The sequence below is a fragment of the Schistocerca nitens genome, chromosome 9 (assembly GCF_023898315.1).
Source record: "Schistocerca nitens isolate TAMUIC-IGC-003100 chromosome 9, iqSchNite1.1, whole genome shotgun sequence".
Taxonomy (NCBI): domain Eukaryota; kingdom Metazoa; phylum Arthropoda; class Insecta; order Orthoptera; family Acrididae; genus Schistocerca; species Schistocerca nitens.
In genome coordinates this window covers 97,771,566-98,059,923 of record NC_064622.1, presented here as the reverse complement: position 1 = coordinate 98,059,923, position 288,358 = coordinate 97,771,566, and the positions used below count along the sequence as shown (strand labels likewise).

Here is a 288,358-nt window from a genome sequence, read left to right as displayed (position 1 = left end):
GCATTTCTTTCTGTACACTGCGTGTCCCAGCGTGCCGTCCATGTTTCTTGTGATCAGGATATTCAGAAAGGGTAAGCTTCTGTTCTCTTCTATCTCCACGGTAAATTTGATATTTCCATGTATACCACTGAGGTGTTGATGGAACTCCAGCAGTTTTTCCCTGCCTCGTGGCCAAACTACAAAAGTATCGTCACCGTACCTGTAGAAGGGTTTTGGCTTGTGTTTAGCAGTATCCAGTGCTAGCTTTTCGAAATGCTCCATGTATAGGTCGGCTATGCCTGGTGCTAGGGGGGAGCCCATAGCTACACCATCTATTTGTTCGTAGAACTTCCTACCACATTTGAAATAGGTGGTGGTTGGCACATAGCGAAAAAGTTTATTGATATCCTGCTCAAAGTGTTCTTCGAGTAAAGCCACGGAGTCTTCTATTGGTACTCGTGTGAATAAGGATGTCGCATCGAAGCTGACTAGTAGGTCTTCATTTTCCAGCCGCATGCCCTGTAGTATCTTCACTTCACAAACTCAGCCGAGTTTTTCACATAGCGTGGACCGTAACCCACCAAGGGTTAACACTAAATATAAATTTAAGTGCTGGGATTTTTTTTGTTGTTGTTGTTGTTGTTGAAGTACTTGTCTGGAGCGCAGCCGTGTACGGAAGTCAGAGGTGGATGATAAACAGTTAAGACTAGAAGAGAATACATAACTTTAAAATGTCGAGCTACACCTGAATGCTGACGTTTAGCTGAGTAGACAAATTACTAATGAGGATATGCTGAATGTATTTGGGGACAAAAGAAGTTTATGTCACAACTTGACTAATAGAAGGGATCTTTTGATAGGATGGAATACTGCATACTGAGGAGTCACCGAGCGAGGTGGCGCAGTGGTTAGACACTGGACTCACATTCGGGAGGACGACGGTTCAATCCCGCGTCCGGCCATCCTGATTTAGATTTTCCGTGATTTCCCCAAATCACTCCAGGCAAATGCCGGGATGGTTCCTCTGAAAGGGCACAGCCGACTTCCTTCCCCAACCGTCCCTAATCCGATGAGACCGATGACCACGCTGTCTGGTCTCCTTCCCCAAAACCAACCAACCAACCAACCAACCAACCAACTGAAGAGTCAAAAAAGAAAAAAAAACTTTAATTTGGAGGGAAGTGAGGGGTGAAAGAATCGTAGAGACAGTGCGAGGCATTAATATAGAGACAGGGCGAGGCATTAATTCAGTACGGATCTTGAAATTCATGTAGGTTGCAGTAGTCGTTCAGAGGGAAGAGGCTTGCTGAGAATACAAGAAGCGTGGAGAGCTGCATCGAACTAGTCTTCACACTGAATAAAACAACAACAACAACATGGAGGAGGAATCCCTCCACCACTCCACAATATTTTCATATCAAGAAGTATTTCATCACCCATCTTCACACCCACTTCGCAAAAGCTACCCACCGACAGATTACACCAGTTTCGCAAAAATTCATCAACAAATCTTACGATCAGCAGTCAAGTATACTTCCCTGGATGCAAGCTATGGGAAGTTTACAACAAGAGAGAAATTTCATAACATTATCCTAACACTAGACGTACCCCCACTCTACCTGTGTGTAAAGCGCCAGTTACAGGACATTCTGACACGTAGATTCAGTTACTCTCACAAACATGCTGTTTTGTCGTGGACGAGTGAGAAAATGGCTTCAGTTATCAGGTGGACCTCGTCCACCATAGGCTTACTAGACTACCATTCCGTGGCCGCACTGGTACCACTTCCAGGCGTCGAACACCTGTCATACAATTGACACGAGGCTCATGTTATTGATTACACGGTAACAACAGCCACTGGGAATTTTCCTGAGCCATCAAATTTAACTGCTGCAGCACAGCAGGGTCGTGCGCTAAGGCGAGCAGACAGTACGTTAAACTGTTCTAAAAGTTTTTAGCCGTCTCTCTCGGTGTGCTTTAACTTAAAATGCATGCTAGAATTCTCCGAGGACCGAACAATCTCCTGCAGCGGTGGACCATGCAGAATATTTCTGTCTGGAAGAATGGGAAACAGTTTCGTCTTATGTTAAAATACTGAATTTCGAAGACACAACAGCTATTTACACTACTGGCCATGAAAATTGCTACACCAAGAAGAAATGCAGATGATAAACGGGTATTCATTGGACAAATATATTATACTAGAACTGACATGTGATTACATTTTCACGCAATTTGGGTCCATAGATCCTGAGAAATCAGTACCCAGAACCACCACCTCTGGCCGTAATAACGGCCTTGATACGCCTGGGCATTGAGTCAAACAGATCTTGGATGGCGTGTACACGTACAGCTTCCCACGTAGCTTCAACACGATACCACAGTTCATGCAGTCGAACACAGTTCATGCAGTCGAACATTTTCTGTATTCAGAAAGGCCCGTACAGGACCTGCAACATGCGGTCGTGCATTATCCTACTGAAATGTAGAGTTTCGGAGGGATCGAATGAAGGATAAAGCCACGGGTCGTAACACATCTGAAATGTAACGTCCACTGTTCAAAGTGCCGTCAATGCGAACAAGAGGTGACTGAGACGTGTAACCAATGGCACCCCATACCATCACGCAGGGTGATACGCCAGTATGGCGATGACGAATTCACGCTTCCAATGTGCGTTCACCGCGATGTTGCCAAACACGGATGCGACCAGCATGATGCTGTACCACGGGTCGTAACACATCTGAAATGTAACGTCCGCTGTTCAAAGTGCCGTCAATGTGAACTAGAGGTGATTGAGACGTGTAACCAATGGCATCCCATACCATCACGCTGGGTGATACGCCAGTATGGCGATGACGAATACACGCTTCCAATGTGCGTTCACCGCGATGTTGCCAAACACGGATGCGACCATCATGATGCTGTAAACAGAACCTGGATTCATCTGAAAAAATGAGGTTTTGCCATTCGTGCACCCAGATTCGTCGTTTTGTACACCATCGCAGGCTCCCCTGTCTGTGATGCAGCGTCAAGAGTAACCGCAACCATGGTCTCCGAGCTGATAGTCCATGCTGCTGCAAACGTCGTCGAACTGTTCGTGCAGATGGTTGTTGTCTTGCAAACGTCCCCATCCGTTGACTCAGGGATCGAGACGTGGCTGAACGATCCGTTACAGCCATGCGGATAAGATGCCTGTCATCTCGACTGCTAGTGATACGAGGCCGTTGGGAACCAGCACGGCGTTCCGTATTACTCTCCTGAACCCACCGATTGCATATTCTGCTAACAGTCATTGGATCTCGACCAACGCGAGCAGCAATGTCGCGATGCGATAAACCGCAATCGCGATAGGCTACAATCCGACCTTTATCAAAGTCGGAAACGCGATGGTACGCATTTCTCCTTACACGAGGCTTCACAACAACGTTTCACCAGGCAACGTCGGTCAGCTGCTGTTTGTGTATCAGAAATCGGTTGGAAACTTTCCTCATGTCAGCACGTTGCAGGTGTCGCCACCGGTGCCAACCTTGTGTGAATGCTCTGAAAAGCTAATCATTTGCACATCACAGCATCTTCTTCCTGTCGGTTAAATTTTACGTCTGTAAAACGTCATCTTCGTGGTGTAGCACTTTTAATGGCCAGTAGTGTAGTTTGCAACAGCTAAAAATTTTTATTTATGTTTTTTAAGAAGGCACAGTCTTAGTTTCAATGTTAACAATTTTTCATTTCAAGACAGAACGTCTCGGCTTTCCAGCAAAAAAGTCTTAGAAGCTACGAGTGGAAGTCAGAGAACCTAGGCATAAGAGGGCAAAAATTTGACTAGCGTAAAGGTCAGCGAAAGGGGTAGAAGCAGGCTGAAATTATATGTTGTATGTAAGAAGTAAGTAGTCTAGATCGCTAAATCTCGTTTGTGTGATGGCGTTATAGTCGGATGTACCCAGCTCGAATGCAGAGAGAGAGAGTTGTTTCTTTCCTGATCACCAGACTTTGTGCTGGATTAAATTCCAAACCTCTCCGCTGTTTCTTATGAAGGAACGGCATGCGACTCGGTTGGTGGTGATCGTTCTGTCGTATGGGGATGTTGTACGTCAGAAACATATCGATGATGTAGTGGAGCTAAACTACACTGAATCAGCTGTCCTATCCCATAGCACTTCCGTACCAGCATACAAAATAAATATTACCTACAGAATTTCTGTCTCCTGACCGTCGCAGTATCCCAAGACGACCTTAAGATATGTGTTTCCCCAGAATTAGTGATACAAAAAAAGGACTGTGAGAAAGCCACAACCAAGTAACATCCCAGAAGTAATTAATGGAATAATTACAAAGTGAACTACTAGAAAGAAAGGCAGCCTTGTTACAGCGTGGGACATCAATAGAGAAATAAGGATTATTCGTATGGTAGCGGATCCTCCGTAGAGAACACAAGTAACAAGAGAAAAAGAGTTGAAAGAGGAATGAGGGATGATCCAGTCCCTAGAAAGTGCCAACTAGCGGAACTTCAGAAATTGTCAGTATTAACGTAGTAATGTACATGAGATAGCCCTCCCGGTTAGCCGTGCGGTCTAACGCACTGCTTTGCGGATTGGGAAGGAGCGCCTGGTCCTCGGCACGAATCCGCCCGGCGCACTTGTGTCGACGTCCGGTGAGCCGGCCAATCTGTGGATGGTTTTTAGGCGGTTTTCCATCTGCCTCGGCGATTGCGGGCTGGTTCCCCATATTGCGCCTCAGCTACACTATGTCGGCGATTGCTCCGCAAACAAGTTCTCCGCGTACGCGTACACCACCATTACTCTACCACGCAAACATAGGGGTTACACTCCTCTGGTGTGAGACGTTCCCTGGGGCGGGGGGGTCCGGTGGACCACTGCGGCTGCGGTGGGGACGGAGCCTCTCCGTTGTTTCTAGGCCCCCGGTTAACATACAATACAACGTACATGAGGTACGGTTGCTAACCATGAGGGATACGACATACGAATGAAACGGGCGATAAACGCAGCCGTTCTTGCCCTATCAACATTTGTGTGTCGGTTGTGTAGAGAATTCGTGGCTCAAGCTGTGTGCTCGCGTGGTTACGGCAGCTGAGGTAGGTGCGAGCAAGCTCTCGCGGGGCGACTGAAATTCTATGGATGTGATTTTTCCAAAATAATGGAAACCACTTCATTTCACATTGGAAAATTGTACTGAAATCCAGGAGGATCTGCAACGAATTGACGCATGGTGCAAGGAATGGCAATTGAATCTCAATGTAGACAAGTGTAATGTGCTGCGAATACATAGAAAGAAAGATCCCTTATCATTTAGCTACAATATAGCATGTCAGCAACTGGAAGCAGTTAATCCCATAAATTATCTGGGAGTAGGCATTAGGAGTGATTTAAAATGGAATGACCATATAAAATTAATCGTCGGTAAAGCATATGCCAGACTGAGATTCATTGGAAGAAACCTAAGGAAATGCAATCCGAAAACAAAGGAAGTAGGTTACAGTACACTTGTTCGCCCACTGCTTGAATACTCCTCACCTGTGTGGCATTCGTACCAGATAGGGTTGATAGATGAGATAGCGAAGATCCAACGGAGAGCACCGCGCTTCGTTACAGGATCATTTAGTAATCGCGAAAGCGTTACGGAGATGATGGATAAACTCCAGTGGGAGACTCTGCAAGAGAGACGCTCAGTAGCTCGGTACGGGCTTTTGTTGAAGTTTCGAGAACATACCTTCACCGATGAGTCAAGCAGTATATTGCTCCCTCCTACGTATATCTCGCGAAGAGACCATGAGGATAAAATCAGAGAGATTAGAGCCCACACAGAGGCATACCGACAATCTTTCTTTCCACGAACAATACGAGTCTGGGAAGGGAGAACCGATAGAGGTACTCAAGGTACCCTCCGCCACACACCGTCAGGTGGCTTTCGGAGTATGGATGTAGATGTAGATGTAGATGCTTTAATTGTTGGCGAAGATTTAGCCCTCTGGCATTCTCGTTGATTCAGTGCTAGAGCCGTTTCTTCTGACGATCTTCTCTGGCGTCGACCTCAGACACACGTAAAGCGCTTCCGGAACAACGATATTACACCAGCAGATCTGGACAGGTGGTAGACAGCCTGTGGACGTGTCCTTTCTGCGGCGCTCTACAGTTCTTCTAGAAGTCACCGGCCAGTCGTCGGGCCCGGTGGTAAAGCCTGTGCATGGAAACCGAAAAGTCGCTGGGTCGAATCCCAGTCAGATCAACGAAATTTTACCGTCTGCATTTCAGCTAGCCTTCACCTCTTAATGATGCGAAGATTCTCCAAGAACGATACGTAGCTCGGATTCCATGTTACATCGTAAGTCTCCTTTCCCAGGTAGGATTACTGGGACAGGCAACTCGTCAAAGTGGCTGTGACTGAAATTCTCGCATCAGGCAACAAATTTTATTAAACCGGCAAATCAATTAAAATGATTCCGGCGGAAGGTATTCTGGCTATCTGCTGTAATTTTCCGGCGACGGAACTTCGCGGCCAGTTCAGTGCGAATTTGAAATGGCTGTCCAGTTCGGCAACACCTTCGGTGCCACCCATACAGCTTCGTTGAGCACGTTACAAACGTACCTGTCAGAAACTTCGACACCAGCTCTAACTCCCATCTCCTGTCTTTTTTTTTTTTTTAGCTTTTTCTGTTTGTGAGGGTGCTTTTGGCCTTTCTATTTTAGGCAAATCGCAACCAAGTATTGTCGAAGCTGGGGTGGCATTATGTGGGGCCGACGAACGCCGCTGGTGGTCATGGAAGGCGCCGTAACGGCTGCACGATACGTGAATGCCATGCCCTGACCGATAGTGCAACCATATCGGCAGCATATGGGCGAGGTATTCGTCCTCATGCACGAAAATTCGCGCCCCCATCGTGCACATCTTGTGAATGACTTCCTTCAGGATAACGACATCGCTCGACTAGAGTGGCCAGCAAATTCTCCAGACATGAACACTATCGAACATGCTTGGGGTAGATTGAAAAGGCCTGTTTATGAACGACGTGACCCACCAACCACCCTAAGGGGTCTACGTCGAATCGCCGTTGAGGAGTGTGACAATCTGGACCAACAGTGCCTTGATGAACTTGTGGATAGTACGCTACAACCAATACGGGCATGTATCAATGCAGGAGGACGTGCTACTGGGTATTAGAGGTACCGGTGTGTACAACAATCTGGACCACCACCTCTGAAGGTCTCGCTGTATGGTGGTACAACATGCAGTGTGTGGTTTTCGTGAGCAATAAAAAGGGCGGAAATGACGTTTATGGTTGATCTCTATTCCAATTTCCTGTACAGGTTCCGGAACTCTCGGAACCGAGGTGACGCAAAACTTTTTTTGATGTGTGTACTTACTGTTCGCAAATGGCTTCATAGCTGCACTCCTTACTTCTGAACTGCCAGGGATTGAACTACTTCAGGTTATTAACGTATTGTGTCTAACCAATCCGATAATAACATTTTTAAATGAGCACACCGCCATTTGGCTGTATTCTTGTTTGTTTAATTACAACCCAGGTTTCGGCCTTTTATGCCATTTTCATCTGATTGTGTTCATGTCATTAACATATATTGCATGACATCAAGTTCAAAACTGGCCATGAAATTAGGAAAAATTTTCGCTCCCCACGGAATGCCAGATGTAAAATCATCATCTTTTAAAAAGATCAGTAAATAATAGTGGGAGAATGTCACATTTAATAAAAGCAGATTAACGTTGGTATATAAAAGATGAACACATGTCCTTGAGTCGTGATGATGGTGAAATCATGATCACATTACAGAGATTTCATCTAAAACACATTGGTTGTAAAACCCCTTTAAAGTTTCAGTAGTGAACTGAAAGAGAGAGGGTTGCACCGTACTTGCTCTGGGTTTGGCCAGCGGTCTTACTTTGGCGAGGTATGTGGCAAACTTTCCCTTGCACTGCACGCATCTGCCCCATGTTGTCAACACGAACCGGAAACTCTCCCCCGCGCGGCTATTTGTTCTGCCTCATGACGGTTTCTGAGGGTTGTAGCTACAAACAGAAAACTTTTACGTTACTCACTGACTAAGCGACTGGCCAATGAAAAAGTTGCAGGACGCGATTTTTCCGTGTGCATCTTGAAGTCAGCTTGAAATAGGAGCACCTTCTCCTAACAATAGATGCAACTCTTGCTCTTTTGTTTCCAACCAGGAAATGACAATTCTTGCAAATGTTACATATATTCATACTACCACGTTTTCGTGCTGATCATTTTGAAAGCTTACAATTGAACACATGATTCATAATTCTTTCTTCAATAATAAGAAATAATCGTCATGGGCGAAGCAGTTTACACAAGGAAAACATATGCAAAATCATCTGGTTCGTTACTGTAGTATGTCAGTATGGTGCTTTTATGCGCTTTTCAGAGGTGCCATCAAATGTTACGTATCTGTCACTGATTGCAAATGAAAAGTAAGTTTATTAAGCGTAGTTTCAATTTCCGAATAATTTATCCACTGAACACAATTTGTAGATAAACACTACCTTATGTGGACTCATACAACGTCTTGGTGTGAGGAACTCAGTGATCTGGTTGCGTTTGCATATGACGCACTATTTATTTCCGCTGTATCATCTGAAGCACTTATGGGAGCATAGAGAGACATTGATCGACCGTAGCTGTGAACTGTACCTTACACCGATACACCGTACACCATTAAATATTTAAGCACTCTGGTCATTTGCGTAAAATTATAAAAAAGAAAAATGAACTCCATTTTCCATCGGTGCTCTGCAGAACATGTTAACAATACAAAATAGGAAGCACTTCCTTATGCTCTGCAACTTTCTTAGGCTATCGTCAGGTGACAACTCAATCTCGTCAACACAGATAAAATTACCTGCAACTTACACAGATGTTATTTATAGAGAAAATAAAAAAAAGATGGCCTGTAAGAGGAAAACCTTACCCAGTTTTTATGTCAGACAGGAATAGTTACATTAAGCAAAAAAGGGAATATAAAGTTTTTTTATGTAGAGATAAATTTAACAACTGATGAAAAATAATGCTGAATTCACAGTCTGAATTTAGTATACGTAAAGAAAACTTTGTCATATGTTTGTTGCTTTCCACATTTTCAGTATTGCCGTCATTCTGCTTTCCTCAACAGAATGTAAAACTTCGCATTCTGCATCATATGAGTGGTTTTATTTTATGAAATGATCAGCAAAGGTCGAATCTTTCTTTTTAAAACTACAGTTTTCCACATTTTCAGAGAACGTATTTCTCACAGCCCTGCCTGACTGATCAGCATATATGTTTCCTCTGTGCTTGCATATGATTTTATACGCACCTCTCTGTTGCAACAGTTGCGTCTTTACTAGTGAATAAAAATTTTGATACGCACTTGGTATAAAATGCAGGTCTGTAGTCTTCCAGTATATGGGATGGTACGTCAGTTTCTGGGACTACTGACTTGCTCCTGTCGGCCATCGTAAAGGAGTGATGTAATCTTACGCATTTTCGTTTTTCGTAGTATGTTACCAGTCAGAGCAGAGCTATAGCCATTACTGTAAGCGATAAGTTTGATGGTCTGTATTTCTCTTTGAAAGGCAGATTCAGGTAACGGAGCCGATAGGAGGCGATGCACAATGGAACGGAAAGTTACCTGTCTGTGCCTGTGTGGATGCTGGGAGCATGCACGGATTTCCGTATCTGTAGCTGTGGTTTTTCTGTAAATGCTAAATAAATGTTTTCTTGTGGTAATATCTATATTAGGTCTAATACATTTACAGAAGAACTTCCCTGCTCCGTTATAAACTCAGTTTGCTTACATCGGAGTTTTAAATGTTGTAGTAACGTATCTAATGCTCTAGTGATACGCTCCATCAACACAGCACATCATCCAGATAGATGAAAGTTCCGCGTCTGGTCGTAGGTGGGCCAGTCTGTCCCGACAGACCGACCGCCGTGTCATCCTGTGTTAAGGACGTCCTTGGGTGCAGTATGGAGGGGCCAATAGTCATGTAATGGTTCTCCTGGTCGTTCTATGGTTGCTTGACCTTGGAACCACTACTAATTGACCGAGTAGCTCCTCTGTTGGCCAAACCAGTGTCAGTGTACCCCGTACCTTCCACCAAGGAAAAAATCCCTAGTAATGCCGGGAACCGAACCTGAGTCCTCTGGAAGGCAGTCAGCAGCACTGACCGGTCAGCCGCATATCTGAACCATTATTTATTTTGCAACTGACTGGCTTCTTTTGTAAGAAACCTTATTCGTAATTGTCCACGAAAATTTCAGTACGTATTGTTAGGAATTTGTTTCCTTTTTTTGTCAAAGTAAACTTTTCTGCGTGGCATATGAATGCATTATACCCTGTTATGCAAACAATCTAAATTTCATCATTTACGTATCTTCTGCATAATAATATCTGATTAAGTTGCACGTCATTTTATCTGTGTTTGCGACGTTCAGTTGTCACCTGATGTTGGTTTCAGCAGCTGAAAGCCGGTTCTTGACCAAGTGTTTATAATTTTGCAGAACAATGGGAAGTGTTTTCAACACTAAGCGCCAAAAAAACTGGTACAGACATGCGTATTCAAATACAGAGACATGTAAACAGATTACGGAGCTGCGGTCGGCAACGCCTATATAAGACAACATGTGTCTGGTGCAGTTCTTAGTTCGTTTACTGCTGCTACAATGGCAGGTTATCAAGATTTAAGTGAGTTTGAACGTGGCGTTACAGTCAGCGATGGAACACAGCATCTCCGAGGTAGAGATGACGTGGGGATTTTCCCGTAAGACCATTTCACGAGTGTACCGTGAATATCAAGAATCCAGTAAAACATCAAATCTCCGACATCACTGCCACCGGAAAAAGATCCTGCAAGAACAGGACCAACGACGACTGAAGAGAATCGTTCAATGTGACACAAGTGCAATCCTTCGGCAAATTGCTGCAGATTTCAGTGCTGGGCTATCAACAAGAAACACCGTGCGAACTGTTCAACGAAACATCATCGATATGGGCCCACTCGTGTACCCTCAATGACTGCATAACTCAAACTATCACGCCTCGCCTGGGCCCGTCGACACCGACATTGGAGTATTGATAACTCGAAACATGTCGCCTGGTCGGACGAGTCTCGTTTCAATTTGTATAGAGTGGATGGACGTGCACTGGTATGGAGACAACCCCATGAATGCATGGACTCTGCGTGTCACCCGGGGACTGTTCAAGCTGGTGGACGCTCTGTAATGATGTGGGACGTGTGCAGTTGGAGTGATATGCGACCTCTCATACGTCTAGATACGACCCTTACAGGTGACACGTACGTAAGCATCCTGTCTGATCACCTACACCCTTTCATTTCCGTTGTGCGTTCCGGCGGACTTAGGCAATTCCAGCAGGACAATGCGACAACCCACGCATCCAGAATTGCTACAGAGTGACTCCAGGAACACTCTTCTGAGTTTAGAAAGTTCCGCTGGCCACCAAACTCCCCAGACATGAACATAATTGAGCATATCTGGGATGCCTTGCAACGTGCTGATCAGAAGAGGTCTCCACCCCGTCACACTGTTACGGATTTATGGGCAGCCCTGCAGGTTTCATGGTGTCAGTTCCCTCCAGCACTACTTCAGACATTAGCTGAGTCATACGATGTCATATTGCGGCTTTTCTGCGTCCTCGCGGGGCCCTACACGATGTTAGGCAGGTGTACCAGTTTCTTTGGCTCTTCAGTGTATTTCGCATTAAAAAGGAAAATGCGGTAGCTTTGTATATTTTCGTAGTGAAACTGCTAGTTTCTCTCATCGATGCACATGAAATGGTGTTCTCAATTTTTTGGCCGCTATACCGGAATTGTAGTGTTCCATTTCTGCCAAAATCAATGGCGTTTATTAGCTAAGACGGCTACTGCCGTCTGGTCAGGCCTTCCCAGTAAAACCAGTCGCTCGGTTTTCCCCGGACGTCAGTGAGTTCCATTCCCTCTCTCTCTTCCAGAAGATCACTCGGCATGCATTTGTGAAATATGACATATGTGCATGTGCGAACATTACGGAAGGCGAAGTACTCGCTGTTGAGAGGAATGTCGTTACACGTATTGCCAAATGCATTGAGGTTGACGGACATCATTTTGAGCATTTATTGCATTAATGTGGTATTTACAGCTAATCACGCTGTAACAGCATGCGTTCTCAGAAATGGCTCTGAGGACTATGGGACTTAACATCTGAGGTCATCAGTCCCCTAGAACTTAGAACTACTTAAACCTAACTAACCTAAGGACATCCATGCCCAAGGCAGGATTCGAACCTTCGACCGAAGCGATCGCGCGGTTCCAGACTGAAGCGCCGAGAACCGCTCGGCCACACTGGCCGGCTTCTCAGATATGATACGTTCACAAAGGTACAAGTATCACATTGGAACAATCGAAATAAAATGTTCAAACGTACCTATGTTCTGTATTTTAATTTAAAAATCCTACCTGTTACCAACTGTTCGTCTAAAACTGTGAGCCATATGTTTGTGACTATTACAGCGTCATCTATCACAAAGCGAAAAAAGTGGTCCAACTAAAACATTCATATTCCTTTACGTACTACACGAATATGTAATAAAAATGGGGGGTTCCTATTGTTAAAAAAAGTAGTTGATATCCGTTTGACCTATGGGAGCGCCATCTAGCGAACCAACCATAGCGCCATCTGGTTTCCCCCTTCAAGCTAGACGAGTTTCGTTCTTTGTAGTTTTTTCATTTGATGCTTATTTCGTGAGATATTTGGCCCGGTCACTATCAATGGACCACCCTGTATATACGCGTCAAGGCGGGCTTGTTGAAGAGCAGACGACTCCAATTGCCGCAATGCCGCCGACGCAGTCCGTGTTTCCGTAACAACACCATTGGTCACTGACCAAGCGGTCGTGCCACTGTACGAAGACTGGTTGCCGTGGCGAAATGCAGAGGCAGCTGATTACAACATACGTGACTGCGACCACGAGCACTTGTATAGAACCGCACTGCTACAGTAAGTACACTGATCAGCCACAACATTTTGACTACCGACCTACTGACGATATAAACCCGTGCAGGTGCCAGGCGATAGCAACTTCACCTGCCGAGGAATGATTGCTAGTCAGACACACGGACTGTGCATGTAGCATCAGTGACCATGTTGTCTGTGTGTAGAAAGGGGAAGGCGCGAGATCTATCCGAGTTTGACTGGGAACAGACTGTGATGGCACTGAGGGTAGGCACGAGCATTACGGAAACTGCACGACTTGTCGGGTGTTCGAGGAATGCTGTGGAGAGTGTCTTCAACACGTGGCGAAACGAAGGTGAAACCACGTGCAGAAGTCGAAGGGTTGGGCAGCAAACCCTCATTTACAGATATCAGATGTCGGAGGGTGGGCAGACTGGTAAAACAGGACAGGCGGCGAACTGGAGAGGGGGTAACATCAGTCTTTAATGATGGGCAGAGTACAAGTGTGTCTGAACGCACAGTGCACCGAACACCCCTAAAGATGGCTCTCCGCAGCCGACGACACCGTGTATGTGCCAATGTTAACACCACGACATCGGCAAGTGCGACTGAACACACAGTGCACCGAACACCCCTAAAGATGGCCTTCCGCAGCCGACGACACCATGTATGTGCCAATGTTAACACCACGACATCGGCAAGTGCGACTGAACACACAGTGCACCGAACACCCCTAAAGATGGCCTTCCGCAGCCGACGACACCATGTATGTGCCAATGTTAATACCACGACATCGGCAAGTGCGACTGAACACACAGTGCACCGAACACCCCTAAAGATGGCCTTCCGCAGCCGACGACACCATGTATGTGCCAATGTTAACACCACGACATTGGCAAGTGCGACTGAAATGGGCACGCGACCATTTGCACTAGCCCTTGGCGCACTGACAGAGAGCTGCATGGTCTGATGAATCCCGATACCTTCTTGATCATGCCGATTGGAAGGCACGAATCCGTCGCCTTCCATGGGAATTGCTCCTTGGTACCTGTACTGCATGACTGAGACACGTTGGCGACGGCTCCACTACGTTATGAGGAACATTGAGGTGGACATCCATGAGTCCAGTAGAGCTCATGCAAGGCACCATGACGGCCAAGGAGTATCGCATACTGGTTGCAATTCACATACACTACTTCACGACTATCATGTTTGCCGACGGCAGTGGCATTTTTCAACAAGATAATGTTCCAAGGCCAGGAGTGTGATGGAGTGGTTCGAGAAACACTGTGGCGAGCTCCAATTGATGTGCTGCCACCCCCCCCCCCTCCCCCAACTCGCCAGATTTGAACCCGATCGAACATACCTGGGATGTGGTTGAACGTGGCATTAGAGCTCAGCGTCCTCCTCCCCGGAATATACAGGAATTAGGTGACTTGAGTGTGCATACGCGGTGCCAGCTCCCTCCAGAGACCTACCGAGGCCTCACTGTTCCATACCACGCCGCGTCGCCGCTGTTGCTCTTGCCAAAGGTGCACATACCGGCTATTAGGTAGGTGGTCATAATGTTGAGCCTCATCAGTGTAAATAACCCCAATGAAGGCCACTTTTAATAGTGTCTGAAGCGTTGCTTCTGTAAACAACACGTCGATGCACTCACATCTTCGAAAACACTCAACTACAGAGGACGGCGACCACTGTAGGTTTGTCCTGCACGTATTTATGACTGTAATGAAAATGAACTGGATGTGAACGTGACATGTAGCAAGTAGCGTGATGGTAAATTATCCAAGGAAGCTCGTTACTGGATTAAAAGGCATGAGAAAAGACTGGGACGACGATCTAATGAGTGTTGGGGAAATAATATTAGGAAATACATGGCCCAACATTGATACCTAAAACTGAATAATACAATACTGAGCCTTGGTAAAAATTGCTGTTTTGAAGAGCGCGCCGCAGCGCGTAGTGTGAAGCAGCCGCCCTCCCTTTCTGACGGTGGCGCCGCTGTGGCAGTCGCAGCCTTGGTGTCTCCCTCTGGTGGGAAAGGGGAAAGCTTGCCTGTTCACGTGCATTTAAGGGGCGCTATGAGCTCGCCAGTCGGTTAGTCTGGATCAGTCTCTCGTCTCCAGCTTGCTAGTCTGTCTCTCGTCCGCATTTACTAGGCAGTTAGTATCTGTCTGTCGTTCGGAGTGCTGGTATGTCTGTCGTTCGGATCAACCTTTAAAGCCGGCAAAATGAGTCTTTCCACTCCGCCAGTAAGAGAACTCAGTGAGTGGTCTCCCGGTCGGGGCTTAGTTTCTGCGTCTGAGTCTGCGCGTTAGACCGCCAGTCTGCTCGAGTTTGCTCAGGCAATGGTCATTGGCGGTTGGATCGATCGGTTGGTCGGTCGCGCACTGAGACACAAGATGGCTTGTCCGTCTTGAGCGTCGGCGCATGTGAGGTCGCCACGTGAGTCTAGTGGGCCGCGGCATATAGCGAGGGGTAGTGACTTCGCGGTCGACACGAGAGCAACAGGAGTCAACCCACGACATCAGTCTGGCCGGTGCGAGCTGCGACACCGTGAGACGGGAGATCGGCGCGCTTTCCTGCGTCCGTTGAAGCGGTTGGCAGCGGACGGTTCGGGAGAGAGATTTGTGGGTGCTGCGCCAGGTCTTCTCGAGAACTCGCAGTTTATTAGAAGTTAAGTGATTGGTGATATGTTGTTTGATTTACTCATGTTAAATTCTACTTGTTTTCTTGGTGAGGTCACCAGCCGTTTTGCTTTGGGGTCGTCCCACCATTCTTCTCCGTTTGCCCACCCGTGGGAAGGTGGTTGTTTATAAATTGGGTGGTCCGTTTTTCCCTTGTGGAGTAGGGGCGGGTTAGAGTAACCTGTGGTTCGGGTTGTTCGGTAATCTCCCGATCAATCTACCTTACTTTAGTAGCTGCCTCTGTCATGTTTGCCGGATTTGGTGTGTTAACGAATTTAGTGATTGGAGTGTAACGGCCTAATATCTGAAATATGTTTTGATCTTTGGAAACTTTGATATTATTGCCCATGATCTTGAGAGGCGGTATCTGTGTACTGTAGGGCATCTTAACTGATGTTTGGCCAACCTTGTAGAATTTTATACAAGACTGCATTTCATGGGCTTTTATTTAATTGATCATTTCAGTTATAAAGTTGCCACCCTTTCACCGTAAGAGTTTTCTTCGAAGTTAAAATCAAGTTGCACCTTCGGTGGCAAGGTTAATATTTTAATTGTTAGTGTTTTGTATCATTTCCATCCCTCCCACGGGGGGTGCATAGTTTGTGTGCTTGTGTAAAATGTTAAAACTCTTAGTTTAAAGTTAACTGGTGTGTTGCAGATTTGCACCAGTGTAGTCTTTAAGAGGCTGTTGTGAGCGGTCGTAACTACGGCCGTGTCAAAAGGGAGCGGCAAGGTTCTCTGCCCGAAAGCTCATACAGTCAAAACTTGTTTCTTTCTGGCTCTGAATAAATTGTAACTTTGATATTTAGAGGGTGCTTTCTGATTATAATTTTAAATCTGTTTCTTTTAAAAATGCTTTAGGCTCTATTAAAGTGAATAAAATTCCCATTTGTTAAAAGGAATTTGGTTATGATTTCATCAGTTACTCCCTGGCAACTACTTCCATGCTTACATAGTGTGATTAAATGTGTTAATGTTCTTGATGAATCGCTAGTAAATAAAATAATAAAATAAATTCTTAAGAATATTCTTTGAAAATAAATCACGGTTCAAATAAGTGGAAGAGTCTAGAGGCGGCCTCTGTCAACCAGTCCACGTCAAGTGTCATCTGATATGATGCTAATGATACGTCACAACGTGTCCAGCCAATTCGTTCACCTCCGGAGTTAACTCATTGAGTCTGTGCCCTATATCGTGTTCAACAATTTGTTATCCCATTGCTAAGGCATAATCGTAATAGGTTACAGTTTTATTTATTCTAAATTTCTGAATAACTACTCTACCCTATGTATGTATCCAAACTCTCATTAATCTCTTGAAATTTTTTTTTCCACTTTGGACCAGTAGCACAGCTTTTGTAAGTGTTTCCATCTTTTCATTATTATCCTCCAGAGGTGTACTTTACAACACTCAGCTCAAAACTGGATGATGAAATATAGTGGTGACGTAATATAGAGTCAGACAGCTGCGGACGTCCATTACGGAAGTCCTGTTTTCTACGTCCTCTGCCAGTGACAGATAAACGGAACGCCTTATTTACACAGAGCGGACGAGACTTCCCGGGAAAAAGGGCGGATGTGTGGTTTCCTTGTGTCTCCGCTTCCTCACATTTTGTGCTCTTTCAGGCAGGAGACGTTTGTTCAAATGTGCTTTCGATAGTCTTGCCTGAATATGTCATCCCACGCAAGACAAAGATCTCGATTCGTGTCCCAATCAATGACATACCTCTAATTTGCCTTGTAGTTTCAAATATGAATCATCTCTATTGATTTCAGCATAGGACGAGTTTTTTTTCCACTTTTTACTTTAATAGCTTGCCAGTCGTCTAACTGTCTGGTGACGTATAGACAGCTCATAAGGCAACTGTGGTTCTTTATGAGAGGAATTTCTAGTTGTAATCATAGTAAAAAAAAGTTTCAGAAAGAACGACGCAAATGCCTCCGCGCGGCTCTGTACACCCCGACCGATGGAACAGTACGCTAGTATCGGGTAGCCGCCAAAGAGAACAGACCTCACCTGCCGTAGACTGAGTTTATTGCCCGCATCTCGTGGTCGTGCGGTAGCGTTCTCGCTTCCCACGCCCGGGTTCCCGGGTTCGATTCCCGGCGGCGTCAGGGATTTTCTCTGCCTCGTGATGGCTGGGTGTTGTGTGCTGTCCTTAGGTTAGTTAGGTTTAAGTAGTTCTAAGTTCTAGGGGACTGATGACCATAGATGTTAAGTCCCATAGTGCTCAGAGCCATTTGCACCATTTTTGCACTGAGTTTATTTATAAATATTATCAAATAAAACAGTCTTGTGTAGTACATAGTCTTGTAAAGGTATGCACACCAAGCTCAAACTGATTGCTAACGCATATAATTGTAACTTGTGGTTCAATTCAAGTTAGAAAAGAGCGACAACACACTGCTGTATAAATACGAGAAGATACAGTGACATGTAATTAAACACGTATTCTGAATTCAGAGAAGTGTCTAGAAAAACTGATGGGACGTGTTTCTACCTGTCCGAATGCTGAAAAGGGATGGGAAATTTTTAATAGGGAGCTGAGAGCTTTTTTTTTACTGAAGTTACAAGCTTTTTATTCCGTTGGAGACTGTTGTTCGGCGGTTTTGAAGACTTATGGCATTAATAACTACAGGCGCTATCGTCCTTCGAGCATGAGTACGCAGATTTTAATTAGTCCAGGACTTGGTTTGCTTTCATTAGGTGGTAGTAATACCGGAAATTTGTCCAGGCCCCTTAAACGTGTGGCATTCCCCTAAGCCGAAACCTCGTATCCGGCGCTCTGGACCTTTGCCTTTTGCGGGCAAGTGCTCTACCATCTGAGTACCCCAAACACGACTCACGACCCGACCTTGGAAGGTAGGAGACGAGGTACTGGCAGAATCGAAGCTGTGAGGACGGGTCGTGACTCGTGTTTGGGTAGCTCAGATGGTAGAGCACTTCCCCGCAAAAGGCACAGGTCCTGAGTTCGAGTCTCGGTCCGGTACAAATTTTAATCTGTCACTTTCTTAAGTAAATCTAGTTTATCCACGAAAGAACTGGCTTACAAAATATTTCTTGGACCGATTCCTGAGAACTGTTTATCGGTCCAGGGCAATTACCAATTTGGATTAATAGAAGACATGGAGATCCAATGGCCGGCCGGAGTGGCCGTGCGGTTCTAGGCGCCACAGTCTGGAACCGAGCGACCGCTACGGTCGCAGGTTCGAATCCTGCCTCGGGCATGGATGTGTGTGATGTTCTTAGGTTAGTAAGGTTCAAGTGGTTCTAAGTTCTAGGGGACTGATGACCTCAGAAGTTAAGTCGCATAGTGCTCAGAACCATTTGATCCAAGATCCAATGAAGACGGCGCATTTCACCACGGGACCGTTTAGACGGCCCGAGAGCGTTACGGTGATATTTAACAAACTCCACTGGCAGATGGTGCAAGTGAGACGGTCTGTATCACGGGAGGCATTCTCTGTTGTAATTCCGGGAGCGAACGGTTCAGGAAGGCTCGAGCAACACATAAATGACCACGACGAGCGAATACACCGTCCGTCCAAAAAGTTTCCGAGACTGATTTTACTGCTGGCATGTAAGCGACGTCAGCGCAGTTACTACGGTGGCAGCTTGAACTAGCGACAATAAGCAACAGATGTACATCGACTATTCTGTTGGGAGCAGACAGTGTTGAGTAGTCGACATGCGGCCGCAGTGAGTCAACGTTGTTGTGACATCATCGCAATGGAGCAACATTTCTAACTCATGTGTTCAATATATTCTGCAGGATGTTTCGAAGATGAGAAGGGTGTGTGCGGAGTTTGTTTCGCACACCTTCACTCCCAAACAGAAAGAACGACGACTGAACGCCTGCCGCGTTTTGACTGAAATGCAAAACGCTTACAGTATTCTTTTCTGGAAAAAATCGTCAAAAATGACCAGACTTGTTATCAGTACAAACCTACGACAAAACAACATATTGCTAAATTGCCCTGGAAGGGTCAACGCGTTGACGGCATGATCGACATAATCGACATTGAAGCAATTGTGACGCGCGAGTTGAAAAACGTCTCAAAGAAGGACTTTTCTGAGAGTCTCACCTTATTGTATGAACGTCCTGAGCGTTGTACTCAAGTGAGGCGGGGAGGATATGTAGAACATTTTAAGAATTAAAACCACCATCGTAAAGTTTCTCTCTGTTTCATCAGCCCAATCTTCAAACGTTTTGGGGTAACGTAGTACGGAGATTCAGGCAAAAGGAAGAGAAGTAGCAAGGGGTGGGGGCTGCCATGGGGGGGGGGGGGGGGATATTAACACCAGAAGTACCCTTCTTTATACACCATAAGATGGCTTGCCAAATATTCAAGGTGACAATTATTGAACCATATGAAAAAAAACGTAAAATGGTTACAAACTATGGCGTGCACACACTCTTCAACATGTAAACAGGCATTCGGATTTAGTTTATGACATGTTCGATATGCATGCCTTCATTGGCGATGATGTGGCCCAGACTAATAGCGAAATTCTGCATGACCTGCTGAAGTGTCTGAACATCGATGCTGTCGATGACCTCCTGAATGGTTGTTTGCAGCTCAGAAATGGTTTTAAGTTATTGCTGTACACCTTGTCATTAATATAGCCCCACAAAAAGGAGTAGCATGTGTTCAGATCCGGAGAATATGGCGATCAGTCGAGGCGAATGACAGTGTTTTGTGGGTACCCCAAAACCAGAATGTAGCCGCCAGAGTGCCTCTCCAGGACATCAAACACTCTCATGCTTCGATGGGGTTGAGCAGCGTCTTGCATGGAACACACCCTGTCGGACTCAGGGTCACTTCGGCTAATGGGGTATGAAATCATCTTCAAAACCTTCACGTGCCGTTCGGTAGTCACCATGCCATCAAGGAATATCACACCGATTATTTCGTGACTAAGCATTGCACAGCAACAGTTACCTGTTGAAGGTGAAGAGACTTCTCGATCGTGAAATGCGGATTCTCAGTCTCCCAAATGTGCCATATTTGCTTATCGACGAACCCATCCAAATGAAAGTGGGCTTCGTCGCTAAACCAAACCATTCAGCGCATAATAATTCCCATCACTCCCCACGGACAACCGTGCAATTTGAACGTCCTACCGCAAACAGTTCAGAAGTTATGACACTGTTATTTCATATAGTTCAATAATTGTCAGCCTGTAGATGCACAGTACATGTATACCTAACAAAAGGTAAATTTTGTCGCTCTAAAACAGTTGTTGGCTTCAGCCCAAAGTATGGTTTGGTACAGCTTTCCACTGTAGTCTATGTAGCGGAATCACAGCTCCGTAACAGCGCTATAGGCATTCGAATTGTGTCTCTGACACAGAGGAAAGAGAAAGAGCAGGACGGAACTGTTGCCTGGGATCCCCTAGGAATTGCCTAATCAGGAAGGCTTTCTTTCCTCTACACACAATGGCCCCTTTCCTCGTGCTGTATGGCAGTAGAGTCTGAAGTGTATCTGTCGAATGTAGGTGAGTGTAATGTGTGTGGCATGTTCGTGTTCGATGATGGTGACAGAAGAGAGAGGGCGAAAACCCAGTGACAGCACATAGCCACTACTCCTCTGGAATAGCGGAATAGCAACAGGGCAGCTCGGAGTTTAACCTCCTCATCCAACATATGGATAACATGGTTCCACTGCATGAGAAGACACTTCATAGAGGTTTTTACCACTTCGCGTTCTTGAATGCTTTTTCTAGATCGAGAAAAACAGTGAATTTGTCTATTAGGTTGGTGCATAAGGTTGTGGTGTTTTCCCATAAGTTTAATAAAGACAAAAGATACACATGACAGATTTAGTCACCAATACGACTCGTATTTTCTGCTGCACTATTTACAACAGCAGTATCGAGCAAAGTTCGTGTCAACCTACTCTCCATTGTTGCCAGATGTATCCAAGATGGCGGCGGTGACGTCATCCAAGAAGGCGGCCTGTAGACTTGGCAACAGCACATGACATCATCCAATATGACGGCCGTGACGTTAGCTGATGATGCGAGTACCGTTATCCAAGATGCCGTCATTTGGTGGGAAAGTGGCATGACACTCTGCCATGCCCCCCTGGCAGGAAGTTCGAATTTCATCAGGACAATGCAACACACCATGGCTACCTCCACTAATCTAAGAAATTGGCGGGAAAAAAGGGCACTTGGGCTACCTTCACTAACCCAAGTCACCTGACCGCCACCTCTTCCTAGGAACTGGCATGAAAAGGACTACGCCTGTGCCGGACATAAGTCTTCATTTTCAGTCTTTATTGAAACAATTTGAGGCAGTACCTCCATCCAGTGTGTTCGCCATAGGGGTCTGGAGTCCAACTGACCTAGTACACAGTACTGCCACCAGAGGGCGCTGTCATCCCTCCCGAGACGTAATCCAAGATGGCGGTCTGGAAGGGGAAATGGCGGGAAAATGACTCAGCCTGTTCTGAGCTGCTGGAGAGAGGAACGAGTGTACTTTATTTGTTTTGGAGCAAATTATTTAGGGACAGATTTTACATATGAGGATAATCCCAAAAGTAAGGTCTCCTTTTTTTTTTTAAGTACAGAATTTTGTTGGTGTGGCAGTTGGTCACACTGTTATGAAGAGTGCTTCACGTGCTGTGTGTAAATATGCGCACCCCGTGCTGAATCGCTAAGTCTTGGCTTGGTAACCATTGAGAATGGAGCTCCCGTTGGATGTTACTGCCAAGTGTGAATTGCGGGCAGTTATTCGGTTTTTGAACGCAAAGGGCACTGCGCCGATTGATATCCATCTCCAATTGATGGAAGTGTATGGTGAGTCGTGTGTGAATGTAAAAAATGTTTGTAAATGGTGTAGAGAGTTTGCAGCTGGTCGGAAGAAAATTCGCGACCAACAAAGGAGTGGGAGACCGTCAATTTCTGAGGAGACAGTGTTGAAGGTTGAGCAAAGCATGCATGAAGATCGGCGCATCACGCTGGATGATCTCTGCACGTTGGTTCCTGAGGTTTCCCGAAGCACTGCTCACAGAATTTTAACGGAAACAGTGAACTACCGGAAGGTGTGAGCTTTCACTGCCTTGCAGCCGAACAGGACAACTTTCTGGACTCAGTTGTCACGGTTGACGAAACTTGGGCTTACCACTTTATACCTGAGACCAAGCCACAATCACGCCAGTGGCGTAATCCATCTTCACCAAAGCCGCGGAAATTCAAACAAACACAGTCTGCCGGTAAAGTCATGACAACCGTTTTTGGGATCGGAAAGGGGTATTGTTGGTCGACTTTATGCCCACTGGGACCACAATTAACGCTGACAGATACTGTGAGACACTGAAAAAACTGAAACGGGCAATTCAGAACCGGAGAAGAGGAATGTTGAGCAAGGGCGTACACGTTCTCCATGACAACGCTCGCCCATACATAGCTCGGCAAACTGTTGCTCTCGTGCCACAGTTTCAGTGGAACATAATCGCCCACCCAAACTATAGTCCTGACTTGGCGCCCAGTGACTATCACCTGTTCCCTAAGTTAGAAGAACATTTGACCAGAAAGCGATTCAGCTCCGACGACGAGGTGAAAGAAGAGGTTCATAACTTTCTGAACAGCATGGCGGCGAGCTGGTATGACATGAGCATACAAAAACTGCCACAGCATCTACAAAAACGCATCGACAGAAATGGTGATTATGTCGAAAAATATCTAAAAGATAAAGCTGTAAACTGATGTAAACCATTGTAGAAATAAACAGGTCTATGTACTTATAAAAAAATAGGAGACCTTACTTTTGTGATCACCCTCTTAGTATATTTATTACACTGGGGAGCAGCAGCACACACACTACAAACCTCTGCACTAGCCTTAGTGTACTCTGCAGCCGAGTACTGTGCACCAGCGTGGTTAACCTGCAAGCATGTAAACAAGGTGGACACCCAGCTCAACGCTGCTATGAGAACCATAACTGGATGCATAAAGACTACCCCACTATATTGGCTTCCAACACTTAGTCATATAGCTCCACCCTCCCTGTGAAGACAGGAAGCTCTGATGAAGGAATACACAAAAATAATGAATAACCCCCTACTTCCTATCCATGAAGATGTCCCAACTTTGGAAGGAACACGACTTCGCTCCAGAAATCCCCCTTTAAGACTGGCCCAACAACTGTCAGCTGCCAACTTCAGCATGGATACTAAATGGCACGAGAGCTGGAGTGATAGTGCCTCCCCTGACAAATGTGAAGTTATCTGTCCACCAGAGAAACCTAAGGGCTTTGAACTTCCACGACAGCTATGGAAAAGCCTAAACAGAATCCGAACAGGACATGGACTATGTGCGCACAATCTACACAAGTGGGGAAAGCTTCCCAGCCCTAGCTGTGACTGTGGGGCACCTAATCAAACAATACAGCACATCGCCCAGGACTGTGAATTAAGAGCCTACCAGGATAGTCAGGCTGACTTCTTCACCGCCACACCACCCTGCCCGGAATGGATCGCCAATTTGGACGTCATAATTTGAAGACTTGTGTAACGCAAAATATCTGCTGTGATGTTACTTTTTATTGTGTTTATGTATTATATTTTATCTGAATATGTTTCCTTCACTTATGTATTTTATAGTGTATTTTATCATATAATTTCATAATGTAATAAGTGTAAACCACGTGTGTAGCACCATACGCTAAATAAATAAGTATTACACTGATCCAAAACATACACCCTGTCGAGCTTCAGGTCGCAGTAAATAGTCTAGAGACGTGCAAACTACACGTAAATAATGCAGTACACTCATGTGCAGAGACGCAAACAACTCTGGGGCAAACGTGTTGCATAACCCAACGTTCAGCACTGTACTCTGGGTGTCCTACCTAATGTTTGGCTCTTTGTCAGCACTCAACCTATTGTTCTGTTAAGTAGTTTTCCACGTCATCCCCATTTCCTTAAACTGTTGTACCGCCTTTGATACCAAATTAAGTAATTAGTTATGTCCTCCCATCATTTTCTGGTACACTTTTCGAATTTCACATGCTTTTGAAAGCCATTTCTGACGCATTCTTCTTTGTCACCCACCCCTTTCAACTATAGTACTGCGTTTTACCTACAAATTATTCGAATTAACTTAGTGTTCTGCACTTAACGTGCTGTTCTGCTCCATGTCACCCACTCACACACCCTACCCTTAAATATTAGACCGCTAACACCACGTTGATATAAAAAATTTATGCAAATTAATTAAACCGATATTCTTGACATGTATGTGGTAGTTTTTTTTTATTTTGGGACATCCTATTGGTCAGTGAAATCGATGAAATATAGTTTAAACAAAAGATCGCTAATAAAAAACACATCCTGCCACCCGACGCCCAACATCGAAGCCGGAGTCGGGGTGCACTGGTGCCCCCATGAAGTGACGATGCGGCCGTCAGCTGCTGAGCCACACTCTGGTGTCTGTTTGGGTCCTGCAAGCATGAGGTGGCGGCATCGCTGAGAATTAACAATGAATGGTCTGCACAGTCATCTGCCTACATTCGCAGTGATACTCGCAAAATAGAGAAGGGACTGTTGAACTATGACACTGAAATTGGGAAACATGCTGTCGCATCATCGGTCAGTGTTGAAATTACTGTAAAATTGCTAAAATTGTCGCGCTATGAACTGTGATGCTTATTATTACAGCACATTGATGGTGCATTTTCTACCCCATTTGTCCACTGGTACTCTGTTGGTTACCACATAATTATTGACTGACATTGCTTGTTTGAGTTGGAGAAAGAGTTTTGGTGGAGGGATGACACCTCTTGGGGATGGATAGCATGGAAACAGTGATCACGTACATGACTGCAATATGAGGAATCAGTCGAAATAGAATGCAGAGCCATCAGCTATTACGTCACTGTGACAGGTGAGTTTAAATGTAGGTCGGCAGTCACCTTCGGACTGCAGTTAGGAAATTCTCCACACCACCGCCAAACAATTCCAGTGTGTGTGGTGTGTTATGGTAGCAGCAGTAACAACATGATTTACAGCATGCAATGTCTAGTTTTCTGCGAGAGGCAAACAAAATGTAGGACAGTGTACAAAGCCTGTTACTACAGAAAAAAAAACAATGTTTCAAACAACGACACAGGGTCACAGGGAGCGTCTCTTGCGACTTACGGTATAGTCTGTGGAATACGATCGTCCTCCTACAGTACAGGTGATGAAACTTTAAACTGGTCTGTGCAGTTGATCAATACGTGTATATTTAATAGGATCGTCATATGTGCTCGATGGTGGCATGCATGCAGTATTTGTTTTCGATGTATGGGAAGAGAGAGGTGGTAAAAATCTTATCAGTTCCTCTATTGGATGAAGTTAGTGGAGCTTTTATAGTTTGTAATTTTTCTCTGTTGAATGGTACAGAATAACGAAGATAGCATGTTGGGGTGAGAGACGTGAATGGGTCCTGAGGAACGCGGATCTGTAGTACTTGTATGTAGTTTGGGGGGACACCACAGTGGAGTAGCAAAATCATCGTCCTTCTCCCAGTTCCCGTTTCCATCGAATGGAAACTCAGCTTATCCTGTTTCCACATGGATTGCAGAAGGTGGTAGATACAGCTTTCTCCAACTTCTACTCATTTCCGACTTACATTGGAATGATCACATGCGCAAAACCCAAGGGTGGTAGCGCAGAGTCTGAGGGGCAGTTGCAAGATGCATAGGGACTCCCTAAAACCACATTGGAATTTTAGTGTAGCAGATAGTTTCGCAAAGGTGACTCGTTTCGAGATATGAGAGTGCCAGAAATATGATTCACTAGTGGCTGTAATCATTAAAGGACTTGTCCATAGGATCCATCGCAGGTATGTGGTTGAATGGAAAGACTTGATTCCAAATCCCACACTGCATTTCTACCGAAAGCGTAGCACTAGACGTCTGAAAAGCTGGTGTACATTTCTTATGATCTCAATCAACACACCATCTACTACTGTTTGTGATCCTTTTCAATCAACAATCGCCGGCCGGAGTGGCCGAGTGGTTCTAGGCGCTACAGTATGGAACCGCGCGACCGCTGGTTCGAATCCTACCTCGGGCATGGATGTGTGTGATGTCCTTAGGTTAGTTAGGTTCAAGTAGTTCTAAGTTCTAGGGGACTGATGACCTTAGAAGTTAAGTCCCATAGTGCTCAGAGCCATTTGAACCATTTAATCAACAACCGCCTATAATCCAGTCGATATATCCCCAAACCTGTGACATGGCATCGAGACAGAATGCGTTACAAATGCTGGAGAAATATCTAGCGGCGGCGGCATGAGGGAGGTACAAATACTGGTTTAATACCACGCTCCTTAGCCGAATCACTTTCAAAATTCGGAAATTTTATAAGGAGGGTGTACTGTTGGTGACGTGTAACTGCACTGCTGGTCTGATAACATACACTCCGACGATCACCATCTATATTCAGTGACACGGTATTTGTCTGGAAAAACCACGTCATTCGTAGGTAATGCCATACGTGGACTTATAAAGCCTTTGCATGGATACTTGTACGCAACTGTAGAGCCAAGACTGCTTATGATGGTAATATGACTGTGTTTTTTTAACATATAGCGGTTTGCAAGACGATTACGCCTCTATTTCTAAGACATGGTGTAGCACTCGAAGAAAAACTTATGAGACTTGTCCGCCCATCGTTGATACTCGGTCAGTATTATTTCGTATCGCTGGCAATTAGTTATCGGAGAAGTATTATACTTAGTAGTAGGTTAGCCTTGAGCATCAGGCTTAAGAAGTATCTGTTTGTGTTCCAACATGTTCAAAGGAAATGACTATGTCCAGTCGTAAGGAAGGTATGGATTTGACGTGGAGTACTGTGACAGCAAAGTGAATCAGGCTTGTAAAGTGTGTGTTTGTGTTCCGACATGTGCAAAGGAAATGACTTTGTCCAGTCGTAAGGAAGGTATGGCTTTGAGTACTGTGATAGAAAAGGGAGGAGTATGTCAAGTCATAAGAATGGTACTGATATTTCTATTTCCAGAGCCACAGCCGTCAGTAGGGTGTATTTCCGATACTCCACTAATCGCCGAATGTCGTCCAATTGAGACCGCTATCGTAATATTTAATTGTAAGTACAGGGATGAAATATACACTCCTGGAAATGGAAAATAGAACACATTGACACCGGTGTGTCAGACCCACCATACTTGCTCCGGACACCGCGAGAGGGCTGTACAAGCAATGATCACACGCACGGCACAGCGGACACACCAGGAACCGCGGTGTTGGCCGTCGAATGGCGCTAGCTGCGCAGCATTTGTGCACCGCCGCCGTCAGTGTCAGCCAGTTTGCCGTGGCATACGGAGCTCCATCGCAGTCTTTAACACTGGTAGCATGCCGCGACAGCGTGGACGTGAACCGTATGTGCAGTTGACGGACTTTGAGCGAGGGCGTATAGTGGGCATGCGGGAGGCCGGGTGGACGTACCGCCGAATTGCTCAACACGTGGGGCGTGAGGTCTCCACAGTACATCGATGTTGTCGCCAGTGGTCGGCGGAAGGTGCACGTGCCCGTCGACCTGGGACCGGACCGCAGCGACGCACGGATGCACGCCAAGACCGTAGGATCCTACGCAGTGCCGTAGGGGACCGCACCGCCACTTCCCAGCAAATTAGGGACACTGTTGCTCCTGGGGTATCGGCGAGGACCATTCGCAACCGTCTCCATGACGCTGGGCTACGGTCCCGCACACCGTTAGGCCGTCTTCCGCTCACGCCCCAACATCGTGCAGCCCGCCTCCAGTGGTGTCGCGACAGGCGTGAATGGAGGGACGAATGGAGACGTGTCGTCTTCAGCGATGAGAGTCGCTTCTGCCTTGGTGCCAATGATGGTCGTATGCGTGTTTGGCGCCGTGCAGGTGAGCGCCACAATCAGGACTGCATACGACCGAGGCACACAGGGCCAACACCCGTGATCATGGTGTGGGGAGCGATCTCCTACACTGGCCGTACACCACTGGTGATCGTCGAGGGGACACTGAATAGTGCACGGTACATCCAAACCGTCATCGAACCCATCGTTCTACCATTCCTAGACCGGCAAGGGAACTTGCTGTTCCAACAGGACAATGCACGTCCGCATGTATCCCGTGCCACCCAACGTGCTCTAGAAGGTGTAAGTCAACTACCCTGGCCAGCAAGATCTCCGGATCTGTCCCCCATTGAGCATGTTTGGGACTGGATGAAGCGTCGTCTCACGCGGTCTGCACGTCCAGCACGAACGCTGGTCCAACTGAGGCGCCAGGTGGAAATGGCATGGCAAGCCGTTCCACAGGACTACATCCAGCATCTCTACGATCGTCTCCATGGGAGAATAGCAGCCTGCATTGCTGCGAAAGGTGGATATACACTGTACTAGTGCCGACATTGTGCATGCTCTGTTGCCTGTGTCTATGTGCCTGTGGTTCTGTCAGTGTGATCATGTGATGTATCTGACCCCAGGAATGTGTCAATAAAGTTTCCCCTTCCTGGGACAATGAATTCACGGTGTTCTTATTTCAATTTCCAGGAGTGTATATGAGGCTGGTTTTGTTTTTCCTAGGACAATTCTGTCTATGCGTGCTTGGCGTGCAGCGCCGTTGACCTGTGGCGGGAATGATTCACGTTTCCGGCTAACGGTACGAGCTGTCCAAATGGACAGGCCTGTTGGGGTGTAGTAAATGGTTCAAATGGCTCTGAGCACTATGGGACTTAACATCTTAGGTCATCAGTCCCCTAGAACTTAGAACTACTTAAACCTAACTACCCTAAGGACATCACACACATCCATGCCCGAGGCAGGATTCGAACCTGCGACCGTAGCAGCCCTGCGGTTCCGGACTGCAGCGCCTAGAACGGCACGGCCACCGCGGCCGGCGGGGTGTAGTAATGTAGTTGACTTAACCGTATCATCCTCTAGACGGCCGAATAGGGAACTAATACTTAGTGTGTGCTGGAGAGCTTTCGTAATCGCATGGAAATTTGAGAAGATTCAATATGGACGTGTGTTTCTGCTGGACCATTATTCCCTCCCATGTAAACTATTGGGATGATTGATTCTGCACATTTCGCGCCTCTATTTAGTTGAAGGAACAACGATTGTGGTGAGTACATCTAGCAAGTGAAAGACAGGTGGAAGACTCGTTTGCTGGTTCTCTAAGCGTAAGAAATACCTTAGTTGACTTTGTAAATTGTAGGGATGATTTGGAATCTGTTATATCACCGACATCGGTATTTGAGAGTGGAAATATCAGTTTCCTCTATTTTTTGTCGAGTTCTCACGTAAAGGTCTTCGCAGATGGGATACGTTTCCAGTTACTCACTGGTTTACAGCATTCCCCACCTCGCCAAAGTTTCACGTTTGCAGAAAAATAATTCCCAGTCTATATATTCAGAATTATGTTGCACAAGCGATCGGTTAGGATACTGCTATGTGCCTCATATCGAGAAGTATCGCGTAAGTGGTATAATATTCTGGCAACCCATGCGAAAATGCATGTGTTCTTGTAATCTCCAGAGTATGGAGATGGGTGTAAAAAAGCAAGGAAGCAGGTCGGGACCAGAAACAGTAACATCTTTGTCGGGAGGAACCAACACAGCCTTTGTACAACAGTTCTGAGAGTGACTTCGGTCCACAGAGGGCGATCTGGTCACGCATTGGGAGTGGATAACAACCCTTTCTCACAGGAAATATCTAGTGTAGTGAGAAGTATATATGGTGCTGTCGAACTTTGCGGTATATGGACGAGTGTCTGGCGGTCGATAGCTACACGAATGATGTAAAAGGGTCGATTTTGTATGGCGCAGGATACGAACTGTATATTTACTACATCGATATGGTACGCGGCGATGTTTTGCCGGGTTGGAGATTGGTTTCATGCTCTAGTATTCTAGCTCCGTCCTCAGTGGACGAGCAGTGTAATTGAGTAAGAGTCTTTTGGTATTTGACGATCTGTATGATACTTTTGTAGGGCTAAACTGCCAGTGCAATTTGGCGATCTGTACAAAATACTACTGCCGCTGAAAGACTTGTCTGCAGAAAACAATGACAGATGGTGGTCCCACACTGGCAGCAGCAGCAGTTTGACGGGTAAATTCAATAAGGGCCAAATCCAATGCTCCATTCAGTCACAAGACATCCTATGTGCTGGGGCGTAGGAGTCTCTACAAACTGATGGAGGCAAGGTATCTATGGGAAGTTCTGAGAAAGCAAGTGTTGAAAGACAAGTTGAAGCAGACCATCCAACTCTTGCAGGGATGCCGTCACTCATCTGTCACTGTGGCACTAGGACATCTCCAGACCAGTAGCTGTAGGATACCGAAAATTCCGGCAATTGTTCTCTTCTGTAGAACAGTGCTTCGAATTCTGTTTGCATAATTGTTCTGATTCCCCCGATCTGTGCTTAGACAGTGCTCTCTTTGCAAACAACAAGAATGCTTTTATGATTAACAGTTTCTCACAAGCTTGCACAGACATGATCAAGGCTTTTATCAGTGAGAACATTTAATGTTTCTGAGACGTATTATGACAACAGGACGAACATTTTGCAGTGATGCATCAGCCACGCTGGGCATGTGTGCACAGCTGGATTCATCTCACATGTCTCGTTAGGATCGCTAGGTTCAAATGGCTCTGAGCACTATGGGACTTAACATCTGAGGTCATTAGTCCACTAGAACTTAGAACTACTTAAACCTAACTAACATAAGGACATCACACACATCCATGCCTGAGGCAGGATTCGAACCTGCCACCGTAGCGGTCGCGTGGTTCCAGACTGAAGCGCCTAGAATCACTCGGCCACACCAGCCGGCAGGATCGCTAGGGAGAAAGCATTCGATGTTATTCTGGGAAGCATTGGAACAGATTTCTATAGTGCGACCTGTGATGTCAGTATCAATAGGTAGAGAGGTTTTGCACAAGCGACTCAGAGGGTGAGTTGGCGCTTATTTAGAAAGACGTGTGACGTCAACATAACAATCCGAACCTTTTAGCTGCTATATCTCTCTCGGCACTGGACTGGCACCGCAGCTATGCATCAGCAACAGTGCCTAGGTGAACATGTATTTCGACAGGAGTTTCTGAGGTGTCAAGTATGAAAGGGAATGCGCTACCTCATGCTTGCAGGACCCGAATGGACACCTGTGTGTGGCTCGGCAGCTGACGGCCGCGTCATCACTTCGCAGGGGCGCCGGTGCACCCCAATTCCGGCGTTGGCGTCGGGTATCGGGTGGCAGGATGTGTTTTTTACTAGCAATCTTTTGTTTAAACTATATTTTATATTTTCACCAACCAATAGGATGCGGTGAATTAAAAAAAACTATTCCATACACATGAGGAATATGGATTTAATTAATTTGCATACATTTTTTATATCAACATGGTGTTAGCTGAGTAACAATTGAGGGGAGGGTGTGTGTGAGTGGGTGACATGGAGCAGAACAGCAAAATGGTTCAAATGGCTCTGAGGCCTATGGGACTTAACTTCCGAGGTCATCAGTCCCTTAGAACTTAGAACTATTTAAACCTAACTAACATAAGGACATCACACACATCCATGCCCGAGGCAGGATTCCAATCTGCGACCGTAGCGGTCGCGCGGTTCCAGACTGTAGCGCCTAGAACCGCTCGGCCACTGTGGCTGGTCCAGAACAGCCGGTTAAGTGCAGAATACTTGGTTAATTTGAATAATTTGTATGTAAAACGCGGTACAATAGTTGAAGGGGGTGGGTGACAAAGAAGAATGCGCCAGAAATGGCGTTCAAAAGCATGTGAAATTCGAAAAGTGTACCAGAAAATGGTGGGAGGACATAACTAATTACTTAATTTGGTATCAAAAGAAGTACCATGGTTTAAGGAAATGGGGGTGACATGGAAAACTACTTAACAGAACAAGAGGCTAAGTGCCGACAAAGGGCCAAATGTTAGGTTAAGACAAAAGTGCTGAACATTGGGTTATGCAACATGCTTGTCCCAGAGTACTTTGCGTCTCTGCTCATGAGTGTACTGCATTATTTACGAGTAGTTTGCTGGTCTCTAGACTATTTACTGCGACCTGAAGCACGTCAGGGTGAGTGTTTTGTATCAGTTTAATAAATATACCATGTCAAATCCGTCCCTAAATAATGTGTTCTGAAATAAATAAAGTACACTCGTTCCCGTCTCCAGCAGCCCGGAACATGATGAGTCCTTTCCCCTCCATTTTCCCCCACCCCAGACCATCCTCTTGAATTATATGAAGGAAGGCACAAATGCGCCCTCTGGTAGCAGTACTGTGTACTAGGTCAGTTGGACTACAGACCGCATGGCGAACACACTGGATGATGGTACTGCCTCTAATTGTTTAAATAAAGACTGAAAATGGAGACTTACGTCCAGCACAGGACTACTACTTTTGCTGCTAGTTCCTAGGAAGAGGTGGCGGTCAGGTGACTTTGGTTGGTGATGGTAGCCTAAGTGCCCTTTTTTCCAGCCATTGTCTTAGGCTAGTGGAGGTAGCCATGGTGTGATGCGTTGTCCTGATGAAATTTGAACTTCCCGCCAGGGCAACATGGCAGGGGGCATGTCACTTTCCCAACAAAAGACGCCATTTTGGATAACAATAGTCACGTCATCAGGTGACGTCACGGCCGAAATCTTGGATAACGTCATCCTTAGCCATCTTGGATACATCTGTCAACAATGGAGAGTAAGGTGACACAAACTTTGCTCCACTACTATTCTTTTCAAACGAAAATCGGTCGACAACTCTGTTTGGTTAGTTTGTATTCCTGATGAGTGGGTCAATAAATTGATTTGGTACACACATTTCAGTTATGCGCACTTTGGTCCCAGAAAATGCTTTCATAAATTACGAGAAAATTGCTACTTCAGTAATATGGAAAAACGTATTCGATCTGTTCTTGCCAAATGCAAATTATGTCAACAGGCTAAGCCGCCAACTGTTTCTCACAGAGCACCGTTGTTTCCTATCATTCCAGCGAAATTAAAGGACATGGCTGCAGTCGATTTGTTCGGTCCAGTGGTTCGTTCTACTAATGGTTTTGCGTACATTTTCGTAGCAGTGGAATTGACATCAAAATATGTGTGTTTTACACCTTTACGCAAAGCAACAGCTCGTTCAGTATCTAATGCTTTCATCAAACATTTTCTTAAAGAAGTTGGTCATGTTGATAAGGTCATATCAGATAATGGATCACAGTTTCGCTCTAAAATTTGGCTTCGTACTCTACGGCGTCGTAAGATTAAACCAATTTTTATTTCACTTTTTCACCCTCAATCTAATGCTTCAGAGAGATGGATGAAGGAAATCAATAAATTGTGCCGTCTTTATTGTCATCAGAATCACAGAACTTGGGATCAGTATCTTCATATTTTTCAAAACATTATGAATGAACTTCCTAATGACTCAACTTCTTTACCGCCTCTATTGATATTAAAAAACAAAGCACCATCAAATCGCATTTCTGAAATCGTTCCTTTTCCGCCTTCACGAAAACTGCGGCATTCTGAAGTTGTGAACCTGGCTCTGCAAAATATTGCATCTGCAGCTGCTAGAAGAGAGAAATCAGCTAAGCGTCCTGGTCGTTTAAAAACTTTGTCAGTTGGTCAAAAGGTATTAATTAAGTCCCATCGTTTATCTCACAAAGGAAAAGGCTTGTGTCGCAAATTTTTTCTGCTTTATAACGGTCCATATAGAGTTCGCAAAATTATTCATGATAACACTGTTGAAGTAGAAACTCTTAAATCTCGACGCTCTAAAGGAATACATCATATATCGAACGTTAAAATTTTTGTGGAATGATATAATTTTGAAACATTTTTGTGGAATGACATACTTTAGAGAAACTAACAGCTACATGTAAACATGCGGAGAGTACAAGGATACCGCGCTGTGTTTTGGCGGCGGCGCGTACTCAAAGCAACAGTCAAGTCGGCGCGCCGCACAAGGCAGTCGTTGACCGCAAACAATCACTTCTTACGTCACGCGCCTACAGCTGATCGAGCGCCCAGTGTGAATGCACTGACAGCCGTAAACAAATACACAGTCTAATTTCTCGGATTAAATTCAGTATAAAACTATAGTGATTTGGTAAATTATGTTATTAACGTTCAGTATTTTTCAGGATACGGTTGTGTAAAATATTTAAGACCTTCAGGTAAATTCTGTGCATGTCCAACGTTAAGACGACTTACTATGGAGAAAATTTCAGGAAGAATGTAATTTTGAAGAAAAAAAAGTAATAAACTAAAAAAGGGTAACTATTAATTGAGTTTATTTTTCAGGTAACATAATTCCACTTAGGTACGTATTTTAGATGTAATTTGCTGCTCGCGATTACGTGATTCATACTTTGTGCTAATTTCATGTTCTATGAATTTACTTGTGAAGCGACGTGCTTGTGTACATTTGCTGATTTTGACAATTATTGATTAATGAACAGTGTTATTACTTATGTATATTATGCATCGCTTGGCTGCATCGCTTGGCTGCACTGCTTTTTTATTATGTGCCTGCTGTGCTTATTTATTTAAATTATAATTGCCACCTGATTAGTTGTGCTGTTATGTATGTAGGTTACACTTTGTGATTTATCTGCTTGCGCCTTCATGTTTACTTATTAAGATTACATATAAACATTTATTTGCTTATGCTGATATGATGCTAATGACTTGTTTATCACGTAAGATATATGTTTGCTGCTTTTTGTATGGATTGCATATTTACACAGTTCTGTTTTGTTGTCATAACTACTCTTCAATTTAGAATATAGCAATGCTGATGTACAGTGTACGAACATAGAGTTTAGGTTACACTGTGGTATTAATTATAGATTGTTCGCTTGGCAGAGCCTCGTTGTAGGAATTGTGCTGCATCCACTTGTTGACATTCTGTTCTCTACTGGTATATTTACTCGCTATTGCATGTTTTGCTTACGCTTAGTGCCTTATATTTTAAGATAAGAAAATGAACTGCAGTAATTCTACGAACGACATTGGTGCAAGAAAGTCATAGAAGTCACATGAGCTGAGGTTTTATGGAAGCTGTATAAATTTATGCTAATAGGAAGGAAGCTGACGACATGACATACCAACACTAGGTTAGACCATTGACAGTTATTACACTGCATTTTTCGTGAGCAATTGAAATAGGAAGTGACACTTGACACAAAAAAATACTCCACATGTTTGCTTCTGCTATGATTCTTGAAGTGGTGTACACACTGTGAAATATTATGATCATTCACACTCCGTAATCGTACTTAATTACTGAGAGTTATTCGAACTAAGTCTGTTAGAGGTCATGTATGCATTTCTTTTATTTAATGATGGACAAGGAACCAAAATGTATCTTATAATTTATAATGAGTAGAAGATTTGGGTCAGATGGATTATACAGAGGTTGTGTGTGGACACTGTGTCTTCGGATTGTATGGGATGATGAACTGAAGTTTGCACTAGGATTTTATCTGTACTTGTTCGAGGAGACTGACTAGAGGAAAGAGTTGTTATGGAAGTGAAATGATATTGGTGCTGAGGTTTGTATGTATCGACGTATTATTGAGGTATTGAGATTATGTGAAGTTGATGATTATTGGAGTTTCGTGGACAAGAGGTAAGGTAAATGAGGTATTAGTGAAGTATTGAGATTAGTGATGATTATTGGAGTTTTGGTGGATAAGAGGTAAAGTAAATGAGGAGCATATTGTTTTTGTTGGTTTATATGGAACAAGGAGGATGAAGATGGCAGACTAGAACACTAAAGTGGAAGGAAGATTGTCTATACACACACTTTGTTAAATCACTAAGCAGTATACACTTTTTTTTGAAGAGAGGAAGTATTTGCATATCTTGGCTTCCTGACAGTTGTTCAGCAACAGTACAATTTGATCTGGCTTGGCAAACATTGGTCTTGACATGATGACTATGACGTTGACTAACTATTATTGACTGTTATACATTGCTGCCACTATTACTTGATACACATGATGAACATAAAATTTTGACAGAATTGCATTTACACAGTTAACACTATTCAATTACACAGTAGTACTTAATGTGGATGAAAGATGAGTGGATGTGTTTTGTGTGTTTTCCTTTTATAATCCCAGAGAAGTGATCCCAACCTATCTCCTAAATATTATTTCACTTGTTTGTTGTGACTTGCACTGACACCCATAAATATTATAGGTTAACTGTTATTGTGTACTGTAATAGTTAATGTGACAATTACCTGATATCATTTGTGTGTTTATTATGATTTGTATGTTTAGTGTAAGAGCATTGATAATAATTTGTGAAAGAAATTGTATGTGCATTCAAACTACTGTTCATGACTGAACTGTCTCAGTAGTTATGGTGAATAGTATGGACTGTTACTTGCACTTTTTCTACATGATTGGTGCCACAAGGACATGTTTAATTTCTGCTGATGAACTGTGTGATCAGTGATTGTAAAAAATTATGGACTGTTACTTGTACCTTCTCTACATGATTGGTGCCACAAGGACATGTTTAATTTCTGCTGATGAACAGTGTGATTCGTGATAGTGATAGTCCATAAAGACTGCGGTCAGCACCTGATCAACATTGCTGGTGCCACTAATGGACTGCTTCTACTGAAATGGTGTTACTTGTTGGTGTCTGCACCTGCTCAACATTGCTGGGTGCCACTGATGGATTGCTTCTACTGAAATGAAGTCACCTGTTGCTGTGTGCACCTGATCAACATTGCTGGTGCTACTAATGGACTGCTTCTACTGAAAAGATGTCACCTGTGCTGTGTGCATCTGCTCAACATTGCTGGTACCACTGATGGACTGCTTCTACTGAAAAGATGTCACCTGTTGATGTCTGCACCTGCTCAACATTGCTGGGTGCCACTGATGGATTGCTTCTACTGAAATGAAGTCACCTGTTGCTGTGTGCACCTGATCAACATTGCTGGTGCCACTAATGGACTGCTTCTACTGAAATGGTGTTACTTGTTGGTGTCTGCACCTGCTCAACATTGCTGGGTGCCACTGATGGATCGCTTCTACTGAAATGAAGTCACCTGTTACTGTGTGCACCTGATCAACATTGCTGGTGCCACTAATGGACTGCTTCTACTGAAATGGTGTTACTTGTTGGTGTCTGCACCTATTCAACATTACTGGGTGCCACTGATGGACTGTTTCTACTAAAAAAAATGTCACTTGTTGGTTTTGCACCTGTTGACCATTGCTGGGTGCTACTGCTGGAACTGTCAACTGCTTATTCTTGAGCTATGGAAAGCGTTTATGTGAATATTTGTATAAACTGATTTTTTGTGTATTACTGTTTGTGAAAAGTTATGAGACTCTTACCTGCAAATATTCGTCATTGCTGACGCTATTGATTGAACTGTTTAACCACATAATACTTGTGTAAACTGTTATGTAAAGTCACATGTATGAAAAAATTTGTATTGCTTACTGTATTCTATATAATAGGTTATTGAAAGGTCAGTGCAAAGCCAAAATTTTATCTAGTTATATGATATTTACGTATTAATATTATCTTTTATTTTTGTCTGTATTTTTTTGACGAATTTGGTGGTATTTTCACCACCAATGCTGGCAAAAATACCATCAAATTCTAGCCGTGGAGGAAGGGCATATGAAAGGTGGCTACACTGAGCCACAGCGCCAGAGATCGCTAGAGAGCATTGTTCCGCCGCCTCCACGGGCAGTCATTATTGAGATGTGCTAGAGGTCAGTGCTTGGGGAGAGCTCGTAGTAGTCAGTTCATGTTCAGATGTGCTAGTAGAGAGTGCTTGCTGAGATGTGATACTGAAAAATTCTTGTTGAGATGTTGTAATAGCGAGTCGGTGTGGAGATATATTGTAATAATTTGAGTGCTTGTCATCAATATATGAAGGTAACGAAACTTGATTTATTTTTCATTATTTCCATGTTTTAAATAATGCGTCATTACAGGTTCAGTCAACAAAGCATCTGGCTTGTGTTCTTGGATTAGAGTGTAATTGTGGTTCTCTTGAGTAATTATGGTATTTTTATTTCCTCTAATTAATTCAGTATAAATGTTATTTAAAAATTCTTGTGTTGTTGAAGAAGAACCGTGCCAGATGCGTACGTTGAGTCACACTCCCACACACAGAACAGTTACTCTTGTGCTTGTTGTTGCGTTGGTTTTATAGTTGCTGGGGACTTAATTAATTAATTGTGTTAATGAAAATTTCCATTTCATTCCTTGTTGTTGTTCTAAGCAGTCAGATTGCGTAATAACAGTCAGGGCCAACCGTTTACGAGACTTCGTAAACGGACAGACAGCTACTAAAGCAAAAATTTAAAATTATTTTCATTCCATTTAATTAAGCCCCCATGCACCTTGATGCCTCAGAACATATCCTACTAACCGATCCCTTCTTCTAGTCAAGTTGTGCCACAAACTCCTCTTCTCCCCAATTCTATTCAGTACCTTCTCATTAGTTATGTGATCTACCCATCTAATCTTCAGCATTCTTCTGTAGCACCACATTTCGAAAGCTTCTATTCTCTTCTTGTCTAAACTATTTATCGTCCACGTTTCACTTCCATACATGGCTACACTCCATACAAATACTTTCAGAAACGACTTCCTGACACTTAAATCTATACTCGATGTTAACAAATTTCTCTTCTTCAGAAACGTTTTCCTTGCCATTGCCATTCTACATTTTATATCCTGTCTACTTCGACCATCATCAGTTATTATGCTCCCCAAATAGCAAAATTCCTTTACTACTTTAAGTGTCTCAATTCCTAATCTAATTCTCTCAGCATCACCCGACTTAATTCGACTACATTCCATTATCCTCGTTTTGCTTTTGTTGATGTTCATCTTATATCCTCCTCTCAAGTCACTGTCCATTCCGTTCAGCTGCTCCTCCAAGTCCTTTGCCGTCTCTGACAGAGTTACAATGTCATCGGCGAACCTCAAAGTTGTTATTTCTTCTCCATGGATTTTAATACCTACTCCGAACTTTTCTTTGTTTCCTTTATTGCTTGCTCAATATACAGATTGAATAACCTCGGGGAGAGGCTACAACCCTGTCTCACTCCCTTCCCAACCACTGCTTCCCTTTCATATCCCTCGACTCTTATGACTGCCATCTGCTTTCTGTAAAAATTGTAAATAGCCTGTCGCTCCCTGTATTTTACCCCTGCAACCTTCAGAATTTGAAAGAGAGTATTCCAGTCAACATTGTCAAAAGCTTTCTCTAAGTCTACAAATGCTAGAAACATAGGTTTGCCTTTCCTTAATCTTTCTTCTAAGGTAAGTCGTTGGGTCAGTATTGCCTCACGTGTTCCAGTGTTTCTACGGAATCCAAACTGATCTTCCCCGAGGTCGGCTTCTATCAGTTTTTCCATACGTCTGTAAAGAATTCGCGTTAGTATTTTACAGCTGTGACTTATTAAACTGATAGTTCGGTAATTTTCACATCTGTCAACACCTGCTTTCTTTGGGATTGGAATTATTATATTCTTCTTGAAGTCTGAGGGTATTTCCCTGTCTCATACATCTTGCTCACTAGATGGTAGAGTTTTGTCAGGACTGGCTCTCCCAAGGCTGTGAGTAGTTCTAATGGAATGTTGTCTACTCCGGGGGCCTTGTTTCGACTTAGGTCTTTCAGTGCTCTGTCAAACTCTTCACGCAGTCTCATATCTCCCATTTCATCTGCATCCTCTTCCATTTCCATAATATTGTCCTCAAGTACATCGCCCTTGTATAGACCCTCTATATACTCCTTCCACCTTTCTGCTTTCCCTTCTTTGCTTAGAACTGGGTTTCCATCAAAGCTCTTGATAATAATGATACAGGATAGGAATGTTCGGTTCTATTCAAACGCCAATTGATGACGAACAAGCAGAGATGCACACTTGGCCGTCCACTGATTTTTGTGATTCTGGCTTGAGCTTGCGGAGCCCGTACAACCGATTTTTGAACCTTCCCCATTGTATGCTAGTGAAATGATCACAGTTCATCTCATTTGTCAGTTCTCGCGTATACTGACGTGGGTCATTGTGGATCAATACGTTTAAATGATTTTCATCAAACATCAATGGTCTTCCTGAACGTGGAGAGTCACTAGGATTTTCTTGACAGCGACCTACAAAGCGAGAAACAACGATCATAATAAAATAAGGGATTTCAGAGCTCGCTGGAAAGATATACGTGTTCGTTTTTCCCGCGCACTGTTCGAGAATCACATAATGGACAATTATTGTGAAGGTGGTTCGACGAACCCTCTGCCAGCCACTTAAATATGATTTGCAGAGTATCTGCGTAGATATAAATGCAGATGTAATGTCAAAACGATCCTCCTCGAAACGGGACAGTGGCACTATCCTCATACACGGCGTAAGTATTTCTGGCTGCCCCCGCTGTTTTCAGCCCTCTGCTGAACTCCAGCAGAAGAGTATGTCGGAAATGTTCCTATTTCTCCACTTGGCACTCCATTTTCTAACGTTCACAGCTCCAATGACTATCTCCCAATCAGAAAATGACAGTATGTAAACTCAAATAGCAATAGTTAACTATAGATAAGAATGACATCGACAAATAAACCCATAGCAACCGGGATACCAACATGCAAAAAAAAACCACTCCGAACTTGTGCACCAACCTAATATTTTCTCCATTATCCAGCGTAACGACAGCTACCTCTATGCTGCCTTTAGCTTCCCTAAAGACAAAGATGACCGCCATACACGTACGCTACTTTTATTTTTTCTCCCTCGGAGCTTTTGTTATTTTTTCAGCAAATTCGATCACATTAGACCATTGTCGACGCTGCGGAGCACCAACATAAACGTAACAAACAATGCGCTCAACGTAAAGGTCTGCGAGGATGTGTTCGGGATGCAAAGGTTGACCCCTGGCGTTCGTGTCGGTGGCCAAGTGCCTCCCCACATCCCCTTGCATGTTTACTGCTTTTCAATCGCACAGTCCCTTTCGCTAGTGGATCAGGCTCAGTTAAAGAATCAACATGTACATAAAGGAATTTAAACTCGTTGCTTACCGTTACCGCATTAATACGCGTCGACAGTACGGACGCTACTAAGAACGCGCAAAAAGTTTGTCGTATCAGTGCAAAAATCCTTCAGAGCACGTCCCATCAACGAGCAGATAACTTATTGCGAGTCACAAAAGAAATTATATCTACCAAGACTTGTTGTTTCTGTTATTTGTGGAGCATTATCTCAAGGTTTATCGTTTTTTTTCTGGAAACTAGGTGCCTACACGTGTTATTTCCGTGCAACACGTTAAGCAATATTTATTTAAAGACAGCGCAGAATGAGATACGGTAACAAAGAACTTGCAGGTACACAGACACATGGACTCCACGGCTATATGGCTTAGAAGTTTTGCCTTATCTGTCGTCGCTAAGCTGACTACGGCTCGGTTTACATAAAGATCTCTCTGCACCTGAACTGTCGGTCAGCTAAGAGAGCAAAATCTCTCCTCGAAATTATTCTTTTAAGTCGCATCGCCGGCAGGAAGTATGAAAGAGAGAAAAGAAATACTGATGGGCAAGTTGGGAGGTTCATTTAACAAACAAGGCCCAGGTTGGGGTGATGACGACGACGACTGGATGGTGTAAGAGCAGCGAAACTTACGTTAGTTCGACCTCAGGGCTTAAGGAAGAAGCAAGTGTTTTGATCCATGGAAAGAAGCTGCTCTTTTTAAAGAATGCCAGCTTCAGAAGGATCGTTCGCTGGTTTCGAATTCTGTTGAAATTCAAGATCGTACATTATGATGCAAACTTTACATGACAAAGATTCGACTCAGAATCATAGTGGTTTACGCAAAATTTATGGAGAAAAAGGACGAGGAGGAGATGAACATACAAGGAGGGGAAAGAAGGAAGTAGATGCAGATAAAGAGAGGGGATAAGATGGACAGCAAGAGAGGGGGAGGAATGCATAGAGTGAGGGAAAGGGAGGAGATGATAGAGAAAGGAAAGAGGAGGGGATGGAGAGAGACAGGAGGAGGAAGAGATGATCACCAGGAGGGGGTGAAGGAGGTGGACAGAAAGAGTGGGAGGGGAAAATAGACAAAGTGAAGATGAGGAGATGGACAGAAAGAGGGATGAGGAGGAGACAGTCAGAGAAAGGAAAGAGGAGGAGATGGTCAGAGAAAGGAAAGAGGAAGAATGCAGAGAGAAAATATGGAGGAGGAGATGAACAGCACGAGAGAAGAGGAGGAGATTGACAGTGAGAGGGGCAGAAAGTAACAGACAGAGAGAAGTGGAGGAAGAGATGGCCAGTGAGAGAGAGTGGAGGAGGAGATTGACAAAGAGAAGGGGAGGAGGAAGAGGTGGAATTAGGTAGAGGGAGTAGGAGATGGACAGAAGGGGAAGGAGCAGATGGATGGAAGAGGAACTAGCAGTTGGACAGAGCGATGGGGAAAGAGCAGATAAGCAAAGAGAGAGATAGGAGCAGATGGACAGAGGGAGAGGGAGCAGGTAAAGGACAAAGAGGAGAGGCGAAGGAGGTAGACAGAAAGAGGAGGAATGAGGAGATAGACTAATGGAGGACTGGAATAATAGCTTGGTAGTCTGCTAGTTTGGTATAAAACTGGCTTTGTGTTCATATTGATGCAAGCGGATTTTGCTTTTTCAGAAAATGAAAGGTTTGAATATCGCAACTGAATTGAAAGCAACAGGCGTATTATTAGTTTTGATGTGTAAAACAGGTAGAATAAATTAGAACAATTAAATGTTTTTATGTGTAACAAGATAAACGATGGGCTCTGTACAATAACATTAAAAGAAAATTTGCAGTGACCGATAAGTAATCCACATTTCTGTACAGAACACAAATGCTTTGATTTTTGCTATTTACAACAACTGCTGCATGTCTGGTCGTGTGTCAGAAATTTAGGGATTTATTCTTAACAGCATACCGTTACAAAATGTTCGTGTGAACGTGGGACCGAAAATCCTTCTTTAGTGAAATATGAAAGGAATTGTCTGTAGTGCCTCCATGTTGCGTAATTTACCTCAAAGATGCGTTTTTTACCGACGTTGTTGCTTACAGTTGGTCATAGCATTTGTTTAGCTTTGTCTGACTGTCGTTTGTTCTGTTTTAAAGTACTCTTACTTCAGGACACATCACAATAGTGTAATCAGTACCCTTGAAACATCGGATATGCAGCAGATCTACAGTAAAGCAGGTGGGAATGCAGTTGCAGCACGTCAGCCTTTGGCTGAACGCTACCCAGGGAGCTAGTTACTTTGTGCAAGAACATCTGAAGTACTAGGAACAATTAGGGCACAAAGCACAGAAACATAATTGTAAGAAAAATAGATGTTTGTGAAAATCAAATTTATAGACAAACAACCAGTTTCATTGGTGAGAACTGGACCAAGTCTCAACATCCTACACCTTCTGTGAAAAAAATAATGTACTGCACCCACTTCGTTGTGAAATATTTGTAAGGTGGCAGCTTGAATGAATGTCAATTTCGCACCTTGCATGAGATTTCATATGACGTAACAAGTAGGAGGATATGTCACCTGACATACTTTGGCGATAATGAGCAGATTTGCGTATCAAAATGTACAATATGTAATGCAAAGGGATGACACTCGATTCGACGGTATTAACACACCAAATGCAACTCCTGCATGTCAATGAGCAAAAGGCGAAAAAAGTTGCTGGAAAAAACGCTTTAGTTTGGGGGCACACGTGAGTTGCACCATCACAGCCCATGTACAACGGAAGGCTTCTAACAGGGGTGATGACCGCGGCGAGAGGGACAACGAATGCGCCAGGCGATACAACGAGGGGAAACTGTGTTGGGGAATTTCGAAATGGACACAAACAGGTCAGTGACACAGTTGATCACGTGAAATGCCGATGGTACGCTCGGGATGTACACATGTAACTTTTAGGCGTCAGGAGCATGCACAAAATGTCCAATTGGCTGAAATGAACTCGCAAGGAGAAAAAGGGGCCATGTTGCGACGCAGTTTATACGCAAGCCCTTTGCGATTGGCAGAGGTAGTTTCCACAAGATGAAAGGAACACTCCCATTGATCTGAAAAAGCTGTGACGTGAAGCACAAAAGGACACAGGTGGGGGACAGTTTGCAACGAAAGTCGCAAGATCTGGGGACTCTCCTCTGAACCAACGTCAAGTGTAGAACAGGGGACATAACACTCTATACCACGCCAAAAGAGGAATTTTGTGTGAACACTGTGTTCGCTTTGGCTGACATACAGCTAGAAATCAGCTGAAGAGTCGTTGAGCATCAATCGCGGAGAAACGAAACACCCACATAGTTAATTGTACTTGCGACAACTGTGAGGGCACTAAAGCATACACACTGCTCCATCTATGCGCGTGTATATCGACATATTTTCCAGACTAAGGATGAGTGCATGTTTTCTCGCCTAACGAGGAACATACGACAGTTTCAGCTAATAAAATCAGTAAAGATTTTGATTAGCTTTTATAGGATTTTCAGAGGATGAGAGCATCCAGGCAGCCGACAGCACGCCGCAGCTAAAGGTAATTGCCGCTGGCAGAGGCGTAAACTTGTTGGCTCTCCAGCTTGCGTCCACTGTGAATTCGAGCAACCTTGAGTAAACTTTTGCTCATCTTGTCAGAAAAACTAACCATCCTCCGTAGACTTGTCATCCTAAATAGTACGGAACTTAGAACTGGAATCGGATGACTTGTCGTAATATTGGCCAACTTAACTGTGTATAAGTAAGAAAAATCTTGTAGAGAACCTTCTATTTGAATTTGATATTGTTGTGTTCAGTGTTCAAAAATGGTTCAAATGGCTCTGAGCACCATGGGGCTTAACATCTGAGGTCATCAGTCCCCTAGAACTTAGAACTACTTAAACCTAACTAACCTAAGGACGTCACACACATCCATGCCCGATTCAGGATTCGAACCTGCGACCTTAGCGGTCGCGCGTTTGCAGACTGTAGCGTCTAGAACCGTTCGGCCACCCCGGCCGGGTGTTCAGTGTTATTTCTGCTAAACAGAAGGTAATGCCTTATACTGACAACTGTCCTGAAATTGTCATGTCACAATCTATGTAATTTCGAGTGCTTCTTTAACAACAAAATAGGAATAAACCAATGTTACAGCTAAAGACCAATGTGCTCTGTCATAGAAGAAGGGTCCACTCCTCACCCCCAATCACTGATTCTAGCGACGCTAACGCACTCACATGGTGTTTTTGCTGATGTTTGACAAACGTGAAAAGGAGTGGAGTGTCCGATATTAATTAATATTTAAGGTTTTTTATTAATTTTAATCTGAAAATTTCCTTATATATGCGCTTGAGAATACTGTTTTTTGACAGTTGTAAAGTTTGATTAATTTGAAACTAGAATCGGAATATAAAGAACATATACTAGACGTACCACACACACACACACACACACACACACACACACACACACACACACACACACTTATGACCTATTCCAAAGCTTCACAGTCCTAGATACGTTACCGACGCGCTCCCCAATGTCCGTGACTGCCACTCGTGTGCTCTAGCAGACGGCGCAAACGCTACAGCAGAAGATCGTAGATCAGACTTAAAGTCTTGATGGGGGAATGGAGCCATAATCACAATCAATATATAACTACGACACTAAAAAGGCTGATAGGGTGTTGAAATGAAGGAGATCCAGATGGTAGTAAATCCATTATTGCGCTGATGCATTTCGGGCAAACCCCATCATCAGAGCATCTAGAAAAAAATTCAGAAAATAATACAAATAATGGTACATACAGTGACATAGCATTTTAACTTGTTGGAATGGAGTAGAACAACTAAGCAAAAGGAAATACATACCACTTCTTACAAAAGAAGTTAAAGGGGACGCATAATGACGTTCACACAAAACTGACAAACAACATTTGTTGTCGAATACAGTACGAGACGCAGAGCAGTTGAAACCAAAGCATGAAGTGAGACTGGTTCACTACGGAGTCATAACGAAAACACAGAGTACACAAGCTGAGCACTCTCTGCATCATAGGATGCGTCGTAAGTTAAAGAAATAAAATCAATAGAAACAATTTTTTTGTTTAGTCATTTTTCGTTAAAATTATGAAAATGTCAGCATGTGAAAAGAGCCACCTGAAACTTTCTAGTTCCTCTTGAACGAAATACGCCACATTTGACAGAGGAAAACTTACGATTCTCCCACTAGAGGACCTCACGACTGTCTACAGCTTTTAATCAGCAACGTCTAAAGCAAACATACATGGAATTTCACAATATTTAGATTCCGCCTTTAAAAAGCAGTAATAACAAAGCAGTTGAAGGTAACCTTTTAGTTCAAAAAGCTCTTTTTTTATTTTATATTTTATCCTCTTACGTCGTGGAAGAAACCGAAAAACCATTTACGACAGCTCGCTACCTGCTCATTTATCAAAAGATTCATATTCTGCTGATACCTCACGTAAATTTCTATCTCCTACAAAATATCTAGGATCGTGCCTTTACTACCACAGTGCGGAACAGACAAGTTATCGTTAACGCATCTTAAGCAAAGCTTGAATTCTCTTAGATGGTCCCCTAATGCACTACCATTACTAGCATATCCATTCTTACGATACTTGACCTGAACATTCCTCCCAGTCTGTTCACTGTAATGTTTGGTACACGAGTCACAATTCATCTTGTAGACCCCTGCTCTGATAAACTTATTAATCGCTGGCTCCAAGCTTTGTGACAGTATTTTATCCAATTTATTTTTTGTCGACAAATCCATCGTAACGTTGACTTTACGGAACGAATTAGCAATTTTATGTGAAGTAGGACCATAGTAAGAGAGTGAGAGATACTTTTTCATCATCGGCTTTCTACTAACTCCATGTTCCTATACAACTTGCTTAAAAACCGCTTTCCAAATTTTCTTATTTCTGCTTCAGTGAAACCATTTGCTATGCCTATTTTAATAACCACATTTGCAGAAAACGTGTGGGCACACCCCAAACCGTTTGTATGTATAGGGAGCACCCTAGTGCAGCATGGATTCTCCCTCCGGCCTCCTTTTTCCCGCAGTCGGGCTTTTCAGGACAGAAAGTGCGGCCGGAAGATTTTACTGCACAACCGACACTTTTGACGTGGACGCCGAGCGTGCAACAACTCAGTCGCCCTCGTTGTGTGATTTTTGCTGTGTGTGATCGCGCGACAGAAGATCTTAGCGGCTTGTCACACAGCGCTCTCAGATAACTACGTGATCAAAAGTTGCGGACACCAGCAAAAATATACGTTTTTCATATTAGGTGGATTGTGCTGCCACCTAATGCCAGATACCCCATCCTAGCGACCTCAGTAGTGATTAGACATCCTAAGAGAGCAGAAAGGGGCGCTCCGCGGAACTCACGGACTTCGAGCCGGCCGAAGTGGCCGTGCTGTTAAAGGCGCTGCAGTCTGGAACCGCAAGACCGCTACGGTCGCAGGTTCGAATCCTGCCTCGGGCATGGATGTTTGTGATGTCCTTAGGTTAGTTAGGTTTAACTAGTTCTAAGTTCTAGGGGACTAATGACCTCAGCAGTTGAGTCCCATAGTGCTCAGAGCCATTTGAACCATTTTTTTGAACGGACTTCGAACGTGGTCGGGTGATTGGGTGTCACTTGTGTCATACGTCTGTTCGCGAGATTTCCACATTCCTAAACATCCCTAGTTCCACTGTATCCGATGTTATAGTGAAGTGGAAACGTGAAGGGACATGTGGAGTTCAAAAGCGTACAGGCTGACCTCGTTTGCTGACTGACAAAGACCGCCGACAGTTGAAGAGGATCGTAATGTGTAATAGGCAGGCATCTATCCAGACCATCACACAGGAATTCCAAATTGTATCAGGATCCACTGCAAGTACTATGACAGTTAGGAGGGAGGTGAGAAAACTTGGAGATGACGGTCGAGCAGCTGCTGAAAAGCCACGCATCACGCCGGTAAATGCCAAACGAAGCATCGCTTGGTGTAAGGAGCGTAAACATTGGACGATTGAACAGCGGAAAGACGTTGTGTGAAGTGACGAATCACGGTACACAATGTAGCGATCCGATGGCAGGGTGTGGATATGGTTAATGCCCGGCGAACGTCACCTGCCAACGTGTGTGGTGCCAACAGGAAAATTGGTGGTGTTACGGTGTGGTCGTGTTTTTCATGGAGGGTGCTCACACCCCTTCTTGTTTTGCGTGGCACTATCACAGCACAGGCCTACATTGATGTCTTAAGTACCTTCTTCCTTCCCAGTGTTGAAGCGTAATTCGGGGATGGCGACTGCATCTTTGAACACGATCGAGCACCTGTTCGTAATGCACGGCGTGTGGCGGAGTGGTTACACGACAATAACATCCCTGTAATGGGCTGGCCTGCACTGAGTCCTGACCTGAATCCTACAGAACACCTTTGGGATGTTTTGGAACGCCGACTTTGCGCCAGGTGTCACCAACCGACACCGATACACGCCTCAGCGCAGCACTCCGTGAAGAATTGGCTGCCATTCCCCAAGAAACCTTCCAGCACCTAAATGAACGCATGACTGCGAGAGTGGAAGCTGTCATCAAGGCTGAGGGTGGGCCAACACCATATTGAATTATAGCATTATTGATGTAGGGCGCCACGAACTTGTAAGTCATTTTGAGCCAGATGTCCGGATACATCTAAGCACATAGTATAGCTGTGCGAGCATCCAGAAGACCACGTAGGGGTAAGTCGACTTTATGTGACTACGCGCCATGACCGTTGCAGGCTACTCGCATTACCGTGGAGAACCAGAGGGCCTGCATGTTTTACATAACCGGGCACGTGCGGTAACCTTAACCGGACATTAGCACCAACATTAATACTAGCTAGGACGGGAGTCCGGCGCATGTCGTAATAAACGGCGACGGACTGTCGCCTCTGATTGTGTACGATGTGTTCCACTGTTCCACTGTTGCGCCGGTGCCGAGAAGAAGGCAGATCTGTCCTGCATTGCCATTCGGATGAGGTGCCCTTATTCTCAGGGGGTGGTCTGGGTGATGCGAACTGACCCATCTCGTCGTGTTCTACGTTCTTCCGTGAACCATTCTGTGCACAGTCTTTGCACTACCGAAACACTTCGTCCCACACGAGCAGCAATATCCCGGATGGATGCACCACATTTTGTCATGCCAATACGCGTCCTCTTTTAAACCCACTGATTTGACGGTACGGTACGCGCATACCTCTTCCACCCATCCTGCCGGAGTGTTCAAGTCACACCGATCCATTACCTCTGATTTGTACTGACGATGAGAGCCGCAGACACATTCTTCCTACAGGCGGTGTTGTGCCGGGATATCGATGTTGACTACGAACCCGCGGGCCGACATGATTCAAACGCTAATCATTCCTGCAGAATACACTAATATGCATGTCCTGTGAATAAGAACGTCCTACCTCTAGTCGTTCAAGATGTTCTGTTTTCTTTTCTGTACAGGAGCGCGTAAGTCTCCCTAAGTCGCTTAATTATATGCGTGAAATAACATTGCCTGGATTGCAAGCCCTTCGTGAGAACTGATGGATACACCTATTCCGTCATTATCTCTCACTTCACCTGAGAGTGTAGACTCGTGCGGTTAGAGAACCGTAGCACCCCGTGATTTCTTCTATATACACTACCGGCCATTAAAATTGCTACACCATGAAGAAATGCAGATGATAAACGGGTATTCATTGGACAAATACATTACACTAGAACTGACATGTGATTACATTTTCACGCAATTTGGGTGCATAGATCCTGAGAAATCAGTATCCAGAACAACCACCTCTGGCGGTAATAACGGCCTTGATTCGCCTGGGCTTTGAGTCAAACAGAGCTTGGATGGCGTGTACAGGTACAGCAGCCCATGCAGCTTCAACGCGATACCACACTTCACCAAGAGTAGTGACTGGCGTATTGTGACGAGCCAATTGCTCGGCCACCATTGACCAGACGTTTGCAATTGGTGAGAGATCTGGAGAATGTGCTGGCCAGGGAAGCAGTCGAACATTTTCTGTATCCAGAAAGGCCCGTACAGGAACTGCAACATGCGGTTGTGCATTATCCTGCTGAAATGTAGGGTTTCGTAGAGATCGAATGAAGGGTAGAGGCCGGCCATTGTGGCCGAGCGGTTCTAGACGCTACAGTCTGGAACCGCGCGACCGCTACGGACGCAGGTTCGAATCCTGCCTCGGGCTTGGATGTGTGTGATGTCCTTAGGTTAGTTAGGTTTAAGTAGTTCTAAGTTCTAGGGGACTGATGACCTCAGAAGTTAAGTCCCATAGTGGAGACATCTGAACCATTTCTGAACACCATCGCAGGCGATCCTGTCTGTGATGCAGCCTCAAGGGTAACCGCAGCCATGGTCTCCGAGATGATAGTCCATGCTGCTGCAAACGTCGTCGAACTGTTCGTGCTGATGGTTGTTGTCTTGCAAATGTCCCCACCTGTTGACTCAGCCATGCGGATAAGATGCCTGTCATCTCGACTGCTTGTGATGCCAGGCCGTTGGGATCCAGCACGGCGTTCCGTATTACCCTTCTTAACCCACCGATTCCATATTCTGCTAACAGTCATTGTATCTCGACCAACGCGAGCAGCAATGTCACGATACGATAGACCGCAATCGCGATAGGCTACAATCCGACATTTATCAAAGTCGGAAACGTGATGGTACGCATTTCTCCTCCTTACACGAGGCATCACAACAATGTTTCACCAGGCAACGCCGGTCAACTGCTGTTTGTGTGTGAGAAATCGGTTGGAAACTTTCCTCATGTAGCACGTTGTAGGTGTCGCCACCGGCGCCAACCTTGTGTGACTGGTCTGAAAAGCTAATCATTTGCGTATCAAAGCATCTTCTTCCTATCGGTTAAATTTCACGTCTGTAGCACGTCATCTTCGTGGTGTAGCAATTTTAATGGCCAGTAGTGTATTAACTGATGGACTTACTTTTCCTGGATACATATGAGTCTCAGCTTTTTCTTCAATAAGTATAGAAGCTGAAGCAGTGAATTAAAATTTGTACTACGGCTGGGACTGAACCCAGGGCTTCTGCTTACTTTTTTATTTTTTATTTATTTTTTTCATTTTTTGGTCTTTCTCTCGCCTGAACTGACTGCATCGGCCAGGCTTCACTATCTATGTTGTGTACTTGCATATCCTGATAATCCTACAAGACAGATATGCTCAACGATACATCACCATAGCACTGTGGTGGGTATCAAATGCTCATTCAGTATTTGATCTGTATAATACCAGGTGTATGTATCTAAGGTATGTATCACAGAATATACCACAACTACCAACCATAAGACAAACAAACAGCTGCTGAATATCATGTAGTGTCCTGACACGCAACACTCCAAGTGATATATCAATACACACATAGGCAGCAAACAGACATAAACACACAACATTTCAGATGTGAATAGCTCGAGATTCTACCTACATCTCCTTACCTTAAATAGGTAGAAATAGGTTACTTAATCAACCAACAAGCTACTTAGACCATATTACATATCCAAATATAATATATCACTTCCCCCTACATACTGCAACTTCTTTTCGTCACACTTATTGTATTACATTTTTTCTTTGACATTTGCATTATATAAATTACATTCTTCTCAACTAGGTACAAACAAATTATATAGAACAACTTTCACAGTTGTTAAGCATTTAATTCTCTAAACCTTAGAGAAATTTTTATATATTATGTTTTTATATTATTTAATAAAGCATTAACAACTCTATACCTATAAGATTGTGATAGTAAGAAGTCTGCTGTGAGATTTAGAAGCATCTGACCCATTTTACATTTCAAGGCAGTGGGTTGCTCTATAGTTAGTTAATGAAATAAATAAATAAATAATACATACAGCTACCACAGTTGCACGGACCACCCTAGTTCAGTGCCCTGCCTAACACAAACTTCAGATCACACCTTCAGCCCATTTTTCACCTCTTAAATAGTCATTATTGCCGAGGCTTTCCGACATAGGAAAATGAAGTTAAATCAAATCAATACATCACCTACGCCTGAGCTACAGACAAGATTTCCCCATTACGTGCAAAGCTCAGATGCTAGTCCGATGCCGGAGGACCCCGACAATACTGATGATTTAAGAAGGAGAAAATGAGGTGAAGGTGTAAATCGCAGTTTGTGTCGGGGAGGCCGCTGGACTAGGGTGGTCTGTGCGGCTGTGGCAGCCCAAGGGGGGCAGTGGTCGGCCCACCTTGCTTCTATGCCGGAGACACGGGTTCAAGTCATACATGTAGTAAAAATCTTAATTCACTGCTTCAGATTCTATCCTTACCGCAGATAATGTATGTTTGTTGCATTTACTAACTATGAACAATTGCATCTGAGTGTGCCATTTACAGTCAACATCACATAAAGGCTAATAAAGCCTGAACACCCTGGGTGAAGCACGAAAAGCAACTGGACGTAGCCCAATGAATGAAGCAAGCACTTGCATCATTGTGGAAGGGACACCGTTCTCTTACCATTCAAAATCGAAGTCAGCAAAGCTTAGCACCGAAGGCAAAAAGCCAAAGCCAGTGAATCATTAGGCACGTTTAATTACTGATTTCGGGGAATGAAATAGAGGCTCAATTCAACACTGGCTCAGTACAGTTCTCCATGAGCTGCATTACACCAGAGCTTGCGGCAACAATCTATCTTGTTAAGGGAGACGCGGATTCAATGTACTTGATATTTTTCGTGTAGTCACCAGTCCACACTCCCAGCCAAACGCCGCAAATGTTTATTTGATTAATCTCGTGATTGCTGGCATAATTTCGTGTTTATTATATGAGTGGCATATAATCTTCCAGAGAGGAGAGTGGAAATGAATTTGCCTGTTATGGATTCATGTATCTGTTCTTTGCAATAAATTCTGTTTCATAACTCCATCTTTCATTTAATTTTAGCTCTATAATCCCAGTTCACTTTTCTTTAATAATACTGTGTGCATGGGTACGCCACGACATATTTGTTAGGGCCACCCAACAATTAATTTTAATTTCCATTGCCCACAGTTATTAGAGTCATATGTGTGTCAGTTGGTGTGGAAAACATTGAAATCGATCCCCGTTTCTGCATACTGAACGACCACGACCGCGTTTCATCTAGGACCTCTTCTACAAACTACGTGTAGTGATACACACACACACACACACACTATGTATATAGTCTCTGTGTGTGTAAATGTGAATGAATGATCTGTGTATAGTGTAATTGTGAAGTATTGTATGAAATTGTCGTACGAATAGATAATGGTTAATTACTTTTATCACAAATCTTCTTACAATCTTTTAAACTGAAAAAAAACACACATTTATTACACCGAACTCTTCAGTCTGCTAGATAATTGATTATAATTGTTTTCTGGAAGAACACTTGAACGGAACGGACGGTGTTTTGAAAGGAGCATAAAAGATGAACATCAAGAAAAGCAAAGGTAGGTTAATGGAATGTAGTCAAATTAAATTAGGTGACGCTGAGGGCATTAGATTAGGAAATGAGACACTTAAAGTAGTAGATGAATTTTGCTATCTGGGAAGCAAAATAGCTGATGATGGTCGAAGTAGAGAGGATATAAACTGTAGACTAGCAATGGCAAGGAAAGCGTTTCGGAAGAAGAGAAATTTGTTAAAATCGAGTATAGATTTATGTGTCAGAAAGTCCTTTCTGAAAGTATTTGTATGGAGTGTAGCTATGTATGGAAGTCAAACACAGACGATAAATACTTTAGACAAGAAGAGAACAGAAGCTTTCGAAATGTGGTGCTACAGAAGAATGCTGACGATTAGACGGATAGATCACATAACTAATGAGGAGGTACTGAATAGAAATGGGGACAAGAGGAATTTGTGGCATAATTTAAGTAGAAGAAGGGATTGGTTGGTAGGTCGCGTTCTGAGGCTTCAAGGGAGCACCAATTTAGTACTGGAGGGGAAGCGTGGAGGGTAAAAATCATAGAGGGAGACCAAGAGATGAATACACTAAGCAGATTCCGAAGGATTTATTTAGGTTGCACTAGTTACTCAGAGATGAAGAGGCTTGCACACGATAGAGTAGCATGGAGAGCTGCATGAAACCAGTCTCTGGACTGAAGACCAAAACAACAACAATTATTTTCTTTTATTGGAGTTACGTTATCGTGCAGATACCAAAGAAAAAACAATATACGAACATGATATTTTTTGCTCTCAGGGGTTGAAACTTTAGGACTCGTATATGTGTATATTTGTTATTAGAACACTCTTTTGTTAATTTTAATTGTATGAAGCATATTTAGTTATAGCTTTCCCTGAAATGGCGCCTACATGAAGAATAACGTACTCGACATTAGTGGCACAATATGGCAAAATAAAAATAACAACGGCGATGCTTTACTGCTTTCATAAATGCATAAAATGAATAATTATTCTCAATAATATCGAGGCTAGAAGAGCCATCATTACCAAAAGTAGTTGTACCGAATGTAATGGCCGACAACAATAGGATCACATCGTAACTAATAAAACCTTTTTACAAATTCTGAGGAAGAACACAGTTCATTTACAAATAAAGGGTGGTTTCAATAGTAACAAATATCATTTAGTATTCTAAAAACGATTTACATAAATTAACAATTATTACATTTATTACAGAACTCTTAATATAAAAAACTCAAAAAGGGTACAACGTCTTCTCCTTTATCAGACAAATGAAATTTAACAGAATATATATCGTCTTCTTTAATCATTGTCTACACAGATAATAAAACCTGCTTATTGTCTTTATCTTTTTCGCTCAATTCACTTTACATGAAAAAATGCCAATGTTTTATACATATTACAGAAAAAATATTGTCCTTTTTCAGGTATATTCACGGGGGAAAATACGCCAGGAGACGGCACTAGTGGATCTAATCTTCAGTGTTTAAGTCCCCCGGAAACCTGCCAATAACAAGAATCAACAAATAAAATGAATTTTTCAGTTACAGAAAACACCCAGCCAACAGCACTGTTATTCATAATACATCCGGCCATTCAACAGCAGATAAATATGTCACTTTCACTCACGCGCTCCATTGGTTAAACAGTACACCCCTCTTACGTCAGAACTACACACCTGAACGTAAGAGAATCAAACAAATTGCTGTTGAAAATGAATACAAAACAGACACCATAAAAACAAACACATACACAAAACAAAACAAAAAAATGAAAAGTAATCGAAGTGGCTACTCACGCAAGTGCACAACTTAAGGGCCTGAATAAAACACAGAGATAGAGAACATAGACAGCACAACAGACCACATCACATAGGAAAAAAAGAAACAAATGGTGTACACTAACATAACGTAAAGTACTACATAAAACTGGAAACATAACGAAGGAAAAGCAAGAGGTCCCAATAGCAAACATAACAAATAACGGAACTGAAAAAAATACGAAGAATTCTAGACAACAGCAATGCAGGAACATGCCAAGTCACACACTTGTACAATTCCTGTTACTCTCAACATATAGGACAAACATGCAGGAATTTCTAACAAGCATAGAACACGTGAGAGCTCTAAAGGGTGACAGTTCATACAGATAATGTACAGTTCGGCTTTAGAAGTCACTTAACAACTGAAAATGCCATATCTCTTTTCTCTGTGAGGTACTGGATGGGTTGAACAGAAGGTTTCGAACGCTAGGCATATTTTTTTATTAAACTAAGGCGTTTGACTGTGTTGATCACAAAATATTGCTGCAGAAGTTGGACCATTCTGGAATACAGGGAGTAGCTCATAATTGGTTCACCTCTTACTTTAGCAACAGACAGCAAAAAAAGGTCATTATTCACAGTGTTTAGAATGGCTGTGATGTGGGGTCTGAGTGGGGTACAGTAAAGTGGAGGGTTCCCCAGGCATCAGTGCTGGGGCCACTCGTGTTCCTTATTTATATAAATGACATGTCCTCTAGTATTACAGGTAACTCTAAAATATTTCTGTTTGCTGATGACACTAGCTTGGTAGTAAAGGATGTTGTGTGCAACACTGGCTCGGTTTCAAATAGTGCAGTTCATGAGCTAAGTTCATGGCTTCTAGGAAATAAACTAACGCTAAATCACAGCAAGACTCAGTTTTTACAGTTTCTAACACACAATTCAACAAAACCTGACTTTTAATTTCACAGAATAGGCTTATAGTTAGTGAAACTGAACACTTCAAATTTCTAGGTGTTCAGATAGGTAGTAAGCTGTCATGGAAAGCTCACGTTCAGGGTCTTGTTCAAAGACTTAATGCTGCCTTTTTTACTATTCGAATGGTGTCTGAAGTGAGTGATCATTCGACACGAAAATTAGTCTACTTTGCTTATTTCCATTCGCTTATATCGTATGGTATTATATTTTGGGGTAACTATTCGCATTCTAAAAGGATATTTGTGGCTCAGAAACGGGCAGTTCGGGCAATAAGTGGTGTAAGTTCACGAGCCTATTGTCGACCCCTGTTCACGAGTCTGGGTATTTTGACATTGGTCTCTCAGTATATATATTCCTTGCTGTCATTTCCTGTTAACAATATTAGCGTATTCCCAAGAATCAGCAGCTTTCACTCAGTTAATACTCGGCAGAAATCAAACCTGCATTTGGATCGGACTCCCTTAACTCTTGCCCAGAAAGGTGTGCAGCATATTGCTGCATCCACTTTCAGTAAGCTACCACTCGAATTCAAAAATCTTAGCAGTAATCCACGCACTTTCAAATCTAAACTGAAGAGTTTCCTCATGGGCCACTCCTTCTTTTCTGTCGAGGAGTTCCTTGAAAAAGTAAGCTGATTCTTGTTGTATTGTTGATTGCATTTACTTAAACTTACGGATTGGCTTTTTTCGGGATCATAAACATTTTATTTCTATCTGTTACTTATTTTATGTTGTAATTTCATGTACTGACACCTTGGAGATTTGCTCCTCAATTTGGTCCTACGGAACTTGATGTGTAAATAAAATAAATAAAAAAATAAAACGACAACACCACAAATATCGAAACCACACAGCAATAGCTTACTCCATAAATTAACGTTAGAAGAAAACAGTTACACACAAAAGGCTCTGTTGGGAGGCAAGAAAGTAATACATTACCCAGTCACCGTAATGCTGCCACCTGTCTAAAGCCTGAACAGAACTGCCGAACGAATGTAAATAATGTCTTTCTTACAAAAATATTACCAAAGAGTAATCATCGAACTCTAAGGATTATGTGCAGAATCGGTTTATAGATGGAACAAATAATTGTTTTCCTTCTTGCTGATAAATATTACGTAATAGGGAAGCTGGGGTATAATCGGGTAGCTAAGGCGAAACCTAGATAACAATGGCAATTTTCATTGTTAGGGATTCAAATTTATTTCAGTGAAAGATAAACAAGGCATGAACACATATATAAACTATGAGGACTTATGTTTGATGGTTTAAATTATATTTAATTTAACCCAACAGTGTGCAATGTATAGTTACATCTCATACCTTGGTGCAAAAGCAGGTTCACTGTGGGACACAAACGGGCAATGTTATGTTTTCCCTCTGAGGCATGGGACACACCGATACTCGTGCAAGTCGTCTTCAATCCACCCAGTAAAATCCTCATGGGCCCAACTATCACACTTCCATACTTCATCCAGTCATCTGATTTACTTGTTGAGGAGTAAGCCTTTTTTGCAAAGGACACGAGGCGTTTCATTCTCGTCTTCAGAAGAGCTGTTTGCCTCACACGTCTTCAGACTCTTCTGACTCTTTTTATGTTCTAGACCTAGCGTCCTTCAACAACTTGTTTAAGCTAGCGGGGAGATGCTTTTGTTGCACTCCGTTTATTTTTGTAGGGAGACTCCGTGATCTCGGCACATTTTCCAGTCCACATGGTTGGTAACGGTCTCTGATAATGAGGAACTGGCTTCACACTCTCAGGTGATACAGTGAATTAAGACTGTCGTGCACCCAAGTCGACGGACCAGGTCATGAAGAGGAAGCAGCAACTGCCTCTGTTGTGTTCTGCGAATTTGGCGTTATTCTTTCTGTTGTGTCTGATGGCGCAAATTCCTCTTCACTAAATGTATTTGCATAAAGCGGGAAAATACCCGTCTTTTTAAACCCAATGGGTTCCAACAACTGAGCTACTTGGTACTGGATTGCCACTCTTCCCGGATGGCTGTTAATCCATGTCTTAATTTCCTGACCTAGAACGCGCTTAATGGTCCCATCTCAAATGAAAATATACCTCTTCAATAAGCAATAATCAAATTATTAGTGACAAAAATAATCTAAAACTTGATGCAAAAACTGTAAATTCTGGATGTAATTCTTTAAGTGTAGTTATTAAAACGTGTACACACAAGTAGCGTATCGTTAAAAGAATATCCTTTCTATGTCACACATATAAGCTATATGTAACGAACTCATTGGGTAATATCACGTAGTACTGGCTTTACCCCATTCCTTCTACCTGGTTTTACCTCATCTGTACCTTATCTGTAAAATTCCTTCCGCATAAGAAAAAAGGCAAAGAATCGTTTAACGTAGCACATGCTCATATAGCCTTTTAAAAGTATTATTCTTTGCATTACTAGCTACAACTTGTATTACGAAGGTGTAGTTTCTTATTGAACATAAAATATCACGAAGTAAGACACACAACCACGAAAATCTAACAATTATTTTTCTGAAACTTCCTGGCAGATTAAAACTGTGTGCCCGACCGAGACTCGAACTCGGGACCTTTGCATATCGCGGGCAAGTGCTCTACCAACTGAGTTACCGAAGCACGACTCACGCCCGGTACTCACAGCTTTACTTCTGCCAGGCAAAGGTCCCGAGTTCGAGTCTCGGTCGGGCACACAGTTTTAATCTGCCAGGAAGTTTCATATCAGCGCACACTCCGCTGCAGAGTGAAAATCTCATTCTGGAATTATTTTTCTCGCCGACAACGCACTAGACTCTACCAAGCCCATGGCGGTACGGAAGTTGCCAGCTGTCTTCGTCTAACAGTCATAAAAGAACATTACCAACTTTTAAAGAGAAATATGAGGGTTCCTGGTTTCACCCACATACCCGATCATACTCCACCTTCCTCTATTCAAGTTAAGGTTCAGTCGAAAGCTCGGAATTCAGACGACTAATTGTTACAGGCAGAGAACGATAAGAACGGTCTGTGCGTAGTCGACATATTAAGAAAGTTTAATAACAATAGTGATTATAGCAAAAACGTTTCGTTACGACAGCGTGGCGGAGAATAAAAATTGCGAAAAATTGTCGAGAGCTTGTACTCGGCTGCAAGGCCAGCTGGTCGCTAGTTTAGCAGCTCTTCACTATTCTGCGGTCGTTTCCCCTCGAGTTTATCTGGAGAACTCCAGAAAGGGCCGTGATGAGCGTTGCCAACGACGTCTCCCAGACAGGACCAGAAACCACTAATGGAGCGAGGGCGTGGGACATACACGACAGACCACACACTGCACTCCTTCGGTAAGAATTCTTAAGTTAAATGTTCTCCGTGCACCTGTCGCGTTAATTCTCTGTAAGCACCAGAAGTTTCGAAAATATTCATCATCTGCTTCGTAAGGAGAGCTTTTGGCTGTCTAATAAGCGGCACATAATTTACATAAATCTACACCGTAAGATAAATCTAATGTGTGACCAGTTGCTAACGAAGTGTGACTTACTGTGCTGCAAGTTGAATCTGTGATTTTACTCCATTTTATGTTTTTGTAACACACTGAAATTTCCTACTCTTCCGAAGATTTGCCGATCGAAACCAGTAATAAGGGAAATTTTATGCGATTTGTGCCTGCTCCACAATATTATTTACTGACTGCTATACCCCCTGTAGGTGATGCCTGCTCTCGGTTAATTTCAACACTTTTTCCATGTACTTTACAGAGATTTGCAGAGTAAAGACGTAGGTGTAAATGTACGATGGGCGGTCAATAGGTAATGCAACACATATCTTCTGAAAGCAAGTTGGTTTTATTCAGGTTTCCAATAACCATATCATTCCTCACTATTTTGGCTACAAAATCTAATTTTTCAAAAAACCTGCGTTCAACGCGACGGCCTTACCCCACCTTACTAGCAGGACCTGTATGGTCCCATGGTACCACTCTACTGGTCGATGTCGGAGCCAACGTCTTGCTGCATCAATAAGCTCTCCAAGTACTGCTCCCCGTGGAGAGCATTCTTCATTGGGCCAAACAGATGGATGTCGCAAGGTGGGACGTCCGAGCTGTAGGGTGGATGAGGAAGAACAGTTCAATGAAGTTTTGTGAGCTCCTCTGGGTAGGCATACTTGTATGTGGCCCTGCGTTGTCATGGAGAAAGAGAAGTTCGTTTGGATTTTTGTGGAGACGAATGCGCTGAAGTAGTTTCTTCAGTTTCTTGAGGGTAGCACAGCACAACTCAGAGTTGATCGTTGCAGTGCGTGGGAGAACATCAGTGTCCCAGAAGACCGTCACCATAATTTTACCGGCTAAGGATGCGGCTTTGAGCTCTTTCTTTGGAGAAGAGGTTGTGTGGTAACACTCCACGAATTGCCATTTTGTTTCTGGTTCGAAATGATGAACCCATGTCTCACCACCTGCGATGTTGCTCAACAAGATCAGCATCATAATCAGAAAGGAATTCCGCAAGGATGGTCTTTCGTTGCTCTTGCTGGCCTGTTAGGCGGCGAGGAATCCAGCGGACCTTTGAGAATTCCATCCGATGAAGAAGTGTGTCAGTACTACCAACGCCCAGCCGTGCAGCGCGGTGTTTCATTATGATGCATCAGTCACCTCGAATGAGAATGTCTGCAAGTTACAGCACTGTAGGAGTCACAGCTGTTTGCGGTAGGCCAGCATGCACTAGATCAGACAAGTTTGCCCAACCTTGTTGCGATGACGCAGGCGCTTCGACCAAAGACTCAACGTGCTTTTGTTTACTGCCAGGTCTCCATAGACGTTCTGCAAGCATCTATGAATACCTGTGATGCTCTGGTTTTCCGTCAAAAGAAACTCAGTGACAGCTCTCTACCTGGAATACACCTCCGTTACAGACGCCAATTTGAAGGCTACGTATAGCAATGTGCTGGTTAGACCGTTAGTCAGACTGCGCCATGAGTTCTTGATGCTAATAAGGAGAGTACACCGTTCGTTTATTACAAATTTTTACGAGCTTCAAACTGCAGCGACTTCAGTAAGGGATAGGAACTGTGATTGCTGTGTACTGATGCGAGCTGTGTTGATCCTTCGCTCACAGCTCCAGGCTGTGCTGGCTTCCACCACATAGCTTGAGGCTGCTGCTAAGGGGCATCACTGTGCGGGGTCGGACGCAGGTGAGCGATGGATGTTGAGCTGTGGTCGAGTGGGAGATCATTTCAGTCTAGTAGGCAGCAAAAGACTTTCCGAGGGACCAATTGTAGGGCGCCTCTGGTTCGTTTGATGAACAGGTTTTGGGCATTGTCTGTGGCTGGCGAAGTCTCTAAGCCTGATGCAGTCGTCCACCCTGTTCCAGAGGAAGCTTCTCGGCCCGCAAGGTCTGAGTATTCACGGAGGGTGGGTTTGCTAGTAGTTGGGAGCGCCAATGCTAGGCTCATCATGGGACCCCTTAGGAACATGGCTGCCAAGGAGGGGAAGGAAGCCAGTGTGCACTCCGCGTGTGTACCGTGGAGAGTCATTCTGGATGTGGAAAGGATTCTTCTGGATGCCATGAAGATTACAAGTTGCAGCCAACTGCAGGTGGTGGCCCAAGTTGGTACCAATGACATGTGTCGCTGTGGATTGGAGGAGATTCTCTCTGGTTTCGGGCGGCTAGCGGAAATTGTACAGACTGCCAGTCTTGCGAGGTGCCGGGGCTAGCAGTGTATTTATCACTAAATTCTACTAGAATCCACATATGTAAATCATGCTCTAAGCCCCCCCTATTCTAACTCCGACTTTTGCTGTTGCACAAGGATAAAAAATACGCGAACTGACTCTAATCAACCCTGCCAGTGGAGTAGAAGAGAGTTTGGCACCTGCAATAATTTAATTTGATAAATAAGTTAAATAAACAAAGGTTTCTTTAGCATAGTGAGGAATGATAGGGTTGCTCTATCGATTAACAGAATGAAAGTTCTGTCCAAAATAACAATATGATTTATTAAGACTAAACACAAATTAATAAACAAAAACACATGAATTCTAATTTATGATACATTAAATTGGCTCGAATTGGAGACTCATACAAACACTGTAAAGGTGAAGTTGTCCCTAAACTAGATCGTGAGGTTTAAGACGAAGTGGTATGTGGAGCCAATTCCTTGCCACTCAAATCTCAAGAGAGACACACCGCTAACCCAACAGTAATTGCTGCTACTCAAGACAGAACAAAGTTAGAAAAAGACGAACAGGCGCGCTCTGCTGAGCTCTGATTATCACCTAGGAAAATCCCTATCTGCCGGTGCTGCGGACATACATTACCAAAACTGTCTTCTTGACTGCCAGAACACGATCTGGCGTACCGCAGGCGAGGGCTGGTTGCTTCGACGTCCTCGACCGAAAGGCGACTGCCGACCACTTAGAGCACCCGTACAGGCCGAACTCACAACATTCCCGCCCCCACGACAGTGGCCGTGGTTACGTTCCAATCAGCAACTCGAAAACCGGCGGAAATTCCACTCCATTGCCGGAGCACTACCATTCCACCAATGGAGATTCTTGGCGCCAATTTCTGTGCTGATTTTGCTACGTCACGGAGCTATGCCCTGAGCAAGCCAATCACAGTTACTATTTTGCAGAAAGCGCGGGAATTTTCCCGCCACAGCTGCCTGGGTACATAAGTCATTCCCACGCCTCGCTGGTAGCCCGCCCGAAAGTGTTTTCGCTAAGCTTCTGCGAAGCAACGGAACCTCCAGCCCAGCCGCCACTTCCGGCTCCCGCGGGCGCGTCTCCTGACAATGTCGGCGTCCGGAAAGCATTCACTCGACCCCCCACACCTGTCGGCCTACCCTTTCAAAGTCAGAAGAGCCCGCCTGTCACTGGACCACCCGGGTGGCGAGAGACGCTGCATGGGAAGTCCGCGTGTGAAGGAATATCAACCCTCCACCGCATGCAACTAGAGAGGAGAATCGTAAGATAGAAATATGAGAGGGGGCTCATGCCACCTCTCAGTCTTGCTTGCGAGACTAAGTCAGAGCTCACCATCTGTAGCATCGTCGACAGAACCGACTGTGGTCCTTTGGTGCAGAGCCGAGTGGAGGGTCTGAATCAGAGGCTCAGGCAGTTCTGTAACCGTGTAGGCTGCAGATTCCTTGACTTGCGGCATCAGGTGGTGGGTTTCTTGGTTCCGCTTAATAGGTCACGAGTCCACTACACACAGGAAGCGGCTACACGGGTAGCGGGGGCTGTGTGGAAGGGACTGGGTGGTTTTTTAGTTAAAGGGTCTCAGGAAACCACAGAAAGGGCGTCTGTCTAAAAGTGGTCAGGTAAAACACAATAGGGTAGTTCTAGAAACAATCGCTATTGTAGTTGTAAATTTCGTAGCTGTGTTGGGAAAGAACCAGAGCTACAGAGCTACAGGCCCTAATAGAAAGCACTGAAGCTCAAATAGTTATAGGTACGGAAAACTGGCTAAAGCAGAAAAAAAGTTCAGTGGAATTTTTTTTCCAAACGACCTAACAGTGTGCAGAAATGATAGGTTGAATACAGTTGGTGGTGGAGTATTTATTGCTGTCAGATGTGGTTTACCTTGTAGTGAAATTGAATTAGGTAGTTCCTGCGAAATAGTATGGGTAGAGGTTATGCTTGACAATCGGACTAAACTATTAATTGAATCGTTTTACCCCCCCCCCCCCTGACTCAGAAGATATAGTTGCTGAATAGTTCAAAGAAAACTTGAGTCTCATTTCAAATAGATATCCCACTCATACAATTATAGTCAGTGGTTACTTCAATCTACCCTCGATATGTCGCAAAAAATATACGTTTAAAGCAGGCGGCAGGCACAAAACGTCATCCGAAATTGTACTGAATGCTTTCTCAGGAAGGTATTTTGAACAATTAGTTCATGAGCCCACTCGAAGCGTAAATGGTTGCAAAAGCATACTTCACCGCTTAGCAGTAAATAATCCTGGACAAATAAGGAGTATGATGACGGATACAGGGATTAGCGACGGATGACCTCAGCAGTTTGGTCCCATAAGACCTTACCATAAAGATTAGCGACCACAAGCAAGTCGCTGCTAGGCTGAGTACCCTAACACTTACAACCACCAAAAAGAAAAGGAAAGTACATCTATTTAAAAAAGCTGATAAAAATGCTCTTAACGCCTTTTTAAGAGACAGTCTCTGCTCCTTCCGATCTGATCACGTAAGCATAGAAAAGATGTGAAATGACTTCAAAGAGATACTATCGACGACAATTCAGATATATATATCACTTAAATTAATAAGTGATCGTACTGATCCCCCATGGTACACAAAACGGGTCAGGTCACTGTTACAGAAGCAACGAAAAAAGGCGTGAAGGTCCCCGGCAAGAATCCGCTCGGCGGATTAGTGTCGAGGTCCGGTGTGCTGGCCAGCCTGTGGATGGTTTTTAAGGTGGTTTTCCATCTACCTCGGCTAATGCGGCCTGGTTCCCCTTATTCCGCCTCAGTTACACTATGTCGGCGATTGCTGCGCAGTCTTCACATACGCGTACCCCGTAATTACTCTACCATGCCAACATTTGGGGCTACGCTTGTCCGGTATGAGACGTTGAGACATTCTCGGGAGGGGGGGGGGGGGGGGTCCACTGGGGGCCGAACCCCAGAATAACCCTGGGTTCGGTGTGGGGCGGCGGTGGGGTCAGTGGACTGATGTAGCCCGTTGTCGGGTTGTGAATCACTGAGGGCTACGGCGGGGACGAAGCCTCTCCGTCGTTTCTAGGTCCGCGGTTCAAACCACAATACACACAGTGATGACAATGCCACTAAAGCAGAATTATTAAATACTGTTTTCCGAAACACCTTCACCAAGAAGAAGAAATAAATATCCCTGAATTCCAATCAAGAACAACGGCCAAGATGAGAAACATAGAAGTAGATATCCTTGATGTAACAAAGAATTTTAAATCACTTAATAAAGACAAAGCCTCCGGTCCAGATTGTATACTAGTCAGGTTCCTTTCAGAGTATGCTGATACAATAGCTCCATATTGATCAATTATACAGGGTGTTACAAAAAGGTACGGCCAAACTTTCAGGAAACATTCCTCACACACAAATAAAGAAAATATGTTATGTGGACATGTGTCCGGAAACGCTTATTTTCCAAGTTAGAGCTCATTTTAGTTTCGTCAACCTACGCTCAATGGAGCACGTTATCATGACTTCATACGGGATACTCTACCTGTGCTGCTAGAACTTGTGCCTCTACAAGTACGACACAACATGTGGTTCATGCACGATGGAGCTCCTGCACATTTCAGTCGAAGTGTTCGTACGCTTCTCAACCAAATGTTGGGTGACCTATGGATTGGTAGAGGCGGACAAATTCCCTGGCCTCCAAGCTCTCCTGACCTCAACCCTCTTGACTTTCATTTATGGGAGCATTTGAAAGCTCTTGTCTACGCAACCCCTGTACCAAATGTAGAGACTCTTCGTGCTGGTATTGTGGACGGCTATCATACAACACGCCATTCTCCAGGGCTGCATCAGCGCATCAGGGATTCCATGCGACGGAGGGTGGATGCACGTATCCTCGCTAACGGAGGACATTTTGAACATTTCCTGTAACAAAGTGTTTGAAGTCACGCTGGTGCATTCTGTTGCTGTGTGTTTCCGTTCCATGATTAATGTGATTTGAAGAGAAGTAATAAAATGATCTCTAACATGGAAAGTAAGCGTTTCCGGACACATGTCCACATAACATATTTTCTTTCTTTGTGTGTGAGGAATGTTTCCTGAAAGTTTGGCCGTACGTTTTTGTAACACCCTGTATACAACAGCTCGCTCACAGAAAGATCCGTACCGAAAAACTGGAAAATTGTTCAAGTCACACCAATACCCAAAAGAGGAAGTAGGTGTAATCCGCTGAATTACAGGCCCATACCATTAACGTTGATTTTCAGTAGGGTTTTGGAACATATACTGTGTTCGAACGTTATGAATTACCTGGAAGAAAACTACTTATTGACACATAGTCAGCACGGATTCAGAAAACATCGTTCTTGTGAAAGACAACTAGCTCTTTATACTCATGAAGCAATGAGTGCTATCGACAGGGGATGTCAAATTGATTCCACATTTTTAGATTACCAGAGGGCTTTCAGCACAGTTACTCACAAGCGTCTCCTAACCAAACTGTGTGCCTGTGGATTATCGCCTCAGTCGTGCGACTGGATTCGTGATTTCCTGTCAGAATGGTCACAGTTGGAAGTAATAGACGGAAAGTCATCGAGTAAAACAGAAGTAATATCCGGCGTTCCCCAAGGAAGTGTCATAGGCCCCTATTGTTCCTAATCTACGTATATTAACGACATAGGAGACAATCTGAGTAGCCCTCTTAGATTGTTTGCAGATGACGCTGTCATTTACCGTCTTGTAAAGTCATCAGATGACCATAACGAATTGCAGAATGATTTAGATAAGATGTATGTGTGGCGCGAAAAGTGGAAATTGACCCTGAATAAAGAAAAGTGTGAAGTTATTCACATGAGTACTAAAAGAAATCCGCTAAATTTCGATTACGTGAAAAATCTGAAGGCTGTAAATTCAACTAAATACTTAGGGATTACAATTACAAATAACCTAAATTGGAACGATCACATAGATAATGTTGTGGGTAGAGCAAACCAAAGACTGCCATTCATTGGCAGAACACTTAGAAGGTGCAACAGGTCTACCAAAGAGACTGCTTACACTACGCTTGTCCGTCCTATTCTGGAGTACTGCTGTGTGGTGTGAGATCCGCATCAGGTGGGACCGACGGATGACATCGAAAAAGTACAAAGGAGGGCAGCTCGTTTTGTATTATCGCGAAATAGGGGAGATAGTGTCACAGACATGATACGTGAATTGGAGTGGCAATCATTAAAACAAAGGCGTCTATCGTTGCGACGGGATCTTCTCATGAAATTTCAGTCACCAGTTTTCTCCTCCAATCGCGAAAACATTTTGTTGGGACCTACCTACATAGGGAGAAATTATCATCACGATAAAATAAGAGAAATAAGGGCTCGCACAGAAAAATTTAAGTGCTCGTTTTTCCCGCGCGCTACTCGAGAGTGAGAACGGTAGAGAGACAGCTTGAAGGTAGTTCATTGAACACTCTGACAAGCACTTTATTGTGAAAAGCAGAGTAATCACGTAGTCGTAGATGTAGATGTAGCATCGGCACGTATCGGAACTTCAGGAAACTATAAGGACTACACTACTGGCCATTAAAATTGTTACACCGCGAAGATGACGTGCTACAGACGCGAAATTTAACCGACAGGAAGAAGATGCTGCGATATGCAAATGATTAGCTTTTCAGAGCATTCACGCAAGGTTGGCGCCGGTGGCTACACCTACAACGTGCTGACATGAGGAAAGTTTCCAACCGAGTTCTCATACACAAACTGCAGTTGACCGGCATTGCCTGGTGAAACGTTGTTGTGATGCCTCGTGTAAGGAGGAGAAATGTGTACCATCAAGTTTCCGACTTTGATAAATGTCGGATTGTAGCCTATCGCGATTGCGGTTTATCGTATCGCCACATTGCTGCTCGCGTTGGTCGAGATCCAATGACTGTTAGCAGAATATGGAATCGGTGGGTTCAGGAGGGTAATACGGAGGGTGCTGGATCCCAACGGCCTCGTATCACTAGCAGTCGAGATGACAGGCATCTTATCCGCATGGCTGTAACGGATCGGGCAGCAACGTCTCGAACCCTGAGTCAACAGATGGGGACGTTTGCCGGACAACAACCATCTGCACGAACAGTTCGACGACGTTTGCAGCAGCATGGACTATCAGCTCAGAGATCATGGCTGCGGTTACCCTTGACGCTGCATCACATACAGGAGCGCCTGCGAAGGTGTACTCAACGACGAACCTGAGTGCACGAACGGCATTTTTTTTCGGATGAATCCAGGTTCTGTTTACAGCATCATGATGGTCGCATCCGTGTTTGGCGACATCGCGGTGAACGCACATTGGAAGCGTGTATTCGTCATCGCCATACTGGCATATCAACGGGCGTGATGGTATGGGGTGCCATTGGTTAAACGTCTCGGTCACTTCTTGTTCGCATTGACGGCACTTTGAACAGTGGACGCTACATTTCAGATGTGTTACGACCCGTGGCTCTACCCTTCATTCGATCCCTGCGAAAATCAGCATTTCACAAGATAATGCACGACCGCATGTTGCAGGTCCTGTACGGGCATTTCTGGATACAGAAAATGTTCGACTGCTGCCCTGGCCAACACATTCTCTAGATCTCTCATTAACTGAAAACGTCTGGTCAATGGTGGCTGAGCAACTGGCTCGTCACAATACGCCAGTCACTACTCTTGATGAACTGTGGTATTGTGTTGAAGCTGCATGGGCAACCGTACCTGTACACGCCATCAAAGCTCTGTTTGACTCAATGCCCAGGCGTATCAAGGCCGTTATTACGGCCAGAGGTGGTTGTTCTGGGTACTGATTTCTCAGGATCTATGCACCCAAATTTCGTCAAAATGTAATCACATGTCAGTTCTAGTATAATATATCTGTCCAATCAATACCCGTTTAGCATCTGCATTCATTCCTGGTGTAGCAATTTTAATGGCCAGTTGTGTAAAACGGGAATACTTCACGATGTCACACAATCGATTCCGCATTGCTTCAAATGCAGTTTGCCGAGAAAAAATATATTGCGTTTCTTACTGAACGCCCCGTGTAGTTCCCGTACAAGTAGGGACAGGTGGCGCGCGTTTTCGGCACTCGTCGACTGCGTGGCTATATCGTGGCCGCTTAGCTGGTGCAAAGTACTTGCACGTTCGATAAGAGAGATCAGCCCAGACAAGTCGGCCAGACTGCTCTTTGTGAATGTGTCGCGGACTTGGCAGCGTTTGAGGGTGTGGCCACTGTACTGCTACATCATTGGCTCTTGTTGTCAGTGGAGATACTGCAGTTCGTTGCATGATCTTTTATGGGCGTAAAATTCGCTCGTTAGCCAGCGGCACGATGTAAGTAGTTGCTTATATTACTCTCATCGTTTTTATGGCGTATATTACAATAACGCCTCTTCGCCGTCGTCAACTGCACTACAGGTGTGTTCAGGATTACTTTTAAGATCGACAGCTAGGGAGGAAGTACCGGGGTGGAGTTCACGGAGAAGGGATAGACTCCTTCGGTAAATCTCACGGTACTTGTACGCACAACAACACGAAAACCGCCCGTGATGCCAGCAGTCACCCCCACCACTGCCGCATTTGCCACGTGGACTATGTCTCAGATTCGGGTAGCTTGCTTCCACGTGGTGTCGTTTCGTTCGTTGAGGGCCGATACATTTTGTTTGTTTTCATTTATTACAGTTGAGGGTTTAATAATTCATCTCTTATTAGTAGTGTACGCCATATGATACTGAACAGCTTCAGAACCAAGTTCGTCATATATTCCTCAGTAGAAATGTTCGACGTGTCTGTTTCGCGGGTCACTCTTGTCCAGGGCATTACCGTATAGGATGTGTGTAGATGGAGAGGGTTTTAAGGGCGCACGACAGCAAGGTCTTTAGCGCCCTCTCAGATACAGATTGAGATGGGTGTCAAGGAAAGACTCATAACAATAAGATAAAACAGAACGTAAGACACAGGAAAAATATGTGCCTACTCACACCGATGCGTGGGACGAAGCATGCCGCCAGCAGTAAAACATGGACAACACAGGAAAAAAGTGGTAGAGGGAGCTAAAACAATATAGCAGATGGTAGTGGCTGGCTGACCGCAAGGAAAAAGGGAGGATGCAGCCACTATGCAATACACTAAAACCTCCAGCCTAAAAGTTTAGGCCAGAGTCCTGACACATCACAAAACTTTAAAACCCTAGACACACACGTCTCATCATTAGCTAAAACACAGGGCAGATCCCCATCAACTTGTGCTTCTGCCCTTGCATCACGGTATAAAATGCAGTCTGTTAAAATGTGCCGGACAGAGATGTGCACACCACAAGCATCATAAATGGAGGGGTCCTCCCGCCATAATAGAAAGCTATGTGTGAGAGGACAGTGCCCAATCCGAAGACGCGTGAGGGTCACTTCCTCCCGCCTGAGCAACCGGCAGGAGGAACGCCACGGCCGAGTTGCTGACTTCACCAACCGCAGTTTATTGGTCGTCACCGCCAGCCATTCTTCCTCCCGCAACTCCATGCACTTCTTGTGTAGTGCAGAAATGACACACTCCAAGGGAATAGAACACTGGACCACATCCTGCTCTCTGCAGGCCTCCTTGGCAGCCCGATCGGCCTGTTCATTGCCCCATATTCCTACATGACCAGGCACCCAGCAGAAGGACACCTCCTTACCCCGCCGTTGAGGCAAGTACAGCTGGTCATATATCAGCTGGACCATCTCCTCAGTTGGGTACAGATTCTGCAATGATTGTAAGGCACTAAGAGAATCGGAACAGAGGAGAAATCGATTGCCCCGAACACGATTCATCCGCTCCAGTGCCTTATAGGAGGACAGTCGAGAGAAATGATTTGCGCGTTATGTACTGGCAGGGTAAAAAAATTGTTTGTGGTATGCTGTCAACCATTCTGTTGTTTATGATACTGAGTACCGGCCGAAGCAATGAATTAAAATTTGTACCGAGGCTAGGATTTGAAATCAGGTCGTCTGCTTGCGCCGCCCCAGAATATTTGCACGGGTTACCCTGATACGTCTCCAGTCGACGCCTCAGCCATCTCAATGTTCCCCCTTCTTAACTGATGTCAGTATTGCAGACGCTCTCCAACACTGGAATAGCACCATAGTACTGAAATCTTGCCTGTGCCTCAGTCGTAAGCGAGACATTAATCAGATGAAGTTATATGTTCCAGAGACATATTCAGTAGCAGGTTTGTCTCTGATAATGAATGCACTGTACTGAATGCTCATTGCGGACAAGATTTTTTAACGAAATTTTGTTTTTGTTGTAGTCTTCAGTCCGCAGACTGGTTTGATGCAGCTCTCCATGCTACTCTATCCTGTGCAACCTTCTTCATCTCCCAGTACCTACTGCAACCTACATCCTTCCGTATCTGTTCAGTGTATTCATATCTTGGTCTCCCTCTTCGATTTTTGCCCTCCACGTTGTCCTCCAATACTAAATTGGTGATCCCTTGATGCCTCAGAACATGTCCTACCAACCGATCCCTTCTTCTAGTCAAGTTGTGCCACAAATTTCTCTTATCCCCAGTTCTATTATACCTCCTCATTAGTTATGTGATCTACACATCTAATCTTCAGCATTCTTCTGTAGCACCACTTTTCGAAAGCTTTCCGTATTACCCTCCTGAACCCACCGATTCCATATTCTGCTAACGGTCAAAAAAATGGCTCTGAGCACTATGGGACTTAACATCTGTGGTCATCAGTCCCCTAGAACTTAGAACTACTTAAACCTAACTAACCTAAGGACATCACACACATCCATGCCCGAGGCAGGATTCGAACCTGCGACCGTAGCGGTCACGCGGTTCCAAGCTGAAGCGCCTAGAACCGCACGGCCACACTGGCCGGCTGCTAACGGTCATTCGATCTCCACCAACGCGAGCAGTAATGTCGCGAAACGATAAACCGCAATCGCAATAGGCTACAATCCGACATTTATCAAAGTCGGAAACGTTCAAATGGTTCAAATGGCTCTGAGCACTATGGGACTTAACATCGATGGTCATCAGTCCCCTAGAACTTAGAACTACTTAAACCTAACTAACCTAAGGACATCACACAACACCCAGCCATCACGAGGCAGAGAAAATCCCTGACCCCGCCGGGAATCGAACCCGGGAACCCGGGCGTGGGAAGCGAGAACGCTACCGCACGACCACGAGATGCGGGCATCGGAAACGTGATGGTACGCATTTCTTCTCCTCACACGAGGCATCACAACAACGTTTCACCAGGCAACGCCGGTCAACTGCTGTTTGTGTATGAGAAATCGGTTGGAAACTTTCCTCATGTCCTCACGTTGTAGGTGTTGCCACCGGCGCCAACCTTGTGTGAATGCTCTGAAAAGCTAATCATTTGCATATCGCAGCATCTTCTTCCTGTCGGTTAAATTTCGCGTCTGTAGCACGTCATCTTCGCGGTGTAGCAATTTTAATGGCCAGTAGTGTAGATGCTGTAGCGAATATGGCATTTTTCAGGAATGAACAGAGGAACAGTAATTTATGCAATCTTTTCCCACTGAATGAGTCTCTAGCGGCGAGCTGTTACTGTTGCCTCTTCCTCAGAAAACAGTCTTTCTGAAGGAACACAGGAGGCCACAATTACCACATAATTAAGAGCCACGATATGCAGAATAGGACACACTGCCTCATTGTCTTTCCAGAATTGCAGACATGATGATTTTCGTTTGATTACAGGTGAAGCAGAACTTCAGAGACTAAATCCTGGCTATTTGCTGTTACGATGGTAGAGCGCTGTTAGTATTGTGGTTGTGAATGCTCCGCAAATCGTCTTCTGCAGTAGCCGGCAGGTCTTGCGATTCTTCGACTTCGGTTGTTTTATGCATCCGCTTGTTCTGAACAATGGCACTCAAAGTTACTGCCAAGGGATCTTGAAAAAGGAGGTGCTTGAGTCGAGGGCCTAGAACTGTGAATAGGGCCAACAGTTTGGCCGTCTCAACTTTCTGAGCGTCTTTGGTATTCTTCTGGCAGATTCTCTTTGAGATATTTACATTCTGGTGTCGAAACATTTCTTTTCTTTAACTTTCTTGACAATAAACAAACAAATGGTATTACTTTGCTTACTGTTGCGTAATTTTCACCACTGATTTCTTCGCCTACTTGGTACAAGGGCAGCAAAAATGTAATGGCTCACAGACCAGCAGGGAACAGAGGAAGAATGCCGCTGCGTCGTGTGCTGAGGTGACGTAAAAGGGAGAACGTTCACGTAATTCTGCCCAGTGCTGACAACTCACGGCTTCGCTCACCTTGTACACATCACCAGCTATTGTACAGAAGTAACAAGGTTCGGTGAAAGCACGTCGTAGAGATGTTCATATTCAAACACAACTATTACGTTATTTATTTCTCCATTGATACAGACAATACAGGACTTCGTTGCTCTTCTTAAAACCAACTGCTGTTAGATCGCTAATGCTGGCAGTAGCCGCATACAGAACACAGCCGACCTTAAGTGTTCCTACTTGTGCCGACATTGCATAATGAGGAGTAGGGAACAGGCGGACTTCTTTCCGTAATCAAGCTAAAGACAGCAAGTAAACAAATGAAAATGGTTCAAATGGCTCTGAGCACTATGGGACTCAACTGCTGTGGTCATCAGTCCCCTAGAACTTAGAACTACTTAAACCTAACTAACCTAAGGACATTACACACATCCATGCCCGAGGCAGGATTCGAACCTGCGTCCGTAGCAGTCGCACGGTTCCGGACTGCGCGCCTAGAACCGCGAGACCACCGCGGCCGGCCAGCAAGTAAACACTCAACAGGTTTTAAACAAAAGAGAAAAATACCTAAATTACTGATCACAAGGATAATCAACTGTGTAAAATTAAATGAAGTGAAAGAAATGTCGTATACACTTAATTGATTACCAGAATAATTACGATTAGTCGATTAGAAGCAATTAATGGCCTGCGGCAGGAACAGCAAAAATAATTTACACAACGTTTCAAAATAATTCACAGAAGATGGAAATTAAGCCACAGAACAGCGACATTATTTTTAAGAGTGCTAGAAAAACCATTCTCTTTTTACGTCTTCTCTATAAGTCTTTAATCTCCCCTGCACCACGTGACTGTATACAGGAAATTACGGTCTGATACACAAACTGCGCAACAAAATTAAAGGATCACTTTTTCAAAAACCCGTAATGGTCTCCCACTGCGAGGCGTAAAGTTTTAAGTCCAGCTCGAAGGTGCCTACGACATCCCCCTGTAACGGTGCAAAAGCATGGCGCCCTGCTCGGCGATGCTTCAGACAGCAAGTGGTCGATATTGTTGTTGTTGTGGTCTTCAGTCCTGAGACTGGTTTGATGCAGCTCTCCATTCTACTCTATCCTGTGCAAGCTTCTTCATCTCCCAGTACCTACTGCAGCCTACATCCTTCTGAATCTGTTTAGTATATTCATCTCTTGGTCTCCCTCTACGATTTTTACCATCCGCGATGCCCTCCAGTACTAAATTGGTGATCCCTTGATGCCTCAGAACATGTCCTACCAACCGATCCCTTCTTCTAGTCAAGTTGTGCCACAAACTCCTCTTCTCCCCAATTCTATTCAATACCTCCTCATTAGTTACGTGATCTACACATCTAAACTTCAGCATTCTTCTGTAGCACCACATTTCGAAAGCTTCTATTCTCTTTTTGTCTAAACTATTTATTATCCACGTTTCACTTCCATACATGGCTACACTCCATACAAATACTTTCACAAACGACTTCCTGACACTTAAATCTATACTCGATGTTAACAAATTTCTCTTCTTCAGAAACGCTTTCCATACCATTGCCAGTCTACATTTTATATCCTCTCTACTTCGACCATCATCAGTCATTTTGCTCCCCAAATAGCAAAACTCATTTACTACTTTAAGCGTCTCATTTCCTAATCTAATTCTCGCAGCATCACCCGACTTAATTCGACTACATTCCATTATCCTCGTTTTGCTTTGGTTGATGTTCATCTTATATTCTCCTTTCAAGACACTGTCCATTCCGTTCAGCTGCTCTTCCTGGTCCTTTGCTGTCTCTGACAGGATTACAATGTCATCGCCAAACCTCAAAGTTTTAATTTCTTCTCCGTGGATTTTAATTCCTACTCCGCATTTTTCTTTTGTTTCCTTTACTGCTTGCTCAATATACAGATTGAATGACTTCGGGGATAGGCTACAACCCTGTCTCACTCCCTTCCCAACCACTGCTTCCCTTTCATGCCCCTCGACTCTTATAACTGCCTTCTGGTTTCTGTACAAATTGTAAATAGCCTTTCGCTCCCTGTATTTCACCCCTGCCACCTTCAGAATTTGAAAGAGAGTATTCTAATCAACACTGTCAAAAGTTTTTTCTAAGTCTACAAATGCTAGTATTGCCTCACGTGTTCCAACATTTCTACGCAATCCAAACTGATCTTCCCCGAGATTGGCTTCTACCAGTTTTTCCATTCGTCTGTAAACAACTCGTGTTAGTATTTTATGCACTCAAAACAGTCTAGTGATGTGTTTAATTTAACCAAGAGTATCAACACGGACTGCAAAACAGTAAGAGTAACCAGTAACTCATCAACGACTGAGCGCTGGTGCAAGTCGTGTTCTCGAGGCGTCCTGTCTGACGTAGCTCTTTCAGTGTTATTTTAGATTCTTCTCGCAGTATATCCCATTCCATATTCAACTACTTCTCCTCCTCTTTTTAATATCGTTTCACCTGTACAGTCCTTCTGTGTATTCCTTATCTTTCAGCCTTTCTATCTTTGCTTAATACTGACTTGATCTGAGGTCTTAATGTTTCTACAGAGCTGCGTCTCTTTTCACGAAAGGTCTCTAATTTCTCTATAGGCGGTCTCTACCCGTACCATAGTGAAGGATGCTTCGACAGCTTTGCATTTCTTCTCCATTTCGTTTCTGCTTTGCATTTTGCTCTTCCCATCAATGTCAGGTTTCAGATGTTCGCATTCCCATTTAACTGCTTCAGTTACTGTATTTTGCTATTTCTCCTTTCGTTACTTAAATTCGATATCGTTTATTATCCTAATGTTTCTACTGGACTTTTTCTTTTAATCTGTTTGATCCACTGCTACCTTCAATATTTCATCTTTCGCAGCTGCTCGTTCACCATCTGTTATATTCATTTTCACCTTTTCACTCAACCACCGCTTAATGTCACCTTAAAATTCTCAACGATCGTTAGTTTTTTTTTCAGTTTATTCAGACTCACACACGCAGTTTCCTACCTTTCTGCAGTTTCTTCAGGTTTAATCGGCAGTGCATGGTCAGGGTACACATCTGCCTCTAGAAATGTGCTGTAGTTTTATAATCCAGTTTCCGTATCTCTATCTTATCACTGTACAATCTGTCTGAAATCTTACAGTATGGCTGTATTGTTCCTATATGGGTTCATTCTATCAGCCTCTAGCGCAGTCGATAATGACAGACACTTGACAATCGGCAAGCACTTGTTGGCCACGCCTCTCTTACCAGAATGGCCCCTTCCCGTCTCGTCTGCCATGCTACCTGCCTGCCACGTGTGTCTGCTACGCCACGCAGCGGCGATATTCATTAAGCCGTCGGCACACGGACCGTGCATCCGAACGCTGAGCGTTGAGCATGCCGAGTTTCTGACGTCACACCGTGGAATAGAACGTTCGGGGGTCTTTCCGAAAGTGCAGAGCAATATCTGGCATGTCAGATATTCTGAGCGTGCGTCTGAGCGTTGACCAATGAGATGTCACAACGCCACCTACGTCACACGCACGCCGTCTCCATTCAGTACAGAGTTGTGAGGCGCCATATTGGCATTCATTTCAAGTTTATATGTATATATGCCGTTTCTGAGCACCAGCAAATTAAGAATACTTTCCAAACCCGTTGTTAACTGTGTGATTCGTTCCAATAAAATAATGAGAAACATCATATTCGTGGCAAAACAATTGTTGTAACTTGCGTATTATGAGAGTAGGCTATTTGAAGGCAGCGACACACTGAAGATCCACCCAAAACGCATTGTTCTTGGTACAATTTGTATTAATTAAATTTCAATTAGTAAGATGTCTACGATTAAGGTTTTCAGCACGGGCTAAGATAATGTGATTAGATGCGCTGCATGTGTTGTTGGTTTAACGTAATGAGTAGCGTCACTGTCCTATAATAAGAATTCATTGACGGCGGTGGTTGGCAAATTGACACTCCCATTGTTTTCTTAACATTCGCGTTTTTGTTAGGTTCTGACACTTTATTATTAGTTTAATATAAGTATATACTATAATATTCTTCCCCCATGAACCATGGACCTTGCCGTTGGTGGGGAGGCTTGCATGCCTCAGCAATACGGATGGCCGTACCGTAGGTGCAACCACAACGAAGGAGTATCTGTTGAGAGGCCAGACAAACATGTGGTTCCTGAAGAGCGGCAGCAGCCTTTTCAGTAGTTGCAGGGGCAACAGTCTGGATGATTGACTGATCTGGCCTTGTAACATTAACCAAAACGGCCTTGCTGTGCTGGTACTGCGAACGGCTGAAAGCAAGGGGAAACTACAGCCGTAATTTTTCCCGAGGACGTGCAGCTTTACTGTATGATTAAATGATGATGGCGTCCTCTTGGGTAAAATATTCCGGAGGTAAAGTAGTCCCCCATTCAGATCCCCGGGCGGGGACTACTCAAGAGGATGTCATTATCAGGAGAAAGAAAACTGGCATTCTAAGGATCGGAGCGTGGAATGTCAGATCCCTTAAACAGGCAGGTAGGTTAGAAAATTTAAAAAGGGAAATGGGTAGGTTAAAGTTAGATATAGTGGGAATTAGTGAAGTTCGGTGGCAGGAGGAACAAGACTTTTGGTCAGGTGATTACAGGGTTATAAATACAAAATCAAATAGGGGTAATGCAGGAGTAGGTTTAATAATGAATAAAAAAATAGGACTGCGGGTTAGCTACTACAAACAGCATAGTGAACGCATTATTGTGGCCAAGATAGACACAAAGCCCATGCCTACTACAAGTTTATATGCCAACTAGCTCTGCAGATGATGAAGAAATTGATGAAATGTATGACGAGATAAAAGAAATTATTCAGGTAGTGAAGGGAGACGAAAATTTAATAGTCATGGGTGACTGGAATTCGTCAGTAGGAAAAGGGAGAGAAGGAAACATAGTAGGTGAATATGGATTGGGTGGAAGAAATGAAAGAGGAAGCCGCCTTGTAGAATTTTGCACAGAGCATAACTTAATTATAGCTAACACTTGGTTCAAGAGTCATAAAAGAAGGTTGTATACCTGGAAGAATCCTGGAGATACTAAAAGGTATCAGATAGATTATATAATGGTAAGACAGAGATTTAGGAACCAGGTTTTAAATTGTTGTATACCTGGAAGAATCCTGGAGATACTAAAAGGTATCAGATAGATTATATAATGGTAAGACAGATTTAGGAACCAGGTTTTAAATTGTAAGACATTTCCAGGGGCAGATGTGGATTCTGACCACAATCTATTGGTTATGAACTACAGATTGAAACTGAAGAAACTGCAAAAAGATGGGAATTTAAGGAGATGGGACCTGGATAAACTGACTAAACCAGAGGTTGTAGAGAGTTTCAGGGAGAGCATAAGGGAACATTTGACAGGAATGGGGGAAAGAAATACAGTAGAAGAAGAATGGGTAGCTCTGAGGGATGAAGTAGTGAAGGCAGCAGAGGATCAAGTAGGTAGAAAGACGAAGGCTAGAAGAAATCCTTGGGTAACAGAAGAAATACTGAATTTAATTGATGAAAGGAGAAAATATAAAAATGCAGTAAATGAAGCAGGCAAAAAGGAATACAAACGTCTCAAAAATGAGATCGACAGGAAGTGCAAAATGGCTAAGCACAGATGGCTAGAGGACAAATGTAAGGATTAGAGGCTTGTCTCACTAGGGGTAAGATAGATACTGCCTACAGGAAAATTAAAGAGACCTTTGGAGAGAAGAGAACCACTTGTATGAATATCAAGAGCTCAGATGGCAACCCAGGTCTAAGCAAAGAAGGGAAGGCAGAAAGGTGGAAGGAGTATATAGAGGGTTTATACAAGGGCGATGTACTTGAGGACAATATTATGGAAATGGAAGAGGATGTAGATGAAGATGAAATGGGAGATAAGATCCTGCGTGAAGAGTTTGACAGAGCACTGAAAGACCTGAGTCGAAACAAGGCCCCGGGAGTAGACAACATTCCATTAGAACTACTGATGGCCTTGGGAGAGCCAGTCATGACAAAACTCTACCAACTGGTGAGCAAGATGTATGAGACAGGCGAAATACCCACAGACTTCAAAAAGAATATAATAATTCCAATCCCAAAGAAAGCAGGTGTTGACAGATGTGAAAATTACCGAACTATCAGTTTAATAAGTCACAGCTGCAAAATACTAACGCGAATTCTTTACAGGCGAATGGAAAAACTGGTAGAAGCCGACCTCGGTGAAGATCAGTTTGGATTCCGTAGAAATGTTGGAATACGTGAGGCAATACTAACCTTACGACTTATCTTAGAAGAAAGATTTAGAAAAGGCAAACCTACATTTCTAGCATTTGTAGACTTAGAGAAAGCTTTTGACAATGTTAACTGGAATACTCTCTTTCAAATTCTGAAGGTGGCAGGGGTAAAATACAAGGAGCGAAAGGCTATTTACAATTTGTACAGAAACCAGATGGCAGTTATAAGAGTCGAGGGGCATGAAAGGGAAGCAGTGGTTGGGAAAGGAGTGAGACAGGGTTGTAGCCTCTCCCCGATGTTATTCAATCTGTATATTGAGCACGCAGTAAAGGAAACAAAAGAAAAATTCGGAGTAGGTATTAAAATTCATGGAGAAGAAGTAAAAACTTTGAGGTTCGCCGATGACATTGTAATTCTGTCAGAGACAGCAAAGGACTTGGAAGATCAGTTGAATGGAATGGACAGTGTCTTGAGAGGAGGATATAAGATGAACATCAACAAAAGCAAAACGAGGATAATGGAATGTAGTCAAATTAAATCGGGTGATGCTGAGGGGATTAGATTAGGAAATGAGACACTTAAAGTAGTAAAGGAGTTTTGCTATTTAGGGAGTAAAATAACTGATGATGGTCGAAGTAGAGAGGATATAAAATGTAGACTGGCAATGGCTAGGAAATCGTTTCTGAAGAAGAGAAATTTGTTAACATCGAGTATAGATTTAAGTGTCAGGAAGTCGTTTCTGAATGTATTTGTATGGAGTGTAGCCATGTATGGAAGTGAACCATGGACGATAAATAGTTTGGACAAAAAGAGAATAGAAGCTTTCGAAATGTGGTGCTACAGAAGAATGCTGAAGATAAGGCGGGTAGATCACGTAACTAATGAGGAGGTATTGAATAGGATTGGGGAGAAGAGAAGTTTGTGGCACAACTTGACTAGAAGAAGGGATCGGTTGGTAGGACATGTTTTGAGGCATCAAGGGATCACAAATTTAGCATTGGAGGGCAGCGTGGAGGGTAAAAATCGTAGAGCGAGACCAAGAGATCAATACACTAAGCAGATTCAGAAGGATGTAGGTTGCAGTAGGTACTGGGAGATGAAGAAGCTTGCACAGGATAGAGTAGCATGAAGAGCTGCATCAAACCAGTCTCAGGACTGAAGACCACAACAACAACAACAACTATAATATTTGATGCTATGTAAATATAAGTTCCTTTTTTTTGAGGGGTTACTTCGTTCGATTGGCTTAATCTACAGGACAGCTTGCGCTACTTGTATAAAGATATTTTGCTGCTTTTTCTTTTACGCTTCGTAATTCACATGTTGTAAAGATTCTGCTACTGGGTAGGAACAGTTATCAAGTAAGACTGACCTTGAGGTTTTACTTAAGTGTGGGAATGATGAGATAATGTTTATCTTATGCGGAGAAGCATTCCAAATTTGTATCGCACTGTTTGTAATGGAACTTTGATAAGCCTGTGTCCTTATTGACTGGACATGGTACTTTCCTTTTCGTGGACGAAGGAGGAAATGTGCGTTTTAATAAAGCTAACGTGGGAATTTTACGCTCACCCGTCGAGTAAACAGTGTGATTTACGAACTAGAAGCATCCCTCAACTGCCGCTGGAGTGCGCTGCGATCGCGTTTACCACTTTGTGGCCCACGTACCGTATGCACAAGTCGCATCGTTCCTGAGCGTTCAGCAGCACGTTGAACTTGGCACGCTCAACGTTAACGTTCGACAGCACGGTCCGTGTGCCGACTGCTTTAGCTGCTTCAGTGCTGGTTAGTTATCGCAATAGACTACTTTCCTATTCATGTTTCAAATGGACACACAAAATATAGCTTTAAAAATTATATTGTTTTACGATGGGAAGCTAATGCCTCTGTGACTAGGCTCAAGATGATTTTGCTCCCCCCTGGTGCCCAAATTAATGGCCGCAAATGTACGTTCTTGCCGTTTCAACTAAATGGTAACTCCTCGAACGACGGTGGTCGATCGCCACAAGTCCTTAGGGATTATAATAGATCGCTACCTGGCCGAATGGCGGCACTTAATTGGCTAGAGGTTCCGCTTAGCCTCCTTCACCAAGTGCGGGTCTCAGTCATCAGTATTTTCAGTAAAGTGTATTACATTGCACAAGTATTTCCCGTTCCCGCGCTGATGGTCCGAAGACTCAAACAACTGTCCGATCGATTCTTGTGGCGACGGCGTATGTTCTGAACTGCGAATTAAGTGGTGGCCAGGCCCTGCAAGCTCTGACGATATGAACGATATGAAAGTGAAGGCTTCCATCTTGTTTGTACGACACAGACTCCGTATTTAATTACGAGGGTCACTCCAAAAGAAATGCACACTACTTTTTTATAATCCATCTTTTATTCCACATGTTTGAAAGTTTTATAGTGTGTAGATACATCCTTTAGGAACGATATTTTCATTTCTCCACATAATTTCCATCCCTCTAAACTGCCTTACGCCATCTTGGAACCAGCGCCTGTATACCAACACAATAAAATTCTGGACCAACCTGTTGGAGCCACTGTTTGGCAGCGTGCACAAGGGAGTCATCATCTTCAAACCTTGTTCCACGAAGAGAGTCTTTCAGTTTCCCAAAGAGACGACAGTTACATGAAGCCAGGTCAGGACTGTAAGGCGAGTGTTTCAGTTTTGTCCATCCGAGTTTGGTGATCGCGTCCATGGTTTTCTGACTGACATGTGGCCGTGCATTGCCGCGCAACAGCAAAACATCCTGCTTTTGCCGATGTGGTCGAATACGATTCAGTCGAGCTTGAAGTTTCTTCAGTGTCGTCACATATGCATCAGAATTTATGGTGTTTCCACTTGGCATAATGTCCAGAAGCAAGAGTCCTTCGGAATCGAAAAACACCGTAGCCATAACTTTTCCAGCAGAAGGTGTGGTTCTGAATTTTTTATTTTTATTTTTATTTTTTTTTGGTGAATTTGCATGATGCAACTCCATTGATTGCCTCTTCGTCTCTGGTGAAAAATGATGGAGCCATGTTTCATCACCTGTCACAATTCTTCCAAGAAATTCATCTCCACCATTCTCGTACTGTTCCAAAAGTTCGCTGCATACCGCTTTTCTTGTTTCTTTGTGAGCCACTGTCAACAAAAAAATGGTTCAAATGGCTCTGAGCACTATGGGACTCAACTGCTGTGGTCATTAGTCCCCTAGAACTTAGAACTACTTAAACCTAACTAACCTAAGGACATCACACACATCCATGCCCGAGGCAGGATTCGAACCTGCGACCGTAGCAGTCGCACGGTTCCGGACTGCGCGTTTAGAACCGCGAGACCACCGCGGCCGGCCACTGTCAACATTCTGGGAACCCACCTGGCACAAACCTTTTTTAACGCCAACACTTTCAGTATTCTGCAAATACTTCCTTCCCCTATCACAACGTAGCGCGACAATTCGTTCACTGTGATGCGTCTGTCAGCAGTCACCAATTCGTTAACTCTCTGCACATTGTCTGGAGTGTGTGCAGTACGAGGCCTGCCGCTGCGAGGACAATCCTCAATATTGCCGTGCCCACTTTCATCACGTAATCTGCTTGCCCACCGACTAACTGTACTGCTATCTACAGCAGCATCTCCATACACCTTACATTGATACCTTGCTTCACTTTAAGTGTCTCATTTCCTAATCTAATACCCTCAGCATCACCCGACCTAATTAGACTACATTCCATTATCCTCGTTTTGCTTTTGTTGATGTTCATCTTATATCCTCCTTTCAAGACACTATCCATTCCGTTCAACTGCTCTTCCAAGTCCTTTGCTGTCTCTGACAGAATTACAATGTCATCGACGAACCTCAAAGTTTTTATTTCTTCTCCATGGATTTTAATACCTACTCCGAAGTTTTCTTTTGTTTTCTTCACTGCTTGCTCGATATACAGATTGAATAACATAGGGGAGAGGCTACAACCCTGTCTCACTCCCTTCCCAACCACTGCTTCCCTTTCATGCCCCTCGACCGTACGAACAATAAATGGTGTTAACTGTCTGTTAATCGCGGAACTGAAGTGTTGGTGATGAGTCCATTGTAAGGTTAGTGAGCAAGGAGAAACAGAACCCCCAAAAGCAAAACCATGGACGGAAGGTCACCACACAGTGACTGATTCATCAATCTGAACCAATGCGCCTATCATCCCGTACGAGTCTCGTACCCTATGACTGCGAAATTTACATCATTTGCGCGATGCGTGGCTTGGTCAGATGGCACGCAGGGTCGGACGTTAGCATGATGCTGCCCGTCCGCTTGTGAATTGCCATCGCCTTTCGCGATGAAGACGACCGATCCCTCCGCCTCTACTACGGCTCCCAGTGAAGAACTGCTTACTATGGCTCCCAGTGAGGAAGTGTCCGCTAAGGCTCCCAGTGAGGAACTGCCTGATACTTTACTCTCCTAGTCCTTCCACTAAAACTGCCATTTTGGCCAATCTGAGACCGCTTATTTTATTCTACCAATCCGAAATCTCCTAACGAGCTGGAAGCTTCGGCGTCAATTCTTTTGGAAGGTTTCGAACGCTGACCTATACAAACTCCTCTTTCCGGCGACCTGCCACGTCTGCCCAATGGCACATCGCAGGTCCCAAATATTCTGAGCTCCAATCTATCAAACGAAGTCGCGCAAAAAGTTTGCCGTGAACTGGACTCTTTAACGTTTACTCTCGAGGCTTCGTCGACCCATCGGCACTGGACAAAAGACCTGTCTGTGGAACCGCCCTACGGTTGCTGCACAATACTGCGATGTAATCACATGGGGCACGCCAGTTGCATGGGCAGTCTGTCGTTCAAAGAAGTCTCTGTGTTCAAATTCGCCAACTGGCGAGGATAGGGCGAGTTCGCTGAACTCAGCACGCAAGTGTATTCTTTACCGAGAGTGGTTAATTCCATCAAAGATGCAAGTCGCCCTCTGCTGTGGTCAAACCGACAGAGGACAGCCCGTGGCCGGAGCTACCCCCCACCCCCCTTTTTACAATCAAGAGAAATCAAAGGGAGTACTCTATCATCATCATCCACTCTAATGGATAACACCGCTCTTTTGCATATACATCGGAATTTATTAATCAATTTTACCTGTTCTGAGTAACAATAGGAATGAAACAGGAGGCTGGCTGCAGCCTGACGGATTTCAGTAAATACCGAAACGGCAGAGAAAAGGCTCCTGAAAACTCACAGGATAGACACACAAGGGGTAAGTGTATCACAGTTAAAAGCGAAAAATTACACGCATGAAAGTGATAAAAGAAGCAAAAAGTTCAAGAAAGCATGACTCCGCGAACGAGTCATTTGCGAAATGATAATGAATCTGTGGTTACGAGCCGACACTAATTTGACACTAATTTAGTACTAGTTTATCTGAGCTGCACACGTTTTTCGAGTAGGTCCCCATTTAATCGGATTCGAGTTTCACTCATGGCTTGTGACTGGCGAACGTGGGAATTGCATAATGAACAGCGGCACATTTCGCTTCTGGTTGGTTCAAATGGCTCTGAGCACTATGCGACTTAACTTCTGAGGTCATCAGTCGCCTAGAACTTAGAACTAATTAAACCTAACTAACCTAAGGACATCACACACATCCATGCCCGAGGCAGGATTCGAACCTGCGACCGTAGCGGTCGCTCGATTCCAGACTGTAGCGCCCAGAACGCACGGCCACTCCGGCCGGCACATTTCGCTTCTGGTCCAATATTAATGGGTTGAGCAGGGCCTGTACTGTGGCCTCCAAGATCACTTGAACTCCATCCTCTAGATTCTTTAGTCTGGAGTAGAAAGAAAAGTGAAGTGTACAGCAGGCTGTTTGATACAGCTTAAGACCTACAGCAGCAAACTGTACAGTACTGTCAAGATTTACGACGTGATCAACATTTGTTCGAAACAATTCGTAAGTCACTGTACTGAAGAGTGCAGTATTGCATTCAAATGTGAAGACGACGCTTGGAACACTTCTTTTAACAGATACAAGTGCACAATAAATTGTAATACTTTGTAGTTATAATTAAAGTAACGGTGTTCCGTGTGCTGCAGTGCTGCAGTGCTGGTTGTGCACATTGCAGGACACTGAAACATCGTATACATATTCATTAACCAGTCCACTCGTGGAGTATGCTGAAAAAAAACTAGTAGTTCCACTGTGCCGCCAGGTGAAACTATGGCGCTGTAAGCAGTCAGAATATGAAATATTTCCTGTTATGACGTCAGTGTGCTGTATGTCGCTTGGCGATGTGTGTTGATTTTTTTCTGAAATGACAGTCAGTAGGGCCGGCCGCGGTGGTCTAGCGGTTCTGGCGCTGCAGTCCGGAACCGCGGGACTGCTACGGTCGCAGGTTCGAATCCTGCCTCGGGCATGGGTGTGTGTGATGTCCTTAGGTTAGTTAGGTTTAAGTAGTTCTAAGTTCTAGGGGACTTATGACCTAAGATGTTGAGTCCCATAGTGCTCAGAGCCATTTGAACCATTTTTTTGACAGTCAGTATAAAGGATTAAGAAGGTTGAAATTTTCTGTAGGAAAAGTGATGGCTATTGAGAAGAAGGTCCCCCAGTTGGTAAAGTTGGTTCATCAGAACGGCAACGGCAGCACTAGCGGCGCCTCATTACGGGAATAACGGCGACAAAAAACAGCTGCGAATAGACCCCCTGTCAACGAATGATTAAGAAATGTGAAGAAAAGATGAATTAGGTGGTCATACGAACTGTGTCCCCCCTGGTCAAGAGTTAAAAACATTTTGCGACGCATTTTACGCTGGTATTCCTACAAGATTCGGAATGTGCACCAAACGAATCCCCACGTTAGGCTACAACGCCGTGACTTTGCCATTAGTTTTTTTACACTCACGGAAATGGATGACATCTAGCCAGAGACTATTCTTTGACAAACTGGTTATTGGCTTCCGTCATCGACTTTTCAATAAGACGGACTAATCGGACGTATATAGCGCAAACACGGCGTAAGGACTATTTATAAACCGACAAAGAAGATCAAACAGTGTCTTAGATGGGCAAAAGAGAAAAGGGACATACTTGCAATGTCGGTATAAATTATGCATGTCCTTTGAAAGCCAGATATGAAAACTGGAGAGATCTGGAGAGATTGAATAAGAGTCCCTAACCGTTCTTTCCACTAACCTGTTGTCTTCTAAAGTTGTGTCCACAGCGCAGGCGACAGCTCGTCGGTCGTGGGATCTTCTTCGGCGGGGGTTGCTATGCTGTCAACTTGAACCTGTGATTGTGCTTTTTATGGGATGCCACTTGCCTGGTTAGTCTGCGTGTCTACAGAGGGCAATATCTGTAGAGCTGACAATGATGGTAGGCAACACTTCTCATTACTGTATCCTGTTTTGTTATATTTTAAGTAATCACACATTTTAAACTATTACAGCACTCGACATAGCTTTCTTAATTGTACGATAACTTTTCTGACAACTTCCGATATAGAGTATGACATGTCTCTTCCTCCTGAACGACCAAAACAGAGTCACATGTCCGGCTCTGAAGAACGCCCAAAACAGTCTTACACGAGCAGCCCTGGAGAACGCCCGAAACAGACTGACTAACGCAACCGAAGTACTTCGCCTCCTAGGCGCGCCAAAGTGACCCAAAGGCGCCCGAAGCACACAAACATGACAGTTGCTTCAACAAGAAACAAGAAAGCCTCAAGGTGAACGGACCCTCGATTCCTGTGCTGCAGAGAACGACCGCTGCAGGCAGCAAGGAGAGAACCACAGCGGAAATGACCAAGAAAAAGCCCTTGGACGTTGGCGCACCGTATCCATATAATCTGCGGCCGCGAGCTCGACTCCAATACTCCACCAGCTATGGAGGGTGAAGCTTTGACAATGTCAGCCACTCGTGCTAACGGAACGTCAGAAAAATTAGCAAACAAACGTCGGCAGAAGAACGCGAGACAAAAGCCAACAGGCAAATTGCCGAGAAATGGCGTCAAAAGCCACTTATAACCATCTAGATATATAGCTAACGTACTGTATTTCTTGTTAAGGTATGTGGATGGTGAAATTTTAGCCCCATTAAATGGTGACTTAATCGAAAAATTACAGCTGTACGAACTAGTACAAATTTGATAAAATTCTGCGGGTTTTATACCCACAAGTTTTTGCCTGAGCACTCTGTGGCCACTGTCAAGTAGTAGTTGCCGCGTGGATTCTGCTACCGTCCTTACACAGCGGCGCTACCGCCTGTGACGTCACTGCTGACCAGTCCTGCGCCGTATAACGCTATGTTTTGGTTGCAAGAGCTCCACGCCCACTTCAGCCTCCCAACGGCCAGTCTCAAGCTTTGCGTAGTTACCTACAGACCTCATTTGTTGAGGGCTGTTTTCACAAATTCTTATCTCTATCGCTTCTTTTTTGACGTTGGCCCAGAAACCCCCCAAACAACAAGCAACAAGAATATGTACCGAGTAAGAGGACGCAAAGAGTCAGGTCGTGGAGGATGCGCTAGGGAAAACCATCGAATATCATTTCTTATTAACTATCTCGACCAAAAATTTGTTAACCAACATTAAAAACTTTTCCAAAACAGTAACCAGACACAACAGTCAATGTATTCTTTTGTATTTAACAAAAGATAAAATATTAAAGATAAATTTTAAGAAAAGTTTCTACGCTCCAAATGCTAGATGTTAAACAATTTAGACATACTTCGCAGCTTTAAAGGGATTACAAAAGGTCAAACACATTAAATTACGACTGATCAGACCGACATTAGATCGGCCCACAAGCCCATTGGCGGTGAAACAGACCCTACGCGTAGACCGTGGGCCACAGTTCCCAGCGACAAGGCAAGCGAGATTAAGCTGATTGCTACAACATGTAGAGCACACACTCTCTTAAACAGTGAAAGGGTAAAACACAACTGAAGCCTTTGGCCCAGCCCTGAAGGGTATCACACTTAGAGTGAGCATAAATATAGTAATAACCAAGAATCAAAGGTTATATATACTTGAAATGTAAACCATGCATCACCACGATCTCGACAAATGCAAAAACCGCTTTCAAAAATAATATCCACGACTCAATATGTACCTTGACCCTTCTTGTATGAATGGCTCTCTATTAGTTTAATGGTCACATCAGGGTTTTTAAGTACTTTAAATAACCTTGTGGAATTCCTCATACATAATTTCACAGATGTAAGCACCGTTTGAGTATCATACAAAACATTCCACTAAAGAGTAGTTGTGTTGTCTAAGCAGGGAGATACACTGCTGGCTGCAAAATCCAAGTCAATACCATTGATTAAAATGTATCCTCTTTAAGAAAGTGACAAGAGGAAATCTTAACTTAAAATTCAACACAGACCTTAAGGCCTTAAAATGAAAATCACAGCCGGCCGGAGTGGCCGTGAGGTTCTAGGCGCTACAGTCTGGATCCGAGCGACCGCTACGGTCTCAGGTTCGAATCCTACCTCGCGCATGGATGTGTGTGATGTCCTTAGGTTTGTTAGGTTTAATTAGTTCTATGTTCTAGGCGACTGATGACCTCAGAAGTTAAGTCGCAAAGTGCTCAGAGCCATTTGAACCATTTTTTGAAAATCACAGAAAAACAGTTTGAAATTTTACGTGAAAAAAAGGCACACTCTAAACAGCTAAGTCAGTTTCCATACGGAAGGGGGATGAGTACGTGCCAGCGGCACTTTCAATCACCAATTAAACGCAAAATGCGGGGACGTAGCACAACTGAAGTTGAAAACCACGCTGAATACAATGCCCAAGCTGCTTCAAACAAACTGCAGACAGTCGAGACATTCTGGTGAACATCACGAATGACGCTCAGCCATAAACAGGAAGAGGTAGGATGCGGCTGTCTTCGACCGGAAAAAACCAAGAAGACACTGGACTGGTGTGCAGTAAAATCCCACGATGAAAGAGTTCCGAGCGACTAGGCCAGTCTGGGGCACGACCCGTAGGCTTCACCGAATCGCAGACTCATCCAGGAGGAACCTGGAAACCACCTGACCTAGCACGGGTAGGACAGGGGTAGCCTCGCCAAGCGCGTCACACGTCAACAACCGCACCGTGCTGTACTGTAAACGCCGGCTCACGACGCTCGCACCAGAAAATCCGTGCGCCAACAATACTGGCCAGTTGCTCCCCAAGAAGCACATACGTTGCGTCGGATACCACTACCAACCCCCGCCAGCTTTGACCACTTCCATCTCGCTAGCAGCTCTCCTGCCTTGCTACCACAGAGATAGACCAAAGACCCTCGAACCGGCAAAGAAAGTCAACTCGCTGGACGCGGCTATCGACCTCGCAGCGCGACTCAGCCCATTCGTCGAATGCAATTCGGTGTCCATTTTCCAAATCATGTTCTGGTACTACTGTTATCTCATGATAGCGCAGGGGTAAGCACCTCTCGGCCCTGTTCAATAGTGTGTGCTCTCTGTCCAACATCAAACTATCAACATCCACATGGTATTTTGTATACTCCTAACTTTCTGAGGCTGGCATCATGTTTCAACGATATCACGAGTTGCCGAATTTTTGCTGGAGGCCTGAAGTCTGAGATAGTTTCATACCAGCGGTAGCCACACGAAAGTCAGCACTTGACAATGACCGAGGAGTACACGCCCTAAAGCCCGTGGGTTTTAAATCACTTGATGCAGCTAGAAATCTGTCAGAATTTCATCAGTATACATCGCCGTGAAACGATGCATTCCTGTGTAGGGCAATGTTTCATACCAAAATCAGTGACAGCTCATAGCAACGCATTCGTTATTATCTCGCAGTTCCCTGGAAGGTTTGCTTTCCTTTTATCGCATACTTTCGCCCGTGTCAGTTTTTGCTATCAGTTATGTAAACTTTGTATAAAGACTTATCCGTAAACTAAAATATTATTTTGTTTTTCAAACTTTCTCCTCGCTTAACGTGTGCTTTAGATATCGTATTCAACTGCTGGGCAATACTAAGTATTGGCTGGCCCAGTGTTGCGCATATTGGCAGTGTCATGGTAGAAAACTTTGATCTAAAGGAAATACAGAATTTGAAATAAAGAAAATAAATAATAAATATAATTAAAACCCAAAATAAAGTAATAGCGTACTTACTGAAAACTAAGTAACTGAAAGTCAGTACTGCAGTACGCTATGGAAGTTGCGTAAGATGAAGAGCAAAATTTGATTTGAAATATCCACGAAATAAAATACTCCACAACTCGGTAGAAAATAACCGTTTAGTATTACCTACACTGTTCACTATAAATTAGTCAGCTAAAGAAACACAATACTGTGTACTGTTTGCTCAAAAGAAACCAAAGTGAGATCTGCCCCGAAATGAAAGTAACTTACCTGACGCTCAGCATGCTGTTTTGTGTCTGGTATACTGACGTTCTCGAAAGCAACTGAAATCAGCAAATGCAACAGCTAAAGAAAAATAATCTAGTCACTACAAAAGTTGGTTTTTGCTTGTCTCCCGCCGGAGGTTCGAGTCCTCCCTCGGGCATGGGCGTCTGTGTTGTTATTAGCATAAAAGCGCGTTTACACTGATTTCGCAACATTGTTCACAACATTGTTCGTATCATTGTTCGTGGCTAGTAATGGACTACCGATGTTCGCAACATGTTCGCAACACAAAATCAATGCTCCACGGCTGTGTCGGCAGAGATCAAAGAAACATTTTTCGGGTCCTGCTACCACTAAATTCCGATACGCACCGCTAGTGTTCGTTTGCTCTGAGCGAGTGTTTTGGTGGTTGTTTTGCTGGAGTGTAGTGGTGCGTTTATTTTCTGTCCCTTCATTTTTATTTGAAATGGAGTGCTCACGAGACAAAATTTTCCAATTGATATCGCTCTATGAGCCAGAGGAGTGCCTGTGGAATGTACGTTGCGCAGGTTACAAAAACACTAAAATCAAACATGAGTCATTACAAAAAAATTAAATCACTCTTGTCTCAGTACCGACAAGAGAAAAGGAAAATAGAGGAAAGTAAAAATCTGGATGTGGTATTGACACACTTTACGAAACGAAGTGGTTGAATTTAAATATCTACTTTTCCTGGATGATATGGAACTATCTGAGATACAGCAGGATTTGATGGGAGTCTCCTGATGCCAGAGAACGAAGAGTAACAGGAAGTCTTTGGTTCACAGGGATTGCTTTTCTGAATTTTGTGTCTTTCTTTGAAACAACTGGTCCTATAATATTCAACAACATTTCAAAATCTGACGGCGACATCCTAGTGAAGTTACGAAAGCCAGAACCGTCTTCCAAATTCAGCTCACAAAGCATGTCATCCCCGCCACGTGTTCTATAGTATGTTTTGGTCCACCAACGACGACTACGTCGTTTTCTTCGTCTGTTCATTTCGTTAAGTATTATTAATGCAGCACCAAATGTCATTAATTCTTCCTCTTCATATGACATATTGTATCTCTTGATTTGGATACACGAAGTAACCTATCAGTTCTCCGCAGCAGACTATGCGAATACGTAGAAATGTTGGTCGCTAGTGTAAACGGGAATGCGAACAACGAACAATGTTGCCAACATGTTGAGGGAACAAGTTGCACACAATGTTTCGAGCAAAAACATGTTCTGATCTCAATGTAAACGCGCCTTAAGTTAGTTGTGTAGGTCTAGGGACCGATGACCTAAGCAGTTTGATCCCTTAGGAATCCACATACATTTGAACATTTTTGCTTGTCAGAAACAATCTGTGGCTTCAGGTGGTGTAAGGTGCAATGTTCAAACGATTGAATATTCAAAACTTTACTAAGGACATGGAGGAGGGTTTCACTTCAAAGAAAGTCGTTCTTGGAAAGTTAAACTCTTTTTATTGTCAAAAAAGACTGTACAACATAAGAAGTCTCCAACAATTACAAAACTCATTACTTAGTAGAACAAATTACAGACTTTTAAACTACTTGCGCTACTTGCTACATAATGGAAACAATGAGATGAAATTAACGCTAATCATGAATTTTATTAGTTATCTAAGTGATCAAGATGTCCCACAATTAATAGTTGTGACAAACATTTCATTCTTACGAATGGTCTGGTTATCTCGAAATATTCCTTCGACAACCTTTTCCATCCATAGAATCAATGACATCATATTTTTAAAAATAAGTTTTTCTCTCCATAATAAAATATTTCAGATAATTTCTCCCAAATTCATAAATATCAAACCTTTTTCTCTGGAAACTCAACTGCTCGCCACTACATCTCAAATAAGAATGCCCAGCGCTGCACAACAGACAGGCGAGGCGAGCAAGCATACCACAGGTAAAGTCAAAGATCTTCACTATTCGTGTTATGCGCTGATTTATCTTTGTCCCAGTACAGTAAAGGTGCATAATGTTCAATAGCGGAAAACACGTGGACACCTTAGCACTACGATACACCCAGTATTTTTGCAAGAGGAATTCCGCTTTATGTATTGTACTTTTGTTTTCACCGAGATATGTTCCAGCACGTTCTGAGTTATCTTCAGTGGGTTTGTTTATTTTCCTTCTTGCATGGAGGTATTGCGTATTTGTGCTGGTAGGTTTACGTCTACTACGGAATGTACAGTTGGTTTTTTTCTTTTTTTTCTTTGATGCTGGGGTGTTTTTACGTCTTTGAGTCTATATAACTCTATTATCTCATTAATTTTTGTAGTTACACATTCATTTCATACGATTTCTTCACAAACACAGAGTTTTCACCACCATTATTGTGACTGTCACGTAATAGTAACGAAAACTCTGTGCTTGGCAAGAAATCGTATAAAATGAATGTATAACTACAAAAATGAATGAGATAACTGTGTTATTAGACACACAGAAGCAAAAACACCTCAGCAAAAAAAAAAACCTATGACAATCTGTAGATTGCGTAGCAGACCTAAAGCTAATAGGATTAAATACCCATTAGCTCCATGTTGGAGGGAAGTACTCAGCAGCACCATGTCACAGGGAAATGAACAGACCCACTGAAGAAAGCACAAAAAGTGCTGAAACATGCCTGGGTAAAAACAAAATTACAAAGGTGTCTTGCATATGGCGGAACTCCCCTCAAATTTTCTTAACAATCACGGAAATAAGAAGAACTGCAACATTCACAAGACGATTATATTTGTTTATTAGCTGATGAAATCTGATTATCAAACACTGGATGACAGTATTGGTTATATGATCGGAAGTTCAAGTAAAGATTTAATAAATTTTCCATCCGATTGTGAATCGAGAGATGGAAAATCGTAGAGCGTAGCTATGAATTGTACGGTAAGGAAATAGCAGCATTCACACGACAACGTATGATACTGTTAAGGTGAGTTCGCGTTTCTGTGACAGGAATTCGCCTTCAGACGTTTTTCCTCCCACTCCTCGTCTTCCTTCGGCCGCAGCTGAGACATTGGGAATACCGCCACAGAGAATCTCTCACGGAACTGCTGACTCACCTACTGTAGAGAAGTGTAGAGTGGTGTGGGTATCTGGCTGCATTCTTTGTTCTTTGCTGCGGCTGCGTGTATTTCAAGCAGACTCTTTCGATTGGACCGACTTATTTCTTTATTAACCACGGACTTCGCAATTAAAATACCGATAACAAAGGGGATGCGCCTTGCAAAGCATTTTGCTACGCGTCTGGTGCTAGTTTACGGTAAATACACGATAAAACAAAGAGTAACCCTTACTACTGTATCTATATCTGTATCTATAGTATCTATAGTCTGCAAGCAGACTTACGGTGTGTGGTGAAGGGTTGTTCTAGTACGAATTCCATTGCCCCCCCCCCCCCTTCTTGTTGTTTTATTTCGTGAGTAGTGTGTGGATAAAACGACTGTTCGCAGCTTTCCGTGTGTGTTCTCCGTATCTTATTTTGCCGTATGTGAGACGAAGTAAAATGTGTTGCATGACTCTCCGCTCCCGGAATTCCTAAGGTAAACATCTTAATGATGCTACTCGCTAAACATGCATGACGAAACATCAATTCAAACAGCGTCCGCCATCTAGCGACCGTCAGTCAAATTTTCTCTCAATCACGTCAGACACAGTATACGGGGTGTATCAAATAGAATCATCCGATTTAAAAAGAAATCATAACTATTATGTTATTTCAGACATGTGCGCGGTACAGCGCGCTTTCGGAAAGAGCAAACTCTCGAGTTTTACACGGTTGTTGTACAACATGAGAGGGACTCTCCAAAATGTAATGTGTTTCGAGCAGTTTCGCGGGAAAAGATGTATGGTCCATTTTTCTTTGCCTAGAACACTATTACAGGAGGCACATATCTCGATATGCTTTAGAACTTTCTTCTCCCACGGTTGGAGACTGATTCGAAGAACTTCATTTACCAACAGGATGGGGCACCGCCACACTGTCATCTGGAAGTGCGGGAATTTTTAAATCAAAAGGTTACTGAACGATGGATCGGTAACCCTCCTTACCCTCTCCCAAGGTGGCTTTCGCCAGCTCCCCCTCCCTGATGATGCCCTCCTCCCCTCCATCTACCCCTCCTACCAACTTTGATCCTCCCGCCCTCCTCCTGTGCTTGATCCTCTGGGCACCCTCCCTCCCTTCTCTCCCTTTTCCCTCCCTCCTCCCTTTCTCCCCCCTCCTCCCCCGGGCCTCCCCTCCCCTGTCCCACCGAGCGAGGTGGCGCAGTGGTTAGCACACTGGACTCGCATTCGGGAGGACGACGGTTCAATCCCGTCTCCGGCCATCCTGATTTAGGTTTTCCGTGATTTCCCTAAATCGCTTCAGGCAAATGCCGGGATGGTTCCTTTGAAAGGGCACGGCCGATTTCCTTCCCCATCCTTCCCTCACCCGAGCTTGCGCTCCGTCTCTAATGACCTCGTTGTCGACGGGACGTTAAACACTAATCTCCTCCTCCTCCTCCTCCCCTGTCCCTCTCCTCCTGCCCCCATCTCCTCAGCCATTGGCATCCTTGTTCTCCCCTCTCCCCCACCTCACCCCTGTTCCCCTCTTGGCAGGTCCCCGGACTCGCACACGCTAAGTGGGCATTCGCGCGCCGGAGATCACCGCCATCAGTGTTTCGTGTGTGCCGTCATGTTTAGTGTTCAGTGTTCACCGTCACACTCCATCGTTTACCAGTGCCATCGTCTTCTTCAGTGTTTGTGCGTCGTATGAACAGTTTGCAGTGTGGATTATCGTCGAGTGTGAACGGCTCTGTGTTTGTCTTTATGTGTCTACTGTTTTATTGCCCACCGTTCTGTAACTTATGTGTCTTCTCAATGTTTCTTTTCTTTGTGTATCCTCTGGCTGAAGAGCGGCGTAGAATGCTGCTGCCAGCCTGCCTGTTGTACAGGTTTAAAATAACAATAAAGAAAAAAAAATGGATCGGTCACACTGGATCAAATGATTCAGCCTTACGTTACTGGTGTCCAAGGTAACAGGACCTAACTGTAAGTGATAGTTTCTTGGGGAGTTTTATAAAACGCTCTGTTTATGTGCCTCCGTTACCAACAACAATTAATGAACTGAAACATCGCATAACAGCAGCTGCGGAAGCTGTAACTCAAGACATGCTCGCTGCAGTGTGAGAACAATTTGAATACCTCGTTGACATATGCCACGCATCTCAAGGGGGGCATATTGAACACCAATGAAAAGGTATGAAAAAAAAATTTAAGTTTCCCGTTCATCAAAAAACAAAATTCATTATATATGTTTATTAGTTTTAGGCATATAGACGTGCCAAATCGGATGATTCTTTTTGATACACCCTGTGCAACGCAGCTAGCTCTTTATTTGCACGAAGTAATGGCTGCTATCTACAGGGGATCTCAAGTTGATTCCGTATTTCTAGATTTCCGGAAAGCTTTTGACACCGTTCCTCACAAGCGACTTCTAATCAAGCTGCAGGCCTATGGGGTATCGTCTCAGTTGTGCGACTGGATTCGTGATTTCCTGTCAGGAAAGTCGCAGTTCGTAGGAATAGACGGCAAATCATTTAGTAAAACTGAAGTGATATCAGGTGTTCCCCAGGGAAGCGTCCTGGGACCTCTGCTGTTCCTGATCTATATAAATGACCTGGGAGACAATCTCAGCAGTTCTCTTAGGTTGTTCGCAGATGATGCTGTAATTTACCGTCTAGTAAAGTCATCCGAAGACCAGTATCAGTTTCAAAGCGATTTAGAAAAGATTGCTGTATGGTGTGGCAGGTGGCAGTTGACGCTAAATAACGAAAAGTGTGAGGTGATCCAGATGAGTTCCAAAAGAAATCCGTTGGAATTCGATTACTCGATAAACAGCACAATTCTCAAGGCTGTCAATTCAACTCAGTACCTGGGTGTAAAAATTACGAACAACTTCAGTTGGAAAGACCACATAGATAATATTGTGGGGAAGGCGAGCCAAAGGTTGCGTTTCATTGGCAGGACACTTAGAAGATGCAACAAGTCCACTAAAGAGACAGCTTACACTACACTCGTTCGTCCTCTGTTAGAATATTGCTGCGCAGTGTGGGATCCTTACCAGGTGAGATTGACGGAGGACATCGAAAGGGTGCAAAAAAGGGCAGCTCGTTTTGTATTATCACGTAATAGGAGAGAAAGTGTGGCAGATACGATACGCGAATTGGGATGGAAGTCATTAAAGCAAAGACGTTTTTCGTCGCGGCGAGATCTATTTACGAAATTTCAGTCACCAACTTTCTCTTCCGAATGCGAAAATCTTTTGTTGAGCCCAGCTTACATAGGTAGGAATGATCATCAAAATAAAATAAGAGAAATCAGAGCTCGAACAGAAAGGTTTAGGTGTTCGTTTTTCCCGCGCGCTGTTCGGGAGTGGAATGGTAGAGAGATAGTATGATTGTGGTTCGATGAATCCTCTGCCAAGCACTTCAATGTGAATTGCAGAGTAATCATGTAGATGTAGATGTAGATAGATGTGTATTAGACAAACACATTAAACAAATAAAAATGAAATGACACAATGTCAGAGACTTTACTGGCCTCATACAGATATAATTTTATGTATGCGGAGGAGGGAAGCATGCCAGGGTAATCCGGCATTACATGAACTCTGTGCCAAGATCGATTAGCAGCTAACGCACCCTCCCAGTAAGCAGGAAACCTGAGTTCGATTTCTGGGCCTACGTACAAATTTTCATTCCCCGCTTCATTCTATACAGATAAAAACGTATCCGTATGAGACCAGCAAAGTTTCTGAAATTGTGTTATTGCATTTGGATAAGTACCTACTCCTGGGTTTCAGACGGGATCTCCCACTTACGTTCGATGCTGAGGTGCCATTCGAGATTAAGAAGAGCCTCGGCAGTTCTGTTGGTGTGCAAGGGGGGAGGGGGGGTTCGGATCGAAGAGGGAGGCGTGCCAGAGTAATCCGTGCCGTTGTGTGAACCGCTGTGACAAGGTGGTTTAGTGGCTAATGCACCTGCGTAGTAAGCAGGAGACCTGGGTTCGATTCCTGGGCTTGGTACAAATTTTCGCTTTCCGCTTCATTCTATACAGATAAAATCATACGACGAACAAAGCCGCACACTGCCAGATAATTGGACAGACTAGTGAAGTTTTGACAAATCTTACTATACGATCACGTGACGAAATGCGCCGCATTTGTTTTGATGTATGTCGGCTGTTAATACTACCTGAAGAAAATTCTTGACAGACCCCACACAGACCCCTTCCTCGCCCTCTGTCTTTCCCGCCATCTGTGTTCCTACTATCCGCTTTACCTCCTATATATCATCTCCGTAGTTTCCCCACCTAACAGACCCCTCTCTCCTGAGTTACCTCAGCCTCTATGGAACATATTCTTTAGTCTCACAATACTTCTCACCCACCGCAGGTCATTCAGTTGTTAAGTGAACGTGCAGTGCTCCAGTGCTTCTTCATAGAAGAAAATCACCAAATTGCATTTGTGTGTGTTTTTTAATTGTTATGTCCGCACTATAACACAACAAATATTCCGTGACAACCAAATTTATTTGACCTTCTGTCACTCAAAACAAAACTTAAGTTCGAATACACAACACTTCGCTGGCTGTAGCGCCAAGGAGAAATCAGTCACTAGTAGAGAATACAAGTCCAAACCACTGCCAACGAGTCGATACCGACGCGTCGCAAGTTTCCAGCCGGGGAGGCCACAGTACGGTTCGGTCATCGTGAATGCAGCAGCCGGGTAGTAACACAGTCATCGGCGAAGATTGAACTGGTTAAAAAGGCTCAGGGAGCACGCTTAAATCCGCAGGTCCGGCCAATCAGAGTGTTGGTAGATGGCGCCCTTATACGGTTGCTCACTCTGGTGGCAAGGGCAGCGCCGCCAGGGTAATCCGTATCGATAGTGGTGTGTACGCTGCCACTAACCCCGCGACGACGCGTTCAGTGGCGCCAGTTGTTGACATCGTGTGCGGCGCCAGCGGTACTCGCTGTGTGCCGCGCGTGTTGTAGCACGCCGCGCCGAGTTGACGGCTGCTGTGCGGCGGCCGATACGACATTAATTGTTTATATTTTTCGTCCCTTAAGCTGTTTCTCATTAATATTTTTCATTTAAAACGAAAACAGTCCTCATATTTGAGCCGTGGCGGACTGGCGCCAGCACCGGGTATGCTCGTTATATCGTTGGAATCGATTTTGGAGGGTATATGAGATCTTTGCAAATCGTATGGCTTTCTTCCGGGTTGGCGGGCTTCAAGAGTCGGCCGTTAGCTTTCGAAAGGAAAACATGAGAGACGTGGGACGTCTCCGGAGAAAGGAGTGTCGACTGCGACCGGGTGTGCCCTATCAGCGTGATATACCTCGCAATTGTATTGGTCGACAAGCCTCTGTTTTGGGGCAGCTCGGAGATCCAAGTTTCGTGATTTCTATCACGGGAAAGGTCCCTGATGGAATGTGGTTAAGCTGTTTGAGCCGCCGAGTTGTGCTGTGTGCAAACATCAAGTAAGTTTGCCGTTAGTGTATGTGGCTGAGCGCCGCGTTGAGAGGCGTTTCACTCGCTAGATGATTGTGGATCTTACACAGCCGTTAATCGAAAAGAGTGTGCATGAGCTCCGTGTGAGATGGTGTAATGTCGGCTTCGCAGTGAAGTCTTAGTTATAACTGTGTTAAGTGACTGAAAACTGCACCTAAGTGATATTATTATTATTGGTGAACCGTCCTTAAATGGTTTCAATTTAAAGGGCAGTGGTTGTTGTGGACGGAACATTTTGTAGACTGCTGCACGTATGTCTGATGCAAGGATTCTGCCTTGTATTTTGTGTGTGTTTTAGAAAGTTGCAGTTGTCCTGTGTTTGTCAAAAGCTGCTGTAAGCGCCAATGCCTTGGCGAGGAGTGAGGTGTGACCCGCAGCCTAGGCCATCTTGTGTTTACGTAACCCTGCCACGGCTGGATTGCTATGGGCGAAGACCCTACACCAAAGATTAGTATATCTGTTTCTTCCACCAAGGAGGGTAAAACGCGTTTTGTAATTTGTGATTTTCTGATGTTTAAACAAATGTTTTTTGGGTTACATAAAGATAGACCTGCAACTAAGTGTAATCTGGGTTTGTTTCATGTTAATCTTTCTTGCTTCTGTTACATATCTATGTTCTAGAGAATTGCGGTTAGCCACGTGAGATTTAAGTGTTGTTACAGCTGTGTGGTATTTAAATGCAATTAAGTAGCTGGCCCACTCTGATAGGAACTGTACTGTTAGTTGTAAGCTTTTGTTAAGTGTGGCGAAGCCACGGCAATACTGTATTTGATGGTTGTTTCTGAACTGTTTTACATGCATTTTATGGTTATACTTGTTTTGCTTCAATAAGAACTAATACTAAGTAACTGCTGCTTGTAGTGAAGATTATGGGGAATGATCTGCAGGAAATTTATGTTAATAAATTAAGTATGTGTAAATCAAAGTAAGACTATCAACCATGATCCGCCATCCCGTTTCCCGTCCTGATAATAGTTGTGGTATTAATTGTGCAAGGTCGTATTAAAGGGGCCACGTACCAATATTCTCTTTATCACATCTTCGTTATATCACTCACAATACCCTTGGCTGAGCAGGGGAGTATAATACCGCTGACAGCCCACACCCGTCCATATGGGACGAGGGGGATGAAATAACAATAAAGGAAAAATATCCTTGATAGTGATAGTCAAGAAATTATCCAACCAGTGTTTCATAAGCCACTTCTTTCGCGGAGGTTACATTTTAGGTCGGTGCTGACGCTTACTCTCAAATATTTTACTGGTATTACGGCAGAGCTACCAATATCGCTGTTGCATGCGAACCACCCCACCTCAGCAAGGTCCATGGTTCAATGAGGAATAATATTTTGGAACGAATGAAATATTTTATATAACAGTTCTCACAAAGATAAAGCTCGATTACATCATTAGAGACGATATACACTACGGGCCATTAAAAATGCTACACCACGAAGATGACGTGCTACAGACGCGAAATTTAACCGACAGGAAGAAGATACTGTGATATGCAAATGATTAGCTTTTCAGAGCATTCACACAAGGTTGGCGCCGGTAGCGACACCTACAACGTGCTTACATGACGAAAGTTTCCAACCGATTTCTCGTACACAAACAACAGTTGACCGGCGTTGCATGGTGAAACGTTGTTGTGATCACTCGTGTAAGGAGGAGAAATGCGTACCATCACGTGTCCGACATGGATAAAGGTCGGATTGTAGCATATAGCGATTGCGGTTTATCGTATCGCGACATTGCTGCTCGCGTTGGTCGAGATCCAATGGCTGTTAGCAGAATATGGAATCGGTGGCTTCAGGAGGGTAATACGGAACGCCGTGCTGGATCCCAACGGCCTCGTATCACTAGCAGTCGAGATGACAGGCATCTTCTCCGCATGGCTGAAACGGATCGTGCAGTCACGTCTAGATCCCTGAGTCAACAAATGGCGACGTTTGCAAGACAACAACCATCTGCACAAACAGTTCGACGCCGTTTGCAGCAACATGGACTATCAGCTCGGAGACCATGGCTGCGGTTACCCTTGACGCTGCATCACAGACAGGAGCGCCTGTGACGGTGTATTCCACGACGAACCTGGGTGCACGAATAGCAAAACGTCATTTTTTCGAACGAATCCAGGTTCTGTTTACAGCATCATGATGGTCGCATCCGTGTTTGGCGACATCGCGGTGAACGCACATTGGAAGCGTGTATTCGTCATAGCCATACTGGCGTATCACTCGGCGTGATGGTATGGGGTGCCATTGGTTACACGTCTCCGTCACCTCTTGTTCGCATTGACGCCACTTTGAACAGTGGACGTTACATTTCATATGTGTTACGACCCGTGGCTCTACCCTTCATTCGATCCATGCGAAACCTACAGGATAATGCACGACCGCATGTTGCAGGTCCTGTACGGGCCTTTCTGGATAAAGAAAATGTTAGACTGTTGCCCTGGCCAGCACATTCTCCAGATCTCTCACCAATTGAAAACGTCTGGTCAATGGTGGCCGAGCAACTGGCTCGTCACAATATGCCAGTCACTACTCTTGATGAAGTGTGGTATCGTGTTGAAGTTGCATGGGCAGCTGTACCTGTACACGCCATCCAAGCTCTGTTTGACTCAATGCCCAGGCGTATTAAGGCCGTTATTACGGCCAGAGGTGGTTGTTCTGGGCACTGATTTCTCAGGATCTACGCACCCAAATTGCCTGAAAATGTAATCACATGTCATTTCTAGTATAATATATTTGACCAATGAATACCCGTTTATCATTTGCATTTCTTCTTGGTGTAGCATTTTTAATTGCCAGTAGTGTATTTAAATGACGTGACTGTCAAGCAGGCCACTGGTAATACTGTGTGCGAACGTTACGGGTTTGTTCCTACATTCACTGATCTTCGACACCTTCCTGTAGATCACAGCATCATCAGCGATGAACCGCAAACTGCTGCCCATCCTGTCCGCCAGATCATTTATCTATACATAAAATAGCAACGGTACTATCACACTTGCCTGGGTCAGTCTTGTCTGCGATGTACGCTGGCCGTCGAGGGCAACTTACTGGGTTCTATTACTTAAAAAGTCATCGAGCCAGTCACATATTTTGGAGCCTATTTCCATATGCTCGAACCTTCGTTAACATTCTGCAGTGGTTATTTTGTCAAGTGCTTTTCTGAAATCTAGAAACGCATAGCTACAACACCCGAAGGAAGGATGATCTTCACTATTCTCAGTTAATTCTGACTTTGGCGCAGAAAGGGGTGAATTATGCTGCCACAAAAATCTGTGGCCGTTTGCCAAAAAGTCTGACAGATAGCCAACCAACATTTAGAAACAAGTTAAAAGACTTTCTGAATGACAACTCCCTCTGCTCAATGGGTGAATTTTTAAATATACAGTAGTAACTATTTAAAAAAATCATCTTGTGTAAAGAAAGCTTATGTTAAACTGACCTTTCCACATCATAACGAAATACCGTATTTATGATCTATGGAACAAGTATTAATGTAATGTAATATGGAATCTGCCCGTTGTCCTTCAGCCGTAGTTCTCGGTATGTCATGTGAGAAAAGAGGAAGCTGGGTTTTGCATGATCGATACTTTCTAAAGCCGTGCTGATTCGTGGACATAAGCTTTTCGGTCTCTAGGAAATTAATTATATTCTAACTCAGAATACGCTCTAGAAAATGGTTCAAATGGCTCTAAGCACTATGGGACTTAACATTTGAGGTCATCAGTCCTATAGACATAGAACTACTTAAACCGAAGTAACCTAAGGACATCACACACAGCCATGCCCGAGGCAGGATTCGAACCTGCGACCGTAGCAGCCTCGTGGTTCCGGACTGAAGCGCCTAGAACCTCTCGGCGACAGCGGGCGGCTACGCTCTAGAATTATAGATGTTAAAGATATTGGTATGTAATTTTGCGGGTCCGTTTTTACCCTTCTTATATGCAAGAGTCTCCTGTACTTTTTTCAGTCGCTTGGCACTTTGCGCTGATGGAGAGTTCGCGATAAATGCAAACTAAGTAAGGTGCCAGTGACGTAGAGTACTCTTCGTGTACCGTAAAGTACTTCAGACAAACTTGCTAACTCCAAGAATGCCCTCCAAACTACACAGACAGAGAACTTGGCACTTACCGACTCTCATCACTGATCATATCTTACCTATATATATATACTACGGGTGGGAATGCAAACTGAGAAGCTAACACTAAGGTCTGAATATCAAATGAAATGCCGAACATTTTAACAACGTTCGGTACTTTTGGAAAGAGGAATATATTGATACAAGTATAATGTTTTCAGCGAATCACTCGAAACAATTCACGGGAAAACGTTTTATATCTGAGGCGACGGTCTACCGGTACAGCATTTTTTCAGACCCTGTTGCAAAAAGGTTTATGTGGCAATGCGCGTTAAATGTCATTGCTCCAGTTGTCCCATCGTGCAGATGTAAAACATACATTGAGTGGGAAGAGATCAGGACTGCATGGAGGGTGTGTTGCGCTTCCCCACCAAACTTGTGCAGCGTAGTGGAAACAACTTTGGCAGCGTCTGGGCGGCATTATCCTGCAACAGAAAGTGTCAATGAGGACACTATGGGAAAATTAAAGGGCGCCGTGAAATATAAACACCCAGGAATGTTGACGGACGGCATCATTTTGTTGCAGGATGATGCCCCTCCCAATAGTTGGCAAGGTCGTTTCTAATCCGCCGCAGAAGTTTCGCTGGGAAGCCCTTACACGTTCTTCATGTAGCCCCCATCTGCCCCCATGCGATTTCCATATTGTTGGTGCCCTGATGAAACACATTCGTGGCTGTCGATTGGTTTCGGACGAAAAAGTGTATGCCTGGATATAATCATGGTTCCGCAGACAACCGCATACATTTTTCCAAGAAGGCACTCGCCGTCTTGTCTGACAGTGCGATAAATGTCTCAACAGTTATGGCGATTGCTTTTCAAATAAAAAACGGTTTACTTACTTTTTTCCCACGTGCCTCTTTCTCATTTGACCGCCCTTTATATTTTTCCTATTCTTTCACTTTTCAACAGTTAGGAAATTCTAGTACAACATTGTCAGCAGCATTCGTTATGAATTTTGCTTTGGCCGTTAATAAACTATTCGTAACTTCAACTTACTCTCTTTCAAATTCTGGAGGTGGCAGGGGTAAAATACAGGGAGCGAAAGGCTATTTACAATTTGTACAGAAACCAGATGGCAGTTATAAGAATCGAGGGTCATGAAAGGGAAGCCGTGGTTGGGAAGGGAGTGAGACAGGGTTGTAGCCTATCCCTGTTGTTACTCAGTCCGTATATTGAACAGGCAGCAAAGGAAACAAAAGAAAAATTCGGAGTAGGTATTAAAATCCATGGAGAAGAAATAAAAACTTTGAGGTTCGCCAATGACATTGTGATTCTGTCGGAGACAGCAAAGGACTTGGAAATGCAGTTGAAGGGAATGGACAGTGTCTTGACAGGAGGATATAAGATAAACATCAAGAAAAACAAAATGAGGATAATGAAATGTAGTCAAATTAAATCGGGTGATGTTGAGGGAATTAGATTAGGAAGTGAGACACTTAAGGAGTTTTGCTATTTGGGGAGTAAAATAACTGATGATGCCGGCCGCGGTGGTCTAGCGGTTCTGGCGCTGCAGTCCGGAACCGCGGGACTGCTACGGTCGCAGGTTCGAATCCTGCCTCGGGCATGGGTGTGTGTGATGTCCTTAGGTTAGTTAGGTTTAAGTAGTTCTAAGTTCTAGGGGACTTATGACCTAAGATGTTGAGTCCCATAGTGCTCAGAGCCATTTTTGAACTGATGATGGTCGAAGTATAGAGAATATAAAATGTAGACTGGCAATGGCAAGGAAAGCAATTCTGAAGAAGAGAAATTTGTTAACATCGAGTATAGATTTAAGTGTCAGGAAGTCGTTTCTGAAAGTATTTGTATGGAGTGTAGCCTTGTATGGAAGTGAAACACAGACGATAAAAAGTTTAGACAAGAAGAGAATAGAAGCTTCCGAAATGTGGTGATACAGATGAATGCTGAAGATTAGATAGATATATCACATAACTAATGAGGAGGTATTGAATAGAATTGGGGAGAAGAGGAGTTTGTGGCACAACTTGACTAGAAGAAGGGATCAGTTGGTAGGACATACTCTGAGGCATCAAGGGATCACCTGTAACCTCACCACAGAAATATGAAATTAAAATATGAACCAAGTGTAAACTCCCCACAGAAATAATAATTAAATGAATTTTTAAATATTGTTACTTCTGAACAAAATTAGGTTCCCATTTATTATCTCCGTGCAGAAATGCATTCACATTTAATGTATCCACAAAATTCTTATCTCATTTAATGTTAAGTTCGAAACAGAAAAATTCCGAAACCACAAAAATAATAAAAGAAATTCAGTAGCCTGGTAGATTTTATGACGACAGTAACGCTGCGCCTCGGCCCTGTATTCTGAATAAAAAAGCAAAAATTCTTACCTCAATAAAAACTGCGAATATATCTGCTCTTACCTAAAAATTTTTCGGCACAGCTCCGTGCAATGCTGGCCTATGCTTTGTGATTCGTGAAAGGAATAATCATGCATTAAAAAAATCTTAAAATTGAAATGAATGCTTTTTTTTGAAAAATTACTTTATATTATAAAAATTATTATTGGGGCATTTTTTAAAAGAAATTAAATGACAGTTGACATACATTATTAGATATGCGCAAGGCTGCTTCTTTACCTTCTACAATAATACTCATCCTCCAGAGTCCCGACCAGACCAGACTGCCGACACGCGCAGACACGCGCCGACTACTGCCGACTCACGCAGACTACTGTCGACTACTGTCGACTAGCGACAAGCAACTACTAACTACATACTGCTCTCTGGTCAGAGACTCTCCTAAGTCTTGCCTGTTGTAGGCAGCGCATATAGCGCATACCTCTTACCGCGCAGACACGCGCCGACTACTGCCGACTCACGCAGACTACTGCCGATTACTGTCGACTAGCGACAAGCAACAACTAACTACATACTGCTCTCTGGTCAGAGACTCTCCTAAGTTTTGCCTGTTGCAGGCAGCGCATACATCGCATTCCTCTTACACACCAATTTAGTATTGGAGGGCAGTGTGGAGGGTAAAAATCGTAGGGGGAGACCAAGAGATGAATACACTAAACAGATTCAGAAGGATGTAGGTTGCAGTAGGTACTGGGAGATGAAGAACCTTGCACAGGATAGAGTAGCATGGAGAGCTGCATCAAACCGGTCTCTGGACTGAAGACCACAACAACAACAACAACAACACTGATGTAAACAAACACCTACTCAGTGAATGATCTCGGCAGCAGTGCACCTACATCACATGTTGTGACGGCAGCCACCAGAAATCAGCCTACTTGTGAATCAGTTATTTCGTTATTATCCTAGCGCGAATGAGACAGTGAGCCAAACTAAGACACTGGAAGTACAGGAGACATATAAACGCTTTGAAAGTCCAATGAGGCACACTGAAGGATTGAAATCCGTCACTGTTTTGCCAAACGCCGCTTTGGTCCTGTTTAAAATCTCATTGGACAATCGCTTTTTCCGTCCCGCCGTTCGTGCCATGTGGTTATTGTCGTTCTTACGAGGGGGGACCCAAAATAAATCGGACTCCGAGGGCGCTGCCACTCATAGACGTAGTGCAGGATTCTCACGCTAGATGGTGTTAGTAGAGACCTTCATGAAACAGCTGTGCAGACGGCGTCAGTGTAGAGCTGAACGTGCAAGTGTGATATTGTGTTTCTCTGACGTTTGGCGGGTTACCTCTGCGAAGTCGTTATGGCAACTTTAAAAGAACAAAGAGTGTGTGTTAAATTTTGTTTCCTGCTTTAAAAAACTGCAACGGAGACACACCAAATGCTTCGGGAAGCTTTACAGGAGGACGCTATGAGCTGCATACAGGTTTCCGAGTGGTTTGGGCGCTTTAAACGTGGTGAGGTGTGTTGAAGACCAAGCTCGTTCTGGACGCCCTTCAACATTGCGAAATGAGGAGAACATTGAAAAGGTCCGCCAAAAGATCAACGAAGATCGTCGCCAAACGATCGACCAAATTTCAGCAGAGACGGAAATCAGTTGGAGCCCTTGCCAGCGTATTTTGAGTGAGGATTTGCACATGAGACGTGTTGCTGCTAAATTTGTTCCGCGCCTTCTCACACAGGAGCAAAAAACCATCCGCATGAATGTGTGTCAGGACTTGAAAGCAGAGATTGCACGTGATCCAAACCTCTTGAACAAAGTCATTACAGGGGATGAGAGTTGGTGTTACGGGTATGACCCAGAAACCAAGCACGCGTCAAGCCAATGGAGGACTCCCAACTCTCCCAGACCAAAAACAGCAAGGCGAGTGAGGTCAAATGTGAAGACGATGACCATTGTCTTTTTTGATGTTCGTGGAATTGTGCATCGGAATTCGTACCTCCTGGCCAGACTGTTAACCAGCACTTTTACTTGGATGTTTTAAGGCGTCTGCGAGAGGATGTGAGGAGGAAACGCCCGGAACTTACGCGATCAGGTGACTGGTTTCTGCATCACGACAACGCTCCAGCACACACGGCCTTACGGGTGAACCACTATTTGGCATCTCAGAGGTGGTCTGTCGTTCCCCACGCTCCGTATTCGCCGGACCTAGCCCCGTGCGACTTTTTCCTATTTCCACGAATGAAAAAAACGCTAAAAGGGGAGCGTTATGACGATGTGGAGGTGGTAAAAACAGCTTCTCAAAGGCCACTGGACAATATCAAACTTGAAGAGTTCCAAACATGCTCCCCACAGTGGGAAAAAAGACTTGACAAGTGTATCGCATGTAATGGAGAGTATTTTGAGAGTGACTGAAGTAATTTTGTAAAAAGGTTCATCAATAAATTTTTTATGTCGACAATCCGGTTTCTTTTGAGTCCCCCCTCATATGTGCTGTGAAAATATGGGGAGTTGATTCGTATTCTATAGTGAAAAATAGGAAAATTATTGAAGAGCAGCGAGAAACAGATTGTCATTAATGCCTTCGAGAACTTTTCTCCAAACAAAAAAAGTCACTGCAGATACGGTAGACGGCACAAACAATACCTGATTTTACAGGTATTACTGAGTCGAGTATATTTAGCGGCACGGAATGAAACACGGAACACAGTTAAACTGTCAGCTCCTGGCAAGAACAGAAGACAGTCGTCGTGTGTATTACGAAAATATGATGATTTTAGGAATGGCGCTGTGCGACCGAAGGTACATGTTTTTCTTCACGAAAGAAGCAGCTACAGTAAAAATGAGGTACTTCAATTCAAGTCGTTAGCTACGACGACTGTTTGCCTGCTTTTAAAAAAAGCAGTTCCGGCAAACTTACGAAATTACTGGTTCCCAGTACGGAAACAGGAAACGAATAATAATTGTAACCAATAGAGACGTCATAAGCGAGTGACAGCGTGTGAGATCGCTCTCCAAGTTTTTATATATTTTTAGGTTTCAGATACATATTTTAACGGTTTTTGTGATAATATTTACTATAAAAGTGACGTATTAGTGGTTTCTTCATTCACCTCTGCCTTTCTTGTGTTGTGACCTGATATCTGTGAGTGTTTCGTACCGAGCAACTTAACCTCTTGCCTGTGTTTACATTCCGCGCTGACCAGTTGCAGCTGTAGCAGCGCATCGAAAGCTAAGTACTAATTAATTGTTTGTGTATAGTGGTTTATTTAGGAACTTTAGTAGTCTTCAACCGGTTTCTTGGTGTTTTCTGGTGAAATAATTTCAGAAGAACCTTTTGGGAACTGTTTTCAGCTTCGTTACTGTGTCATTAGACGTTTGATTCTCTTTCTGTATTAGTCTTTTGTTATATTCACATTTATTGTTTATTAATACTGTTAATAATAGTAGTTACTTCCCTTGTAGAGTAAGTTTATGATTATTGTAGTCAGGTTTTTAACATCTTATTGTAGTAGCAGAACTTAGAAAAAGTAAAATTTTACCACGAGTGAGAAGTGTGGGCTTTCCTGTAGGTTCGTGAGTAGTGGATTGCGGTGTGAGACTTGTTCGAAGTATTTTCACTGGGGGGAATGCAGTGGGGAAGCCAGTGGGCATTCTGGTGAGATCCTCTCCTGGAACTGCAGGTTATGTAGCAAGAGTAAGTTGATAGAGGAGCAGGAGCGTAAGATCTGTGCCCTTCAGGTGCAGTTGAAAAACGCACAGGAGGAGTTAGATAGGATGAGCAGGGAGAAGGGGGTTGGGGAATGGGAGCTGGCTGTTGGAAAGAGATCTGCTAGGAGAAGAAGATTGGCTCAAATGGCTCTGAGCACTATGGGACTCAACATCTGAGGTCATCAGTCCTCTAGAACTTAGAACTACTTAAACCTAACTAACCTAAGGACATCACACACATCCATGCCTGAGGCAGGATCGAACCTGCGACTGTAGCGGTCGCGCGGTTCCAGACTGTAGCGCCTAGAACCGCTCGGCCACTCCGGCCGGCAGAAGAAGATTTTCAGGTAGTTTTACTATTGGTGTTTACAACAGATATGACCAACTGTCAGAGTCTAGTGGAGAGGAATCTCTAGTAGCTGTAGATGTAGGAAGTATGCAGCAGACCTCAGTAGTTACGGTGGCTAGAACAGTTGCAAAGTCGAAGAGGAAGAAGAAGGTTCTGCTGTTAGGTAGTTCTCATGGCAGAGGTGTAGGCCAGCAGTTGCAGGAAGTGCTGGGGAGTGAGTACCAGGTCACCAGCATTGTGAAGCCTAATGCAGGATTGTCTCAGGTGACTGTTAACATAGGGGGGTTATGTAGGGATTTTACTAAAGAGGATCAGGTAGTGATTGTGGGTGGGGCTGGTAGTAGTATTGATAGGGATGGGGAGTATAACATAGATGGTGACCTGGAAAAGATAGCCACTCAGACTGGCAACACGAATGTGCATTTCGTGGAACTGTTTCAGCGTCACGATCGGCCTCATCTTAATACAGCCGTCAGGCGTAATAACATGAGACTTGAGGGTGCGCTGATGACAGAAAGCATGGGTCACATTTCAGTGGTGTCGGTGGAGTCTATCAGCAGGACGGGTTTCACTAGACATGGCCTGCACCTCAACAGGTATGGGAAGGGGAGGTTGGCAAAGCTTATAGGTGACAGCATAGGTGGGGTTGGTGGGATCACTCATGGGAAAATTCCTGCAGTAGTGGGTGTTAGAGCTGCACCTTTTTAGATTGAAGTCGGCTGATAGGTATTCCTGCTTAAGGGAAGTCTCTCTAACAAAGGAACCACTTTTGACAAAGCTTAGGTATCCGAGTAATGAGGGAATTCGTATATTTCATCAAAATATACAAGGTATTAGAGATAAAGTTAGTGAACTGCTTATAGATGTTGACTCCGAAATTATTGGTATATCTGAACGTTTCTTAAATAAGGAGATAATTCAGAGGCTTCCTTTACCAGGATACAGGTTGGCTGGCAGCTTTTCGAGGAGCTCTTTGCGGTGTGGGGGAGTAGCCATGTATGTGAAAAACCGCATCCCATTTGAGTCAATTGGATGTTTCAAAGTACTGCACTGAAAAGGTGTTTGAATGTTGTACAGGTGTGGTTAAATTTAACGGAGCTAAACTTCTAACTGTTGTTATTTATAGATTCCCAGACTCCGATCTCACAACATTTTTGCTAAAGCTAGAGGAGGTTCTTGGTTCACTTTATAGGAAATACAAAAGTTAGTTATATGTGGTGACTTCAATATTAATTGTATAAGTGATTGTGCAAGGAAGAGGATGCTGGTAGACCTCTTTAATTCATAAAATCTTATGCAAACCGTATTCTTTCCAACGAGAGTGCAAGGGAACAGTAGAACAACCATATACAACATTTTTGTTCATTCCTCATTACTAGAAGGGCATTCTGTTAGCAAAAAGGTGAATGGCCTTTCAGATCATGATGCACAAATTTTAGCTCTTAAAGGTTTTTGTGCTGCAACACGTGTTAAATATAGTCATCAGCTGTTTAGGAAAGCTGATCCAGTTGCTGTAGAGACCTTTGTAAACCTTATCAAGGAACAAGAGTGGCAAGATGTTTATAGCGCTGATCTGTAGACGATAAATATATTGCTTTTCTCAAGACTTTTCTCATGCTCTTTGAAAGTTGCTTTCCGTTAGAACGTTCAAAACAGGGTACTAGCACAAACAGGCAGCCTGGGTGGCTGACTAGAGAGATAAGAATATCTTGTAGAACAAAGTGGCAATTATATCAAAACTTTAGAAACAGTCAAAATCTAAATGCAGCAGCCCATTACAAACAGTATTGTAAGGTGCTTAAAAATGTTATTAGCAAGGCAAAAAGTATGTGGTATGCAGATAGAATAGCTAAGTCTCAGGATAAAATTAAAACCTTATGGTCAGTCGTAAAGGAAATGGCTGGTCTGCAGAGACAGGTCGAGGATATAGAATCAGTGCGTAGTGGGAATGTCCGTGTTACTGATAAGTCGCATATATGTACACTATTTAATAATCACTTTCTGAATATAGCAGGTGAACTAAATAGAAACCTAGTCCCAACAGGGAATCATATAGCGCTCTTAGAAAAAAGTGTTCCGAGACTGTTACCTGAAATGCTCCTCCATGATACTGACAAGAGGGAGATTGAGTTAATAATTAAATCACTAAAGACCAAGAACTCTCAAGGATATGACGGGGTATCTAGCAGAATACTGAAGTATTGTTCTATGTATGTTAGCCCAGTACTTAGCCATATCTGTAACTTTTCCTTTAGGAGTGGTCGGTTTCCTGACCTGACCCGGTAGTGAAGCCACTTTATAAAAAGGGAGAAATTGATAATGTTGACAATTTTAGACCTATTTCTATGCCATTGGTGTTTGCTAAAGTTATCGAGAAGGTTGTATATACAAGGTTATTGGAGCATTTAAATTCACATAATTTGCTGTCAAATGTTCAGTTTGGTTTTAGAAATGGTTTAACAACTGAAAATGCTATATTCTCTTTTCTCTGTGAGGTTTTGGACGGATTAAATAAAAGGTTGCGAACGCTAGGTGTTTTCTTTGATTTAACGAAGGCTTTTGACCGTGTTGACCACAAAATGTTACTGCAGAAGTTGGACCATTATGGAGTAAGGGGAGTAGCTTACAATTGGTTCGCCTCTTACTTTAAGAACAGAAAGCAGAGGGTAATTCTCCGCAATATTGAGAGTGGTAGTGATGTTCAGTCCCAATGGGGCACTGTTAAGTGGGGCATTCCCCAAGGGTCGGTGCTGGGGCCACTGCTGTTTCTTATTTATATAAATGATATGCCTTCTAGTATTACAGGTGATTCAAAAATATTTCTGTTTGCTGATGACACCAGCTTGATAGTGAAGGATCTTGTGTGTAATATTGAAACAGTAACAGATAATGTAGTTCATGAAATAAGTTCGTGGCTTGCGGAAAATAATTTGATGCTAAATCACAGTAAGACTCAGTTTTTACAGTTTCTAACTCACAATTCAACAAGAACCGATATTTTTATCAGACAGAATGGGCATATTATAAGCGAGACGGAACAGTTCAAGTTCCTAGGCGTTCGGATAGATAGTAAGCTGTTGTGGAAAGCCCATGTCCAGGATCTTGTTCAGAAGCTAAATGCTGCTTTATTTACCATTAGAACAGTATCTGAAATAAGTGACAGTTCAACACGAAAAGTAGTCTACTTCGCATATTTTCATACACTTATGTCGTATGGTATTATTTTTTGGGGTAATTCTTCTGATTCAAAAAGGGTATTTTTGGCTCAAAAACGGGCTGTTCGAGCTATATGTGGTGTAAGTTCGAGAACGTCTTGTCGACCCCTGTTCAATAGTCTGGGAATTCTGACATTGCCCTCACAGTATATATTTTCTTTAATGTCATTTGTTGTTAGCAATATTAGCCTATTCCCAAGAGTTAGTAGCTTTCACTCAGTTAATACTAGGCAGAAATCAAATCTGCATGTGGAATGCACTTCCTTGACTCTTGTGCAGAAAGGAGTGCAGTATTCTGCTGCATCCATTTTCAATAAGCTACCACAAGAACTCAAAAATCTTAGCAGTAGCCCAAACTCTTTTAAGTCTAAACTGAAGAGTTTCCTCGTGGCTCACTCCTTCTATTCTGTCGAGGAGCTCCTGGAAGAGCTAAAAAATTAAACAAATTTCAGTGTTACATTGTTGATTTTCTTTATTTAAACTTACGACTTGTCACCTGAATATGTTTTTTTATATTTCATTTTATCTGTTTCTAATATCGTGTTATAATTTCATGTATTGACTCGTTCCATGACCATGGAGACTTGTCCTTAATTTGGTCCCACGGAACAATAAATAAATAAATAAATAAAATAAATAAATAAATTTTCTTGTGGAGGAGTCGATATCTCCGCCAAATTCAAGAATTCAAACGCGAGAAACGTAAGATGTATTGGTCTGACGAGGCATAGGATAACGCTGAATATTTGACGCAAGAAATAAGGCAGTGTGGATACCCGGGATGATGCAGTATAAAAGTACCGCAATAACCGTACGCGACTGAACTCGACAGGGTGCGATTTACGTTCCGCGTTAACCAGACTCCAACCTGCTAACAATAAACACGCAGGAGTACACAGCGCGATGTAAGACTTTCGTGTTAAACTTACGATGGAGCTCGAATTTTAAGCAGACTTCAGTGCGAGATGCTTTTGATAGTTTCTGCAACGGAACTCTGTCTCGAAATCTGACAGAAAATATATAGTATCCAAAATCAAAAGTAAACCAGAGACATCAATTTCTTCACTGCGCAGTAGCAACGGTAATGTCACCTATGACAGCTCCACTAAAGCAGAATTACTAAATACTCCGTTCGAATAGGCCTCGGAAGGCCTAAGGGTACCGACCGACCGCCGTGCCATCTTCAGCCGATAGACTCCACTGGATACGGATATGGAGGGGCTGTGGTCAGCACACCGCTCTCCCAACCGTTGTCGGTTTAAGAGACCGGAGTCACTACTTCTCCGCCAAGCAGCTTGTCAATTGGCCTCAAAAGGGCTGAGTGCATCCCGTACGCCAACAGCGCTCGGCAGACCCATAACGCATAACTTCTGCAGTCTGACAGGAGCCGGTGTTACCACTGTGGCAAGGCCGTTGGCTGAATTACTAAATACGATTTCCCGAAATTCCTTCACCAAAGAACGTGCAATAAATAATCCAAAATTCGAATCAAGAACAGCGGCCAATGTAGGTTAAAAGCATGCCAAATTGAAAAGAACGCAAAATCCCCAAGATCGGCAAACTTTTGCAGGAGTTCGAAATATAGCGCGTGCTTCAATGCGAGACGCTTTTAATAATTTCCACAACGAAACTCTGTCTCGGAATCTGACAGAAAACCCAAAGAGGAACTGGTCATACACAAAGCACACAAGTGGCAAGACGCAATCAATACCTTCGATGCGGATAACAACGGTGAAGTCACTGATGACAGCGCTACTAAAGCAGAGTTATTAAACACTGTTTTAAGAAACTCTTTCACCAAAGAACACGAAGTAAATGTTCCTGAATTCCAATCAAGAACAACTGCCAAGTTGAGAAACATAGAAGTAGATCTCCTCGGTGTAGCAAGGCAGCTTAAATCACTTAATAAAGGCAAGGCCTCCGGTCCAGACTGTATACTAGTCAGGTTCCTTTCAGAGTATGCTTATACAATAGCTCCATATTCAGCAATTACATACAACAGCTCGCTCACAGAAAGATAAGTACCTAAAGACTGGAAAACTGTTCAAGTCACACAAATATCCAAAAAAAGGAAACTGTAGTAATACGCTAAATTACAGGCCCATAGCACTATCGTCGATTTGCAGTAGGGTTTCGGAACATGTACTGTGTTCGAACATTATGAATTACCTCGAAGAAAACGACTAAGTGACACTTAGTCAGCATGGATCCAGAAAACATCGTTCTTGTGAAACACAACTAGTTCTTTATACTCATGACAGGGGATGTCAAATTTATTCTATATTTTTAGATTTCCAGAAGGCTTTCGGCACCGTTCCTGACAAGCGTCTTCTAACCAAACTGCGTGGCTATGGAATATCGCCTCAGTTGCGCGACTGGATTCGTGATTTCCTGTCAAAAAGGTCAGAGTTCGTACTAATAGACGGAAAGTCATCGAATAAAACAGAATTAATATCCAGCGTTCCCCAAGGAAGTGTTATAGGCCCTCTATTGTTCCTGATCTATATTAACGACACAGGAGACAATCTGAGTAGCCCTCTTAGATTGTTTGCAGATGATGCTGTCATTTATCACCTTGTAAAGATGACCAAAACGAACTGCAAATTGATTTAGATAAGATATACGTATGGCGTGAAAAGTGGCAGTTGATCCTGCATAAATAAAAGTGTAAAATTATTAACACGAGTATTAAAATAAATCCGCTAAATTTGATTACGCGATAAGTCACACATATCTGAAGGCTGTACATTCAGTTAAATACTTGTTGTTGTTGTTGTTGTTGCGGTCTTCAGTCCAGGGACTGGTTTGATGCAGCTCTCCATGCTACTCTATCCTGTGCAAGCTTCTTCATCTCCCAGTACCTACTGCAACCTACATCCTTCTGAATCTGCTTAGTGTATTTATCTCTTGGTCTCCCTCTACGACTTTTACCCTCCACGCTGTCCTCCAGTACTAAACTGGTGATCCCTTGATGCCTCAGAACATGTACTACCAACCGATCCCTTTTTCTAGTCAAGTTGTGCCACAAATTTCTCTTCTCCCCACTTCTATTCAATACCTCATTAGTTATGTGATCTACCAATCTAATCTTCAGCACTCTTCTGTAGCACCACAATCCGAAAGCTGCTATTCTCTTCTTGTCCAAACTATTTATCGTCTGTGTTTCACTTCCATACATGGTTACACTCCATACAAATACTTTCAGAAACGACTTCCTGACACTTAAATCTATACTCGGTGTTAACAAATTCCTCTATTTCAGAAACGCTTTCCTTGCCATTGCCAGTCTACATTTTACACCCTCTCTACTTCGACAAGCATCAGTTATTTTGCTCCCCAAACAGCAAAACTCCTTAAGTGTCTCATTTCCTAATCTAATTCCCTCAGCATCACCCGGTTTAATTCGACTACATTTCATTACCCTCGTTTTGCTTTTGTAGATGTTCATCTTATATCCTGCTTTCAAGACACTGTGCATTCCGTTCAACTGCTCTTCTAAGTCCTTTGCTGTCTCGGACAGAATTGTAATGTCACCGTCGAACCTCAAAGTTTTTATTTCTTTTCCATGGATTTTAATTCCTATTCCGAATTTTTATTTTGTTTCCTTTACTGTTTGTTCAATATACGGATTGAATAACAACGGGGATAGGCTACATCTCTGTCTCACTCCCATCCAAACCATTGCTACCTTTTCATGACCCTCGACTCTTATAACTGCCATCTGCTTTCTGTACAAATTGTAAATAGCCTTTCGCTCCCTGTATTTTAGCCCTTCCACCTTCAGAATTTGAAACAGATTATCCCAGTCAACATTGCCAAAAGCTTTCTCTGCGACTACAAATGCTAAAAACGTAGGTTTTGTCTTTCCTTAATCTAGCTTCAAGATAAGTCGTAGAGTCAGTATTGCCTCACGTGTTCCAACATTTCTACGGAATCCAAAGTGATCTTCCCCGAGGTCGGCTTCTACCAGTTTCTACATTCGTCTGTAAGGAATTCGCGTTAGTGTTTTGCAGCCGTGACTTATTAAACTGATAGTTCGGTAATTTTCACATCTGTCAACACCTGCTTTCTTTGGGATTGGAATTATTATATTCTTCTTGAAGTCTGAGGGTATTTCGCCTGTCTCATACACCTTGCTCACCATATGGTAGAGTTTTGTCAGGGCTGGCTCTCCCAAGGCTCTCAGTAGTTCTAATGGAATATTGTCTACTCCCGGGGCCTTGTTTCCACTTAGGTCTTTCAGTGCCCTGCCAAACTCTTCGCGCAGTATCGTATCTCCCATTTCATCTTGATCTACATCCTCTTCCATTTCCATAATATTGTCCTCAAGTACATCGCCCTTGTACAGACCCTCTATATACTCCTTCCACCTTTCTGCTTTCCCTTCTTTGCTTAGAACTGGGTTTCCATCTGAGCTCTTGACGTTCATACAAGTGGTTCTCTTATCTCCAAAGGTCTCTTTAATTTTCCTGTAGGCAGTATCTATCTTACCCCTCGTGAGATAAGCCTCTACATCCTTACATTTGTCCTCTAGCCACCCCTGCTTAGCCATTTTGCACTTCCTGTCGATCTCATTTTTGAGACATTTGTATTCCTTTTTGCCTGCTTCATTTACTGCGTTTTTATCTTTTCTCCTTTTATCAATTAAATTCAGTATATCTTCTGTTATCCAAGGACTTCTACTAGCCCTTGTCTTTTTACCTACTTGCTCCTCTGCTGCCTTCACTATTTCATCCCTCAAAGCTACCCATTCTTCTTCTACTGTATTTCTTTCCCCCATTCCTGTCAATTGTTCCCTTATGCTCTCCCTGAAACTGTATACAACCTCTGGTTTAGTCAGTTTATCCTGGTCCCTTCTCCTTAAATTCCCACCTTTTTGCAGTTTCATCAGTTTTAATCTACAGTTCATAACCAATATGTTGTGGTCAGAGTCCACATCTGCCCCTGGAAATGTCTTACAATTTAAAACCTGGATCCTAAATCTCTGTCTTACCATTATATAATCTATTTGAAACCTTCCAGTATCTCCAGGCCTCTTCCATGTATACAGCCTTCTTTCATGATTCTTGAACCAATTGTTAGCTATGATTAAGTTATGCTCAGTGTAAAATTCTACCAGGCGGCTTCCTCTTTCATTTCTTCCCCCCATTCCATGTTCACCTACTTCTGTTACCTCTCTTCCTCTTCCTACTATTGAATTCTAGTCCCCTATGAGTATTAAATTTTCGCGTCCCTTCACTATCTGAATAATTTATTTTATCTCATCATACATTTGTTCAAACTCTTCGTCATCTGCGGAGCTAGTTGGCATATAAACTTGTACTACTGTGGTAGGCGTGGACTTCGTGTCTATCTTGGCTACCATAATTCGTTCACTATGCTGTTTGTAGTAGCTTACCCGTACTCCTATTTTTTATCCATTATTAAACCTACTCCTGCATTACCCTTATTTGATTTTGTATTTATAGCCCTGTATTCACCTGACCAGAAGTCTTGTCCCTGCAGCCACCGAATTTCACTAATTCCTACTATATCTAACTTCAACCTATCCATTCCCCTTTTTAAATTTTCTAACCTACCTGCCCAATTAAGGGATCTGACATTCCACGCTCCGATCCGTAGAACGCCAGTTTTCTTTCTCCTGATAACAACGTCCTCCTGAGTAGTCCCCGCCCTGAGATCGGAATGGGGGACTATTTTACCTCCGGAATATTTTACCCAAGAGGACGCCATCATCATTTAACCATACAGTAAAGCTGCATGCCCTCGGGAAAAATTACGGTTGTAGTTTCCCCTTGTTTTCAGCCGTTCACAGTACCAGCACAGCAAGACCGTTTTGGTTAGTGTTACAGGGCCAGAGCAGTCAATCATCTAGACTGTTGTTCCTGCAACTACTGAAAAGGCTGCTGCACCTCTTCAGGAACCACACGTTTGTCTGGCCTCTCAACAGATACTCCTCTGTTGTGGTTGCACCTACGGTACGGCTATCTGTATCGCCGAGTCACGCAAGCATCCCCACCAACGGCAAGGTCCATGGTTCATGGGGGGAGGATTAAATGGTTAGGCATTACAATTAGAAATAACCTAAATTGGAACGATCACATAGATTAATGTTGTGGGTAGAGCAAACCAAAGACTGCGATTCGTTGGCAGAACACTTAGAAGATGCAACAGATGTACTAAAGAGACTGCTTACACCGCTCTTTCCCGTCCTATTATGGAGTACTGCTGTGTAGTGTGCGATCCGCATCGAGTGTGACTGACGGATGACATCGAAAAAGTTCAAAGAAGGGCAGCTCGTTTTGTATTATAGCGAAAGAGGGGAGATAGTGCCACGGAAATGATACGTGAATTGGAGTGGCAATCATTAAAACAAAGGCGTTTTTCGTTGCGACGGGATCTTCTCATGAAATTTCAATCACCAGTTCCGCACTGTCGCCTGATAAACAAAGTAAGAGCCTACGGAATATCAGACCAGCTGTGTGGCTGGATTGAAGAGTTTTTAGCAAACAGAACACAGCATGTTGTTATCAATGGAGAGACGTCTACAGACGTTAAAGTAACCTCTGGCGTGCCACAGGGGAGTGTTATGGGACCATTGCTTTTCACAATATATATAAATGACCTAGTAGATAGTGTCGGAAGTTCCATGCGGCTTTTCGCGGATGATGCTGTAGTATACAGAGAAGTTGCAGCGTTAGAAAATTGTAGCGAAATGCAGGAAGATCTGCAGCGGATAGGCACTTGGTACAGGGAGTGGCAACTGTCCCTTAACATAGACAAATGTAATGTATTGCGAATACATAGAAAGAAGGATCCTTTATTGTATGATTATATGATAGCAGAACAAACACTGTTAGCAGTTACTTCTGTAAAATATCTGGGAGTATGCGTGCGGAACGATTTGACGTGGAATGATCATATAAAATTAATTGTTGGTAAGGCGGGTACCAGGTTGAGATTCATTGGGAGAGTGCTTAGAAAATGTAGTCCATCAACAAAGGAGGTGGCTTACAAAACACTCGTTCGACCTACACTTGAGTATTGCTCATCAGTGTGGGATCCGTACCAGATCGGGTTGACGGAGGAGATAGAGAAGATCGAAAGAAGAGCGGCGCGTTTCGTCACAGGGTTATTTGGTAACCGTGATAGCGTTACGGAGATGTTTAATACACTCAAGTGGAAGACTCTGCAAGAGAGGCGCTCTGCATCGCGGTGTAGCTTGCTCGCCAGGTTTCGAGAGGGTGCGTTTCTGGATGAGGTATCGAATATATTGCTTCCCCCTACTTATACCTCCCGAGGAGATCACGAATGTAAAATTAGAGAGATTAGAGCGCGCACGGAGACTTTCAGACAGTCGTTCTTCCCGCGAACCATACGCGACTGGAACAGGAAAGGGAGGTAATGACAGTGGCACGTAAAGTGCCCTCCGCCACACACCGTTGGGTGGCTTGCGGAGTATAAATGTAGATGTAGATGTAGATGTAGATGTAGATGTTTTCTCCTCCGATTGCGAAAACATTCCGTTGGCACTCACCTACATAGCGGAAATATCATCACCATAAAGTAAGAGAAATCATGGCTCGCACGCCATTCGAGAGGGGAATGGTAGACAGACAGCTTGAAGGTGGTTCATTGAACGCTCTGCCGGGCACTACATTCGTCGCTTCAACTAAATACCTACGGATTAGCATTACGAACAACTTAAACTGGAACCACCAAATAGAAAACATTGTGGTGAGGGTGAGCTAATGACTGACTGAATTTTATTGGTGGAACACTTTAAAAGATGAACAGATCTGCTAAAGAGACTGCGAACGCTACATTTGTCTGTCCGCTTCTGGAATATAGGTGTGCAGTATGGGGAGAGAGTGTCAGGGATATTAGAAGCGAGTTGGGGTAGTTTAGTTGTGTTCTTCAGTCAGGAGACTGGTTTGATGCACCTCTCCATGCTACTCTACCCTGTGCAAGCTTCTTCATCTCCCTGTACCTACTGCAAGCTACATCCTTCTGAATCTGCTTATTGTATTCATCTCTTGGTCTCCCGCTACGATTTTTACCCTCCACGCTGCCCTCCAATACTAAATTGGTGATACCTTGACGCCTCAGAACATGTCCTACCAACCAATCCATTCTTCTAGTCAAGTTGTGCCACAAACTCCTCTTCTCCTCAATTGTATTCAATACCTACTCATTAGTTATGTCATCTAACCATCTTATCTTCAGCATTCTTCTGTAACACCACATTTCTAAAGCTTCTATTCTCTTCTTGTCCAAACTATTTATCGTCCATGTTTCATTTTCATACATGTCTACACTCCATACAAATATTTTCAGAAACGACTTCCTGACACTTAAATCTATACTCGATGTTAACAAATTTCTCTTCTTCAGAAACGATTTCCTTGCTATTGCCAGTCTACATTTTATATCCTCTCTACTTCGACTATCATCAGTTGTTTTGCTCCCCAAATAGCAAAACTCCTTTACTACTTAAAGTGCCTCATTTCCTAATGTAATTCCCTCAGCATCACCCGACTTAATTCGACTACATTCCATGATCCTCGTTTTGCTTTTGTAGATGTTCATCTCATATCCTCCTTTCAAGACACTGTCCATTCCGTTCAACTGCTCTTCCAAGTCCATTGCTGTCTCTGACAGAATTACAATGTCATCGGCGAACCTGAAAGTTTTAATTTCTTCTCCATGGATTTTAATCCCTACTCCGAATTTTTCTTTTGTTTCCTTTACTGCTTGCTGAATATACAGATTAAATAACATCGGGGAGAGGCTACAACCCTGTCTAACTCCCTTGCCAACCACTGCTTCCCTTTCATGTCCCTCGACTCTTGGGGTAGTAATTATTAAAACAGAACGTTTTTTGTTGTGGCGAAATCTTTTCACGAAATTTACCTCAGCAATTTTCTCTTCCGAATGCGAAAACATGGTGTCCTGTAAACTGCACCCAGTGAAGTCTGCACCCAGAAAATGGCGAGGATGGGTCCACTAATCCCCCCACACCCTCGCCTTCCGTCTCAACTCTGCAACTTGGTGGCAAGTAGAAGAGCCGAGGGTTCCTTACGTGACGCGCTGGTCAAGTTGACTGGATTTGATCGAATAAGAGCGCCTAAATTTTTGCAATTGGAAGAGATTATAATTTATTTCATTTTCCTTTGGACCCATTTACAACTTTTTACTTACGATCAGAAAATACAACGGAAAATAATTACACCGGATTACCAAACACAGATTTTAAAAATCGAATGTTCGACAAAACTACTTTAAAATAAGTACTTAAATACTTTAAAGCAAAAATATAGTCTACGCTCGTGGATCATGTACGTAAGGTGCGTTGTCATTCTAACGAAAAGCCCATTGTGCATGCATTCCTGGTGAAGAAGAACTCCACCGACAAACTTTCGGAAGTTGTTCGGGGATATCTTCCGACGATTTTGATACAAGGCACGCTTGGTCTCGGGTGGTTCCTTAAAGAGTAATTATATTTCGTATTGCTATTGCATTAAAAATATTTGCACATCACTGAAAACGTGTGTCTTGTTTGGAAACAAATTTGTTCATTCTTGGTCCTCGAGCTTGTATTCAGTACCACTCGGTCCTGAGTCAGGTTAGTTTTCCCCGGCAGTGTTAATTGTACGTTAACGGTATGGATGGGTCTTCTGATGAAGAATAGGCCGATACACCTCTCGTCTGTGGGTTAACACAATGGTATGGAGAAGCGGCAGGACGATGACACGCTCACCTGTTCCGCAGGGACGTCAAACCACGTCAGAGTAATTTCGCATATTTACACAGGCACCCACAAATAACCACATCCTTTCTTGTTATTAATTTTGTTGATTGTACATTACAGGGTTTTTCACTGTTGTGAAAGTATTTTCACAGGAACAAAGATAGTTCTGGTAACAAAGCCAAATAAGTTATAATAACATTATTACTCTGCAACGAATCACCGGAGATCACGGGTCCCTTATACCAAAATACTCAGAAAATACCCCTGAACGACATCCGAAATTTTATCGGTAGAGTTCTGGTTCTCCCTGTGTACTTGACATGAGCTGTACGTAGCTTCTTCTCCCATTTATAACATTACGTGTGCACGTCCTCTGTATATTGCTTGAAAACTTGAAAACAATTTCCTTTATTACAACAATTCTGCATGTATATCTATATCCGTGAACACTGAATAAATCGATAAAATCATTTATTTATACGAATGAACGCTTTCGGCAATTCTCTATTGCCATCTTTGGATCTAGGTATACATCATTACATAGCGAACTTAGCAGTTGAAAATTTATTCAGTGTTCACAGTTCTACTGATCGGCCCCACGCAGACGATGTCAGAAGTGTACATTATGTTTAAAGCAGAGTGAGGTGCATGGCTGAGAGTACTTCCCATTGTACCAATTATTATGGCGTTTTCCCTTTCCATTCACATACGGAGCACGGAAGAATGATTGCTTACGACGTCTCAGTACGCGCTGTAATCAATGTAAACTGTCCTCTATCCCAATGTGACCGACACTTAGGTGGTTGTAGAATATTCCTAGAATCATCACTTAAAACTCCCTAAGTTACTTTCTTGGGGTAGTTTGCCTCGATCTTCGAGCGCCTGCCGGGTCAGTTTGATCAGCATCTTCACCCATGGGTCAGACAAAGCTGTGACCGCTAGCGCTGCCTGCCTTTCTGAGTGTGCGATGAATGTCATCTGTTTCATCTATCTGGTGCGGGTGCCTCACACTTGCGCAATATTTTGGGATGTGCCGCACCAGTGTTTTGTAAGCAATCTCCTTTGTAGACAGATTACATTTCCTTAATTTTCTGCCCATGAACCGAAGTCTGTCATCTGCCTTACTTACGACTAAATCTATGCAATCGTTCCAGTTCATGTCCCTACAAATTGTAACGCTCAGGTGTTTATATGAGTTGACTGATTCCAACTACGACTCATTAATATTGTAGTCATAGGATACCACGTTGTTCTCATTTTATGACGGGTACAGCTTTCCATATCTGAAAGTTTAAAGCAAGTTACCAGTCTTTTCACAACTTTGAAAACCTATCAACATCTAACTGAATATTTATGCAGCTTTTTTCAGATGGTACGTTATTACAGATCATGACCTGCGGAAAGCTTGTGGTGACTAAAATATTCCCTGCAAGATCATTAATATACAATTAACGACAAGGGTGCCTACACATTTCCCTCAGGCAAATTTGAAGTTGCTTCTACATCTGCCGATGACTCTCCATCCAAAATAAATTGCTGCGTCCTCCCTAATACAAAATTCCCAGTCCAGTCACAAATTTCGCCTGATACACCAACACGATCGTACTTTTCATAATAAGCGTAAGTGTAGTACTGAGAAAAATGCTTTTCGGAAATATATAAAAAAAAACTGCATCTACCTGACTGCCCTGGGCCATGGCTTTCAGAACGTCATGTGAAGAAGCTGTGATTTGGGTTTCGCATGGTCGATGTTTCCGGAATACATGCCGTTTGCGATGGAGCAGGTCATTCTATTAGAGGTACCCCACTGCGTGCTAAGATTCTACAAGAAATGAATCTCAAGGACATAGGACGTTAGTTTCGAGATTCACACCTGACACGCTTCTTGTAGATTGGTGTGAATTGTGCTTTCCTCCAACCGCGGAGCACGGTTTTTTGTTCGTCATAAAAGAAGGAAATGCAGGATATAAACGTTAAAAGAAGCAAAATCAGTGCCATATGCGTATGTACGCTGGAATATCCTGATATCGTGGAATGTTGTGTAGACAATTTGTGGCACTCTTGCACTTCTTCCGGCAAAGGTATTCTCTTTTTTTTTCTCATTGGTCATTTGCATGGCGGCGTCGACGCGGCTAGCGCTGGGCTGTGCAGCACCACGCTGTGGGCGTAGGGAGCGGGCGAGCGAACACTCGGGGTGCAGGCAGGCTGTGGATTAGTGAGCTGGTAAACTGGGTGCAAATTTCATAGATTTCTGGTCAGGTGCAAATTACAATGGGTGCAGTTCTCTCCCCCGAAAATATTTTGTTGACACCCACATACATAGGGAGTAACGACCATCGTAACAAAATAAGTCGAATTAGATCAGGTGATGCGAAGGGAATTAGATTAGGAAACGAGACACTTAAAGCAGTAGATGACTTTTGCTATTTGGGAAGCAAAATAACTGATGATTATCTAAGTAGGGAGGATATAAAATGTAGGCTGACAATGGCAAGAAAACAGTTTCTGAAGAAGAGAAATTTGCTAACATCGAGTATAGATTTAAGTGTCAGGAAGTCGTTTCTGAAAGTATTTGTATGGAGTGTAGCCATGTATGGAAGTGAAACATGGACGATAACCAGTTTGGACAAGAAGAGAATAGAAGCTTTCGAAATGTGGTGCTACAGAAGAATGCTGAAGATTGGATGGGTAGATCACATAACTAAAGATGAAGTTTTGAACAGATTTGGGGAGAAGAGGAGTATGTGGCACAACTTGACAAGAAGAAGGGACCGGTTGGTAGGGCACATTCTGAGGCATCAAGGCAATGGCAAGGAACGCATTTCTGAAGAAGAGGAATTTGTTAACACTGAGTATAGATTTAAGTATCAGGAAGTCCTTTTTGAACTTATTTGTATGGAGTGTAGTCTGTATGGAAGCGAAACATGGACGATAAATAGGTTGGACAAGAAGAGAATAGAGGCTTTTGAAATGTGGTGCTACAGAAGAAAGCTGAAGATTAGATGTGTAGATCACGTAACTAATGAGGTCGAACTGAATAGAATTGGGGAGAAGAGAAGTTTGTGGCACAACCTGACTAGAAGAAGGGATCGGTTTGTAGGACACGTTCTGACGCATCAAGGGATCACCAATTTAGAACTTGAGGGAAGCGTGGGGGGTAAGTAATGATGCAAATGAACCGAATCTACGAGGATTGCCCAGAAAGGAGGGCACCGAATATTTTTTTTTTCTCAGCCGAAAACAATGCTACGAATGCGAAACGTAACGTATGTATTATATGAAGTCTCCTGAGTCAGCGCGCCAAGTTTCCATCTCTTCTGACAGACAGCATAGCTGCAGGTCAGTTTCAAAATGGCGTCTGTAGGTGATGTACGTTACAAGTAACGTGCCGATCATTGAATCTCTCACTGCAGAGGAAGAAACTGTGGGGAATATTCCCAAACGCTTGTGCAAAGTCTATGGAGCATCTGCTGTCGACAGAAGTACAGTTAGTCGCTGGGCACGGAGGGTGAGGCCATCAGAAGGCGGTTCGGCGGAGCTCCACGATTTGCAGCGGTCGGGGAGACCATCCACGGCTGTCACACCTGACACGTTGCAGCGAGCTGATGTTGTCATTCCCGAAGACGGACGCATTACAACTCGGCAGTTGGCACTGCATCTGTCACTTAGCAAACGAAGTGTGGATGCAATTTTCCGCACTCTTGAATATACAAAAGTGCGTGCAAGATGGGTCCCGCGGTATCTAACGGTGGATCACAAATCGCACAGAAAAAACATTTGTCTTGACTTGTTGCAACGTTTTGAAACTGAGGGGAATGCCTTATTGTCCCAGATTGTGTCAGGCGATGAAACACGGGCTCACCATTTTGAGCCCGAAACAAAACGACAGTTGATGGAATGGCGCCTTTCCCATTCCCCACAGAAGAAAAAATTTGAAGCAACTGCTTCCGCCGGCAAAGTCGTGATCACCTTGTTCAGGGACGTTGAAGGTGTGATTCTCATTGATGTGATGTCAAGAAACAGTACCATTAATTCAGAAGCAAATGTCAACAAATTAACAAAACTCAAGACGCGGTTCCAGGGGCTTCAGGGCCACAGCAACGCAGGAGATGTTTTGCTGCAACACGATAGCGCTCGGCCCCACACAAGTCTGAGGACTGCTGAACACATCGCAAAGCAGGATTGGGCTGTGTTACCCCATCCACCCTTCAGCCCTCGCTTGGCTGCTCGGGCTTCCACTTGTAGGCACCAGTAAAGGATGCCATTGGTGGAAGACATTTTGAGGACGATGAGGAGGTGATTCACACAGTGAAGCACAGGCTCCGCCACCAGGACAAGGTTTGGTACCGACAGGGATCAGACGCCCTTGTTTCGAGCTAGAGGAGGGGATGGAGATTACGTGGAAAAATAGGGCGTGTAGATAAAGCACCGTTCTTTCGTGTGTGTAATTCTCATTATGTTCAACAAAGAATTGTTGAAGAAAGAAAGCGGCGCGTTACTTTCTGGGCAACCTTCGTGTATTCGAACTTAAATGTATCACGGTTGGTATCAAATGGCTCTGCGCACTATGGGACTTAATATCTGAGGTCATCAGTCCCCTAGAACATAGAACTACTTAAACCTAACAAACCTGAGGACATCACACACATCCATGCCCCAGGCAGGATTCGAACGTGCGACCGTAGCGGTCGCGCGGTTCCAGACTGAAGCGCCTAGAACCGATCGGCCACAACGGCCGGCACGGTTGGTATCCCACAACCTTATTTTCGCCATTCGGTGCTGGGCAAAGGGAAAAAATGACGCTGCGTCTAGGGTGACACGCCTCCACTTGAAAATGGCGTTGCCTTCTGTTGATGTCCGGTGTGAATCGACCTGAAGGGCGCCCTGTCCCCATCTATTGGCATATTTGACCGAGTATGGCATATTTGACAGAGCACTGAAAGACCTAAGTCGAAACAAGGCCCCGGGAGCAGACAATATTCCATTAGAACTACTGACAGCCTTGGGAGAGCCAGTCCTGACAAAACTCTACCATCTGGTGAGCAAGATGTATGAGACCACGCGAAATACCCTCAGACTTCAAGAAGAATATAATAATTCCAATCCCAAAGAAAGCAGGTGTTGACAGACGCGAAAATTACCGAACTATCAGTTTAATAAGCCACGGCTGCAAAATACTAACACGAATTCTTTACAGACGAAAGGAAAAACTGGTAGAAGCCAACCTCGGGGATCAGCTTGGATTCTGTAGAAATGTTGCAACACGTGAGGCAATACTGACCCTACGACTTATCTTACAAGAAAGATTAAGGAAAGGCAATCCTACGATTCTAGCATTTGTAGACTTAGAGAAAGCTTTTGACAATGTTGACTGGAATACTCTCTTTCAAATTCTGAAGGTGGCAGGGGTAAAATACAGAGAGCGAATGGCTATTTACAATTTGTACAGAAACCAGATGGCAGTTACAAGAGTCGAGGGGCATGAAAGGGATGCAGTGGTTGGGAATAGAGTGAGACAGGGTTGTAGCCTCTCCCCGATTCTATTCAATCTGTATATTGAGCAAGCAGTAAAGGAAACAAAAGAAAAGTTCGGAGTAGGTATTAAAATCCATAGAGAAGAAATAAAAACTTTGAGGTTTGCGGATGACATTGTAATTCAGTCAGAAACAGCAAAGGACTTGGAAGAGCAGTTGAACGGAATGGACAGTGTCTTGAAAGGAGGGTATAAGATGAACATCAACAAAAGCAAAACGAGGATAATGGAATGTAGTCGAATTAAGTCGGGTGATGCTGAGGGAATTAGATTAGGAAATGAGACACTTAAAGTGGTAAAGGAGTTTTGCTATTTGGGGAGCAAAATAACTGATGATGGTCGAAGTAGAGAGGATATAAAATGTAGACTGGCAATGGCAAGGAAAGCGTTTCTGAAGAAGAGAAATTTGTTAACATCAAGTATTGATGTAAGTGTTAGGAAGAAGTTTCTGAAAGTACTTGTATGGAGTGTAGCCATGTATGGAAGTGAGACGTGGATGATAAATAGTTTAGACAAAAAGAGAGTAGAAGCTTTCGAAATGTAGTGCTACAGAAGAATGCTGAAGATTAGATGGTTAGAAGACATAACTAATGAGGAGATATTGAATAGAATTGGGGAGAAGAGGAGTTTGTGGCACAACTTGACTAGAAGAAGGGATCGGTTGGTAGGACATGTTCTGAGGCATCAAGGGATCATTAATTTAGTACTGGAGGGCAGCGTTGAGGGTAAAAATTGTAGAGGGAGACCAAGAGATGAGTACATCAAACCAGTCTCAGGACTGAAGACCGCAACAACAACAATATTTGACCGGCAGTTCACACGGCTAGCGCAAGTCTGGGACACGCGCGTCGATGATGATAAAATGATAAGGACAACACGCACAATCAGTCCCGGACGAAGAAAATCCGCGACCTGGCCGGGAATCGAATCCGGGGCCCGAAGATCAGACGTCAGCAACGCTAACCACAGGACCACGATCTACTAGAGACTAGTTCGTACACGAGTCCGATCCGGAGGCGGACTTTGACGCAGTAGTCGTGTAAATGCCGACGACGGCGCAACCGGAGCAGAGCCGGTGCGGCCACGCCGACCGCTCCCTTTCGTGTCCCAGCCGCAACTGCGCGCTCCGTGGCAACCGGCCGGGGCAAGTGGCTGGCCGGGCGACGGTGGCGCCGCGCGCGGCCACAGCCGCAGCCGCCGCCGCCGGAACCAAAGCGATAGAGGCGACCGCAGGCCTTCAGTCTCACAGCGGACAGCGACGCTCACGAACCTCGCAGGACACCGCAGCCAGCCGCGCCGGCGCCAGCATCCAGCTCGGAGAAGAAACGACAGATCAGCGCACCGGCCGGGATCAATGGTGGTGCTGCGCGGGTTGCCGTCCGGTGCTTCCAGCAGGCGCTCATTGTGACACGAGAGTTTATTCCAAAAAGTGAGTGAGTTTTCTACAGAGTTTGCCGATTGCCAAATAGCCACTTTAAGCCCACTTGTTCATTTGCTGACAAGTGAAGAGGGAGTCAGACCTTCGAATTGCACTCTCAGTCAAAACCACTGGTATTTGGCATGCCGTTGTTCTGGAGATGTTCGTCGTATTTCGGGATTTCGTGTTTGAAGTACAGCACACTCCCAATTAACCAGATGCGGATTGTACTATTTGCAGGTTGTTCAGCTATATTTTTTTAAATAATATCCTGAAGAACTGTATAATTGGTATATATACTAATTTCTACTTGACGTATTGCCTTTTGACGTTGGTGGCCAACAGCGAAGGAGGGTAAAGTGAAGTAAATTGGTATGGCATGACTGACTGGCATTCCCACGAGAGAGATGCGCAGCCTCCTCTTTGCGAGTTCTTCCTATTGGGCGCCACTTGTGCGAATTGTGCGCCCTTAACCTTCCCCAGTAACGCTACCGGGGAAAGGCGACCTATAGCTTAACGTGGAATGAGAACCACGTGTCGTTTTGGAATGTCTTCACGTCATTGAGAGGCGAATGCTGCAAAATTCTGGTCTCTGAGCGGGATTCGATCTCGGGACCTTACGGGCTCCAGTCTCACACTTTAGCTGTTGCCACCAAGGCCGACAGAAAAGGAGGGTGAGTCTCTTGACAATGCTAGCCACTCGTGGTGGCGAAACGTTAGAAAAAAATCACTAAACAAACGTCGGCCGAAGATATCCTGACGAAAGCCAACGGCAATGTAATACCACAACAGGTGGCCATGAAAGCCTCAACAATTTTGTTAATTTCTGCTTCTGAAGACGTAGGTGATGAAAACATGCGAGGGTGGTTAAATAGCGATACCTGTGAAGTGAGACGTGAGCAGCTAGATGATGCGAATATAGTGGGCAATGTGTGTTCGGTAAGGAGAGAGAGGGAAACAGAAAGAGAGAGAGAGCGAACACAAGGTGATTGAGAAATCCGTTATCAGGCACACAGAGGTAATTAAGTGTGCAGATCTGCTTTTAGAGTATACAGGACAAAATTCATTTGCCCGTACAAATGTTTTGATTTTCAGGAATATAACAACCATCGTGATGGAAAAAAAAGTGAATGATACATGGAAACAGAGAAAAATGAACGATTATTCCCCAAAGATGAACTGGAAGCAAGTGATAGGGAATACAATGTGTTTTAAGTGTGATTTCATAAATAACTTGTCAGTTTCCGGTGGGTAATGAGTAAGTAATGCTTTCAAATGTGACAATTATACACATTATAAATTAAACTCCCCTGCCGAACTTTTGATACGTTTTCACTACTGGATAGATTGGCATGGAAGGTTTGTGTATAAATCTTATTTCGGCTACACCACACAGATCTCCAGATACTTAGTGCTTGCCAGAAGGCTTTTCGCTACGGTCGCAGGTTCGAATCCTGCCTCGGGCATGGATGTGTGTGATGTCCTTAGGTTAGTTAGGTTTAAGTTGTTCTAGGTTCTAGGGGACTGATGACCTCAGATGTTAAGTCCCATAGTGCTCAGAGCCATTTGAACCAGAAGGCTTTTGACACTGTTCCTCATAACCGACTTTTAGTCAAATTTCGTGCCTGTGGAGCATCGTCTCAGATGTGTGACTGAATTCGTGGTTTCCTGTCGGAAGACTCGCAATCCGTACTAACTGACAGCAAGTTATCTAGTAAGAGAGAAGTGATGTCTGGCGTTCCCCATCGAAATGTTGTAAGCCCTCTGCTGTTCCTGATCTACATAAGAGATTTAGGAGACGTTCTGAGCACCCCTCATAGACTATTTGCAGATGATGCTGTTACTGACCGTCTTGTGAAGTCAACAGGTAATCAAAACCAATTGCAAAATGATTTAAACAAGAAATCAGCATCGTGGGAAAAGTGTCAGTTGACTCCAATTAATGTAAAGTGTGAAGTCATCCACATAAATACCAGAAGGAATCCGCTAAATTTCGGATACACGATAAAACACACAAATCTAAAGACTGTAAAACAACTAAATGACTAGGGATTACAATTACGAGTAACTTAAATTGTAACGATCACAAAGACAGTGTTGTGGAGAAGGCGAGCCAAAAACCGTTTTATCTGGAGAACATTTAGAAAGCGCAACAGGTCTACTAAAGAGACTGCTTACACTACGCTTGTCCGCCCTCTGCTGGAGTATTGTGTGTGTGAGATCCACATCAGACAGGATTGACAGTCGATATCGAAAAAGTTCGAAGAAGGGCAGCTCGTTTTTTACTATCGCGAAATAGGATGAGTATGCGACGGACTGATACGCGAATTAGGGTGGCAGTCATTACGCGAAGGCGTTTTTCGTTGCGGCAATCACCTACTTGCTCCTAGAGTGTGTAAATATTTTGTTGGCGCTCACCTACATGGGGAGAAATTATCATCGCAATAAAATAAGAGAAATCAGAAGTCGCACGGAAAGATTTAAGTGTTCGGTTTTCCCGCGTGCTTTTCGGGAGTCCAACAGTAAAGAAATAGCTTGAAAGTTCGATGAACGCCCTGCCAAGCACTTAATTGTGAGTTGCGGAGTAATCATATAGACGTACCTGTACTACCACGGATGGCGTCGCTAGTGCAACATCTTCCGTAAACCTAGTTAATGATAGTTTCCTGAAAGATCGTGTGTATTTTGGACAATCCGTGTTTTTTGGTTATTTGTTCAGGGTCGGATCCACATTAAGGCGCATTGTTGAGATATATTGTGAGTGAAATTAAAGCCAACGGTCACTTATTAAAAAGTAATAGCTTTTAAACCACCTGTATGTTTGCTGTCGACCTTCGTAGCGTATTATCAGTCAAAGCGGTATTCTTTTTAATCTCAATTAGCAATCAGTGGCTTGTGTATTAAAGATGTGTGATAAGTGTTGTTCGGTAAGATGTAGCATTTGATTGATCTAGATGTGTACTCTATGAATCATTGCGAAGTAACCGGCACAGGGTATTTTTTATTATGAAATGTACTAAGGTTTCGTCGCGCGCCATTCGCAGATACTGCATAGGAATATTGACTAATTCTGCGCTTTTTTACGAGCTGTTACTTGCCTAATTTCATCTACCCAAGCTCCACGAGATAGAAATTTGCAGGGCTGAAAAAATATTCCTGTCTGTCCTATGAGAAGGTTTTTAAACTTTTCCATGCAGTTTCTCGCATGTTTACGGCGGATTTAGTGAAGTGTGTTTCCAGTATAGTTTTTTCACCATACGAGACGCAAATTCTGATAGGCAAACAAGCCTGAGAGCATTCGCATCGTCCTTCATTGTACATGCTCTTTGTTCCCTGTTAGTCCACTTGATGTGGGTCCCATATTCCTGCGTTTGGTTCCATGAGCTTGAGCAGTATCGAAGAATTGGGTGTTCAAACGTTTTGTGTGAAGTCTATCATCTCTTTCATAGACGAATAGCATTTTTCCAGTATGCTACCTATGAAACCTAACCAGATCTTCCGGTACAATAACTCGGCACTCCAAAATAATCGTATGACTCGCTCTGTAACTGACTCATTAATCCTGTAGTTCAAGGATACCGCACTTCCAGTTTTCGTGAAGTGTCCTACTTCTGCGTTTCTCTTCATTACGAGCTTGTAGACGGTCTTTTCACCACGTCGACATTTTTCTGTAAGCCCATCTTTGTACAGGTTGGTAGAGGGACTTCGGCTGCTCAGTATAAAGCGTAAAATTAAAAACAACTTCAGCCGTCTATGTTTCGAATGTACTTCGTTTTTGCGACCAGTTTCGGCGTTTCACTACGCCGCCTTCAGGCTCCCTCACCAAAGTGTAGGAGGAAACCAACCTCATGTGCGGTTGAGCATTAGGTAACTGGTATCCGTAGACTTCTAGCTTCAACAAAGCGAGCACTTCATTCATTAATTGAAGACTCAAATGATGAACTAATTGATCGCGCTGGACGTGTTTTTAATTTTACATTTTAGGTCGATAGTTTGTCAAGACCTAACTCGATATTGCAGTAATTTTTACCGCTTACGATTTCATCATAGCTGCATCATCTGGAGTTAACGATAGATTGTAATTAATTTTATCCACTAACTCATTATGTATGACTTCAGTTTCTGCAGATGACTATCTTTCCGGGATAAAATTCTTTGTCTTCCCTGTCAAGAAATTTTCTGTCCAATCGCAGCCCCGGTGAGATAAACCAAAGGAACGTAGATTCTTCAAAAGATGAAGACCTGTTCGATCTGGTGGAGGTTGCTTCTAATCAGATAGCACACTGTTCAATTTCTCATAGAAGGTGTGTGTTCTCTTTCCAAACCTTCTTAAATTCCACGGTATAGTATTTCTGGTAAAATAAAACTAAGTAAGTTAGATGTGTACAGTTTGTCTGCACACGTACAATATTGTAAATTTATGAAATCTCTTGTTTACAATATTGTGCATACCATATGAAGGGCTTATTTCAATAGTGGTACAAGTTCATTTTTGTTCATATTGAGATACAGAGTCCTAAAGTTAAATGAGCGCTGAAAAATCTGCAGTTGGGATACTAGAAATATTCAATCATATGGCTTCTTGCTAGAGATGAACCTTTCTTTCTGTTTGTTTGGCTCATTAATTTCAGAAGCATTATAGACAGAAAAGTGGAGGTAATGGACTTGAACCTCTATTGAAATAAGCTCTTCGTATGCTCTATGGACGTGCATTCGGCTCACCGTCCTTGTACATAAAAGGAGTTCGTAGGTATCGGAATTCATCTCGTGCTTTTTTAAAACACGCAAATAAGGTTCTATTTTCACAAACCCAATTTCTCGTTGCGTCGACTATAGAGTGTAAATACAGGTTTTCTTATCTTCGTTTTATTTCTTTCAGTAAAAGGTCCGTCAAAGATTTCGTGCTTGTTTCTCACGGGACAAACATTGAGCAACTTCAAAGCTCGCGATTTCAAATCATAGACGAGTTGAGTTTGTCTAGTATTCCTTCCTTTCATCACTGGGATGGTTTATCAGCCTTCATAAGACTCAAGTTGCAATGTTCAAATTAACTGTTAATCTCTTGCTGTATTAGAATACTGCACATAACAATTTTTTTATATATTTGTGTTTTAAGAATTCAGGGTTCCTTCAAGACTACTGTAGTTGAATACATATTATAAGCGACACCAATAGTTTCACTTAGCTTTTAATTTATTGGCGTCTGTTTCAAGCTGTCTTCCACCATTCAAAACAACTGATATCACTTCTATTTTAGCGCCACATTCTAAGGCAGGAATGGAACCAACAACACCAGTGCTTTTTGAGGCAGCAGGAAATGGTTGCAGATAACACATGGTTGTCTAATTACCACAGAACTTCCAAACACTTTTTGCTCTTGTGTTCAGGGTTGGCGACTGTCAGAATGTATGTTGCCCTAAAAAGCTACCCCTGTTATTTTACGTCTCTGGGAACTTCAGTAAAAGTATGCATGGGACGATATGAAAATACTTCATTCTCGTTATTGAAGACAGACTGTAAACGCGCTTTCTTCTTCTGTCATTACCGGTCAATACGCAGCTGTCTAATTAGCGTGCTGTCCATTAGCCTTTGCAACACCGTGCAACATTTCGTCGTCCACCACTTGGTAATTGCAAGTCATTGTCAGAGCGTAGGTTAACAGGTTCTTGTACTCTTAAACATTATCGGCGAGGGTTTTTTTATGACTAACGACTGACCACGCTTCGTTATCACTGCCAGATATAACCACTTTCCCGGCTCGCTGTGTTAGTGAGTAAGCCTTTTGTTTCTATGCGACGCGCAGACTCTGCATAGCTTAATATCTGTTACATATTCCAGCCTTTGTCTTTTCGCTTCTCATTGTTACACGGTTACTTCCACGTCTATTTTTATGATTTTCGCCCATCTGTGCCCTCCGATCGTAAGGGTTCTCCATTATCTTTGTCTAGATGTACTCGGCACATTATGTCCACCTTCTCGATCACTTATTTAAAATACTTTGTTTTCTTGATTTCCAGTTTCACTTGTGTTGAAGGTTCTCTTGCACACAGTGATATACCGGTACTTACTGTCTAGTTAAATACACTACTGGCAATTAAAACTGCTACACCAAGAAGAAATGCAGATGATATACGGGTATTCATTGGACAAATATATTATACTAGAACTGACATGTGATTACATTTTCACGCAATTTGGGTGCATAGATCCTGAGAAATCACTACCCATAACAACTACCTTTGGCCGTAATAAAGGCCTTGATACGCCTGGGCACTCGGTCAGAGCTTGCATGGCGTGTACAGGTGCAGCTGCCCATGCAACTTCAACACGATACCACCGTTCATCAAGTTTCTCGGCCACCATTGACCAGACGTTTTCAATTGGTGAGAGATCTGGAGAATGTGCTGGCCAAGGCAGCAGTCGGACATTTTCTGTATCCAGAAAGGCCCGTACAGGATCTGCAACATGCGGTCGTGCATTATCGTGCAGAAATGTAGGGTTTCGCAGGGATCGAATGAAGGGTAGAGCCACGGGTCGTAACACATCTGAAATGTAACGTCCACTGTTCAAAGTGCCGGAAATGCAAACAAGAGGTGACCGAGACGTGTAACCAATGGCAACCCATACGATCACGCCGGGTATACGCCAGTATGGAGTTGACGAATACACTCTTCCAAAGTGCGTTCACCGCGATGTCGCCAAACACGGCTGCGACCATCATGATGCTGTAAACAGAAACTGGATTTGTCCGAAAAAATGACGTTTTGCCATTCGTGCACCCAGGTTAGTCGTTGAGTACACCATCGCAGGTGCTCCTGTCTGTGATGCAGCGTCAAGGGTAACCGCAGCCATAGTCTCCGAGCTGATAGTCCATGCTGCTGCAAACGTCGTCGATATGTTCGTGCAGATGGTTGTTGTCTTGCAAACGTCCCCATCTGTTGACTAAGGGATCGAGACGTGGCTGCACGATCCGTTACAGCCATGCGGATAAGATGCCTGTCATCTCGGCTGCTAATGATACGAGGCCATTGGGATCCAGCACGGCGTTCCGTATTACCCTCCTGAAGCCACCGATTCCATATTCTGCTAACTGTGATTGGATCTCGACCAACGCGAGCAGCAATGTCGCGATACGATAAACCGCAATCGCGATAGGCTACAATCCGACCTTTATCAAAGTCGGAAACGTGACGGTACGCATTTCTCCTCCTTACACGAGGCATCACAACAACGTTTCACCAGGCAACGCTGGTCAACTGCTGTTTTTGTATGAGAAATCGGCTGGAAACTTTCCTCATATCAGGACGTTGTAGATGTCGCCACTGGCGCCGACCTTGTGTGATTTTTCTGAAAAGCTAATCATTTGCATATCACAGCATCTTCTTGCTGTCGGTTAAATTTTGCGTCGGTAGCACATCATCTTCGTGGTGTAGCAATTTTAATGGCCAGTGGTGTATTTCACGTCAGCGGTTCTTCATTCTGAAGATGTCAAAACTGATGGAAGTGAAGAAAGCCACATTATTCTGAATTAAACGTAGCTATGTAACTGAAATAGCAGAACTCTTCACTTAAATGAAGTGTATCTTCCTCACTTTAGATGTATCCATAACTGTTGCAGCCTTTTATGTTATTCGATAAAAACCAAAACGTTTTGTATTTAATTAAAAGTAATGAAGTGCTTCCCACGTATGTAGAGCGAAAACGTTGCACAGCACGTTTCTGGGCCTCTGTTGACTAGGTTTGTGAGTTATCCTGCTTAATCTCCGGTGGCTTAGTCGTAAGACTCATTTATAACAAGATTTTATTACGTCGCTTCCCTTGTCTATCTGTTTAGTACAAATTTTTGAAACTGATTTTAAGCTAACTTCCCTTTAAGCTACAGATTTTAGATTTAAAAGTAGCTCAGAACTGGATGATAGCGCAATTGTGTGAGGTAGGGACAGCCTTCCTGCTAGGGTAGGGGGTGCAGCTGAAAACGGGGGGACGAAGAAGCGCAGCGCAGATCCCCTGTCCGGATGGAGTTCCAGCATGATGACCGTGCTCAGCAGACTGCGCCACAGCGTCTACAGCCGCAGTGTGCGCAACCTACCTGCAAGCAGAATCAGTCTGCCACACCTTATTCGATTTATACGTGCACCTCTGTAACTCCTGAAGCAGTTTCTACCCAACTGGGCATCACTTATAATCTGGAAAAAAAATAGTGTAGCCATAAGAACCCCTAGCACATCTACAGCTAAGGGTGGGGGTGAAGAGGGGTGATATAAATGCGTAATTCAGGGTCGCCTAGAACAATTTCAACAAAATTTGGTATATACGTAGCTCATTTTATTACTATTTAATAACTTGCTCTCTTGTATGTCTGTTCTGTACAAATTTTACAATTGACTTTAAGCTAACTCTTGATGAGCTAGTAAAACCCGACCACTACTACTGTAATTTAATATGTTGTCGTTGTGGTCTTCAGTCCTGAGACTGGTTTGATTCAGCTCTCCATGCTACTATATCCTGTGCAATCTTCTTCTTGCCCCAGTACCTACTGCAGCCTACATCCTTCTGAATCTGCTTAGTGTATTCATCTCTCGGTCTCCCTCTACGATTATTACCCTCCACGCTGCCCTCCAATACTAAATTGGTGATCCCTCGATGTCTCAGAACAAGTCCTACCAACCGATCCCTTCTTCTAGTCAAGTTGAACCACAAGCTCCTCTTATTCCCAATTCTATTCAACACCTCCTCACTAGTTATATGATCTACCCATCTAATCTTCAGCACTTTTCTGTAGCACCACATTTCGAAAGCTTCTATTCTCTTCTTGTCCAAACTATTTATCGTCCATGTTTCCCTTCCATACATGGCTACACTCCATACAAATACTTTAAGAAACGGCTTCCTGACACTTAAATCAATACTCGATGTTAACAAATTTCTCTTCATCAGAAATGCTTTCCTTGCCATTGCCAGTCTACATTTTATATCCTCTCTACTTCGACCATCATCAGTTATTTTGCTCCCCAAATAGCAAAAATCCTTTACTACTTTAAGTGTCTCATTTCCTAATCTAATTCCCTCAGCATCACCGGACTTAATTCGACTACATTCCATTATCCTCGTTTTGCTTTTGTTGATGTTCATCTTATACCCTCCTTTCAAGACACTGTCTATTCCTTTCAACTGCTCTTCCAAGTCCTTTGCTGTCCCTGACAGAATTACAATGTCATCGGCGAACCTCAAAGTTTTTATTTCTTCCCCATGGATTTTAATACCTACTCCGAATTTTTCTTTTGTTTCCTTTACTGCTTGCTCAATATACAGATTGAATAACATCGGGGAGAGGCTACAACCCTGTCTCACTCCCTTCCCAACCACTGCTTCCCTTTCATGTCCCTCGACTCTTGTAACGGCCATCTGCTTTCTGTACAAATTGTAAATAGCCTTTCGCTCCCTGTATTTTACCCCTGCCACCTTCAGAATTTGAAAGAGAGTATTCCAGTCAACATTGTCAAAAGTTTTCTCTAAGTCTCCAAATGCTAGAAACGTAGGTTTGCCTTTCCTTAATCTTTCTTCTAAGATAAGTCGTAGGGTCAGTATTGCCTCACGTGTTCCATTTCTACGGAATCCAAACTGATCTTCCCCGAGGTTGGCTTCCACCAGTTTTTCCATTTGTCTCTAAAGAATTCGCGTTAGTATTTTGCAGCTGTGACTTATTAAACTGATAGTTCGGTAATTTTCACATCTGTCAACACCTGCTTTCTTTGGGATTGGAATTATTATATTCTTCTTGACGTCTGAGGGTATTTCACCTGTCACATACATCTTGCTCACCAGATGGTAGAGTTTTGTCAGGACTGGCTCTCCCAAGGCTGTCAGTAGTTCTAATGGAATGTTGTCTACTCCCGGGGCCTTGTTTCGACTCAGGTCTTTCAGTGCTCTGTCAAACTCTTCACGCAGTATCATATCTCCTATATCACCTTCATCTACATCCTCTTCCATTTCCGTAATATTATCCTCAAGAACATCGCCTCTTTTTAGACCCTCTATATACTCCTTCCACCTTTCTGCTTTCCCTTCTTTGCTTAGAACTGTGTTTCCATCTGAGCTTTTTATATTCATGCAAGTGGTTCTCTTTTCTCCAAAGATCTCTTTAATTTTCCTGTAGGCAGTATCTATCTTACCCCTCGTGAGATAAGCCTCTAAATCCTTATATTTGTCCTCTAGCCGTCCCTGCTTAGCCATTTTGCACTTCCTGTCGATCTCATTTTTGAGACGTTTGTATTCCTTTTTGCCTGCTTCACTTACTACATTTTTGTATTTTCTCCGTTCATCAATTAAATTCAGTATCTCTTCTGTTACCCAAGGATTTCTACTAGTCCTCGTCTTTTTACCTACTTGATTCTCTGCTGTCTTCACTATTTTATTCCTCAGAGCTACCCATTCTTTTTCTACCGTATTTCTTTTCCCTATTCCTGTCAATTGTTCCCTTATGCTCTCCCTGAAACTCTCTACAACCTCTGGTTCTTTCAGTTTATCCAGGTCCCATCTCCTTAAATTCCCACCTTTTTGCAGTTTCTTCAGTTTTAATCTACAGGTCATAACCAATAGATTGTGGTCCGAGTCCACATCTGCCCCTGGAAATGCCTTACTGTTTAAAACCGGGTTCCTAAATCTCTCTTTCTTACCATTATATAATCTATCTGAAACCTTATAGTATCTCCAGGGTTCTTCCACGTATACAACCTTCTTTCATGATTCTTAAACCAAGTGTTAGCTATGATTAAGTTATGATCTGTGCAAAATTCTACCAGGCGGCTTCCTCTTTCATTTCTTAGCCCCAATCCATATTCGCCTACTACGTTTCCTTCCCTCCTTTTCCTACTGTCGAATTCCAGTCACCCATGACTACTAAATTTTCGTCTCCCTTCACTACCTGAATAATTTCTATTATCTCATTATACATTTCATCAATTTCTTCATCATCTGCAGAGCTAGTTGGCATATAAACTTGTACTACTGTAGTAGGCTTGGGCTTCCTGTCTATCTTGGCCACAATAATGCGTTCACTATGCTGTTTGTAGTAGCTTACCCGTACTCCTATTTTTTTTATTCATTATTAAACCTACTCCTGCATTACCCCTATTTGCTTTTGTATTTATAACCCTGTATTCACCTGACGGGAAGTCTTGTTTCTGCTGCCACCGAATTTCACTAATTCCCACTATATCTAACTTTAACCTATCCATTTCCCTTTTTAAATTTTCTAACTTACCTGCCCAATTAAGGGATCTGACATTCCACGCTCCGATCTGTAGAACGCCAGTTTTCTTCCTCCTGATAACGACATCCTCCTGAGTATTCCCCGCCCGGAGATCCGAATGGGGGACTATTTTACCTCCAAATATTTTACCCAATAGGATGCCATCATCATTTAACCATACAGTAAAGCTGCATGCCCCCGGAAAAAATTACGGTTGTAGTTTCCCCTTGCTTTCAGCCGTTCGCAGTACCAGCACAGCAAGTCCGTTTTGGTTAGTGTTACAGTCAATCATCCAGACTGTTGCCCCTGCAACTACTGAAAAAGCTGCTGCCTCTCGTCAGGAACCACACTTTTGTCTGGCCTCTCAACAGATACCCCTCCGTTGTGGTTGCACCTACGGTAGGGTAATCTGTGTCGTTGAGGCACGCAAGCCTCTCCACCAACGGCAAGGTCCACGGTGCATGGGGGGACATATCACTTATAACCTGGAAAAAATTAGTGTAGCGATAAGAATCCCAAGCACATCTACAGCTGAGGGTGGGGGTGAAGAGGGGTGATATAAAAGCGTAATTCAGGGACGCCTGGAACAATTTTAACCAAATTTGTTATATACGTAGCTCATTTTATTACTATTTAATAACTTGCTCTCTTGTATGTCTGTTCTGGCCGGCCGAAGTGGCCGTGCGGTTAAAGGCGCTGCAGTCTGGAACCGCAAGACCGCTACGGTCGCAGGTTCGAATCCTGCCTCGGGCATGGATGTTTGTGATGTCCTTAGGTTAGTTAGGTTTAACTAGTTCTAAGTTCTAGGGGACTAATGACCTCAGCAGTTGAGTCCCATAGTGCTCAGAGCCATTTGAACCATTTTTGTCTGTTCTGTACACATTTTGCAATCGATTTTAAACTAACTCTCGATGATCTAGTATAACCCTACCACTACTACTGTAATTTAGTATGTTTTTACCTAAATAGCAGAAAATCCTGTCTTTATGTTGCCATGTATAACCCTCTTTCTAAATTTAGTTTAGTTTCTAAATAAAGTACACTGTGGGAGGATGGTCCTGTTAATAGGAAAAGCTAATCAATAGAGTTACCCTTTTTGCAGGATTTCACATTGTGTGTGTCTAATGGATAAGTAAATCAGACTATTCAATTCTTTTCCTAAGATCTTACCAGGCAATGAAACAGAGAAGTATTGGAAAAGCAGAAGTATGTATTTTGCCTGCTTTCTTGCTACTATTTTAGTTGCTTCTTCAGATAAATATTACTCCACTTAAACAATGTTGGTGCGGACACTGGAATTATTTGACTACTACATCCTTATACATTACGTTATTAAAAGAGAAAAAGGCCAGCACACAACTTCAAGGAAGCTAAAAAAAATTGGCCAGGGGGAACTTGAGAAAAGCACTTTCCATAACCAATAAACTTCAATACTAAAATACTGAGATACTAAAGCACACTCTTTTTATACTGAGCATTTCACTTCAAGAAAACCTCTCTCTTACTGGAATTTATTTGCAATAGCTATTACTCTTTGAACTAACTCTGTATAGTCATTTAACAGATTTTAGTAACTTTTCTTCACTCTGACTGAATTTTACGTAAGCAAACTTTTACTATAACACTTTACAATAGTTAAAAAAGCTTTTAAAACAAGAATAATTTGGCTTTATTTGTCTGTAATGTACTAAATCATGGACGTGTTATTACTCTAACTAAAATGTTCATTGCTACAGGATTTAGTACCTGACACATATATCTCATTATTTACACAAAAACAAATTAAATGGTGCCTCTTTGGCACTTCATAAGTCTGTGAAACAGGATACACGGATTAATCAAACACCAGGAAGGAACTCTATATAGAAGTATGATGAGGATGAAATAACAGGGTGAACCAGTTTCTTTGAAGTTCAAGAATGATTATTCACTAATATAACACAGTTTAAATTAATGGTTCACGCCGTACAAAAGTAAATTCCAAAAATTCTTATCTGGTGGCTGTAGGCTTGTGTGTGGCGAACAATTACGAAGGCTACACTACCCACAAGTACCTTGCTGTATGGGCTCAATTTCTCTTCTTGGCATTGTTCAATTTTACATAAAGTAGTGCAACAACTCGCAGCTATTATTTGAGGAATCAGCCTCAGTTACAAAAGTTTTGTGGCATTTACCAGGTTTCGGCTAAATTAATCTGGTCTTCTTCAGAAGGCTTCTGAAGAAGGCTAGATTAATTTAGCCGAAATCTGGTAAATGCCAGAAAACTTGTGTAACTGAGGCTGATTCCTCAAAATATTAGTCTATCACAGTTGCTGACGGGGCTGCAATGTGCTAAAAATTCTTACTCGCAGCTATACTGTAAGCCGTTTGCAGTCTTCATCCGAGGCATTTTTGTGCAAATTTGCAAGCAAAGATTCTGCTACTCCAAAAGGGTGTTGCCTCAATCACTGCTGCCTAGAGACTGTATGACTTACGTCCTGCGCTTTGCTCTAGGTAGCGCGCCAATTCGCCCTTGCCACCTTTTCCACTTCCTAGAGCCACTATTGTTTCAAACAAAAGCACACTGGCTTTTACACAACACCTATTTCTTAGATTGTTCCTAAGCGTGACCATTTCTTACAATTGTCAAATTTACATCAACAAAAATGGCCCTGAGCACTATGGGACAACTTCTGAGGTCCTCAGTCCCCTAGAACTTAGAACTACTTAAACCTAACTAACCTAAGGACATCACACACATCCACGCCCGAGGCAGGATTCGAACCTGCGACAGTACCGGTCGCGCGGGTCCAGACTGTAGCGCCTAGAACCGCACGGCCATCCCGGCCGGCTTACATCAACATGAACAGTTTATACACACAAATATTTATAAATACAAAAGTGATCAGAAAATTATTTAAAGTAATAAACAATTTACATAGTATTTTACATACATTACTCACACGCAATGCAAAGAACTTCAACCTCCAGTATAGCACACTTTACTTTAGAGATACATAAAATATAGTACCAATATGCGAAAATTTTAAAGCAAGAAATTATAAAATATTTAGATGAGCCATAAACAAATAGTGTTATATTAGAGACTTGAAATTTTAAAAATAGCTCGAAACTGGATGACGATGCAGTATTAAGTCGCTTTCTTCCCTGGTGTGTGGTGGAGTGTACTTGTGTACCACTGTCATTTCGCCATTTTCCTGTTCCAACGGCGAATGGTTCGCGGAAGAATGGTTGCTGGTAAGACTCCGTCTGAGCTCGAATCTCTCTGATTTTTATCTTCACCGTCTTTTCGTAGAATATACTTTGAAGGAAGCAAAACACTGGGTCACTGGGGTGAAATCAAATAAACATGAAATTTACCACATGTCTCTACTGTAATGTGAGATATTCGAAATATATCGAATCATTTCTCACACACAAGACGAAACAGCAGAAAATAATTACTTTGATAAAATAAATTTTTAATATAATACGTTTTTAACTACATCTACGGCTACATCTACATACATACTCCGCAAACCACGTGCGGTGCCAGGCAGAGTGTAACTTGTACCAATACCAGTAATTTCCTCTCCTGTCCCATTCGCAAACAGAGCGTGGGAACAACGACTGTCTAAAAGCCGTACGATCCCTAATTTCTCGCAAAGTGTCTTCATTGTCCTTACGCGAAATGTACGTTGGCTGCATAGAATCATTCTGCAATCTGCCTCAAATGCCGATTCTCTAAATCTGCGCGATAGTGCGTTGCGGAAAGAGCATCGTCTTCCCTCTAGGGATTCCCATTTGAGTTTATGAAGTACCTTCGTAATACTGTCTATGGGTTCTTATGTTCCACGTTGGTAGCGAATCTAGTATCCTGCATCCGAACTACTTCGATGTCTTCCTTCTTTAGTCCGACAGAGTAGGGATGCCAAACACTCGAACGTTACATGGCTGTTCTCCCCGACTCGTCCGCATTAGCTTACGTTCTAGGGACTCAACTGTAGTGGTCATCAGTCCCCTAGAACCTAGAACTACTTAAACCTAACTAACCTAAGGACATCACACACATCCATGCTCAAGGCAGAATTCGAACCTGCGACCGTAGCGGTCGCGCGGTTCCAGACTGTAGCGCCTAGAACCGCTCGGCCACCGCGGCCGGCCGTTCATCACACGAACTTGAAACTTTGTCTGTGTCATCTTTTATATTCCTGCAAGTCAGTCAACGACGACACCTTCCCGTACACCAAAGTAAAAAAAAGTAAAATGACCGTGCTGCACTGATGCCCCACGCGGGGAAGTTACGACCGCCGGGTGCAGATCTTACTACGGGTAACGCCACACTGGGCGACTTGCGTGTAGACGATGATAAACTGATGATGAGGACAGCACAACAGCCAGTCCACGAGCGGAGAAAATCTCCAGCGCGACCGGGAATCGAATCCGGGCCCGTTGCACGGTAGGTAAACACGTTACCACTAAGCTAAAGAGGCGGACGTGCGCCACAGCGTCGTCAGCAAACACACGTAAATTGCTGCCCAGATCATCTATGTGCCAGTATCTAGAGAATAAAAGTGGTCCTGTCACACTTCCCTGAGGCACTCCTGACGATACCCTTGTCTCTGATGAACACTCGCTGTCGATGACCACGTCCTTGGTTCCTTACGTTGGACTAAAACGAATAAAATAATTTCACCAATCTCCATACATGTTCGTAATCTTGAACCTCGTACACATAGATTTGACCATTTCTGACTGTAATTTCTTAGTAGCTATAAACATACTTCTAAGATTTATAATGAAAGACTTGGTGCACATGCAATACATAACTTCAAGTGTTATCCTAGCTATTGAAAATCCACACGCACACAATTTCAGAATTATCTATATGGGGTTAGGAATCTTCATGGCGATGTAAAAATGGGTTGTGTTAAAATATTACTTTAAATTAGTAACTACGTGGTCACGTACTTTGAAGGAACTGCGTAACTACAGCGTCCCTGTTCCTTTCCTGAATTCCATGGTTAACTACTTCCAGCAACTAAAACTAATTATGTGCTTCTGTAATCTTGGCATTGTCATTTTCATGACGTATTTTGAGATATACAGGCTGTGGACCTATTGCTCAAACGTACCGTACACTACTGGCCACTAAAATTGCTACACCAAGAAGAAATGCAGATGATAAATGGGTATTCATTGCTCAAATATGTTATACTAGAACTGACATGTGATTACATTTTCACGCAGTTTGGGTGCATAGATCCTAAGAAATCAGTACCCAGAACAACCACTTCTGGCCGTAATAACGGCCTTGATACGCCTGGGCATTGAGTCAAACAGAGCTTGGATGGTGGTTACAGGTACAGTTGTCCATGCAGCTTCAACACGATACCACACTTCATTAAGAGTAGTGTCTGGCGCATTGTGACGAGCCAGTTGCTCGGCCACCATTGACCACACGTTCTCAGTTGGTGAGAGATCTGGAGAATGTGCTGGCCAGGGCAGCAGTCGAACATTTTCTGTATCCAGAAAGGCCTGTAGAGGACCTGCAACATGCGGTCGTGCATTATCCTGCTGAAATGTAGGGTTTCGCAGGGATCGAATGAAGGGTAGAGTCACGGGTCATAACACTTCTGAAATGTAACGTCCACTGTTCAAAGTGCCGTCAATGCGAACAAGAGGTGACCGAGACGTGTAACCAATGGCACCCCATACCATCATGCCGGTTGATACGCCAGTATGGCGATGACGAATACACGCTTCCAATGTGCGTTCACCGCGATGTCCCCAAACACGGATGAGACCATCATGATGCTGTAAACAGAACCTGGATTCATCCGAAAAAATGACGTTTCGCCATTCGTGCACCCAGGTTCGTCGTTCAGTACATCATCGCAGGCGCTCCTATCTGTGATGCAACGTCAAGGGTAACCGCAGCCGTGGTCTCCGAGCTGATAGTCCATGCTGCTGCAAACGTCGTCGAACTGCTCGTGCAGATGGTTGTTGTCTTGCAAACGTCCCCATCTGTTGACTCAGGGATCGAGACGTGGCTGTACGATCCGTTACTGCCATGCGGATAAGATGGTGTCATCTCGACTGCTAGTTATACGAGGCCGTTGGGATCCAGCACGGCGTTCCGTATTACCCTCCTGAAGCCACCGATTCCATATTCTGCTAACAGTCATTGGATCTCGAGCAACGCGAGCAGCAATGTCGCGATACGATAAACCGCAATCGCGATAGGCTATAATCCGACCTTTGTCAAAGTCGGAAACGTGATGGTACGCATTTCTCCTCCTTACACGAGGCATCACAACAACGCTTCACCAGGCAACGCCGGTCAAATGCTGTTTGTGTATGAGAAATCGGTTGGAAACTTTCCTCATGTCATCACGTTGTAGATGTCGCCACTGGCGCCAACCTTATGTGAATGCTCTGAAAAGCTAATCATTTGCATATCACGGCATCTTCTTGCTGTCGGTTAAATTTCGCGTCTGTAGCACGTCATCTTCGTGGTGTAGCAATTTTAATGGTCAGTAGTGTATGTTTTCTTGGGGAAAACGTACGTATTTTCTGGTCATAATCACCTCTGTGTGAGCATGTTCTGGGAAGTACAGCGTCAGTGCGTGTCAAGAGGCCTGCATTGGGCGTAGCAAGCACATTATCTCCTAACAGTCCTTTGCAAGTTGTACCGCTCCTCCGTTTCAAGACGGTGTAAGCGCGGCACGTGACTTACTGCCAGCTGTATTCCCCATAGTGTATTCAGCGATTCTGAAGCAGAGAATTCTGCAGTGGTTCATCTTTCTTTCTGTGAATGATTTGTTGTCACGTCTGGGGAAAAGCTGCACAGGGTGTTGTTTCTTAACGTCCTGTAACGCCTTTCAGCGTACTGATGAGGATGTTATGGAATATAATCGCGAGTGTCCTATGAGTTCACATAGTCGACCAGTCTGAACCGAGAGCTTATCACATTAACTTAAAAAGCGAGGACGCAAATTGTCGATACTGCTGCATTCAGTAACCAGCGGCAGAACAGAATGCGAGCGAGCTGATCTAGAATCTTAGTCACACGGAACGCTTGAAATTTGTGAGGATAAAGATGCAGGTCCTTTCGGTGATGTTCAAACTCGACGATCTACAAATTGCCACTTACTGGCGTTGTTATTTTGCCGGACATCCATTTGAGTAGTTTTGTTCTGGCGGTCAGATTCGTCTCCGGTAGTTTTCTAATCGTCTCTTTACCGGTTACTGAACATTTTGCAGGGCCAGTTCTATTTTGGCCACGCTACAGTATCTGGCGGAAACACAGCAGACAAGGATTGTCGCTCGTGATGAACCAAGAGCATGCTCTCTTATAATAAACCAAACTTCCGAAATGGTGTTAGCAGCTCACTTAGGTCGTTTGAGAACTTTGCGATAATAGGGCTGTTACAAGTAAACGATATTTTCCAGCCTCTTAGGTGAAGAATCAACTACGCCTATATTTGTCGAATTTATAGTACTACTACAGTGAGAATGGAACTGTGCAAACCGGCTACCTTACTAGATGTAACGACACATCTGTCACTTTCCTATGCGGCAGTCCACCACAGTTAATGAGTACACTTTTGTCTTACTCAGGGGAGCATTTTTAAATGCTGATTCGGCATTCCCGGTTCTGTCATGTCATTTGTTTAATTTAGAAATAGTAGTTCTAGTGCAAATGTCATCCTGTCATTTTAATGATATGGATCCCAGAGTTAAATTTTTTTCCTGATAATCATCAGACTGGTGGAGGGAGGAGCTGCGCATCCTCTGAGCGCTACAGAATGTTCAGTGATAATAATAAAATGTTTGGCAGTTTGTTAGATTAACAGGGAAATGGCCCGTTCGGATGCACTTACGAAAATAATGGAATGGGATAGCAACAAACCAAACGTTTTACTACGTTATCATATGCTGCTTGTAGCTCAAAAATGACTAAATAACCGGTAATGCGAACCACATACCAAATTTTTTACCTCTTTTTTATCACTATTTCCCAAGGTCGGTCACTGTAATGATTCTCATTAATGTCTCCGAATAAAAAAAAAAAAAAAACGGACGCCTAGGGAGTCACAGCTTCCTCCTGCATCAGCACTGTTACTCTGCAGTTCCGTAGAACATTCTCGATATGACAGTTCCGATTCAAGTCGTTGGTAACTGTAATTCCTACATCCTTAGTCGAATTGACAACCTCTAAATTTATATCATTAATAGTGTAATATAAATTCTGTTAGTACTCATGTCGGGGGCCTCACATTTTTTATGTTCTTGTCTAAATCATTTTTACTTCGTTTTGAAATTCTGTTGATTCACTAGACAGCGGCAAGATATGCAAACAATATAAGTGGGCTGTTTAGAATGTTTTCTAAATCATTCTCCCTGTATTCATTTGCCAAGAGAAGACGAATCACTTGACTTAATCGTTCCGGAGCACAGTTGGACACATAGCTGTGCAGATTCAAGATAACAATAGAACAAAGACAAAGAATCCGACAGTAACTGATTACATTTGTAATGAACATATCGAGTATGTCACATAGTTTACTTATTTAGAACGAACTGTTTGTTACTAAAGAATACAATAGAAGACCAACGGATTGCTTTAAGAGAGGAAATAGTGCAGTCAGCAGACGATGAGGTGGGTAAAAAGACAAACCTTAGAATAAATCTTTGTATGACACAAGAGATATTGGATACAATGGGCGAAAAGAAATGAAGATGGCAGAAGGAATTACAGATATCTGAAAATTGAGATTGATATGAGAAATAAGGAATGACTAGAGGAAAAACGCATTGTAGTAGAAGAACGCAAAGCTATAGGAAAATTAAAGAGACATTTTGAGACAGATAACAAGCAAAAATGAGAAAGCTGAAAAATGGCAGGACTATACAGAAGGATTATACAAGGGAAACGAACTAGATAATGTTATAGAAAGCGAAGAAGTAGAAGACGAAGATGAAATGGCAGCTATGACACTGTGCGAATAATTTGACAGAGCACCGAAAGACCTAAGTGGAAATAAGGTCACTGTAGCGTACGATGTCTCCTGAGGGTTAATGAGGTCCTCGGCAGAGCCAGGCATCACAAAACTGTTACACCTGGGGTGCAAGATATGAGACAGGCGAAAAAACCCCAGACTTAAAAAAGTATGTAGTAATTCTTATTCCAATGAAGGCAGTTGGTGACAGGTGTGAATATTACATATCAGTTTAATAGATCAAGTTATAAAATATTGACACTAATTATTTGCAGAGAGACTGAAAAAACTTGCAAGAGGGACGTTCCGAAAGTAAGTGTCGTCACCATTTTTCACATGGTAACTTTATTGCAAATACACTCCTGGAAATGGAAAAAAGAACGCATTGACACCGGTGTGTCAGACCCACCATACTTGCTCCGGACACTGCGAGAGGGCTGTACAAGCAATGATCACACGCACGGCACAGCGGACACACCAGGAACCGCGGTGTTGGCCGTCGAATGGCGCTAGCTGCGCAGCATTTGTGCACCGCCGCCGTCAGTGTCAGCCAGTTTGCCGTGGCATACGGAGCTCCATCGCAGTCTTTAACACTGGTAGCATGCCGCGACAGCGTGGACGTGAACCGTATGTGCAGCTGACGGACTTTGAGCGAGGGCGTAAAGTGGGCATGCGGGAGGCCGGGTGGACGTACCGCCGAATTGCTCAACACGTGGGGCGTGAGGTCTCCACAGTACATCGATGTTGTCGCCAGTGGTCGGCGGAAGGTGCACGTGCCCGTCGACCTGGGACCGGACCGCAGCGACGCACGGATGCACGCCAAGACCGTAGGATCCTACGCAGTGCCGTAGGGGACCGCACCGCCACTTCCCAGCAAATTAGGGACACTGTTGCTCCTGGGGTATCGGCGAGGACCATTCGCAACCGTCTCCATGAAGCTGGGCTACGGTCCCGCACACCGTTAGGCCGTCTTCCGCTCACGCCCCAACATCGTGCAGCCCGCCTCCAGTGGTGTCGCGACAGGCGTGAATGGAGGGACGAATGGAGACGTGTCGTCTTCAGCGATGAGAGTCGCTTCTGCCTTGATGCCAATGATGGTCGTATGCGTGTTTGGCGCCGTGCAGGTGAGCGCCACAATCACGACTGCATACGACCGAGGCACACAGGGCCAACACCCGGCATCATGGTGTGGGGAGCGATCTCCTACACTGGCCGTACACCACTGGTGATCGTCGAGGGGACACTGAATAGTGCACGGTACATCCAAACCGTCATCGAACCCATCGCGCCGGCCGAAGTGGCCGTGCGGTTAAAGGCGCTGCAGTCTGGAACCGCATGACCGCTACGGTCGCAGGTTCGAATCCTGCCTCGGGCATGGATGTTTGTGATGTCCTTAGGTTAGTTAGGTTTAACTAGTTCTAAGTTCTAGGGGACTAATGACCTCAGCAGTTGAGTCCCATAGTGCTCAGAGCCATTTGAACCCATCGTTCTACCATTCCTAGACCGGCAAGGGAACTTGCTGTTCCAACAGGACAATGCACGTCCGCATGTATCCCGTGCCACCCAACGTGCTCTAGAAGGTGTAAGTCAACTACCCTGGCCAGCAAGATCTCCGGATCTGTCCCCCATTGAGCATGTTTGGGACTGGATGAAGCGTCGTCTCACGCAGTCTGCACGTCCAGCACGAACGCTGGTCCAACTGAGGCGCCGCCCGCATCTCGTGGTCGTGCGGTAGCGTTCTCGCTTCCCACGCCCGGGTTCCCGGGTTCGATTCCCGGCGGGGTCAGGGATTTTCTCTGCCTCGTGATGGCTGGGTGTTGTGTGCTGTCCTTAGGTTAGTTAGGTTTAAGTAGTTCTAAGTTCTAGGGGACTTATGACCACAGCAGTTGAGTCCCATAGTGCTCAGAGCCATTTGAACCATTTTTGAACTGAGGCGCCAGGTGGAAATGGCATGGCAAGCCGTTCCACAGGACTACATCCAGCATCTCTACGATCGTCTCCATGGGAGAATAGCAGCCTGCATTGCTGCGAAAGGTGGATATACACTGTACTAGTGCCGACATTGTGCATGCTCTGTTGCCTGTGTCTATGTGCCTGTGGTTCTGTCAGTGTGATCATGTGATGTATCTAACCCCAGGAATGTGTCAATAAAGTTTCCCCTTCCTGGGACAATGAATTCACGGTGTTCTTATTTCAATTTCCAGGAGTGTACATTATGGCGTTATGAACTATACACCTTGCACTATTTTTCGACATAGCCGCCACCGACATTGAGATATTTGTTGTTGGAACAATGCAAACAGTTTGAAGACACCAATCTGGTAAAACAGGGCGCCCTACTATGCAAGGGATTTTCGCACAGCCTGCTCCACATCAGCATTGGTTTGGAAGTGACGTTTTGAAAGTACTCCTTTCAGCGTAGGGAAAAGGTGAACATCCTCTGAACGTGTAACACCAGCGACCAGCCACTTGACAGGACATGACCTGTTCACCATACGTTCATGGATGACAGAGACACTACTCCCACGTGTCCATTCGTACCAGATAACACCACACATTTTCACTGGCGACGTGTGTACTTGAATAATGTCGGCACACCAGTCTGCTGTTACTCTCTCTTCTTTGGCGCTTGCGCATGCGTCATTCCTCCTCCGCTGACGCCCTTTCGGTCGTTGAACCAGCGATGGGTGTGGATTCATATCGCATTTGTTTATGTCACCTGGTGTACGAATTTCTCTTTCACGAACAATGACGAGACTTACTTTCGGAAAGTCCCTCGTGGAAGATCAATTTGGGTTCCAGAGAAACATAAGAAAAGACGATGCAGTACTGACTCTACGACTTATCTTGGACGACAGATGAAAAAAGGCAAACTTACTTGTATAGCATCCGTAGAGTTAGAGAAACCGTTTGACCTTGTTGACCAACGCACACTTTTTGAAATTCTGAAGGTAGCAAGTATAAAACGAGAGGTCACCTACAACTTGTCCAGAAACCAGTCATCAGTTTTCAGATTCGAAAGACACGATAGGGAAGCAGTATTTGAGAAAGAAATGAGACATGATTACAGCTTCCCGGATGTTATACAATCTGTGTACTGAACAAGCGTAGCGAAGAGAAGACTGCAAAGGAAATTAAAGTTCAGGAAAAATAAATGAGAACTTTAAGGTTTGCTGAAGAGATTTTAATTCTGTCAGAGACTTCAAAGCACTTGAACGCAATGGATAATGTTTTGAAAAGAGGTTATAAGATGAACATCAGCAAATGTGATAAGTATATGGGATCCATGTAACCATTGCTAATGATGCCGGCCCACCTGCCGAGGGAGAGGCGCGCTTGGTGATGGGGTAGCACAGTTTCATGCGGTTTATCATATGCCCATGCTTGCTGACTGCGGAAATTGGTAATGCCATCTCGTGTGAACTATTCTTCACCTGTGAAAAATACTAAGGCTGGAAAGTTTGGACCTGTAGCACACTGATGCAGGAACCATAGGCAGCACGTAACTCATGCAGAGTAATATACTGGCGACAGAACAGGTACACGTCGCAAATGATAAGGAAACAACTGTTGCTCTCGCAATAGTCTTGGGACTCTTGCAACGCTAACGTCTGGACGTCTGGAGTTGTAGAACTTGGTCGCATCCCTCTCAAGACAGAGGACGTAAACTTTCCTAGAGGGCAGAGACGACAATGGACACATTCAAATGTCTTCCGGTCTGGACATCTTTGCGGTGATTGTCTATCCTGGTGCAAACGCCGCCCAGCATTTCCGTCCGTCGTAACACACATGAAACGCACTGCTCACAAATCTTGATTTGAGTATTTGTCTAACCTTCAACACAAAACTTAATACACAAATCGATTCGGAACTAATTGTCCTATTAATATCTTCTGTCACGGCAAGCACCTGCTGGAAGAAAAAAGTTCCGGTGACTATCCCTGTTTTGAAGGCCTGAGAAAATGGTTCAAATGGCTCTGAGCACTATGGGACTTAACATCTATGGTCTTCAGTCCCCTAGAACTTAGAACTACTTAAACCTAACTAACCTAAGGACAGCACACAACACCCAGTCATCACGAGGCAGAGAAAATCCCTGACCCCGCCGGGAATCGAACCCGGGAACCCGGGCGTGGGAAGCGAGAACGCTACCGCACAACCACGAGCTGCGGACTTGAAGGCCTTAACTCGGAAATCCAGCATTAGCGGGACACATGTTGTAATGAACTATTTTTATCGTCTACATATAGGGAACACGAACCCAAAATGATGCCATCTATTTTTGAAACGACCTGTATAATGTAGGTCTTGGTAGGCCCGGCGTGAAGTCGTGACAGTGGTGATGAATGTTATTGTCACAGTCGCTTTCCCCGACGTGTGACGACCTGTCATTAGCTGTCGTCCCACGTGTGACAATAATCTCTAGACTTGGAGGGAAAGGGGGGGGGGGGGGAGAGAATCGTTCAGAATAAGGCGAGTCAGGCAGTGGTTGGTGTTGTGTTCCACATAGGCGGCTAGCCGCCGCGCCGTCTGTTTTCGGGCACCTGAAGAAGTCGGCCAAGGTTAGAAACGTATAGGATAGCGTACACCGATACATATACCGCTCTCACCCGTCTCAGTAACCTGTTTGTTTTCTGTCAGTCTGATAGAGGAGGCCGCGTCATTCGACTAGCTGTCAGCGGGTATCATTACACACATGCGCGTCGTTGGAACTGGACAGAGCTACTGTGTGTGTGTTTGTGTGTGTGTGTACCTGAGAAACATGCCAAAAGCACTCATTCAAACTGCCACGGAAACGTTGAGCAATACCACCGTTAAAGATCGTCTTTCCTGTCATTATGCTTCTCAAGTCGTCAAAGGAAAGTCCCTGGGCAGACAATGAGGGACAGTAAACAAACGGCGGACGGTAGACTCCATTAACAAACGATTCCCGCCTTGGAAACTGTCCATTGTAAGAGGAGAAAGGAAGTCTGAAGACGTGTCTCGGAAGAGTAAAGAATACAATTTTGTGTATCATGACACGTATCCATTTCAAAACGAAGAGTATAAGAGGGAAAAACTCTTTTGATGAAGTGTCTTGAAAATTTGAGTAGGTGTTTAATGAATACTTGCTTTTGTGTTTAACGATTACTTAGTTTTCTGGAGAACTAGTTCAGAAAAAAAAACAACTTTATGAAAAAAGGATCAGATTCTGACAGCCCATTGAGAGAGTATAGTTTCGTACAGTTACGGTAAAAGAATGGTAGAATTGTTTATTTGATATTAATGTCATACGTTTTGTCTATATAATGTGTGCATATTTCCGAAAAGTGCCATGTCAGATCTCCATAAGACTCCTACTAAAGAAGCTACCATCTGCCAAAGACATAACAAATCGATTGAAACTTCCTGGCAGATTAAAACTGTGTGCCGGACCGAGACTCGAACTCAGGACCTTTGCCTTTCGCGGGCAACTGCTCTTTGCACGCGAAAGGCAAAGGTCCTGAGTTCGAGTCTCGGTCCGGCACACAGTTTTAATCTGCCAGTGCATACTCATATCACTCAAATCAGTGCACACTCCGCTGCAGAGTGAAAATCTCATTCTGGAAACAAATCGATTCTTCGTCGACAGAGTCGATACAATAGGAGCGAGTCCAACCTAGATGAACACTTTCCGAATTTACTAACAGTGCGTTACAGGCGATGGTCAGTCAGCAACTATGGGTTAGTAAGAATATAATGTGGCTACCGGTAACAGTGGCTGTTTTCTCTCTTTTTTTCGAGTGTAACCTCAAGTCGTGCATATTAAAACTACCAACGTTCCGGTTGTTAATGCTGGCAGTCCTTGACCCTGCTGAAGGCTGCCTGCAGTAGCGACCGAAACATCGGAAGGTTCATCACATATGACGCGGTCACACATACGGAACTATTTTATTGAAATGGTCGCCAAACACGAAAGCCGACGCTCTTACTGTTCCTGTGTTACTTAGGGTAAGTCTGTGAGAGTTGGACCACTGGGTGAATGGTTCAAATTGCTCTAAGTACTATAGGACTTAACATCTGAGCTCATCAGTCCCCTAGACTTAGAACTACTTAAACCAAACTAGTCCAAGGACATCACACACATCCATGCTCGAGGCATGATTAGAACCTGCGACCGTAGCAGCCGCGTGGTTCCGGACTGAAGCGCCTAGAACCGCTCGGCCACAGCGGCCGGCCCACTGGGTGAGAGTGACCAGTGGCGTATTTCAGGAATGCGGCGCTGGAGAGCAGCTCGTGCTACTTGTGAGGAAGGTCTTCTGTGAGAAAGCGTGGTGCAAAAGCGTTGCTGTTATTTTAGTACTAATACTGCAGAAAAAAATCACATTCTCTGTTCTGGTAAACGGAAAAATCTTATCGTGTAGTTACATAATTATATCATTAAGGCTTAGTTTGCACAATATAGACGCAGTTTTATCACCGCAAGGTTGACAAATATGTAGGCATGAAGCTGATCTAAGATGGCTGTCGATGTCGCTACCCGTTGCGTGCTCACGCTCCTCGAGATCGCTACCTGCGGACAGAAGTCGGGGTGGTCCATCTCTCCCTGACAGTCGGGAGACATGGACCAGTGTTAGTTGACAGATATGGACCACGTGTCTTAATGTGGGTGTGACGGAGCGCAATTAAATTTAGCTTCAAGGCATGACCCACTGAATACGGCCGCAGTTCCAGATTATGTTTATTTGTCGGAAGATATGTCTTTGCCAACAAATGGAAGAGCAGAAACGCACACACAGGCTAACCAACAGCTTCAAAGCTCGTCAAAACGCCTAGTGATCGAAAACACATCAAAAGTAAATAGTTAGCTGTATAAGTCAAATTTCTTCACTGTCTCGACTTTGGACTTGAGTCCTTGTAAATCAAAAACGTCCAAGATTTCCACTTCAAAACTAACCACTCCTAAACCAACACAGACAAAACTTTTGGAAGAAATGTCACCTGTTCCTTATATTGATAAAACCATGAATTTTAAGAGGAAGGCAGCAACTGTATCTAGTAAACTGTATCTATTGTTTTGGACTAAAATATTTTATGGTAAAATTCTGCATTCACTACAACGTATTCCAAATAAAAATGTGTAATTTTAATTGAATCTTTTCTTCATGTATAGCCATTTTTATATGGCCTTTCCCTCTCTGTACACTGATCTATGTCACCCATACCTGTGGTTGAGGTGCACCACTCATGTATATTTTCACTTTATCATATCTGCTGTGTATTAAGTGGGAGTGTCTCAGTAATATATTGTACTTAAGTTTATATGAAATTCTATGCAGATAAACCGCCAGAGGTAAAAAAAGTTAAAAAAAAAACACCCTAATTTTATGCTGAAGAAAAAAATAGGTCCAACTCTCCCCGACGTAACCTGTTAAACCGAAAATTCTTTAAGTGAAGCCGTGAGGTTTGATCATAACTCTTATCTGGAATAAGACCAGACGAACCGCTGAAGGATTAAATATTAACGACGCTGAGTGCTTCACCCAGCAGAACGTGGCAGAAGGTCTTCGGCGGTGACACAAACGCGCGTCAGATAAATTACATGTCACTCTTGCATAAGCCGCCAACATCACGTTATCTGTGGTCGACAACTATCGCCGACCACTTTAATTCCACAATAACCGCCAACGGTACATTAATGACCTGCTAGAGCTGAAAGCCATACAAACAAGTTTCTTTCTATTTCGATATTTATGTCCAGTTTTATGAAAATAATTTTGCATACACATCGCATACGAAGAGTAGTTTCCGTGCATCTCCTACCACGCTTAGTACGCCGAGATGTTGTTCACCTCAAACATTTCATTTATTGTTTTTATATCAGGGACAGTGATGGAAATACAGAAGAAGGGTATCGCGCTATGCGAGAAAGTAGCAAACAGAAAAGCATACGTCAGAGGGTGGCAAAACCCTTTCGTCCGGAGCTGAGCGAAAACTTCATCTTCAATGTGGCGAGTACATTCGGTACAGGTATACGAATTAAGTAGATAATTGTAAAACAGTGCCACAGTGTATAAGAATCATTACGTTCGAAAATGAATTAAAAGCGTCGTCTTGCGAATGGCAACTACACTCCGCATAGGTGCGTTCGCCCAGGGTGATCTGTCCAAGGGAGACTGAGCCCCCTTCAGTATCCCCTGCAGCCGGACCACCACAAGCTGTCTGAAAACCTCTGCAGCGTACTGTATAGTATTCCAAAACAAAAAGCACTTTGTCGAAATCTTTTTGCGAGGAAAACAATGTAACATTGTGTATGATGTGGCAACACTGCAGGGTAAGGAGTCTACGTAAGTTCTATTGCGCAACTCACACACATTCTACAGCTTGCTGCTGCAACTAACAATGAGGGCTGACGTAGCGCTCGTATTCGAAAATGACTTTAGTCAGTTTCAATATGCTTATTGTTTGATGTTTTCCTGTGTCTGGTTAATTTGTGCTGAACATAAACTGATACTTATTACTACACTACCCGTTACTTTTTGTGATGTTTAAAGATATTTTGTTGCATGTCTGGATAAACAGACATTTTTTGCCAGGGTACTTATGAATTTCATCTTGCACTTGCTTCCTCACACACTCTCAGCTTCCCACTTCATAGCCTCTCTTTCTTCCACCTGCGTTCCCACACTCACTTTCTTTTCCACCTGCCGACTGCGGATCTCCATCCTCTACAAGCCTCCTACACCTCCCTCTCCTCCTCCTTCTGTCTGTTAATCTCTTCGTATTTAATTGTATTGCCATCTATCTGTATGTTTTATACTTCTTATACAGCATATTTTATTGTGTTTTTATGTATGTCTTTGTTTAAACATTTGTAAGAAGTATAAAATGATGTGCATTGCAATACGCTAAATAAATAAATAAATAGATTTCTTCGTAGCCCCCTCTCTCTATCCACCCTCCTTCCCTCTATCCGTCTTTGCCTCTACACACTCTCTGTCCATCTCTTCCTACACTCCCCCCCCATCTCTCTTTCCCCTTCTTCTCCTCCTCCTCCTCCTCCTCCTCGTCTCTGCCTGTCCCCTACTCCCCCTCTCTCTGTCCATCCCATCATGCCCTTCTTTCTCTGTCCACTGCCTACTCCACCATCCTCCCTCTCTCTCTCCACCTCATCCTCCACCACTGTTCATCTCCTCTTCCCCTTTCTCCTTGTCTGTCAATCTCCTACCACTCTCTTTGTATATTATCTCCTTCCTCTCATCCTATTCATTACCTCCTCCCCTCTCTGTCCCTGCCTTCCTCCCTGCTCTGTCCATACCCTATCCCCTGCTTCTCCCCCCTCAACGTACGTCTCCTCTCTCCAACCATCCCCTCCTTCCCCCTCTCTCTGTACATCTCCTCTGCCATCTCCAACCATCCCCTCCTGCCAACCCTCTCTCTGCTCATACCTCTCTATGCATCTCCTTCTGTCCAGTCTCTGTGTTCACACCCTCTTCTATCCATCTCAACCATCACCCAGTTCTGCAGACTATACTACTGCAACACAGCATACCGAGCGGGGTAGCGCAGTGGTTAGCGCACTGGACTTGCATTCGGGAGAATGGTACTTCAAACCCGTGTCCGGCCGTCCTGATTTAGGCTTTCAGCGATTTCCCTAAACCGCTTGAGGTAAATGCCAGGACGGTTCTTTCGAAAGGGCACCTACCCTTTCCTTCTCCATCCTTCCCTAATCCCAGCTTATGCTCCATCTCTACTGACATCATTATCCACGGGACGTTAAACACTAATCTCCCTCCTCATCCAACACAACATGCCTCTGCTGCAGGGCAGCCTAGACATCGGGGGCTGGAAAATCATTTTTTGCTCCTGACTTGAGGCTGCCCTAGAAATCAGGTCGATAAGGAAGGCCCGTTCTACAGTAGCGACTAAAATACACTCTTTTGCACATGTTTCCGCACCAACAATACTGTAACTCGTGAAGTTTGCTGTTTGTGTGCCAAATTTGGAAGAAATAGGTACATGGGTTTGGGAAAATATCCGACATAGATACACATGTTATACAATCATTTGATGAAAAGTTACGACCTGCTTTAGTTTCTAGATAAAATGCTCGTATGTGTGCCAGCAATGAAAAATAAATATCTGGATTTCTTAGACCCAAGTTAGGCCATTCAAACAGGAAACTGGTGTTCGCCCATACACTCTATTTGTGAGATACACAGCTAAATCGTGTGTGGAGACGGGGAATCGTTGTTTTCTGATTCTTTATTTTGAGCTTCCCTTTTGTCTTTGAAGTGGCCTAACTACTGCCACTGGCTGCTGTTCCAGAGATGCCCTCACCCCGAGAATCTCCGCCAGAGGAGGCGGCCACCCCCGCATGCAGTGACTGTGCCACGCCCCCGCCAGAGGCGGACGCCGACCCAGACGACGGGCGTCTCTTCAATGCCACCACCCGAAATGCCAGGGGCGCCGCTGACAACCACAGGTAAGTCTAGCTACTGGCCAGTACAGAGGGAGAAATTCACATTATCCGTTTCATTTACGAAATCAGCTATAGCGGTCAATCAGATTCGTGTGAATTTTATAATTTTTCTGGCGACGTTTCGGCATTGCAGCCGTTCGTTCTGCACCACACGTCACGAGCTCTCAACTAGGCACCTGCCAGCCATCTTCATGTGACTCATCAAAGGCTGAAGAAGACTTCCCCCCTCCAGTAACTCATTAGCGCGCTGTGTGTATTCCGTGCATGGACTAAGACAGAGGGACCGCAGTACACAGGAAGCAGCGCCTTCGCTGACAGAAATGCAGAACCCAACTGTCCTCATGGTTGCTGCTCGCCGTGGCCATCGGCTTACCCTGTCATTTGGAACAAATAGTAGAAATTATGGGGTGACACGCATTATCCAAGTAGCACCTGGTATCACTGTTCACCAGATTTTCAAATGGTTCAAATGGCTCTGAGCACTATGGGACTTAACTGCTGAGGTCATCAGTCCCCTAGAAATTAGAACTACTTAAACCTAACTAACCTAAGGACATCACACACATCCATGCCCGAGGTAGGATTCGAACCTGCGACCGTAGCGGTCGCGCGGTTCCAGACTGAAGCGTCTAGAACCGCTGGGCCACACCGGCCGGCTCATTAGATTTTCTGCCATGTATATTTCCATCGACTCTTCAATATTGAAGTTATAAAAAGATGTTTCTGTAGCCATAAATTAATGGAAACTAGAGGTTCTGCGTCACCTCAGGTCCATTCATAACAACATTCAAATCACTATGGAAATAGAAAAAGATGGCTGTCTGTCTTTATTGTATGTTTCGATTAGGCAGAGTATTAAAAGACCTGATCAAAATCAAAAGCAAGTTTAAATCTAATCATGGCATCCTTCATTCAGATGACTTAGGGAAGAAGTTGAAGACATGCAAACCCCTAGTGCGCCGGCCAGAGTGGCCGAGTGGTTCTAGGCGCTACAGTCTGGAACCGCGCGACCGCTACGGTCGCAGGTTCGAATCCTGCCTCGGGCATGGATGTGTGTGATGTCCTTAGGTTATTAGGTTTAAGTAGTTCTAAGTTCTAGGGGACTGATGACCTCAGATGTTAAGTCCCATAGTGCTCAGAGCCATTTGAACCATGCTGCCTCCATAACTCCGGAAGTGCTGTCGCTGCAAGAATTTGCGCAGAAACACTGAGACATGCTGCCTATATATCGCTCCGTAACTCCGAAAGTGCTGTCGCTGCAAGAATTTGTGCAGCAACTGACCTCTCAATTATAAAAAAATGGTTCAAATGGCTCTGAGCACTATGCGACTTAACTTCTGAGGTCATCAGTCGCCTAGAACTTAGAACTAATTAAACCTAACTAACCTAAGGACATCACACACATCCATGCCCGAGGCAGGATTCGAACCTGCGACCGTAGCGGTCACGCGGTTCCAGACTGAAGCGCCTTTAACCGCACGGCCACACCGGCCGGCTCCTCTCAATTATATCCATACATACTCGGTGGTATTCATTCAGGCGATGCGGGTGTCCAAATCATTCGCTGGAATTGTCCAAAATATTCTTCAAATTAATCGTGAACAACTGTGGCCTGGTGCATTGACATTCAGAAAAATTCCATCGTTGTTTGGGAACAAGAAGGCCACCATGAATGGCTCCAAATGGTCACCAAGTAGCCGAACATAAGCATTTCAGTTGGACGAGAGAACCTAGTCCATTCCATGCAAACACAGCCCACACAGATATGTAGCCACCACCAGTTTGCACATTGCCTTGTTGGCAACTTGTCTTCTTGAGATGTGCGCAATATTCGGACTCTACAATCGGCTCTTGTGAACTGAAATCGGTAGTCGTCTAACCAGGCTACGGTTTTCCAGTCCGTCTGGGTCCAATCGGTGGGATCACCAGCATAGGCGAGGCGCTGCAGACAACGTCGTGCTGTTAGCAAAGGCACTCGCGTCTGTCTTCTACTGCCACAGCACATTAACACCAAATTTCGCCACGCTGTCCTAACGGATACGTTCGTTGTAAGCTCCACATTGATTTCTGCTTCATTTCACGCAGTGCTGCTTGTCTGTTAGCACTGACAACTCTATGAAAAGGCGCTCCTCTCGGTCGTTAAGTAGAAGACCTGACTGGAGGTAATGTAGTGCCTGCAATTTGGTTTACTCTGCTCTGACACTGTGGATCTGAGTACTGAATTATCTAGCGTTTTCGAAAATGGAATGTCCCACAACCATTCCGCGTCCAAAGTGTTACATCCCGTCGTGCGGCCATAATCGTGTCGGAAACCTTTCCACATAAATCATCTGAGTATAAATGACAGATTCGGCCAATGCGCCGCCCTTTTATACCTTGTGTACACGATACTACCACCGTCTGTATATTTTGATATCGCTAACCCATGACTTTTGTCACCTCAGTGTACACTGCCGGACAACAGATGTGAAGCAATCAGAAGAGGAGATGCATACGAAATGAAACTTCAAGAGTTGACAGGATAATTTATGTCATTTCAGTGAATATAAAATCGAGTCAAATTTACAAAGGACTTATCAGTATGAGCTCTCTTAGCAGTATGACGTTGCAACCCGTCTTGTACCGATCTTTGTACGGATTGGATTGGGAATTGTCTCACAAAGTCGTTGTACCATTTCCAGGGGCACGCTGGCCCACACCTCTTGTACTTATTCCTTCATGTCCTGAATACTGGCAGTGGGACAGAGTTGACGTCCGAGGTCGTCCCACACGTTATGTCGTGGGCAGATCTTGGGATCTTGCTAGCTACTGGATTACCTCAGTGTCAAGCAGAAAGCTCAAAAGCACGTGTCTCATACGTGGACGAGCGTTTCCCTGTTGAGACATGGCATCACGATAGTGTGGCATGTCATGTAACTTGTGAGGATGCAGGATCTCCATATACGTGCTGCCGTACCTTCCAAGTTCCCTCGATCACTTCCACTCGTGACCCGAAGTCATATTCAATGGCTCCGCACTCAATGGCGCCGAGAGTAACACCGTTGTCCCACTCTAAAGCATACGAAGAATGAATGGCAGCCGTAGTCCCAGTCGATGGTCATCCGGGTAGGACAGAACCATGATTCATCACTGAACACAATACGACGCCACACATCAGCAGTCCATGCTCCCGAGCCAGGGCACCACCCCAAACACAGCCGTACGTGTTGTGGTGTTACCATCAGCCTAAGCATGGGTCGGTAATACTGTAATCCGCTGCCACTAGTGTCCAAACTAGTGCTGTGGGATGTCGCAGGGAGTCCACAACTTGGTGTCAGAGGGTAGGCACAGATGTGAATGGGTCACCAGGAGTTTGGTGCACAACACGGCGATCCTCCTTGCAGTCGACCACCACAGCGAGTATGCCTGCCCTCACACGCCATGCAGTCCTACATTGGGCCACTGTCACATCCGAATGCCACACCAATCTGGATATTGCACGATTTGATCAGCTGTTCAAATGCAGCCTACAATAAAGCACCCTCCAAACTGTGTTAGGTAATAATAATACTGCCTCACATGAGTACGAGGCATATCCATGTGATCACTGAACATCTAACGCTGCACGCTCTTGTATACCATACCAGGTCTAATGCACTGGGGCGGCTGTTCTATCTGTCACAAAGAATTGAAACTCTAATCATTTACATGTATACATGTACAATGTTACATTGGCGTCCGACCATGAATCCTGGGTGATTCACTTTATTTTGAGGCAGTGTAAAACGGCCCAGAAAATCTCTGTACTTTAAGGTAGGCAACCCAACTTACCTCATCCATCTCGGCCGCAGGTGATGTAGGCTCCGTTGCGTCTTTTAAGGTGCATGACATATTTTCAGGTCAGTTCCCTGTTGCTCACACTGTATTTGACGAGGCATGTTTTCTGTCACAACTGTCGGATGCCTGCATTGTCACACAGAGATTTGCGACATTTCACACCAAGCCACCAGTGGCACAACTGTGGCGACAAGCGCCCAGAACAGACATAGTTTTTATGCCTGATCCTGTCATCAGTCAGTTTCATATCGCTAATTAGCTTGTTTCTTCTTCTATTTTTTCTTTTTTTTTTTTTCTTTATTGAATTTCAATTCCCCATCCGGGGCGGGCTGGCAGCAGTCTCTTTTATTGAGACCACACATTTTTAAAACGCAATTAAACATTGCAACATTTGAGTAACTTCTTTTTGTACGATAAAATTCAACACATGGAACAACACCCAGTTCAACAGCGTCGCATTGCTTGGAACAGTAACCGGATGTCACCTCCACTGCTCATTGCCAGTTAATGCAAAGCCGCTAGAAATGAAACAACTAATATAAAACATATCTTTTACACTTTCGCCTCCTTAGTGCACCTGGCATAACGACAGTGGCTCCATCTAGTAGCCGATAACTGGAAATAAGCACCTCCATACTACACACCGGTAGGAACTATTGCTCATCGTAGTCTAAACTGAATCAAAAATGTTCAAATGTTTGTGAAATCTTATGGGACTTAACTGCTAAGGTCATTAGTTCCTAGTTGCACACTACTTAACCTAAATTATCCTAAGGACAACCACACACACACCCATGCCCGAGGGAAGACTCTAACCTCCGCCGGGACCAGCTGCACAGTTCATGACTGCAGCACCTGAGACCGCTCGGCTAATCCCGCGCGGCTAAACTGAATCGGCTTATGATTTCTTTTGATACGCCACCGCCTCTATTTCATTTTAGTGCCGTCTAATACTTTCTTCTTCTTCCTCTTCTTGCTACTTTTCCCTCCCTCTTGCCCTTTTCTTCTGCCCTTCACTTTTATCGCGTGGCACTGTAAGACGACCCCCGCGCTAAGGCCGGCATTGCTAACTCTACATCCTGTCACGGTGCAAGGCACTGTCGCGTATTCGTTTTGCGGCCAACTAAAGAAACATTGCTGTCCACAGTTCTCCTTTCCAATCAATTCGGTATCCTCAGCATTTCGACAATCGTCTTCGATCCATTTCGCGGAAACTACGTATCTACAGAGAAGCAATTTTGCGTGTTCGCTCTTGTCGTCTTGGCGATATTTAAAGCAGGTCTGGGCATCGTAACTGCGAAGTACACAGTGTTGGGGGAAACTACACTCCTGGAAATTGAAATAAGAACACCGTGAATTCATTGTCCCAGGAAGGGGAAACTTTATTGACACATTCCTGGGGTCAGATACATCACATGATCACACTGACAGAACCACAGGCACATAGACACAGGCAACAGAGCATGCACAATGTCGGCACTAGTACAGTGTATATCCACCTTTCGCAGCAATGCAGGCTGCTATTCTCCCATGGAGACGATCGTAGAGATGCTGGATGTAGTCCTGTGGAACGGCTTGCCATGCCATTTCCACCTGGCGCCTCAGTTGGACCAGCGTTCGTGCTGGACGTGCAGACCGCGTGAGACGACGCTTCATCCAGTCCCAAACATGCTCAATGGGGGACAGATCCGGAGATCTTGCTGGCCAGGGTAGTTGACTTACACCTTCTAGAGCACGTTGGGTGGCACGGGATACATGCGGACGTGCATTGTCCTGTTGGAACAGCAAGTTCCCTTGCCGGTCTAGGAATGGTAGAACGATGGGTTCGATGACGGTTTGGATGTACCGTGCACTATTCAGTGTCCCCTCGACGATCACCAGTGGTGTACGGCCAGTGTAGGAGATCGCTCCCCACACCATGATGCCGGGTGTTGGCCCTGTGTGCCTCGGTCGTATGCAGTCCTGATTGTGGCGCTCACCTGCACGGCGCCAAACACGCATACGACCATCATTGGCACCAAGGCAGAAGCGACTCTCATCGCTGAAGACGACACGTCTCCATTCGTCCCTCCATTCACGCCTGTCGCGACACCACTGGAGGCGGGCTGCACGATGTTGGGGCGTGAGCGGAAGACGGCCTAACGGTGTGCGGGACCGTAGCCCAGCTTCATGGAGACGGTTGCGAATGGTCCTCGCCGATACCCCAGGAGCAACAGTGTCCCTAATTTGCTGGGAAGTGGCGGTGCGGTCCCCTACGGCACTGCGTAGGATCCTACGGTCTTGGCGTGCATCCGTGCGTCGCTGCGGTCCGGTCCCAGGTCGACGGGCACGTGCACCTTCCGCCGACCACTGGCGACAACATCGATGTACTGTGGAGACCTCACGCCCCACGTGTTGAGCAAGTCGGCGGTACGTCCACCCGGCCTCCCGCATGCCCACTATACGCCCTCGCTCAAAGTCCGTCAACTGCACATACGGTTCACGTCCACGCTGTCGCGGCATGCTACCAGTGTTAAAGACTGCGATGGAGCTCCGTATGCCACGGCAAACTGGCTGACACTGACGGCGGCGGTGCACAAATGCTGCGCAGCTAGCGCCATTCGACGGCCATCACCGCGGTTCCTGGTGTGTCCGCTGTGCCGTGCGTGTGATCATTGCTTGTACAGCCCTCTCGCAGTGTCCGGAGCAAGTATGGTGGGTCTGACACACCGGTGTCAATGTGTTCTTTTTTCCATTTCCAGGAGTGTATTACAGGCGGAAAAGGGGCTAGGGGAAGCAAAGCGGTCCCGCCGTCCTCGAATCTTATCGGCGGGAACAAGATTTATTGGGAGGTGCGGGACCGCCTCTCTGAAAAGCTGATAGATAATAAGACGTTGCGTTAACACAAGCAGTAAGTTTTGTTACGTTAAGCTTTCAGATACCGTTACTTTACTGTAGCTGTACAGAATGGATCAAATTAAAAACTTCCTCTGTATTTTTGAACATTATCCCCATTCATCAGCTGAGTACCTAACTCATTCAGCTATTACTGCGAAAAAGGTGTTCAAACACAAATCTCTTCCAAAACAAGGAAAGCGAGTGACGTGGCGCGATAGTAAGAAGAAAGAAGAAAGAAAGAAACTGCACTCGCATCTGGGAGGACGGCGGTTCTAACGGCTTTCCGGTCATCCAGATCTGGGTTTTCCGTGGTTTCTTTTATTGGCTTAAGGTAACCGGCGGGGTAATGCCTTCGGAGAGAACGTGGCTGGCCTCTTTAGAAAACGTGACTGACCTCTTTCTCGTGCTTCCCCGCTGAGACCTTGTGGTGGATCTCTAACAGCATCCACGTCGAACTGAGTCACACCCTAATAGCCTTGTTGTTCTTATTTTTAACCAGTGTAACAATCTGACCTGGTGCAGATCGTCGTACTGAAGCAGTACTCGCAATTAGTCGCGCAAGTGATGTGTATGCGGTCTCCTTTACAGATGAGCTGCACTTTCCTAGAATTCTCTCAGTAAACCGAAGTGGGCGGTTCAGCTACCCCACAAAGCGTGTCCGTTTGCAACATCACGCCTATACATTTAAACGACGTGGCTGTGTCAAGCAGCACACCACTAATAATACAGTAATCGAACAATACAGCATTGTTTTTCCTACTCATCTGCATTCTTACGTTGTTTCACTCTTAGATCTAGCTGCCACTCATCACAGCAAATGGAAATTCTAGTCAAATCTTCCTATACCCCTACAATTACTCAGCGATAACACTTGTGTCTTGATTGAAATATAAGTAACTGGTGCAGTGTTCATTATTTAAATCATGAATGACACAGTTGCAGACTTTCCCAAAACATCTAATACGATGCACGAAATTAACACTAAAGTCTGTTGACATTAAAAATCTGCAATGTGTTAAAATACGCTTTAAAAGTGACAGAACAGCGCAATCTCTAGTCAAAATCGGTTACAAATGATTTAGTATGTGTAATGATGTCAGGAGTTCATCGACAGGATTTAGCCGTTCATTTATCATATCCGAACATTTCGTAAACAGAAAACAACACCTGGGAACAGGCACGTGGTACTATCAGTTGCTTAATGGACGACACTTGTACAGAGACAAAAGAGAAACGTTATCCGGGTAGCCAGAGATTAGGGACCATAAATCCACAGACTTATTCCGTCAGATAAACTCACTTCTCAGAAGTGTTTTCATTGAGCGACTTTTTTTTACGTCTGCAAACAGTAAAGCGTTCCCACGTACTCTGCATTCAGCTGCAGCCTTATCGGGGAAGATTTTTAGGCTAAAACGTTCAGTTTCGACACTTTAATCTCTTCGAATACAAGCCATTGGTCTGAAGTCCAACAATTACTCCCGCGCAACTCACTACAATGTTGTCTACAATACATTTTTCTGTGGTTAGGTTAGCATTCTTCACAAAGAAACTGTTAGGATTTCTGGAGAGAGACTCAAGGAGTATAACAGCACGTTATTCCTAGCAACGGCCCACACAGCCAAGTAGTAAACTCAGAAACATGAGGCAAAATTAAACTCTAGTTACGTTACACACATGGCGTGAACGTGCCTCGTTTAAAGTTAAGATTATACTTAAAACCAATAAATTAAGGAACGAGTCAAGTGATAAGAACAATCTTAAAGTATCATCAAAGATCCTGTTACAAATCCTAATCAATCTGTAAACACACGTACAGGCTTCATAGCTTAAAAAGCTTAGAGTAAATTGGAGTTCTCCATGTAGTGTTTTATCCCTTTGTTGTTCACATTTTACACACGCTAGTCAAAATGCAGGATACCATTTCCAACAGTACAGTAATCACAATTCGGAGAGGGTCTTAACGTTACTAGATGTTTTGAAGGTCATCTGGTACGCTATTAATCTGTCAACGGAGTAAGCTTCCTTCCGCTTTGCGGCTGAAGTCATCACTACGTAACGATTACCATTCTTTTTTAGTCTTATATATATATATATATATATATATATATATATATATATATATCAGCCTTCTGAGTGCGTGACGAATATTACAGTAGGTGCGAGTTATTTGTACGGTTTTGGCAATCTGGTTAGCCCGTTCGTTGCCACTTACGCCGATGTGGCTCGATATCCAATGATAACAGATCGATTTATGGAGATCTTTCGAAAGCAAAATTTATTTAATGACAAGTTTAGAATGTCAAGCATCCATTTTCAGGATTCAGTTAACGGTCCATTTGCTCTTGGGGAGATGCTATATATATAAAGGGCCAAGGGAAAAAAAAAACCCTGCGATAGTCTGGTCGGGTAGTAAAAGCAGTAGCGCTTTTGTTGCTATCTGCGACAGATCATGCAGGGGTAGAGTGGTTGCTAGTTTTGGGTATCGTGCAGTGCTCGGTACCGTTGTCATTACTTAGGTCGTCATAAAGAGCTTCAGTCCTTTCGAGGAGGGGTACTGCTGGGCTGGATACCTGTCTTGCCTCCTGACCCAGCTGCAGCGTCTGTACCTGTAACAAGCCAATAAGTGCTCGACTGGTCATAAATCGATCACTGTTTAAGGGTTTTGGTTGGGTTTGTTTGCGTTTAGTATTCAATACGGCTTCCCTGCATTGCCGGTACCGACCGAGGTGGCGCAGTTGTTAGCACACTGGACCCTCATTCGGGAGGACGACGGTTCAATCCCGCGTCCGGCCATCCTGATGTAGGTTTTCCGTGATTTCCCTAAATCGCTTCAGGCAAATGCCGGTATGGTTCCTTTGAAAGGGCACGGCCGACTTCCTTCCCTAATCCGATGAAACCGTTGATCTCGCTGTTTGGTCTCCTCCCCCAAACAACCCGACCCAACCCATTGCCGGTAGATCGCCTAGTTTACACCTGGCAGTGCCAGTTAATTTTGCTGTGCTGCAGAGGTTCATCAGTATTTGTTATGTTTGTGTGTTGGTGTTATCGATAGGAGGTTAACTGTCCCTAAGTAGTAGTATTTTAGGGCGGTTGTCTAGTGCCCTAGCCGGGTTTACATCTCGTACGTAACAGCAGGGATTGCAAAATGACACAGTATTCAAAATAATTTAGAGTATAAACCTGCATCTAAAATTTTAGTGCCGTGCTGATAAAAAAAAATCATCTTTTCTTGTGCATTTGTCCCGTGTCGGCATGGTTTTAACAGTTTTTGCACCTTTAATTTAAGGGGTGGCCGGATGCCCCTCCGATGCCACCCCGGTTTGCGTATCGTGCAGGTGAGGCAGAACTTGGCTACCAGCCCGGTACTCACTTGCTAGGGCGTGGGAAACCGCCTAACAGCCGCATTCGGGCTGGCCGGCACCCCGACATTCGTCGTTAATCAGCTGGCGGATTCGACGCGGCGCAAGAGAACCTCCACGTCTCAGAAGCGGCACATTAGCATGCACGGCCATCCGGGTGGGTGTACTCATAACAAAAAAAAAAGTAATGACGGATGTAAATCGCTGGTAAGACAGTACAAACAGTTATGTCGATCGTCCATACAGAAATTAAATACTAGCTCCTTCTTCTTGTGATGGCTCTGGTACGTTAAGAGGTCATTACTGTGGACTTGATTGGTAGGAAGGACACAGCACGTCGTCTTTGGCGCATAATCGAGAGATGTGGAAGAACTTAGGGCGTGCCCCGGGGGAGTATTCTGGGGTTCTCGTTACGGCACATTAAAGACCTGAGATGCAAGATTAATAATAACACTTTTGCAAATGATGCAGTTACCTATAATGGAGTACGATCAGAGAAAATATTCAAAAACATTCAGTCATTCCTTGATAAGATTTCAGTATGGTACAAAGATTGGCAAGTTATCGTAATTAAAAGACATGTTACTTTCTGAACCTCAGAACACTAAATATCGTAACATCCTGAGACTACAATAATAATGAGTCACAGCTGGAATTGGCCAACTCAAAGGAAGCTGGGAGAATTTGTATGGGTATGAAATGGAAGAATCACATATCCTCAAGCCGGCCGCTGTGGCCGAGCGGTTCTAGGCGCTTCAGTCTGGAACCGCGCGACCGCTAAGGTCGCAGGTTGGAATCCTGCGTCGGGCACGGATGTGTGTGATGTCCTTAGGTTAGTTAGGTTTAAGTAGTTCTAAGTTCTAGGGGACTGATGACCTCAGATGTTAAGTCCCATAGTGCTCAGAGCCATTTGAACCATTTGAACATATCCTCAGTCGTAGATAAATCAGGTGGCAGACTTCGTATAAGTGGGTAGAATACTGGGAAAATGTTCAATCTACATATGATGTTGATTAAAAAACTCTCGTGGGACCCGTCACAGAACATAGCTCAACAGTGTGCGACATGTGCCAAATATTACAAATGGGGGGGGGGGGGGGGGAGGAGGGACGCAAATGACAGCATGGATGGGGATAGGTTCTTTTTACTTGTAGAGAAGCATCACGGAGACGCTGGATAGCCTGCAACAGCAATCTGTCCCATGAAAGCCTACTTACCAAGTCACAAGAACCTCTGCTAAGTGAGGAAGCTAGAAATATACCAGGGGCAGTCAAACGAAAACGAGACATGGGAAAAAATAATTACACAGTTTATAACTTCAAAAGTAATCGCCATAATTGTTAATGCGTTTATCCTACCGTCACACTAGACAGTCAGTGCCTTACGGAGAAATATGTGCACTTGCCTGTGGAACAATGACTGTATCCAGCTGTGCACCCCTTGGACCACGCAAATCGACGGCCACGCATGTATTTCTTCAGGACTCCAAAAAAGGTTGAAATTGCATGGAGAGAGATTTGCACTGTATGGAGGATGTGTGAGGACTTCCCAGCGAAACTTCTGCAGCGTAGTCGAAACAACCTTGGCAGCACGTGGGCAGGCATTATCCTGCTAAAGAATCTGCCGTCCGTCAACGTTCCTGGGGGACCGGACTCGACATGGACACTGTGTAAAAACTGAAGGGCGCCATCAACTTCAAACGCCCAGGAATGTTGACGGACAGAATCTCATTCAGTTGCAGGAAAATGCCAGCCGGCATGCTACGCTGCAAAAGTTTCGCTGGAAAGCGCTTCCACCTCCTCCATACAATCCCGATCTCTCCACATTTACATATTTTTGGAACCTTGAAGGAAAACGTTCATGACCGTCGATTTGCTTCGGACGAAGAAGTGCACGCGTAGATGCAGTCATGGTTCCGCAGGTAACCGCAGACATTTTGCCATGAATGCACTGACCGCCTTGTCTCACAGTCGGGTAAATGCTTTAACAATTACTGTGTTTTCTTTTCATATAGAGAACAATGTACTCCATTTCATCCCATATGTCTCGTTTTCATTTGATTGCCCCTTATATTACAATACCCTACGTGCCGTTCGCATAGCGAGTATGATTGGCCGGTTAAGATTACCGTTTATTGCTTTTGGAGCAATTTTAATACTACACTTTTATGTCTCGACTACTATGCTTTTAGATGGAGATTTATACTGCAAATTCTTTTAAATAATGTTCACTTGCAAAGCATTTTTCAAGTGAGAGATGTACTGGGAGAGGATCCGGGACTGGCCATTGTTTGTGGCACCCTAAGACTAAGCGGCGACAACTGTAATTTGAAAATGGGTGCTAGGATTCCGAACTGGACCTTAGGTAAATTTTACTGTGCAAGTGAGCCTCTGTGCTGGAAACTACAGGTTGACTACAGCCAAACTTTCGCTACTTGAGCCAGTACAGACGGAAAACTGTTTACCGTATGGTTACCTGGTTTTATAGGAAGATGTATAGACTGTACGCTACATGATTTGAGCTGCTAGTAGTGTTAGTGTCATGATTTGCCGTTAGGCGCCTGTATTGGTACGGCAACGTAGGGTTGAAACACAAGGATCAGAGTCAGTAGATGTCATGTACAGGTACAGAAAAATGAAAGAACGCAGTTTCAGAAAAACTGGATGAGTTATTTAAGAGAACGAGCTTCCAAACTGAGCAAGTCAGTAATGCGTTGATCCACCTGTGATCCTTATGCAAGCACTTACTCGGCTTGGCATTGACAGAGTGGTTGGATGTCTTTCTGAGGGATATCGTACCAAATTCTGTGCAGCTGCCGAATTAGATCGTCAAGGTCACGAGCTGGTTGGACGGTCCTCTTCATAATGCTCCAAACGTTCTCAGTTGGGGAGAAATTCGGCTACTTGTTGGCCAAGGCAGGGTCTGGTAAGCACGGAGACGAGCAGTAGAAACTCTCGCCGCGTGCGGGTGGACATTATCTTGCTGAAATGTAAACCCACGACGTCTTGTCATGAAGGGCTACAAAACAGGACGTAGACTATCGTCAGCGTAGTGCTGTGCTGTGGTGTGCCGTGGATGGCTACCAAAGCGGACCTTCTATGAAAAGAAATGGCGCCCCACCATCACTCCAGGATGATGGGCCGTGTGGCAGGCGACAGTCAGAGTTGTATCCCACCGCTGTCCGGGGCGTTTCCAGACACATCTTAGTTTATCACTGGGGCTCAGTTCGAAGCGGAACTCATCTCTAAAGACACTCTTACTTCAATTGTGTCTGGCGCCACTGCAGTGGGCTACCTGGAGTACAGAGGAGAACGATAAATGGTCGTTGTGGTCACTGTAGCACCAGTGGTACGACGGATCGAAGATAATGATGAACCGGGGGCGACTGAATCTCTGACAAATTCAGTGGAGCCAGACGAATGTAGAATGGCACTGAAGCATCGACCCAGTGTTTTGGTCCCTTGAACCCCACGATCCACCCACCCATCCATCCACGAGCGGCTGCAGTGAGTGAGACTACACTACAGGCCATTAAAATTGCTACACCACGAAGATGACGTGCTACAGACGCGAAATTTAACCGACAGGAAGAAGATGCTGTGATATGCAAATCATTAGCTTTTCAGAGCATTCACACGAGGTTGGCACCGATGGCGACACCTACAACGTGCTGACATGAGGAAAATTTCCAACCGATTTCTCATACACAAACAGCAGTTGACCGGCGTTGCCTGGTGAAACGTTGTTGTGATGCCTCGTGTAAGGAGGAGAAATGCGTACCATCACGTTTCCGAGTTTGATAAAGGTCGGATGTAGCCTATCGCGATTGCGGTCTATCGTATCGCGAATTGCTGCTCGCATTGGTTGAGATCCAATGACTGTTAGCAGAATATGGAATCGGTGGGTTCAGGAGGGTAATGCGGAACGCCGTGCTGGATCCCAACGGCCTCGTATCACTAGCAGTCGAGATGACGGGCATGTTATCCGCATGGCTGTAACGGATCGTGCAGCCACGTCTCGATCCCTGAGTTAACAGATGGGGACGTTTGCAAGACTACAACCATCTGCACCAACATTTCGACGACGTTTCCAGCAGCATGGACTATCAGCCCGGAGACCATGGCTGCGGTTACCCTAGACGCTGCATCACAGACAGGAGCGCCTGCGATGGTGTACTGAACGACGAACCTGGGTGCACGAATGGCAAAACGTCATTTTTTCGGATGAATCCAGGTTCTGTTTACAGCATCATGATGGTCGCATCCGTGTTTGGAGACATCGCGGTGAACGCACATTGGAAGCGTGTATTCGTCATCGCCATACTGGCTGCCGTAACAACCGGCGTGATGGTATGGTATGCCATTGGTTACACGTCTCGGTCACCTCTTCTTCGCACTGCTGGCACTTTGAACAGCGGACGTTACATTTCAGATGTGTTACGACCCGTGGCTCTACGCTTCATTCGATCCCTGCGAAACCCTACATTTCAGCAGGATAATGCACGATCGCATGTTGCAGGTCCTGTACGGGCCTCTCTGGATACAGAAAATGTTCGACTGCTGCCCTGGCCAGCACATTCTCCAGATCTCTCACCAATTGAGAACGTCTGGTCAATGGTGGCCGAGCAACTGGCTCGTCACAATACGCCAGTCACTACTCTTGATGAACTGTGGTATCGCGATGAAGCTGCATGGGCAGCTGTACCTGTACACGCCATCCAAGCTCCGTTTGACTCAATGCCCAGGCGTATCAAGGCCGTTATTACGGCCAGAGGTGGTTGTTCTGGGTACTGATTTCTCAGGATCTATGCACCCAAACTGCGTGCACATGTCAGTTTTAGTATAATATATTTGTCCAATGAATACCCGTTTATCATCTGCATTTCTTCTTGGTGTAGCAATTTTAATGGCCAGTAGTGTATAATCGTGTGTTTGTTTGCGTGGGTGTGCCCACAGCCGGCAGGGCGGGCGCGGCCAGCAGCAGAGTTCGAGCAGCTGCTCGCCGTGCTCGACGCCCGTGGAGTCCCGCGGCAGCCAGCGGCAGGGGGCGCTGCGCAGCGCGCGCTCCACGCCGGGGGACCTGGGGTGCGCGGCGTGCGGCGCGTGCGGCGCGTGCGGGGCGCGCCTCCACCCGCAACTGCAGCCGCCCCCGCTGCGCAGCGCGCGCTCATCCCCCGCCGACGTCAGCGGCGGCCGCCCCCAGCAGCAGCAGCCGCCGCCGCGCAGGCCGCACGCCGGCCGGCCCGCCTCCTGCCCCGAACACACCAGCGCCGCACCGCCGCCGGCCTCCAGGTATCTATCTACATTACTGAACAATCAAACAATGGAAAATCCAGGTTGGAATCTAACAATACGAGAGAAGGAAAGCTGCTACTCACCATATAGCGGAGATGCTGAGCCGGGATGTTGTTGTGGCCTTCAGTCCTGAGACTGGTTTGATGCAGCTCTCCATGCTACTCTGTCCTGTGCAAGCTTCTTCATCTCCCAGTACCTCCTGCAGCCTACAGCCTTCTGAATTTGTTTAGTGTATTCATCTCTTGGTCTCCCTCTACGATTTTTACCCTCCACGCTGCCTTCCAATACTAAAATAGTGATCCCTTGATGCCTTAGATCATGTCCTACCAACCGATCCCTTCTTCTAGTCAAGTTGTGCCACAAATTTCTCTTCCCCCTAATTCTATTCAATACCTCCTCATTAGTTATGTGATCTACCCATCTAATCACCAGCATTCTTCTGTAGCACCACATTTCGAAAGCTTCTATTCTCTTCTTGTCTAAACTGTTTATCGCCCATATTTCACTTCCATACATGGCTACACTCCATGCAAATACTTTCACAAACGACTTCCTGAGACTTAAATCTATACTGGATGTTAACAAATTTCTCTATTTCAGAAACGCTTTGCTTGCCATTGTCAGTCTACATTTTATATCCTCTGTACTTCGACCATCATCAGTTATTTTGCTCCCCAAATAGCAAAACTCCGTTACTACTTTAAGTGTCTCATTTGCTAATCTAATCCCCGCAACATCACCCGACTTAATTCGACTACATTCCATTATCCTCGTTTTGCTTTTGTTGATGTTCATCTTATACCCTCCTGCCGCGATAGGCACAATAAAAAGTTCACACAATCATAACTTTCGGCCATTAAGGGCTTTGTCAGCAGTAGACACACACACACACGCGCGCGCACACACACACTCACGCAAGTGCAACTTGCACACACATCTACAGTCTCAGAGAGCTGAAACTACACCGCGGTCAGCAGCACCAGTGCATGGTGGGAGTGGCGACTGGGTGGGGGTAAGGAGGAGGCTGGGGCGGGGAGGGGGAGGGATAGTATGGTGGGAGTGGCGAACAGTGAAGTGTTGCAGTTTAGACGGGGGGTAGGAGAGTGGTGCGGTGGGGGCAGGGGGTAAGTAGCGGAAAGGAGAGAAATAAAAATAAAAATAAAAATGAAAGAAATTAAAAGATTGGGTGTGGTGGTGAAATGACGGCTGTCTAGTGCTGGCATGGGAATAGGGAGAGGGCTGGATGGGTGAGGACAGTGACTAACGAAGGTTGAGGCCAGGAGGGTTGCGGGAACACAGGATGTATTGCAGGGAAAGTTCCCACCTGCGCAATTCAGAAAAGCTGATGTTGGTGGGAGGGACCCACATGGCACAGGCTGTGAAGCAGTCATTGTGATGAAGGGTATCATGTTTGGCAGCGTGTTCAGCTACAGCGTGGTCCACTTGTTCTTTGGCCACAGTTTGTCGGTGTCCATTCATGTGGATAGACAGCTTGTTGGTTGTCACACCCACATAGAATGCAGCACAGTGGTTAGCTTGTAGATCATGTGATTGGTTTCATAGGTAGCCGTGCGTATGATGTGATAGGTAATGTTAGTGACTGGACTGGAGTAGGTGGTGGTAGGAGGATGTATGGGACAGGTCTTGCATTTAGGTCTATTACAGGGGTATGAGCCATGAGGTATGGGATTGGGAGCAAGGGTTGGGTAAGGATGGACGAGTATATTGTGTAGATTCGGTGGACGGCGGAATACCACGGTAGGAGGGGTGGGAAGGATAGTGGGTAGGACATTTCTCATTTCAGGGCGCGACGAGAGGTAGTCGAAACCCTGGCGGAGAATGTAATTCAGTTGCTCCAGTCCCGGATGGTACTGAGTTACGAGGGGAATGCTCCTCTGTGGCCGGACTGTGGGACTTTGGGAGGTGGTGGGAGACTGGAAAGATGAGGCACAGGAGATTTGTTTCTCTCCTTTCCGCTACTTACCCCCTCACCCTCCGCACCACTCTCCTACCCTCCATCTAAACTGCAACACTTGACTGTCCCCCACTTCCACCATACTATCCCTTCCCATCCCCGCCCCAGCCTCCTCCTTACCCCAACCCAGTTTCCACTCCCACCATGCACTGGTGTTGCTGATGGCAGTGTAGTTTCAGCTCTCTGAGACTCCAGAAGTGTGTGCAAGTAGCGCTTGCGTGAGTGTATGCGTGTATGTGTGTCTACTGCTGACAAAGGCCTTAATGGCGGAAAGCTATGATTGTGTGAACGTTTTATTGTGCCTATCGCGGCTCAGCATCTCCACTATACATTACTGAACAGCTAGCCTCAGCCACCATCCCAGCTGCAGTCTGCCTACTCAGCGACCTTCAAGGACAACAGAAATTTCATGTCCATCAATTTGAAATAATTACAATAAACTTAGGCTATTTTCCTTCTTTTGCGATTGTAATAAAACTGTGGCACTGTCAGTCAATACAGGGACGTTTAATGCTGTTTCTGGGTGACGCTGGGGTTGTAATCCGATGATGTCACGTATGTTCTAGACTGGAGACAGATCTGGTGAACGAGCAGGCCAAGGCAACATGAGGACATTCTGTAAATCATTTTGGTTACAACAGCGAGCGTTATCCTGTTGGACGCAAACCCTGGAATGCTGACCATGAATGGCAGCACAACGGGTCAAATCAAGAGACTGGCGTACAAATTTGCAGTCAGGGTGCATGGGATAACCGCGAGAGTGCTCCTGCTGTCGTACGAAATCGTACCTCAAGTGTGTAACTCCAGGTGTAGGTCCAATCTGTCTAGCACACAGACAGGTTGGTTGCAGGCGATCAACTGGCCTCCTTCTAACCAACACACGGCCATCACTGACACCGAAACAGAACAAGCTCTCATCAAAAAACACAACAGACCCCACTCTGCTCTCCAATGAGCTCTCGGTTGACACTACGGCGGTGGTTTGGGGTCACTTGAATGCACGCTACAGGGCGTCTGGCTCAGAGCTGTCCTTGAAATAAACATCAGATAACCAGGGGCATTGTACCGGTTGCAATCTGCCTACTAACAACCTTCAGAGGCAACAACGTTCTGCACTACTTCAAGTAACAACATGTAATGTACGTTCTATTCCATCTTTTGCTACTGTAATAAAAGTTTTATTTAGACTATACGAGTTTCGCTTTATGTCAAAGCATCTTCAGTAGTTACTGTAACAGTTTGGGTTATCTTAGTAAACTATTTGTCGTGATCACAAACAGTTTTTGTGTCTTACACTACCACTATTAAACACTGTTAAATTAAGAATCAACTCGCAAATTGCGATTATCGTTTGGCGTCAGCTGAGGAATATTTCAGAACAAATGAAAATATGCACCAGCGCAGGACTCGAACTCAGATTTCTCTTTTGTCATGAACTGTGGCCTTAACAACTTCGGCTATCCGAGCATGCTTCCAGGAGTGGCCTAAATTTCCATTTGTCGCAGTATCTATTCTCCCTTATGATCACAAGCCAGCGAAGAGAGAACCTGGAAGCATGGTCCAATAGCCGAAGTGGCTAAGGTAACCGCTGCGACAAGCGAGAAATCTGGTTTCGAGTCCCAGTCCAGCACAAATTTTCATTTGTTCTGAAATATTCTACAGATGATGCAGAACCATAATCTCAGCTTGGGTGTTCACTCTTAACTTGAATGCAGTTATTGATTGTCATCGCAGTGTCTTAGACAATGCTCTCCAGTATTAAATTACAATTATTACTCACTTTTTTTTGGATTCTGATTCAATCCTAATGTTCTCTCACACATGGGAACTCGAATTTTAGAACATCGCACTTCTGTAGTTTGTTTTGATGTTGCGATATGTGATCGTGTGTTTGGTTATCTGCTTCTGTGGAAGCATGTGCTATTCCACTGTGTGTGTGTGTGTGTGTGTGTGTGTGTGTGTGTGTGTGGTGTTTGTTTATTTATATTCTTCAGCTAGTGTGTACATTATTGTTTCGTTAAAGCAATTTTACTATGATACTGTGGTGAGTGATCCTGACTGGCTGTTGATACTGCTCTTGTGGTGGTCGGAAGGATTGGTATTCATCTTAGAGAGATCATCTGCCGTTTTATTCACGCGCACGTTAATGCTTCACTCCAACATGATAGCACCACAGGAAGGTGGAAAAAGCGAAAGTATCCTTCGATGCCTCAATTCAAGTTCACATTTCGTCGAAGGGTTTTGAACGGTCCCTAGTGGTTCCATCTTGACACGAGACAAAAAATTTCAGCGGGGCTGCTCTCCAAAGGAATACAATCACGTTCAGCGGACATGTAGCCTCATAATGTCCTTAGACATGGCTGACAAGTCCGAAAGTGACAGCAGAGTCAAACGTTGCCAAGAACATCTACCTGTTGCTGATCGCACTGCGAACTATCGCTTTCGACCGCGAAATATGTGGGGAATCAACGCCACCAGGGAAGGGATGGTTTCACTGGCGCCCTTTATGCTTCCTCCAGAGGCCCTTTCGTGCCAATTCTGAGCACCGGTGTGTCTGTAATGGTTTCTTCGGCCACTCACAAGAAAACCGCCTGATATCAACGCTGGGTGTCGCGCTTCTGACCTCCATCGCGGAGAGGTCAAAAGAAGGACTGAAATGTGGGATACGGGGTGGGGGGCTGTGACGACCTTCTCATCGCGTGACACATTCACGGTGGCGTTGGGCAGAACTGTGGTGAAATTTTTTGCCAATGTGACACCATTACCCCACCTGACTGTTCACATGGATTTCCGAGTTGTGACCTTTTCTTCCCATCGACCGTCACCTTGCTGTTTGAAGGTCGCCGAGCTCAAGTCGCAGGCCGTAACGGTTTTGGACAATTACAGAGCAAGCTTGTAGACACCTTTGGGCCAGATTTCTGACTTATGTGTCGCAGTGGAATGCACTTACGGGGTCTTGAAAAAGTGACCCTTTAATTCTGCTGCTCAGTGTGCAATACGTTCTCTTACTTGAAATGGTTCTAGTTGCTTTAACGTTTACAACATGCTTTTCCTTTCTTTAATGGTGCATACTCTGTCTTAACACGAAAACTCATACTGCCCATTGTCACCTTCAAAATTTTATGTTTGTTAGTACGTAATTTTTTTTTATGATGCATACTCTGTCATTTTATGGTCTGCATTACTTAACATACAATTTTTTAATGCGCATATGTCTTCCACTTGGCAATTCTGACAATGATATGCGGAACTGTAACTGCTCATATGTTCAGAAGTCACACGCAAAGGACACCCGCATGTAGAGCTCTGCGTGCGAGGGGAAACGATTTGCAGATTATATCTCTAGATGCTTACTCCTGGCCTCTTAATTAGTATAGCAACGCATCTTATATGCATTACATGAATAATATGCAGATCCAGGGGTATCGACGATATTTTATTTATTTTTATAGAATGCTTTGTCAAGTCAGTGACGCAACTACAACCAAAATTAAAAAGAGTTCAAAATGGTTCTAATGGCTCTGAACACTATGGGACTTAACTTCTGCGGTCATCAGTCCCCTAGAACTTAGAACTACTTAAACCTAACTAACCTAAGAACATCATACACATCCATGCCCGAGGCAGGATTCGAACCTGCGGCCGTAGCGATCGCGCGGTTCCAAACTAGAGTATTTACCGTAAAAATAGCCATATAAATTCAGTCCGAATACTTGATATGCACTTCAACCAGTGCAGGAAGTGTAAATCGTCTTTAACACCACCCTGAATCAACATATTCTCGAGGTTCATAGATCCTAGTTATGACAGTAAGCACGAAGGTTGGATTGTCCCCATTGCAATAGAAATAAGCGCAAGTGTTTGAGTTTTTATCTCGACCATTCCTAAGTACGAGGACGAACACGGGTATCGGTCGTTCGCCCTGACCTACTTGAGCACGTTAATGGTAATAATTCTTGAAGAAAGAAGACTAGTGCAACCAGACCTGTCGAGTGGTTGGGTTTCTGATGTACCTTTATCTTATTAAACTCCCGCGCCCTTCACGAATTCCTACTTTGTGGTATTGCAACCAACGCAAGAAGAGTTACAGAACATTATATTCCAATGCTTCTGTTACTTGTCTCTTATCCAAAGTACAAATCTAAGAGCATGATGTATCACCTCTTGTGTTATCTACTTTCTTGCTTATGCACGTTTTATTAGTCCAGTTTCGACAACCAGTAAGTGTTTGTCTCATTTGTGATGCCTCGAGCCTCCTTGTTGCATAGCGTACCTATGTGTGTCTAGGATACCAGATGCTCAGTTGTTAGATAGCCCATAGTCAAAGCACAGAAATGTAGTCACATTCTCTTTTAATCTTCCCCCGCCACGCGACAACTCCAGAGGTAAGAGTGCCAGACCAATACAGATTGCGAATTCATCTGAAAAGAAACAACCGCCAAATCCGATAAAGGTGTAAACTAAAAATGTATAACGTGACCAAGACACTTACGAGATAACTGTGTTATAAAACATTAAAATACATACTAATCAGTACAGATGATGACTAAATAATCTTAGATAAGACTTAATACTAAATTTGGTAGCGCGACATGCGCTTTCATCACCTAACGACAGAATACGATAGCATAGTCATAATCAGCGGAAATCTAGTCATGTAGGCTCAAAAAGTTACTAGATATCACCATTTCACTCACACTAACACGATGCACTCATGAAACTTTTGTACGATTATGGATTCTAGTCAAACTGAACTGTACGGAAAATTAAATAACAAATATTACAGGTCTATTAACGATTTTGCCTGCAGAAATTTTTCCAAGACAAGTCAAGTTTCTAAAAGCTGCAGTTGTTTTTGTATAACTGTGACCGTGAGTTCGAGACTGTATCTTGCGTTGAGAAATTAATTTGTTAGGAAGTGCACAAAAGTTGTTACATATGGAACGATTGATAGGTATCCGCTAACAGTTTTCAAAGTAGATCACTTGGCCATCTATGCGCATTTCGTTAGTATACAGAAGGTAAATCTATATATAGTTACGAAATGGACTCGCAAATTACAAATACATTTTGACGTCAGCTGTACATTTTATTAGGACACATGAAAATTTTTGATGGACCGGGACACGAACGTAGATTTCCCGCTTACCGTGAGCTCCGCCTTAACAACTTCTTCTATCCGTGCACGTCTCCCACACGGATCCAAAAGCCTTCCACACGTCATGTTGCCCATATCCCCTACGCTCGCTATCTTGTGATTCCCGCACAAGGAGACACAAACATTACTACTGTCGTTTCAGCCCGTCGAGACATTTATACCAATAATTTTCACAATATTTTTAATTTAGAGTGTCTCGAAGTTGCACGTCTGAAGGAAAGGACACTGGCGATTCACAGCTGTTGTAAATATTACGAAATGGATTCGCCAATTGCGAATACGTTGTGACGTCAGCTGTAAATTTTATTAGTCATACATTAAATTTGTGCCGGACTGGGACTCGAACCCATATTTACCGCTTATCACGAGTGGTCGCCGTAACCACTTTGGCTCTCCGTGCGAAAATGCGAATATGCCTCGATGGGCTATAACGACGATAGTAAAATTTGACCGTAGCCACGATTTATCCTCAAAGCACAATACCCTCATGATGAGTGCGATGTTACGCAACGAATGCTGCTCTTTCTTAAGGTGCTTCACTATCGCCAACGAGCCATTCTCTTTATTATTATGCTTTTTAAACCTTGCTTTAAACATTCGTCCCGTTGATAAGACCTTATCCCATCCTCAAGACCTTATGTCACCCCCATGAACACATATTAGCATTCTTGAAATATGCTGTGGGCAAGGATCATTCCATTCCACTAGGTCCTAAGAACAAGCATGAAGAAATGAAAACATTTAGGCAAATAGCGGAAGAAAATTACGTGGGTTTGATAGATAAGACTGATGCAGCGGTAGGGCACAGAAACCAACGAAACGAAAAAATCCAGCCGGCTGGGGTGGCCGAGCGGTTCTAGGCGCTACAGTCGGGAACCGCGCGACCGCCACGGTCGCAGGTTCGAATCCTACCTCGGGCTTGGATTTGTATGACGTCCTTAGATTAGTTAGGTTTAAGTAGTTCTAAGTTCTAGGGGACTGATGACCTCAGCAGTTCCAAGTCCCATAGTGCTCAGAGCCATTTTGAACCGAAAAAATCCATGCACATATGTACATACATAATGGGGAGTTGTCTCACATAAACAGACGAAGTTTTTTATCAATAAAAGGGGTTAAAATTGCATTCAGGAAGTAAGACAAACGACCAAAGGGTGAAGCATAAGATTGGCACGGTGGAGAACTGGGTACGGATACTGGAAGTTTATGAAATAATGTGTCAGGATTATGAAATGAAGTGTGTGGGACAAACGGGAATAATTTCTAAAGTAAGATTTAAGGAGCATATAATAAAGAGAATGGGCAGCACTCGTTGAGTAATATCAAATACAGAGTGAAGGTATTGTATTTTTAGGATAAAGGGTAGATGCTGTCAGATTTAGAAGACGTGGAGATTTTTTGCACTTGAAGACAAGAATGCATCAGCGTGTTAAGTGAGAAGATAGAAGTGTTTGAGGCGCATTTCTGGGCCCACTTTAGCAACGTCCCCCTTGAGAAGCAGTCACCAACTTATTCTAATAACAGGCGTAAAGTTTAAAAATTTCTGTTGTTCGTTCTATATGGATGCAGACATTGCGACATAGGTGTAGTATTAGTTTTTAGAGTCTGCTAGTACTTGACATACGAGGTTCGAAGATTTTATAATAGACAGTAGCATCATTTGGGGGTTGTGATACATACGTTATGGGATATTACTATCCTTTTTGAACAGTTCTCGGGTATCCGACCGGATAGCGTCGTAATTTCTCCACAATATTTCGGCAGACGTACACGCGGCCATCTTCAGGTGGTTCCTGACGAATGCTGTGCTGTTCCTCTCGGCGCCCTATATATACTAGCCGTTACCCCCTCCACCGTTCCTCTCCTGGTGTCTTCGGTGCGACCGGCGCGGCGGCTACTGGAGGTGGTGGGGGAAGCGGCGCCTGGGTCTGAACTGGCGTCTGCAGTCTCCCTGCTGCCGCCGTCGGGGGCGGTCCTCGATCTCTGGGACAGCATCTTTCTCTCCAGGCTGAGTGCAGGGTTCCAAGCCTGACTAAGTTGAAGGCCGCTGTCTTTATTAATTAGATCGTCCTGTAGTCGGATTTCGATGGCCTCTTTAGTAACGCAGTGTCAGAAGTCGGATTTCTGGTTTTTGCTTGTGACATAGGGAGCGTTCTTGCTTTCTATTGGTTCTACTTTACGTGGCACGTTGCCGAAATATCGGAGAACTTATTTTATGTTTCACGAGACGAAATGGCTCCTCAACGTGAATTAGCAAGAGGCGACGTCACAAAACTCGTAGAGCGCTACGCCAACGTTACCTATCTCGTCCCGTGTGCTGGAGGCTTAGATAATTAAAGAGCCGTATGTAAAAGGGTTGTGGGCAGATATCGCGGTGCACAAAAGTAACGTCCTACAGTTGTGAGTTAACGAGCATTGCGCTCTCATTTGAGTGTATCGCCGAAAGAGTCAGCCTTCAGGAATTGTGACACGAACCCTGTCGTCCAGGACCGGATGCCACAAAGGGCGCAGATTAACCACGAGACAGGGAAACTCACAGGCGTCTATTGAGGCCTAAGCGCTGTAGCGTGCGAGTGAGACAGACGAGAATCTACGTCATAGGGAAACCCAGTAGAAGTCGTTTGTGGCCGAGGAGACGTAGCAGGGTTAAATATGGAGGGACCTAAGGTTGACCATAAAGAGAAACGTTTATGAAAACTATTTAATTCTGTAGTAGTGCAGGCAATCAAGCCACAGTAATTTTAATCTGCCATCCTCCATCAATTTTCATGGTGATACAACAAAACTTGAATACTGATCATATATATAATAATTTAGGTTTTACTGATAAAGTGAATTAACAAGTTTCTTAACAAAGACCTGAATGCTAAAATCTGAACACTTTGGTCGATCTTAACGATCGACATTTCATATAGAAGCGCATCTATAACAAATGTTGTAAATATCAACTCAGTAACTTCATTTGTTTAAAAGATATAGTTAGGCATCAGATCATCATTTCCTCCACACAAAACACATTGAACGATGACAATATGACGCCTTCTTGAATCAATAGGTAATAGAATATTTAATGTAAAGATTACTGCATAATAGTTACTTTTGTTCTTCATTTATTTATCAGAAAGCACATTGGTGCAAGGCTACTGGCCGTGACATTCAAAGTTAAGAAGGAAATTGTATTCGTTTTATGCAAAAGAATTTAATGTTTCTTATGTAATGGATATTTTTGTTACTTTATTTAGAACGAGAAAGTCATCAAGCTTTGATTATTCAAATATGTTAAAATGTAAAATAATGTAGAATAAGCTGTAGCCAATCAGATGGACGGCTTCAGGAAAGGGAACTGCCCTAGGCTGGAGACGGGCAGAGAGAGAGAGAGAGTTCTGGTTCAAATGGCTCTGAGCACTATGGGACTTCACACCTGAGTCATCAGTCCCCTAGACTTAGAACTACTTAAACCTAACTAACCTAAGGACATCACACATATCCATGCCCGAGGCAGGATTAGAACTTGCGACAGTAGCAGCAGCGCGGTTCTGGACTGAATGGCCTAGAACCGCTCGGCCACAACGGCCGGCTGGGACAGTTCTGCTCGAGACACCAAAGCGTACAGTGCAGGTACAGACGCGAAGGCGGACAGTTCGGCTGGAGACGCCAAAGGGGACAATTCGGATGCAGACGCGAAAGCGGACGGTCGGTCTTTAGGTAGCTAGGAAGTGAAACGACGTAGAAAATTTCGCGTTGTGTGGTATCGCGGGACTTTGTCTCTGAGCGGTGAACAGCAGCGCGCCTGGTGTGAAATCTTAACTTTTCGCGTAGATACTTGTATTTCGCGATGAGATTGTGAATGATCGAACTCTGTCAAATGGATATGCGCTCGAGTGTAACAGTCATTCTAAATACGACCACTTTCGCCAATAGTTTGCTTTCTGAAATTCATTATTTTAACCAAAACCCAACTGTGTGGCCTGCATCATTTATGGGTCGTTAATTTAGTTCCCGATATTATTATTACGATTATTATATGTTATGTTAACTTTGTATCTCGCAAAATTGCCATCAGCCAGAGAATTTAACCAAAGGGTCACCAGTGTCTAATTTAAGGCGTGTAATGCGACACGTGCGGTTCGACCCCTAGACGAGTTTGAGCCAAGACATGTGTGTCCAAACATCTTTTGGATGTTAGCTCGCGCAGTCTACACATCTGTAAAAACGATAAATGTCACCTTGTTAACCAACCCACGCTGGCTTTATCAGAAGAAGTTTGATAATGCGAGTGTGTCGTCCTCTTGCTTTCCAGACTATTATTGCAGTCACTTTGTAGTTTTATCTACGCCAAGTCTGTATTTGATGCTTCTTCACTGTAACTCATTACATATTAAAAAACGTGGTTTGATATCACTGCAACTGCCACTGACGTAATTGCCACTTACGTTTTAGAAACTGGCACCATTTTACTAAATTCCTCACCGATCACATATTACTGGACCTAGCTTTTAAAATAGTACTTTATCAAATAAATAGTGAGTGACAGTAACTTTAATCAGAACGAACAAGAAAATTCAAACCAAAAACTGCAGAAATCATTGTCTTTTATATTTCATTTTACCCGTGTTCTTCTAGACAGCACAAAGCGTGCTACTGACTGTGCAAATATTCCGGGCACCGTTCCATTAGAACAGCATCGCGGGACGAATGTGAATGAAGCGAAATACAGCAAGAATGTTGCGATAAAATCTACATCTTGACTAGTAGCCGAGTCTAAGGCTACGTGGAGTATGCGCCTGTAAAGGGAATTAATGTACGGCTATATTTTTTCCACAAACCATGTTTTCGTCCGTAATCTTTGTGATTTGTTTTAATTTTGGGGAAAAATACTACGAATCAAATGTAAGCCACAGATATGTGTGATGGCGGCAGCAGGCTTCGTTTTTCACTCAACTAAGCAACTCGTATTGACGTGCTGATGTAACGAGAGTCAAACAATGGATGAGGTACTCGCCAATGTAACGCGATGGGAGAAGGATTGTATAACGTGGTCACCGCAACGCAAAAACAGGGGGCACGTAATTCAATGCGTGTCATAGAGTTTCTTTACGTAATTCAGATTGCGCGTGTTTCTTGTGCATCGTATCGTAAAATCTTCTATTCTCCTACTTCAATGTCCTTTTCAGTCGTTTAAATAGCACCATACTTGCTCTTGAACTGTACTAGTTTTTTCTGTATCAGCTATACGTTCGTGCCCAATTATTTGTGCAATGTGTTTCACTGGCTACATTCTTGTTCAATACTTCCCACCACTCTTCTCCGTCGCTAATGTATACTTTTTGAACCTACTTGAGTCTCCCAAAAATAACTCCTTATTTGGATAATATTTACTGCTTTTTTTCTATTCCATCATTTCCGTGATATCTTATTTCTATGTTAACTTAAAGAATCTGTTGATTTTTTGACGGAAATGGGTTCGATAAACAGTAACAAAAAAGGATGATATACAGTACGTAAGAAACACGACATATTCCTTCGATGTAGAAATATATGTTAGTGGGACATGGATACTGAAGTGCTTTGTTTCCACGTCAGAACTCATATTATACAACTCTTCAGAATACGCCACTCACAGGAGAAACTTTGAAACAGATGAGTTTTTACTGGTATGGCGAAACAGGTACTTCATGAAACTCATCTGTATTTTAGTATTAACGCCTGTCGGCTTCTAAACAATTCCACGCGAGATAGAAAGCTGATCAGCTGCCTCTCTTCCAGACATAAACCTATTACACTTTTTTTTTTTGTAGGGGTATTTGATGCCTCTCGTGTGTAGAACTCCAGTGCAAAAAGAGAAGCGGTTTCGTGCCACTATTTTGGAGGCAGTGGAAACGTATACAATACTTCGAGGATACATCATAACATTTAGGATTCAATGCGACGACTGATTGATTCATATATCAGTGTCAATGGATGGCATTTTGAATATTTCCTGTAAGAAAAGGTTTCGTGTGATATGGTGGTAAATTGCGTTTCTGTGATTTTCCACGAGTAATGATGTTCTAAAAAGAGTTGTAGAAAAAGTGTTCTAACAGGGAATTAAAGCGTTGCCGGACACCGGTCCATTTTCTTCTTCTGTGAATGGGGAGTGTATCCTGAAATTGTGGCCATCCTTTTTGTTTGCTTAGGCACGACTGTATATTTTACCTCGCAAGAAAGCTGAAATCGATTTTACTAATCAAATGGTTCAAATGGCTCTGAGCACTATGGGAATTAACTTCTGAGGTCATCAGTCCCCTAGAACTTAGAACTACTTAAACCTAACTAACCGAAGGACATCACACACATCCATGCCCAAGGCAGGATTCGAACCTGTGACCGTAGTGGTCGCGCGGTTCCAGACTGTAGCGCCTAGAACCGCTCGGCCACTTCGGCGGGCGATTTTACTAATCAATGTGATGTTTCAGATATAAAGATATTTTTCATTTCTATATTGATTTATTTATTAACCTAGCTATTAGCTGGTAATGGCAAATTAACAAGAATTAAAGTTATAATTTTCTATGTCCTTTTTGCTTATAACTATGGATGTAACGCGACGCAAATCTGAAACGGTCATATCCATTGGTAGTACCCTAGGCTACTGACTAGATGTACACTCAAAGACAAAAAAAACTGCGCACCACGAAGGAATTATCCAAATGGGACGCAAATCGTTAGAACAAATCTACGAGGGTAATCCCAAAAGTAAGGTCTCCTATTTTTTATAAGTATATAGACCTGTTTATTTCTACAATGGTTTACATCAGTTTACAGCTTGGACATTTAGCTATTTTTCCACATAATCACCATTTCTGTCGATGCACTTTTGTAGACGCTGTGGCAGTTTTTGTATGCCCATGTCATACAAGCTCGCCGCCATATTGTTCAGAAAGTTATAGTCTCAGGTGTAAAGTGGTATGCCCAGGTTTCATAACCCGTGACAGTTGAGTCCAGATAGTTGTCCTGTTCGGCTGCAAGGCGGTGAAGAAATGCGTGGGAAGCATCAACTCGTTGCCGCATGTGGTCCTCAGTCAGCACGCATGGCACCCACCTTGCGCACGCTTTGCGGTAGTTCAATGTTTCCGTTAAAATTCCGTGAGCGGTGCTTCGGGAAACCTCAGGAACCAACGTGCAGAGATCATCTAGGGTGATCCGCCAATCTTCACGCATGCTTTGCTCAACCTTCAACACTGTCTCCTCAGAAATTGACGGTCTCCCGCTCCTTTGTTCGTCGTGAATTTCGGTCCGACCAGCTGCAAACTCTCTACACCACTTACGAACATTTTCGACATCCATGCACGACTCACCATACACTTCCCTCAAATGGCGATGGATTTCTATCGGCGCAATCCCCTTTGCGTTCAAAAACCGAACAACTGCCCGCAATTCGTACTTGGCTGTAACATCCAGCGGAAGCTCCATTCTCAACGGCTGCCAAGCCAAGACTGAGCCCCTCAGCGAGGCGTGCGCATGTTTACACACAGCGCGTGAAGCACTCTTCATAACAGTGCGACCAACTGCCACACAGAGTTCTGTACTTATAAAAAAACGGGAGGCCTTACTTTTGGGATTACCCTCTTATATGTACAGACAAACAAATGATTGAAGTATCAGAAAAATTGGATAATTTATTCAAGAGAAAGAGCTTCACAAATTGAGCAAGTCAATAACGAGTTGATACATCTCTGGTTCTTACACAAGCAATTATTCGGCTCGGTGTTGAAAAAGTAGTTGAATGTCCTCCTGAAGGACATCGTGCCAAATTCTGTCCAATGTGCGCCTTAGATCGTCAAAATCCCGAGGTGGTTGGAGGGCTCTGCCCATAATGCTCCAAACATCCTCAACTGGGAAAAGATCCGTCAACTTTGCTTACCAAGGTACGGTTTGGCAAACAACATGACAAGCAATAGAAACTCGACTCGTGTGTGGTCGGGCATTACCTTGCTGAAATGTAATCCCAGGATGGCTTGCCATAAAGGCAACAAAACGGGGTGCAGAATATCGTCGACGTACCACTGTGCTATACAGGTGCCACGGATGGCAATCAAATGGGCGCTGCTCTGAAAAGAAATGGCATCTCAGACCACTACTCCCGATTGTTGCGTCGTATGGCGGCCGACAGTCAGACTGGTATCCCACCGCTGTTTGTGGCGTCTCCAGACACGTCTTTGCTGGTCATCGGAGTTCAGTTCGAAGCGGGGCTCATCACCGAAGACAATTCTACTTCACTCAATGAGTGGACACCATTGCAAACAGGTTTCCCCCATTCTGTGGGCCGCGTATTAATGATCCTTGAAGTCACTGAACCACCAGTTGCACGTCGGACCGTTGACAATCATGAATTTGGGGTTCTGAGAGCCTCTCTGATAACTGCTCGGTCCTCACATTCTGTCATCTCTCTGTAGGTCCACTGCTTCCTTCTTGATGCTGTGTCCAGTCATGGTTCATCCATTCATGCCATCATCGTTGAAGAGTGGCATTGTTCCTGTTCAGATCTTGAGCGATTCGCCTATTACTTCAACTGACTTCTTTGAGCCCAGCTACACATCATCTTTCAAAATGCTGACATCTGCGTATGTTGTTCACGCACCTGTCAGCGAGGTATAGTTACTGCCCAAATGAGTACATAGAATGAAATTCACCAAGATTTTATGCCCTGGTATCGACATGTCCCCTGTTTACGATCATCCATCGGCCATCAAAGTTTACAGTTTTGCATGTTCTGTCGAGCCAACATTACCATACCGTAATTGTCGTAGGGCGTAACTCTAATTACTACCAAGCCATTCTGCTTATTGGATTTCGACTCTGCATTGTGCCTGGACTTTCATGTTCTCGTTGTAGTATTTCATTCGGTGCTCTGCTCTCAATGGTTAAGGATTACGTATTCGCATCGGGAGCCGACAGAAAACAGAGTAAAACAGACGGAACACAAACATCTGAAAAACTTTAACTGTGGATTTATTGGTATCCTTTATATAAGCACAGGGTGCGGCAGCTTTCATATTAGAATATTAAAAACACATCATCAGGCAGTAACTGTAATTTATTTGTTACCGCTTATGTCAATTAATGCTTAAAGGTACGCCATTTACTAATGTGCAAGTCATTGTCCATTGCGTGGATTACTTTTTGAATATGACTCCTCTCAAATGACGACCCCTCTGCACAACACATTCATGTAGGCGGCGCTGGAAGCTTTCCATAACTCGGCGTAACGTACCCCTGGGACATTGCCGATGACAGTTGTGATGCGATCCTTCAACTCAGGAATGGTGGCTCAACGTGTTCGGAACACTTATTTCTTCAGGTAGCCCCAAAGGAAAAAGTCTGCACATGAAAGACCAGGTGAGCGAGGCGGCCAGGAAATATCATAAAAACGAGAAATTACTCCGCCGGGAAATGTCTGTCGCTAGAAATCCACGCAAATTCTGGCTGTATGCGAGGTCGCTCCATCTTGTTGAAACCATAATTGTTCCACATCCTCATTGACCGTACCTAATTGGGGAAGAACGAAGTCCTGCAGCATATTTAGGCAGCGTTCGCGGGTGACAGTTACAGCCTCACCGCTGTCATCCTCAACACCACACTGTGACACGAGAACTGTGCAAGGGCTTGATTTGCAGTTCATGCGAATTTACATCACTCCAATAACGCATATTCTGTTTATTCACTGAACCACATAACTCGAAATGAGCTTCATCTGACATCGCAATGGTGTGCAACATTTGTGGATTTTGGCGAAGGAGATCACGCATGGTTAAGCAGAATGTCTCGTGTGAAACCCAATCGCGAGACCTAATTTCATGAACAATCTGCAGCCTATATGGGTGAAAATGGAGATCTTCGTGCAATATTCGCCTGAATGAGCGATCGGACATATGCACAGTTTGCGCATGACGACGAGCAGATCTTTTTGAGCTACGCAATAGTGCAGCACGAACATATTCCACGGCTTCTGGTGTCCGCACAGTTCTTTCACTCCTTTCCGGTTTGCCATTGCAAACAGAACCTGTTGTTCGAAATGCACGTATCCACCTCACAATGGTCCGTCCATCTGGAACTTTCCCATGACGTCCCAAGTTCAAATGTTGCCGAAAAAGACGCTGAGTAGCAATAACAGAGTCGTTATTCTAGAAATACCTTTCAACAGCAAAGGCAGGATGCTGTGCACCCCACCGCTCCATATCACTGTCACACTCGAAATGGCAGCTCATTAGTGCACGAATGCGGCACGAGCTGGCGCGCATTCCTGCAGTGCGTCATTGTACTACACAAGTCAGGTTACGCTACGAACGCTGCCGCACCCTGTATTTATATTCACGTAGAGAAAATGTAATCGTACATATAATAAAGAGAAAGTGTACGTACATAATTCGAAATGTTGTTTCCAGCAATTAAACAAAATTTTCAAACAATTTTGGTACAAACTACTTTACACTACGAAAGCATCAACTGAATGAACAATGAGAGATATCAGTCCACAGTCAGCTACAACAACAGCGATTATCCTCGCATAATGAGATTATCACTCTGCAGCGGAGTGTGCGCTGATATGAAACTTCCTGGCACATTAAAACTGTGTGCCGGACCGAGACTCGAATTCGGGACCTTTGCCTTTCGCGGACAAGTGCTCTACCATCTGAGCTACCCAAGCGAGTCTCGGTCCGGCACACAGTTTTAATCTGCCAGGAAGTTTCATATCAGCGCACACTCCGCTGCAGAGTGAAAATCTCATTCTGGAAACATCTCCTAGGCTGTGGCTAAGCCATGTCTCCGCAATATCCTTTCTTTCAGGAGTGCTAGTTCTGCAATGTTCGCAGGAGAGCTTCTGTAAAGTTTGGAAGGTAGGAGACGAGGTACTGACAGAAGTAAAGCTGTGAGGACGGGGCGTGAGTCGTGCTTGGGTAGCTCAGATGGTAGAGCACTTGTCCGCGAAAGGCAAAGGTCCCGAGTTCGAGTCTCGGTCCGGCACACAGTTTTAATCTGCCAGGAAGTTTCATCCTCGCCATAGTTCGTTGAGAGTACTCTTCACCCTCCCCCTCCCCTTCCCTCTCGTCACCGCCGTGACCAAAGTTGATACGACGCAGATGTTACACTGGTGTGGTTAAGAGACCTTTAGAAAAACACTCGTCTAAATGACGAAAATTTGGCTGTAGCTACAACAAGCCTGATTTGTTTGGCAACATCGAATGTCTGAATTTTGTCTCCAGAGTCGACGGTAACACTTTTCAAAGACTTCATCATCGTTAGTGAAACGTCGTTTTTTTTAACGCAACGGTGGTATTTTGTAACCTGTCCGCCCACAGGCCCGCGACGCCGACGCCCGCAGGCGGCAAGGAAGCGGCTTGGCAGCGACAGGTGCCGCTGCTCAAGTCCGTGTCGCACGCGTACATCGCGACGGCGCGCCTGCAGCAGCAGCTGCAGCAGTACCACCACCAGCAGCCGGCGCAGAGCCAGCCCGACAGCAGCGGCAGCAGCCGGCTGGGGGGCGCCGCGCCGCTGCCCTACCCGCCCCCCGCCTGGAGGGCGCCCGGCTCCAGCCTCGACCGGCCCGTCGTGCTGGAGAACTGCACGCCGCTGCCGCCCTACAGAGCCTGCCACTGCGGGAGGATCAAGGTAGCGTCTCCACCACACAAACACGGCGCAACATGCCAGAGACCGAGCTGCCGACCTGTTCCCCGTGCCCATTTGCAAAATACATTACTGGCCATTAAAATTGCTACACCAAGAAGAAATGCAGATGATAAAGGGGTATTCATTGGACAAATATATTATACTAGAACTGACATGTGATTACATTTTCATGCAAATTGGGTGCATAGATCCTGAGAATTCAGTACCCAGAACAACCACCTTTGGCCGTAATAACGGCCTCGATAGGCCTGGGCATTGAGTCAGAGCTCGGATGGCGTGTACAGGTACAGCTGCCCAAGCAGCTTCAACACGATACCACAGTTCATGACGAGTAGTGAGTGGCGTATTGTGAAAAGCCAGTTGCTCGGCCACCATTGACCAAACGTTTTCAGTTGGTGAGAGATCTGGAAAATGTGCTGGTCAGGGCAGCAGTCGAACATTTTCTGTATCCAGAAAGGCCCGTACAGGACCTGCAACATGCGGTCGTACGTTATCCTGCTGAAATGTAGGGTTTCGCAGGGATCGAATGAAGGATAGAGCCACGGGTCGTAACACATCTAAAATGTAACGACCACTGTTCAAAGTGCCGTCAATGCGAACAAGAGGTGACCGAGACGTGTAACCAATGGCACCCCTTACCATTCACCATGGGTAAATGCCCAATAGGCTGCTTGCCATAAAACAAAGCTGTGTAAGAAAGCGGCTGGTTGCTGTATTTTTTCAGGTAATTCAGTCCTCTGGTACCACTAACGTGGATAAATTAATGTTCAATGTACGTGGAGATGGTCATGTAGACTTAAACCGCTAGCGAATAAAATCGCTTGATCTAGCAGCTGGCGGTGTACCTGCTGAAATATATCAGAGCTTTGGAGCACCTCTTATAAAAAAATCTACATTAGAGTTGCCATTCAGCTGTGTTCACGGCACTTGTCTAGTAGTCTACGCTAGTTCACAACAGAACAACTGGCCACCTTAGCTCAGCTTAAGATATATCTATGTAATAACTTGATCCTCATTTATCTTTGAGTCTCATTTGCCGAACACCACATCACACACTCCCAATCCACAGCAGATACTCGCTTTCTTACTTGGTCTGCATTGTCACTTTACACGATGAATAACGTGGAACGAGACAATTTACACGTTACTAACTGAATTGATACTGAAATATAGCTGCATGTTGACTACTTAGAAAGGATTTCACGTAAGACAAAACAATAATTCATTGAACAGCACAAGTGAGTATGTTAAACTTTTACACTAAATCATCTGGAACCAGTCAAAAAATTCTTCTAGGGAACTGAAGGACTGGTCAGAAGGAACTTTCTCAACTTACTTTCAAATTTAGCTTCACTATTTGTCAGGCATTTAATATAGTCGCGTAAGCAGTCAAAGATTTCGATAGCAGCATTATCCACTCCATTCTGAGCTAAAGAGTGGGAGTGTGTCAACAGTCAAGCTTGCGTTAAACTTGTAGTTCCTCCCTCCGCTTGCTCCTTTACTTCCACTCCCCCAGCCAAACCCCAAAGCCTAATGACTACTGACTGTTTCCAGGTCGGAGTGAGGCAAGTGCTTGTCAGTAAAGCAGTGTGCTGTTCATACCAACCGTAACGCACTGGAATACTTTTTTTTTAACCACAGTGTTCCAAATAAATGCTTTTTACTAACTATTATTTCCCATCTAAAAGCGCAAAGCGTTACTTGTCAAACTTCACATTTGTAAAACGCTTTACGTGCCATAAACTTCTCTCTACAAAAACTATGACAGGCGACGTGCCACACACTTACCGATAATGTCTAGAGGAACGAAGATGTATTGTATCACAGACACGTCTGCAGACAAATGCAGTCTCTAGTTCAACAAATACCCACTACATATGCCCAGACGACCTGGCGATTCACATGCGAGCTATAAAAAAAAGAACTTTTTATTTATAGTGAGAATGAATCTGTCTAAAATGCGATTAAATGATTTTGAATTTTATTTTATCAAGATCGATATCAAGACTTCTACCCTCATCTTCAGATGTACCCGATGCACATGCCTCAAACCAATGTGTGTTTCTTATCCTGAGACCCTGTGTGGCTACCGCCATTTGTGCTGCAGTACAGTGCGCTGTCAAACCAAGGACCCACACGGCTACTCGCTAAGTGACACCACGCATGGCCGGCAGCAGAATCGTGAGTAATGCTGTGGGTCCTTGGTACCACAGTGAACCTTAGTGCAGGACAATTGACGACAGCAAGACAAGGTCACAAGGTAAACAAACCACACATCGATTTGATGCCTATGTAGTAGGTACATATGAAGATGAGGCTGGAAGCCTAGATATTGATCCTGTTAAAATAAAATTGAAGATCACTTAATCGCAGTTTGAGGAAAATTCATTCGTACTCTCAATTTATCTTACTACTGCGTTCCCGCGGTTCAGACAACGATGGGAAGTTTGAATAAAAAATTTATAGTTGAAAGATTTGCGCGCAAAGAATAGATAGTTAATCAGTCACTGTTGTAAAACAGGCAGAGAAAATGGGAAGACGGAGCTAATATCTCAGGGCGTTAGAGCGACGATGGAGTCATTAGCTTAACAACTTGGGACGGTACAGTTTGCTTCGTAATGGCCTAAACATATTGGATAGCGGGCACAAAAGTAGTCGTCAACAGGCTGTACTCATTATAGAATATATTACTTCAAATCGTCTGCTGGCAAGCCTGCCAAAAATTGTAATCTCATTAGGTAAACACTTTTACCTTCCTACGAAGCTGTGGGGGAAAAACCAGAATTTAGCGTGTTGGGAGTAAACGATAAGGTAACACCAACATAGAAAGCTGCCCATTTCATCGCCCCTGTGACTACCTTAGCATCCAAACTCATTACACATTTCTGACACAGGAACTGCTTAGCTACCAAACAGAAAAATGGTTCTGTCGGTAGAGAGACATACTTGGGGACATTAACAATTTCTAGCTCTCTCCAGAAACAAAACAGAAGTGAATATGTGATAGCTGCTAATTTCCCTACTGGGTCTGAAACTGCGAACTTAAAACTGCGCTATGTTTTCAGAAGTCTGCAGGCAACTGGTCGCTCCTGAATAGTCGCTGGTGGAAGCCTCCGGACAGCATAAGTCTTCTAAATGCGTTCCCGCCGCGCTTTATAATCTTCATACGACGTTGTAGGCATCACTTGATCTGGCTATGTTTCTCTGACCTTTGAGAAATCTAGCATAGGTGTAGTATGGTACATAAATCGAGCTACTCTTACAAACGCAGTATATGATGTGTTAAACAATAAGCTTGACTCAGCATTCGTGGAAACGATCGTGCATTTGAAAAATGCCAATCGCCTAAAAGATTGACAATCATGGCAAAAAGTAAATAAAATCGTTGAATAAAAACAGATCAGCAAATAATTTTTTTTCGTTTAATTAATTCTGTGTGGCTGTCGACTCAGGAATAATGACTTTTTTTTAATTTGAAGAGATTGCTTATTATATATGCGGGCTGTAACAGGTATAGGGGCAGATATTTTTATAGGTGGTACATTAATATGTACACACATCAGTGTGTTGGTTGCTTTTTCTCTGTGTCGAACAGTCTTCTCACACAAAAGTCTCATAATTTACTACTCGACGTTTTCTGTACAGCCCTAACTGCCTCACTAAGTGCCCTATGCCTGTCAGTAAAGACAAACCCTTTTGCATCCATGTTGCGTCCACACTTCAACACCCGACCTGCTGCCCAGGAGAAAATAAACTTTAATAGCTTGCACTTGTCACATAGTAACCAACCTGTAATTATCAGTCTGCAAATGAAAAATAGTGATATAATACTGTTCAGTACACTGTCGTCAGTTACCAGTAGAAATATCTGCCGTTATTCCCGTTACACCCTGTACAGTGGTCAAACATTTTATTCATTAGTCGAGGGATTTTGCATAACATGTATCAGTTGTTGTTGTTGTGGTCTTCAGTCCTGAGACTGGTTTGATGTAGCTCTCCATGCTACCCTATCCTGTGCAGGCTTCTTCATCTCCCAGTACATACTGCAACCTACATCCTTCTGAATCTGCTTAGTGTATTAATCTCTTGGTCTCCCTCTACGAATTTTACCCTCCACGCTGCACTCCAATGCTAAATTTGTGATCCCTTGATGCCTCAGAACATGTCCTACCAACCGGTCCCTTCTACTTGTCAAGTTGTGCCACAAACTCCTCTTCTCCCCAATTCTATTCAATACCTCCTCATTAGTTACGTGATCTACCCATCTAATCTTCAGCATCTTCTTCTGTAGCACCAGATTTTGAAAGCTTCTATTCTCTTCTTGTACAAACTATTGATCGTCCATGTATCACTTCCTGACACTTAAATCTATACCCGATGTTAACAAATTTCTCTTCTTCCTCTACTTCGACCATCATCAGTTATTTTGCTCCCCAAATAGCAAAACTCATCTACTACTTTAAGTGTCTCATTTCCTAATCTAATTCCCTCAGCATCACCCGACTTAATTCGACTACATTCCATTATCCTCGTTTTGCTTTTGTTGATGTTCATCTTATATCCTCCTTACAAGACACTGTCCATTCCGTTCAACTGCTCTTCCAAATCCTTTGCTGTCTCTTACAGAATTACTATGTCATCGGCGAACCTCAAAGTTTTTATTTCTTCTCCATGGATTTTAATACCCACTCCGAATTTTTCTTTTGTTTCCTTCACTGCTTGCTCAATATACAGATTGAATAACATCGGGGAGAGGCTACAACCCTGCCTCACTCCCTTCCCAACGACTGCTTCTCTTTCATGCCCCTCGACTCTTATAACTGCCATCTGGTATCTGTACAAACTGTAAATAGCCTTTCGCTCCCTGTATTTTACCCCTGCCACCTTCAGAATTTGAAAGAGAGTATTCCAGTCAACATTGTCAAAAGCTTTGTCTAAGTCTACAAATACTAGGAACGTAGGTTTTCCTTTCCCTAATCTTTCTTCTAAGAAAAGTCTTAGGGTCAGTATTGCCTCATGTGTTCCAATATTTCTACGGTATCCAAACTGATCTTCCCCGAGGTCGGCTTCTACCAGTTTTTCCATTCGTCTGTATCAGAGGGAACCCAAAATCCACTGATTTCGGAGACTGTTCAAAGACAGTTTCAGACTATTTTAGTGTGAGGGACCCATGGCTTCCGATGGCTCGTTACAGAGTCGTAACGTAATTACGATTTATTCGGTTTGTTGGCCCAGTTATCTTTATTTCTGTGAAAATACTTTTAGGAAAGCGGCAAAGTACAACACAAAACACAGAGTAATGCATCAACTCTCAGATGCAAAAGTGCTGTGATGTGGTTGCCGTCACTGCAGGAGCAGCTGAAACAAGCGGCGTCGTGCCACTCTTCCGTTTCATTCAAACGAGGCGCGCACTGGCCAGGTGAACCTATCCGTGCTGCTGTTAACGTACAGCCAATGCTCTTGGAAAAAGACAAAATCTATCAGTACTGAATCTAAGCTTGAGGTCGGAGAGTAACTGGCATTACTGTTGTCAATTGCAAGTACTGCAAGCGAACAGAACATGCTTGCTTCCAAACACGACACACAGCGCCTACCGCCGGCCTTCCCACTGTTGTACAGACGTGTCCAGTGAAACACAGATGGTCCGTGTGCAGAAACGCGTTCTCGTACTTCCGAGTCCACCCCTGTGTTCTGTGCCTCATCTGCCTGCTGCCGGTGGTCTAGCGGTTCTGGCGCTGCAGTCCGGAACCGCGGGACTGCTACGGTCGCAGGTTCGAATCCTGCCTCGGGCATGGGTGTGTGTGATGTCCTTAGGTTAGTTAGGTTTAAGTAGTTCTAAGTTCTAGGGGACTTATGACCTAAGATGTTGAGTCCCATAGTGCTCAGAGCCATCTGAACCATCTGCCTGCTGCCTATTCACCAATGCGCTTCGTCCGCTGGAATGGCGATCTCAGCCCTATAAGCGATGATTTTCTTATTTGGTACTCTAATATTGACCTGTTTATATGATCGTTTGCAGATTCGCTGTGCACACTCTACCCCTACGGAACCCCTGTCCTATACATGGCAGTCGTGTATGCTGTCCACTCTTATATGGTGGTGCACTCAAGTGACATCTACCATACATATAAAGTATGTACGTAATAGCGTCGTCGGTACAACTAACAAATTGATGAAAAATATCTGAATTCCACAGAGCACCCCATCTCTGTAAACCAATGCAACCTGTTCCCAGCTACTGTACTCCTGCCACCAACACCACTCCATAAGTACGTGTTGGAAGGGATGAGTCTCTGAGTTGGCACTGCTTGCAAACCCTTAGAGGGTGCTCTGGTCTGTTCTCTTCTTTTGTGTACCGTATGACTCTACGTGTAGTATCATTCCTTTAGAGAGGCAATTCACAGAGACCGCGCGATATGGCGTGTGTTTGCGCTGTCTGTGTGTGCAGCACGTGTGTGGCCACGCTGTTATCTGGCTCGCTGAGAGCACCACTCCTGCCCGAGTGCTTAAGTAAAAACCGGGATTTCCCGGCCCCTCCCACCATCGGCAGTGATAAAGCATTCTGACCGAGCTGTTTCATCACTCACCTACAGCAGAAACTCCATCCTCACGTTTCTGGGAATGCAGTAGTTTGGTCCCATAAGATATCACCACAAATTTCAAAAAAAAAAAAAAAATTGCACGTAAGTTTTCAGATTGGCTGGATGTGGCCCACCATGGCTTCCTCTCCTGTACCAGTCTATTCACCTCACATGGGGAAGGCCTCAGACACAGCCAATCGATTCACTCAACTCGCTTGGGTACAACCTAAAACAAAAGACTAAGGCATTATAACTCAACGTCTTCCTTTCTTCGCCCTCCGTGTTTGACCAAACTACTAATTCTAAACTTTAGGGAGCGCAGTCGACTCATATTGATAGGATCGATAGATAAATGAAACTTCAGCCTTTTTCATCAACATATATGTGGTCCGCAACGCATATTTTCCTAGGAAAAAAACTTTTTCAACTGCCAGTGTCGCACCCATAAATACACGGTGGTCCATTGTTAGTAATCGGGCCAAATATCTCGCGTAACAAGCATTAAACGAAAAAACTACAAAGAACGAAACTCGTCTGGCTTGAAGGGGGGGTAGGGGGGGGGGACCAAATGGCGCTATGGTTGGCCCCCTAGATGGCGCTGCCACAGGTCAAACAGATATCAACTGCGTTTTTTTTGTTGTTTTTTTTTAATAGAAACCCCCATTTTTATTACATATTCGTGTAGTGCGTAAAGAAATATGAATGTTTTAGTTGGACCACTTTTTTCGCTTTGTGATAGATGGCGCTGTAATAGTCACAAACGTATAAGTACGTGGTATCACGTAACATTCCGCCAGTGCGGACGGTATTTGCTTCGTGATACATTACCCGTGTTAAAATGGACCGTTTACCAATAGCGGAAAATGTCGACATCGTGTTGCTGAATGGCTATTGTGATCAAAATGCCCAACGGGCGTGTGCTATGTATGCTGGTCGGTATCCTGGACGACATCATCCAAGTGTCCGGACCGTTCGCCGGATAGTTGCGTTATTTAAGGAAACAGGAAGTGTTCAGCCACATGTGAAACGTCAACCAAGACCTGCAACAAATGATGATGCCTAACCAGGTGTTTTAGGTGCTGTCGTGGCTAATCCGCACATCAGTAGCGGACAAACTGCGCGAGAATCGGGAATCTCAAAAACATCGAATGCACCCGTACCATATTTCTATGCACCAGGAATTGCAGGGCGACGACTTTGAACGTCGTGTATAGTTCTGCCACTGGGCACAAGAGAAATTACAGGACGATGAGAGATTTTTTGCACGCGTTCAATTTAACGACGAAGCTTCGTTCACCAACAGCGGTAACGTAAACCGGCATAATATGCACTACTGGGCAACGGAAAATACACGATGGCTGCGACAAGTGGAACGCCAGCGACCTTGGCGGGGTAATGTACGGTGCGGCATTATGGGGGGAAGGATAATTGGCCCCCATTTTATCGATGGCAATCTAAATGGAGCAATGTATGCTGATTTCCTACGTAATGTTCTACCGATGTTACTACAAAATGTTTCACTGCCTAACAGAATGGCGATGTACCTACAACATGATAGATGTCCGGCACATAGCTCGCGTGCGGTTGAAGCGGTACTGAATAGCATATTTCATGACAGATGGATTGGTCGTCGAAGCACCATACCGTGGCCCGCACGTTCACCGGATCTGACGTCCCCGGATTTCTTTCTGTGGGGAAAGTTGAAGGATATTTGCTGTCGTGATCCACCGACAACGCCTGACAACATGCGTCAGCGCATTGTCAATGCATGTGCGAACATTCCGGAAGGCGAACTACTCGCTGTTGAGAGGAATGTCGTTACATGTATTGCCAAATGCATTGAGGTTGACGGACATCATTTTGAGCATTTATTGCATTAATGTGGTATTTACAGGTAATCACGCTGTAACAGCATGCGTTCTCAGAAATGATAACTTCACAAAGGTCATGTAAAAAATGTTCCAACGTACCTACGTTCTGTATTTTAATTTAAAAAACCTACCTGTTACCAACTGTTCGCCTAAATTGTGAGCCATATGTTTGTGACTATTACAGCGCCACCTATCACAAAGCGAAAAAATTGGTCCAACTAAAACATTCATATTTCTTTACGTAGTACACGAATAGGTAATAAAAACTGGGGGTTCCTATTTAAAAAAAACGGAGTTGATATCCGTTTGACCTACGACAGCGCAATCTAGCGGGCCAACCATAGCGCCATCTGGTTTCCCCCTTCATGCTAGACAAGTTTCGTTCTTTGTAGTTTTCTCGTTTGACGCTTATTTCATGAGATATTTGGCCCGCTCACGATCAATGGATCACCCTGTATATGTGCTGCTAAACGAAAGCGCTGCTGGCGTACCGTCTGAGGACTTGAATTCGATTCCCAGTTATATTCTGCAGTTTTTTTGTCATTTCTATTTTTTCAGTATCGAATCTTCTAGGAAAAGGAGGGCTAATAAGGTAAGTGAATCAATAAGGAATAATAACTAGATAGACAAGTAAATTTCACGAACAACTTTGATTGGTAATGGAATAAAATTTTAAGTCTCGCTGGGTGGAAACAATGCCGAGCAAGATTGCTGCGAGTAAGGAGGAAAAACTAACCTTGTCGCAGTCCGTTTTTTACATAAAATAAAGCATTCGTACATGTCACGATAGCCCATTACAACGTCTTGAAAATTGTTGCCTAAAGTTTTCCCGTTGTTATAGGAATCTAATGAATAATTTGGTCCTTGGAGTATAAAAGAGGCCAAACGTTTAACCGCCTAGTTAAAAAGTGTTGACTTTACTTGCTCCAATCCAGGAAATAGAAGAAATCTGGTTACATAACATGTCTTTCGAACATTTTAAAAGATATGTTCCTGACAGCAAGTTTTGTTTGATACCGGATTCACGGGGTGGACAAACTAACACCGTCATGTGTAATAGCTTGTTTATAAAAGACGGGGTTCAACAGACTTGCTACGTAAACGTGATACCGTCGAAGTGCGCATCAGTGTGCCAGTCATGTAACGTTATTTTCAACGCCAAGTTAAAAAATACTTTATTTCAATGCATCAAAAGTGTAATGTGATTCTGGAAACCAAGCGGGAATTGCAAAACCGAGCGGATACAATAACGATTCACAGCATAGTTGACTATGACATCTCAGCATTGATTTTTTAGACAATATTAACGTATGCGAGGGGTGCTTCAAAATTAATTCCCGGAAAATAAATTTTTTAAAGTATAATTCGAGTTTATTTTCCTTCGAATTTTCCGAAGGAATGATGTAACTGCCTGTAGATTGTATTTGTTAGATGTTCTTGGTGCCGCGAGTATATTTCCTTTGTATGTTTATATGACAAGTACCGTCCATCTAGTTATTCGAAGCAAATTGAGAACATGTAACAGAGTGAATGTAAGAGGCATTTTAAAGTAACCAGAGTTAAATTCTTAATTGTTTATTAGTTCTAGTCGTTTGAGAAATTTATTTAGCTACATCGTTATTATTCTTTATTGCTTTACTTGCTTTATTTACTCTCCTATGCCTACCATTTCGAAATGGAAAAAGATACAATGGAAAAAAGGTGCAGAATGCAACTGGGAATCGTATGCAGGTTGTCCGCTCCGAATTCGCTAGTCCAGAGTCGCTTTTATCGAACGGTTCTTACCTTATAGGCACATAAGGGGGAAGTCCTCGATTGCTAGGAAAATATGCGTTTGCGGACCATAAATGATGATGTTCAGTTATCTGTCGATGACGTCGGTTCTGAATCGATTGCGCGTCATAAATTTCAGGGATAGTTTTCTCAAAAACGAGGGGGGGGGGGGGGGGCGGAGTCAAAGAATCTCCGACTCTTTCATTTTACGTTGTACACAAGCGACAAGTATGAACCGAATCGCTTGGCCGAGTCTGAGGCCTTCTCCTTGTCAGGGTGACAGCTGCTCCCAATGTTCTCAGTTAGTTGATTTCATGTTCTAGTCTCCGGCTTCGCCTGCGGAATTTGTCTTCTGCCGCTCCCTTCATTACCGTGTTAGTTGTTCCCGGATGCTATAACAGTTGCCCTAGCACGATAGCGTTCTTCTATTTAGCGTTTCCCATATATTTCATACCTCCACAATTCTGCAGGGGACCACCTCATTTCTTATCTTATCAGTCCACTTAACTTTTATCATCCTCCTGTAACACGACACCTTAAAAGTTCGATCCTCTACTTTTCCAGATTTTCCGCAGACCTTTCACTGCCATACAGTGGTACTCTTCAGACTCACATTCTCAGACTTTTGTTCCTCGAATTAGGGCCGATGTCTGATAGTAATAGACAGCTTTGGATGAAGAATGTTGCCTTCGTCTGCACTACTCGTCTTCTTAAATGCTTCTTACTTCGTCCGACATGCATTGATTTGCTTCCAAGGTAACAGAAATCCTTTCACATCGTCTACTGCAGGGGTGGAAAGAGTTGCTAGTATCCCGCTCCGGAAATCCCTCACTGTGACTACGTAAGGGTTGCAATCACAAAAAAACGCCATATACGTAATTAGTTCAAGTAAGTTGTTTTAAAAATATTCACTTTATTTAACAAATATAGTTACAACAATGTATTCTCAAAAGAACAAAAATCTTCAAGGGCCGTCCTTTCCTATCTGGGATCCAATCAACGACGAGAAAAAAAATTACTTGGACGAACGGTGAAGTGAGAGTCGCGATCATATCAATGGCGGGCCACATGCGTCCCTTGTCTGCAGTATGATCCCCTGTTTTGATATAAAGTCTTTCGCTAATTTCATTTCTAGTGTTCGCCGATAATTTCGTCTTTCTTTGGTTACTCTCAGTTCGTACCCTGTCTTCAGTGTGGCAGCTAGCTGCCTAGTGACGTGAAATTTTAGGCTGACACACATGTCGACCAGAAAGAGGGAAAGCCGTTTTCTTTGATTTATACTTGGTTTGCTTCAAGGGCGGGTTGTTATTATGTGTGTCGAAACATTTTGTTCTAATTATAGTAGCTGATCGGCTAGTAACCAACAATACGTCCGACCTGTCCTGTGCGTAGTTAGGGATTTTCATTTAATTTCGAGCTTACACTATGTATTATAGCGATTACTAGTTCCATAAACTGGTAGATTTCTAGCCTCGACAAGTGGTACGTCACAGACGCAGTGCGTAAGTCATTGTTCTGATACTAGACAGAGAACTGCTCCGTGTTTTTTTGCTTGACAAAAATACTTTCGAAAGTCTTTATTATAATGTCTAGACTAATATATTTTCCTTGTAGAAGGCAAACGGTTTAAACTGAACGGCGTGTTCATCTTCAGGCCATAAAGTCGTTATCGCAGTAGGTCGTCAGCTCACTAAATAGCATCTTACCATACTCAGTGCAAAGGTTTACCCATTACTGAGATCGTGTGCTCCACAATTTGATAACGTTAAATTGTATGCTTTCAAAAGTCGTTTACAATAAATTTATCACAGTACCTGGCAGTTCCAAGTACACAATATTTCGAGATTTTATTGTGCTGCGGCTTTTGCCCGACTTACCCATGGTGCTCTAGAATGACCAGTGTTAACAATCTCTTCGTACCTGCAATAAGTAAAGAACGTACTGTAGCTCGGATGCCCTAAGGTGGTTCTCAAATGCCGCAGTACGAGCGAGAACTACCCAACACACGCAAGCGGGGTATTTGCAGCGTATGTACTGGTCAAGGCACTGTTGCTGCGGTTCCTCAGTCGTTCATCGCTTGATGCCGTTAACAGATCTGTACATAGTTTGCCCTCCAGCTTGAAATTTAAAAAGTCTCTGTTTTAAACTGAGACCCAGAAACATAAACTGTTAACGCTATATATGCCCAGTACACCTGAACGTAGGAAATATCACACGATCCGTTTCGCTCCATTTAATGCACTGAAATAAAACGAAGAATACAATAATGTTTTGACAGAGACGGTAAGGTGGGCGATTGTGAAAACTCAGTCTGAAATGTCCAACTGCGCAGCGTGGTGTGAGTTTTAGGATCCTTCCCTGAGGTTCTTCCGCTATGCTTTATAAAAATGTTGCAGTCAAACGATACCTCTGTCAATGGAACAAAAAAGGCTATGGAAATGTATTGATAGCGTACTTTTACACAGTTAACGAATCAGCTTAAACGTGTGGTTAAACAGGGTACAAAAGAGACCGCCAAATTTCAGGATGAAATTTTTTTTCAGTGGGTAAAAATTGTAGTTCTCACTTTCCGCGACTTTGATGTATACCAAACCAATTATATACTACTATTGCATGTAAATTCGCAATTCTGATGTATAAAGGCGATTACAAAATACGTCGGTCTTTCAAGCACCGCACACCCATTTACTTAGAAGTGTGCGACGGGTGGTCGAGAGAGAGAGAGAGAGAGAGAAAGTAACTGAAGGGTGGAGAGGGAATGTAGAGAAAACATTTATGGAGGTGGATTACATGCCAAGAAATAGTCTTGTAAAACGGATATAACGGCGACACGAACGCAAGTCACAGCACTTATTCCGCTTCAGTAAAAGCCGTTCGGTTTACCCATTTGTGCAGTTATGTAAATGGCATGCCGAATATAACAGGTGTAGTAGCCAGTACAATTACAAGTTGAATTCTCGTAAGGTTCATTTTCCTGCACAGTATATCGATAATACTAGGAAAGTGAGTATGTAAGTCATTGAGACATTTTGGAGAAAAATAAAACTTTCAACATGTCACGGTTACCAGGAAGTTGGTATGAGTTAGTGACACCATGAATCCCTCGGATATCATAGATTGGCTGTCTTTTCATTTTATTAAGTATTACCCCGACTTATTACTCTAAGGAACTCTGGCTCCACAATTGTTCAGATATGCGCTAAACCCGATATTTAAGCTATGACGCGTATGGCGCACTGAAATCATACGGAAATGGAGACAAAGCCGCGGCGGACCTCATATAAGGGTGAGAATCGCTTTCACCACACCTCGCGATGAACGGCCAGACTGGTCTTATCTCGTCATTATGCCTTCCCTGAGACACGTGTGCCCACAGCAGAGTCGCTATTTTCGAATGCAGTTCCAGTCCCATCTCGGATGGTGTATCTAGTCTCTTATAGCGCAGCGAATGCTACCATTCTTCCCATCTTTAGCATTGTTGACCATTTCGTAGTGACAAACTTTAACGAACTTCTTCTACATCTATATCTTCACCTTCAGTAAGCCTGAGGACCGTTAGGAAAAACGCCCGATGTTTAATAGGAACTCTTAAAAGAGAAGAATACTAGCTCGTGAGGCTAATACCGAAAAAACGATTTTAAAATACGGAGATGTGTCTGTTTTACCACCCATCGAGATTATTTGTGTACAATCGAATTTTTAAGCTCAACAAATTTACGGATTAGAGAAGCTAAGGTCGCCGAAGAATCAACAGCTTCTAACACACACACAAATGTCACCTTCAAGTTCACAAAAACACGTAAGTGTTGCATTATTTGGCAAAAAGCTTAACGTTTACTTGAAACATTACTTGTTAACAGGTACAGTACATACAGAGTCGCTTTTCCCGGAAAATAAGTTGCTGCGTTTTCGTTCGTCACAAAAGCGCAAACGAGAAGTTTTAATAATGGGGACAACAAATGAAATAAATTTCGTGATCCTATCTGCTTCCAGGAACATAACTTTACTGCCTCTCGCTTTTCTCTCTCTCTCTCTCTGTTGGAGGCATGTATCAAAACCTAAGCACCATTGTCAACTAGCTTCATTTGCTGAAAGTTTCGACCAAAGACCAGTGAAAGGCAGCATGTGACGGAAGCTTGTAGAACCTAGCTACAGTCCCGGCGTTAATGTGACCTTTTTTCCTCCCTTTTGTATCAAACACTTCTCTAACTGCTAGTGCGCTTAAAAGCACACAAGTTATCGCCAGGTGGAGGAGATGATGCAATGTGTTTTCGCATTGCTCGATAATGCCTTCAAGAGCGCGGGACACCAACGACTGGACTGTTCAGTTACACAAGAAAAATGCAATCTAGAAAGATCTCTGTCTAGATATATATCTCCAGAACTGAAACTGGCACAAGGATATCAGTCCGCCATAATTAGCCGCATATTAGCGCATTTCTGAATGGTTACCAAGTGTCATGTTCTTAGCAGACGAGATCAGCAAAATTACACAATTGGCTTACAAAGTGCACATTACCGCTTATTGACTCGGGGCCCTTGACGTATTCCTTTCACCCAAACGAAAATGAGAAGCTGCCCTATCTTACAATTACAAGGTAATAAAGTGTGCATCCGTAAGACATTTCTGTAAAATAATGGCAAAATGCTTTCTTGTGATAGCGAATAGAATCTTTCCTCTATTTATATCATTCGCTATCAAGTGGTTTGATTCGTAACACATTAGGTAACATTCCTATCTTCTATACACACACACACACACACACACACACACACACACACACACACATACATACATACTCAGCCTCGTGGTGGATTACTTGCTTTTACAGCGACAACAATAACTACATATACACCTACATCTACGCTCCGCAAACTACCTTACGACCTGTGGCAGAGGGTACTTCTCGTACCGCTATCGTTTCCGCCCCTCCCTGTTCCATTTGCGAACGGAACTTGGGATGAATAATTTGGGCAAACCTCCGTATTAACTCTGTTTTCTCGTTACGGTCATTTCGCGAGCTGTATGTGCGACGAAGTACAAGGGGCATCCAATAAGCAATGCAATACGTTTTTGTCTGAAAGCAGGTTGGTTTTATTCAAGGTTCCAGTGTACCTTATTATCCCCCACTCTTTTGGTTACAGAACCCTATTTTTAAACATGATTTCTGTTAAATGCGACGGCCATACGTCACTGTACTGGGAGGAATTTTACGCCTGCATGATATAGCTCTACTGGTCGACGTCGGAGCCAATGTCTTGCAGCATTAATAAACACCCCCCCCTCTCCCCCCAGTCATCCACGTACTGGTTCCCGCGGAGTGCATCCTTCATTGAGCCAAAAAGATGGAAGTCGGTATTTGCGGGGTCCGGGTTGTAGGGTGGGTGAGGAAGAACAGTCCAGTGAAGTTTTGTGAGCTCCCCTCAGGTGTACAGACTTCTGTGAGGCTTTGTGTTGTCACGTAGAAGGAGAGGTTCGTTTGCATTTTTGTGGTGACGAACACGCTGAAATCGTTTCTTCAGTTTTCCGAAGAGTAGCACAATACATTTCCGAGTTGCACCAGAATAACCCCTCCAGAGTCCAAGAAGACCGTCGCCATGACCTTACCAGATAAAAATGCGGCTTTTTGAACTTTCAAATGTTTTTTATTCCACTCTTTGATCACAATATCAATTCCTTTGACGATGACCGGTTTCAGTCAGTAATGATCATCTTCAGATCTACAATATAAAAATATGTACACCTATTGGGCTGTCTGTCTTTCCACACAATACAGCATTACATATCACAATATACTATCATATAACCAGGGAAATGCACAGATAAAATACGTTAAAGCGTACCTGTTCTATACCACATCCTAATGTGATAAGGCCGTAATGGCATCGTCAAAACATATAAATATACTCAGCACAGCATCGTCACATAGATCTAAAATATGGTGTAAAATGGGCCACATCGTCCACACAGTCATTTTGCAACTGGCTACTGAAGTGCAGTAGCTACCAGAAATCTGTTTGCCACCATCCTTCATGGATGTCGCTACTCTGGGCTTAGATGTAGTCATCATTCACGTAAAAACTTGAACTTTTTTTTTGGTGGAGAGGTGGTATGGCTCCATTTCAAGGATTGCCGTTTTGTTTCCGGTTGGAAGTGATCAACTCATGTTTCGTCACCTGTGACGATGTTCGATAAAAAGCTGTCACGATCAGCCCCGTAACGTGCAAGCAGTTCCACATAAATGGTCCTTCATTGCTCTTTGTGGTCTTCCGTTAGGCGGTGAGGACCCCAACCGGTGGACGAGTTCGTCAGTTCTACCAGGGACGTCCAGTTGTGTAGCGAGGTGTCTGCTTGTGATCAGCCGATGGCCTCGAATGAGGGTGTCCACACGTTCCAACATTGAAGGAGTCACAGCTGTCCGTGGCCGGCCGGCACGCAGGAGATCGGACAGGTCTGCTTGACCTTCTTTCAATGATGGCAGACGCCTCGCACAACGGTTCCCGGTGGTTTGTTCACTGCCAGGTCTCTGTAGACATTCCGCAAACGCCTATGAATATCTGCGATGCTCTGGTTTTCCGCCAAAAGCAACTCAGTGATTGCTCTCTGCTTGGAACGCACATCCGTTACAGAAGCCATTTACAAGGCTACGTATAGCGCCACCACCTATCGGACCTTCATGAAAGTATAGGAGCTGAAGCGAGAATTTTCACGATTCCCCACAATAAATTCCGCATTTTTTCAATTGAAATTTGCCGACAAAAGAAATGTGTTGTATTAATTACTGAACGACCGTGTTAGATTGTCATGATGAGTATGCTGTGGACACTCACGCCTTCCAAGGCGACAAGAGTCGTCTTTACTGGGCAGCACACTTACATTCCTAGTTTGACCAACACTCGGGCACCCTATCGCCTCCATTATCCCGATAAAGCACCCAACGCTAATCCTGTAAAAATGTCTGGGTTCAAAATGGTTCAAATGGCTCTGAGCACTATGGGACCTATCTTCTGAGGTCAACAGTCTGGTAGAACTTAGAACTACTTAAACCTAACTAACCTAAAGACATCACACACATCCATGCCCACGGCAAGATTCGAACCTGCGACCATAGCGGTCGCGCGGTTCCAGACTGTAGCGCATAGAACCGCTCGGCCACTCTGGCCGGCAAAAGTCTAGGACTAGATGGAACGGTGGGTGAAACGTAGGACTTGACATCCAACAGTTTAGTGGCTTGTTTGGATTCTTTAGAATGAAAGCGTCGTCCACAAGAACTAATTCCTTCTTGTTGCACATTAGGCGGCAGGTCGTTCATGCATGTAGGAGAGAATAGTGGTTCTAAGGTTGAGCCTTATGGAGCCCCATAAATGAATTCTCCCCATTCTGAAGAATCTCCCTTGTTTCATTGGTTGAATTACGAGACTGGTTTGTTAAGTACGGTAAAAATACGAGGAAAAATGTTATTTTCGTAAATAACTCAACCTACTTCTCGACATAGCGTCCTTTGAGGGATATACACTTGGTGCACCGATCCTTCAGTTTTTTCATCCATGGGAAAAATAGGTTCTGTCAAAATCTGCAAAACACTCGTTGACTGCAACTACCACTCCCTCATTTGACGGAAATTTTTCCCAGCAAGTGTAACCTCTCAGTGTCATTCAATACGATCACGACGACACCCCTCGATCGACGTTAACACTCGTGGTGTCACTCGCCTTCATACATGGCAGCGGACGTTTGAAAATTCGTGACGCAAGCTCAATGGTCGTCAATTGATTTAAATGTATTTCCCGGCTGACTGTTAATTCAATTACTGCCACGGGGGTGAGGAGAAAGAACACATCCTGGTGGTACCAGCATTATGCGTATTTAGATGTTCGATTAATCTGAATGGTTTGCAATGTTCCGGCGATTCTATTCGAACTCTATGCCGATGTACCGACAAGGACCATTTTCGCAGATAAACATGCAAGTACGTAATGGATGATCAGTTTCTCAATATAGTTCGTCGCACTCACACATTATACATCCGCTCTAAGAACAATTTCATGCATTTACATTTTTGGTGTCCCACAAAATTGGTTGGCTAAATATTATGACGATACGTTGCATACAACTTCCACAGATTGTTTATCCTGTAGTCAAGACTACGTAATGAAGCCAAAATCGTGGATAAAATCTCTTTTCACTAATTAAATATGAACTATTAATCGGGATTGGAGGTGATGATCCTATCCTTCTTTTTTAGTATTTTAGGTCCCCGTTAATTAATATCTGGTAGTTAATAAGCAAACTATTTTTTTATGCTGGCGCGTTGTTTGTATCAGTTACCCCCGCAACCGTCCAAGGATAATATTCTATTAATGTTCCGCGCACACGCGTTTCACCATTTTATAAAATGCAGAATTACGTAAACTATAGCTTTCAGTTGCGCACAACTTTCGTGGGTTCCACAACCATAATAGTTTCCCAAGAGTATTTTTCCCAGCTAACACAAAAGTTCGAATTATGTTGTCGGATTCATTTCCACTCCGCCCCGACAATAAACGTCTCTGATCACTTCGTCACACGTAATGTATTTTAAACGTGCTTGAGGAGTCTTTAAATAATCTCCTTAACGAATTTCGCAGTCGCGTACCACTTTTTCATCGACTAGCCCGATCGCGATAACTGAAGGTAGAGAGCTCAATAATGTGTTACATGTTCTTTTATATGTATTAAGAAACAAACGCGCCCCTATATCTTTCTGTCCCTCTTGGTCTTTGCTACTTTGCTTTTTATTACTTTTCATTATATTGCTTCTTAGTAATACTGTGCAGTTATTAAAGTTTCGTATTACTTTCCCCTTTTTAATTCTTCCCCGATTTTAATTAATATGATGCTAATTGACACGCCTGCCCGCAAAGTACCGTTATACAAGCCAAAGTTTCAAGTTATGGAACAGGAAGAAGTTATTTGACGCTAAAGCTAGTGAACAGCATGGAAGAAAAACTATTTAAAAGCCCAGTTCCTGCAGTTTCGCCATTATTATCGTTGATGAGTGGGGTGATGCATTTTCCTGGTGAAAGAGTCCTTTTTGCTTGCCAACATAGGTCTTTTTTTCAGCCAACGCTACTTTCAAACGCTCCATCAGCCTTTGTGCAGTGTGCTGACTGAAGTTTCGACTATGGTGTGTTATCATGGATCCAGGTTACATCAACAGTCACAAATCGGCCCCAAAACTCTTGCAGATTGTGAGCAAACACCGCCAGATATTGTGATGAAAAGTCCTACCGGATGCGCTTTTGATCGACTTCGAGCAATGGCGGCACCGCCGGCCGGGGTGGCCGAGCGGTTCTAGGCGCTACAGCCTGAAACCGCGCGACCGCTACCGTCGCAGGTTCGAATCCTGCCTCCGGCATGGACGTGTGTGATGTCCTTAGGTTAGTTAGGTTTAAGTAGTTCTAAGTTCTAGAGGACTGATGGCCTCAGCAGTTAAGTCCCATAGTGCTCAGAGCCATTTGAACCATTTGAATGGCGGCACCCACTTCGCACACAGCTTCTTCATAGCCAATTCTCCGAGCAAGATATTATGCACTCGCTCAGTTGAGATGCCTACAGTCTCAGCGACTTCAAGAATTTTTATTCGGCAGTCTTGATTTTCGATATCATTGATTTTGCTTGTGATTTGCTCAATTGGATGGCTGGAGCGCGCTTCGTCTTCCGTGCTTATCCGACCACATTTAATTTCATTAATCCAAAAGTAAATGGTCTTTAATGATGGTGGAAAGTTCTCGTGAACTTCGTAGAATTCCGTTTCGATTTGTGCAGCAGTCGATCCCCTCAAATGAAAACGTTTAGTAACAGCACGAAACTCGGTGATCTTCATTTTCAATCGCAATCGACACACTGACCACTTCAAACGTCTGTCAGCAATGAACTGTACGTTGTACATTATTGAAATCCTTGGAATACTCAAGCTTACCAACCATGAAGGCACAACAAAAATGGTCCATTTTTTCATGGAAATTTACCAGAATTATCAAACCACCCTTGTATTAAGTGGAACTTTCGCCATTCTTTTGGTTGGATATCAGATTACCCAATGGTTGCTACAGCATTTTTTGTGAGGGCTCCCAAACCCAAGGTCCTCGGCGGTACTTTTGGGGCAGCCACCACAAATTGTATAAAGCGTGGGTAGTGACCAGGATGTAGCTATGTCTGTTGGTCGAAAAATAATTAATGACAAGAATTGCGCCACTTAGAATGAAGAGATAACTTATCTTTATTTCTGACGAAACGTGCACCAGCAATACAAGTCCAAGTAATATCGAAGAGTAATCCGCGTACTGAGCCTAGTCGAATACAATAGCAAATATCACACTGCAATGGCTCCGCTATAAACTCCACGAAAGACTAGCAATACATGTAGACAATAGACTATCCGTCTCTGGGCCAGCGCTCATCCTTATATGCAAAAGGCAGAGGGCGCTGCGGACCCGAGCTCAGCCATGGCGCGACCTCTTCCGTAGGCGGTAACGCCCTGAGACGCCGACGGCCGCGACAGGAACTGTGGCCAGCGATGTCACGGTCAGGGCGCGCGTGCGCGAGTTGGTTGGTTGGTTGGTTGGTTGGTTGGGTCCGTGGATACAACAGCATTGGTTCCATAAAACCTGTCAAGTCGGAGTGGCCGTGACAGCGGACTGCGTGGTGTGTGTGCAGGGAGGCGGCGGCGGAGAGGACTCGAGCACGGTGTGTGGGACGTACGACGGCGAGGGCATCACGGCGGAAGGCCTGTCGTGGCGCCGACTCCACATGTCGCGCGCCAAGCTCAAGGCCACCGCCACCACCTCGGAGCTGCTCTCCGGGTTCGCCATGGTGAGTCCCGTCTGTATTTATTTATTTATTTATTACTTTTCATTCCTTACTCCAAGGGATACAGCGGCTGTCTGAGGTCCAGCCCATTAAAGAGCTTCGACTTCTTTTCTTTCCCAATCAAATACCAACTGAGCTGAAAATAGGGCACAGGGCTTCCCAATTGGAACAATTTGGGATGACTTTGGCCTTACAACCGTAACCACCGAGAAATGTTGGTCTGAACTGAGGACCAGGAACTACAGTCCTGATAAAAAACACGAAGCATCGAGAAGAGGAGGAGGAAAAAAAATGAAGAAATCGAATCAGATTTACCAAGAACTTGGCAATATGATCCCACTTATCAGAATGACACGCACCTCCTCTTGCCTCGATCCATGCTTAGATCCAGTTCCGAAGAGTTATAACATCCACGATATATATATTTTTTACTTATAATATGACGAGTCGCGTGGAAAATTACGTAACGCAATAACATTCATTCAATTATGTAATTATTTCTTAAAAAAGATGATAATTACGTAAAACAGAGACAATATTTGTCTCACATTCTTTGTTAATCAATGCCATTGTTTTCTTTTGTTTTGTACCTTTTTGTTGTCTTCTTCTGATGTACGTCACCGACGCAAGACGCGAATCGATTTGGGGTCTGTTGAATGAAAAACATTTAACGTAAAATTATTGTAGTTTTATGTTCATTTGCTGGTTAAAAAAAAACAAGTAGAGCCAAGTGCATTAAAACTATTTATGATTAATTATTGAAAAAATTACTTCCTCTTTTAATTATAATTTTGTATTAATTGTTTTATAATAGCTGCAAGAAGCGCAGCCATTGTTAGTTGCGATTATATAGCAACTTCGTCTGTACTTCTGGTCGAAAATCAAGGGTTTATGTTAAACTAATATGCAAAACAGTATTAATAATTTTTTTTGTGGCATCAATTTAAATGATTAATTATTTATTGAGCAAAGGAAAATCTTAATTACAAAAGAAATCCTCTATCTTTTGTTGGCCACCATCTTAACTTTTATCTCAGTGGTAAATTTAAATTACTTGAAACTGCAAACAGTATTCCGATGTGTAAGAAATAAATGTGCACCGGGGATACTGAACTCTATTTATATATAAAAAAAATAATCGAATCAGACTGCATCTTCTAAGAACAGTGCTGATGGTATTTATTGTTGAACAAGATTTCATTGCTGATGTATGAGGCCAAAATTAAACTACGCACGAATCACGGAGAAAAATATTTTTGGTAGCATACGTCAGTGTTGTGTGCGGGTGGTATTCTGTGGTTCCTTTTCATGATCAATTTGCTAAGAATAATTAAATCCATCGAAGACAAAAATTATAAAAACTCTGATGTAATTTTAGTGATATGAACACAATTTACAGTCAACATTATTACACTACGTCAGGTGGAATTCTTGTGCAATTTGAACAAAATAATTATCCGGGAGAAGCTGTAGTATGAATATTGCAATATACATGTGTATAATATTGTCAGTATCATTTACAAAATCAAATCAATGCAACTGCTAAATATCAGAGTGAATTCAAACCGCAGAATACCATAGAGTATCATATCATCGATATTCATTGCATTTGTCCATGTTGATGATACGTAAAACCGCCACAGAGTGTCATAAAACCTTTGGCCTTTGTAGTCTGTCCCGAGAAGGGTGGTCCACAACAGGTGTATGCTCCTTTATATCCTGGTCACTGACTCTGGGACTGAGTTGAACGTCCCTGCTGGTCCCACATTTTCTGTCACGGATGGACCCGGGCATCTTGCTAGCCACAGTGGTACTTCAGCGCCACACAAACAGTTCACAGAGATATGTGCCGGCCTGTTGAAAAATGGCACCGTGATAATGTCCATGTGGACGCAGGTTGTCCGTAACTTACCACCGTGCTGGGAGAGTTCCCTCAGTCATTACCAACCGCGATCTGAAGTCATGCCAACGGCCTTGCCGCAGTGGTAACACCAGTTCACCTACATCTACATCTACATGGTTACTCTGCAGTTCACACTTAAGTGCCTGGCAGAGGGTTCATCTAACCATTTTCTTGCTACTTCTCTACCATTCCACTCTCGAGTGGCGCGTGGGAAAAAGGAACACCTAAATCTTTCCGTTCGAGCTCTGATTTCTCTTATTTTATTATGATGATCATTTTTCCATACGTAGGTCGTTGTCAACGAAATATTTATGCATTCGGAAGAGAAAGTTGGTGATTGAAATTTCGTAAATAGATCTCGCCGCAAAGAAAACCGCCTTTGTTTCAGTGACTTCCACCCCCACTCGCGTATCATATCAGTGACACTCTCACCCTTGTTGCGCGATAACACGAAACAAGCTGCCCTTCTTTGCACTTTTTCGGTGTCCTACGTCAATCGTACCTGGTAAGGATCCCATTCCGCGCAGCAATACTCCAGCAGAGGACGGACAAGTGTAATGTAGGCTGTCTGTTTAGTGGGCTTGTCGTATCTTCTAAGTGTTCTGCCAACAAAGCGCAGTCTTTTTTTTTTTCGCTTTCCCCACAATATTATCTATGTGGTCTTTCCAATTTAAGTTGATCGTAATTGTAATTCCTAGGAATTTAGTCGAATTGACAGCCCTTAGATTTGTGCAATTTATCCTATACCCAAAATTTATCGGATTTCTTTTAGTAACCATCTGGATGGCCTCGCACTTTTCTTTGTTTAGTGCTAATTGCCACTTTTCGCAGCATACAGAAATTCTCTCTAGATCATTTTGTAGTTGTAATTGATCGTCTGATGATTTTAACAGACGGTACATTACAGCGTCATCTGCAAACAATCTAAGGGGGCTGCTCAGAATATCACCTAGATCATTTACGTAAATCAGGAACAGCAGAGGACCTATGACACTACCTTTCGGAACGCCGGATATCACTTCTGTTCTACTCGATGATTTACCGTCTATCACTACGAACTGTGACCTCTCTGAGAGGAAATCACGAATCCAGTCACACAACTGAGACGATACTCCATATACACGCACTTTGATTAAGAGTCGCTTGTGAGGAACGATATCAAAAGCCTTCTGGAAATCTAGGAATATGGAATCGATCTGAGACTCCATGTCGACAGCACTCACTACTTCATGGGAATAAAGACCTAGCTGTGTTGCAAAAGAACGATGTTTTCTGAATCCGTGTTGGTTATGTATTTATAAGTCATTTTCTTCAAGGTGATTCATAATGTTCGAGTACAGTATATGCTTCAAAATCCTACTGCAAATTGAGATCAGTGATGTGGGTCTGTAATTCAATGGGTTACTCCTATTTCCTTTCTTGAACATTGGTGTGACCTGTGCTACTTTCCAGTCTTTACGAACAGGCCTTTCGTCAAGTGAGCGGTTGTATATGATTGCTAAGTAAGGCGCTATTGTGTCTGCATACTCTGAAAGGAACCTGATTGGTATACCATCTGGACCGGAAGACTTGCCTTTCTTAAGTGATTTGAGTTGTTTCGCAACACCTAAGATATCTACTTTTATGTCACTCATGCTAACGGCTGTTCCGTTCCCGCCAGATCACTTAAGTTAAGCGCTGTCGGACTTGGCTAGAACTCGGATTGGTGACCGTCCGGTCTGCCGAGCGCTGTTGCCAAGCGGGATGTACTCGACGCTTTTGAGGCCAATTGAGGAGCTACTTGATTGAGAAGCAGCGGCTCCAGTCACGAAAACTTGACAACGACCGCAGAGAGGTGTGTTGACGACACGCCCCTCCATATCTGCATCCAGTGATGCCTATCGATTGGGGATGACACCTGTTCGGACGGAGTTTTCTTGAATCTGAAGTCACACCCAGTGTGTCACCTCTCCCAAAACATTGCAAGAATGGGACCTCTTCACCACACTCCCCAACCATGGTCATCCACAAAAAGCAGCCGCTATGTTGCAGCGTTAACGGCAGCCTACGTGTGGGACGGTAATTCCCTAGTCTGGCTGCCGCTAGTCTCCGATCAATGATGTGGGCCGACACAGAATGTTGCAGGAAGTCCATTACTTGTTCCCCGATGGCAAGCGCCGATGTGCAGCAGTTATGATGTGTTTGCTGCACGAGGCGGCTGTCATCTATTGTGGTGTGGTGGTCGGACGTGGTCCACCGGAACCTTGAGGACGAATGTGCCTGCCCTCACGTTCCTATACAGTCCAACATCAGACCACTGTCACGTACGAAAGACCCACAAATCTGGACGTTGCAGGATTCGACCTTCCGGCCAAATAGGAACCCGTATTGAGTTCTCTTCTAAATTCTGTCAGCTGCTGATAACGCTGTCTCACATGAGTACGCGGCTTTTACAGGTCCTTCACAGTTATCACTCAACATGTAAAGCTGTCCGTGTGTGTGTGTGTGTGAGACCTTTTCTTTTTTTGTTTTTTAGTCGATACTTAGGAGACGACTGGGGTAAGTGAACATCTACTGGTATACAGGGTGTTACGTTCTCGCTTCCCACGCCCGGTTCCCGGGTTCGATTCCCGGCGGGGTCAGGGATTTTCTCTGCCTCGTGATGACTGGGTGTTGTGTGATGTCCCTAGGTTAGTTAGATTTAAGTAGTTCTAAGTTCTAGGGGACTGATGACCATAGATGTTAAGTCCCATAGTGCTCAGAGCCATTTGCACGATTTGAACAGGGTGTTACAAAAAGGTACGGCCAAACTTTCACGAAACATTCCTCACACACAAATAAAGAAAAGATGTTATGTGGACATGTGTCCGGAAACGCTTAATTTCCATGTTAGAGCTCATTTTAGTTTCGTCAGTATGCACTCTACTTCCTCGATTCACCGCCAGTTGGCCCAATTGAAGGAAGGTAATGTTGACTTCGGTGCTTGTGTTGACATGCGACTCATTGCTCTACAGTACTAGCATCAAGCACATCAGTACGTAGCATCAACAGGTTAGTGTTCATCACGAACGTGGTTTTGCAGTCAGTGCAATGTTTACAAATGCGGAGTTGTCAGATGCCCATTTGATGTATGGATTAGCACGGGGCAATAGCCGTGGCGCGGTACGTTTGTATCGAGACAGATTTCCAGAACGAAGGTATCCCGACAGGAAGACGTTCGAAGCAATTGATCGGCCTCTTAGGGAGCACGGAACATTCCAGCCTATGACTCGCGACTGGGGAAGACCTAGAACGACGAGGACACCTGCAATGGACGAGGCAATTCTTCGTGCAGTTGACGATAACCCTAACGTCAGCGTCAGAGAAGTTGCTGCTGTACAAGGTAACGTTGACCACGTCACTGTATGGAGAGTGCTAAGGGAGAACCAGTTGTTTCCGTACCATGTACAGCGTGTGCAGGCACTATCAGCAGCTGATTGGCCTTTCAATTGTACACTTCTGCGAATGGCTCATCCAACAATGTGTCAATCCTCATTACAGTGCAAATGTTCTCTTTACGGATGAGGCTTCATTCCAACGTTTGATCAAATTGTAAATTTTCCCAATCAACATGTGTGGGCTGACGAGAATCCGCACGCAATTGTGCAATCACGTCATCAACACAGATTTTCTGTGAACGTTTGGGCAGGCATTGTTGGTGATGTCTTGATTGGGCCCCATGTTCTTCCACCTACGCTCAATGGAGCACGTTATCATGATTTCATACGGGATACTCTACCTGTGCTGCTAGAACATGTGCCTTTACAAGTACGACAGAACGTGTGGTTCATGAACGATGGAGCTCCTGCACATTTCAGTCGAAGTGTTCGTACGCTTCTCAACAACAGATTCGGCGACCGATGGATTGGTAAAGTGTTCGTACGCTTCTCAACAACAGATTCGGTTACCGATGGATTGGTAGAGGCGGACCAATTCCATGGCCTCCACGCTCTCCTGACCTCAACGCTCTTGACTTTCATTTATTGGGGCATTTGAAAGCTCTTGTCTACGCAACCCCGGTACCAAATGTAGAGACTCTTCGTGCTCGTATTGTGGACGGCTGTGATACAATACGCCATTCTCCAAGACTGCATCAGCGCATCAGGGATTCCATGCGACGGAGGGTGGATGCATGTATCCTCGCTAACGGAGGACATTTTGAACATTTCCTGTAACAAAGTGTTTGAAGTCACGCTGGTACGTTCTGTTGCTGTGCGTTTCCATTCCATGATTAATGTGATTTGAAGAGAAGTAATAAAATGATCTCTAACATGGAAAGTAAGCGTTTCCGGACACATGTCCACATAACATATTTTCTTTCTTTGTGTGTAAGGAATGTTTCCTGAAAGCTTGGCCGTACCTTTTTGTAATTTGTAACACCCTGTATTTGTCTTTTATGTGATCAGTCAGTATAAATGTGAATGTTCATTCACGTTATTATTTAGTAGTAACTTCTTTCCTGCAGGGACCGATGACGCCAGCAGTTTGGTCCCATAAGATCTTACCAAAAATTTCCAAATTTCTTTTCTGCTTTTGCATTTTTTGCTTCTCTATGTCACAATTTTCTTGCAAAGTTGGCAGGTCTGTCTCATTATTAATCCCAACTATTTTCACGTCATTTCCCCTTACAGGACAGTGAGTCATTTCTCTTAAATGTTCTGAAAAAGTGATAGGTTACGAAATCGCAGTGAAGGCCGAGGAAAATTGGAAGTTTTCAATCGGTTTTCCACATTAGAGAAATCTTCTTCCTTTGCAAATAATGAATCAGACCTTGATCCTTAAGTACCTTTCCATTGTATTATAAAACTTTCATGAACGATTTTAGATCCAAAACCTGTACGTGGCAACGAAAAAATTACGTAATATTCTAGGACACCCACTGAAGATGCCTCGTTAAAAAGGCAAATAGTGCATGACTAAAATTTAAAAAATTGTTGTGTAGCACGAAAAAGGCATGGTTGTTATGAACTACTGTAATCTGTATACAGCAACTGCGAAAAAAAAGTGTGTGAAATCTTATGGGACTTAACTGCTAAGGTCATCAGTCCCTAAGCTGACACACTACTTAACCTAAATTATCCTAAGGACAAACACACACATCCATGCCCGAGGGAGGACTCGAACCTCCGCCGGGATCAGCCGCACAGTCCATGACTGCAGCGCCTTAGACCGCGCTGCGAAAATTAACATCACAAGAAAAGTGTTCTTTTAGTTCATTTCTGGAACAGTGTTGCACGAAAATAAAAAAGTGTGGTTTTGCGAACCTCATGACGCCTCTTTTCATAGTAATCTGTATCCAGAGGGCGGGCTTCTCTTTACAGCTACGAAATATGCCACCCCAGCCTCGAAACTGTAGCTGTACGTGTAGTCCTCACATCGGAGTCACAGCAGACGTTAAACACTGGTACAGAAAAAAATTACACAAGCGTGACTCTGCACACATGCCTCGGAATCATGTTGACTGCGGACGACAGTGTCAAAGAAGAAATTATAGGAGGATACAGAGAGTAAGTATGCGTTATTTTGCGATGCTGGACATAACAAAAAGCAAACTTATACCACGAAATTCAAATTCTTGTCATACCTCGTCTAACATATGGTTGTGAGACTTGGACGTTAACAAAAACAGAAGAATGAAACTATGTATATTAGTTAGGAAAATATGGAGGACAAAATTTGGAGGAATTCAAGAGAAAACCGCTGTAGAATGGAAAACTTAACAAACAATGACGCCTGTGATTTGTATGGAGAGACAGACGCTACGTTAAAAATTAAAGTGAGGAGACTTGGCTGGTTTGGACACGCACTTGGAGCTCCGAAACAAAGGAAAATGCACCAGGTGCATCCAGAACACCCTCAGGGAGGATGACCTGGACCACATATCTTTGATAACGTCAGACGAGACTTGAACGTGTGAGGAGTTCGGAAATTAAATGTCAAGACAGAACTACCTGGCAAACCACAGTGAAACCGGCAGCAGAGAGATTTCACAGCTTGTTAAGTTAATTAATAATTGTTATCAGTCTATCCTGTGAAAGTCTTTACTTATCAGCATTACTCCATCTACAGCAATTTCGACATACTTGAGCTGTTCAGGCCTTGGTCTTCCTCTGCAAGTTTCACAACACACACTTCCCTTCATAACCAAACTGACAATTACTTCACGCCTCCGGATGTGTCCTATCAACGTATTCTGTTATTTAGTCAAGTTGTGCCATAAATCAGTTTTCTCGCTACTGCTTTCAGAACCTTCCTCATTTGTTATCAAATCTACTCATCTAATCTTCAACATTCTGCTGTAGCACTACATTTCAAAAACTTATGCTCTTTTCTTCTCGGCACTGTTTGTCTTCAATGTTTCACTTGCACACAAATATTGCCAGAAAAGTTTTCCTAATACTCAAATTTGTATCGGAAAGTTAACGTATCTCTCTTCTTCAGAAACACTTTTCTTGCTATTGAAAGCCCACATTTTATATCATGTTCTGCTGTCGTTAGTAGTTTCGTTGCCCAAACAACAAAACTCGCCTACCGCTTTCAGTGCCTCATTAATCTGTGGGGGCGTGCTGAAAACCACTGCCTCTGAATTTTGTTTTCTCGGTTCAGTAGCTGTTGAGGTATTAACTATCATACATATTACTTGGTCGAATTTCTCGCTTGGCTCACGAGCAAATTGCAACGCTCTGCCACTACAGGGCTCCGATTTGTTGCACTTAACATGGAGGTGTGTATCGTAACTATGTCGGTGCGTGAGAAACAGCGAACTGTAATAGATAATTAATTGAAACACTCAGCTGTCGACAGGTGTTGTTGATATACCTCTATGGGGACAGCTGAAATTGAGTGCCCCGACCGGGACTCGAACCCGGGATCTCCTACTTACATGGCAGACACTGTATCCATCTTTTTTTTTCTCGTGTTGTTCGATATAGTTCGTTGCGTTCGGTCTGGGCGGACAACACATGACATCCGTTCAAGTTGATCGATGATGCCTTGACTTAGTTTTGTTATCACAGAGAGCACGCAGCCCTCTGACCGAACACGCTGAGCTACCGTGCCGGTTTGCTTGCGCGCTTCCCGTGAGACCCACATTCCCAGCTGTCCACAATCTACATACGTAAAGTAGCTAATAGATATTTGCCCATCCACTCATTACTCGCGCACACTAAGGTGACGATTCCCGTAAGAGTTCGGGCAACCTGTGCGCATTCGCACAGACGAAGGTCAATGACCGGGTAGCCTTTAACTACATATGAAGATAGTAACTGTTCTCGAAAAAACAGATACCATCAATGACCGTGCAGCTGCTCTAGAATAAATGATAATTAATGGAAACCCTCAGCTGCCGACAGGTGTTGTTGATATACCTCGGTGGGGACAGTTGAAAATGTGTGCCCCGACTTAGTGGGCGCGAGTAATGAGTGGAAGGTGCAAATATCTATTAGCAACATTACGTATGTAGATTGTGGACAGCTGGGAATGTGGGTGTCACGGGAAGCGTGCAAGGGATAAGGCCCTGCAGTCGCGCTATTCATCTGTGTCCTCGGTGGCTCAGATGGATAGAGCGTCTGCCACGTAAGCAGGAGATCCCGGGTTCGAGTTCCGATCAGGACACACATTTTCAGCTGTCCACATAGAGGGATATCAACAACACCTGTCGGCAGCTGAGGGTTTCAATTAATTATCATTTATTCTAGAGCAGCTGCACAGTCATTAATGGTATCTGTTCTTTCGAGAACAGTTACTGTCTTCATATACTGTAATAGAGTTTGTAACCGAAGATTTCGTTCACACATTGAGCGCTCTCGCCTTCATCATAACAGTGCCAGACCACACACAAGCGCTGCGACATCTCTAGCAATCCGACTCGCTGTCGTAGATCGTCGATCGCCACCCATACAGCCCGGCTTGGCACCATCCGATTTTCATCTCTTTCTTAAACTTAAAGAACACCTTCGAGAACTCCACTTTGATAGTGATCAAGTGGTGCAAGCTGAAGTGAAGTTGTGGCACCGACAACAAAGTCAAACATTCTACAGTGACGATATCGACAAACTGGTCTCTCGTAGGGAGAAACGTGTTCGTCGCCAGCGCTACTATGTTGAGAAATAAATAAGTAGACATGAAGTATAAAGATGTAGGATGTTAATAACGTTTGTTTTATTTCAAAGCTGTAAGAGTTTTCATACGAAACATTCTACCCGTTACTTTTCAGCACGCCCTCCTCGTAATTCCCTCGGCAGCACCTGGCTTAATACGAGTAATTCTCTACCGTGGTCCGCAGAAGGTGGTCTAGTAATTACCGTCGCTGCCTCTAGATCCCGGGATCCCGGTTTCGACAGTCAGAGGGGTCGGGGATTTTCTCCGTTCGGAGAGTAGGTGTTTGCGTTGTCCTAATCATTTCGTCTCATCTTCATCACAAACAAGCGCAAGTCGCCGATGTGGCCTTCAAATAGGAAGACTTGCATCAGGTGGTCAAACAACCCGAGACGGGATCTCCAGGCCAGAAATGGCGTACAATTAGTTCATTCATTTTTCCTACAGTTGTGTGTTATTCTCCAATATACAAACTGTTTCTACATTCCCCTTGACAAATCCTACCGTCTGTGCAGATAACAATATACACTACTGGCCATTAAAATTGCTACACCAAGAAGAAAAGAAGATGATAAACGGGTATTCATTGCACAGATATATTATATTAGAACTGACATGTGATTACATTTTCACGCAGTTTGGGTACATAGATCCTGAGAAATCAGTACCCAGAACAACCACCTCTGGCCATAATAACGGCCCTGATACGCCTGACCATTGAGTCAAACAGAGCTTGGATGGCGTGTACAGGTACAGCTGCCCATGCAGCTTCAACACGATACCACAGTTCATCAAGACTGTGAGTGGCATATTGTGACGAGCCAGTTGCTCGGCCACCATTGACCAGACGTTTTCAATTCGTGAGAGATCTGGAGAATGTGCTGGCCAGGGCAGCGGTCGAATATTTTCTGTATCCAGAAAGGCCCGTACAGGACCTGCAACATGCGGTCGTGCATTACCCTGCTGACATGTAGGGTTTCGCAGGGATCGAATGAAGAGTAGAGCCACGGGTCGTAACACATCTGAAATGTAACGTCCACTGTTCAAAGTCCCGTCAATACGAACAAGAGGTGACTGAGACGTGTAACCAATGGCACCCCATACCATCATGCTGGGTGATAGCAAGTATGGAGATGACGAATACACGCTTCCAATGTGCGTTCACCGCGATGTCGCCAAACACGGATGCGACCATCATGATGCTGTAAAAAGAACCTCGATTCATCCGAAAAAATGACGTTTTGCCATTCGTGCACCCAGGTTCGTCGTTGAGTACACCATCGCAGGCGCTCCTGTCTGTGATGCAGCGTCAACGGTAACGGCAGCCATGGTCTCTGAGCTGATAGTCCATGCTGATGCAAACGGTGTTGAACTGTTCGTGCAGATGGTTGTTGTCTTGCAAACGTCCCCATCTGTTGACTCAGGGATCCAGTCGTGGCTGCACGATCCGTTACAGCCATGCGGATAAGATGCCTGTCATCTCGACTGCTAGTGATACGAGGCCGTTGGGATCCAGCACGGCGTTCCGTATTACCCTCCTGAACCCACCGATTCCATATTCTGCTAACAGACGTTGGATCTCAACCGACGCGAGCAGGAATGTCGCCATACGATAAACCACAATCGCGATTGGCTTCAATCCGACCCTTATCAAAGTCGGAACCATGACGGTACGCATCTCTCCTCCTTACACGAGGCATCACAACAACGTTTCACCAGGCAACGCCGGTCAACTGCTGCTTGTGTATGAGAAATCGGTTGGAAACTTTCCTCATGTCAGCACCTTGTAGATGTCGCCACCGGCGCCAACCTTGTGTGAATGTTCTGAATATCACAGCATCATCTTCCTGTCGGTTGAATTTCGCGTCTGTAGCACGTCATCTTCGTGGAGTAGCAGTTTTAATGGCCAGTAGTGTAGTTCTGATTTCAATGAAAATCCGTCTCTGAAGAGACACGAAATTCATAAAACAATACGCCCTATTTTTCAACGTACGCTTCATGATAGCAATTTGGTGTGCATCGGGTACTCACAACATTCGCAACCAGCTAACTAACTGGCTGACAAAGCGCATCACTTAGGCACAAACAGCAGACACGGTAGGTAGGTGTGCTCGCGCTATCTTCCGTTGATTGTCCGTATGCGTCATAATAATTTTCACTACACTTTCAGAACTAGTGCTTATCGGTTATAACACCGCAACTAAAATATTTTATAAAGTAATTCCTTTTCATAAATTTTAGCTTGAGATATAACATACTGTATCTTTTTCTGTGGAGAATTGTGTTAATCTTTCTACATCTACATCTATATCTACATGATTACTCTGCAATTCACATTTAAGTGCTTGGCAAAGGATTCATCGAACCACAATCATACTATCTCTCTACCATTCCACTCCCGAACAGCGCGCGGGAAAAGCGAACACGTAAACCTTTCTGTTCGAGCTCTGATTTCTCTTATTTTATTTTGATGATCATTCCTACCTATGTAGGTTGGGCTCAACAAAATATTTTCGCGTTCGGAAGAGAAAGTTGGTGACTGAAATTTCGTAAATAGATCTCGCCGCGACGAAAAAGGTCTTGGCTTTAATGACTTCCATCCCAACTCGCGTATCATATCTGCCACACTCTCTCCCCTATTACGTGATAATACAAAACGAGCTGCCCTTTTTTGCACCCTTTCGATGTCCTCTGTCAATCCCACCTGGTAAGGATCCCACACCGCGCACCAATATTCTAACAGAGGACGAACGAGTGTAGTGTAAGCTGTCTCTTTAGTGGACTTGTTGCATCTTCTAAGTGTCCTGCCAATGAAACGCAACCTTGGACTCGCCTTCCCCACAATATTATCTATGTGGTCTTTCCAACTGAAGTTGTTCGTAATTTTAACACCCAGGTACTTAGGTGAATTGACAGCCTTGAGAATTGTACTATTTATCGAGCAAACGAATTCCAACGGATTTCTTTTGGAACTCATGTGGATCACCTCACACGTTTCGTTATTTAGCGTCAAGTGCCACCTGCCACACCATGCAGAAATCTTTTCTAAATCGCTTTGAAACTGATACTGGTCTTCGGATGACCTTACTAGACGGTAAATTACAGCATCATCTGAGAATAACCTAAGAGAACTGCTCAGATTGTCACCCAGGTCATCATTTATATAGATTAGGAACGGCAGAGATCCCAGGACGCTTCCCTGGGGAACACGTGATATCACTTCAGTTTTACTCGATGACTTGCCGTCTATTACTACGAACGGTGACCTTCCTGACTGAATCACGAATCCAGTCGCACAACTGAGACGATACCCCATAGGCTCGCAGCTTGATTAGATGTCGCTTGTGAGGAACGGTGTCAAAAGCTTTCCGGAAATCTAGACATACGGAATTAACTTGAGATCCCCTGTCTATAGGGGCCATTACTTCGTGCGAATAAAGAGCTAGCTGCGTTGCACAAGAACGATGTTTTCTGAAACCATGCTGATTACGTATCAATAGATCGTTCCCTTCGAGGTTATTCATAATGTTTGAGAAGCAGTTGAAAGAAATCATATAGAGCAACCATTCCTCGTCTCCTTGGCAGTTTAATGTGGGTAGGGAAATCGACGTGGGTTAACACTGTTCAATTCTGCTCTTCTGTTTCCGCCAAATAAACAGTTTCCAAGAAAACTTGGTATCTCTGCTTTGGGAACCAGAGGCGAAAACTTTAATTTTGGGTGCCTGTGGGAAGCGGCGAGCTCCCGCGCCTCTGGCTGCGACAGTCATTTGTCGTGAAATGACACGTTGCGCGGAGCAATCAGACGCACGCCAGCGTGCTGTCGGTAGCTAGTAGTAGCTACATACAGTATCCCGGCTAGCGCCGTGGGATGGGAACGGCGGGCGAGCGCGAACCGACCGCCGGCGTGTCCTGGCGCCCCCGTGACCTCACAGCAGTCGCTGCGGCAGTCCCAGCGCGCCGACCACTGGCCCGTTACCCATCAACTGCCGCGTCTCTTCCGTAGACGTGTTGTCGTTTTCGGTCAACCTGTGAGCCGCCTAAGCCCGCGTGCTTCCATGGCAGTTGTCGTTGAAGGTGAAATCCTCTAGGTCGTCAGGCCGTGCCACGTTCCTCTTTCACTTCCGTCTTAGACGATCGGCGTTTCAACCCCACTCCTCGATTCTTCTTGAGGATCTTCTGGTGTTCCTGGTTAGCTTAACACCGTCGCGTTCACTTGCTCGAACATTATGAATTGGCTAGAAGAAAACGATGTACTGACAAACAGCCAAAACTGTTTCTTTATTAAATGAAACAACAAGTTTACTGTTACCAGTCACCGTTTTATTTATTTCCACGACGCGTTTCGAAGGTTTAAACCTCCATCATCGGGTGGATTTACATTAGTTAGTATTACATTTGTGTGTGTGTTGTGTTACGATTTTTGGAGGAACTTGTGGCACTGTCTAGTGGAGAAACAAGACACTATTTCAGAATATGGTTTAGGATTACTTTTGACAAAAAATTAAACTGATATCTAATGGTAAACATTAAAGTAAACTAGAGTACCTCCAGTGGTCACAGGTTCCTTTTGCTGTCGTAACACATCACAGGTATACTGCCACATTTGTAAACAAATATGGCGTCTGGAATCAGCTGGGTGCAAGGTTCGTATAGCAGAAGAGAAAATATAATCGCAAAGTGCAAAGAATATACATCGTAACAACATTATTACAGAATAATTGTTCAAAGCATTTGGAGGTGTTTGTTTTGAGGTGTCGAATATATGTGTGTGTACTTCAGGTGGTATATAAATCCAATTTTGACAAGTTCGCAACACTGTTTCATAAAATGTTCTTGTCAAACACAACTAGCTCTTTACTCACACGAAGTGTTGAGTGCTATCGACACGGGATCTCTGATTAATTCCGTATTTCTAGATTTCCCGAACGCTTTTTACACCGTTCCTCACAAGAGTTTCCCAATCAAATAGCGTGCCTGTGGAATATCGCCTCAGTTGTGCGACTGGATTCACGAGCTCCTGTCGGAAAGATCACAGTTCGTAGCAATTGATGGAAAATCATAGAGTAAAACAGAACTAATATCTGGCGTTCCCCAACGAACTGTTTAAGGCCCTCTGCTGTTCCTGACCTACAGAATATACATAGGAGACAATCTGGACAGCCCCTTACATTGTTGCAGATGATATTGTCATTTACCGTTTTGTAAATTCAACGGATGATCAACAACCATCCGAAAATGATTTAGACAAGATACCTGCATGGTGCGAAAAGTGGCAGTTGACTGTAATTTATGAAACGTGTGGAGTCATCCACATCCGCTAAATTTCGGTTACGCAATAAATCACACAAATCTAAAGCCTATAAATTCAACTCAGTACAATTACGAATAACTTAAACTTTAACGATCATAAAGATAATGTTCTGTGGGAGCAAACTGAAGACTCCGATTTATTGGCAGAATACTTAGAAAATCCGACACGTCTAATAAACAGACCGCCTACATTACACTTCTCCGCCATGTTCTGGAGTATTGCTGTGCGGTGTGGGATCCCCATCAGATAGTACTGGCGGAGGACATTGAAAAGTTTCGAAGAAGGGCAGCTCGTTTTGTGTTGTCGTGACATAGGTGAGACAACGAAACGGATACGTGAATTGGGGTGTCAATCATTAAAACAGACTCGTTTTTCGTTGTAGCAGGATCTTCTCGTGATATTTCAATCGTCAACTTCCCCCTCCACTTGCGAAAATATTCTGTTGGTGTCCACCTACATCGAGAGAAATGAGCATCATGATAAAATAAGACAAGTCATAGCTCGCACAGACAGATTTAAGTGCTCTTTTTTCCGGCGGGCTGTTCGAAAGTGGAACGGTTGAGAAGTATTTTGAAAGTGGTTCAAAGAACCCTCTGCCATGTACTTAATTGTAGATTGCCGAGTAATCATGTAGACATACATGTAAAAGGAAGATTTCCCATGCTCCTTCTTGAGAAGTGGGGTTATTTGGTGAAATTCTTCGTGTCCCTCTTGCTGGGAGTCGTGGCGTACTGCTGTAATCCAAGTTACAGGGAGGCCACTCTATGGAAGAGATCTGCTCATCGACTACAGACTGGGCTATTTTGTGGCCACAGGATAGTCGGCGATGTTTTAATCATGGTCTGGAGAAACACAGGAGGCAATGCGGAGCTCTGTGTTAGTCTAGGTCTCATAATTTAGGGAAGCCAAACTCAGAAAACAAACTTCACGAAATCAAACTATGTAACAGTTCTGGGTGAGCCATCGTAACTGAATAGATAATGCAACAGGCAGAGCGAGAGAGGGGGTATGTTTATCCAAAAACAATTATCGTGTCGCAGGTGTGGCTTCATAGGAACTGTTCCGTATTCCCCGCTCACCTTAGAAGTAAAATTTGAGAAGCGAAGAATTCCAGCAGAGAAGGCGGCAACAGGCTTCCAATTTCCTGGCGTCCGCTATCAAGGAAGTAAACACGCAGCTAAGGTGCGTGAAGAATACAAAGCACTCTGAGATCGCCACACCGGCTGCACGACAGTAATATTTTGATAAACATTCCCCCTCTCTTGCTCTGCTTGTTTCTCTGTATACCCAGTGAAGTTGCCGCACCAATAGGCTGCCGGAAGAATATTGTCCTATAGGCCCACTTCTTTGAAAACAAGCGCGGGAAAATTTGCTGTAGTAACTGAACGCGTCGTAGGTCTTTGAAAGTGTTCAGCGAACCGCGAGCACCACAAGATCCTGAAGGCTATCCCAGCAAAGAGATGGAAAAGGTGATTGTACAAGCAGAAACTGAACAGGAACGTGAGGCGATTCGGCAACTGCGTACGTGATTTTACCTTCAGCCTGTAAGCCGTTCTGCCTCAACCAAACTAATGATGGCCGCTGTCCTGTGTCAAGGATAGAGGAAACCTGATAGTTTCGGAGTTTCCATACTTTGAGAACGCTTTTGATTCTACGCCACGTCAAGGCAATCTAAAGGATGTACTTTCCTATGGAGTGTCTAACCAGGTTTAAGACTCGAACAAAAGTTTGTTGGCGGTGAGACCCAACACGTTATCCTGGACGGAGATTCATCTACATGAACTGAAGCAATATTTAGTGTGCTCCAGAGGAGTCGGATAGGATTCACTATACAAGTAATTTATAAAGTTTATTTCAGCCAATGCTCACATAAATTGTACAATGGGTATTTCGCACTCAACTGACTAGTCATTATCAACACCTCATAAACGCTTCTTAACTAATTGAGTCACAGTATGGCAGCAGTCAACACTTCATTGAGGCTGCTACAGTAGGACCCTCAATCAAACGATGACCCCTGGCGTGCTCCTACCACTCTTACTCAGTCAGTTAGTTTGTTAGTTATAGTTTCATGTTCTAGGGATCATTTGTACGATTAGTCGTAATGAAGTGGAACAAGTCATCGTACATTCACATTAAATGTATATGTCTAGTTTTACATATTATTAAGTCTTCCAATGGCTACGGTCTCCTACCCATCGGCGACCTATTGCGTTTGGATAAGACTCCTGTGTGACGGAGATGGGAACTCGTTGCCACCACGACGGGAGCCCGCCTACCAGACAGACAAAACCTCTGATGTGCTGTTCCGCCGCTACTGTCCCCACAAAAGAGTGTTAAAAAAATGGTTCAAATGGCTCTGAGCACTATGGGACTTAACATGAGGTCATCAGTCCCCTAGAACTTAGAACTACTTAAACCTAACCTAAGGACATCACACACATCCATGCCCACGACAGGATTCGAACCTGCAACCGTAGCGATCGCGCAGTTCCAGACTGAAGCGCCTAGAACCGCTCGGCCACATCGGCCGGTTACAACAGAGTGTTACTTGAGTCAACTTTACATTTCTCATTCCTCTACACAAGTACATTGGTATCTCACATACAGAAAGTTATAAACCTTAACGTAAGATTTTGAAAATTTTCGCCTTAACGACCGATTTTTTAAAAAATTAAAGTTTATTCAAAAATAAGGAGCTTATTTCAAGGAATGCAGCTCACAAACCTCAAAGATAGAAATACAACTCCAGCCCTCCTAGACACAGTAAAGTTGGAAGTTTTGAACAGTCCGCGTAGAAGTTCAGTTCAGAATCGCACTGGCACCGTTGTTCGTTTTTATAGGATGGGCAGACACCATCTAGCAAAATTTGAGCCCACTGTTAAAGCGCAATTGGCATTTCACCAACAATTCCACAAAAGCCACCTCGTTATGAACAGGTACATGATTGGCATAGAAAAATCGTAGAAAATGGTTACATCTGCAAACAGAAAAGCTCGGGCCGTCAATGATGTTCGGAAGAAAATGTCGATCCGCGCAACTTACGAAAGGGGTCCTATGAAATCCACAATATGAACACGCAACGAACTTAAAATCTCTCAACCAACAGTATGGCGAGTTCTGAAACACGCCTACAGACTGCAGATATTGCACGTAGTGCACCCTGATGACCAAACCAAAAGGTACAAATTTTGCACTGCAACTCTAGAGAATGTGGAAAAGAACGTTGTTTCTGGACGATGAATTTCATCTTTCTCATATAGTGATCGCCGTAATGTTAGATTTTAGGCGAGTGAAAATCCTATGAGGATCGTTCAACAAGAAAGAGACACACCGAGGATTAATGCCTTCCTGTACTGTTCCTGGGAACAAAGTTTATGGAACACTTTTTTAAATTGAGAACACTATTACAGAATCTCATATCCAGACGTGTCAGAAAAATGCGTATTTCCCCAACATCAAAAGTGATTCACGTAACCTCATCTTCCTGCAAGACAACACTGCGCTTCTCCACACGCCCGTCGGTTCCGGAATAAGATCGTTTCAGGACGATTGACGTCACCAGAAGTTACTCCCTCTGATTTTTGTACATGAGGATTCCCAAGACCTACGATGTCGAATTGCTGAAACAGTGACTTCGATAACTAGAGGCGAACTGACTCGTGTGTGGCAAGAAGAAAGTACCGTTTCGATCTTAGTCATTTAACAAAGACCGCGCCGGGTGACCACGTGGTCTTAGGCGCCTTGCACGGTCCGCGTGGCTCCCCTCGTCGGAGGTTCGAGTCCTCCCTCGAGCATCGGTGTGTGTGTTACCCTTAGTATAAGTTAGTTTAAGTTAGATTAAGTAGTGCGTAAGCTTAGGGACCGATTACCTCAGCAGCTTGGTCCCATAAGACCTTACCACAAATTTCAAATTTCATTTATCATATGGTGTTAACACTGAGTACATACACTACTGGTCATTAAAATTGCTACACCGAGAAGAAATGCAGATGTAAAATGGGTATTCATTGGACAAATATATTATATTACAACTGACATGCGATTACATTTTCACGCAGTTTGGGTGCATAGATCCTGAGAAATCAGTACCCAGAACAACTACCTCTGGCCGTAATAACGGCCTTGATTCGCCTGGGCATTGAGTCAAACAGAGCTTGAATGGCGTGTACAGGTACAACTGCCCATGCAGCTTCAACACGATACCACAGTTCATCAAGACTAGTGACTGGCGTATTGTGACGAGCCAGTTGCTCGGCCACCATTGAGCAGACGTTCTCAGTTGGTGAGAGATCTGGAGAATGTACTAGCCAGGGCAGCAGTCGAACATTTTCTGTATCGAGAAAGGCCCGTACAGGACCTGCAACATGCGGTCGTGCATTATCCTGCTGAAATGTAGGATTTCCTAGGGATCGAATGAAGGGTAGAGCCACGGGTCGTAACACATCTGAAATGTAACGTCCACTGTTAAAAGTGCCGTCAATGCGAACAAGAGGTGACCGAGACGTGTAACCAATGGCACCCCATACCATCACGCCGGGTGATACGCCAGTATGGCGATGATGAATACACACTTCCAATGTTCGTTCACCGCGATGCCGCCAAACACGGATGCGACCATCATCATGCTGTAAACAGAACCTCGATTCTTCCGAAAAAAAAATGACGTTTTGCCATTCGTGCACCCAGGTTCGTCGTCGAGTACACCATCGCAGGCGATACTGTCTGTGATGCAGCGTCAAGGGTAATCGCAGCCATGGTCCCCGAGCTGATAGTCCATGCTGCTGTAAACGTCGTCGAACTGTTCGTGCAGATGGTTGTTGTCTTGCAAACGTCCCCATCTGTTGACTCAGGGATCGAGACGTGGATGCACGATCCGTTACAGCCATGCCTGTCATCTCGACTGCTAGTGATACGAGGCCGTTGGGATCCAGTACGGCGTTCCGTATTACCCTCCTGAACCCACCAATTCCAAATTCTGCTAACACTCATTGGATCTAGACCAACGCGAACAGCAATGTCGCGATATGATAAACCGCAATCGCGATAGGCTACAATCCGACCTTTATCAAAGGCGGAAATTTTCATCTCCTTACATGAGGCATCACAACTGCGTTTCACAAGGCAACGCCGGTCAACTGCTGTTTGTGCATGAGAAATCGATTGGAAACTTTCCTCATGTCAGCACGATGTAGGTGTCGCCACCGGCGCCAGCCTTGTGTGAATGCCATGAAAAGCTAATCATTTGCAAATAACCGCATCTTCTTCCTGTCGGTTAAATTTCGCGTCTGTAGCCCGTAATCTTCGTGGTGTAGCAATTTTAATGGCCTGTAGTGTAGCTATTTGTGAGAAATTATGAAATCTACTCCTTCTTTTGAGTCACCCTGTACTTGAATAACTGCAGCGCTATGTTTCCACGGAAAACTGACGCGCGACATAGATGTCTCTCTTACATAGTGGGACACAGAACAAAATGTGTTTATGCAGGACCCTAGCGGTTTTCTAGAGACGTGTCTGTTTTGGGGCCACAGGTGGCGATGGTGGAGCTGCAGATCAACGAGCCGACCAAGGTGCCCGAGTGGCTGTTCGTCATGTTCTCGGTGTGCACCACGGTGCTGGTGGCTGTGCACATCTTCGCGCTCATGATCTCCACCTACCTGCTGCCCAACATCGACGCCGTCAGCAAACTGCAGGTGCGTGCCGAGCCGCGGCACAGGCGCAAGCTCTACACTGCTACTCCATGGCGTAACTCCTTCTTATTTCTTCTTTCTTTTGTTGATGCCTTGTCCCGTAGATTCGCAGGGTCGGCACGGTTAGGAACGGATTTGGCAAAGTTCCTTATAAGGGGTGGCTGGATGCCCTTCCTGCCGCCGTCTGGTACCCCCCGGGACAGAATTAGTGTACCCCAGCTGTCTGCGTCTAGTGTAGTTCATGGAATAGTGCGAACGTGGTCAGAGGTCAGCGAGTCGTGTAACTGAGGCGGAACGGGGGACCAGCTCACTATTCACCTAGCAGGATGGGGAAAACCGCCTAAAAACCACATCTAGGCTGGCCGGCACACTGGCCGACGTCGGTAATCCGCCGGGCGGATTCGATCCGGGGCCAGCGCGCCTACCGAAGTCCAGGAAGCAGCGCATTAGCGCTCTCGGCTAACCTGGAGGGTTCATGACGTCACTCCTGTCTGAGGCTAATACAACTGCCAAAAAAGTTGCCAGTGAAGTCGTAACTTCACTGGCAGGAACTAAAATATATGATTTATTCAAAATTTTATACGTAATGATTTTGCTAGTAATGAAAGAAGGTAGAAAAAAATCACGTAGTAGCACTGAAAGTGATGAAGGTATACCACCATTGTTTATGTTTAGTATTGCTGCTACTTGTGACGACGTAAGTCATTCAGAAATGCAGCATTTGGTACTATTTGGTGTTCACTACTGCCCCCTCCCCCCCCCCCCCCCACCCCACCATACGGTTTGTTAAAGTCAAAAAACAATCACTCACCATAAATCGGAACTATTCTTAATGTTACGTACTGAGAGAGAGGGACAAATTTTGAACGAACTTTGCACATAGACTGTGTACCTCAAAAATTGTGACGTATTTCGCCACCTCCTCTGTACGATTCTGGACGAATTTACAATGCAGAGTCGGCTTCATCTTTTTGTGAGCCTGTTAACTACTCGAAAACAAACAGACTTAGTATCTGAAAAACTGTGGCATTTATGACTGCGTCTCCGCCATAGCGCGCTGACGCTTCATATCTAGCGCCACATACCGAACGTGTCAGTAAGGAAAGGACCGAATTTAAGAGTTTATAGTGTGTGGACCGTTGGAAAGACAAAATTTTGGGTTAAGAAAAGCTGCACTCTCGGCGACTTAGGAAAACTCAGGGACTGTGCAATGTTGGTCAAAAAATAGCGAGTGGAGATGCACGTACCTTTTACGGAAAATAATGGCTTTCCATCTTGTCTGCATTACTGCATTAGCGAAGTTTTAGTAAATTGCTCTTGCAACTCCGCTGTGTTACCACGAAAGCTTATACGTGGCACAGTGTGGAGGTGTGCAGTAAGACAACTGGCGCAGCAGCTAACGCAGGAACAATCTACATACATCATACTTTCAGATCCACAGACAAGGAGGTGTAGTATTCCAGAGTCCCCATCACAACAGCTGGAAGCTCCTTTTTTCCCCTACCAAGAGTCCCCCTCCCCCGCCCATGAGTCACTCATAACTAGTCAGTCAACACAACAGTGGACACGATTTACGCTTCATAATCTCCCTGCTAGTTCTAGTTTGATAAGGTAATTTTATCATCAAATAACATACTTCCTCTATGCAAATACGCTTTGTCATGGACAGAGCATGCTCGAAACGTGCAGCAGTACCTTAATCAGAATATAAGTGTAAAGTGGAACTTAATGACAGATTAAAACTGTACAAGGACCGGGACTCGAACCCGGGATCTTTGCCTATTTCCGTCAGTGCTGTTACCAAAGGTGCTATCCAATGACGACTGACATCCCGTCCTCACTGCTTCAGTTCTGCCAGTACCTCATCCTTGAAAGCATGAAAGGGAAAGTAGGCTTTAATATCCAATTGACAAGTTCGTTTAGAGTGTGGACGGGGAAGGAAATTATCCACATTTTTTAAAAGACCCGTCCCGCTATTTACCTTAAGCGATTTTTGGAGCTAAAGCAAAATCTCACTCTTGAGATGTAGTCGCGGATTCGAACCGCCCACTTCCCGAACACAAGTCCTTTGTCGTAACCACTGCACCACCTCTCTCCGTCTTCATACTAGAAGTATAAAGTGCGTGGCGGCGGTGTAGCACAAGTAATTATTTCACACAGTCACGGTTTCTACTCTTAAGCCGTCCTCACATGGCGCGAGTTAGCTACCATCGACGTGGAGCTGTAAGAGTTTTGTAACGTCAGTACACGTCATTTCACGTTTAGGAGCCATTGCCTCAGTTGGAACACAAAATAAGTGTTGCGATATTTCGCGAATGTGGTATTAAAGCTACAACCAACTCTGAGACAGAGCGCTGGCTACGTCACAAGCAGAAATTGCAAGAAGCCATCCTGTATTTGTCTTTTTCAGCTCAAGCGTATATTAGTGGTTTTATATAATAACTTATACGCAATGGTTAATCGGATGTGGTGTGTTAAGTTTAAGGGGTGGCTGGATGCCCTTCCTGCCGCCACCCCATACCCCCCAGGAAGGAATCAGTGTACCCCAGCTGTCTGCTTCTAGTGTAACCCATGGAATAGCGCGAGCGTGATGCAAATGTCTGCGAGTCGTGTAACTGAGGCGGAACGTGGGAACCAGCCCGGTATTCACCTAGGCGATGTGGAAAACCGCCTAAAAACCACATCTAAGCTGGCCGGCACACCAGCGCGTCGTCGTTAATCTGCCTTGCGGATTCGATCCGGGGCCAGCGCGCCAAACGGTGTCCAGGTAGCAGCGCATTAGCGCTCTCGGCTACCCTGGCGAGTTAAGCCACGGCAAGAATTCAGTATGATTATTAAAGTGGTGGTTAAAACGTAATACCGAGACGAGCGAGAGAAACGTCCAAAAACGGCAGACCTCATCCAAAATTTTAGATGAATGGAATTAATGATTGCTGTTAAAAGATGATAATTACACATTCAGGTAATATTTCGTGTTGCCGCCTGTTTGTTTTGGTGAAAGACGATACATCAAGTCAGTGAAGCGATTTCCGACGTCATTCATCGAAGGCATTTGACCGATCAACCTAACGAGACCTCTATGTAAAAAAATATACGCAAGGAACTAAGGGGAAAAGATCAGCAAATTAACCTCAAGGAGGTTACGCTTAAAGATGCAGTATAAATAACGAAAGAACACGTAATGTGTTCGGTCCTTATACACTCGCACAATTCGTCATCAATGCCTTTTCTACAGCCTCTGAAAAAATCCAAAATTTCGTAGAAAATTATGGTTGTTAATGTGACTCATAATCAGGTCTAATATTTTAAATGAATCTCAGTTAGACAGTTATAGCAGTAAGGTCTGTCAAAATTAAGATACATGTAAACATAGATGCTTACTTTACAACAGCCAGACGATAAAAGACGCCTAAGCGAGGCGATAATACATGAAGTACCACATTTTGTTTGTTTTACAGACAAAGATACGCAGAGTTCTCTACCGTTTGGTCGCTTTAGCAAAAATCTCTGCCCAAACATCATTACGTTGATTTTAATTACATGAAATGTTTGGCCGGCCGAGGTGGCCGAGCGGTTCTAGGCGCTGCAGTCTGGAACCGCACGACCGCTACGGTCGCAGGTTCGAATCCTGCTTCGGGCATGGATGAGTGTGATGTCCTTAGGTTAGTTAGGTTTACGTAGTTCTAAGTTCAAGGGGACTGATGACCTCAGAATTTAAGTCCCGTAGTGCTCAGAGCCATTTGAACCAATTTGAAATGTTTCCCAAAGGAAAACAAGACCTAAATTCATATAGTATTAAAGTAGTAATATGTTTTCATTGGTATACCTTTGTTTTATTGTTTGCATGTCTACGCCGTTCGTGGTGTGGCGCATTAATATATTTATACTGAAACATCTTAGCGAATTTGCTAATTTTATGTTGTGAAGTTCAACGTTTGTTGCTATGTTTCTGTAGACTGCTATGTACGAAGCCAATTTTGCTGTGGAAGGTATCCATTATGCACGTTTGCCAAGATTTCTGACGTGTCGTTATGAAGAAGTTTCATTCAACATCGTTCCTCTTCTTACTTTCCATTAATTTTCTGCATACTTCCTTGATGTTGGCCATTTCCCATTGTAAGGTTCTGATATGAATTTAGCTGCAGTCAGTAGGGAAATGTTTAGATAGGAGAGTTCATTATGTACATGCTAACATTTATTGCAGGTTTTGAACTCTTTCGGACTCTTTCATTTCAAAGATGGACTGTTAGATTATTTACGTTCTAAGCATCATTACACGGGACTCTATGGTGTGTTCGCTTCGCTACTGTCTTGTTGTAGTAACGCACCATTGATTGGTGGGCTCTGCTTTCACTGTCTCAGGTTTTCTCTCTTCAATTCACTCGCTGGACCTGGTTCATCTGTACTGTCGTGTTCGCTTTCCCGATCTCTCGTTATTTTTCTTCCTGTCAGCGCTCTGCGATCCGCTGTTGTTGATGGCCCTGTACTGTCTGTCAAGCTTCATCAGTTCTTTGAGTCATTTCCGATACTCGGTCGGGTCTCGGTGACGATAATATAGACAAATGGCGAGGACTGCTTTCTGGATCTTGTCTAAACGTATGTCACCATATTCTTGCATAGATATTTGTATGTCTGTTAACTGTTCGCACAAGGTGTGTTTGAAAGTGTCGGTGGATGGTCCCAGAAAATAAAGAAAACAAGAGTTACAAACAAAATAGTTTTACTGGCCTTCAGTGTAATCATCATTATCTTCAACACTCTGCTGGAATCGGTTGTGGAACTGTTGGAAATTGTCGTCAAACGCTTCGTTGTGGAATCGCTCGAAGCACCCTGGCCACGCGTTGATGGATATCCACCTCATTACAGGAAAAGACATCAGGTAATGCGAAATCGTCCCGGAGACCAACCGGTAGTCAGTGGCGTCTGCCCGGCCTCGCTAGAAGAGTAGACTGACAAAATCCAGTATCGAGACGACGTCGATCACATTTTTCGACAGCAAGTGCTTGATCCGTCAAGAATTTCTACCTGAGGAGAGTGGAGAAGGCGATGAACACCTTGACATGCAGGTCTCCAGATCGGTTTGGTAGCACCAGGTCTCATCTCCTGCAATGCGGATACCCAACGACGCGTGACCATAGTGCTTCGAGCGAGTCCACAACAAGCTTTTCCGACACTTTCCAACAGCCTTGCAATCGATGTGAGAAGGGTGTTGTAGCTAACGGTGATTACTTTCAAGGCCAGTAAAGGTATTTGGTTTGTTACTCTTGTTTCCTTTATTTTCTGAGACCATTAAGCGAACTTCTCAGACATACCCTGTAGTTCATTGTGGTAGTATGCTGTATGTTTATTTCTAAATTCAGTGGCAAGGTTGGTTCAAATGGCTCTGAGCACTATGGGAATCAACTGCTGAGGTCATTAGTCCCCTAGAACTTAGAACTAGTTAAACCTAACTAACCTAAGGATATCACAAACATCCATGCCCGAGGCAGGATTCGAACCTGCGACCGTAGCGGTCTTGCGGTTCCAGACTGCAGCGCCTTTAACCGCACGGCCACTTCGGCCGGCTCAGTGGCAAGGCATTTCATTTTTTTCAGGTTTGGTTACATGCATCTGATTCTGTGCTCGTATTCCTTTCAAAATGGTTCAAATGGCTCTGAGCACTATGGGACTTAACATCTATGGTCATCAGTCCCCTAGAACGTAGAACTACTTAAACCTAACTAACCTAAGGACGTCACACAACACCCAGTCATCACGAGGCGGAGAAAATCCCTGACCCCGCCGGGAATCGAACCCGGGAACCCGGGCGTGGGAAGCGAGAACGCTACCGCACGACCACGAGCTGCGGACGCTCGTATTCCTTCCCTATGTTAATTACTAGCTAACCTCGTACTGCTAAGTATGTATGGGAATTGGACATACCACTTAATCTCCGTGTCCCCCTCACTCTGTCGATCTCCTCCCCATCTTCCTCTGTTTCTCCCTCCATAACCTCCTCCTCCTCTCTCCCACTCTCCTCCTCCCCTCTTTCTCTGTCCATCTCCTTCTCTCCCTCTGTCTGTCTGTCTCCTCGTCCACCCGCGCAATGCTAATTTCTTCCACCCTCTCTGTGCACCTTTCCTCCTCTCTCTGAGTTTCGGCCTTAATTATTGATGTTACAAAGGAAACCGTGACTCGGAATTAAAGTCCCTTGGAGTGGGTGGGTAGAACAGTTGGAATCTTTACTATACGGGTATGAGAGAGACCTCTCGATCTGCTGAATATGTGTGGATAGTAGCTTCTGTTTTAGCTTGCGAACGGGTAGGACTACAAAGTTTCGGACAATTGTGATTCCAAAGTGGTATTCTAATCATAAGCCGATAAGTTATAAATACAACTTCCCTCATTTCTGTTAAAACCGGCTGCAAGAAATAGAACGAAACTCCACATTGTTCTATATACATATTTTGTTGGAAATTAAATGTAAGGAGAGAGAACACATACAAGAATGTAATTTGTCTAGTGATTTAAACCTCCCAATATCACACTGAACACTGAATGCGAAAAAGAAAACTAAATCACACATTTTCACAGCACAGCACAGTTTTTTCTCTCACAGTTTAACAAAAAACCTGCAGACTGCTGTTTTAAAAAAAGTAAAGCCTATACCCATCTGAATGTATATTAGAGTATTGTGCAAAAACATTTAAACATATGTAGCCTATATCGGAACATTCTATAGAGTAAAAATTTGAAGAAAATCGGTCAAGCACTTTCTCAAATTTTTGATAGCCAGGTTTGCCATGTACATTAAAAGCTATGTAACTTATGTGTTTCCAAGTATATATATATATATATATATATATATATATATATATATATATATATATATATATATATACTTCTATCCTATCTACACTGAACAGCCAAAAACACAGGTACACCTGCCTAATACCGTGTAGCGCCCGAAGTGCCGCAACACAACGTGGCATGGACTCTAATAATGTCTGAAGTAATGCTGGAGGGAATTGACACCATAAATCCTGCAGGGCTCTTCATAAATCTGTAATAAGAGTACGAGGTGGTGGATATCTCTTCTGAACAGCACGTTGCAAATCATCCCAGACATGCTGAATAAATTTCGTGTCTGAGGAGTTTGGTGGCCAACGGAAGTGTTTAAGCTCAGAAGAGTGTTCCTGGAGCTACTCTGTAGCAGTTTTGGACGTGTGGGGCGTCGCATTGTCCTGCCGGAATTGCCCAAGTCCGTCGGAATGCACAATGAATATGAATGGATTCAGGTGATCAGAAGGGATGCTTACATATGTATCACCTGTCAGAGTCGTAGCTAGACGTATCAGGGTCCCATATCACTTCAACTGCACAAGCCCCACACCATTACAGGGCCTCCACCAGCCTGAACAGTCCCCTGCTGACATGCAGTGTCAATGGATTCATGACGTTGTCTCCACACCCTTACACATCCATCTGCTCGATACAATTTGAAACCAGACTCGTCCGACCAGGCAACATGTTTTCAGTCATCAACAGTTCAGTGTCGATGCTAACAGGCGCAGGTGAAGCGTAAAGCTTTCTCTCGTGCAGTCATCAAAGGTACACGAGCGGTCCTTCGTCTCCGAAAGCCCATATCGATGATGTTTCGTTGGATGGTTCTCACACTGACACTTGTTGATGGCCCAGCATTAAAATCTGCAGCAATTTGTGGAAACGTTGCACTTCTGTCACGTTGAACGATTCTTTTCTATTCCCACTTCATCGCTACTTCGGAGATGCTGTGTCCCATCGCTCGTGCGCCGACTATAACACAACGTTCAAATTCACTTAAATCTTGATAACCTGCCATTGTAGCAGCAGCAACCGATCTAACAACTGCGCCAGATACTTGTTGTCTTATATAGGTGCTGCCGACTATAACACAACGTTCAAACTTAAATCTTGATAACCTGCCATTGTAGCAGCAGCAACAGATCTAACAACTGTGCCAGATACTTGTTGTCTTATATAGGCGCTGCCTGTTTACATAGCTCTGTATTTGCATACGCATGCCTGTACCAATTTCTTTGGTGCTTCAAAAAGTTTTGCATAGTCCGCTTTCCAGAACTCCTGAAGATAGACGTTGACTGTGGATATTGTATCACAGACACAGTCCCTTTAACTCTCCACAGATGTCACTAAACCCGCCCATCGTAAAAAAACCATGCATGAGCAGCGCCTATAAGACGGAGGGGGTCCGACAGCCGATCAGGTCCAGTCATTCCACCAGGAAGGAGGTACACGGCTCGTGTTGCCTGTAGTTCAATTATACCTACACGGTCAATACCGCGATTCCATCGCGTCCGCATTGTTACTTTGTGCCAGGAAGGGCTCTCAACAAGGGAAGTGTCCAGGCGTCTCGGAGTGAACCAAAGCGATGTTGTTCGGACATGGAGGAGATACAGTGAGACAGGAACTGTCGATGACATGCCTCGCTCACGCCGCCCAAGGGCTACTACTGCATTGGATGACCGCTACCTACTGATTACAGCTCGGAGGAAGCCTGACAGCAGCGCCACCATGTTGAATAATGCTTTACGTGCAGCCACAGGAAGTCGTGTTACGACTGAAACTGTGCGCAACAGGCTGCATGATGCGCAACTTCACCCCCGACGTCCACGGCGAGGTCCATCTTTGCAACCACGACACCATGCAGCGCGGTACAGATAGGCCCAACAACATGCCGAATGGGCTGCTCAGGATCGGCATCACGTTCTCTTCACCGATGAGTGTTCCATATGCCTTCAACCAGACAATCGTCGTGTTTGGAGGCAACCCGGTCAGACTGAAAGCCTTACACACACTGTCCAGCGAGTGCAGCAAGGTGGAGGCTCCCTGATGTTTTTGGGTGACATTGGGCTGACGTACACCGCTGGTGGTCATGGAAGGCGTCGTAATGGCTGTACGATACGTGAATGCCATCCTCCGACCGATAGTGCAACCATATCGAAAGCATATTGGCGAGGTATTCGTCTTCATGGAGACAGTTCGCGCCCCCATCATGCACATCTTGTGAATGACTTCCTTCGGGATAATGACATCTCTCAACTAGACTGGCCAGCATGTTCTCCAGACTTGAACCCTATCGAACATGTCTGGTATAGACTGAAAAGGGCTGTTTATGGACGACGTGACCCACCAACCACTCTGAGGGATATACGCCGAATCGCAATTGAGGAGTGGGACAATCTGGACGAACAGTGCATTGATGAACTTGTGGCTAATATGCCATGATGAATACAGGCATGCTTCAGTGCAAGAAGATGTGCTACTGGATATTAGATGTACCGGAGTGTACAGCAATCTGGACCACCACCTCTGACAGACACGGTGTATGATGGCAAAACATGCAATGTGTTGTCTTAATGAGCAATAAAAAGGGTAGAAATGATGTTTATGTTGATTTCTATTCCAATTTTCTGTACAGGTTCCGGAAATCTCAGAACCGAAGTGATGCAAAACCATTTTTGATTTTGTGCGTGTGTGTGTGTGTGTACAATAATTATTAAAAAGATGTAGCCTGTGTCTGTCTGGATGTTTGAGTGCTGCATAAAAATATGAGGTAATTTGGTCAATAACGTTTCAAGATTTTTGGTAACAACATTTCCCACTTATGTGGTATATGTACTCATACATCACATATATTCAAAAATGTGTAGTTTATGTTTGTACAAACATTTATTAGAGTATCACATAAAAGCTTTCAGTAAATCTATTAGGAATATTTCGAGTTTTGGCTAATTATATTTGCCCTTTATATAGTGTAAACATTTATATACCATGTATATGATGAAGATGTAGCAAATGTCCATCCGAACATTTATTAGAGCATTGTGCAAGAAGTTTTCGAGATTTTTGGTAATAATTTTAAACTATGACTTGTCTTTATGTAGTAGTACAGCTGACACACATTGTGAACTATTTTTAGTTCCAGTCGCCGGGTTTATTGCGTACTTTAGTTCAATGTTTTAAGAGAGGACGTCAGTTGCAGACAATGAGCTGTGCTGTGGGTGTTGCCTACAGGTGCAGGAGCTGGTGGGCGAGTCCCCGCACGAGCGCATGCGCGGCTTCATCGAGCTGGCGTGGGCCTTCTCCACAGTGCTGGGGCTCTTCCTGTTCCTGGTCGAGGTGGCCATCCTGTGCTGGGTCAAGTTCTGGGACTACTCGTTCACGGCCGCGTGGGCCGCCACCGTGATCGTGGTGCCCGTGCTGATCGTGTTCGTCGCCTTCGCCGTGCACTTCTACCACAAGCTGGTCGTGCACAAGTGCGAGAGCTCCGTGGCCGACATCCAGGAGCTGGAGGCCATGAAGCAGCAGCTCGACTCGGCCACGCTGGCCCACTCCAAGGTGTGAGGGAGGGGCGGCCGGACGCTACCCTAACCTGCCAAGCGCCTCGGAGCTGTGACGTTATTTTGCATCTGCTGCACCCTACTCGTCAGAGAGTTTAGCCGTTGGAGGACGCATCGCGGCACAAATGCGTGAAACAGAAACAAAAGTTTAACCAGTGAATGCGGATACTTGAAACGATGCAAGGCTGTGAGATGTTACTGACTGTGTCGAGTGACAATGTCGGAAGAAGAAATGAGCACGGAAGACGCGAAGGCACGAAACCCAGTCGTTTTGACTTCCCTAGATTGCGATAACGCTCGCGACAGCAGTAATAGTGTTGTCAAGCCACTAACAGGGTAACCAAAATCGCACGTTAGCGCGTCCAGGAATCTAGTACCATGTCAAGTCTCGCATCAGCCTGACGAGCAATATGTAGGAAATATTCTACACATTGCACCTCAAACGACGATTTTCTGTAGACGGCAGTTTCTCTCCTCGTGCAAGCTCTGAAATTCCAAAATATCTTCCGTATGCTACATTAATGAACTTTTATAAGGCGAGAGCATCCCTTATGGCGGGATAGGGCGGTGGGCAGACAGGGCCGCATAACTTCAGTAATCACAGATGTTTTGCGCTTACGAGAAATCATCTCTTTCCCTACCTACTCTATCGCTCAGCTTCACTTTCACTGTTTGTGTAGTCCAAATACGGCGACTTCGATTTGACAGTCTACGCGTCGAAAGAAGTTAATGAAGACCTGAAAAGAATGTGTTGACATAAAGCCATTCGAGGCTGAATGTCGATGTAAGTTATTCACGAACATAAATTTCACTGAAAAGCCAACCTGGAAGAATACAGCACGATCTGATAAATGCAAAAAAAGGTAAAGTGGAAAGATGAAGAAAGATTGCGAGGTTAAAGCGCGGAAGAAATTCAAACACGCCCAATCAACTGAGCACAATAATAAAAAATCGAAGGTTTAGTACCTACAATGATATTTCGAAGTACGCCAATATTCATGAATTCACATTCAATGCACAAAGTTCAACATTGCGTCACCGTGTTCTGGCTCAATTGCAGTGTGTGATCGATTCTTTGTCAGTTTGATGAGAACATTATGTTGAGGACAGAGTTAAAGCATTTAGCTGTATACCGTCCGTACTGTGAAGAATTATAGCCTCTCCTAATGATGGCTCAAACCACAAGCTGATTACGAATAGCTAACACTGACCAGAACGCTAAGAACATTGATCTCGTTCTTATCGTAGTATCTATCACTTCTTCATGACGGTAGTTTCAATGGTTTTCTGTGGAGTGGAAAGAAGTCTGTGTCAAATTTGAGATGCTGTGCTAGTAATAACGCACAGTGTATTAACTCGCTTTGATGTAAATGCTTCTCGTGTTGTGAATTTTCTAACGCCGTCGCTTGATTCATAATACGTCCGATATTGCCGCATCTCAGGGAAACTGCATTTTGCCGACAGTTTTGCTACTAGTTTCCGTATTGCTAGACTATTTGTTTCTGTGCATGTGCAGACAGTTGTAGCTTTAGAAATCTGTGGTTTAAAGTGTTTTTCAAGTGTGACAGCTACACACATCTCTGGGTAACAGCCTCAAATAGACAGTGAAAACGCGCAGGATGGTAAGCTGTTGTGACCAGCTGTCAGTACACTCCTGTCCTCCTAGTCACCCGCCGTAGCAGTGCAGTTTGTCCTCCTCCACAGAACTATTCGAGGACAAACTCGTCACTCAATGCCGGACCAAGTACGGCTGTGCTTTTTAGGACCAGGTACCAAAGATCTGTACTTCGATACAGTATTTTCATCCATAAGATGGTGGAAATCACAAAAGTATGCGTTTGTAGAGCATAACAACGGCCGCTTCCCCTGCCGTGTGTTGTGGAATACAGTTTTGCAGAGGATGTTCCTAAAGGTTTCGCCGTTGCTGTGATATCGAAGCCAGTGATGTTAGTGTGTACCTGAAAGGATGCAAGCCACCGTGCCTCAGCTTGGTGTACTTATTTGGGAGAACAATGTATAACCGCAGTAGAACCAAAGCCTATCATATTCTAAAATATCGAACATGAAAGAACGCCACAATTGTGTAAAACAATAACGGTAAAAAAAATTAGCGTATCTATGTAAATACATGTGATCACAAAATAAATATTTATATGTTTGCTTACTGTATTGTTGAAATAATAAAGATATATGTATACATGTTTATTACGTAAACATATATTTATTATTCATATCTTATTCACTAGTAAGTGGATAATATTGTACTGTAGCTCTGTTAAGGAAAAGCACAAGACAAGTTCAAAAAATAAAATGGCCTCTGTTAACATGGACTATGTGGACACAAACGACAAAAGTCAGAAGTTCGTTCCGCCACAGTGACTGAGTGTGGAGAGTTTCGTTGTTACATATACCGTACCCTAAACAACGAAATTTATTGACCAAGTCCCTGATGATGGTGAACTGTGAAATATTCCGAAGAGAAATAAATGTATTACTCAATGTCCTGAGACACAGAATTTAATGAAAATGGATACAAATAGCATTTCAAATGAAGGATCTCGGGGCGAGTCGAAAGCAATAAAATTTTCTCAGGTTTCTCGCCACATCAACTGTCGAACAACGTCAAGAAGCTCGATCTTCCTGCGTAAACAGCGTTATTTATATCTTTGGATGACCCACAAAACTATTCCGTAGTCAAGCTCAAAATAGGAATAGCGTTATTGGTCACCTAAATGGAGATAACTACCGGCAGTCATTTTGGTTCCCCAGTTACAGTCTTTCACTCTACCATGATAAAAAAACAAATACATTATTCAATATCACGTGCAATGAAAGTATGTTTTGGAACAGATAACTAGAAATTAAATGGACACTGAAACATGACTACTCAACGTTCATACATAATGCCACCGAGCGAGGTGGACCAGTGGTTAGCACACTGGACTCGTATTCGGGAGGTCGACAGTTCAAACCCGTGTCCGGCCATCCTCATTTAGGTTTACCGCGATTTCCCTAAGTCGCTTCAGGTAAATGACGGAATGGTTACTGTGAAAGGACATGGCCGACTTCCTTCCCCATCCTTCCCTAATCCGATGGGACTGCTGACCTCGGTGTTTGGTCTCCTCCCCCCGCCCCCCTCCCCCGAATCTACCAATCAACCAACGTACTGCCGTAATTCTGGGTTAGCATCTAGCTCATAGGGAGTGTTAGCTGTAGTCTCGTGCACTACGCTCTTGTCATGGGCTGAATGGAATCAGTGTCATATGTACTGTGTGGCACTATATCACTGTATCGGGGGAAGGAGAAAAAACGACGTACGAAAAATAAAGAAAATATACACCTCAGATGAGTTGTTGAAGCAACAGTAGTTGATTCCTCGTACGAGCACCTAGCGAGTGGACATCGTATTTGCTGATATCAACCACTTTCATAATGGATTTAGTTATTCATCTATTTTTTACTTACTTATTAGTACCAAAGAAGCATCGGTAAGTGTCAGATAAATACAGAACAAAGTTATTCTCAATACGGTGGTGTCTGAACATCACACTAAAAGAGATCTGCATGGATGTGGATATCTTCTTCAGATAAAAGACTTGTGGATGCGGGTAACGGACCTGTGGATATGGTGCGGACAGAGATATCATTTACTTTGTCTTTGCAGACATCGAATCACAGTACTTTGTTAGGCACTAACCGATTGAAGGTCGTATGTCGTTGTTCTCTTGTCTTTGAACTGAACTACACAGCGAGTTATTGGAGGACCTACAGTTCAACGTGGACTTCAAATAAAGGTAAACTTGGGATTCTTCCTATTAACAAGTCGTTGCCAAATATCACAGACACGATCAGTGACAATTAATGCTACGACACTCGAGGACTGAGTCTTGGATCTTTGGATGTATAGACTGAAACCGACGCTTTAAAAAGAATGAAAGAGAGGAATTACGTTCTCACAAACTTTTTCCAACGACAATGTTATGTTGGCAATGTTGTTGTGTTATGTTGGCAATTGAATCTCAATGTAGACAAGTGTAATGTGCTGCGAATACATAGAAAGATAGATCCCTTATCATTTAGCTACAAAATAGCAGGTCAGCAACTGGAAGCAGTTGATTCCATAAATTATCTGGGAGTACGCATTATGAGTGATTTAAAATGGAATAATCATATAAAGTTGATCGTCGGTAAAGCAGATGCCAGACTGAGATTCATTGGCAGCACCCTAAGGAAATGCAATCCGAAAACAAAGGAAGTAGGATAGAGTACGCTTGTTCGCCCACCGCTTGAATACTTCTCAGCAGTGTGGGATCCGTACCAGATAGGGTTGATAGAAGAGATAGAGAAGATCCAACGGAGAGCAGCGCGCTTCGTTACAGGATCATTTAGTAACCGCGAAAGCGTTATGGAGATGATAGATAAACTCCAGTGGAAGACTCTGCAGGAGAGACGCTCAGTAGCTCGTTACGGGCTTTTGTTAAAGTTTCGGGAACATACCTTCACCGAAGAGTCAAGCAGTATATTGCTCCCTCCCATGTATATCTCGCGAAGAGACCATGAAGATAAAATCAGAGAGATTAGAGCCCACACAGAGGCATGCCGACAATCTTTCTTTCCACGAACAATACGAGACTGGAATAGAAGAGAGAACCGATAGAGGTACTCAGGGTACCTTCCGCCACACACGGTCAGGTGGCTTGCGGAGTATGGATGTAGATGTAGATGTAGATATTTCTGAAAAAGTGAGAAATTTGAAAACTAACTGTGTAAAGGTCCCGCTTGCAGAATGACTTATTACAGAACTTTTATTTGTGCATGAGTACGGTACTGAAATTGAAAATAAAATAAGAGGCACGTTGCTTCCCTAAAAATAGGAAGCTCTTCCTAGTAAATGCAATAGAAATGAAGTTGTTCTCTACTTGAAGTTAAACTGATCTGATTCTCGATTAAAGCTACCAAAAGAAAGAAAAGAACATAAAAATTCCATGGGCCTTGGCCCACTGTGGCTACAATTATCTTCAGATACGTTTCATAGTTTCGTTAACATCTACAGAGGAATTTCCTTTGCACTGAATACATCGTGATTAAAGCAAATCAGTGCCCGATTGGGACTCACAACCGGATTTCCTCCTGATCACGGGCGACTGCTGAGCATGTCTCCAGGTCTGATTAAAACTTGGCTCCTGTAACATGTAGATGGCAGCAACGGGCAGACACAGTCTGAAATACTCAGATATGGTGTGCCGCAGGGAGTCATTTGGGGTTCTGTGTATTCTGATTAACTTAAACGATCTTCCACTTGCATTCTCAAAACATGTTTAACTCACCTAATGAAACATTTCAAAATATTAACAGATGATTCTGTCTTAACGGATTACCATTACATTTTCACAAACCTCAGTCCACACAATATTAAGTACTTGTGACGTTTACCATTCGGAAATCTTCGAAATAAAATATATCGTAACCATTACCAAAAAATATACTTTGAAGATCTACAAGTTATTTTACGGGAAAAATTGTCGTGGGGCCAAATTTCGAATGACACAGTACAACTAAGAAAAGTTTTAAAATTTTTCATAACTCTGGAAAGTATAACTCAGCCATTTGCCTAGAAGTTTTGCAACTACGTTAATAACCGGACAGGTATTCCAAATCATTCTTTTATTGTATCCAATTTCACTAGACGACAACATAACTTGGCACAGTTTTTATGTTAACGTGTTCTGTCAGCAACGAGTTATAAATCTTTGACAATTTCAATACAGGGTTTGTTACTACAAAATAGGGAAACATGTTCTACTTAAATATGATTTACATATATTAATGAAATACATTTGTAAACAATCGCTCGCGAAGAATTATAATTTACATCTTTAATAACACAGTTGCTCTTGTTGCTATCATTCTCCCGCAGTCTTTGACAGGAAATTAACAGACTGATACAGTCAAACATATCTTCAAAATATGGTAAATATTTTTAAGCGATTTCAAATTGTCACAGTATCTTGTGAGGTGTTCTACAGAGTAGTTTTACGTAAAAGAATAATATCTACATCTACATCATACTCCGCAAGGTACCTAATGGTGTGTGGCGAAGGGTACTTTCGGTACCACTATCTGATCCCTCCAACCCTGTTCCACTCGCGAATAGTGCACTGGAAGAATGATTGTCGGTAAACCTCTGTATTAGCTTTAACTTTTTCAAATTTTCTCCTCGTGGTCAATACGCGAGATGTATGTGGGGGAAGGGGGAAGAAATATGTTGTCTGACTCCTGAAAAGTACTGTAACGAAATTTCAATAGTAAATCTCTCCGTGATGCACACCGTCTCTCTTGTAACGTCTGCCATTGGAGTTTGTTCAGTATCTCAGTAACGCTCTCTCGCCAGCTAAAAAGCCTTACCTGATAGGGATCCCAGATAGATGAACAATATTCAAGAATCGGGCGAACAAGCGCCTTATAAGCCACTTCCTTCGTGGATGAGTTACATTTCCTTAAGATTATTCCGATGAATCTGAGTCTTGTGTCTGCTTTTCCCACTATCTGTTTTATATGGTCATTCCACTTAAGGTCGCTCTGGATAGTTAAGCCTAGATATTTTACGGCAGACACTGTCTCCAGCTGTTTGGCATTAATAGCGTAGCTGTACAGTAGTAGATTTCTTTTCCTATGTATGCCCAATATGTTACACTTATTGCCGGCCGCGGTGGTCTCGCGGTTCTAGGCGCGCAGTTCGGAACCGTGCGACTGCTACGGTCGCAGGTTCGAATCCTGCCTCGGGCATGGATGTGTATGATGTCCTTAGGTTAGTTAGGTTTAAGTAGTTCTAAGTTCTAGGGGACTGATGACCACAGCAGTTGAGTCCCATAGTGCTCAGAGCCATTTTTTTGTTACACTTATTTACGTTTAGGGTCAACTGCCAGAGTCTGCACCATTCATCAATTCTCTGCAGATCGTCCTGCAAATTCTTACTATCTTCTGTCATTGCTACTTTAGTATAAACAACTGCATCATCTGTGAATAGCCTTAAAGAGCATCCGACTCTTTCTACTAGATCATATATATATATATATATATATATATATATATATATATATATATATATATATATATTGTGAACAGCAACGTTCCTATCACACTTCCCTGTGGTACTGGAAATTTTGGAAATTTGTGGTAAGGTATTATGGGACCAAACTGCTGAGGTCATCGGTCCCTAAGCTTACACACTACTTACACTAACTTACGCTAAGGACGACACACACACACCCATGCCCGAGGGAGGACTCGAACCTCCGACTGGGGGAGCCGCGCGGACCGTGACAAGGCGCCCGAGACCGCGCGGCTACCCCGCGCGGCCCCTATGGTACTCCGGATATTACCTTTACATCTGTCGATTTAGTTCCGTTAAGAGCGACGTGTTGAGTTCTATCTGCAAGAAAGTCTTGAATCCAATCGCAGGTCTGCTCCGATACTCCGTAAGCTCGTATTTTTTTCATTAGACGGCAATGCGGGACTGTGTCAAATGCCTTCCTGAAGTCAAGGAACACGGCATCAGCCTGAGCGCCGTTGTCCACTGCGCTATGGATCTCATGGAGGAACAGAGCGAGCTGAGTTTCACAGGATCTCTGTTTGCGGAATCCGTGTTGATTTTTATAGAGAAGCTGTTCATTTCCCAAGAACCTCATAATTCTTGAACATAAAACATGTTCCATAATTCTACAACAGATTGACGTCAACGATATAGATCTATAATTGTGTGGATCTCTCTTATGGCCTTTCTTAAAAACGGGAATGACCTGCGCTTTTTTCCAGTCGTTAGGTACCTTGGGTTGCTCAAGCGATCCACGATAAATTACTGCTAGAAAGGGAGCAAGTTCTTTCTCATAATCTTTATAGAATCTTATAGGTATCTCATCTGGTCCTGAAGCCTTTCCAATAGTAAGCGATTGTGGCTGCTTTTCAATTCTGATATCGGTTATCTCAATATCTGCCATTTTGATGTTCGTACGACGATTGAAAGGAGGGACAGTGTTACGGTCTTCCGCGGTGAAACAACTTCGAAAGTCCAAATTTAATATTTCGGCCTTTTCTCTGTTATCTTCCGTTTCTGTGTCGGTGTGGTCGCTGAGAGAATGAATAGATGATTTTGACCCACTCACTAATTTTACACACGACCAAATCTCTTAGGGATTTTACTCAGGTCGATTAACAACACCTCACTTTCGAAATCATTGAACGCTTCTCTCATTGGTCTCCTTACACTCATTTTTGGCATCTGCTGGTGTAGTATTTGGAGTAATTACATTTGCAGACCGAAAATACATATAAATATGATAATGGCCGCCATTTACAATAAATAATTCATATCTCTGTATCGGGTTCTTCATTATAGTTAGTGGATCAGACTCTACACTAATCTGCCCAACTACAAACTTACGACATAAGTCCACAAGCCATAAAAAATCTACTCAAACAATGAGTTACAAAAAGTGGATAGTGTTAAGGTTTTGGGATTAAAGTTAGATCATAACCCGCACCTTATAACTATTGAAGCGCCTTATTTCAGTAACATATTCCATACTCATGATTACTATTAAAAGTCACTTAAAACCGAGGTAACTGGTTTATTCTGCACATATTTCTTCACTAATGAACTGTTGTTGTGTATCATTTGCGGTCTTTAGTCAGCAGACTGTTTTCATACAGCTGTGCACGCTACTCATCCAAATAACTACTGCAACTTACGAGTTGCCATTCTACATTTTATATCCTCTCTTTTTTCGGCCGTCCTCATTTATTTTACTGTCCAAATAGGAAAACTCATCTACTAATTTTAGCGTCTCTGTTTCTAATCTAATTCCCCCAGCATCGCCTGATTCAGTTCGACTGCGTCCCATTACCTTTGTTTTGCTTTTGTTAATGTTTGTCTTATATCCTCCTTTCAAGACACTGTCCGTTCCGTTCAACTGTTCTTCCAAGTCCCTTCCTGTCTCTGACATAATTACAATGTCGCCAGCAAACTCAAAGTTTTTATTTCTTCTCTTTGAACTTCAATTCCTTCTCCAAATTTTCCTTTGGTTTCCTTGCTCAATGTACAAATTGAATAACGTCAAGGATCGGATACAGCCCCGTTTCATTCCCTTCTCAGACGCTGCCCCTCTTTCATGCCCCTCTACTCTGATTACTGCCGTCTGGTTTTTGTACAAGTTCTAAATAGCCTCTCACGTCCTATATCTTACTCCTGCAACCTTCTGAATTTCAAGGATAGTATTCCAGTCAACATTCTCAAAAGGTTTACCTTTCCTTAACCTATCTTCTAAGACAACACGTAGGATCAGTATTGGCTCCCGTATTCTTAGGAATTCAAACTAATCTCCAAGGGCAGAATGTACCACTTTTTCTCTTCTTCTGTAAATAATTCTTGCGAGTGTTTGGCAACCATGACATTAACCTGACAGTTCGGTAATATAAACACCGGTCAGCACCTGTTTTCTTCGGAAATGGAATGATGAGATAAAAGAAATTATTCAGATACTTAAAGAAGACGAAAATTTAATTGTGATGGATGACTGAAATTCGATGGTAGAAAAAGGAAGAGAAGGAAAAAATAGTAGGTGAATGTGGCCTGGGGGGAAGGAGTGAAAGACGAAGCCACCTGGCAGAATTTTCCAAAGAACAGTATTTAATCATCGCTTACACTTCGTTTAAGAATCATGAAAGAAAGTTGTGTACGTGGATTAGACCTGGACAACAACGAAAAGATTCAGATATATACTGAAGCGCGAAAGAAACTGGTATAGGCATGCGTATTCAAATACAAAGATATGTAAAGAGGCAGAATACGGTGCTGCGGTCGGCAAAGTCTATATAAGACAACAAGTGTCTGGCACAGTTGTTAGATCGGTTATTGCTGCTACAATGGCAGGTTATCAAGATATAAATGAGTTTGAATGTGGTGTTATAGCCGACGCACGAACGATGGGACACAGCATCTCCGAGGAAGCGATGAAGTGGGGATATTCCCGTACGATCATTTCACGAGTGTGCCGTAATGTCAGGAATTCGGTAAAACATCAAATCTCCGACATCTATGCGACCGGAAAAAGATCCTGCAACAACGGGACCAACGACGACTAAAGAGAATCGTTCAACGTGACAGAAGTGCAACCATTCCGCAAACTGCTGCAGATTTTAATGCTGGGCCATCAACAAGTGTCAGCGTGCGAACCATTCAACGAATTATAATCGATATGGGCTTTCGGAGTCGAAGGCCCACTCATGTACCCTTGATGACTGCACGTTACAAAGATTTAAGCATCGCCCGGGCCCGTCAACACCGACATTGGAGTGTAGAAACATATTGCTTGGACAGACGAGTGTAGTTTCAAATTGTATCGAGCGGATGGCAGAGTAAAGGTATGCATTCATGTCCATTGTAAATTCCGATGGACTTGGGCAAATCCATCAGAGCCGGCCGGAGTGACCGAGCGGTTAAAGGGGCTACAGTTTGGAACCGCACGACCGCTACGGTCGCAGGTTCGAATCCTGCCTCGGGCATGGATGTGTGTGATGTCCTTAGGTTAGTTAGGTTTAAGTAGTTCTAAGTTATAGGGGACTTATGACCACAGCAGTTGAGTCCCATAGTGCTCAGAGCCATTAAAAAAAAAAAATGCATCAGGACAATGCAACACCCCACACATCAAGAATTGCTACAGAGTGGCTCCAGGAACACTCTTTTCAGTTTAAACACTTCCGCCGGTCATCAAACTCCCCAGACATGAACTTAATTGAGCATATCTGGGATGCCTTGCAACGTGGTGTTCAGTAGAAATCTCCACCCCCTCATATTCTTAAGGCTTTATCGACAGCCTTGCAGGATTCATGGTGTAAATTCCCTCCAGCACTAATTCAGACATTAGTCGAGTCCATGGCATGTCGTGTTGCGGGACGTCTGCGTGCTTCTGGAGGCCCTCCGAGATATTAGGTATGTGTACCAGTTCGTTTGGCTCTACAGTGTATAATGGTAATTATCACTTAATTATTAGTAAAACATTTTATTAACATTTAAGTCAGTAAATTATTATGATTTGTTGTTTCACAGCTACCTCTTTCATCCAAAGCATTTGTGTGTATGATTGGTATGTAATCATTCAGTTGACATCACAAAATTATTGAAAACATTGCTGGCCGAACATTAATGACACGCTCTAAGCGACCAGTTGGATCGGGTGAGCAGTGATCAGACTGTTGTTTCCGGCCAAGCGTCGTGGCTAAGCGAGCTCTTTCAGAGAATTTCTGTTTAATGTGGTGGGCTGTACTTGTAAGCTAGTGAGAATGGGTAGGAGAAACGCTCTTCTAGTATGTGAATACCAGTCACGTAGATTAATCATGTAGGCACCACATTGCGAAACAGCGTTAGATGAAATGAGCACATTAACCAGTCACAGGGAAGGTCAATAGCCGACTACGGTTTGTCGGGAGAGTTGCGGAAAATGTAGCGCACCTAGGAGACCGCCTTTAGATCGCCTGTGTGACCCATTCTTAATTACCACGCGAGTGTTTGTGTATCTCACCAGGATGAATTCTAGGAAGACATCGAGACAATGCAACGGCAAGCTCCAAGTTTTATTACATTGTTCGGTCAGTGTAATAGTGCGAACTTAAATGGGAATCCTTATGAGCAGGAAGATGTTATTTTCGCGAAATGCTAAACTGATAATTACTGTAGATTGCGGAAGGTTTGTTCTGTCCCAGCACACATATACAGTGTGACAATTATTGAACTACAGGGGAAAAAACGTAAATTAGTTACAAACTACGGCGTGCACACACTTTATTCAATATGTGAATGAGACTACAGATATTCGGACTTAGGTTATGGCATGTTCGATATGCCTGCCATCTTTGGCGATGTCGTGGCTCAGACGAATAGCGAAGTTCTGCGTGACCCGCTGAGGTGTCGGGACATCGATGCTGTCGATGACCTCCTGAACGGCTGTTTACAGCTCAGAAATGGTTTTGGGGTACACCTAGTCTTTAATATAACCCTACAAAAAGGAGTCGGATGTGTTCAGATCCAGAGAATATTGTGGAAAATCGAGGCCCATGTCAGTGGCCTCTGGGTACCCCACAGCCAGAATGCGGTCCCCAGAGCGCTCTTCCAGGACATCAAACACTCTCCTACTTCGTCTTGCATAAACCACATCTTGTTGAAATCAGTTTCACTTTGGACAATGTGGATGAAATCGTCTTCCAAAACCTTCGGTAGTCACCATGCCATCAAGGAATATCGCACCGATCATTCCGTGACTGGACACTGCACACCAGTCACACGTAGAGTGTGAAGAGGTTTCTCGATCGCGAATTTCGGATTTTCAGTCCCCCAAATGCGCCAGTTTTGCTTATTGGCGAACCCATCCAAATGAAAGTGGGCTGCGTCGCTAAACCAAGCTATAGTAATTCCCGTCATGCCCCGCGGCCAACCGTGAAGTTTGAGCGTCCTAACACAAACCGTTCAGAAGTTATGACGATTTTATTTCATATACTTCATTAGCTGTCACCCTGTATGAAGAGGAGAATAAGAGCGATATAGGGAAGACTAGGGCTTGTACAGCGACATGCCGTCAATTATTTTCTCTTAGCTCTATTTGCAAGAGGAGTAGGGAAGGGAATGAGTATCTATGGTGACTTTCGTAGTTTTCATGCAGATAGGAATCGAGGAAGTTTGCATGGATGGATGTAATGGACTCAGCAGCACAGATACAGAATACGACAACTGATCAGGATTACTATTTTAAAAAGTCTAGTGAGTGACATTACCAAAACAAAACAAACAGTACAAGGAAACAGTCGTATGAACTGCGTTACCCGGGAGACGCCAGTGGGCTCTTCGTCTGCCTAATCAGAAAGGGCTTCCTTTCGTCCAAGCCACAATGACGCTATTCCTCGCGATGTGTAAGAGTTGTGTGTTGAGTGTAGGTGATTGTAATGGGTGTGCGTGTGTGGTGTGGTGCCACGTTTGTGTTGGATGGTGATGACAGAAGGAAGATGGAAAAATCCAGTGCTGGCACAAAGCCTACGCCTCTCGATTTCGAATAGGGGGGGGGGGGGGGGGGGGGCATACCGTGCTCGTCCGACGGACGAATCATAATCATCAACAGTGTTACGTACCCTCACTCCATAGCACACCGCGGAACAGTTTGAAATTTATCCCAGGAACTGGAACAAAGACTGGTGATTAGGAATCTTACAATCCCACCTGTCTTCCCTTGCAGTCCAAGTACTGTCGGTGAAAAAATCTTCACAGTCACAGTCATAGACTGTGCGGCTGGTCCCGCTGGAGGTTCGAGTTCTCCCTCGGGCATCTGTGTGTGTGTGTGTTTGTGTGTGTGTGTTTGTCCTTAGGATAAGTTAGGTTGAGTAGTGTGTAAGCTTAGGGACTGATGACCTTAGCAGTTAAGTCCCGTAAGATTTCACACACATTTGAACATTTTTGAAAATATCTTCCACTACGAGGATTCGAAGCAGCTACCACTGAGTAGTGAATCATTGCAAAGCCGTGTGTCAGCGATCTCGGATACAGAAGTAGATATGAAGTGAAAGCCAGCCGGTGTGGCCGAGCGAGTCTAGGCGCTTCAGTCTGGAACAGCGCGACCGCTACGGTCGCATGTTCGAATCCTGCCTCGGGCATAGATGTGTGCTGATGTCCTTACGTTAGTTAGGTTTATGTAGCTCTAAGTTCTAGGGGACTGATGACCTCAGATGTTAAGTTCCATAGCGCTCAGAGCCATTTGAACTATGAAGTGAAAATACGCTACTGGCTATTAAAATTGCTACACCACAAACAAAGATGACGTGCTACAGACGCGAAATTTAATCATCGACAGGGACAAGATGCTGTGATATGCAAATGATTAGCTTTTCAGAGCATTCACACAAGGTTGGCGCCGGTGGCGACACCTACAACGTGCTGACATGAGGAAAGTTTCCAACCGATTGCTCATACACAAACAGCAGTTGACCGGCGTTGCCTGGTGAAACGTTGTTGGGATGCCTCGCGTAAGGAGGAGAAATGCGTACCATCACGTTTCCGACTTTGATAAAGGTCAGATTGTAGCCTATCGCGATTGCGGTTCATCGTATCGCGACATTGCTGCTCGCTTTGGTCGAGATCCAATGACTGTTAGCAGAATATGGAATCGGTGACTTCAGGAGGGTATTACGGAACGCTGTGCTGGGTTCCAACGGCCTCGTATCACTAGCAGTCGAGATGACAGGCATCTTATCCGCATGGCTGTAACGGATCGTGCAGCCACGTCTCGATCCCTGAATCAACAGGGACAACAAGACAACAACCATCTGCACGAACTGTTCGACGACGTTTGCAGCAGCATGGACTATCACCTCGGAGACCATGGCTGCGGTTACCCTTGACGCTGCATCACAGACAGGAGCGCCTGCGATGGTGTACTCAACGACGAACCTGGGTGCACGAATAGCAAAACGTCATTTTTTCGGGTGGATCCAGGTTCTGTTTACAGCGTCATTATGGTCGCATCCGTGTTTGGCGACTTCGGGGTGAACGCACATTGGAAGTGTGTATTCGTCACCGCTATACTGGCGTATCACCCCCCGTGATTGTATGGGGTGCCATTGGTTACACGTCTCGGTCACCTCTTGTTCGCATTGACGACACTTTGAACAGTGGACGTTACATTTCCGATGTGTTACCACCCGTGGTTCTACCCTTCATTCGATCTCTGCGAAACCCTACATTTCAGCAGGATAATGTACGACCGCATGTTGCAGGTCCTGTACGGGCCTTTCTGGATACAGAAAATGTTCGCCTGCTGCCCTGACCAGCCCATTCTCCAGATCTCTCACCAATTGAAAACGTCTGGTGAATGGTGACCGAGCAACTGGTTCGTCGCAATATGCCAGTCACTACTCTTGATGAACTGTGGTATCGTGTTAAGCTGCATGGGCAGCTGTAACTGTACACGGCATCCAAGCTCTGTTTGACTCAATTCCCAGGCGTATCAAGGCCGTTATTACGGCCAGAGGTAGTTGTTCTTGGTACTGATTTCTCAGGATCTATGCACCCAAGTTGCGTGAAAATGTAATCATATGTCAGTTCTAGTATAATATATTTGTCCAATGAATACCCGTTTATCATCTGCATTTCTTCTTGGTGTAGCAATTTTATTGGCCAGTAGTGTATTACATAAATAGCGTCGGAAAAATAAATACAATATTTATATTGATGTGAAGCAACTGGAGAAAGTAACAGCTTATTCCACATGAATAATATACTACACAGTCAGTAATAGTCGCACCGTACTGTGATATCACTTTACCCGCCTCACAGCGCCAGTGGACCAGCACGAGGGGAAAGTTGCGCCCCATAGAGCGAGCGCGAGACACATTCTCTGCAAGCACCCGGGGGTAGCCCGGCGAATGCCTTCGACTCGCATAAGAACGGACACTTGCAAAGAGCCTGGTGGACAATGAGATGCGCGCCGAAAACTCATGGACTCTCAGCAGCCACTGCTGCCACTGGGACGAAGCATAGACACAAAAGCGCCAACAATGCACATGCGTAGACGTGTCAATCTCCTGATTGGTAGCATCCATTTTTACCTGCCTAAAAAAAGCGATTAACGCGCCACGGATCCCTGGAGTGTAGACACAAAGCGCCAAGAATTCGCACAGGGAGGAGTGTGAACCAAAGAACTGCCTGCTTAAAAAAATGTTTTCTTGGCAGCTAGGGCGTTGCTTATAAATCACGAACGCCGGCAGATTCTTAGACGAAAGCGCAGGCATGGAAATATCCAGGATTCATGCAGAGACAGCCGTTACATAGAAGTGTTGTGTGGCTGGTTTCACAGCAACTTAGGAATGCAGAAAAACATCGGAACGCTGGGAACAGCCTTGACAGTGAAAACGTGAGAAAGACGTTAATTCTCGAGTCACACTCCAGTCCCCACAACGTAAAAAATTTCCACGCTGCATTGCGAGGCGTGGTCATGAAAAGGCGATCAGTCATTGCAAATTTAGTCCGCCGGTGACAACGTCGAGAGGCGGAAAATTTCGAGGAGTCGTTGTTCAGACCTCTACATCAAGTACCGTTATTTACACACTGTCTGTGTAAGTGGCAAGGTAAAGGGCTCTGTAAGAGCTATGTCCAGACCTCCACAAACGAGACCACCTGACCGTCCACCTCTATAAACAAGAGTGAACTGGGGGAACAATTCAGCTAAACAGTTTATCTGAAATTTTAAATATATATACTGCAGGGATATGCGAGCATAGCAAGGTGGTGAGAAGGGAAGAGTCTGTGAGAGAGCGCGGAAGCAAGAGGACACGGGGCCTCCCCCATCTATTACTTGCATCCGCCTCCCGACACCGTGGTATGGCGGGACACCGAAGAGAGTAGCCGACTCACCACCACACAGTTTCGAGGCGATGCGCCGTTCGGACCTAGCACCTGCCCCCGTCATCACCACACGACAAATGATTATAAAAAGAATGGTGAGATGACTCATTCCACCTTCGTTCCCCTTAATAACTGAGCCGTGTGTACGCCCAGTCAAATCGGTCCTGACATTTGTAATTTTTCCTGTGTGTTAAAAGGTGAGTATGTTTCAGATGACGATCAGATTGCCTTCAGGAAAGGTAAAGGCACCAGAGAGGCAATTCTGAACTTGCGATTGATAATGGAAGCAAGACTAAAGAAAAATCAAGACTAGTTCATAGGATTTGTCGACCTGGAAAGCACTCGACAATGCAAAATGGTGCACGATGTTCGAAATTCTGAGAAAAGTAAGGGTAAGCTATAGGTAGAGACTGAAATATACAGTATGTACACGCGCCATGTGTAAATGATAAGAACGGACAATCAAGAACGAAGTCCTCGTATAAGAAAGTGTGTAAGACAGGCATGTAGTTTTTCGCCCCTACATTGCTGTCATCAGCGAAAAGTGAAGAATCACATGATCTGTTGAAGGGAAAGAACTGCCTAATGAACACAAATATGGACTGAGAGGAAACCGAAGAAAGACGGAAGTAATGGGAAGTAGCAGAAATGATAACAGCGAGAAACTTAACATCAGGATTTGAGAATGCAGTGCCATCATCGCCTGAAGATGGTAAGTAAGAAACTCGCTGAAACGTTGTCGGAAACCAACGCATGGACTCGGCTGTCAACCCGAGAAGGTTTTATCTACGTCAGGATTGATAGTCACGAACTAGTTGAAGTTAAGCAGTTCTGCTACCTAGGCAGCAAAGCAACTCGTGACGGACGGAGCAAGGAGAACATAAAAAGCAGATTAGCATTGACAAAAAGGGCGTTCCTGGTCAAGAGAACAGGCCTTAACTTGAGGAAAAAATTTCTGAGAATGTACGTTCAGAGCACATCATGGACTGTGGGAAAACTGGAACAGAAGAGAATCAAAGCGTTTGAGATACGATGCCATAGAAAAACATTGAAAATTGCATGGACTGATAAGGTAAGGAATGAGGAGGTTCTCCGGAGAATCGGCAAGAAGAGGAATATGTGGAAAACATTAATAACAAAAACGGGCAAGATGTTAGGACATCACTTAAAATATCAGGGAATAACGTCCATGGTACTATAGGGAGCTGTATAGGGCAAAAACTGTAAACAGAGATTGGAATACATCCATCAAATAAATGAGGAGATGAAGAGGTTGGCACAGGTGAGGGGTTCGTGGCGGGCCGCATCAAACCAGTCAGAGACTAATGACGCAATAAAAAGGGTACTGAAATAAATGCAGTCGTTTCATGTAAACAATCTGTCCCATTCGCTTATCATTCCCTTGATCTCAAAACTTTTGCATTTTGATTTCTCTTAATTATTGATGCCACCTCATTATTGACTCGCAGCATGGGACTATACAATTAGTAATTTGCATGTCATTTTAGGCAAGAGGTGAAAGAATTCTCAATTCACCACATTTTGGCGCCCAACGTGAAGTTACCTCATCAATAATTTGGGTATTATGTCATATCACCAAGAATGCTCGTTTCACTACATTTTTGGCGCCGCGCGATGTCGTTGTTAACTTGCATGCTATGTGAAAGCACATAAGAATTGACAATTCATTACAATTTGGATTGCGAATAAGGGAAGCAGTATCAAGCATCATATTACTGTGGCAGTGATATTACGCAAGGAAATTAGTGGAAATGGTAGTTCTGACAGCAGAACATTCCTAACCAGCTAGGAAGAGACACGTGGGTGGGTTCTCAGTATTCACCATTTTCATCGACACGCTACTTTCACAGTGTTCTGTGCACACTCTCGCATCAAATCAATGGGGTTCGTGTACGCCGCGAGGCACGAAATACCTGCGCAGCTTCACACAGCGAAAAACAAGAATAGCAAAACACGGGGCTATTTTCATCTACATCTACATCCATACTCCGCAAGCCACCTGACGGTGTGTGGCGGAGGGTACCTTGAGTACCTCTATCGGTTCTCCCTTCTATTCCAGTCTCGTGTTGTTCGTGGAAAGAAGGATTGTCGTTATGCCTCTGTGTGGGCGCTAATCTCTCTGACTTTATCCTCATGGTCTCTTCGCGAGATGTACGTAGGAGGGAGCAATATACTGCTTGACTCATCGGTGAAGGTATGTTCTCGAAACTTTAACAAAAGCCCGTACCGAGCTACTGAGCTTCTTTCCTGCAGCGTCTTCCACTGGAGTTTATCTATCATCTCCGTAACGCTTTCGCGATTACTAAATGATCCTGTAACGAAGCGCGCTGCTCTCCGTTGGATCTTCTCTATCTCTTCTGTCAACTCTATCTGGTACGGATCCCACACTGCTGAGAAGTATTCAAGCAGTGGGCGAACAAGCGTACTCTATCCTACTTCCTTTGTTTTCGGATTGCATTTCCTTAGGGTGCTGCCAATGAATCTCAGTCTGGCATCTGCTTTACCGGCGATCAACTTTATATGGTCATTCCATTTTAAATCACTCCTAATGCCTACTCCCAGATAATTTATGGAATTAACAGCTTCCAGTTGCCGACCTGCTATATTGTAGCTAAATGATAAGGGATCTTTCTTTCTATGTATTCGCAGCACATTACACTTGTCTACATTGAGATTCAATTGCCATTCCCTGCACCATGCGTCAATTCGCTGCAGAACCTCCTGCATTTCAGTACAATTTTCCATTGTTACAATCTCTCGATATACCACAGCATCATCCGCAAAAAGCCTCAGTGAACTTCCGATGTCATCCACAAGGTCATTTATGTATATTGTGAATAGCAACGGTCCTACGACATTCCCCTGCGGCACACCTGAAATCACTCTTACTTCGGAAGACTTCTCTCCATTGAGAATGACATGCTGCGCTCTGTTATCTAGGAACTCTTCAATACAATCTCACAATTGGTCTGATAGTCCATATGCTCTTACTTTCTTCATTAAACGACTGCGGGGGACTGTATCGAACGCCTTGCGGAAGTCAAGAAACACGGCATCTACCTGGGAACCCGTGTCTATGGTCCTCTGAGTCTCGTGGACGAATAGCGCTAGCTGGGTTACACAAGATCGTCTTTTTCGAAACCCATGCTGATTCCTACAAAGTAGATTTCTAGTCTCCAGAAAAGTCATTATACTCGAACATAAGACGTGTTCCAAAATTCTACAACTGATCGACGTTAGAGATATAGGTCTATAGTTCTGCACATCTGTTCGACGTCCCTTCTTGAAACCGGGAATGACCTGTGCCCTTTTCCAATCCTTTGGAACGCTACGCTCTTCTAGAGACCTACGGTAGACCGCTGCAAGAAGGGGGGCAAGTTCCTTCGCGTACTCGAACTGGTATCCCATCAGGTCCAGCGGCCTTTCCTTCTTTTGAGCGATTTTAATTTTCTTGGAATACTCCCGTAGCCGACTTTTGATGAGCGCGTCGTCACATAAAGCGTCTCGCAACAACACTCCCAATTCACATGTTTACTCGTGTCGTTCCAGGAAAGAGGTGCGGCCTCATACTAAGAAGGCAGCACTTCACGAAAACAATAACGTTATTGGATTAGGTATCGTGGCTGCGCCGTGGCACAACTGTTTTGTGTCGGGCTTATCTGCGGCCCTTATCAGCAAAACGCTTTCACGGCCGCGGTAAAAGTCTTGCCTCACACGACCTAGGGCCTGCGGTAGAAGCTCGCCAAAGTTGGCCACTGCGTGTTCCTTATTTACGCAATGAACTCCGTTCTTATCTCACTCGCTAGCGTCGATTAAGTTGGCAGTAGTAGGCGATCACTTGTTGTTACATTAGCTGACAGATGAATGACCACACATCCCGCGCCCCTTTCCGCATTCAAAACTCAAGCCGATGCAAACTGTCGCTCTAGAAATTTGAGTGTAGCACCACGGCAGAGTTTTAAGATGGTGAGGTTAACTAAAGGGCAGTGGAGGATAATTACATTTTCTGCGGACTGTGGTCTGACTACTGAATGACCAACAGGTAATACTGGATTCCTTTCTGTTATCATCACCTTCGTCAGTTGTTCCACAGGAAACAGTGAGCACTAATATTAACTACTTATCACTGTCAACTATGATGAAAACGGTGTGCGCAAATTACTGCACCTATGCTCGCGAGAGCGACATACTCATCACTAAGTAAACCATTAATAACCTGTTGACATTTTTGTGTTGGTTAATTGTTTCATTGCTACAACATTGCTTAAAACTGTCACGTTATTTCCTTTCTTTATCTGTCTTTCACTCTCCTCACGCAAGAAGAGAAGGAGGTGAGCTGACAGCCACGATCTTGTTGCTCTTCAGTTAATGATATTATAGAAATATACGTATAGTTTTGCAATTAAAATAAGAAGAATATGCAGAACGAAAAATATGTTTTCATGACTTACTCCACTGTTGGCTATTTACTTCATATCACTCGAAGCAAAGTAATAACGAAATATTATTTACTGTGCATATACAGTACAGTCGGAAGTATACATCATCAAATACTTAGGTGACTAGGGGTTGCAAAGATACACGGGACTTGAAGAAGAATGTAAAAATTCCAGTTCCAAAAAGGCAGGTGCTGACAGGTATAAATATTATCGAAGTATGTTAAATAAACCATGGTTGAAAAATACTGACGCGAATTATCCATTAAAGAATGAAAAAAAACCGTCGCAAATGTCGGTCTTGGGGATGGTTGATTTGGATTCGAGAAAAATGTAGGAATACACGATACAGTACTGATCCTACGACTGTTCTTAGAAATAGGTTGAAGAAAGGAGAGTCTAGGTTTATAGCATTTGTAGCTCTAGAGAAAACTTTTCACAGTATGGACAACGCTACGCTCTTTGAAATTCTGAATGTAGTAGGGATAAAATACAGAGATAAGAGCCGGCCGCGGTGGTCTAGCGGTTCTAGGCGCGCAGTCCGGAACCGCGCGACTACTACGGTCGCAGGTTCGAATCCTGCCTCGGGCATGGATGTGTGTGATGTCCTTAGGTTAGTTAGGTTTAAGTAGTTCTAAGTTCTAGGGGACTGATGACCACAGATGTTAAGTCCCATAGTGCTCAGAACCATTTTTGAACAGAGATAAGAAGTTATCTACTACTTGTACAGAAACCATACAGTGGTTATAAGTGTCGAAGGACATGAAAGAGAATCAGTCTGGTGATGTGATCGATAGCAGGTGAAAGTTCTGCCTCTATCTTCTGGAAAATCCCGCGTAATCCTCCAAGAAAATCACGCAATTAATCTACACGCTGGGCAGACATGTAAATAAATAGAAATTTAAAAAATGACATTACCAACTGTCACTGGAGTACTAAGTTGCCTCTCTGTCACTTCACAAGGAACACAGTGAAGGAATGCTGGATCTCCCGAGTGCAGTCTGGTTCTCTACAGAATAAACTCTGTAAGTCACTCTGCCTATTAGCCCTTTTCTTTCAGTATCTCTATTTTCAGTCATTCAGAGCATTACTGATTCACTTCTCTAAATCTGAGAAATCAGTTTTCGCATTTATGAAGTTAATTATTACTGATTTTCTTTCGCAGCACATTGTCGAAGCAAATTAGTAATTTAAGGAATGTTGTTGTTGATACAGCGTACGACCACATTACGTATGTGATTCGCTGCAGGATGAGCACATAAGCAGTACTTGGTTCCTCCAGATGTGATGGAGGATGGGACACACACCGGACCCTTACTGTGAAATTGATCAAAGTTGCGCCAAGTGTTCACGTCCACCTATTAAGTGAACCGGGGAAGGCAGTGAAGTGAAGTCCATCCGCATTGATCATTTCTATCACCCGAACCCACAGATTTGTTTTGCACTGAGCGTCACCGCAGAATGACACCAAAGGTGTCTACGGAAGCTCCGGTCGCAGTACCATCCCCAGAGAGTCACATTAATACCAGACTTAGGCAACACTACCATACACCTAACTCCGTACGTAAAGTTATTGAATGGATTTAACGTGCTTCGCGTCACCCCGACGTATAGATATAGGTCTTTAGTGTGTTTATGTCCGATGGGTAATGGCGTTAGAGAGCTTTAATTCAACAGGAATGTTCATTTCATATGCAGCAGGCGTTGTTGGTACTAGTTTAGAAATATCTTTCAATTTGAGCATGTTATTATGAAATTAATGACTATGGAGATACATTATCCCACCATAGTATGCTGGTCGAATTGTCATTGGTCTAACCACCGCTGATCCATGCCTTATGCCATTTACACATCTCTAAAAACTCTTGTGTGGCATGTGCTTGGTGTGGGGTATCAAGTAAGGCTTTCTCTCAACCGCTACCAGTTTTTTGACACACAGACTACTGCTGAGTCCGTGGGCCGCGCAGAGAACTTACCGGTGACTTTACAGCCTGTAATGTGCTAATTTTATTGTCTCTAAAGAAAGCTTCACCAGTAAATATAGCGTTGTCAATCCATAGAGCCTAACAGAAAGCAAGTTTTGAAAATCTTCTTCAAAATTAAACCTATACTTTAGGAGATATAGGTCTTTAGTGTGTTTATGTCCGATGGGTAATGGCGTTAGAGAGCTTTAATTCAACAGGAATGTTCATTTCATATGCAGCAGGCGTTGTTGGTACTAGTTTAGAAATATCTTTCAATTTGAGCATGTTATTATGAAATTAATGACCTCACTAAATAACTTAGTGTAAAACCTGTTTACATTAAGCGCTATTCGTTTTAACCCCCCGGCATTAATATTTTTGTACGAGTACTCCATAGCCCACTCAGTCAAATTCCTTTGTGAAATCGAAGACAACAAGTATCGCCCCCAACCTATTACTCAGCGCCGCTAGTGCCTGCCAACAAAATCGGCCACAGCGTTCTCCTTCGAGGATCTTTTGCTGAGTGAAGCCCAGTCTACAAAACAAATTAAAGCAGCTTGATTGTCTGTTAGCTCAGAAAGAACTCGTAAAGACTTCAATTCGGCTGCAGTAATTACTTTACATTTCTGCAAAACCACACATCCCTGCAAAGGATTGTTAAAAAAAAGACCGAGCTTTTCAAATAGCACCGCAGCCTGTACAGGGAGCACACTTAGGCTTCGCGCTTTGGTAAGTATAGACAACAAACCGCCGTTGGGCTCGTTTCGCTCTGACAGTTGCCGGGCTACAGCCGCTGATGTGAGCACGTGCTCTAACTGTTCGTCGGATTAGTGACAATGAAAAAGTTGCAAGAACAACGTGTGTATGTGTTTGCGTGCTTGTGTGTGTGTGTGTGTGTGTGTGTGTTTTGTGTGTGTGTGTTTGTAAAAAACAAACTTGACAAAACATTTACAGAGACATTCGTCTGCTTAAGCAGTTGTCACAGTGTGTAGGCAAAGATTCTCCTTGTCCAGAAAAATCACGCATTTGTTTGTCTGCCTGAGATTCAGGTGATGTTGCCTGGTTGGTTGACCTCGTACTTTTCTTTTTACTGAAAAGACGTTGTCCAGCAGGAGTTTGTACCACATCATCAGAGAGTAAACAAGAAGGTCTTGCAGCGAATTTTAGCGGCCCCCATGCCTATGTATGATCTTCACTCATCTTTCTTTTTCATTTCCACTATCTCCTGTTTCTTTTGTTCCATCCATATCTCTTTCTCTTTCACTCCCACCGCCTCTCACTTAGCATCACTATCTCCTATCTCTTTGTCTCTCACTGCTGTTGTCTTCATCTAACTCTCTTTCTCTTTCACTGACACTTCTTTTCTACCACCATCACTGGCTCCTCTTTATCTCTCACTGGCACTCCTTCTCTTTCTTCTACCGTCACTGTTTCTCTGTTACTCTCTTTCAGCACAAAATCGTGAATATGTCTTTTGCGACGTGACTGGAGCACTTTTCAGTTGGTTCCCTTCTTATCGCTATTGTAGCAGCGTGAGCTGTTTGTGTAAAACTAACTCTGGAGGTTGGTACAATTTTGACAGTTTATGTATATACTTTGACACATATAAATAACAACTAAGTATGCATAATATAAGGTTAACACAAAAAGTCTACCGTCTGACAGAAGTTCACTTTACACTACTTTACGTACAAACGCATAACATTTTTAGGCTACGTCTACAGTATACCAAGCCAACGGCCTTGCCGCAGTGGTAGCACCGGTTCCCGTCGGATTACGGAAGTTAAGCGCTGTCGGGCTGGGCTAGCAGTTGGATGGGTGACCATCCGGTCTGCTGAGCGCTGTTGGCACTCAGCCCTCATGAGGCAAACTGAGGAGCTACTTGACTGAGAAGTAGCGGCTCCGGTCTCATACACTGGCATAAGGCCTGGAGTGCGGTGTGCTGACCACATCCCCCTCCGTATCCACATCCAGTGACGCCTGTGGGCTGAGGATGGCACGGCGGCCGGTCGGTACCGTTGGGCTTTCATGGCCTGTTCGGGAGGAGTTATTTTTTACAGCATGCCAAAAAATACGGTGTTTGATTTGCAAGTAGAAAGAATTTCGTATGACAAAACAGTCTTTTGTAAGCTGCCGACGCCAACAGGTGGCAGAATTGAATAATTTCCAGGTCAAGACAGCCTGTAAACGCGTGAAGTGCCTATTATAGGGAAACAGCGCGTCATAAAGATGTATTGGTGAAAAAATGTCGATTAACAAGATATTTTGGTGACTTCAGAATCTTTGCGATAACTCCAAAATCCTTGCCTAGAGAGCCTACATACAAGCTCTCTACTCTTGCCATGTGTTCACTACGTCACGCAAAACTACATTTAGCCTCAGACACGGATACTACGTGCGTATTTCACGTGCATACGTAAGGTAACTTTGAAGCGGTGTATTCCGTAACGGATAATGATATCGAAACAATGTTCAAGGTGCACCGAGAATTAATCTGGAGAAAATATAGTAGAAACTTCGATGATCTGCCACGAATAGAAATTATACAAGTGGACATCCCCACAAATGATAGTTATCGCGTCAAAAAATCATGGTTTTTTGGATGTATCTTGATAACAGATACAGATTTTCGAAAACGGGGAAACAGCCTTTCTACATGAAAGTCTAAAAAATTTGCTGTTTAAATAAGAGTTTCTTAAAAGGCATCATAGTCGCCGTTGACTGTATAAAATATTTATTATTACTATTGCAATTTCGGCCTTATGGCCATTTTCAAGTAAGACTGCAAAAGTTACCTAAACACAAAAATACAAAAGTGCAGTAATATCCAATATGCCTGTCTGGACATACATTTGATTAACTTCTCGTGGTTGGGATTAGCAGTCGTATAATACCTCTTAAAAGACATCATAGTCGCCATTGACTGTATAAAATATTTATTATTACTATTGCAATGTCGGCCTTATGGCCATTTTCAAGTAACAATGCAAAAGTTACCTACTACTATTGCAATTTCGGCCTATGGGATATTACTGCACTTTTGTATTTTTGTGTCTAGGTAACTTTTGCAGTGTTACTTGAAAATGGCCATAAGGCCGAAATTACAATAGTAATAAAAAATATTTTATACAGTCAATGGCGACTATGATGTCTTTTAAGAAATATTATATGACTGAATCCCAGCCATGAGAAGTTAATCAAAAATTGAGTTATTTGCTATAGTTATGTATTTAGATAACTGCAGACCACGATGCAAAAAGGGCTAAAAACCGGTTTTTCTTAGGTTTTCTGCACAAGTACGGTAAATTTGAGCCTGTGGATTTTCCTAACGGATGACGATATCAAAAAAATTTTCGATGTTCTCTGGGCAGTTGTTCAAGTTTCTCGATATTCTAACTCTGCCATGTTTGTACATATATTTTAACACGGGATTTGTTACTGGCGATATGGACTCATTTAGAAGAAACTGTGTAAATAGGCTGTTTAGGCTTTTATATTGGTAACGCCACGTAGCGCTCTGTATGAAAATCACTGGCTGTGCTGTGTGCAGTCTGTGGCTAGTTTGCATTGTTGTCTGCCATTGTAGTGTTGGGCAGCTGGATGTTAACAGCACGTAGCGTTGCGCAGTTGGAGGTGAGCCGCCAGCAGTGGTGGATGTGGGGAAGTGAGATGGCGGATGTGTCCATCAGAAACAGTACATTTGTAAGAATGGATGTCATGAACTGCTATATATATTATGACTTTTGAACACTGTTAAGGTAAATATCTATCAAAATCTGTCATTTGCTAACTATGCCTATCTGTAGTTAGTGCCTTCCGTAGTTTGAATCTTTTATTTAGCTGGCAGTAGTGGCGCTCGCCGTATTGCAGTAGTTCGAGTAACGAAGATTTTTGTGAGGTAAGTGATTTGTGAAAGGTATAGGTTAATGTTAGTCAGGGCCCTTCTTTTGTAGGGATTATTAAAAGTCAGATTGCGTTGCGCTAAAAATATTGTGTGTCAGTTTAAGCACAGTCATGTATAATTGTTCTAAGGGGACGTTTCATATGTCGATCCTTAGCCGAGGATACCTCACTGGAATCTTCTGATTTTTTCTTGTAGTTTGTGTAATTAGTGCAGCCTTTGGTAATTGCTAGCGCGTAATTGTAGAGAGAACCTCCTTTGTAGTTGCCGTCTTTCATTGTTGTACAGTAAAACAGTTGTGACATGCATGTAGATTTGCACCAAGTATTTCGCAGCTGCGGTTGCGATTAACTAGATATTACTTTCAGTGCTATGTTAATGTGTTTCTTATTTTCGCTCTTCAAATTGTGCTTTTCTCTGTTATCGTGTGAAATATTGTGACAATTATGGCGTGTCAAAAACGTAATACTAGGCTCCAAAGTAAACTGAGGAATGACAGTGAAGACGAAAGCAGTGTGTTAGCGCCACCGTGTAATGAATTAACTAATGTTCAACATAGTAATTTGGTAATTGTGAATAGGGAAATGGAGCGGGCGGCAAACAATGATGTAGACAGTGAAACAATTAGTGAACAGGGAAGCATTATCGATCGATCAGTCGGCAACAGCCCATCTCAGGAATCGGGAATGACAGGACACAATCTTGGAAATACTGCAGATTCAGATTTTGGGTCCTCACCGTTTTCTCAAATAAGTCAAGACACATTTTCTGCTTGTCAAAATGTGAATGTTGCCGGTGCAACTTCACTGCCGAAAAGCACTGAGGAACATGTTTCAGACACCAGTGCATTGTTATTACAGTTAATGCAACAAATGGGACAAAGGCTACAAAAGTTAGACACAATGGAACAAAATCTTCAAAAGTTAGACACAATGGAACAAAATCTTCAAAAGTTAGACACAATGGAACAAAATCTTCAAAAGCTAAACACAATGGAACAAAATCTTCAAAAGTTAGACACAATGGAACAACACCAGAGACAAACACAGCAACAGTTAGACGCAATGGAACAAAAGCTTCAAAAGTTAGACTCAGTGGAACATACGCTTGAACAAACTCGTGAAGCTTTAACTACTGACTTACATAAAATCGAATCGAAATGTCAAACAGTCTGTAATGACGAAATACACAAATTTGTGAGCATTTCCAATCTATTTTTTCGCGGCATGAAAATACATTACAGAATCACGAAGCAGCCATAAAAGAGCTGCAAACTATTGTTCATGAAAATCATGAGACCTTGCAAGCTAAAATTGACTCAGTTGCATCTACCGATTCGGTTACGCAACTTGCAAAAACTCAGGAAAACTTAAAGGACACAGTAGATGCGATTTCAACACAAATGGACACTCTGAAACTTGGTTCAGAAAAACACACTGAGGAAATAAGTACACTATCGGAGAAAGTAGCCCAACTTTCGGATCAGTTCACTAACTTATCTGCAAAGGTAGATGTTGATCTGAATGACACAAGACCTGTAGCCATCACTGACACAGAAGAGTATGAACAAATTAAGAAATTCAAACAAAATCAGAATCAAATTAATACGCAACACAAAAGAGAAATCCGGGAAGTACAAGATCAGTTGGCACAAGTAATACAAAAATTATATATTTCGGAGGACACTCGCGCTCCAACACGGGAAGAGGGACTTAGAAATACGAAAAAGCCACAAAATAATAACACAGGGCATTTCGGAAATTATGAAAGGAATTGGCAAGGTGCACCGAATTTTGAGATGGAACCGCCGAAACGACGTAACAATGACCGATATGCTACTCGCCGACACGAAGATTTTGACTATAAGCTGTTCATTACTACACGTAAATTCAAAACATTTAAGAATTATGGCAACGACATTCATCCACAAGCGTGGCTCCATCAATTCTCTCATTGTTTTCCTCCAAAATGATCATTAGAGCACAGATTATAATTTATGTGTGGCTACTTAGAGAATGAACCAGCTGAAGAATGTGATCGGTCATTCACGATTGTCACAGTGAAGAAGAATTTTATCATGCCTTCCTCTCAGCATATTGGTCTCAAGCTACACAAGACCGAGTAAAACATAGCATCATAATGATGAAACATTTCGAAGAATCTGAATTTTCCAGTCTTGTGAAATATTTTGTAGACATGTTGCACAAGAATAAGTACCTGTCAAACCCATACAGACTCTCAGAACTCATCCGCATTTGCTTAATCAAATTTCCTGAACATTTACGACATATTATTTTGGCAGGACGTTGCAAAGACGACACTGAAGCTTTTCAGGGACTCTTACAAGAATTAGAAATCGACACTGACAATCGCGGAACGCGAAAACAGGAACACAACAATTACAGGTCACATCCGTCGCAATTCCGTCATGAAGGAATTAATAACTGGACACGACAAGGCTATTCTCACAACACAAATCGTGACCAAAACAGACACCACCCGTATGACAACCATTGGCAGAGTAGTAATAATTACAGGGAAAGATCACCTCTCCATGGTAGTGACTATCACAGAGACAATCAGAGAAACAGACAATATGGAAACCAAAATAATTATTATCAAGGGAGACAGAATAACTGCAGACGCAACAGTTCAGCGAGCAGTTACGATTCTGGGAGAAATTCTCCACCACATGACAACGACTAGAAAGAAACTATGGAATCTACCGACATGACGACAGACGATATAATCGTAACGACAGACCTGAATTTCATCAGAACTGGCGGGATTCAAACAGGGCAGGACCCTCTCGGCAAGGTGAATTTGTAAAAGTTAGACCTCCAAATCCCAATAACGACGCGCGCCAACAAAGACACAGACAATGACTCGCACCGCGGGCAGCCATGTGCGCCGGCTGGCTCAAAGAAAAATAACGTAGACGTTAACCTTGAGAAAAATTTTAGCATTCCTTACCGAAGTTTACAACATGATAATTGCTTTGAAGTTGAAACTCTGCTCACTAGAAAGGGTAAAAGGTTTGCACCACATTTCACATGTAAAACCGTTTATTGAGAGATAATCTGTTTTTTAATTTAGTCTTTACTATAAAATTTTTCACTTCACGTTACTAGTACTCTTTGTCACACTTAGAAACTGTTAACATGCAACTATGTTTTAAAATTAACTATCCAGTCAAGAACCTACGGAACTTATTTAGACAAGTAATTACAAATGCATTGTTATAGTGAAAAGAGGACACAGTGTTACTGTGTGTGTTCATTCTTGCTTGTTAGTTGCACGATTACGTAACGACTATCAGGCTTACATACTTAAAACATATACTGTTACTGCTAATGAGATTTTAATGCAACATTTTGGTTTACTTGAAAATACATTCTGGATTTAAAGTACTTTCTGTGAGATACCAGATGACACAGTGGTTAGTTTATGTGGCAGCTACACGATTTTATCACGACGCTACTAATGAGTGACAATTTACAATGTTGCTTTGGCGGTGTTTCTGTTTTATATCTGCACAGTTTTCTGAATTCTTCTGCAAAGGAAAACATGTTTTAGTAGTAACTTTTGTGGTATAGCTACAATGAGACAGCCTTTTCCGTAGCACAACAATACGTTGCAGCACAGTACTTTCTTCATCACGGCAATAAGTGTAATAAGTAAGATATCTATACGCAAAGCATTTCACTTTTGTTTATCATGAGGTAAGTACATTGACTTCTGCAGAACTTAGCTTTCGGAGCACAATAACTACGACACTTCCACAGAGATTATCTTACAACAAGACGCACAGTTTAGCGCTACAGTACACGTATTTGAGTGATTAATTTTGTACTTAAAATATTTATTTTTAAAGATGTTTGAATTACAATGATACAAAGGTTTTCCGTGATACTTTTAATTCCATTGCTGTAATCTGTAACACCTGAGGGTATAATTACATTAATCCTCAGGGGGGTACAAGTCTACTTTGTGTACCATGTGTTTGGCAAGCACAAGGAGTCCTAGCTAATATGGTATTTGCTTATACAACTTTACACATTGGTACCATATTTCTCTAACACTGAATTACACAGCTATCTGATTATTTAACAGAGAAACAAAAAAATTTTTACTATGCCAGTGACACATGTTTACATAATTACACAGTTGGATAACTTCACACTTACGAAATTGTATTTTGTATGTACTTTGTGAACTGTTCATATTTTTACGGAACCACTGTGATACTATGAGAGCTCTGAATGATGTATTTGGTATGGGATCATGATTTTTAAAGTACATTTGAAGTAGATGACACTATTGAAATGAGCAGAGAATTTTTTTTAGGTTTTGAAATTATTGGAGGAAGGTACGAGGATTTTGAGAATTGACTGAGATGTTATGATATTATTACGACGACGATATGTATTAAGCTGTTGAGGTATGTTTATGATCAATAAGATGATGCTACCATATATGAGGAATGTGATTATGCTACGTATTTCTTATGATGAAATATTAAAGAAGTGTCGACGAATATGTATATGTATAATAAGGTAGGGAATAATGAGTAGTGGTTAGGGACTCTGATTTGTGGAAAAGGATGTTGGAAACCAAGAATCGTACTTTAAGAATTATGAAATGTGTGTACATGCGTGAATGTATTACAATGCCGGTGAAAATTTTTTGGACACTGTTATATTCATAGGATTTTGTTTCTACAGATTTGTAACGCAAATATTTCGACCTGTGGAATATTATTTGTATCAAACTGTCACTGTAGCGGAAACTGATGTCGTAAGCACCCAGCTGTGCGACAGTCGCCTGGAAAAAAGTCATTGGTGTGTGCCTTTCAGAGGTACAGGTGGAGAAGAAAAGGAGGCCATTATCCTCGCTATTGACATTTCTTTGTAGAAAGCATCGCAAATACGACACGCTCAAACTTGTAAACGTATGAGTACACTGTGGAGCTCTTAATTTATGATATTTACTAAAATGCCTAATGAAATGATGAGAAACATTTTTACATCTATTGTCTTTCCAGTTGAGAGATTGCTCAATTTGTTTAATATCTAGTTTCTAGCTGCACTGCAGCATTGGTTAAAATAAAATTTACTAGATGTACTAATATCACTATTTTCTGTCTACAGACCCAGTAAAGAATAATTTTATGATGCACTTTCGTAGAAAAGAGAGCACAAATAGACATTTCCCTTCACAGGAATTGCAAAAATAATTTTTTTACGATTTCGTAACTTGTCTGCTAGAGTAAGTTCTCGTGATGCATCACTCTAGTGTTAAGGTGTGACATAGGTATTAAACATGGCCATTTTTACTGTAATATTTTTTCTGCTTGAGCTTTATCATGTTTAGGTATAAGTTATTGCATTTGCTGCTACTGCTTGCCAGGCATAGTGCTACTAAATTTGACTTTGTATTACTCTGTTAAGCCAGTTTTACTAATGATTTATTTTTATTGTTTGCTGCACATTGCCTTATAATAGTTGTAATATTGCAATTACTCTCCTAATTTAGATTTACTGCTGCTAGCTTTGCCAATTTGCATTTTTTATGCTGTTTGTATTAATTGTTTTGTGCTGCTGCATTGCCTCGTCCCTTAGTTTAGCATCTGAGCTCAGTAGATTTAAGTTAGCTTAAGAGGGGGTAGACTATATAAGAGAATGAGTTGCGATGAATTGGAAGAAATGCATTGAGAATTTATACGAAAAAAGTACAGAAAGCAGGCGTAGGTAGGATTTTCTTGGAAATAAATGATGAGGTAAGATAATGGAAAATAAATAACGAGGTAAGAAATATGTGAACAAATAAATACAGAAAGCATACTTGGATAAAATTTTTTTGGTGGAAACAAATGTTGAAATAAGACGAAAGATCTACAGAATGAAGTTTTGGGTTGGACTGCAGTATCAAATGTCACACTGAAAACAAACCCTGTCCTGTACTTTTGCGTTATTACACTATGTGAATTTGTGCTTTTTCCTGTCTTTATGTGTTTAACTAATAAGATTTGCGTTGTAGAATTTTTCTGATAATATGTTATTTACTTTGTAAAGATGTTTAGACACTATTAATTCTGTTCTGTTTCAATGCTCATATGTGAAATTAATGTTTCAAAAACTATTCTCATTATTTTATATATTTACTTATGTCATAATTCCTGTAACACTGATGTATGTATTTATTTGTATTGTTTTGTAAAGCCTGTATTACTACAAATGTTATCTGTATTATTATGTTTTTAATGATGTTTTCTGTATCTTTGTTATTGTATTCTCATGTTATAAAATTGTAATTGGCACCAGTTCATCAAATTAAGTAACTTGTAAGTAACATTTCACTGCACACGTTTCTGTTGGTCATAGTATATGGACAATATGTGAGAACTAGGGACTGTTAGTGTTTGGACGTGTATTAATAATTCAGCAAGGGACTGGTTAACAGCAATGCTGGTTCTAAGGACAATTCCAAAAACTTTGTGAGTGCACAAGTGGTGGTTTATGGAGTTGCGATATTCTCCAGAAGACTCTTCGATGGTGATTGTGCACCTGCACAGTCGCAACAGATGGCTGCTGGCCGTCTCTACAAGGACTACAGTGGGTCTGCACCTTTGATGGCCCACCAATACCATAATTTCTACAAGGACTGCAGTGGGTCTGCACCTCTGATGGCCCACCAGTACCATAATCTCTACCAGGACTACAGTGGCTCTGCTCTGTGATGACCTACTTACCAATATTCTTCAAAACTTCGACTGACTCTGCTGTGGGTTTGCTCTGTTGTGGCCCATTACCTGCCTGCATGTCAAGAGTTAGCACTATCTTTCCGTTAGAAGGACAACACTACTTCTTCATGACTGCATGGAAATCCACTACTTCCTTGTGCATTTTCTTTTACTGCTCAGACATTTAAAAAAAAAAAAAACACTGAAATTTTACTGTGATGAATGATCAGGACTGTCTTTATGGACTGTGAGAAAATTTTAGCTTTCGACCAACATTGTATCAATAAGTGTGTGCATTTGATTTCTTTGTTCTTGTAATTATGAAAAAATTTTAACAAATATGTATTGGCCAGTGCCCAAAACAATTTGTAAAATTTTTTGTGGGGAGCATGGGGGCTATGTAAGTAGGCTGTTTAGGCTTTTATATTGGTAACGCCACGTAGCGCTCTGTATGAAAATCACTGGCCGTGCTGTGTGCAGTCTGTGGCTAGTTTGCATTGTTGTCTGCCATTGTAGTGTTGGGCAGCTGGATGTTAACAGCACGTAGCGTTGCGCAGTTGGAGGTGAGCCGCCAGCAGTGGTGGATGTGGGGAAGTGAGATGGCGGATGTGTCCATCAGAAACAGTACATTTGTAAGAATGGATGTCATGAACTGCTATATGTATTATTACTTTTGAACACTGTTAAGGTAAATATCTATCAAAATCTGTCATTTGCTAACTATGCCTATCAGTAGTTAGTGCCTTCAGTAGTTTGACTCTTTTATTTAGCTGGCAGTAGTGGCGCTCGCCGTATTGCAGTAGTTCGAGTAACGAAGATTTTTGTGAGGTAAGTGATTTGTGAAAGGTATAGGTTAATGTTAGTCAGGGCCCTTCTTTTGTAGGGATTATTAAAAGTCAGATTGCGTTGCGCTAAAAATATTGTGTGTTAGTTTAAGCACAGTCATGTATAATTGTTGTAAGGGGACGTTTCAACTGCAGTATTCATTTAATGAACACTAGTCGGGAGAAACGATAAGCATTTGGCTAGCACTTCCCTAAGCATTGGTGTGTACTGTTCCGCAGGTTTCATTTTCAGCGTTTTTCTTTTAATTTTTTTTTCACTGTGGGACTTAACATCTGAGGTCATCAGTCCCCTAGAACTTAGAACTACTTAAACTTAACTAACCTAGGGACAACACACACATCCATGCCCGAGGCAGGATTCGAACCTGCGATCGTAGCAGACGCGCGGTTCCAGACAGAAGCGCCTAGAACCGCTCGGCCACACCGGCCGGCCCGCGAGGTCTTGGCTCCATGTCACGGACTGCGTGGCCCCTCCCGCCGGAGGTTCAACTCCTCCCCTCTGGCATGGGTGTTTGTGTTGTTCTTAGCATAAGTTAATTTAAGTAGTGTGTAAGTCTAGCGACCTATGACCCCAGCAGTTTGGTCCCTAGGAATTCTGTGAATGGCTAAGTAAATATCGCTTACATGTTTCCACAAAACCTGATACATATATAATTACAATATGAACGGTGATTTTTCGAGGTGTTCTGTGCCAATTATGGCTGATATCAAAACCGAACTAACTTGTAAAATCCTCCAAGGTGAAACACATTCAGTCAGGTATTTCTTATCCCCGCGAGGGGAGAGTAGCATAAAATCAGAATTTTAATTGCATTTTCTCTCCGCTAAATTCTTGAAATACCTACGAAATATTTCGTATGACGTATTCGTTTTTGGAAGTAAAAGCAAGACGTATCTATCCGGATATGAAAAGATTGTATTTGTGGTGTTGTTACAACACTTTGGTCAGTACTTCATGAGCTGCTCCTGACAGCAGGCTACCAACGCGTGTAACGTACAAAAAAATATTAAGCATTAGAAGGTTAAGTCCTTAACCCTCTATGCTATGCGAATGAATGATGCAGAAACATCTAATACAAAGAATCCGGTCTGTTTCTGTCAGCCACAAACGTTTGACTCATTCTTATACAGAGTCGTGCATCGTGTAAAGGCTAGGGGGATAATCTTGTCGTCTATAGTTATACCCCATCACAGAAGCTCAGGATGAATAAACGTCTACTTGTACTGTTCAAATTTAGTATTATGGTGAACAGGACTTCGACATATTTCTTCAGGACTGAAATGCAATGTGTTTCCACTCGTATTAACATTATAGTTTCGAGTCACGATTTTGTTATAATTCATTACAGACACAAGTGAACATCTCAGCTCATGGCCATACTAACACAGATCTGATATTAGTAATCAGACAGTGAATAGAACTCCACACAATTATTTTCAGTTCTGCGAGCAGATGGATTTTATCGTTCAGTATGCTTAAGCTTAGACGAGAACGTTCTTCATATAGCGGATCTCGCCTCTATGGCGGCAAACGCTATCGCAGTAATTAGCGACGTTAGCATTCATTTGTTCGCATTCGTGAGGCTATTACTGGCGCGGCTGTCAGCGATTATTAGCACACACAGCTGGTCCCCGTCAGACACAAACGGTCTCGTAATGGCAAGCATCAGGCTTAAATAAGCAAATACATATTCTTACGTTTCGACTAGAACACGGCATCCGTGTGTTCATTTCATGAAGACCCACTATATATAGTCTTCGTTACATCTCACGTCATCGGCCACACCAGATATTGCTCCACAAAATCTAATTCTGTACTGACGTATATTATAACAGAATATCACTACAGAGCAGCGGTTCCCAAAACCTTCCTTATGGAGCCCTAAAATAAGCAAAAGCTGCTTTTATATTCAGTCTTTAATTATAATCATTTAATGAAAATAATACAAAAATAGGTGTACTGAGCACTACTGACTCCCACAGTATAAAAAACAACACACAGTAACACAAAACACAAGATAACGTTGTGTTGAGCCAACTGTAAATTGATAAAACTGTTTCTATTTTTATTATTTTTATTTTTGACCAGCTGTTTAATGTCAGGCTTGATAGAAGACAGCTGAAGACGATGTCAGATTCAGTACCCAGTTTACTGCGCTATTTTGCTTGTGTAGCTGCATATGCTGAGAACCTGTTTCACACAAATACACTCCTGGAAATGGAAAAAAAGAACACATTGACACCGGTGTGTCAGACCCACCATACTTGCTCCGGACACTGCGAGAGGGCTGTACAAGCAATGATCACACGCACGGCACAGCGGACACACCAGGACCCGCGGTGTTGGCCGTCGAATGGCGCTAGCTGCGCAGCATTTGTGCACCGCCGCCGTCAGTGTCAGCCAGTTTGCCGTGGCATACGGAGCTCCATCGCAGTCTCTAACACTGGAAGCATGCCGCGACAGCGTGGACGTGAACCGTATGTGCAGTTGACGGACTTTGAGCGAGGGCGTATAGTGGGCATGCGGGAGGCCGGGTGGACGTACCGCCGAATTGCTCAACACGTGGGGCGTGAGGTCTCCACAGTACATCGATGTTGTCGCCAGTGGTCGGCGGAAGGTGCACGTGCCCGTCGACCTGGGACCGGACCGCAGCGACGCACGGATGCACGCCAAGACCGTAGGATCCTACGCAGTGCCGTAGGGGACCGCACCGCCACTTCCCAGCAAATTAGGGACACTGGGGTATCGGCGAGAACCATTCGCAATCGTCTCCATGAAGCTGGGCTACGGTCCCGCACACCGTTAGGCCGTCTTCCGCTCACGCCCCAACATCGTGCAGCCCGCCTCCAGTGGTGTCGCGACAGGCGTGAATGGAGGGACGAATGGAGACGTGTCGTCTTCAGCGATGAGAGTCGCTTCTGCCTTGGTGCCAATGATGGTCGTATGCGTGTTTGGCGCCGTGCAGGTGAGCGCCACAATCAGGACTGCATACGACCGAGGCACACAGGGCCAACACCCGGCATCATGGTGTGGGGAGCGATCTCCTACACTGGCCGTACACCACTGGTGATCGTCGAGGGGACACTGAATAGTTCACGGTACATCCAAACCGTCATCGAACCCATCGTTCTACCATTCCTAGACCGGCAAGGGAACTTGCTGTTCCAACAGGACAATGCACGTCCGCATGTATCCCGTGCCACCCAACGTGCTCTAGAAGGTGTAAGTCAACTACCCTGGCCAGCAAGATCTCCGGATCTGTCCCCCATTGAGCATGTTTGGGACTGGATGAAGCGTCGTCTCACGCGGTCTGCACGTCCAGCACGAACGCTGGTCCAACTGAGGCGCCAGGTGGAAATGGCATGGCAAGGCGTTCCACAGGACTACATCCAGCATCTCTACGATCGTCTCCATGGGAGAATAGCAGCCTGCATTGCTGCGAAAGGTGGATATACACTGTACTAGTGCCGACATTGTGCATGCTCTGTTGCCTGTGTCTATGTGCCTGGGTTCTGTCAGTGTGATCATGTGATGTATCTGACCCCAGGAATGTGTCAATAAAGTTTCCCCTTCCTGGGACAATGAATTCACGGTGTTCTTATTTCAATTTCCAGGAGTGTATGTTGTTGGGAACGAAAAAACAGTCAGAGCCTGTGTGGCAAGTTATGGGTACCAATCAGGAACCCTGCAGCAAAAATCATCAAATAACATTGTTTTGAATAATAATTCCATGCACGAATCTGTCATCATTTCTAAAAAGGATTCATAGGTTTCATTTCACGTATTTTCTCGCTTCTGCAGATTTAGTACAAAAGAATTCTGAACCCACGAATTCATTTTCAGTTTGGTGTTCTGCTCTTCAGGAAAATACGTCTCAACAGTTGTGCGCATGTCATAGAGACATTGAACCCGTTCTTCAACGCGTTGGTAATTCTGCGCCTCGCGGAGTGGCCGCGCGGTTTTAGGCGTCATCTCACGGACTGCGCGGCCTCTCCCGCCGGAGGTTCTAGTCCTCCCTCGGGCATGGGTGGGTGTGTGTTGTTCTTAGCATAAGTTACTATACGTTAGTTTAAGTAGTGTGTAAGTCTAGGGACCGATGACCTCAGCAGTTTGGTCCCTTAGGAATTCACACACATTTGAACATTTTTTGCTAATTCAGCTATCTCACCAGCAAACACATTCAGTTTCAAAAAGCTTACTACTTGTTTGTTGCCAGCACAAACAGTTCAAGCAATCCAATTTTCTTTTGCAGACGGTTTGAGCCGAATGGGCTCCCTGTAAATATGTTGTTTTTGTTGTTGTTGTGGCTGGCTCTGAGCACTATGGGACTTAACATCTATGGTCATCAGTCCCCTAGAACTTAGAACTACTTAAACCTAACTAACGTAAGGACATCACACAACACCCAGTCATCACGAGGCAGAGAATGTTGTTGTGGTCTTCAGTCCTGAGACTGGTTTGATGCAGCTCTCCATGCTACTCTATCCTGTGCAAGCCTCTTCATCTCCCAGTACCTACTGCAGCCTACATCCTTCTGAATCTGCTTAGTTTATTCATCTCTTGGTCTTACGATTCTTACCCTCCATGCTGCCCTCCGGTACTAAATTGGTGATCCCTTGATGCCTCAGAACATGTCCTACCAACCGGTCCCTTCTTCTAGTCAAGTTGTGCCACAAACTTCTCTTCTCCCCAATTCTATTCAATACCTCCTCGTTAGTTATGTGATCTACCCATCTACTCTTCAGCATTCTTCTGTAGCACCACATTTCGAAAGCTTCTATTCTCTTCTTGTCTAAGCTATTTATCGTCCATGTTTCACTTCCATACATGGCTACACTCCATACAAATACTTTCAGAGACGACTTCCTGACACTTAAATCTATACTCGATGTTAACAAATTTCTCTTCTTCAGAAACGCTTTCCTTGCCATTGCCAGTCTACATTTTATATCGTCTATACTTCGACCATCATCAGTTATTTTACTCCCCAAATAACAAAACTACTTTACTACTTTAAGTGTCTGATTTCCTAATTCAATTCCCTCAGCATCACCCGACTTAATTCGACTAGATTCCATTATCCAAGTTTTGCTTTTGTTGATGTTGATCTTATACCCTCCTTTCAAGACACTGTCCATTCCGTTCAACTGCTCTTCCAACTCCTTTGCTGTTTCTGACAGAATTACAATGTCATCGGCGAACCTCAAAGTTTTTATTTCTTCTCCATGGATTTTAATACCTACTCCGAACTTTTCTTTTGTTTCCTTTACTTCTTGCTCAATATACAGATTGAATAACATCGGGGAGAGGCTACATCCCTGTCTCACTCCCTTCTCAACCACTGCTACCCTTTCATGTCCCTCGACTCTTATAACTGCCATCTGGTTTCTGTACAAATTGTAAATAGCTTTTCGCTCCCTGTATTTTACCCCTGCCACCTTTAGAATTTGAGAGTATTCCAGTCAACATTGTCAAAAGCTTTCTCTAAGTCTACAAATGCTAGAAACGTAGGTTTGCCTTTCCTTAATCTTTCTTCTAAGATAAGTCGTAGGATCAGTATTGCCTCACTTGTTCCAACATTTCTACGGAATCCAAACTGATCTTCCCCGAGGTCGGCTTCTACCAGTTTTTCCATTCGTCTGTAAAGAATTCGCGTTAGTATTTTCCAGCTGTGACTTATTAAACTGATAGTTTGGTAATTTTCACATCTGTCAACTCCTGCTTTCTTTGGGATTGGAATTATTATATTCTTCTTGAAGTCTGAGGGAATTTCGCCTGTCTCATACATCTTGCTCACCAGATGGTAGAGTTTTGTCAGAACTGGCTCTCCCAAGGCTGTCAGTAGTTCTAATGGAATGTTGTCTACTCCCGGGGACTTCTTTCGACTAAGGTCTTCACGCAGTATCATATAACCTATTTCATCTTCATCTACCTCCTCTTCCATTGCTATATATATACCCGTGCGGGCTTGCAAATAGTATACGTGATAAGTGGCCCTCAACTACGTACCGTCTGACTCAGAGTTGAAATATTGAACGTTTTGGTTGGTTTCGTTGTTTAGGGGCTGGGATTCGTAGTTGCCGCATTACAAGTCAAATACTGCTGAGTCTACAGTATACAATATGAATATAAACATTAATCGAATGGTCGAAGGTTCCTATCACTGGGCTATTACGAATTTCTTATGTGACATAGAAATTTATAAATGACAGATTGCAATTAAATAAAACCTGCAGGTACTATTTTTAACGAGTTTTAATGACGAGTACGATAGCAGAAGCACGTTTAAGAATGCCGCTTATTACTGCAAAACGC

At 43.8% G+C, this 288,358-nt stretch overlaps 1 protein-coding gene and 1 pseudogene across 1 annotated transcript; both read left to right on the top strand.

Annotated features, from left to right (window-relative positions):
* The first annotated feature begins 130,230 nt into the window (after positions 1-130,230).
* LOC126204037 (calcium release-activated calcium channel protein 1-like) lies at positions 130,231-249,885 on the top strand. The gene is made up of 7 exons (XM_049938462.1): positions 130,231-130,413; positions 160,924-161,080; positions 176,085-176,420; positions 194,893-195,202; positions 216,145-216,300; positions 237,158-237,319; positions 247,370-249,885. Exons 2-7 carry the CDS (start codon positions 160,926-160,928, stop codon positions 247,697-247,699), a joined length of 1,449 nt encoding a protein of 482 aa, XP_049794419.1. The 5' UTR covers positions 130,231-130,413; positions 160,924-160,925; the 3' UTR covers positions 247,700-249,885.
* A 22,401-nt stretch (positions 249,886-272,286) lies between these two features.
* Positions 272,287-272,404, top strand: LOC126204790 (5S ribosomal RNA; annotated as a pseudogene).
* The last annotated feature ends 15,954 nt before the right edge of the window (positions 272,405-288,358 follow it).

Bases quoted from the DNA above. Each gene is read 5' to 3' on its own strand.
- LOC126204037 (XM_049938462.1), top strand. From the start codon at position 160,926: ATGCCCTCACCCCGAGAATCTCCGCCAGAGGAGGCGGCCACCCCCGCA. The intron at 161,081-176,084 runs GTAAGTCTAGCT...GTGTGCCCACAG, and splicing joins GGCGCCGCTGACAACCACAG to CCGGCAGGGCGGGCGCGGCC. The intron at 195,203-216,144 runs GTAGCGTCTCCA...GTGTGTGTGCAG, and splicing joins GCCACTGCGGGAGGATCAAG to GGAGGCGGCGGCGGAGAGGA.